Genomic DNA, 288,358 nt, shown 5'->3' with positions numbered 1-288,358 from the left:
ACACCTACACAGACACCGACATACACCTGGTGACCCCACCGCCAGACCTACACAGACACCGACATACACCTGGTGACCCCACCGCCACACGTACGCAGACACTGACATACACTTGGCGACCCCACCGCCACACGTACGCAGACACTGACATACACCTGGTGACCATACCACCACACCTACATAGACACCGACATGCACCTAGTGACCCCACAGCCACACCTATACAGACACAGCTGTATACCTGGAGTCCACACCGCCACAGTTACACCGACACCGACATACACCTGCTGACCCCAGCACCACTCCTATACAGTCACTGACATGCACCTGGTAACCCCACCACCACACCTACACAGACACCAACGTACACCTGGTGACCCCAGCGCCACACCTACACAGACACCGACATACACCTGGAGACCCCACAGCCACATCTATACAGACACGGCTATACACCTGGTGACCCCACAGACACAGTTACACAGACACCGACATACACCTGGTGACCCCACCGCCACAGTTACACAGACACCGACATACACCTGGTGACCCCACCGCCACACCTACACAGACACGGTCATACACCTGGTGACCCCAGCACCACACCTACACAGACACTGACATGCACATGGTGACCTCACCGTCACACCTACACAGACACTGACATACACCTGGTGACCTCACCGCCACACCTACACAGACATGGCCATACACCTGGTGGCACCACCGCCACACCTACACAGACACCGACATACACCTGGTGACCCCACCGCCACACCTACACAGACACTGACATACACTTGGCGATTCACCGCCACACCTACACAGACACTGACATACACCTGGTGATTCACCGCCACACCTACACAGACACTGACATAGACCTGCTGACCTCACCGCCACACCTACACAGACACCGACATGAAAAAGTTGACCTGACCGCAACATTTACAGAGACACCGACATACACCTGGTGACCCCATCGCCACAGCTAAACAGATACTGACATACACCTGGTGATTCACAGCCACACCTACACAGACACTGACATACAGCTGGTGACCCCACTGCCACACCTACACAGGCACTGACATACACCTGGTGACCCCACCGCCACACCTACACAGTCACCGACATACACCAGGTGACCCCAATGCCACACCTACACAGACACGGTCATACACCTGTTGACCTCACAGCCACACCTACACAGGCACTGACATACACCTGGTGACCCCACCGTCACAGCTACACAGACACCGACATACACCTGGTGACCCCAATGCCACACCTACACAGACACGGTCATACACCTGTTGACCTCACAGCCACACCTACACAGGCACTGACATACACCTGGTGACCCCACCACCACACCTACACAGACACCATCATCCACCTGGTGACCGCACCGTCACACCTACTCAGACACTGACATACACCTGGTGACCATACCAACACACCTACATAGACACCGACATGCACCTAGTGACCCCACTGCCACACCTATACAGACACGGCTATACACCTGGAGACCCCACCGTCACAGCTACACAGACACCGACATACACTTGGCGACCATACCACCACACCTACATAGACACCGACATTCACCTAGTGACCCCACAGCCACTCCTATACAGACACAGCTGTATACCTGGAGTCCCCACTGCCACAGTTACACCGACACCGACATACACCTGCTGACCCCAGCACCACTCCTATACAGTCACTGACATGCACCTGGTAACCCCACCACCACACCTACACAGACACCAACGTACACCTGGTGACCCCAGCGCCACACCTACACAGACACCGACATACACCTGGTGACCCCACCGCCACAGTTACACAGACACCGACATACACCTGCTGACCCCAGCACCACTCCTATACAGTCACTGACATGCACCTGGTGACCCCACCGTCACAGCTACACAGACACCGACATACACCTGGTGACCCCAATGCCACACCTACACAGACACGGGCATACACCTGTTGACCTCACAGCCACACCTACACAGGCACTGACAAACACCTGGTGACCCCAGCACCACAGTTACACAGACACCAACATACACCTGGTGACCCCACCGCCACACCTACACAGACACCGACATACACCTGGTGACCCCACCGCCAGACCTACACAGACACCGACATACACCTGGTGACCCCACCGCCACACGTACGCAGACACTGACATACACTTGGCGACCCCACCGCCACACGTACGCAGACACTGACATACACCTGGTGACCATACCACCACACCTACATAGACACCGACATGCACCTAGTGACCCCACAGCCACACCTATACAGACACAGCTGTATACCTGGAGTCCCCACCGCCACAGTTACACCGACACCGACATACACCTGCTGACCCCAGCACCACTCCTATACAGTCACTGACATGCACCTGGTAACCCCACCACCACACCTACACAGACACCAACGTACACCTGGTGACCCCAGCGCCACACCTACACAGACACCGACATACACCTGGTGACCCCACCGCCACAGTTACACAGACACCGACATACACCTGCTGACCCCAGCACCACTCCTATACAGTCACTGACATGCACCTGGTGACCCCAGCGCCACACCTACACAGACACCGACATACACCTGGAGACCCCACAGCCACATCTATACAGACACGGCTATACACCTGGTGACCCCACAGACACAGTTACACAGACACCGACATACACCTGGTGACCCCACCGCCACAGTTACACAGACACCGACATACACCTGGTGACCCCACCGCCACACCTACACAGACACGGTCATACACCTGGTGACCCCAGCACCACACCTACACAGACACTGACATGCACATGGTGACCTCACCGTCACACCTACACAGACACTGACATACACCTGGTGACCTCACCGCCACACCTACACAGACACTGACATGCACATGGTGACCTCACCGCCACACCTATACAGTCACTGACATGCACATGGTGACCTCACCGTCACACCTACACAGACACCGACATACACCTGGTGACCTCACCGCCACACCTACACAGACACCGACATACACCTGGTGACCCCAGTGCCACACCTACACAGACACCAACATACTCCTGTTGACCTCACCGCCACACCTACACAGACACGGTCATACACCTGGTGACCCCACCGCCACACCTACACAGACACCGACATACACCTGGTGACCTCACCGCCACACCTACAGAGACACCGACAGACACCTGGTGACCCCAGTGCCACACCTACACAGACACCAACATACTCCTGTTGACCTCACCGCCACACCTACACAGACACCAACATACAATTGGTGACCCCACTGTCAGACCTACCCAGACACCGACATACAATTGGTGACCCCACCGCCACACCTACACAGACACCGACATACACCTGGTGACCTCACTGCCACACCTACACAGACACCGACATACACCTGGTGACCACACCTCCACACCTACACAGATACCGACATACACCTGGTGACCTCACCGCCACACCTACACAGACACTGACATACACCTGGTGACCCCACTGTCACACCTACACAGACACGGTCATACACCTGGTGACCTCACCGCCACACCTACACAGGCACTCACATACACCTGGTGACCCCACCGCCAAACGTACACAGACATGGCCATACACCTGGTGACCTCACCGCCACACCTACACAGACACTGACATGAAAAAGTTGACCTGACCGCCACATTTACAGAGACACCGACATACACCTGGTGACCCCATCGCCACAGCTAAACAGATACTGACATACACCTGGTGATTCACAGCCACACCTACACAGACACTGACATACAGCTGGTGACCCCACCGCCACACCTACACAGGCACTGACATACACCTGGTGACCCCACCGCCACACCTACACAGACACCGACATACACCTGTTTACCCAACCACCACACCTACACAGACACTGACATACAGCTGGTGACCCCACTGCCACACCTACACAGGCACTGACATACACCTGGTGACCCCACCGCCACACCTACACAGTCACCGACATACACCTGGTGACCCCAATGCCACACCTACACAGACACGGTCATACACCTGTTGACCTCACAGCCACACCTACACAGGCACTGACATACACCTGGTGACCCCACCGTCACAGCTACACAGACACCGACATACACCTGCTGACCCCAGCACCACTCCTATACAGTCACTGACATGCACCTGGTGACCCCAGCGCCACACCTACACAGACACCGACATACACCTGGAGACCCCACAGCCACATCTATACAGACACGGCTATACACCTGGTGACCCCACAGACACAGTTACACAGACACCGACATACACCTGGTGACCCCACCGCCACAGTTACACAGACACCGACATACACCTGGTGACCCCACCGCCACACCTACACAGACACGGTCATACACCTGGTGACCCCAGCACCACACCTACACAGACACTGACATGCACATGGTGACCTCACCGTCACACCTACACAGACACTGACATACACCTGGTGACCTCACCGCCACACCTACACAGACACTGACATGCACATGGTGACCTCACCGCCACACCTATACAGTCACTGACATGCACATGGTGACCTCACCGTCACACCTACACAGACACCGACATACACCTGGTGACCTCACCGCCACACCTACACAGACACCGACATACACCTGGTGACCCCAGTGCCACACCTACACAGACACCAACATACTCCTGTTGACCTCACCGCCACACCTACACAGACACGGTCATACACCTGGTGACCCCACCGCCACACCTACACAGACACCGACATACACCTGGTGACCTCACCGCCACACCTACAGAGACACCGACAGACACCTGGTGACCCCAGTGCCACACCTACACAGACACCAACATACTCCTGTTGACCTCACCGCCACACCTACACAGACACCAACATACAATTGGTGACCCCACTGTCAGACCTACCCAGACACCGACATACAATTGGTGACCCCACCGCCACACCTACACAGACACCGACATACACCTGGTGACCTCACTGCCACACCTACACAGACACCGACATACACCTGGTGACCACACCTCCACACCTACACAGATACCGACATACACCTGGTGACCTCACCGCCACACCTACACAGACACTGACATACACCTGGTGACCCCACTGTCACACCTACACAGACACGGTCATACACCTGGTGACCTCACCGCCACACCTACACAGGCACTCACATACACCTGGTGACCCCACCGCCAAACGTACACAGACATGGCCATACACCTGGTGACCTCACCGCCACACCTACACAGACACTGACATGAAAAAGTTGACCTGACCGCCACATTTACAGAGACACCGACATACACCTGGTGACCCCATCGCCACAGCTAAACAGATACTGACATACACCTGGTGATTCACAGCCACACCTACACAGACACTGACATACAGCTGGTGACCCCACCGCCACACCTACACAGGCACTGACATACACCTGGTGACCCCACCGCCACACCTACACAGACACCGACATACACCTGTTTACCCCACCACCACACCTACACAGACACTGACATACAGCTGGTGACCCCACTGCCACACCTACACAGGCACTGACATACACCTGGTGACCCCACCGCCACACCTACACAGTCACCGACATACACCTGGTGACCCCAATGCCACACCTACACAGACACGGTCATACACCTGTTGACCTCACAGCCACACCTACACAGGCACTGACATACACCTGGTGACCCCACCGTCACAGCTACACAGACACCGACATACACCTGGTGACCCCAATGCCACACCTACACAGACACGGTCATACACCTGTTGACCTCACAGCCACACCTACACAGGCACTGACATACACCTGGTGACCCCACCACCACACCTACACAGACACCATCATCCACCTGGTGACCGCACCGTCACACCTACTCAGACACTGACATACACCTGGTGACCATACCAACACACCTACATAGACACCGACATGCACCTAGTGACCCCACTGCCACACCTATACAGACACAGCTGTATACCTGGAGTCCCCACCGCCACAGTTACACCGACACCGACATACACCTGCTGACCCCAGCACCACTCCTATACAGTCACTGACATGCACCTGGTAACCCCACCACCACACCTACACAGACACCAACGTACACCTGGTGACCCCAGCGCCACACCTACACAGACACCGACATACACCTGGTGACCCCACCGCCACAGTTACACAGACACCGACATACACCTGCTGACCCCAGCACCACTCCTATACAGTCACTGACATGCACCTGGTAACCCCACCACCACACCTACACAGACACCAACGTACACCTGGTGACCCCAGCGCCACACCTACACAGACACCGACATACACCTGGAGACCCCACCGTCACAGCTACACAGACACCGACATACACTTGGCGACCATACCACCACACCTACATAGACACCGACATTCACCTAGTGACCCCACAGCCACACCTATACAGACACAGCTGTATACCTGGAGTCCCCACCGCCACAGTTACACCGACACCGACATACACCTGCTGACCCCAGCACCACTCCTATACAGTCACTGACATGCACCTGGTAACCCCACCACCACACCTACACAGACACCAACGTACACCTGGTGACCCCAGCGCCACACCTACACAGACACCGACATACACCTGGTGACCCCACCGCCACAGTTACACAGACACCGACATACACCTGCTGACCCCAGCACCACTCCTATACAGTCACTGACATGCACCTGGTGACCCCACCGTCACAGCTACACAGACACCGACATACACCTGGTGACCCCAATGCCACACCTACACAGACACGGGCATACACCTGTTGACCTCACAGCCACACCTACACAGGCACTGACATACACCTGGTGACCCCACCGCCACACCTACACAGACACGGTCATACACCTGGTGACCCCAGCACCACTCCTATACAGACACCGACATACACCTGGTGACCTCAGTGCCACACCTACACAGACACTGACATGCACATGGTGACCTCACCGTCACACCTACACAGACACTGACATACACATGGTGACCTCACCGTCACACCTACACAGACACCGACATACACCTGGTGACCCCAGTGCCACACCTACACAGACACCAACATACTCCTGTTGACCTCACCGCCACACCTACACAGACATGGCCATACACCTGGTGACCCCACCGCCACACCTACACAGACACCGACATACACCTGGTGACCTCACCGCCACACCTACAGAGACACCGACAGACACCTGGTGACCCCAGTGCCACACCTACACAGACACCAACATACTCCTGTTGACCTCACCGCCACACCTACACAGACATGGCCATACACCTGGTGACCCCACCGCCACACCTACATAGACACCGACATACACCTGGTGACCCCACCGCCACACCTACATAGACACCGACATACACCTGGTGACCCCACCGCCACACCTACACAGACACCAACATACAATTGGTGACCCCACTGTCACACCTACCCAGACACCGACATACAATTGGTGACCCCACCGCCACACCTACACAGACACCAACATACAATTGGTGACCCCACTGTCACACCTACCCAGACACCGACATACAATTGGTGACCCCACCGCCACACCTACACAGACACCGACATACACCTGGTGACCTCACTGCCACACCTACACAGACACCGACATACACCTGGTGACCACACCTCCACACCTACACAGACACTGACATACACCTGGTGACCCCACTGTCACACCTACACAGACACGGTCATACACCTGGTGACCTCACCGCCACACCTACACAGGCACTCACATACACCTGGTGACCCCACCGCCAAACGTACACAGACATGGCCATACACCTGGTGACCTCACCGCCACACCTACACAGACACTGACATGAAAAAGTTGACCTGACCGCCACATTTACAGAGACACCGACATACACCTGGTGACCCCATTGCCACAGCTAAACAGATACTGACATACACCTGGTGATTCACAGCCACACCTACACAGACACTGACATACAGCTGGTGACCCCACCGCCACACCTACACAGGCACTGACATACACCTGGTGACCCCACCACCACACCTACACAGACACCGACATACACCTGGTGACCCCACCGTCACAGCTACACAGACACCGACATACACCTGGTGACCCCACTGCCAAACCTACACAGACACGGTCATACACCTGTTGACCTCACAGCCACACCTACACAGACACCGACATACACCTGGTGACCTCAGTGCCACACCTACACAGACACCGACATACACCTGGTGACCTCACTGCCACACCTACACAGACACCGACATACACCTGGTGACCTCAGTGCCACACCTACACAGACACTGACATGCACATGGTGACCTCACCGTCACACCTACACAGACACCGACATACTCCTGGTGACCTCACCGCCAAACGTACACAGGCATGGCCATACACCTGGTGACCCCACCGCCACACCTACATAGACACCGACATACACCTGGTGACCCCACCGCCACACCTACATAGACACCGACATACACCTGGTGACCCCACCGCCACACCTACACAGACACCAACATACAATTGGTGACCCCACTGTCACACCTACCCAGACACTGACATACAATTGGTGACCCCACCGCCACACCTACACAGACACCGACATACACCTGGTGACCTCACCGCCACACCTACACAGACACTGACATGAAAAAGTTGACCTGACCGCCACATTTACAGAGACACCGACATACACCTGGTGACCCCATCGCCACAGCTAAACAGATACTGACATACACCTGGTGATTCACAGCCACACCTACACAGACACTGACATACAGCTGGTGACCCCACCGCCACACCTACACAGGCACTGACATACACCTGGTGACCCCACCGCCACACCTACACAGACACCGACATACACCTGTTTACCCCACCACCACACCTACACAGACACTGACATACAGCTGGTGACCCCACTGCCACACCTACACAGGCACTGACATACACCTGGTGACCCCACCGCCACACCTACACAGTCACCGACATACACCTGGTGACCCCAATGCCACACCTACACAGACACGGTCATACACCTGTTGACCTCACAGCCACACCTACACAGGCACTGACATACACCTGGTGACCCCACCGTCACAGCTACACAGACACCGACATACACCTGGTGACCCCAATGCCACACCTACACAGACACGGTCATACACCTGTTGACCTCACAGCCACACCTACACAGGCACTGACATACACCTGGTGACCCCACCACCACACCTACACAGACACCATCATCCACCTGGTGACCGCACCGTCACACCTACTCAGACACTGACATACACCTGGTGACCATACCAACACACCTACATAGACACCGACATGCACCTAGTGACCCCACTGCCACACCTATACAGACACAGCTGTATACCTGGAGTCCCCACCGCCACAGTTACACCGACACCGACATACACCTGCTGACCCCAGCACCACTCCTATACAGTCACTGACATGCACCTGGTAACCCCACCACCACACCTACACAGACACCAACGTACACCTGGTGACCCCAGCGCCACACCTACACAGACACCGACATACACCTGGTGACCCCACCGCCACAGTTACACAGACACCGACATACACCTGCTGACCCCAGCACCACTCCTATACAGTCACTGACATGCACCTGGTAACCCCACCACCACACCTACACAGACACCAACGTACACCTGGTGACCCCAGCGCCACACCTACACAGACACCGACATACACCTGGAGACCCCACCGTCACAGCTACACAGACACCGACATACACTTGGCGACCATACCACCACACCTACATAGACACCGACATTCACCTAGTGACCCCACAGCCACACCTATACAGACACAGCTGTATACCTGGAGTCCCCACCGCCACAGTTACACCGACACCGACATACACCTGCTGACCCCAGCACCACTCCTATACAGTCACTGACATGCACCTGGTAACCCCACCACCACACCTACACAGACACCAACGTACACCTGGTGACCCCAGCGCCACACCTACACAGACACCGACATACACCTGGTGACCCCACCGCCACAGTTACACAGACACCGACATACACCTGCTGACCCCAGCACCACTCCTATACAGTCACTGACATGCACCTGGTGACCCCACCGTCACAGCTACACAGACACCGACATACACCTGGTGACCCCAATGCCACACCTACACAGACACGGGCATACACCTGTTGACCTCACAGCCACACCTACACAGGCACTGACATACACCTGGTGACCCCACCGCCACACCTACACAGACACGGTCATACACCTGGTGACCCCAGCACCACTCCTATACAGACACCGACATACACCTGGTGACCTCAGTGCCACACCTACACAGACACTGACATGCACATGGTGACCTCACCGTCACACCTACACAGACACTGACATACACATGGTGACCTCACCGTCACACCTACACAGACACCGACATACACCTGGTGACCCCAGTGCCACACCTACACAGACACCAACATACTCCTGTTGACCTCACCGCCACACCTACACAGACATGGCCATACACCTGGTGACCCCACCGCCACACCTACACAGACACCGACATACACCTGGTGACCTCACCGCCACACCTACAGAGACACCGACAGACACCTGGTGACCCCAGTGCCACACCTACACAGACACCAACATACTCCTGTTGACCTCACCGCCACACCTACACAGACATGGCCATACACCTGGTGACCCCACCGCCACACCTACATAGACACCGACATACACCTGGTGACCCCACCGCCACACCTACATAGACACCGACATACACCTGGTGACCCCACCGCCACACCTACACAGACACCAACATACAATTGGTGACCCCACTGTCACACCTACCCAGACACCGACATACAATTGGTGACCCCACCGCCACACCTACACAGACACCAACATACAATTGGTGACCCCACTGTCACACCTACCCAGACACCGACATACAATTGGTGACCCCACCGCCACACCTACACAGACACCGACATACACCTGGTGACCTCACTGCCACACCTACACAGACACCGACATACACCTGGTGACCACACCTCCACACCTACACAGACACTGACATACACCTGGTGACCCCACTGTCACACCTACACAGACACGGTCATACACCTGGTGACCTCACCGCCACACCTACACAGGCACTCACATACACCTGGTGACCCCACCGCCAAACGTACACAGACATGGCCATACACCTGGTGACCTCACCGCCACACCTACACAGACACTGACATGAAAAAGTTGACCTGACCGCCACATTTACAGAGACACCGACATACACCTGGTGACCCCATTGCCACAGCTAAACAGATACTGACATACACCTGGTGATTCACAGCCACACCTACACAGACACTGACATACAGCTGGTGACCCCACCGCCACACCTACACAGGCACTGACATACACCTGGTGACCCCACCACCACACCTACACAGACACCGACATACACCTGGTGACCCCACCGTCACAGCTACACAGACACCGACATACACCTGGTGACCCCACTGCCAAACCTACACAGACACGGTCATACACCTGTTGACCTCACAGCCACACCTACACAGACACCGACATACACCTGGTGACCTCAGTGCCACACCTACACAGACACCGACATACACCTGGTGACCTCACTGCCACACCTACACAGACACCGACATACACCTGGTGACCTCAGTGCCACACCTACACAGACACTGACATGCACATGGTGACCTCACCGTCACACCTACACAGACACCGACATACTCCTGGTGACCTCACCGCCAAACGTACACAGGCATGGCCATACACCTGGTGACCCCACCGCCACACCTACATAGACACCGACATACACCTGGTGACCCCACCGCCACACCTACATAGACACCGACATACACCTGGTGACCCCACCGCCACACCTACACAGACACCAACATACAATTGGTGACCCCACTGTCACACCTACCCAGACACTGACATACAATTGGTGACCCCACCGCCACACCTACACAGACACCGACATACACCTGGTGACCCCACCTCCACACCTACACAGATACCGACATACACCTGGTGACCTCACCGCCACACCTACACAGGCACTGACATACAATTGGTGACCCCACCGCCACACCTACACAGACACCGTCATACACCTGGTGACCCCACCGTCACACCTACACAGACACCGTCATACACCTGGTGACCTCACCGCCAAACCTACACAGACATGGCCATACACCTGGTGACCTCACCGCCACACCTACACAGGCACTGACATACAATTGGTGACCCCACCGACACACCTACACAGACACCGACAATCACCTGCTGACCCCACCGCCAATCCTACACAGACACTATCATACAGCTGGTAATTCACCGCCACACCTACACAGACTCTGACATTCAGCTGGTGACCCCACCGCCAGACCTACACAGACACCAACATACACCTGGTGTCCCCACCGCCACACCTACACAGACACCGACATACACCTGGTGATTCACCGCCAAACGTACACAGACATGGCCATACACCTGGTGGCACCACCGCCACACCTACACAGACAACGACATACTCCTGGTGACCTCACCGCCACACCTACACAGACACCGACATACACCTGGTGACCCCACCTCCACACTACACAGACACTGACATACACCTGGTGACCCCACTGTCACACCTACACAGACACGGTCATACACCTGGTGACCTCACCGCCACACCTACACAGGCACTGACATACAATTGGTGACCTCACCGCCACACCTACACAGGCACTCACATACACCTGGTGACCTCACCGCCACACTTACACAGGCACTGACATACAATTGGTGACCCCACCGCCACACCTACACAGACACCGACATACTCCTGGTGACCTCACCGCCACACGTACACAGACACCGACATACACCTGGTGACACCACCGCCACACCTACACAGACACCGACATACACCTGGTGACCCCACTGCCACACCTGCACAGACACAGTCATACAGCTGGTGACCCCACCGTCACACCTACACAGACACGGTCATACACCTGGTGACCTCACCGCCACACCTACACAGGCACTGACATACACCTGGTGACCCCACCGTCACACCTACACAGACACCGTCATACACCTGGTGACTCCTCCGCCACACCTACACATCCACCGTCATACACCTGGTGACCACACCGCCACACCTACACAGACACCGGCAGACACCTGCTCACCCCACTGCCACACCTACACAGACACCGACATACACCTGGTGACCTCACCGCCACACCTACACAGACATGGTCATACTCCTGTTGACCCCACAGCCACACCTACGCAGACACCAACATACACCTGGTGACCCCACTGCCAAACCTACACAGACACCGACATACACCTGTTTACCCCACCACCACAGCTACACAGACACTGACATACACCTGGTGACCCCAGTGCCACACCTACACAGACACCGACATACTCCTGGTGACCTCACCGCCAAACGTACACAGACATGGCCATACACCTGGTGACCCCACCGCCACACCTACACAGACACCGTCATACACCTGGTGACCCCACCGTCACACCTACACAGACACCGTCATACACCTGGTGACCCCACTGTCACACCTACACAGACACCGTCATACACCTGGTGACTTCACCGCCACACCTACACAGACACCGGCAGACACCTGCTCACCCCACTGCCACACCTACACAGACACCGACATACACCTGTTTACCCCACCACCACAGCTACACAGACACTGTCATCCACCTGGTGACCCCAGTGCCACACCTACACAGACACCAACATACTCCTGGTGACCTCACCGCCAAACGTACACAGACATGGCCATACACCTGGTGACCCCACCGCCACACCTACACAGACACCGTCATACACCTGGTGACCCCACCGTCACACCTACACAGACACCGTCATACACCTGGTGACCCCACCGTCACACCTACACAGACACCGTCATACACCTGGTGACCCCACCGCCACACCTATACAGACACCGACATACACCTGGTGACCCCACCGCCACACCTACACAGACACCGTCATACACCTGGTGACCCCACCGTCACACCTACACAGACACCGACATACACCTGGTGACCCCACCGCCACACCTACACAGACACCGTCATACACCTGGTGACCCCACCGTCACACCTACACAGACACCGACATACACCTGGTGACCCCACCGCCACACCTACGTAGACACTGTCATACACCTGGTGACCCCACCGCCACACCTACACTGACACCGACGTACACCTGGTTACCCCACCGCCACTCCTACACAGACACTGGTGACCCCAGCACCACTCCTATACAGCCACTGACATGCACCTAGTGACTCCACCGCCACACCTGCACTGTCACTGACATACACCTGTTGACTCCACAATCCTGCCTACACAGTCACGCATTGTCCTGGTGATGTTGCAACCATATCAGCACAGTCACAGACATAATCCTGGTGACCGTTCAATCACTTCTACACAGTTTCTTGCAGTTACCTGGTGATCCCACAATCACTTCTACAGAGGCACCTACATACACCTAATCACGGTCATACTCCTGGAGACCCTACAATCTGATCTACACAAGGAAGGACATATACAGAAACTACTAATCATGTACAGGCACAGAGATCATGCACAGTCACAGGGAGAGTCAAAAGCACATACAGATGTATACACCTGCACATTGTCTCTCTATCTTTCTTTGACATACACACAAATGCATACACAAGCATTCATAAACAGACACATACACAAGTAGACACACACCCAAGCATACACTTACACACATACTGTAGATACTCTCACAGATACATATATACATTCACACGCATACCAGAAACAAGCATAGGCACATAGATACACAGAATCAAACAGTCACACGCATTAACACACAGACACACACACATACACACACGCGCACACATTAAAGCACGATGACACATGGAAACACACATACAAACAATCAATCACAAACAATCACACGTGCAAATACAAGCACACAAATGTTCACATAAGCACTTGTGAGTGTGCATGCATACACACAACACACACACATACACATACACACACACACACATGCACGCGCACATACGCATGTACAAGCACAGGAGACAGGTGCACCAGCCCAGTTTCTCCACGCGCACACAGATGCGCTGACACACGTTACCCATGAATCTCTACTATTGGAGCTGGTGGAAGGAAAAAAAACACAAAAACACACAAAAAAAAACTCAAGGGTTGCCATCTGTGTGGAATTCATCCAGAAACTTCTAAAAAAAATCTGGAGCTGACTGCTGTAACAAGGCAGTCCCTGAAAGAACCTTTGGCAAATGTGAAGTAGTACATTATTGCGATTAAATTAGGCTCATTTATCACTTGCACAGCTGAGGCATTGTTCAGAACGTTCGGTGGCTGTTGCCTGATCGCACTCCCTCACCAGCAACCCCTTCCCCGTTGCAGAACAGAAACCACCCCCCCCCCCCCCCGCACACACACTCCCCTCACTCCATGTTAGTCGGCGCCCCTGATATAGATGCCAAACCCATAACTTTAACAAAGGGTGACAGGGTCACCTTCACAACAGATGTTCTGGCAGGGACAGATGGCACTGGCAAACTTGATTAGCTTCGGCAAACCAGCCTCCCTCCCACCTGCACCCACATCAGTTCAAATACATTAGTTACCCTACAGCATCTTCACAACCCCTGCCAGCCCGCTTGCTGAGACCTGTGTCTCAGAGAGGCAAACAACAACAGCAGAAAAAAAGTAAACAGGGACCTGAGCAGAGTGCCCCAGTCTGCAGACTCCTCAGTATGTCCCAGTCTGGAGATTTTTCAATGTGTCCTGTTGCCAGATAGGCAGGAGGTGTGGGTGGCTCTGCTCGAGTAACTGCAACCAAAAGCACCCTTTGTGATCTGTCATGGCTTTGGGTCAGCAGATGCTACTGGGCAGTGATTTCAGGGCTGAACCCCAGCCTGTGGGCTCTGCAATAAAGTCTGGCACCTTACTGTGTGTGCGCAAGCACTGGCATGTCCAGCCTAGTACACATGTGTGTGCGTGTGTGTAGATATTGGTGTGTCCAGACTGGCACATGGCTGTGTGTACTGTCACTGGCATTTCTAGGGATCTGAACCATCTATCCAAATAATATTTGAACAAAACCCAAGGCACTGTGTACAAACTCTGCCCCTCCCCCACCCAAAGAAAATGATCATTAGACTATAAACTATAGGAGTAGAATGGGGCCATTCAGCCCATCAAGCCTGGTTACAGATGGCATAGTAACGTAGTGTTAGCATAATTCTTTACAGAACTAGGAAACCAGGTTCAATTCCTACTTTAATTCCTGTGTGTAAAGAGTCTATACATTCTCATACAGACCCTGGGCACTCTGCTTTTCTCCCACATTTCATGCCTCTCAACTCCATTCCCCTGCCTCCTCTCCATAACTCTTGACACTCTTATTAATCAAGAACCTATCAAGCTCCACTTTAAATATACCCACTAACTCACTCTCCACAGTGGTCTGTGATTCCTTCTCATTCCTGCTCTACAGGAACATCCTTCTATTCTGAGGCATAATAAATCAACCATGATGAAATGGCAAAGCAGACTCGATGGGCCGAATGGCCTAATTCTGCTCCCATCTTATGGCCAAATGGCAATTTGGCCCCATGAGGCTGTTCCACCACAGAGCACTATCATAGTTGATCAGTACCATGTTATCATACCACAGTCCCATTCTCCTCCCATGTGCCTTGTTCCCCTTTGTATCTCGAAATTCATCTAACTCCTTGTTAGTATATTCAGCCTGGCCTTCATATCTTTGTAGTGTAGAATTCCACAAAATTACCAGCCTCTGGGGATAAATAACTCCCCACCTCAATCCTATTTCTCTTACCTCAAAGGGGTGGCCTTCCCTACACCTAACCTATCAAGATATTTATACATTTCAATCAGATTCACCCTGAATCTTCTAAACTCTGCTATATAGTGGCCTACTTGGTTCATGCAAGCATCTCACCATCCCAGGAATTAGTTTGGGGAAACCTTTGTTTGTTCCCTCTGTGGTCCTCTTGTCCTAATGAATGGTCTTAATCCAAAATATTGACTGCCCATTTCCCCCCTTTGATGTTTCCAACCTGCTTTGTTCCTCCAGTACTTTACATGCATTGCTCTATGGCAAGTATACCTTGTATCAGGTGAGGGAAGGAGAGAATTTTGGAAATAAGTGGCTAGTCAGAGGTTTTTTTTCCCAGGGCAGAAGTGGCTAATACCAGGGGACTTAATTTTAAGGTGATTAGAGGAAAGTATAGGGAGGGATGTCAAAGGTAGGTTTTTACACCCAGAGTGGAGGGTACCTGGAACACCCTGCCAAGGGTGGTAGCTGTGGTGAACTACATATACCTGTCTGGACACGCCCCCTGCTGACTGCTCCTGTGGCTCCTCCCACAGACCCCTGTATAAAGGCGATTGAGGCCTGAGCCCAGCTTCTCAGTCTCCAGGATGTAGTATGGTGGTCACTCACTGCTTGTTCCTTCTTCCAGTCAATAAAAGCCGATATCTCGCCTTTACATCTCAGAGTGAGTTATTGATGGTGCATCAGTAGCAAAGGCAGAGTCATTAGGGGACATTTAAGAAACTCTTATGGATGATAGGAACATGGAGGTCTATGTGGAAGGGTAGGGTTAAATTGAGCTTGGAGTAGTGTGAAAGGTTAGCTCAACATCATGGGCCAAAGGGCCTGTTCTGTGCTGTAATGTTCTATGTTCTATTGTTTGATATTCTATGAATATTCCTCCACCCTGTTTAGAAATATGGCCAGGAATTCCCCAGAGCCTGTGGTGAACCCAAGTAGGCTTTGAACACACCAGTGGATATTTTCTTCTGTCCACCTCATATTCTTTCACCTTGACAGAGTTGGAAATATGGTGGTTACCTGTTGTGAGACTCTGGTGTCAGACATGCAATCAATGTGGAACCGGCTACAACTAGTTTCTCAGTGCTGGAGATGTTTGTCTGGAGAGAATACTGAATTTGATTTGATTATTACACAGATAAGTATAGAGAAGGTTTAAAAATTATGAAAGGCATAGAATGAGTAGACAGCCGATATCGTTTTCCCAGAGTTGAAATGCCTAATACTAAAAGGCATGCATTGAAAATGAGAAAGGATAAGTCTCTCACTTAGTCTCTCACTGAAAGAAAAATGGAGAACTATGTAGAAGGGAAAGGCTAGATTGATCTTAGAGAAGATTAAAAGGTCGGCACAACACCATAGGCTGAAGGGTCTGTACTCTATGTTCAATGTTCTAATGTTCTAAATTGATAAGATTCTGAGGAAACAACACAGTGAAGATACTGGAAGGAAATTCCACATCATGGGGGCATCTAGAATTGGGGTTATAATTTCAGAATAAGGGATTGCCTGTGTAAGGCAGAATGAGGAGTTCTCATCTCTCAGGATTCTCTGTATCTGAGAGTTGTAGAGACATGGTAGGGGATTCTAGGACAAGAGGGCATGACTTCAGGATTGAAAGATGTCCTTTTAGAACTGAGATGCGGAGAAATTACTTTAGTCAAAAGGTGTTAAATCTGTGGAATTTGTTACCATGAGCGGCTGTGAAGGCTATTGGGTGTATTTAAGGCAGAGATAGATAGGTTCTTGATCAGCCAGGACATCAAAGGGTATGGGATGAAAGCAGAGGAGTAGAGATGACTGGAAGAATTCAATCAGCCCATGATTGAATGGTGGAGCAGACTCAATGGGCTGAATGGCCTACTTCTGCTCCTATATTTTATGGTCTTATGGACAGAGTAGTTGGAGATGACCACAGCTGAGAGGCAGGTTCTTGGTATAGAGGGGACTCCTGTGTATGGGGAACACATAGAAAAGTGGAGCTGAGACCAAGCTCAGATCATCCCAGATCATCCCAGATCTTATAAAAGAAAGGCACAGGTTCATGGGGCCAAATGGCCAGCTCAACTCCAGTTATTAATGTTCTTAAATGAGACTGTTTGCTCATTATTACATTATAATAGTTCATTGTCTCCTGTAGAGGAAGCCTGGTGTGTAGATGAGTTCAGAAGTCTGGGATGAGTTGAAGGATTTGTGGGGAGCATAAATTACAATGGAAGTCAGTGGGGAACATTGCTGTTCTGTGAACTGACTTTAACTTGTAGAGCTGACACACTTCCTTCCATGTGGTAGAATCTGTGCTACATGGAAAGGTACTACCAACAGTGTCTTCACAAAATCCCACAATGTCATGCTGAACTAAATAACCTATTTCTCTTCTGGCTGCATATGGTCCATATACCACTTATTCTCTGCATATTCATGTCCCTAAGGGCTCCTTAAGCACCTCTATCGTATCTGCATACACCACCACCCTTAACAGCACATTCTATGCACCCAAAACTCTTTCATGTTAAAAAAAAAACTTGCTCCACAATGGGGTCAATAGCAAAGATTGAAGCTCAAAGGTCGATAGGAAGTCCTGATGTCAAGGCCCGATGACCAAAACCTTGAGTCCACTGGGGAAGTCAAAGTCCAATATCTGTAAATCCACAAGGACACTGCAGGCTAGAGTCCAGAGATGGCCTGTCCTGGTGTTGGAGGACTGTGTATGTGCATGAGGGAGGAATGAAGCTTGTTTTGTTGCTTGCTGTTTTCTATTTTGCTGTGTTTTCTGTTGCTCTGCTGAACATTGTGGGCATGCTAGGTTGGCGGCAGAACGCATGGCGACACTTGCGGGCTGCCCCCAGCATATCCTTGAGCGTGGTGGTTGTTAATGCAAAAGGTACATTTCACTGTGTTTCCATGTACATCTGACAAATCAATCTGCATCTAAATCTGAATCACATCTCCTTTCAATTTAGCCCCTTGCATCTTAAATACATGTCATGTAGTATTAGGAACTTCAACCCTGGGAGAAAGATACCAGCTGCATACTCTTTCTGAGCCCCTCATAATCTTACAGACTTCTTCCATATCCACCTGTAGGATAATCAAATCAACTCCAGCATCCTCTGCAGATCAACATGTTCAGCACTGAGAACCTAGTCTCAGATGATTCCATAATGATTACATGTCTAAAACCAGAGTCCCAAAGCAGGCAGTCTATTTACTCCGGTCTCTGTTGAGGCGAAGGAATATGAGCTTTACAGAGGGAAATATTCATGGGTGTGTTCAAAGCCTACTTGGATGAAGAGTAACCTCATCACCAACTCTGTGGAGTTCCTGGGCATACCTGCTGAAAATGGTGAAGAAGCATTCACGGAACAGAGAACATGGAACAGTACAGCAGAGTACAGGGTCTTCGGCCTATGCTGTTCTGCCAATCTTTTAACCTACTCTAAGATCAATCTCACCCTTTCCTCCTACATACCTCTCCAGTTTTCTATCACCTACATGCCTGACTTTCTTAAATGCCACTAATATACCCCATTCTACCACTACCCCTGGCAGGGCGTTCCATGTACCCACCACTCTCTGTGTTAAAACCAACCTTTGATATCCCCCCTATAATCTCTTCCAATCACCTTAACATTATGCCCCCTAATATTAGCAAACTTTGACTGTTTATTCACACTGCCTGACCTGCTGAGGTCCTACAGCACTTTAAGCATGTTGCTCCAGATTTCCAGCATCTGCAGGATTCCTTGTGTTTGTGCCAGAACTATTGCTGTCTTCTTTTCCCTAAGTACACAAATGTCTTCACAGATTATATAGCACGGATTGCATTGTCCATGCAAACCAGGATGTCTGTCCCAGATCTTTTCCTTGTCTCTCTGAACTTTTTCTGTATGTGAGGATGTCCAGGTGTTTTTTTGCTTTCTAGAGGTCAATTTTTCTGTGAAATGCTGACAGATTCTGCCTTCACTATCACCATGTCTGTAAAAACTGTTTTCTCACATCAGCCTTGTGTTCTTTTCCCAACTATGTCACCTGTGCCTTGAATCAGCTGCTGATGGGAAGGACATCCCTTCAGAACAGAAATAAGGAGGAATTTATTTATCCAGAGAGGGGAGTGAGTCTGTGGAATTCATTGCCACAGATGGTTGTGGAAGGTATCAGGTGTATTTAAAGTATCAGTTGATAGGGCATCAAAGGTTACGGGGAAAAGGCAAAAAAAGGGGGTTGTGGAGGAAAATAAATCAGACATGTTTAATTGGTAGAGCAGGCATAATGAGTCGAATGGCCTAATTCTGCTCCTGTCTCTGATGGTCTTGGATCTTATGGAGGGTGGGTGGTTTTAGCCGAAAATCTACACAAAAGAGAAATTGTTGGCAATGAGAGAGGCACAGTACCTTTCCTGAGTGTTAGTGCCTGACTTCACTGGCTGGTATTGAAAGCTTTTATTCCCTCTCTCTTCTTCCTATTGGTAACAAGGATGACATCTGTTATGTGAAGTGGAGATTCAAGTACGCTTCATTTAATGACACTCAGCAGATAATGAGAAAGCACTTCATATTTTTCAAATGTTTTGTCCTGTGATGTTTACTGGTACCTCCTGTTATAAGCAAGTGCCAAAACGTGCAACTACATTCTTTTCAACACCCCCCCCCCACCTCCTCCTGCCCCAAATGCTGCTTAGATCGTGCTCCAGATGATTCAATAAATGAGTTCCCTTGGCATTCATGCCGTATCCTCCAAATGACAACATGCGCACTGCAATCTGTCTGTTATTTTTATAGGCAAATAGACAATTCTGTTGATGTGTTCAACATATTAAATTCTGGCCCAGCTAAATTGCTTTCAGCTCTACCCAACAGACCTCATTTTTTACAAATGGATCCACTGCATTGTCTTTAAGCTACCCTACATCCCTCTACTTCGCTGGCACTCTCCCTTAAATGGGCAAGAGCCAGGACACAGATGCTTTCCAAAGTGTAAAACAACAGCAAAAGAACTGCTGCTCTTGTCAGAGCAACAAGCTCCATCAATCTTGTCTTAAGGGATCAGACTGGTCCTTCTCTGCAGTAATGAGGGGAAATTCACAGAACCCACAGTAACAAGGGCAGTCCCTCTGACCCAGGGTAACTAGAGCAATCCCTTCCACCTAATAAAACAAGGGATGTCTCTCTGACCCAAAGTAAAGAGGGAAGTGCCTACAGCCCAGAGTAACAAGGAAGGTCCCTTGGACCTGAAGTAATGAGGGAAGTGCCTACAGCCCAGAGTAACAAGGAAGGTCCCTTGGACCTGAAGTAATGAGGGAAGTGCCTACAGCCCAGAGTAACAAGGAAGGTCCCTTGGACCTGAAGTAATGAGGGAAGTGCCTACAGCCCAGAGTAACAAGGAAGGTCCCTTGGACCTGAAGTAATGAGGGAGGTCCATCCAGCCCAGAGTAACAAGGAAGGTCTCTCTGACCCAGAGTAATGAGGGATGTACATCCGATACAGATTAACAAAAAGGTCCCTTTGATTCAGAGTCGTGAGGAAAGTCCCTCTAACCAGAGTAATGAGGAAGGTCCTTCTGACCCAGAGGAACAAGGGAGATCCCTCCAACCCTTAGTAACTGGGGAAACCCCTCTGAACCATAGTAATGGACATTCCTCTTGATCAGATGACAATCTAATTTACCTTGCCCAAGTCTCACAGATGACCCACCAGAATGGACCTCTAGGCAGCTGAGGTCTTCAGTATCCATGAAGATCATAACATGGACCACAGAATGGTGGTAGGTGAGCTGCTTTTACCCTCTGCTCAGGAGGTATGTACCAGATCAGATGGGAGGTGGTCGTCACTTAATGTTAAAACTTAAGAAATTCTGCAGATGCTGGAAATCCAGAGCAACAAACAAAATGCTGAAGAAACCCAGCAAGCTGGTCAACAGCTATGGAGAGGAATAAACAGTCAACATTTCAGGTGGAGACCTTTCATCAGGACTGAGAAGTAAGGGGGGAGGGCAGAAGCCAGAATAAGCAAGTGGGGGGAAGGGAAGAAGTACAAGTTGGCAGGTGATAGGTGAAGGTGGGTGGGATGGTGGGGGAGGGGTGAAGCTAGGAGGGATAGGTGAAAAACATAAAGGGCTGAAGAATAGGAGAAGATAATGGACTATAAGAGAAAGGGATGTTGCAGGCATCTGGCATTGGCTGTGTTCTTCTAAAGGAGGAGGGAAACCGTCAGCTACTTGTGCAGCTTAGGAAACACTGCATAAAAAAGGATGCACTTCTTATCTGACCCTTCATCCCTAAGCCAGTCACAACTAAGGCATGCACTGTAGTTCTATTCATTCCAAGCCTTCAAGCCTTCAAGCTCCCCTAAAAAAGTAAAGGTGAGATGTTTTTCCAACTTTATTTTAGATAGGAAATTCAAAGTTCAAAGTAATTTTATTATCCAGACACATACAGTATATGTCACCATATACTACTCTGAGATTCATTTTCTTGCATGTATTCACAATAAATATAAAGAAATGCTATAGCATCAATGAGAAGACTGCACAAAAGATGGATGAATAACCAATGTTCAAAAGACAGCAAAATGAGCAAAGACAAAAAGAAACAAAATAATAAGAAGAAATAAGTATCAAGAACATGAGATAAAGAGTCCTTGAAAGTGAGTCCATGGGGTTATGGGAACAGCTCAGTGTTGGGGTGAATGAAGATAAGTGACATCATTCCCTCTTGTTCAAGATTCAGGGGTAATACTGTTCCTGAACATGGTGGTGTGGGTCCTGAGGCTCTTGTACCTCTGTCCTGATGGCAGCAGTGAGAAGAGAGCATGGCCTGGATGGAGGGGGTCTTTGATAATTTACTCCTTATAGATAAAATGATTACTCCTTGGAGATGTGCTCAGTGCTGGGGAGGGCTTCACCTGTGATGGACTAAGTGGTATCCACTACTTTTTGTAGGATTTTCTTTCAAGGGTATTGGAGTCATATACTAGGCCATGATGCAAAGTATACTGACTGTTCACCATGCATCTTTAGAGGTATGTGAAATTTTTACATGACATGCCAAATCTTCACAAAGTTCTAAGAAATTAGAGGTGCTGCTATGTCTTCTTTGTAATGGCATTTACACAGGACATATCCTCTGAAATGATAGCATCGGGGAATTTAAAGTTGCTGACCCTGTCCACCTCTGAACTCCTGATGAGGACTGGCCAAGCAAGCATTGAGCAAATCTGGGAGTGAAACCTTTTTGCCATACAGTTAATGTTGCTTTGTAAGAGGGAAAAAGAATTCAAGCTCTGCCATAGCTGTCAAGCATCCTTCTGTGATTCCAGTTTGGTCCGGAATTACCATTTTGCATGTGAGATTGTTTTTTTTTTCCGGAGGTTGTACCTCTTCTATGTTATTTGATCGCCACTGATCTGGCCCTCAGCAGATTATCGATTTCTTGATTCATCCAGGACTTCTGGTTGGGGAAGACTCCAAATGATCTTGTGGGGACACACTCATCCATAACTGACTTTATAAAGTCCATAATATTCATAGCATATTCATTCAGTTCTTTTGATGAGTTCTTGAACATGGCCCAAGCTACTTGTGCAGGATTCTTTAAAGGTTAATTTTCACATTAAGTCTGTGGTGAGGAAAGCAAATACAATGTTAGCAGTCATTTCAAGAGGACTAGAATATAAAGGTAAAGATGCAATGTTGAGACTATTTAAAGCATTGCTGAGGCCTCATTTGGAGCATTGTAAGCAGTTTTGGTCCTCTTATCTCAGAAAGAATGTGCTGAAACTGGATTAGGGTTCAAAGGAAGCTCACAAAAATTATTCCAGGATTAAACGGCTCGTCATATGATGAGCGTTTGAAAGCTCTGAGCCTGTATTCACTAGAATCAGAAGAATGAGGGATGACCTCATTAAAATCTATTGAATGGTGAATGGCCTTGATAGAGTGGATGTGGCGAGGTTGTTTCCTTTGGTGGAAGTCTCTAAGACCAGAGGACACAGCCTCAGAATAGAGGGGCATCTGTTTAGAATGGAGTTAAGAAGGAATTTCTTAAGCCCAAGAGTGGAGTATCTGTGGAATTCATTGCCACAGGCAGCTATGGAGGCCAAGTCTTTCTGTATATTTAAGGCAGAGGTTGAAAGTTTCTTGACTGGTCAGGGCATGAAAGGATACAAGGGGAAGGCAGGAGATTGGGGCTGAGAGAAAAAATGGATCAGACATGATGAAATGGTGGAGCAGACACAATGGGCCAAATGGCCTAATTCTGCTCCTATTTGTTATGGTCTTAAGGTCTTACTGGCTCGAAGCAGTCTCGTAGCCACTCCTCTGCCTCCTGCAGCAACCTCTTCATTGTCCTTACTTCTGGAGCCTTGCTGTTTAGCCTTTGCCTGTATGCAGGCAGGAGATGGGCAGCCAGATAATCAGATTCCCCGAAATGCTGTCTAGGAATGGAACCATAGGCATTCCTCATAGTAATGGTTGAATTCATTAGGTGCCCTGGTGCTGCAGGTCATATGTTAATGATAATCAGGCAGATTGATTGAAGGAACCAGCAATTATCTGAAAGGTGTTGGCATAGGCTGTTTTTTGTTTGCTTGTGGCACTCTAAACATCCGGTGCTTGCTTAACGTTGGCCTTTGGCAGTATGTAAACTGTGGACAGGATCACGGAGGAGAACTCTCTCGGTAAGCAGAACCATTGTACTTAATCATTAGATGATCCAGGTCTGGAGAACGAGAGTGCTACATCCAAGTAATTTTTGAGATGATCTTATATTTATTCAAGGGATGCTGGCTTCACTGGCTGAGACAGTATTTAATGGCCCACCCTTACTTGCCATCACCTGTCCTTACTTGCCCTTGAGAAGGTGATAGCCAGTTACCTACCATACTGTTAGAGAGTTCCAGGGAAGGCTGTTATGAGCAGCATTCAGTGAGATTGGTAAACCACGAGACATAGAAGCAGAATTACACCATTCAGCCCAGTAAGTCTGCTCTGTCATTCCATCATTGCTGATTTTCTTTCTCAATCCCATTCTCCCCACTTCTTACTGTAATCCTTAATCCTGTTACCAATCAACCTGTCACTTTAGACCCAATGACTAGGCATCCACAGCTATCTGTAGCAATGATTAACCATCCTCAGTTAAAGAAATTCTTACTCATCTCTGTTCAAAAGGGATGTCACATTATTCTGAGGCAGTGCCCTCAGATTCTACTCTCTCCTACAAATGAAAACATCCAATCCACTCTATGCAGGCCTGTCAGTATCCGGCAGGTATAACAGAGATCTCCCCTCCATGACAGGTGATGCTACAATTGTTTTCAAGACCTTATGATCTAGCAGAGAAGGGCTGCCACTGCATCTAGTAGTTGGAGGGTGACTGAGCATTGGATAGTGGAAGGGTGGTGGTATCCCGGCAGCCCAATATGCAGTGAGTGGGTCCAGTACTTCTTTTCCTCAGTTCAATCTGCTTCCAATTCCTAGCTTCCATGTTAACAACTTACATCAAATAGGTCTTGGATGAGTGAACCAAAAATAAACAACAAAGCCAGAGAGAGGGGGAGAAAAATTGTTCTCCTTTTGTGAAGGGGTCGGTTCTGCTCCAGAGCAATCACTTAAGCAAGACTCATGCCGGTGTCTTGCAGCGTCAAGTCTATTTTTACAATGACCGAGATACATGTGGAAAATCACAGTGATTAGCACAGAGGGAGACCGGCAGAGTTCCTGACTATCTTCCATGACCTCCACACGCCCTTGTGACAGAGTAAAGGCTGGTAACCATGGCAATTGACCATCCCAACAAGATGAGTACTGAGGGATCTGTCAGCATCGCACTCCTATATAATTGTACTTCATTCACTTCCTTACGATGTAGGGTGAGGCCATTTGGACCATCAAGTCTCTGCTGGCTCTCCAGGCAAACTCTCCATCCCATGCTGTAACAACATTCTCTTATTTTTAAATTTGTTTTATAAATTATGATCAAGAAACATCATGTGGAAATGTTATGAAACAGATTGCTTCCGTTGGCCAAGTTGGACTGTGTTCCAGGTTACATAGGTCTGATGAGACCTCATCCCAGGAGCAGTAATCACATCATACTTAGTTGCCTCATCACAGAAACTCCTAGGTGATTGGCTCAAGTTCTGCATTGGAAATTTAAGACTAAAATCCAACCCTTGGTTATATTTAAGTTGCTCCGTACACCCCTACCTAACCTCAAAAATCAAACCTAAAAAACAAACAGGCCCAACAAACACAACATTTTTACATTGTTCCTAATCACAAGAAATGATTCTTGGTTGAAGTTCTGCTTCTATCTGCAGCCAAAACACAACAGCCAATCCAGGCACCGTAAGTCTCCAGGTAACCAATCAGATTACCCTGACTGTTTTTTGATGCCATTGATCAATTCAATAAACTGCAAAACATCAACAACCACTGAAGTTTAAACTTGTACTGCTATACCCTACAGCAAACACCGTGCCCAGTTCACAAGTAGGACGGTGATTTTGGTATAAATAGAGCTAAATCTTAAAAGTTCCTTAACTGTTGAAGCCACATTTACTGAATAAAGCCTACTGTATATCTCCTATTCCAATGACAGAACTGCCACAAGTGAAACCAACACCTGTGATCATGCAGTGCAATGTTGCATAGTGTTTTAAAGGTTTATTCCAGGATTAAGACTGGGGCTTGTGATCAACAGACCTGTTTAGTGGAAAGACTTCATGAAGTTCAAAGTTCGAAGCAAATTTATTATCAAAGTATGTGTCACCATTCATTTTGTTGCATAACAGGTCCAAGGAAACACAAAAGAATCAATGTGAAATACACGTAAAGAAGGGCAAACAACCAATGTACAAAAGATGACAAATTGTTCAAATACAAAAAGTAAAACAAAATAACAATGGTAAACAAATAAATTGATTAATAGTTAAATAAATAGATAGTTAGATAGACAGATAAATAGATACTATTGAGAACATAAATTGTAGAGTCCTTGAAAGTGAGTCCATAGGTTGTGGAATCAACTCAGTGTTGAGATGAGTGAGGTTATCTATTTCAATACCCATATAAGGTGACTTGAAACTGCACAGAAAAAAATTAATGGAAAGGGACAATATCGAAAAGGGGATGAATAAAGGACTGACGACATTATATTTGAATGCATGCAGTATATGGAATAAGCTAGATGAATTTGTCGCATGGTTACAGGTTGGCATGATCGAAGTTGTGGGCATCAGTGAAGCATGGCTAAATGACGATTATAGCTGGGAGATTAACACTCAAGGATACACATTGTATCGAAAAGACTAGCAGATAGGCAGAGAGGGGATAAGGGAGCTCTGCTGGTAAAAAAATGAAATCAAATCAGTAGAAACACATGACATAGCATCAGAAGGTACAGAGCCGTTGTAGGTAGAGGTAAGAACTGCAAGGGAAAAAAAGACTCTTATAGTAGTCATATACAGACATCTGAACAGTAGCAAAGATGTGGCCTTCAAATTACAATGAGAAAATGAATGTCAGAAGGGCAACGTTATGATAGTCATGGGGGACTTCAATATGAGGGTAGATTGGGAAAATCAAGTTGGTGTTAGATTCCAAGAAGGGGAATTTCTAGAATGCCTACAAGATGGCTTTTTAGAGCAGCACAAGGGTGAGCCCACTAGGGAATTGGCTATTTTAGATTGGGTGTTGTGCAATGAACCAGAATAGATTAGAGTGATTAAAGTAAAGGATCCCTTAGGGACCAGTGATTATAACATGATAGAATTTGCCCTGCAGTTTAAGAAGGAGAAGCTAAAGTCAGATGTATCAGTATTACGGTGGGGTAAGGGGAATTACAGAGACATGAATTAGGAGCTGGCCAGAATTGATTGGAAGGGAACACTACCAGGTATGATGGTAGAGCAGCAATGGCTGGAGTTTCTGGGAGCAACTCAATAGGCGCTATAGATACATCCCAAAGAAGAAGAAGTATTCTAAAGAGAGAATGACAGAACCGTAGCTGACAAGAGAAGTTAAAGCCAACATAAAGGCCAAAGAGAAGATATATAGGGAGCAAAAATAAGTGGGAATTTAGAGGATTAGGAAGCTTTTAAAAACCAATAGAAGTCAATTAAAAAAGTCATAAAGAAGAGAAGGAAAAGATGAAATACAAAGGTAAGCTAGCCAATAATATTAAAGAGGGTACCAAAAGTTTCTTCGGATATATAAAGTGTAAAAGAGAGATAAGAGTAGATATCTGATCTCTTGAAAATTATGCTGGAGAGATAGGAATGGGGGACAAGGAAACAGTGAATGAACTGATTTAAGTATTTTGCATCAGTCTTCACTGTGAAAGTGACTAGCAGTATGCCAGATGTTTGTGAGTGTCAGCGGGCAGAAGTGAGTGAAATTTCCATTACTAGGGAGAAGGTGCTAGGGAAATTGAAAGGTCTGAAGGTAGATAAGTCACCTAGCACAGATCATTACACCTTAGTGTTCTGAAAAAGGTAGTTGAAGAGAAAATGGAAGCATGTCATTTAAAGCAAAATTGGATAGGTATATGAACAGGAAAGGAATGGAGGGTTATGGGCTGAGTGTGGGTCAGTGGGATTAGGTGAGAGTAAACGTTCAGCACAGACTAGAAGGGCAGAGATGGCCTTTTTCCATGCTGTAATTATTATATGGTTATATTAGTGATGATCTTTCAAGAATCAATGAATTCTGATGTGGTTCCAGAGGAATGGAGATTTGGAAATGTCACTCTTCTCTTCATGGAGGAGAAAGGCAGCAAAGAAGAATCTATAGGCCAGTTAATCTGACCTCAGTGGTTGGGAAGATGTTGAAGTCAATTGTTAAGGATGTGGGTTTTGGGTACTTGGAGGCATAGGATAAAATAAGCCAAAGTCAACATGGTTTCCTTGAGGGAAAACCTTGCCTTTCAAATCTGTAGGAATTCTTTGTGGAAATAACAAGCAGATTAAACAAAGGAGAATTGGTGGATATTGTGCATTTGGATTTTCAGAAGGCTTTGACAAGTTGCCGCACAGCAGGCTGCTTAAGAAGTTAAGAGCCCTTGGGAAGATATTAGCATGGACAGAGCATTAGTTGATTGGCAGGAGACAAAGATTGGGAATAAAGGGAGGTTTTTCTGCAGTGACCAGTGATGTTCCACAGGGGTCTGTATTGAGGCCACTTCTTTTTATGTTATATATGAATAATTTGGGTAACAGATTTGATGGCTTCGTGGCCAGGTTTTCAGACAATATGAAGATAGACAGAGCATCAGGTAGCTTTGAGGAAACAGAGAGGCTACAGAAGGACTAAGACACATTAGCAGAAAAGGCAAAGAAGTGGCAGATGGAAGACAGTTTCGGGAAGTATAAAGTCATGCACTTTGGTAAAAGAAATAAAAGTCTAGACTATTTTCTAAATGGAGAGAAAATTCAAAAATCTAAGGTGCAAAGGGACTTGAGAGTCCTTGTGCAGGATTCCCTAAAGCTTACCCACAGGTTGAGTCAGTGGTGAAGAAGCCAAATGCAATGTTAGCATTCATTTCAAGAGGACTAGAATATAAAAGCAAGGATGTAATGTTGAGGCTTTATAAGGCACTGGTGAGGCCTCACTTGAAATATAGTGAACAGTTTGGGTCCCTTATCTAAGAAAGGATGTGCTGATATTGGAGAGGGCTCAAAGCAGATTTATGAAAATCATTCAGGGATTGAAAGGTTTATGATATGAAGAACGTTTGATGGTTCTAGGCCTGTATTCACTGGAATTCAGTAGAATGAGGGGGGATCGCATTGAAGCCTATCGAATGTTGAAAGGCCTTGAATGAGTGGATGTAGCAAGGATGTTTCGAATGGTGGGGGGGAGTCTAAGACCAAAGGACACAAACTCAGAATAGAGGGTTGTCCATTTAGAATGGAGATGGGGAGGAATATCTTTATTCAGAGAGTGGTGAATCTGTGGAATTCCTTGTCATAGGCAGCTGTGGAGGCCACAACATTCAGTATACTTAAGGCAGAGTTTAATAGATTCTTGATTGGTCAGGGCATGAAGGGATATGGGAAGAAGACAGGAGACCTGGGCTGAGAGGGAAATGTGATCCATGATAAAATGGTGGAGCAGACTCAGTAGCCAAATGGACTAATTCTGCTCCTATAACTTATGGTCTAAATTGCAGAAAATAGACTCACAAGTACATACACACTTACACACAGGACCCAGACACACAACCGAACAGATACATACACACACCCACACGTGCAAACACCCCTCCACACACACACTCACACATTCATGCACACAAAGAAATACCTGCACATAATCACACACACATATAAACACACAGACACTCCCCCCCCACACACACACACATTAATTCACACAAAGAAACACACACACATAATCACATATATAAACATACAGACACCCACACAGATATGCAAGTACACACAAACATATGCTGACACATATACACTCACCTACTGTTCCCTCTAAGCTGTGCAGGTACACAGACACACAGTAACTGAAATGCTCCCATGCAGATAAATTTTGTAGCCTTGCTGCTGGAATTTTCTTTTACATAATGTTAATATAATTTTGGAATTATGCTCATATAATTTTGAAATCTGTTAATATAATTGTTAAGTATCTTGCAATTGTATTAATGAATATAATCCATACATTTTCTAAATAATAAGCTTTTACTTTGAAACATTTTAGAGACTCAATGTATTTACATTGTCAGTATTTCGAGTTATAACTCTGCTATAAACTGTAACAGTAAACACAGAATGGTTGTTAATAAACCGATGGCCCACTGAATGCTGACACATCTGGATGCAAAATTAATCTGGACAGTGTTTACAAACAATGGATTTGAAATAAAGACAGAGGAGAAAATGTTTATGAATAGTGAAGATTTGTCTTTGTTGTACTGTATTTCATAATAGCTTTCAATTAATAAATAAAATCAAAAATCTGTGATTTTTCTATTTTCATTTTAAATATCCATAGAATGCACATTTAAAGAACCGTGCAGTTTTCAGTGTGTACTGGTATTTCCTACTCAGAGCAGTAATTGGTCCACACAGCTGTAAAACAAAATTAGAAGAAAGGTTGACTCACACACACACACACACACACACATACACTCTCTCTCTCTCTCTCTCTCTCTCTCTCACACACATACACACACACTCACAAATGTGCACATTCACACACACTCACAAATGCGCACATGCACTCATTCACTGACACACACACAAACATCCATACATTTTCTAAATAATAAGACTTTGCTTTGAAACATTTTAGAGATTCAATGTATTTACATTGTCAGCAGTTCAAGTTACAACTCAGCAATAAATTGCAACAGTAAACACAGAATGGTTGCTAATAAACTGCTGGCCCACTGAATGCCAGCACTCACACACCATTTACTCCTTGCTTTCTTTTCTTCTCTTCCCACCATCCAAGGACCACAAACAGACCTTCCAGCTGAAGTAACAATCCCCGTACATTTTTTCCAATCTATTCTACTGTATTCATTTCTCACAAAGGAGACTTACCTTGGTAAAACCAAGCACAAGCATGGATTGAGTGTACTTGAGGAAGAAGGCCCCGCTCCATTAGTAGATGAGATTCTTAGTAGTTGTGAATGAGGGAGAGTTTCTCCACCATATCAACCTCTAAACAGTAAGAAGGTTTCATCTATCCAAATGAACAGTAGTTCTGGATCTCTCCACACACTGTAGATATGCCATTAGCCCATTAAAGTACCACCCATGCTCCATTAAATTGAAGGCAGAACAATCCTTCCCATTATTGAAGGAGAACATGCTGATTATCCTGCCTGGTGATTCACAGCAGAGGGATGGGGTTTGTTGTGCTGTTGTTGCTTTGTTGCTTGGTATATTCTGTCTTGTCGTGTTCGATGCTATGGGCATGCTGTGCTGGGGACATAATATGTAATGACACTTGAGGTCTGCCCCCAGCACATCCTTGGAAGTGTTGGTTGTTAATGCAAATGACACATTTCACTGTATGTTTCCACATACATATAATAAATAAATCTAAATTTAAAACTGAAATCTGAACACGTTACAGACTAGTAACAGAGGGGTCATGATATAAATCAAAAGATCAATGCAGAACAATGAAAGTCAACTCTCCACAAGCAAAATGACTGGCCAACCATCCAATTACATTCCTAACATCCTTAAATGCTTCCTTTACAATAACTTAAAACAGCCTAAAAATTATCCTAATTTTATAGTCCTAGAGCACTATAGAACAGAAGCAGGTCCTTTGGCCCATCTAGTCCATGTCAAACTGTTACTCTGCCTATTTCTATCAATCTGCATCTACACTAGAGCTCCATCCCTGTGATCCATCTACATTCCTGTACTTATTCTGTATCTTGTACGAGGATCAACTATTAGAAATTTGCTGTGGTGTGTTAGCACAGCATCAACAATGCTTAACATTCAACAAATGTAAGAATAAAGAATTATATTTAAAAATTTAGAGATTAAAGACCATAAGACCATCAAACATAGAAGTAGAATTAGGCCAATCAGCCCATCAAGTCTGTTCCCCGTTCCATCATGGCTGATTTATTACCCCTGTCAACACCATCCTACTGCTTTCTCACCTTAACTTTCGATGCCCTGACTAATCAAGAAACTACCCTGTATCAACCTGCATTAAATCTACCCAATGTCTTGGCATAAATTCTTAGTCTCTCATTGGATGATGTCATGAGAGGTCTGATACCCGCTCCTTGAGAGGCATCCATGCTAAGCAAGTCCAATGCTCTTTCCTTCTTCCCTCTAGGGTTTGTGAGGGTTAGAACTGAGCTGAGATTCAGATTTATTTATCACATATAGATTGAATATGTAATTTGTATGAACAGCAAACGCAGCCTGAGGATGTGGTGGAGCAACCCCAAGTGTCACTACACATTCCGGCTCTAACATAGCATGACTATTATGTCCAGCACAACAATAGCACAACACCACCCAGAATAACGCAAGCATCAACGACAAGTGCAAAACAGGCCCCTTTCTCACCCACACAGACCTCCAACTCCAGGACAGGCTGCATCCCCAGACTCTCAAACTCACAGGCATTGGGCCTCCAACCTGGCCTGAACTCTCAGACTTGCAGACTTCAGACCTTCAACCTCCAATCTCTGGCCTGAACTATCAGGCTTGTAGACATTGAGCCTTCAACCTCCAGTCTTTGGCCGACTTCGATCTTCAACCTTACTACATCCATAAGTAGTAAGTAGGCTTACTACCCACCTAGCTCTGGACTTTGACCTTCAGCTTTGCTTTCAAGACTTTGCCAATCTTTAGTTATCAATCCCAGCACTCACCAACTACAGGTTCAACTTCCAGATCTCAACCCCAGGACTCATGGTTCGACCCTTGGGCATGACCCCAGGACATGACAACCACAAGTTTGACCTTTAGACCTCGACCAACACAACCTCCAGATTTGTTTGATTTTCAGCCATGGTGTAATTAATTTATAAAGCTCACTAATTTATGAATCCACTCTACATATTGAAATCACAGTGTTTGTCAACACCAAAACCACAAAGATCTGGGGTTCTCTCCCAGACCTCTCTCTCACCTCCCTCAGAATGCATCTCAAAATTTTCCCTTTGGCCAGTTGTACTAATGAGTGGCTGGTTTTCAGGGCCTCAATCTTCATCAGATGAGCAAATATTACTAATTACAATCCTGTGATGTTAAGGCACTATAAAATTTAATGTTCAATGGTTTCTATGAATGTAGCATATCATAATTGATATGAAACAGGTGGTCTCATTCTAAAGGAATCAATTCCGAATCTTTACAATACATGCTTCCTGATGGATTGTCATCTCCAGTTACTTAGCTGAGGCATTAGCAGATCAAACCAGACATGCACTCAGTCCACTCTTTACTGGGCATGGTCTTTACTGAGCGTGGCCTTTTCTGGGCATGGGCTTATGAGACCTTGTTCTGAATGAGGAACGTCAGGAAGACTAAGGAGACGGAGGTCCCACTAATACTGTCTCCTGTTGGCCATTGTTGATGAGTGGGCCAAATAGGATAACTCCAAAGTGTGCTTCCCCAACAACACCCCACTCCAACCTAGGGAAAATAAACTGTTTCTCAAAATTACTTATGGAACTTCTGTTCTCCCTAAATGTTCTCCACACTTGGAACTATCCCTGTTCATCCATGAACCTGCCTACTCTTAGATCCTGAACTGTCTACTGTTGTTCCCTGGAGCTGCCCCCATTACAAACTCGCCCCCACCAACAAGAGATAGAGAATGTGATTCGCCGAGTACAGAGCCTTCGACAACTGATCCGCTGTTCCCAGTGTTCTGTTCGCTCCTGCGACGCTTCAGTTGGCAGTACCAGTATAGAACCAGCCCATTCACAGACCACGAAGCCTTGGAAGCCTGCAGGCATGCTAGTCTTCTAGGCCGAGTCCTCGGGATTTCGAAAAGCAGCCCCCAAGAGCTGGTCCCACCATCGCAAAGATCCAAAGTCAGAATGTAACTCCAGGTCAGGGCCTCTGTCCACCCTAAAAAGGAAAAGAGAGACATCAAAGCTGGAAATTAAGCTGTTTTTGTAGATGAGCTCAAAGGAGCACCATCACAACTCCAAATCGTCTACGATGGGGAGCAGGCAGGAGAATGGGGAAGGAAGAAAAATAAATAAAACCATAAGGTCGTAAGGCAGAGGAGCAAAATTAGGCCATTTGGACCATCGAATCTGCTCCACCATTCCATCATGGCCGTCTTACTATCGCTCTCAAACCTATTCTCCTGCCAACTCCTCATAACCTTTGTCATCATTATGAATCCAAAACCTATCAAAATCCTCTTTAAGTATATCCAATAACTTGTCCTCCACAGCCATCTGTGGCAACGAATTCCACAGATTCACCACCCTCTGTCCTCCTTATCTCTGTTCTAAAGGGATGTATCTCTATTCTACAGCTGTGCCTTCTGGTCCTAGACCCCATCCCCACTATTGAAAACATCCTCTTCACATTAGTTCAATGTTTGAATGGTTTCTGGGATCCCCTCACAGAACTATCAAACACTCCTCATATGTTAACCCTTTCATTCCAAGGATTATTCTTGTGAACCTCCTCTGGGCCCTCTCCAATGCCAGCATATCCTTTCTTAGATTAGGAGTCCAAACTGCTCACAATACTCAAAGTGTGGTTTGACCAATGCCTTCAGAAACCTCAACCGTGATTTAATGGACCAAATGGCCTATTTCTGCTCCTGTAACTCATACTGTATATGTTAATCTATGTGTGTATTGGCCAATGTTTCACAGAGAGTCGCCCTGCAGCCTGGGGTAATGTGGGTGTGCACGCACAGCCACACTAGGGCCTGATGGGTGAGATTTTCACTATAGTACCCTTGATTCGCCATCTGCTCCATTGACTGGAAAAGCAGGATGGGAAGCAAAGACAGAGAATTTACAGGAAGACATCACATTTTCTCACCATTCTGAAAAGCAGGTAATTTCACTTTTAGGTTTGGTGTGTTAACAAAGCACAACAAAGATTGCTGGTTGGGAGGAATTAGTGAGCTAGACTTCTGAAACAATTTGTTAGTAATTATGGAAATGAATGTATCATGAACCCACTAATGAAAGAAAAAATTCAAAATTCTTGAGTCTTTAAATATTTTTAAGATGGCAGTAGATAGATTTTTTGTAAGTGAGGGGTGAAGAGTGAGGTAGGAATGCAGTCTTATCATCACACCATATTAACTGATGGAGCAGTTAGTAAGTGAGTAAGTTCTATTCCTGACTTGGTAAAATTCCATCTTTCCCAGAACATACTGGTTCAATTCTTCACTGCCATCATCGAAAGCCTCCTCATATCAGCCACTACTATTTCATTTGGCACAGCATCCTCTGTCAAGATACAAAAACTACAGTGAACTGTCTTGTCAGCAGAAAAGGTTATTGGCGGCAGTCTATCATCACTGCAGGACTTGTATGTGTCCAGGACAAAGAAGCAGGCAGGAAAAAATCATTGTGGACTACAGCCATCCTGAAAACTGCCTTTTCCTAAAGCTTTCTTCTGGAAAGCGCTATAGGACTACTTAAAAACTTCACGTCATCTTAAATGTTTTATCCTCCAGGCAGTTAATCTGAACAACCATTCTAGTTATATCCCCCAACCTCTCCATCTATTACCTCAGTCTGCCAAGCCTGCACAGGCAGACACCTCTCAGTTTACACACAGCTAAAAGGATTCATCCACCATTTGTTTCCAACTCATCACCTGCAGCCTATTTAAACCCAGCTCTCATCCACAACCCTTGTTCACCCATCAAACCAGCCAGCCTCATCCAGTTGGTCCCACCTTCAGTTACCTTGTCATGTTAAGTATCTGTTCTTGCTTGTTTCATGGCCCATCGTGGCTTGTTATTTTGTAGCTTGTTTTTAAAGTTGTCACTTAACACTAAATCACCTCTACTGCTCTGCATTGGGTCATGCCTCCACTGCATTTCCTGGTGGGATGGGTGGAACAGCAATTGACCTAGCAGAATTTGCTTGCCTAAGGGAAGTCTCTCATCAACATGACGCAGAGCAGCAGGAAAACATTAGCCATCTGCTCGCCTCTCTCAACCAACTCTCCGTCTTGATATAGCAGCCCTGTTCCCTCAAAGCCTGGGATTCCAGTGCTTGAACACTTCAACAGATCCCCAACCCGATGCTGTAACTTTCTGTTCCAGCATGTCTAACACAGAGTTCCAGCTGTCTCTGTATATTATAGATGGAGCCAAGATAACCTTTATTATTTCTCTCTCTACTGGGCAAGCTCTGACCTGAACCACACTAACTGCAATGATAAACCCACTATTTGCAGTAAATATGAGGAATCACCGCTGAGATGCACTGGTTTTTCAAGAACTAGAGGGAGGGCAGTGGATCAGATACGTCGCTTGCGTCAAGGCTCACACTTGGTGTTGGTCCGTTATCCTCAGAGCTTCTCAGAAAGCTTGACAGACAATCTGTCTATCTGAAACATGTCCACCAATCTCAAAGGCCTCATCACTCTGGCCCTCCAAATTGACAAGCATCTAATGGAATGACCCTCCAGATCTTCAGCCAGAACCCCTTTTCCATTCCCAGAACCATTTCAAGATGCCAGACCCTCATCATCAATGCCTCCAGAAACTATGCAGTTACGGAGAGTTCCTCAACTCCAAGAGCATGAGCATCAGCGGAGAAGCAACTTGTCCACTTATTGTGGAGGTGCAGATCACCCATGTATCAAATGCCCTCAGCATCCAAGAAATCGGGACCACCAGGTAGAGAAGATCTGCACCAGCAGATATGGTACCAGCACCATAGCAGAACTCACTCTCTCTGTCCTCCTCCACACCTCGATGGCTCTACACCACACAGGAGGTTCTGGTGGATTCTAGCACAGCAGGCGACTTTCTGGACTGAACTCTGTGTGGGCAGCTTGGCCTCCCTTCCAAGCCTACCTCTCATCCATTCTGCATCATGGCCATTGATGGACTTCCCTTGGGGTCTGGAATGGTCAGAACGTAAACACGACCTTTGCACGAAAACATGGGAGAGCACTGTGAGTCCATCCAATTTTTTTTTTAACTACTCACCAAACCCTCCTCACATTTTGGATTATCCCTGCCTCTCCATTCACGACCCTTGCTTCACCTGGTCATCCAGTTGACTGCTGAGTTGGGGACCATTTGCCTGAAAACTCAGCTGAAAACCCATAAATCCATGAAGACAGAAGAAAATCTTGACCTCTCCAATCTCCCACAAGAATACCACAACTTATCCATCACCTTCAATTAAAGGAAGCCAGCACCCCACCGCCTCACAGACCATACAACTGTGTGATCAACCGCCTCTTGAGCACCAACCCTCCCCAAAGTCATCTGTTCTCCCTCCCCCCTCCGCAGACCTAAGCCATGAATAACTACATTGTCAAAGTGCTACAGAACACCTTCATATGATGATTCCAGTCCCCACCTGGTGCAGGATTCTTCTTTGTCAAAAACAAGATGGGGTTTTTTGACTCTGCATTTTCAAATGTAGATTCAACAAAATTACCATTAACAACTGTTACCCTCTCCCATTAACAGATTTGAACATTTTTGGGTCAAGATCTTCATTAAATGGATCTACAGAGTGTGATCTGTGTCAGTGAATCAGTGGAAGACATTGTTCATAACATCCACTGGCCACTACAAATGCATGGTGATGCCTTTTGGACTTTCCAGCCAACCAGCTGTTTTGCAAGTTCTCATCAGTGATATCCTCTGAGACATGCTACACACTGTTTGTCTGGCTCGATGACATCCTCATTTTCCTCTCTCAACCCCAAAACCATGTCTATCGTGTCTGTTCAGTTCCTTAGCTTCTCCTTGAAAATCAGCTGTACTGCAAGTTAGAAAAATGCTAATTCCACACCCCAGTCACTTCCTTCCTGGATTATGTCCTTTCACCCCACAGCATAACCATGGGCTCAGATAAAATGTGTGCTGTCAATGAATGGCCCTGACCTCACTCCCTTAAACAGCTACAGCGCTTCTCGGGCTTCTCCAACTTCTCCTATTGTTTCATCAGGAACTACAATCAAATCACCACTCCCCTCACAGAGAAACATAGAAACATAAAAAATAAGTGCAGGAGTAGGCCATTCAGCCCTTCGAGCATGCACCGCCATTCAGTATGATCATGGCTGATCATCCAACTCAGAACCCTGTACCTGCTTTCCCTCCATACCCCCGATCCCTTTAGCCACAAGGGCCATATCTAACTTCCTCTTAAATATAGCCAAGGAACCGGCCTCAACTGTTTCCTGTGGCAGAGAATTCCACAGATTCACCACTCTCTGTGTGAAGAAGTTTTTCCTCATCTCGGTCCTAAAAGGCTTCCCCTTTATCCTTAAACTGTGACCTCTCGTTCTGGACTTCCCCAACATTGGAAACAATCTTCCTGCATCTAGCCTGTCCAATCCCCCTCAATCTTCTAAATTCCAGTAAGTATAAGCCTAGTTGATCCAGTCTTTCTTCATATGAATGTCCTGCCATCCCAGGAATCAATCTGGTGATCCTTCTCTGTACTCCCTCTATGGCAAGAATGTCTTTCCTCAGATTAGGGGACCAAAACTGCACACAATATTCTAGGCGTAGTCTCACCAAGGCCTTCAACAACTGCAGTAGAACCTCACTGCTCCTGTACTCAAATCCTTTTGCTATGAATGCCAACATGCAATTTGCCTTTTTCACCGCCTGCTGTACTTGCATGCCCACCTTCAATGACTGGTGTACAATGACACCCAGGTCTCGTTGCATCTCCCCTTTTCCTAATCGGCCACCATTCAGATAATAACCTGATTTCCTGTTCTTGCAACCAAAGTGGATAACCTCACATTTATCCACATTAAATTGCATCTGCCATGAATTTGCCCACTCACTCAACCTATCCAAGTCACTCTGCATCCTCTTAGCATCCTCCTCACAGATAACACCGCCGCCCAGCTTTGTGTCATCCACAAACTTGGAGATGCTGCATTTAATTCCCTTGTATAAATCATTAATATATATTGTAAACAACTGGGATCCCAGCACTGAGCCTTGCGTTACCCCACAATTCACTGCCTGCCATTCTGAAAAGGTCCCGTTTACTCCCACTCTTTGCTTCCTGTCTGCCAACCAATTCTCTATCCACATCAATACCATACCCCCAATACCGTGTGCTTTAAGTTTTCACACTAATCTCCTGTGTGGGACCTTGTCAAAAGCCTTTTGAAAATCTAAATATACCACATCCACTGGTTCTCTGCTATCCTCTCTACTAGTTACATCTTCAAAAAATTCTATAAGATTCATCAGACATGATTTTCCTTTCACAAATCCATGCTGACTTTGTCCGATGATTTCACATCTTTCCAAATGTGCTGTTATCACATCTTTGATAACCGACTCTAGCATTTTCCCCACCACCGATGTCAGACTAACCGGTCTATAATTCCCCGGTTTCTCTCTCCCTCCTTTTTTAAAAAGTGGGGTTACATTAGCCATCCTCCAATCCTCAGGAACTAATCCAGAATCTAAGGAGTTTTGAAAAATTATCACTAATGCATCCACTATTTCTTGGGCTACTTCCTTAAGCACTTTGGGATGCAGACCATCCGGCCCTGGGGATTTATCTGCCTTTAATCCCTTCAATTTATCCAACACCACTTCCCTACTAACATGTATTTCCCTCAGTTCCTCCATCTCACTAGACCCTCGGTCCCTTACTATTTCCAGAAGATTATTTATGTCTTCCTTAGTGAAGACAGAACCAAAGTAGTTATTCAATTGGTCTGCCATGTCTTTGTTCCCTATGATCAATTCACCTGTTTCTGACTGTAAGGGACCTACATTTGTCTTGACCAATCTTCCTCTTTTCACATATCTATAAAAGCTTTTACAGTCAGTTTTTATGTTCCCTGTCAGCTTTCTCTCATAATCTTTTTTCCCTTTCCTAACTAAGCCCTTTGTCCTCCTCTGCTGGTCTCTGAATTTCTCCCAGTCCTCAGGTGTGCTGCTTTTTTTTGCTAATTTATATGTTTCTTCTTTGGACTTGATACTATCCCTAATTTCCCTTGTCAGCCACGGGTGCACTACCTTCCCTGGTTTATTCTTTTGCCAAACTGGGATGAACAATTGTTGTAGTTCATCCATGCAATCTTCAAATGTTTGCCATTGCATATCCACCATCAACCCTTTAAGTATCATTTGCCAGTCTATCTTAGCTAATTCAAGTCTCATACCTTCAAAGTTACCCTTCTTTAAGTTCAGAACCTTTGTTTCTGAATTAACTATGTCACTCTCCATCTTAATGAAGAATTCCACCATATTATGGTCACTCTTACCCAAGGGGCCTCGCACGACAAGATTGCTAACTAACCCTTCCTCACTGCTCAATACCCAATCTAGAATGGCCTGCTCTCTAGTTGGTTCCTTGACATGTTGGTTCAGAAAACCATCCCGCATACATTCCAAGAAAGCCTCTTCCTCAGCACCCTTACCAATTTGGTTCACCCAATCTATATGTAGATTGAAGTCCCCCATTATAACTACTGTTCCTTTATTGCACGCATTTCTAATTACCTGTTTAATGCCATCCCAAACCTCACTACTACTATTAGGTGGCCTGTACACAACTCCCACCAGCGTTTTGTGCCCCTTAGTGTTCTGCAGCTCTACCCATATCGATTCCACATCCTCCAGGCTAATGTCCTATTGCGCTAATCTCCTCTGTAATCAGCAATGCTACCCCACCTCCTTTTCTTTCCTGTCTTTCCCTCCAGAATATTGAATATCCCTGAATATTGAGCTCCCATCCTTGGTCACCCTGGAGCCATGTCTCTGTGATCACAACTATATCATATTCATTAATAACTACCTGCACATTCAATTCATCCACCTTGTTACGTATGCTCCTTGCATTGACACACAAAGCCTTCAGGCTTGTTTTTACAACACTCTTAGCCCTTAGCCCTTATATAATTAGGTTGAAAAGTGGCTCTTTTTGCTTTTTGCCCTGGATTTGCCTGCCTGCCACTTTTACTTTTCACCTTACTACTTTTTGCGTCTACCCTCATTTTACACCCCTCTGTCCCTCTGCACTTGTTCCCATACCCCTGCCACATTAGTTTAAAGCCTCCTGAACAGCAGTAGCAAACACTCCCCCTAGGACATTGGTTCCAGTCTAGCCCAGGTGCAGACCGTCCTGTTTATCCCCGTCCCACCTCCCCCAGAACTGGTTCCAATGCCCCAGAAATTTGAATCCCTCCCCCTTGCAATATTTCAAGCCACGTATTCATCTGAAATATCCTCCTATTTCTACTCTGACTAGCACATGGCACTGGTAGTAATCCAGAGATTATTACCTTTGTGGTCCTACTTTTTAGTTTATCTCCTAACTCCCTAAATTCACCTTGTAGGACCTCATCCCGTTTTTTACCTGTATTGTTGGTACCTATGTGCACCACGACCTCTGGCTGTTCACCCTCCCGTTCCAGAATGTCCTGCAGCCGCTCAGAGACATCCTTGACCCTTGCACCAGGGAGGCAACATACCATCCTGGAGTCTCGTTTGCAGTCACAGAAACGCCTATCTATTCCCCTTACAATCGAATCCCCTGTCACTACAGCTCTCCCACTCCTTTTCCTTCCCTCCTGTGCTGCAGAGCCACCCATCATGCAATGAACTCGGCTGCTGCTGCCTTCCCCTGATGAGACATCTCCCCCAACAGTATCCAAAACAGTATATCTGTTTAGGAGGGAGATGACTTCAGGGGACTCCTGCACTATCTGCCTACTGCCAGGCTGTCTAGTGGCCACCCCTTCCCTTTCTGCCTGTGTAGCCTTTACCTGCGGTGTGGCCAACTCACTGAACGTGCTATTCACGACTTCCTCAGCATCGCGGATGCTCCAGTATGAATCCAATCGCAGCTCCAGACGCTCAATGCGGTCTGCCAGAAGCTGCAGTTGGACACACTTCCTGCACACATAGTCGTCAGGGACACTGGAAGTATACCTGATTTCCCACATGCTGCAGGATGAACAAACCACGGGGCCAATCTCAGCTGCTATGACCTACCCAATACTTGCCTCAACATTTCAAACTTTCTCCTTTGAAAGGAACTTATGCGGCCTTACCTCACTTGGAGTGAAGCTCATCCTCAGCCTCACAAATAACCTGATCTGCTGCCACAAACCATGCTTTTGAGGAACTCAAGAGATGCTTCACCACTGCTCCCAATCTCCACCAGCCAAACCTCTTCAGACCTTTTGTGGTAGAGGTGTACAGATCTGCTGTGGACAACTGGACCATCCCCTCCCAGCAAGGGCCAGATAGGAAGACACATATTTGTACCTTCTTCAAATTCAACTCCACATAACACCATTATGGAGTATGACACAGGGAGTTAGTTACTATTAAATGGGCCTTGGAGAAATAGAGACATTGGTTCATGGGAAGCACAGAGATTTTCCTGATCTGAACTGACCACGATACAACAGACCCAACAACTCAACCCACATCAGGCTCATTGAGCCCTCTTCTTTGAGCATTTCAACTTTAACATCTCATAACAACCAACTACAAGAACACCAAGTGGATGCCCTGTCAAGACAGTTCAACTCAGCTGAAGTTGTCGATTCTCAGCCCATCTTTCCATTCTCACAGATTCTTGTCCCAATCACCTGGAATCTTGAGATGTAGATCCACCAGGCTCTACAGCATGAACCTGCTCCGACACACTGACAACTGCATAAACATGCCAGCAGCATGCATTCTGAGGCACTCCAGTGGGCCCACTCCTCACCCTTCTCTGGCCATCTAGGCGCATGATGGACTCTGGATTTCCTTTGATGCCAATTCTAGTAGCACACCATGATTGCAGATATGCATCAGCTTGTTGCTTCCTACCCTCAATGTGCGCAGTCCAATTCCTCCAACCCGCAACCCTCTGGGCTACTGAGGCCATTACTGGTCTCCTGACCCCTGACCCCTGTGGTCTCCTGACCCCTGTGGTCCCACATCACCCTGGATTTCATTATTGGTTTGCCACTTTCTGATGGGGCCAAGGTGATCATGACAGTGCTGGACCAGTTCTCCAATGTGGCCCACTTCAGTTCCCTCCCCAAACTCCTATCAGCCACTGAGACGCAGACCTGGCTCTCCAACATGCAGTTCACCTCCACAGTTTCCCTCAGGACATTGTGTCAGTGCAGAACTCGTAAGTTGTTCCCACTTCTGGCAAACCCTCTGCTCCCTCTTCTGCACCTCAGATCAATGGTCAGTCAGAAAGCCAAATGGCAAGTGGAGAAGTTTCTGTGATGTTTTGCTGTCTCTAAACTGTCCACATAGAAGTATCTGATCTGGTCCAAACTGTCCTACAATTGTCCAACTGTCACATGCATATCACCATTTGAAGTGCTTCATGGCTACCAATCTCCATTGTTCCCCACAGAGAAGCCAATGATGTAAGTCCCATCTGCCAGGGCCCAGGTTTGTCAATGCTGAAATGCTTGGAAGAGGGCACGCAAGGCTCCCCTAACTGCCAACCACACCTACTACCACTGTCAGCACCCAGCCAGGCAACTCCAGCCTGGGGACCATGACTGGCTGTCCACAGAAGATCTGTCCCCGCGCATTGACTCCCACAGGGTCTCATCCCAGTTTCTTAGTCCCTTTAAAATTACCCATCATATCAACACAGTCACTTACCATCTCCAGCTTCCACCGTCCTTCAGAATCACACTTAACTTGCATGAGCCCTTCCTCAAGCCTGATTTCCATGGACCACTCAACTCAGCTGAGCCTAAACTTCTGGAACCTAGGATTGTGAAAGACTGTCTGGTATACATGGTTTTCCAGTTGATGGATTCATATCACCATGAATGGGTTGTGCAAAAGCTGGTTGACTGGGAAGGACAGTTTGGATGAGTCCAGTTTCATTTTGGATCCATCGCTCATCGAGGAATTCTACCAGATCCATCTGGATCATTCTGGGCCATCGGATAATGATCCTAGGAGAGGGGAGGGTTCTTTCAGGCCTGCACTGGTGCAGGCACCTCCCAGTCTCCACCTAGCTAACAGGAATCGCCTGCTACTTGTTCCCAACTCAACACCTGTAGCCTATTTAAAACCAGCTCTTGTCCATAGCCCGTGTTCACCCATCGAACCAGCCAGCTTCAACTAAATGGTTCTAGCCTTCAGTTACCTTGTTCCCCTGTCAGGTTAAGTATCTATTCTCTCTTGTTCTGTGCCCCCTTGTGGCTTGTTATTATGTAGTTGGTTATTAAAGTTATCACTCACTGCTAAATTACCTCTGCTGCTCTGTGTCAAGCATCCTCAACATTTCCTAAAACATTCATTGCACTGTAAACATTTTAAACCTGTTTATAATACTGTTTACATTGTAAATACATGCTGAAATTTATGCATATTTTATTTTATTTCCATACTTTAACCCTTTATAATTCTTTATTCTTTATAATTATTGAAAGTTGTTTTTTTGCTGTATGTCGCATTGTCACCAACACACCGCAGCAAATTCCTAACAGTACATAAACATGTGTATGGCAATTGAAGTTGGTCCTTGACCCTTGTATTTGTGCAAAGAGGAACAGGAGGAATCACTCAGAACTGAATCCTGGTGGGTAAGTACATAGATTGAGGAAGTGACTGTACAGGGCATCATAGTGAGGTTGGCACAGTGTTTCCGGTGGTAATGGACATTGAGATGGAAAAGAAGATTTAAACTGTTGTTAAATTTATTAGACAACGTACAAGTGAAGAGACAATTCAGGCAGTCGGTGCCCTGTGTTTATTACATAGCAATACTTTCTCGCTGCAAAGGTTTGCACAGATAAAATGAGGAACTCATAAATAAAACCAATGCAAAACAAAAAGTTTGTTCTGGTCCAAAAAGAAGACAAAGAGATTCTCAGCTTGATTTAGAGAATTGTCAGGCATGGCGTCTCCTATTGAGAGATTAGTCAGGCTCATCTCTGTGCAGGTCATTAATATGTGCCCGCAAGTCATAGATTTTCTGGGCAAGGTGCCCGCCATCTCACACACACACACACACACACACACACACACACACACACACACGCACACACACACACACACGCACACACACACACACACACACATATAAACATGCATGTATGCACATATCTTAGTGATCAACTATAACATAAATGCAACTAAGCCATTCCCTTGAACCACCTAGAAACAAATCACCCCCTGTCCAAAAAGAGACAGGCACAGACCTTGGACCACACAGTGCTCTCAACCCAGTTGTTATCCAGCATACTGGGGTAGTTCAGACTAAGTAGCTGTCTGTACTGGGGGAAACTAGAAATGTTTGTTCTTACTCCTGTTACCTCTCTAATGTGAACCAGCAACTCCAGTTTCAATCATTAAGTCGTAAACTAATCTATGCGTATATTAGCCAGTGTTTCAGAAAGTGACCCGAAGGCCTGTTGGATGGGATTCTCACTAATCTACTCATAATTCCCCATTTCCTTCATTCCCTGCAGTGTCAGGATGGGATGCAAAGTCAGAGAATGTTGCTGATGGAGAAAATTTACAAGGGAAATTTAAGGGAAGATTTCACAACCCTACCCTGTTTACTTGACCTCTCATCTGGTCTCAAGTATCACCTGGCAGTGTGTGAACATCCCCTCCCTCCACCTCTTTTTACTCTAGCTTCTGCCCCCTTCTTTCCCAATCCTGATGAAGGGTGTCATACAGTAACATTGACTCTATTTCTCCCATAGATGCTGGCAGATCTGCTGAGTTCCTGCTGTATTTTGTGTGTGTTACTTTGAAGTCTGATGTATTAACAAAGCATAACAGAGATTACTGGCTAGGAGCCATAGCAGTCTTGTGCCTCCCAATCAGTAATGGGACTGTTGAATTAGTAATTCTGGAAATCAGCACATTACGAAACCTGTCAAAGGCAGAATTCAATGTTCTCTACTAGAAGTCTGAGCATTTTAGGTAGCAACATGTGGTATAAGTTCATAACAACATCTAAAGGACATTGGGATGTGGGGGGGAGGGGGGTTACCTGGAAAGGAAAAGTGTCAAATACAGACAAATGAGACTGACTTAGCTGGGCATCTTAGTGGGCACAAACAAGTTGGGCAGAAAGGCCTGCCTGTGTACTGAATGAAGCTACGTAAGTGCTTTAATGTTCTCAGGCAGATGGCAACTCCACCTCCTCCAGGAAATTGGCCATCCTGATTTGGAAATATATCACCATTAATTCGCCCTCCCTGGGTCTCTCCAGTATAATAGCACTCCCTTTTTCACCATTCACGAAAGCAGGTCATTGCCTCCTTTTCAAGAACCACCAAGTACATCTGCAGTCTGTGGCCTGTGAGAGAATACAAAGCCCTGGCTGGAGTAGACCCTGCCACACCCCGTCAGAGCTCAAGCTGTGATCTCCACAGCTTTCTACAATACAACAATCCCTCTCCTTTCTCCACTGACGAGGCCTTTCTCTAAACTCTAACACTTGAGATGCTCTATTATTCAGGAGGCAGGAGACACAATTCTTCCCAAGGCTTGTACAGGTGAGATGAGATGCCAGGCTGGCAGAGAAACATTAGCAAGCAGGCCAATTGTCATCTCCACTGGGACGCCAATCTGCAAGCTCAGGATATATGTAGCAATGCCTGCTCTCAGCTTGCCTCCGAGATAAATCTTCATTCAGGGGAGCGTCTAAACGCTGCTGAAAGAGCTTAATCCACTCAGCATTGGATTGAAGTCAAAAACAACTTTCCCTCATTAAGTCCAACCTCGTCAGTGAAACAGTGGCTGAGTCACAAGGTGTGGATGTGGTATCAAGCTTAGATAAAGAGGACATGGAGAGGATGTTTCCTATAGTGGGAGAGTCTAAGACTAGAGGCTGTCTCTTTAGAACAGGGAAGAGAAGGAATTTCTCAAGCCAGGTCATGGTGAATCTGTGGAATACAGATGGTTGTGGAGGCCAAGTCAATAGGTATATTTAAAGCAGACCTTGATAGGTTCTCAATTAGTAAGGGCATTAAAGGTTACAAAGAAGAGGCAGGAGAATGAGGTTAAGAGGGATAACACATCAGTCAAGATCAAATAGCAGAGCAGACAATAGGCCAAATGACCTAATTCTTCTCATATGTTTTAGGGTTTTACTAAAGATACTCTCAGTGGGTGCTGAAGGAAAGCAGCTGGATAAGCACTAAAGAAACATAGCCTGTAAGGTCATAGGTCAACATGGATGAGGCGGGAGGGGGTGGGGATGTTCAACACAGCATGATCAAGATTGGCCAAAGAGTTTGGTTTTGCACTGTAAAGTTTTATTATTCAGAAGGAGAGACTGCAGTCTGATCTCAGCAGAGATGCTACGAGCAGACCAGCAGCAGAGGTGCAAGATCTCACATGTTGATGTAAGAGCAACTTATTAAAACTGACCCAGTGTCCACCAGTGTTTGGACACCTGTGGAGATACTGAAGTGGTCAAAGTCACTCTTACATCATCAGAGATTGAGCAAAAGGAGAAGCTTTTCTGCTGGGGGAGGGGCAATGCCCTGCAGTTTGCCTGTTTAACATCCCCCAGAGCCCAGGTCAGTGCATCAATACAGCAGGGCAGTAAAGAGATAATTGTCTAAATTTTGAGCTTAGAAGAAGGGGAAGTGCAAAATTCCTTTGGATTTAGACTGATTTTAGAGTAGATTAAAAGGTTGGCACAACATTGTGGGCCAAAGGGCCTGTACTGGGCTGTACTGTTCTATGCTCTATGCTTGCAATGTAGATGCAGGGATAGTATTTCCTGTTGTATCACTGACTCAAAACAAAGCACCCTACAATGAGACAAGAAGGAACCTCTGGTTAGGTTGGATGATACTAGGTCTAGCTACTAGAGCTAGAGGTCATGGGTTAAAGGTGAAAAGTGAAATATCTAAGGGGAACCTGAGGGAGGAGCTTCTCATTCAGAGGGAGCTACCAGTGGAAGTGGCTGATGTGGGTTCAATTGTAACATTTAAGGGAAGTTTGGATGGATACGTTGTTGAGAAGGGTACGGAGAGCTACAGGTAGGTGGGATTAGGCAAAGGACTTGTTGGCATGGAATAGATGGGCCAAAGGACCGATTTCCGTGATGTTGTGCTCTATAAACCTATCTGCACAGGGGCAGAATTCTCTGCCCAGGCTTGGTCACTGTGTATGCAGGACAGAAATGGATGGAATTTTAAACAGAAAGTGAGTCATGGGATGTGGATCCAGTAAAAGGAATATACACTGATGTAGAAAGCTCCTGCTCTTATTCCTTATGTGATTTTTGTTCTTGATGCCTCCCGAGGCAGGTCACTGCTCAGCAGAGAGAGGATGTGCTTACTAATTTGCCTCTAAGAAGGTACTATGATAGTGGGAAGATTAAAAAATATCAGAGTGACAGGTAGTCGTCAAAACTGTCGGAGAGAAGCAGGATATTCCAAATGGAGGTCAGCTTAAATCTGCCCTTCTAGAACATTTCCCCATTGAGTGGAGTCTGGGAAAACACACGCCTTATCGTTGCGCATTTTCACAAAGAGCTCAGCCCTCACAATCATGGCATCAGATTTCTGGTGACAGAGGGCCTTTAAAAGGGCAACTCATCCCTCCAGGATAAACCAAACTCTCCTCACAATCTGCTCGTTGGCTGGGTACCACACTTGCTTGCTAACAATAAATCCCCAGGCCGACAATAAAATGCCACAGACGTAATTAAAATTCTCCACTTCTCACAAAAATCAGAAAGCATATCTGGCTCTGTCATCTCCCTCCACCTCAGATGGGACAAGACCCGACTACTCCCTCAGATCATGGCTGTTCCCACTCTCCCCTCTCTGACAGACAGTTCTGTCACTTGCCTTCTTCCCTCTGAGTTAGAGTTGTAGGTTCAAATCCCATTCCAGAACTTGTGTCAAAGCCCAGTCTGACCAGTCCCTACTCCCACCCATCTTCCCACGCCCCCCCCCCCACACACACACCCACATGTGCGCGCACGCGTACACGGACAGACTCACAGGACGTAGAACGCAGAACACGATAGATACAAAGTTCTGCAGATTGCTGGTAATCCAAAGCAACACACACAAGATGCTGGAATAACTCAGTAGGTCAGGTAGCATCTATGGAGAGGAATAAAGATTATAGAGAATAAAGGTCCTGATGCAGGGTCTCAGCCTGAAACGTAACTCTTTGTTCCTCTCTACAGATGCTGCCTAATCTGTTGAGTTGCTCCAGCATTTTGAGTGTGTTACTCGAGAACAGCACAGCGCAGTACAGGCCCTTTGGTCCACAATGTTGCGTCAACCTCTTAACTTCCTATAAGATCCCTCCCACATAGCCCTCCATTTTTCTTTCATCCATGTGTCTATCTCTTAAATGTCCCTAATGTATTTGCCTCTGTCAACACGCCTGGCAGGGCATTCCACACACCCACCGCTCTCCCTGACATTCCCCCTACCCCACCATACTCTCCTCCAGTTGCCTTAAAATGTTGCCTCCACATGTTCTATTCATTGGCAGGATTGCAGAAACCGCCTTTAAGCTGAGACATTAGGTGAAGATCCTTTGCTCTCTCGAATTCCGTGTTAACAGGATAGTGTCCCCGATAACATGTTGCTCAAATAACATTAGTTAATAATAAATTAATTAAATCTATTATTAAAGATCATCTGCTCATTAACCCAGTCTTTGGGATCTCACTGTGTAGCTCTAAGTCCCATGTATTCTCCACCATATGGCTCGTATGAGGGGGTGACTGGAGGAAAGTATAGGGGGGATGTCAGGCTTTTATGCAGAGAGAGGCAAGTGTGGGGAATGCATTGCCAGGGGTGGTGGCAGAGGCATACATTAGGGACATTTAAAAGACTCTTAGACAGGAACACAGATGATAGAAAAATGGAGAGTTATGTAGGAGAAAAGGATTAAATTTATCTTAGGAGTATGTTAAAAGGTCAACACAACATCGTGGGCCAAAGAGCCCGGATTGTACTGTAGTGTTCTATGTTCTAAAGCTTCCAACATACATCACTGACTGTGAGTGTACTGAGACCAATGAAAAGCCTTTTTCTCTGTATTCCTCCTCAAGTCCCTCCTTGCTCTTATCATTCACAAAGCCCATCCTCCGGGATGTTTTACAGCTGAGTCTCGATTGCTCCCCCCGCCCCCAACTCCTCCAGGAAAAACCTTGGACCTCTCACTATTTTCGAAGGTCCTGGTGATGAGGCAGATGCTGTAACTACAGTGTCACATTGTCACAAAGCACTACCTGAACTCCCCTCCCAGAGTGGCCTTTACCCAGAGAGGAATGCAGAACACAGTACACTCCACTCCAGCCAGGGGTTATACTGTCGATGCATCTCTCTCCCAGTTACATCGAGGTTGGCCACTGAGGAGTTCATTCAATGCTGAACCTGAAACTGAATCTGGATCTTAATCTGAATCTGAATCCTTCACGAAGGCAGGGGTGGGTAGTGAATCCTGGAAGGTCGGTGACACAACCATCGATGGTGTGGTGAAAGAAGTGGATGGAAAAGGGAAAGGCCAGGTCTTGGGTGACTTTCAGTTCCTGTAGGAAAAAGGGAATTGGTAGAAGTTGTAGGAAGTGTCCAAACTTCATGAGGATACGTGGCTGATATGGAGGTGACTGATCTGTGGAGGAGGGTTAGTGATCCATTAGGTCTTTCTGAAGATCACACTGACATCCTTCCACCAGCACCACATCCTTGCTGACCGTCCGCCCACCCTCACATTCCAGCAGGACCACAGTCTTCCTTAGCTGGCTCGGAGAACAGTGAGAACAGGAGTGGTATAACCTCGACCCAGCCCCAGGGACGAAGAACGAGCGACACTGCCCAAAACATAGCTGGTTCTGCATGGTGAGGCTCTCACAGTCTGGGTGAGAAATCTTCTGCAGGGGCATAAAGAAAATGATTATCAGTATCGTAGTATAATGGTTGGCACATCACTTTACAGTCATAGCAACCGGGGTTCGATTCCCGCCATAGTCTGTAAAAAGTTTAGACCATGGGACCACATGGTTTTCTTCTGGGTGCTCCAGTTTCCTCCTACATTGCAAAGACATATGGGTTAGTAGGTTAATTGGTCACATGAGGGTTATTGGGCATTAAGTGCCTGTTACTAAGCTGTATCTCTAAATAGATAGAACTGGAGGTCTACTTACTTAGAGATACAGCTTGAACCAGCGACTTCAAATAAACTCCAAATCTACTGGTCAATGTTGGTGGGAGCTTGCTGGGCCAGATTGGCTGCAAAGTTCCCCTCCACTGAAATCACAATGTAGGGTTCCATCATGACTTTAGTTCCCTCCATTATGGAAACAGGGTGCACCATCTACAAATCCCCTCACAGTAACTTCTCCCAGGTTACCCCCACAAACCAAGAAGCACAAAGATAGCAAGTGCACAAGAACACCACCTCCTGCAGGCTCCCACACCATTCTGAATGGAAGTATTTCCACTGTCTCTGGGTCTAAGTATTAAAAAGGGAAGGAGGAGAGGCACCAGAGGGAGGTGTTAGGCAGGTAAGAAGGGAAGGGGTGAGGGTGACCAGAATGGATAATAAAAAACGGGAAGGAGGAAGGAGGAATTGAGGTTTCTGCCATCAGGGCAGAGGCAACACAGAATACAAGGTCTTTCTCCTCCAATCTGATAGTGGCAATAGAGGAGACAATGGACCTGACATGTTGGAATGGAAATGGGAAGTTAAATTAAAATGGGTGGCCATCTGGAAAACTCATCTTTTGTAGCATACAGACGATGTTCAGAATGTCTGAGGTCACAAAAGGCATGTAAGAGATACAATCCTTCAACAGTTCTACCATAGCAAACCATTTTTTATTAATTTATTCCTTTTTCAGGATATGAACTTCCCTGCAGTATTTATCATCTATCCCCCTTTCCCATGAACAAAATGACTGGCTCAGCCTTTTAAAAGTCTGGATCACATACGGGCCAACTAGACAAAGCAAAGGATGTCCAGTCTCTCCTGAAGGACATTAATGAACCAAATGGGCTCTGACTACCTTTGGGAGGAGGTTCAGGAGCCTGAACACCCACACTCAATGATCCAGAAAGAGCTTCTTTCCCTCTATCTTCAGATTTATAAATGTTCTATGAACCCCTGAACACCACCTCACTAACCTATTTAAAGATTAGCTTTATATGTTACATATACATCAAAACATTGAAACATACAATGAAATCTGTCATTTGCATCAAAATCAACACAGTCTGAAGATGTTGGCACCATGCTTCTGGTGCCCACAACTAACCCTACCCCATACATCTTTGGAACGTGGGCAGAAACCAGAGCACACAGAGGAAGCCCGAGCAGTCATGGGAGAACGTACCACCTCCTTACAGCCAGCTGTGTGAATTGAACCCATAACTGTCGAGTGCTATGCTAACCTCTACGCTGCTGTGACACCCCTGCATTATTTATTTTGTATCTTAGAGTGCATCTTTTACAGCTTTGCACTGTTAACTTTGCTGCAGTAAACAAATTTCATGTCACATGAGACAGTGAAAAAAACCTGATTATTCTGATTCATTGCTAAATTCCAAGCCATTAACCAGGTTGGAAGACCACTGTTGCCGAACAGGATCTAACCTGTCTCTCAAGATTCAGTACAGTATCCACATCTTGTGTTAAAGTCCAATAATTTTAATTTCTGTTTCACCAGCACCATCCTAGCATTGTAATCTGTCTTGCCCCCTCACCATAAGGGCAGAGATCTTTAGACGATGTTAGGGAGGGGAGAGGTTTCTTTTAACATCTTTATTGAAGTCATTACTAGCATTACTTGGGTAGTGGTTAACATCTCAGGGCCTGGTTCACAGGAGATAGCCACACCTCCATTGCACTGAATGGCATTATGCCATCCTCTGGATGATCACAGCCACCTCATGGAACTTGTGAGGAAGCACCATGTCCACATCGCCGTCTGCTTTCCCTATCAACCAACTCTTGGGATCAGCACCTTTACACTTTGCTTTCTCCTTATTAATTCCCTTCCCTACTTCTACATCAATATCCCTCTGCTTCCTCATTCCTTTCTCCAGTCCTCTTCTCCCCAGGCTCTCTCTCCCTTCTTTCATTCTCTATTCCTTCCTTCTGCCCCTTACCTTCACTAACTCAGTCATTCTTTCTTCCTCTTTCACGCGTCTTTCCTTCGCTCTTGTTCTCTTTTCCCTCTCTTCTCTTTTCCCTTTCTTCTCTCTTCCTTCCCCTTGCTCTCTCATTCTTTCTTCTTTCTGCTTCCTCTCATTCTTCCTTCTCTCTCTCTCATTCTTCTCTCATTCTTCCTTCTCTCTCTCTCATTCTTATCTTATTCTTCCTTCCTTCTCTTATATTCCCTCTTTACTCTCTCGTTCTCTCCTCCTGCTCTTCTGTTCTCCCTTCCCTCTCTCTCTTCCCTCCCCTTCCTCTCACTGCCCTTTCCATTTTATTTTTTGTCTTGTGCCTACCCTCTCGATCCTTCTCTGCATCCCCCCCATCCCCAGAAAATCCTGTTCCTTTCTTTCCTCATCTCTCTCTCTCTCTGTATCTCACTCTCTAGCCCCATCACTTCCCTCACTGTCTGTTCTCTCCAATTATGCCAAAATCCTGATCTCCTGCTCACTTCTCCTCAAGAGTTCCAGCCTCTTGTTCCTACAGGCATTCAGACCTCGGAGCAGAGTGCTCCCTGGTCGTTGCAGCTTGACTAGACCCATCTGCTCTGCAGCTTGTACAGGTTTGCACCTTTAGGCTTATTAATAGTTCTCGCATGCCAAAAGCTTTCTTATTGAGCATTCATTGGGATCAAATGCATCTGAACTATGGCCAGTTTGTGGCAACAACACAAACTGCTTCTCATTTGTAGATTGGGTTTCTGCGGGCTTTTAAGTGGTGTCAACAAGTGCAGCAGGGAATCGAGATCACACTTCCCCAAATCTTCCAGCAGCCATACGGATGGTCTGGGCTAGGCAGCTTCTGAAGGCAGCCAACAGGATGTAATCGCAGAGAGGTGAGGCAGCCAAAGTCTCACCCACTCACTCCCACCTCAGTGTTGGAGCACCAGTACCCCAGCAGCTCCCTCTGGAGGTCTGGCCAAGAGCTCACCGACAGTGGCAGCTGGGATCAAGCAAAGAGGCAGCCAGCAGACACAAGCCATAACCATATGGAGCAGACAGACAACTCGGCTCCTTTGTTGCCAGCCTTTCCCCTTCCTGCTGCTGTCCTACCAGCCCGTGCCCACACTAGCCTACCCCTAATTACCTACTCCATCTTGAGCTTCCCTCCACAGGCTGGTCCCACCAGCCTGCTCCTGGTTTCTCCTACTCAGCAATCTTAATCAGCCTACTTTAATTCCAGGTCCCGATAGTGTCTGCAGACCACAGCTGGCTGTGGAGAACGAAGGTTTCAAAAGTTTCTGGGATACAAAAAAATCACTGAGGTTTAGGATGCATTAATTCTTCTTCGTTCTTACTCACCTTTCTTTTCCTCCTTTTTCTTTATTTCCTTTCTCACTATCTTCCCCCTCTCTTTCTCTTCCTCTCCCTATTTTCATGTCTCTAATCATTCCTTTTCTCCCTCTGTTGTTTTTTCCTTCTTGATTTCTCTTTCTGTATACATCCCACACTCCCAGTTCTTCCTTCTCTCTCACAGTTCAAAGCAAATTTATTATCAACATACATATGTCACCATATTCAACACTGAGATTCATTTTTTGCAGGCATACTCAATAAATCCAATAATCACAATAAAATCAATGAAAGACCACACCAACTGGGCCGACACCTAGTGTGCAAAAGACAACCAACTGTAGAAATACAAAAAAAAGAAAAAAGAGAAATATAATAATAACAATAATAAAAAATAAACAAATAAGCAATAAATATAGAGAACATGAGATAAAGAGTCCTTGAAAGTAAGTCCATAGATCGTGTGAACAATTCAATGACAGGGCAAGTGAAGATGTGTGAAGTTAGCCTTTCTGGTTCAAGAGCCTGATGGTTGAGATGTAATAACCGTTCCCGAACTTAGTAGTGTGAGTCCTGAAGTTCCTATAACTTCTTCCTGATGGCAGCAGCAAGAAGAGAGCATGATCTGTGTGGTGGGGACGCCTGGTGATGACTGTCTCCTTCTCCCTCTCTCTTTCTGTTCAATTTCCCTCAACACATTCACATTCCCAATTAACTCAAGATTCATCACAAACAAATGGCATGTTAACCTAACAGTTACACAGGCAGAAAGGGAAGGGGTGGCCACTAGACAGCATAGCAGTAGGCAAGTAGTGCAGGAGTCCCCTGAGGTCATCTCCCTCCTAAACAGATATACTGTTTTGGATACTGTTGGGGGAGATGTCTCATCAGGGGAAGGCAGCAGCAGCCGAGTTCATTGCACCATGGGTAGCTCTGCGGCACAGGAGGGAAGGAAAAGGAGTGGGAGAGCTATAGTGATAGGGGATTCGATTGTAAAGGGAATAGATAGGCATTTCTGCAGCCGCAAACGAGACTCCAGGATGGTATGTTGCCTCCCTGGTGCAAGGGTCAAGGATGTCTCTGAGCGGCTGCAGGACATTCTGGAACGGGAGGGTGAACAGCCAGTGGTTGTGGTGCACATAGGTACCAACGATACAGGTAAAAAACGGGATGAGGTCCTACAAAGTGAATTTAGGGAGTTAGGAGATAAACTAAAAAGTAGGACCACAAAGGTAATAATCTCTGGATTACTACCAGTGCCATGTGCTAGTCAGAGTAGAAATAGGAGGATATTTCAGATGAATACGTGGCTTGAAAAATGGTGCAAGGGGGAGGGATTCAAATTTCTGGGGCATTGGAACCAGTTCTGGGGGAGGTGGGATGGGGATAAACAGGACGGTCTGCACCTGGGCTGGACTGGAACCAATGTCCTAGGGGGAGTGTTTGCTACTGCTGTTCAGGAGGCTTTAAACTAATGTGGCAGGGGGATGGGAGCAAGTGCAGAGAGACAGAGGGGTGTAAAATGAGGGTAGAAGCAAAAAGTAGTAAGGTGAAAAGTAAAAGTGGCAGGCAGGCAAATCCAGGGCAAAAAGCAAAAAGGGCCACTTTTCAGCATAATTGTATAAGGGCTAAGAGTGTTGTAAAAACAAGCCTGAAGGCTTTGTGTGTCAATGCGAGGACCATTCGTAACAAGGTGGATGAATTGAATGTGCAGATAGTTATTAATGAATATGATATAGTTGTGATCACAGAGACATGGCTCCAGGGTGACCAAGGATGGGAGCTCAATATTCAGGGATATTCAATATTCAGGAGGGATAGACAGGAAAGAAAAGGAGGTGGGGTAGAATTGCTGGTTACAGAGGAGATTAGCGCAATAGGACATTAGCCTGGAGGATGTGGAATCGATATGGGTAGAGCTGCAGAACACTAAGGGGCACAAAACGCTGGTGGGAGTTGTGTACAGGCCACCTAATAGTAGTAGTGAGGTTTGGGATGGCATTAAACAGGTAATTAGAAATGTGTGCAATAAAGGAACAGTAGTTATAATGGGGGACTTCAATCTACATATAGATTGGGTGAACCAAATTGGTAAGGGTGCTGAGGAAGAGGCTTTCTTGGAATGTATGCGGGATGGTTTTCTGAACCAACAGGTCGAGGAACCAACTCGAGAGCAGGCCATTCTAGATTGGGTATTGAGCAATGAGGAAGGGTTAGTTAGCAATCTTGTCGTGCGAGGCCCCTTGGGTAAGAGTGACCATAATATGGTGGAATTCTTCATTAAGATGGAGAGTGACATAGTTAATTCAGAAACAAAGGTTCTGAACTTAAAGAAGGGTAACTTTGAAGGTATGAGACTTGAATTAGCTAAGATAGACTGGCAAATGATACTTAAAGGGTTGACGGTGGATATGCAATGGCAAACATTTGAAGATTGCATGGATGAACTACAACAATTGTTCATCCCAGTTTGGCAAAAGAATAAACCAGGGAAGGTAGTGCACCCGTGGCTGACAAGGGAAATTAGGGATAGTATCAAGTCCAAAGAAGAAACATATAAATTAGCAAAAAAAAGCAGCACACCTGAGGACTGGGAGAAATTCAGAGACCAGCAGAGGAGGACAAAGGGCTTAATTAGGAAAAGGAAAAAAGATTATGAGAGAAAGCTGGCAGGGAACATAAAAACTGACTGTAAAAGCTTTTATAGATATGTGAAAAGAAGAAGATTGGTCGAGACAAATGTAGGTCCCTTACAGTCAGAAACAGGTGAATTGATCATAGGGAACAAAGACATGGCAGACCAGTTGAATAACTACTTTGGTTCTGTCTTCACTAAGGAAGACATAAATAATCTTCTGGAAATAGTAAGGGACCGAGGGTCTAGTGAGATGGAGGAACTGAGGGAAATACATGTTAGTAGGGAAGTGGTGTTAGGTAAATTGAAGGGATTAAAGGCAGATAAATCCCCAGGGCCGGATGGTCTGCATCCCAAAGTGCTTAAGGAAGTAGCCCAAGAAATAGTGGATGCATTAGTGATAATTTTTCAAAACTCCTTAGATTCTGGATTAGTTCCTGAGGATTGGAGGGTGGCTAATGTAACCCCACTTTTTAAAAAAGGAGGGAGAGAGAAACCGGGGAATTATAGACCGGTTAGTCTGACATCAGTGGTGGGGAAAATGCTAGAGTCGGTTATCAAAGATGTGATAACAGCACATTTGGAAAGATGTGAAATCATCGGACAAAGTCAGCATGGATTTGTGAAAGGAAAATCATGTCTGATGAATCTTATAGAATTTTTTTGAAGATGTATAGAGAATTGGTTGGCAGACAGGAAGCAATGAGAGGGAGTAAACGGGCCCTTTTCAGAATGGCTGGCAGTGAATTGTGGGGTACCGCAAGGCTCAGTGCTGGGATCCTAGTTGTTTACAATATATATTAATGATTTAGAGGAGGGAATTAAATGCAGCATCTCCAAGTTTGCAGATGACATGAAGCTGGGCGGCGGTGTTAGCTGTGAGGAGGATGCTGAGAGGATGCAGGGTGACTTGGATAGGTTAGGTGAGTGGGTAAATTCATGGCAGATGCAATTTAATGTGGATAAATGTGAGGTTATCCACTTTGGTTGCAAGAACAGGAAAACAGATTATTATCTGAACGGTGGCCGATTAGGAAAAGGGGAGATGCAACGAGACCTGGGTGTCATTGTACACCAGTCATTGAAGGTGGGCATGCAGGTACAGCAGGCGGTGAAAAAGGCAAATGGTATGTTGGCATTCATAGCAAAAGGATTTGAGTACAGGAGCAGGGAGGTTCTACTGCAGGGTTCTACTATAGTTTTACTACAAGGCCTTGGTGAGACCGCGCCTAGAATATTGCGTGCAGTTTTGGTCCCCTAATCTGAGGAAAGACATTCTTGCCATAGAGGGAGTACAGAGAAGGATCACCAGATTGATTCCTGGGATGGCAGGACATTCATATGAAGAAAGACTGGATCAACTAGGCTTATACTCACTGGAATTTAGAAGATTGAGGGGGATTGGACAGGCTAGATGCAGGAAGATTGTTTCCGATGTTGGGTAAGTCCAGAACAAGGGGTCACAGTTTAAGGATAAAGGGGAAGCCTTTTAAGACCGAGATGAGGAAAAACTTCTTCACACAGAGAGTGGTGAATCTGTGGAATTCTCTGCCACAGGAAACAGTTGAGGCCGGTTCCTTGGCTATATTTAAGAGGAAGTTAGATATGGCCCTTGTGGCTAAAGGGATCAGGGGGTATGGAGAGAAAGCAGGTACAGGGTTCTGAGTTGGATGATCAGCCATGATCATACTGAATGGCGGTGCAGGCTCGAAGGGCCAAATGGCCTACTCCTGCACCTATTTTCTATGTTTGCATGTTTCTATGTTAGAGTAACGCTATTACAATGCCAGCAACCCAGGTTCAATTCCCCCCACTCTCTGAAAGGAACTTGTACATTCTCCCCATGACCACATGGGTTTCCTCTGGATGCCCTAGTTTCCTCCCACATTCCAAAGCTATATGGTCAAAGTCAGTGAGTTGTGGGCATGCACGTCCTCAGCCAGTGTTGGCTGTTGATGTAATTGCGCAGTTCACTCTAAGTTTCAATGTACATGAGACAAATAAAGCTAACCTTTACCTTCAAATGGCGATATCAGCACTTATTAAAAGATTCATTGTCAGTGATGTTGCATTTCCCCTCACACTGGAGTAAAATCAGTGAGCAATCAGAGATGGTGGGTCAGGGGGCAGGGAGGGTAAGCCACTCGGCTGACACTGGAAGGATACGAATGAGTGTCTTCTGCACTCCTAACCAATTGTTGACAAACTTGGTTAAGGAATACAGATCTGACATCATGGAGAGCTGAGGATATTTATGTGCTTGATGTGCAAAGTAAATCAATCTTAGAACATAGTCTTGGGGAAAAAAACGCATTTGGGGTAAGGCAAAAGGAAGTAAGTTTAGAGAGCATCTGAGAAAGATCCTATCCACCCGAGGGCGTTTGGGATGTGGAACACAATGCCTGTGGTGATAGTGGACACAGAGACTCTCAGCACTGAACTACAAGGCAGAATAGACCACAGACCAAGTGGTGGCAAATGGGATCAGTATCAATGAGCACTCAATGGTCAGCATTAATGTGATGGGCCAAAGGGCCTGCTTCTGCACGGTGTAACAATATGCTCCAACATTCATTTTGAATAATTAGATCTTTGTGAAAAGAAATAAAATTTTCTGGCTATAACTCCCTCGCCTTCCAGCCCTGTGTCCTCCCCTGATCCCAGCATCCCTCCAGTTCTGGCCCTGATCTTTCCTGTCAACCGCCTCCTTCCACACTCCTCCTCATGAGCCAGAGCAGACGCCTAACGTGGCAGCGTAACGGTTAGTACGACACTATTGCAGACGAGCGTGTCGAAGTTCCGAGTTCAATCCTTTCGAAGGAGTTTCTATGTGAAAGGTGTAGGTTCCCTGTGGGTGCACTGGTTTCCACCACAGTACCGGGTAGAAGGTTAACTGGTCATTGTATATCTCCCATAATTAGCCTAGGGTTAAATGGGTGGGTTGCTGCTGCGTGGTTTAATTGGCCTGAAGGAGCTGTTCAAATAAGTCTCACAGCTTAATTTCATGCAACAATTTGGATTTTTCTCATCCAGTTCCTGGCCTGCACAGAATACAGAACAGTACAGCAAAGGGGCAGAGCTTCAGCCCATCATGTCAGTGCCGACCACGATACCCAATTAAACTAAACCATTTGCCTGCATGTGATCCATTCTCCTCCCTTTATTGAATGATCATGTGATTCCCTGCACAGTCACAGAGGAATTGCCCTACTTTCTTCAATCTTTCGTCAGGTCAGGCTTTAGACAGGGATTAAGACAAATGTTCTGATCCTGTGAATAAGCTCCCTGTAATTCTAAACAAAATTAAAAAGGAAGTGGAGCCTTCAATGGCAAAACCCACAGCCAGGTGAATCAAATCATAGGTTTTAGACTGTTCAGTCTTTGAGAAGCAGGGTGTAAACGTAAAACACTTTTACCTCCCAAGTGTTGCCCCTTTGGCCAGGTGTGGCTTTAACGCCAGGCAGTCACCCACCTGTACAAATGGCAGACTCCGGCAGCTGGACCTGGTGACTTCATATGCGGTCAGAGGGAGGACAATCTCCTCGGCAGCCTCCCTCCCTTTCTCAATCACTCTTCTCCAAGCATCCTCAGCCACCTTCCGCTTTGTGTCTGGATCATGTTTGGCCAGAGATGGCACTAGATTGATGTTTGACCTTGGTGCTTGGTCTTCGGTGGGACTCGCTCCTGAGGCCCAAGCTTGGCCATCAGAACCCCACTGGCCTGGGTCATCCACGGGCTGGCTGGATGCTTCCCACCTTCCTTGGGAAATCTTCTCTTCTGCTTCCTTTTTGGTCTGAGAATGTTCCTTTGCGGCAGAATTAAGTGACAGGTCCAGGAATCGTCCAAGACGGGTCCAGGCTATCGCCTTCCAAATCTGGACTCCATCTCGGCTCTCTCGATTCACCATCAGGCGTGAGGTTCCACTCTGAATCTGAACATCACCAAGGGTAGCCGTGGACTGGGGCAAGCTGCCAAAGCCACGGGCCCTCGAGGCAGAAGGTGCTCCCTCGGTCTGAGAAGCACGCATCCGCTGTAGATCCAGGAATCTGGACCACTGGTGGCTCACAGGCAACTGCCAGGGTGATGGGCGAGAGCTTGTTCCAGGCTGAAACCCTGCCCCTAAAGGCTTTGGTAGCAGCTTGGCCAGGTTGGGGGCACCTCCATGGTCCTGTTCATCGCCATCCAGGGGAAGATCAGCTGAAGAAACCATATCTTCATTGTCATCTAGGCCTTTCTCTGCCAGAGAAGGATCAAAGCTTGAAACAGTAAGAGACAGACTAAGTATCAGCCTGAAGTGAAAGGCTAACATCTTGCACACTTCTGTTTATCTCTGCCTGTTGCTATCTACGTTTCAGTTCAAGGCTTTAAGAACAGAACCTTGCAGTCGAGTTTCAATCAACTCGCATCCCCGCAGTCTTTATATTTCACTGGGTTCCCTCGTGAAGAGTTTACCACAGGAAGCTACCACCTCACACCCTCCATTACCTCCTCCATTTTATTGAATCCATCAATCACTGGATGGAAGGAGGGGGCAGATAAACTCTGTCCTTTTAGGAATTCGGTGCTAACACCTGCTGTTTGGAGTCAAAGTGCTTTTATTGCTGCAGTCATTTGCATCTATAACGGTCAACGTAAATAAATTTGTGTATTAGCAACCACAGGAACCAAAATCAGTTTGGCTACATAAAACTAAAAATCTAATTTTTGGTTCATGTTTCTGCATGGATTCCTGTTCAAGTGTCCAAAATGACAATATCTTCTTCTGCCATTAGATTTCTGAATGGTCTATGAAACCATGAACACTACATCACTAATTCTCTTTCTATTTATGTTTCTATTTATTTATCTATATCTACCTTTATCTACCTTTCTATATCTATCTGTTCAATTATTTGTTTGTTTGTTTATTTATAAATTTTTATGTCTTAAACTGTTGTAAAGAAAGAATTAAATTTGATTCCTCAGAACCTGCTAAACTACCCAATACAAATGGAAGTTTGTAAAACAAAATGGTGTTGGAATGTTTTGAGAAGGTACAAGGGAACCTAGTCCAGTACTTAGTGTTGAGTACTTAGTGTTAGTACCAGTCCAGTCTTGGATGTGAAAAACATGTTTTAAGATTCAAGATTGTTTACTGTCACTCTTCAGTACACAAATGTTGTGTAACAAAATAATTGTTACTCTGGATCCGATGCAACATAAAAAACACAGTAAGCATAAAGAACACAATTTTAAAAATCACAATAAATATAAATATGTAAGATTATGGTGCAGGGGTGGAGATACGTCTCTACCAAAGGAGCTGTAAGGCACCCCTTCCCTCCACCAGCCTGCAGATCACCCTTGGGCAAGGTGTAACATCTGCTTAGCACTCCTCAGCCCCGCCATTCCCCAATCAGGGTCACATGAAGCCATGGGAGCAGGTGGTGGATGGTCGTATGAACAGCTGGAGCATATCACAAGTACTGATCATGTGACCACAAATGCAAGGCAGACAATCTCAGAAGAGTATCGATAATGGTTGGGGGTCACCCATTTTGTAAAGACACTGCCCAGAAGAAGGTATTGACAAACCACTTCTGCAGAAAAATTTGCCAAGAACAATCATGGGCTTGGAAAGACCATGATCAGCTAAGTCATACAACACAGCACAAAGCAAATGAATGAACATGAGATTAGCTTATATACATAGATTGATTGCAAGTACAAAATTGACGCTAGGTGCTGAAGAATCTGTACATAAGGTGACTCTGATAGGAAGTGATTGGGGTAAGTAATTGTTTTTGGGTTAGGTGGTCCTGGCACGAATGCCTCATTGCCTCTTCCCTGATGGGAGTAGGGCAAACCATCTGAGTGCAAGGTGGGTGGAATCCTTCATGATGTTACTGGCCTTTTCCTGGCACCTTTCTGTATGTATGTCCTCAATGGTGAGAAGGTCAGTGCCGGTGATGCGTTGGGCAGCTTTAACCAGCTGTTTCGGAGCCTTCCAGTCCACTGCAGTGCAGTTTCCAAACCACACAGTAACAATCTCAACTGTGCATCTGTAAAAGGTCGTATCGATGTGCATAGCCCAACTCTCTCAGCCTTCTCGGAAAGCAGAGGTATTGGTGAGCTTTCTTTACAGTGTAGGATGTGTTCTGGGATGACGAGAGGTTGTAAGTGATGTGCACTCTCAGGGGTTTGAATCTGCTTGCAGTTTCCACTGCTGTGCTGCCGATGTACAGAGTGATGTCGGTTTTCCTGAATTTAAGAACCATTTCCTTTGTCTTGTTGACATATTTTCTTGCACCAGTCCTTGAGCTCTTTCACCTCCTCTCTGGAGGTGGTTTATCTGGAAAAGTATTAGAGCAAGGAGTCTTGAAGAGTATAAAATGGGACTTCCAGCATTTGCCCCATTCCTTTCCCATTCTAATGAAGGGCCTCAGCCCAAAGCATTGACTGTTTATCCCTCTCCATAGTTGTTGCATAACTTTCTGATTTCCTCCAGCATGTTGTGTGTGTTGTTATATAAAAAAAACAATTTCTTTGTGCAATTGGGGATTTTCTCTTGGGCAGCTCAGGCAGCTGTGGAGGCCAAGTCTTTATGTTTATTTAAGGCAGAGCTTGATAGAGTCTTGATTGGTCAGGGCATGAAGGGATACAGGGAGAAGGCAGGAGATTGGGGATGAGAGGAAAATTGGATCAGCCATGATGAAACTGCAGAGCAGACTCGATGGGCCGATTGACCTAATTCTGCTCCCATATTTCATGGTATAATGGAATTGAGTGACAAAGAGACTAGAAAAACTGTTGGACACTTGCAGTTCCCTCCATGGATATATTGTGTGGTGTGGCTGAGTAATTGGTTGATAAGTATTATTTAGCCTCTTTTACTACTTTATTAACCATTTTTCTTTATTTCTGTATTTTATTATTTATATAATTCTAATAAGGTAATATCTTTATTAGAATTACATAATATATCTATTCTGGCTGGCTGCCAGTTACCAGTGGAGTTCCACAGGGGTCGGTGTTGGGACCGCTGCTTTTTATGATACATATGTCAATGATTTGGACTGTGGGACTAATGGATTTGTGGCTAAATTTGCTGATGATACAAAGATAGGTGGAGGAGCAGCTAGTGTTGAGAAAAAAAGAGCCTGTAGAGAGGCTTAGATAGTTTAGGGGAATGGGCAAAGAAGTGGCAAATGAAATACAATGTTGGAAAGTGTACGGTCATGCACTTGGTGGAAGAAATAACCAGGCAAACTATTATTTAGATGGGGAGAGAATTCAAAAGGCAAAGAGGCAAAGGGACTTGGGAGCCCTTGTACAGGATACCTCAAAGGTTACCCTCCAAGTTGAGTCGGTGGTGAAGAAGGCAAATGCAATGTTCGCATACTTTTCTATAGAATATAAAAGCAGGGATGTGATGTTGAGGCTCTATAAGGCACTCGTGAGACCACATGGAGTATTGTGTACAGTTTTGGGCTCCTTATTTTAGAAAGTATATACTGACATTGGAGAGGGTTCAGAGAAGATGAACGTCTAGCTGTACTTGGGCTGTTTTCCCTGGGGTTCAGGAGAATGAGGGAGAATCTTAAAAGAAACATTCCGAATATTAAAAGGCCTGAACAGATTAGATATGGCAAAGTTTTTTTCCCATGGTAGGGGAGTCCAGAACGACTTCAGAATTGAAGGATGTCCATTTAGAACGGAGATGCGGAGAAATTACTTTAGTCAGAGGGTAGTAATTCTGTAGAATTTGTTGCCACAAGTGGCACTGGAGGCCAAGTCATTGGGTGCATTTAAGGCAGAGATAGATAGGTTATTGATTAGCTAGGGCATCAAAGGGCATGACAGAAGGCAGGGATGTGGGGATGACCGGAAGAATTGGATGAGCCCATGATTTATGGGCTACTTCTGTTCTATATCTTATGGTCTTATCCTATAAACTTTAACACATGCACATTGCCTCCTTTGTGAATACCTCTTGCTACAAAATCAGAATAGAACAAGGAACAAACTTTAAAACATTTTCATTACAACAGTACTGCTGCTACAAAACAACTAATCTCATGATATAAGTCATTGGTTAGAAACCCAATTCTGATTCAGATTCCTCTCAGTTGTGACTGTCATCATAAAGTTAAGATCTTCCATACCTTTACTTTCCCACGTCAGCCCACCCTGCCCAGCTCACCAGTCAACCCGCAGTCACTCTGTCCTGGCAAACTTCTCCCAGGTTTTAGATTCTAATGATTGCTTTTCATTCCTTCTGTGACTACGTCTTAACACATTGAGAAATTCAATCACAAAACATTTTTATGTCAAAATTACAAATTGAAAAGCAATGTTTTTATCTGCAGTGTAAAAACAATGGCCTGTTTCATGTCACAATGACCTGGACACCGGTGCACGCACACTGAAGGTGTACAATGGGTGGCTGTATCAGCTGTAGAACCGTTTGTACTCTCTCCCTCTATCCATTCATCCATCTCTTTATCTATCTCTTTATCCATCTCTCCAACTATTTATCTCTCTATCACTATCTATTTTTCCATATATTTATAGTTGTGATTTACAGTATTTTTGATATCTTGCACTGTACTGCTGTTACAAAACAACACATTTCATGTCAGTGCCACTAATGGGATGTGTACACAATGGGATGTGGACTCTGAATATTGTGGGATTGTTGCTGTTCACACTAGAGATCGTGAACTGAACCTGAGATGAGACTGTCAAAACTTGTGCACAAGAGAGACCATGGGTCTGTGCAGAAGTGGAGTCACACTATGAGACATAAGAGCAGAATTGGGCCATTCAGCCCATCAAATCTGCTCTACCATTCAATCATGCATCATTTATTTTCCCTTTCAACCCCATTCTCCTGCCTCTTCTCCATAACCTTCAAAGCCCTAAGAAAACACCTATCAAGCACCATTCTAAATATACCAAAAGACTTGGCCTCCACAGCCATCTGTGGCAATGAATTCCACAGATTCCACATCTTCCGCTCCAAAGAAATCCCTCCTCATCTCTGTTCTAAAGGGACAGTGAAAGCAACCCCTTTGAGAAACACACAAAATTCTGGAGTTACTCAACAGGTCAGGCAGCTTCTATGAAGGGGAATAAAGTGTTGATGTTTCAGGCTGACATCCTTCATCAGGACTAGAAAGGAAATGGGGAAGAAGCCAGATAAGAAGGCACGAGGAGGGAGGTGTACAAGCTGGCAGATGATGAGGGGGAGGTTGGGTGGGTTAGTAAGTTGTGGGCATGCTATGTTGGTGCTGGAAGAATAACAACACTTGTGGGCTGCCCCAACACATCCTCAGACTGTATGGTCGTTGGCCCAAATGACACATTTCACTCAGTGTTTCGATGTAGATATGACAAACAAAGCTAATCTTTATCCGATCTTTATCTAATCTTTTGGATACTTCACGTTGCATCACAGGTGGCATGGTAGTGTGAGGGTTAGCATAATGCTATTAAAGTGCCAGCGGTACGGGTTCATTACGGGTCTCACACTGATGCAGGATTACAGACACCGTCTGTACAGGTTCATTACGGGACTCACACTGATATGGGATTACAGACACCATCTGTACAGATTCGTTACGGGACTCACACTGATATGGGATTACAGACATCGTCTGTACAGATTCATTACGGGACTCACACTGATAGAGGATTACAGACACCATCTGTACAGGTTCATTACGGGTCTCACACTGATATGGGATTACAGACACCATCTGTACAGATTCATTACGGGACTCACACTGATAGAGGATTACAGACACCATCTGTACAGGTTCATTACTGGACTCACACTGATATGGGATTACAGACACCGTCTGTACAGGTTCATTACGGGACTCACACTGATAGAGGATTACAGACACCATCTGTACAGGTTCATTACGGGACTCACACTGATACGGGATTACAGACACCATCTGTACAGGTTCATTACGGGACTCACACTGATACGGGATTACAGACACCATCTGTACAGGTTCATTACGGGACTCACACTGATACGGGATTACAGACACCATCTGTACAGGTTCATTACGGGACTCACACTGATATGGGATTACAGACACCATCTGTACAGGTTCATTACGGGACTCACACTGATACGGGATTACAGACACCATCTGTACAGGTTCATTACGGGACTCACACTGATATGGGATTACAGACACCATCTGTACAGGTTCATTACGGGACTCACAATGATAGAGGATTACAGACACCGTCTGTACAGGTTCATTACGGGACTCACACTGATACGGGATTACAGACACCATCTGTACAGGTTCATTACGGGACTCACACTGATATGGGATTACAGACACCATCTGTACAGATTTATTACGGGACTCACACTGATATGGGATTACAGACACCGTCTGTACAGATTCATTACGGGACTCACACTGATATGGGATTACAGACACAATCTGTACAGATTCAATACGGGACTCACACTGATATGGGATTACAGACACCGTCTGTACAGGTTCATTACGGGACTCACACTGATACGGGATTACAGACACAATCTGTACAGATTCAATACGGGACTCACACTGATATGGGATTACAGACACCATCTGTACAGATTCATTACGGGACTCACACTGATACGGGATTACAGCTGCTGTCTGTAAGGATTTTGTACGTTCTACCTGTGATTGCGCGGTTTTCCTCCGGGTGCCCTGGTTTCTTTCTCCATTCCAAAGCTGTATAGTTTAGGGTTACTAATCTGTGGGCATGCAATGTTGGCACTAGAAGCGTGGCGATATTTACGGGCTACTTCGAGCACATCCTCAGAATGTGTTGGTTACTGACACAAATGATGCATTTCCCTGAATGTTTAATGTACATGAGTCAAATAAATTTAATCGTTTCTTTAAGGATTTGCTGAAAGCAGAGGCGGAGGTGCTATGGAGGAAGTTCTAGGGTCCAGGCACACGGCAGATAGACCACCCACAATGGTCCAATGGATAATCTGTAATTGTTATGACGCTGAATGAAGACAATAACATATCCCAAATATATCTCTGTATATTTTATGAATAAAGTCTAGTTTTAATGGGGGGAAGAGAGTATCACACAATGACTTATGACCAATTTCTGTTTCTATTCAAATATGAAATTGACCTCCAGCCAGTGCCAGCAAAGGCCAGTCCAATTCCCTACTAAGGTGGTCCCTCAGCAAGGCGTTGTGTTAATTTCAAACCACCTGTTACCCATCCACTGCTTTCTAATGTTAAATCTGAAAAGTTAAATAAAACCTCGAGCCTTGGTGTTAGCAAGGGGACTATTCACACTGAATGGATTTCTCACCAAGCGGAAAATAGGGTCATTGGGTCAATAATTCAACTCATTCAAAGTTACGCTTAAGAAAAGGTGAGGAGCTCTTGTAATGAGTTCACCAAAAAATGTTATTTCTTTTTGAGTTCAGAATCTAACCCATGAAACAGATGTCTTGCCAGTGGTTAAAAAACAATTTTATGACAAAGCTTCCTGTATTCTCTTTAAAAAAAACTTCAGGCTGAAAGCAAGAATGTTCTGCATATCAATGACCTTTCAAATCTGCATTTTAAAGATATCTGTGCTGGTGGGAACACCGCTATCTCTCAGCACAGTGACTGTAAGATCAGGTCAAGCGCTACATTTCGGCTCACACTGAGAGATGGTATCAGTTGATGCACACCATTTGCTTTCTCAGGTGGGTGGAAAAGATCCAGTGAGTCCCAATGAAGGGTTCAAGCTGAAATGTCAGCAGTTCCACCCCCCACCACGCAGCTGAGTTCCTCGGCAGATTCAACACACGCAAATTGCCGGAGGAACTCAGTAAGTTACGTAGCATTTACGGAGGCAAATAAACGCTGCCGGCCTGCTGAAGAGTCTCAGCCTTCAGCATCGACTGTTTGTTCTTCTCCATTGATGCTGCTTGACCAGAATTTGGTGTTACTCAAGACTTCCAGCACCTGCAGAACCTCTTGTGTTTACGTCCTCCATTAGACTGCTCGTTGCTCCTGGTTCCAGCATGCGCAGTCTCTGGTGTATTTGACCTTTCTTGCTCCAGTTTGTGTTCTCTCTTGTATAGTTTGCTTGTCTTGTGTTATGTTGTGTATCCGATGTTCTGTGTCTATGGTAATGCCGTGGGCTTCTCACTGCACCTGTGCAGTTAGTTGTGCAGGTGCAATAATCCTAACTCTCTAATACAATGGGCTTGTCACTTCTAACAGAACCAGATAATTCTCCCCACAAACCCCTAATCAATATTTATGCCAAAACATCACACATTCAGATCTAGATGTAATCATTAAAACAACTTATTTTAATAATGCCAGTTTGAGTTCTATCTAGTGGAGGTGATAAAGGGTCTGGACCCGAATTGTCGACTCTCCGTTTACCTCGACGGATGCTGCTTGATCTGTGGTGTTTCGCCAACATTCTTTTGTGTGTTTCTCAAGATTTCCAGCAATGGCAGAATCTCTAGTGGCAAACACTTCAACGCACAGAAACTTTCCTACATTAATGACTACACTTTTGTAAATCTTCTAGCTCATTATTGTCATGGACATTAACGCCCACGGTATAAAATGCCAGCAACAGCACAGTACATGGCAAACGTCTTTACCATACACCAAAATTAACATTAACCTCGAAAATATGAGTTGAATAGAGGTCCTGGAGTGTGCGGAATAAAGTCAAATCTTCATAATTTGGGAGTTTATCTGTTCCCTTAACTTCATTTTCAGAAGTTTGTAAAAGTTTTATCACTACGCCAGGCATATGTTAGTCACCCGCCCCGCCAGGACCCCATTCCAAAATGGCGGCGCCCTTAGGGTGGAAGTTGTGCGGCCTAATCAGCCGGTGGAGCTTGGGTGTCTCGTCAAGATCGCGGCTGTTTCCCCCTGCCCTCGGCATGGCGGTCGCCGCTGCTTCCTACCACGCCAGGCCGCTGGGTTTGGACCTCAGCGGCCACTATGTGCCCGGGCCCGAGGCTCCGGAGTGGCAGCGCGGCCCCAGGGCGCAGCGCCGAAGGTTCGCGGCTGTCGGCGCCGCCTCCGGCATCCCCGCCGCTTCCCTGTGGCCCCAGGCCGCCGAGCTGAGCCTCCTCCGAGAGCAAGAGCGCGCCGAGCCCACCCTACAGCAGATGTGGAGCAACATCCGCGACCGGGAGGCCGAACGGCGGCAGAGAGAGCGCAGCAGGTGTGGGGATGGAGCGGGTAGCGGGAGGGAGCTACATCTGGGAGGGGAGAGGGAAGGGAATGGAGGGGGGTGAAGGGAGTCGAGGGAGAGTTACAGGTGGGAGGGGAGAGGGACGGGGTGGAGGGGGAACTGTAGGTGGAAGGAACGGGACAGGGTAGAAGGTGGGGGTCAGGAAGATATGAGAATTGTAAAGGGTGTGGGTATAGATAGGGTCAATAGTGAGTCTCTTTCCCAGGGTAGAAATGTCAAGTACTAGAGGAAATGGGTTTAAGGTGAGAGAGTAAAAGTTTAAGGGAGATCTGCAGAAAACGTTTTTTTTTACAGAGGGATGGGTATCTGAAATGTTTTGTGAGGAATCGTTTTGAAGGAGAGACATAGTAATGCCATTTAATGTAAAATCAAGAGATTTTGCAAATGCTGGAAATCCACAGCAGCACACAAAATGCCGGAGGACCTCGGGTCAGGCAGCCTTTGTGGATGGGAACGAACAGTCGGTATTTTGGCTGAGACCCTTCACTGTTTACTCCCCTCCATAGATGCTGAGCTCCTCCAGCATTTTGTTTCTTGTTATGGGGGTGGGGGGGGGAATTGATAACATAGAAAACCAACAGCACAATACAGGCCCTTCAGCCCACAAAGTTGTGCCGAACATGTCCCTACTTTAGAAATTACTAATCTTACCCATAGCCCTCTATTTTCCTAACATAGAACGGTACAGCACAGTACTGTTTGGCCCACAATGTTGTGCCGACCCTTAAACTCTGCCTCCCATATAATCCCCCCCCCCCACCTTAAATTCCTCCATATACCTGTCCAGTAGTCTCTTAAATTTCACTAGTGTATCTGCCTCCACCACTGACTCAGGCAGTGCATTCCACGCACCAACCACTCTCTGGAGTAAAAAACCTTCCTCTAATATCCCCCTTGAACTTTCCTCCCCTTACCTTAAAGCCATGTCCTCTTGTATTGAGCAGTGGTGCCCTGGGGAAGAGGCGCTGGCTGTCCACTCTATATATTCCTCTTAATATCTTGTATACCTCTATCATGTCTCCTCTCATCCTCCTCCTCTCTAGAGAGTAAAGCCCTATTTCCCGTAATCCCAGCCCTAGTTCGCTAAGCTCCTTGCACCTATCCAGAAGTCTCTTAAAAGACCCTATCGTATCTGCCTCCACCACCATTGCCAGCAGCCCATTCCACGCACTCATCACTCTCTGAGTAAAAAACTTACCCTGACATCTCCTCTGTACCTACTCCCCAGCACCTTAAACCTTTGCCCTCTTGTGCGAGCCATTTCAGCCCTGGGAAAAAGCCTCTGACCATCCTCATGATGGTCATCATCTTATCAGGTCACCTCTTATCCTCCGTCACTCCAAGGAGAAAAGGCCGCGTTCACTCAACCTATTCTCATAAGGCATGCTCCCCAATCCAGGCAACATCTTTGTAAATCTCCTCTGCACCCTTTCTATGGTTTCCACATCCATGGATTGTGGATTGTCCTATCTGTGATAATAAATTGGTCACAGTTTGATTTGTAGGACTCTTACTCTAAATGTGGAGCAGACTTGTATTTATGGAATGGTATGGTGTCTTGTATCAATTTGTATATATAAAGCAAGATTTTTATAAACCACGAGTCTCAAGGTCAGCTATAATTCTGCATTGACAAGAACACTAAATGATCACCTCATTATTGGCTCAATGATGGTGAGGTAATGAGACAGGTAATTGAACAGATTACATGGATCTGTGTCATCAGGTGTGCTCCTTACACACTCCTTGATTGAACTGTATCATTTTGATTCTTTCCCATCTTGTTCATCATCTCAGTTACTTTGAGATTGCAAGTTTCATGTATCGTGGTCTCAGTGTTAAAGATCTTTCTTCAGTGTATACCCTCACACCATGCTGTTCTGAATTGGTGTTAATCAGTTAGCACAGCTCCACTGACCTCAATTCAATCCCAGTGCACAACCACTTGAATGAGCTGATGCAGGCCTCTTCAGCAGGGGTGGTATGCAGATAATCAGCTGTTAATGAAATCAAAGGCAAGGAAGTCTGTGTGGTTTATGGGCCAGTGATCTGTGTCTCTACATTGACCCTGAAGGACAATTGTTTACCTGCTGTAGACTGTGTTTGCTGTCTAATCTCTGCACATCCCCTTTATCCTTACCCCATCCCCACCATATTTCCCTGTGCCATCCCTGCCAGTTCTCCCTGTGACCACACATTTCCCTCAAGCATTCCAAACTCATGTAGGTTAGGATCAGTAAGTTGTGATCGTGTTATGTTTGCGCAGGAAGCGCTACAACACTTGCAAGCTGCCCCCAGCACATTCCTTAGACAGTGTTGGTTGTTGATGCAAGTAATGCATTTCACTGTATGTTCTGATGTTTCATAAAGCTAATCTTATCTCAGTAGATTTCTTCAAGTGTTGTGATTAACATCTCTCCTTCCCTGGTAGGCAAAAACTGATTGCAGCCAACATGGCCAAGATGCCCAAGATGGTTGAGGAATGGAGGAGGGGGAAACAGGAGGCAAAAGTGAAGCAGAGGGAAGAGAAGGCCAAGAGAGAACGGCTGCTGGCTGAAGCCAGAGTGCGATTTGGTTACAGCATTGACCCCCGCAACTCCAAGTTTCAGGAAATGGTGAAGGAACTGGAGAAAGAGGAGAAGAAGCAGAAGAAACTGATGAAGAGACGACAAAAAGCAGAGACTGACGGGAGTGAGGCATCAGCTGCAATTGCCACAACATCTTAAAACCACGTGCAAGTCCTGCCAGAGTCTGGACAAGCCTCAAACGATTTCCAATAATTTGCATGAACCAACTGCAGTAAATCTGAGGACTCAAAGTATCTGAGATGTTCCATTCTTGGTGACTCCAAGCATGTGTAATTTATTTGTCCTTAGGATTACAGGATCACATTTATTAGCAGTTAACCTGTTTGTGATTCTGGGATCTGTCCCAGCTGGTGCAAGAGTAATAGTATCAGAACTTGCTTAATGAATCGAAGAGCTATTACTGGTATGGGGATGTCAGATTGGTTTCTCATTTGGGGAAAACCATGTAATTTTTTTCAGTCAGTACTGTTCCAGGTCATTGATAAGCTGGCTTGAGAAACAATGTCAAGATTCACTCACAGATTTTAATTCTGCAGCTCATGTAATCAATCTTTGGACTTTGTATATAAATGCTGCAGAGACGGAAAAATCTGTACCAAACTTCCACTGTATTGAGTTAATTTGACATAAATTAAAATGATTAAGTAATTTAAATCAATTCTGTTTGTCTTGCTGTACTTGAGTAAATCACGTGTACATGCAAACCATTACACCTCATCACACAAGATTAAGTGATGCATTTTAAGTCATTTGTGGACGCAGAGGCAGAACATCCCTACTTTATCCAACATGCCAGATAATAACCTCAGCATATTATTATCACTGATATTAATGTCATTAACTCCACTGTAATGAATTTCAGAATACAACTTTCTAATAACACCATAAAATACACTCAGTGGCCACTTTGAGGTACACTTGCTCATAAATGCAAATATCTAATCAGCCAATTATGTGACAGGATCATAATACCTACATAAAAGCATGCAGACATGGTCAAGATGGTCAGACCAAACATCAGAATAGGGGAAAAATGTGATTTTGACTTGGGAGTGATTGTTGTTGTCTGACAGGGTGGTTGGAGTAGCTCAGAAACAGCTGGACTTCAAGGATTCGAGGTGGGAAGAGGAAGAACTTGCTAGGTGAAAGGTGAAGCCAGGTGGCTGGAGAAGGAGGAATGTGATAGTACGAGAGGAGAGTGGACTATGGGAGAAAGGGAAGGAGGAAGAAAGGCACCGGGGGAGGTGATAGTAAGGTCTAAAGAGTTAAGTGGCCAGAGTGGAGGAGGAGGAAAAAAAAATTACCAGGAGAATCTGTTTGGGTCTATTGTATGCTTAGCTTCTGATGAGGCCTCTTCAGAAATTGGGGAAATTGGGGGACCCCTTTGTAGAGCATTACAACCACCAAAAGCAGTATTTCTCAGTGGTCAACCATCTTAATTCCTACCCCTCTTTTCATTTCAGCATGTCGGTCCATGGCCTCCTCTTTGTTCACAATGAGGCTGCACTCAGAGTGAAGGAGCAACATCTCATATTCTATCTAGGTAGTGTCCAACGTGATGGCATATGCATTAATTTCTCCTTCCAGTAATTTTTTTTCCTCTCTTTCTATTCCCCACTCTGGCCTCTTCTCACCTGCCTATCACTCCCTGGTTCCCCTTTTACTCCACAATCAATTCTCCTCTCCTATCCAATTCCTTCTCCAGCTCTTTACCTTTCCCACCCACCTAGCTTCACCCATCACCTGCTAGCTTGTCCTTCCCCTCCCCACACCTGTTTATTCCATCTTCCCCCTTCCTTTCTAGTACTGATGAAGGGTCTCAGCCTGAAATGGTGAATGTTAATTAGATGCTGTCTGATCTGAGTTCCTCCAGCATTTTCTGTGTGTTGCTCTAACTTCCTAGCATCTGCAGACTCCCTTGTGTTATTAATAAGGGAGGTCAGAGGAGAATAGCCAGACTGGTTCAAACTGACAGGAAGGTGACAGTAACTCAAGTAAGTGTGCAATAGAGCACCTCTGAACACACAACACGTTGAACCTCAAGGTGGGTAGGCTACAGCAGCAGAAGATCACTGCGGGTTGTACCTAATTAAGTTGACAATGTATGTTGAGTATTGCTTACAGAGCAAGAGTAACCCGTAATCACCCTATGCATGGGCAGGGTGGTGAGTTAAGAACAGATCACTGAGGTTCAGCCTTAACCCATTCCAGCTTGCTGCTTTTTTTAAAAAAAGAAACTTTACTTGAAAGACAAATGTTTCCCCCTTCAAAATGATAGTCTGTCATGTATCTATTTTTGAAACACTCAAAAGGATTAAAAAAGAATGATACTGTGTGAAACTGCTGATCTACACATGGATGAAAGAAAAATGGAGGGGTATGTGGGAGGGAAACATTGGACTGATCTTAAAGTAGGTTAAAAGGTCAGCTCAACACTGTGGGCTGAAGGCTGTTATATGTTCTAACACCCCAAAACTCTCACCTTTAGGGTAATTGTCCTTAATTACAAGATTCCCAGGACAACAAGCATTGCCCCAGACTGGTTGGGTTGAATCAGTCTAACAGTTGGCTGTATTAAAGGCACACAACTCTGCGCAATTAGGTTGGTTGTTGCTGGGAAATTCCACATCCCTGTCTGCAGGATGCCCCATCAGCCAGGAAACTTCCATTAAACGAGGGCTGCACACTGGGGAAGGTTCAATATCTGCTCTATTTGAAATAAAATGAAGTGGAAATCTGCAGTAAAAAAAAACTGCTTAAGGAACTCGGGCAACATCTGTGGAAGGAAATGGGCAGTCGACATTTCAGGTCAAGACCCTAAACCTCAGCAGGAGCTGGAAGAGTTTGGGTTACACTGCATAAGAGACTCTTCAGAAGTGGAGAGTCAAGTATTGAGACTAAATGCTGTAATAAATGTGTTAAATATTGACTGCATCATTTTAGGTCACCAAAATCTGTCTGTTCTGGTCCAAGAAAAAAAGATTATGGAGCGGGATTCCAAGGTGTCAAATGGAGGTGGCTGGGATATGAATGGTGTCACGGCAAAATCAGAAGGGAAGGGGCGATTAAAAATACAGATAGTTTTGTGATGAGGGGCTGGTCAGATTTAATTACAACTACAACCCTTTGACTCCACACTCACTTGTACTGGACTCAACTACTCTCAAATTCCCTCATACAGCCCACTGAGTCTGTGTCAATCATCAAAGACCAATCCCATTTTGATGAAGTCTTAGCCTGAAGCATCAGCTGTTAATTCTCCATAGATGCCACTTGACCTATTGAGATCCCCCAGCATTTTGTGTTGTTATATTCCTTTTTTCAACAATTACCTTAAGCACCTAAATTAAATATCATTCTTCTGTATTCAGCATAAATATGCAGTATGCTGTCTAGCTTCATAACATAAACCTATTAACGCTTGCATCATTTTGCACAGCCTCCCACTCAGAAACCAGAGTGTCCTTGCTGGAGTGTGATGATGTGACTGAACAGAATTCAGGGGGTTCAACCAGACTTATTTACAACTTTGGTTAGAACAGAGGTAACGAACCATTGACATGATACTTGGGCAAGATGAGACATTCATGGATAGACACCATAGGTGACCACATATTTGTCCATCCTAGGAATTCAGATTGTTATAGCACAACTTAAAAAGTTCTCATAAATGGACAGAGGTAGATCTCTAGAGTTTGACCTTATGATCCCTGGTTCAATTGTTGCCTAGTCAAAGTCTCAGTATGAGTTCAAAGGAAGGCTTTAACGAACGAGTGGGGGTGGGTAGGGTCCTGCACTGATTCTGTGCTGACTGAATGAGTTGTAGGACCAGGACAGGCTTGGTTGTTGTCCTTACTTAATCTAGGGTAAGAGAGGGGAGAAGAATGTGCTGGGGAGGGTGAGGGAGATGCAGGACCATCACTGAGGTGATAGCAGCAAGCATTCCCAATATTGCTGGTGCACACACTAGAATCAGACAGGGGAAGCTTAGGCTGCAGAGTGTGAAAACTTTTGTTCCCCATCGAAATCTGCCTACAAAATATCTGAGAGTCATGGCCAGGGTCTGGAGATTGGAGGCCATTGGCTGCAAGTCTGATAGTCTTTGGGGCACAAAACTGGAGGTCTGTACATCTGTGTGAGTGAGTGGGAAAAGGAACTCATGTTGCTGCTGTTGTTGCTACTGCTTGTGTTGTTCTGGTGAACACCATGGACAAGCTATGTTAGTGCCGAAATACTGTATGTAGCAACACTTGCTGGCTCCCCCCCCCCCCCCCCCCCAAGCATATCAAAAGTGTGTGGGTTATTAACACAAATGACATATTTCACTGTATGCTTTGTTGTACACATGATTAATAAATCTGAATCTATTTACATTTCCTGAAGTACAAAATATCAAAGCCCCAACCCAGTGGATCTGGTGTACCTGGCTTCAATTGAACACTGAATATTGAAAAATTCCACTGTTTTCCAGGGTTGGACAGCAATTAAATTATTAACTGACCATGCCCAACTGACACTGCACCTACTTAAATAAACACAACAGTGATGAAACATAATACCCTATTTGAATGAGAATATAAAATCTCCACGTGTTAGATATAAAATAATTTGAGTGCAAATAGCCATCAAAGTCTCCTGATAATTTCAGTCTACCTACAGAATCTAATTTAGAAACATTATAATAATTCATTTGTACTAACACCTTCTAACCCTTGCAGCTCACACTGAGAGGCCTCCAAAATTAGCAGGGAAGGCACAATTACCTGGTATTACCAGGAAAGTGAACATTTACAAAGCTGATTTGTACCACGTTTCTTGGGCGATTCCACCACTCCCACCCCCTTTGATTAGACCACCCAACTCCTCCCAGTATTCTGCCCCATCTGTAGGGATGACTCATTCCCTACAGGCCAAGTAGAAGACAAAATGGCAACCAATTAGTGTCCATGGCAATGCCTCCCATATCCTTTCCTCAATTCCAAAATGGCACAGGACAAGGTTTTCAAGTCAGAGATTCGTTAAGGGCAGACAGGCTCCCCAAACATTCACTTCTCAGCAGAAGGAGTTTCAACCTCAGGTGTTATTGGAAGTGAACATCCTCGTTTAATTTTACAATCCAGCCCCTCCCAATTGCTAGACCATCCCTTTTAACACCGAGGCCTCCGCAAGGTTCATGTCTAGAGGGTAGTTCCCTCCAGCCCATTCTCATCCTTCTCCGCCTTCAGTTTAGAAAGAGCAGCGTGTATCCGGAAAAGTGTCCTGGATTCCATAGAATAGTCCTTGTAGTTTTGTCTAGGAGAGAACAAATTATTAGAATCACTGAATGGCAGTGTTTTTGCCAGCTTATAGAAACATAAAACATTCAACAGGAACAGGCCCTTGTGCTGAACTAATTAAACCAATGATTCCTAATTAATCTAATCCCTCTTCTCCACACATTGAACATGCACATGAAGCCATTACAGCTCAGGGTGGAGGAGTTCAGAGTTCCATTCCAATGCTGTCTGTAAGGACTTTGTACATTCTCCCTGTGCCCACTTGGGTTTCCTTTAGGTACTCCAGTTTCCTCTCACAGTCCAAAGATTGGTTCATAGGTTAATTGGTCACTGTGGATCATCCTGTGATTAAGCTAGAGTTAAGTAGGTGGGTTGCTGGGCAGTACAGCTCATTGAACCAGAAAGGCCTGTTTTGTGCTGTATCCCTCCCTTCTCTGCATATTCATGTTCCTATCTTAAGAGTTCATCAAATGCTACAACTTGCTCTACCACCACCATCAGAAGCATCCACTTTTCTCTGTGTAAAAAACCTGTTCTTGCTCATCTCCCTCCCTCTGACCTCTAGTAGCAGACATTTCAGTTCTGTAAGAAAGATCTCAGCTGTGTACTCTATCAAAGCCTCACATAATTCTACTGACTACTATCTCAGCCCTTGCCACTCTATAGAAAGCAACCCAACCTCCTCATAGCACATGCCCTCCAAACCAGGGAGCAACACCCTCCCCTCTCCAAAACCTCAACAATGAGGAGACAGAACTGAACACAATGGATCTTCTTTCTGTGATTTGGTGCCCTGGTCTCCGTTTCTCTCCTGCCAATCTTGTTTAAACCCCTCTGGGTTCGAACAATCAGGTAAAGTCTCCTTCCCCTGTTCTTCTCCTAGGACTCGCACAACTTTCCCCCGTCCAATTCCCTCGGGAAAGCCTGTTGCAGTAAAACAGTTACAAACTACATTTCTACTGCCAAATCTCCTACAACCCTTGGAAGTACTTGCATTCCCCTTGTCTACAAACATAGAACAGTACAGCCCAGGCCCATCTCACCAGGTTGTGCTGATCTTTCAAACTACTCGAAGATCAATCCCTCACACATGGCCATCATGGACCCATTTTAGTTTCTTAAACATCCCTACTGTAACTGCCTTTACCTCCACCCAGCAGCACATACCCCACACTCACCACCCTGAATAAAAACAAACTTCCCTCTGACATCTCATTTAAAAGGTACTGTACAAATTCAAGTTACGCCTGTATCAGAGTATAAATTTTACACTAGTGTACGTTAACTGTACACAGCAGCTGCACAGTACACTACAAGATGTGAACTAACACAATTTAACACGGAACACAAGTTAAACAGAATTGACATGACAAAATAAATGAAACGACATGAGAGCAAGTTGTCAGAGAAAAAGGAAATACATTCAGAGGTGTATTCTGGTTGATGGATCTACAGTCTCGCTTTCAAGGAATCATGTCCTCAGTATTATTTATTAGTTTTTTTTGTGTATTTGCAGTTTATTTTCTTTTACACGTTAGTACACCTTTTATGTGTGTACAGTAGCTTTTCTTTGACTTAATTGTATTTCCTTCTACTGCTAGAGAATGAATCTCAGGGCAGTATATGGCGACAGGAAATGATCTGTATGACAGCATGCAACACAAAGTTCTTCCTGACTCTTCATGTATGACACGATAAGAAATCAATTTACACATTATATTTATCAGAATGACAAAGATGTCACCAGGACAGGAAAATTGGAGCTTTCAGGAAATCTTGGGTAGAAAAACTGAGCCGTTTTCTTTTGAAGTCAGCTGGATATAAAATTGTTAGGGACTTGTGGCACTCTACAAGAAGAAACTAAGCGGGCTTAGATTTTCTTTAACCGGGGTCAACAAAATACTTGGAGGCGTTGACAGGGGAGATCCTGACAGGACACTTCCTGTGGCCAAGTCTGAATTATTCAAGACAGATAATAGTATGACTACATATTATAGGAAGCAAAGGATGATGTAGGTATCTCCATATACAGTACATTTACGTGTATTAGGTGATTTGCTGTGGTGTAATGGTCAGGACACCACAAGCAACGAAAAAACATCATTCAACAAATATAAAGAATAAATTACTTAAAAAGTAGAGGTTTAAGGATGGATATGGAATAAAATGTACATAAATACAAACATGTATTTACAACGGAAACAGCATTATAAAAAGTGGTTTGAAGTGTTTGACAGGGACAATAGTTAGAGTGGGGGGGAAGATAGCTAGAATGGTTGATCAGATTTAACTACCTGGGGGAGAAACTTTCAAGATGGCATGAAATGAATTGAATTGACTTTATTTCATACATCCCTCACATACATGAGGAGTAAAAATCTTTACGTTACATCTCTAAGTGTGCAATGTGCAATCATAGTAATTTATAATAAATAGAACAGTCAATGCAATATAGAAATACACAAGTTAATCAGTCCGATGGCCTGGTGGAAGAAGCTGTCCCAGAGACCTATTGGTCCTGGCTCTTATGCCGTGTTACCATTTCCTGGATGGTAGCAGCTGGAATGTATTTGGGGTCCCCAATGCCCTTTAAGGCCTTTTTTTTATATAAACACACGCCTGTCTTTGTAAATATCCTGAATTATGGGAAGTTCACAACTACAGATGCACCGGGCTTGTCAGCACCACACTCTGCAGAGTCCTGCGTTTAAGGGAGGTACAGCTCCCATACCAGGCAGTGATGCAGCCAGTCAGGATGCTCTCAATTGTGGCCCTGTAGGAAATTCTTAGGATTTGGAGGCCCACACCAAACTTCAACTGTCTGAGGTAAAAGAGGCACTGTTGTGCCTTTTTCATCACACAGCTGGTGTGTACAGGCCACATGAGGTCCTCGGTGATGTGGATGCTGAGGAACTTGAAGCTGTTTACCTTCTTAACCCCAGATCCATTGATGTCAATAGGGGCTAGCCTGTCTCCATTCCTCCAGGAATCCACAACCAGATCCTTTGCTTTTACGACATTGAGGGAGAAGTCGTTTTCTTGACACCATTGTGTCAGAGAGGTGACTTCTTCTCTGTAGGCCACCTCGTTATTGTTTGAGATAAGGCCAATCAATGTAGCATCATCGGCAAAATTAATTAGCAAATTAGAGCTGTGGGTGGCGACACAGTCATGGGTATACAGGGAGTAAAGTAGGGGACTTAATACACAGCCCTGAGGGGCTCCTGTGTTGAGAGTCAGAGGGGTGGAGGTGAGGGAGCCCACTCTTACCACCTGCCGGGCGATCTGACAGTAAGTCCAGGATCTAGCTGCACAAGGCAGGGTCAAGACCGAGGTCTCTGAGCTTCTTATTGAGCCTGGATGGAATTATGGTGTTGAATGCTGAACTGCAGTTCAAGGATAGCATTCTCACATCAGCATCCTTCTTCTTCAGATGTGTAAGGACAGCGTATAGAGCTGTGGCTATTGCATCATCTGTCGATCGGTTGTGTCAGTAGGTGGATTGTAGGGGTCCAGTTTGGGTGGTAGCAAACTGCAGATGTAATCCTTGACCAGCCTCTCAAAGCATTTGCTTACTATTGAGGTGAGTGTGACAGGACGTCAGTCATTCAGGCACATTACCTTGGTCTTTTTTGGTACAGGGACAATGGTGGATAATTTGAAGCAGGAGGGCACTCTACACTGGGAGAGGGAGAGATTAAAGATGTCAGTAAACGCACTCGCCCTAGGATGCCATTGGTCCCACAGTCTTGCGACTGTCCACCCGTTGGAAACATCTGCGTATCTCAGCCTCAGAAATGACCAGGTTGCAGGCTGTAGCGAATTTATAGGCATCACTGACGAAGGGTCTCGGCCCGAAACATCGACAGCGCTTCTCCCTATAGATGCTGCCTAGCCTGCTGTGTTCCACCAGCATTTTGTGTGTGTTGTTGCAGGTTGTAGCGGTGGCTTTCCTCGGAGGCTCAGAGTTAGCGACGTCGAATTGAGCATAAAAGCGATTGAGCTCATCTGGAGGAACGCCACAATGTTAGCGGCACCACAACATTTGGCTTTGAAGTCTGCGATGGTGTACAACCCTCACCACAAGTCACGTGTGCTATTCGTTATGAATCTGGACTCAATCTTGTCCCTCTAATGTTGTTTCGCAGCCTTGACAGCTTTGTGCAGATCGCAGCTGCTTTTCATGATCTCCTACTGATTGTCAGCCATGTAAGCTCTATGTCATGCGGTAAGCGCTGCTCGCACAGAAATATTGATCCAGGGTTTCTGGCTCGGGAAGACCTTGACTAACTTCGGAGGGACAACATCTTTGATGCACGTCTGGATGAAGCATGTAACTCCATCCATGAACTCAGAGACATCCTCATCATGGAAGTTTATGTTTTAACAGCCCTACAGCTCTTTCCAGAAGGGAACTTTTGGAAAAGGGAGTTTGTTGGGCGAATAGTGTCTGCAATGACTTTTCCTGCCTGTTTCTTTGTCCAGGAAAGAAGGTAGACTACAGCCAATGACCTTTTCTGCTGATCTGACAGTTCCTATGGTTTTCATATACTGTGAGAGGAAACTGCACCAAACCAGACAGTAATGGCTGATGTGAGGATGCACATGGTGTTTGAGCTTAAAACAGCACTGGTCTTGCTGATTAGTGCAGAAGGCTCAAGGCTTAATGACTTCTGGCTTCTTATGTTCTTACAAGTTCTTGGCATAGCAATCAGTCACCTCAACTGCCCTGACACACTGTCATCGGCCAAATCAAAGGCAGCAAATCAGCATATAGGGGCAAGATTAAGAATCTGGCTGAGCAGTACCACAGCAACAACCAGTCATTCAATGTTGGTAAGTCCAAAGAGATGATTATTCACTTCAAGAGCAGGACACTGGAGGTTCAATCGCCAGCCCTCATCAGGAGATCAGAGCTGGAGTGAGTCAGCAACTTTAAATGCCCTGGTGTTATTATTTCAGAGGACTTGTCCTGGGTCCAGCACTCAAGTGACATTATGAAGAAAGCACTTTCTAAGAAGCTTACACAATTTTGGCATGTCTTTGAAAACTTCGACAGACTTCTATAGATGTGTGATGGGGAGCCTATTGACTGGTTGCATCATGGTCTGGTATGGAAACACCAGTGCCCTTGAATGGAAAATCCTACAAAAAGCATATATGGCCCAGTTTATCATGGGCAAAGCCCTCCCACCATAGAGCACATCTACACAGAGTACTGTTGCAGGAAAGCAGCACCCATCATCAAGGACCCCCACCATACTCTCTTCTTGTTACTGCAATAAGATAGGAGGTACAGCAGCCTCAGCACCCACACCATCTGTTTCAGGAACAGTTATTACCCCTCAACCATGAGGTGTTTGAACCAGAGGGAATAATTATTCTCATCTACTGGTACGGTCCCACAACCAATGATCTCACATCTAGGACTCTTCATCTTATTATTTCATGCTTTTCTTATTTATTTATATTTGCATTTCAAGTTTGTGGTCTTCTATCCTCTTGCTCTTTCTTTGATCCAGTTTACAGTTACTATATAGATTTGCCCGCAGGGAAAAAGAATCTCAAGCTTGTATGGCATGACATGTATGTACTCTGATAATAAATTTAATTTTATATTTTTTATTTTAATTTAATTTAATTAACTTAATAATACATCACTGCTCTGTTCCCATAGCCTATGGGCTCACTTTCAAGCACTCTTCATCTCATGTTCTCAATATTTATTACTTATTTATTTTATTATTTCTCTTTTCCCCTTCCTTTCTGCATTTGCATAGTTTGTTTTTTTGGCGCATTGGGCATTTGTACGTCCTTCTGGGTGTGGTCTTGCGTTGATTAGACGTGTTTCTTGTATTTACAATGAAAGCCCGCAGGAAAACGAATCTCAGCGTTGTATATGGTGACACAAATGTACTTTAATAATAAATTTACTTTGAAATTTGAACTGAAATGCAGCGACAGGACCGGGCATGCAAGAGTTACAACAGCACAGGGTTCTGAAACATGAGTAAACAGCGCCACCTTGTGCACTACTCACTATTGTCCCAACTTCAGGGCTTCAGTAACCAAACCTCTTTCCAGCTTAATGGCATCTTCCCTGCAGCAAGGTTTCCTAAACTGTGCTCAATATTCCAGTGCAGCCTCACCAGTGTTTTGTATGACTGAGATATAACATCCCTGCTTCTACTGTTGAAGGCCAGCATGCCTTCAGCATCTCCTTCACTATTTGAATACTTTTGCTTTGAATATTTAGGTTTTGAATACAGTTAACCTCCTTATCCACAAGGACCCCTCTGGAACCTCTCGCGAATGCTCAAGTCCATTACTCAACCTGTCTTAATGCAGTGATCCTTAGGACCTAGCGGAACCCGAGACCTTATTTAACATGCGTCAGTGCCGTGGACATTAGGACCCAGCACCAGAGCTCTGAATCCACAGTGTTTCTGTTCAAGAAAATAATCACGATCACGATTGAAAATAAAGTGGAAATAATAAAGCAATCAGAAAGAGGTGAAACACCATCGGTCATTGGAAAAGCATTAGGCTACGTTGGTCAACTATCCGAACAATTTTAAAGGATAAAGTGAGAAAGGCTCTGCCCCAGTGAAAGCTACAATTATTACTAAGCAACACAGTGGTTTAATTATTGGGTTTTGGGTTTTTGATCCTCCACATCAACCCGGCACGGTGGAGAGCGCACTCGGGAGCGGTCTGTCACTGACTCAAACTGCGGCGCTGAAATATACGTTAAGTGTTTTATATTCATAGAAAGGTAAAATATATACTATATACTAAGACAAACGTTTGACTAACTGACACTAAATAATACCGGATGTACCTGTTCCGACTTACTTAGTATGAGAACTTTCAATTTTTTTCGATCCTGATCCACGATAACCCACGCACATCCTCCCGTATACTTTAAATCATCTCTAGATTACTTATAATACCTAATACAATGTAAATGCTATGTAAAATAGCTGTTATACTGTATTGTTTATGGAATAATGACAAGAAAAAATGTCTGTACATGCTCGAACAATGAGTGCTGGAACAGCACTTCTGGGTTTTCGTGATTCGTGGTTGTTTGAATTCGTGTATGTGGATCTCACGGATAAGGAGGGCTGACTGTACTATTTTTTCAAAGACGTAGAGATCCTGGATAAGTAAGGGGTGGGAGATGTGAGAGGTTAGATGAGAATATGAAGTTGGAGCCATAATCAGATCACCATGACCTTACTAAATGACTAAGCAACTCAAGAGTCTCATTACTACCATCAGAGAGCAGGTACACAGTTAACTGAAGACACACACTCAACACTTCAGGAACAGTTTCTTCCCCTCCAATATCAGATTTCTGAACGAACCATGAACACTACCTCACTATTCCTCTTTCACAATATTCATTTATTTTATTGCAATTTATAGTAATTATATGCCTTGCACTGCACTGCTGCCACAAAACAACAAATTTCACAACATATGTCAGTGATAATAAACCTGATACTGGTTCTCATTCTGACCCAGTCCTGCCCCAAACCCTTCTCGGTCTTCCCCTTTTCAACTTGCACCACAGAGTCACGTCCATCGTGCAGTTCAGTCTGTGAATTAGAAGCCACACTAGGCACGTGGTTGGTACAGTGGCAGAGCGATGGACTACCCACACTTTACTCCAAAGGCCAGGTTCTTAGGTTTAGTATTACTGTCATATGTCATGAAATTTGTGGCAGCAGTACAAAAAAAAACCTATATTACAACAAGAAATATACATATAATTTATATATACTTTATAAAATTAATTAGTGTAAAGAGAGAGCAGAAATAATGAGGTAATGTTCATAGTATAATTGTTCAAAAATCTGCTGGCAAAACAGAAGAAGCTAAAGCATAGAGTGTGTATACTCAGGTTCCTGTACGTCCTCCCTGATGGTAGCAATGAGAAGAGGGCATGTCCTAGGTGATGGGAGTCCTTAAAGATGGATGCCACCTTTTTGAGGCGTCACCTTTGGAAGATGTCCCCAATGCTGGGGTGGGTTGTGCACATGATGGAGCTGGCAGAGTTTGCAACTTTCTACAGTTTTTTCCTATACTGTGCAGTGTCCCTCCATGCCAAACAGTGATGAAACCTGTTAGAATGCTCTCCATGGTACATTTGTAGGAATTTGCTAGTCTTTTGTGACATATCAAATCTCCTCAAACTCCTAACAAAAGGCTGCTGTCATGCCTTCTTTGTAATTGCATCAATATGCTGAGGGCAGGATGGATCCTCATTGATGTTGGCATCCAGGAACTTGAAACTGCTCACCATTTCTACTGCTGATCCCTTAATGAGAACTGGTGTACATCTCTTTATATAGATCTTTGGATGACAAGAAAAGGGTTTATTGAACAGGCAGAGAGCTGCGGTTGTGACCAAATCAATGCTGCTACAATCCTATTGATCATAGAGTAGATCTGGAGGAGATGGAAATCCCTCCTAACCTTTTTGTTGTTCCAGAGGAACTTAAAAGTCTACAATGTAGCATCAGCAATTGTCACTGTGAAACTAACTGGATGGCTACTGAGACCATCTGATTCACAGATACCCTACACTGGAGGAAGTCTGCCCTGTACCTCCTGACCAACCAGTACGGTCAACCTTCAGGTGCCCAGCAATGCTGGCCATTGTTCTAGGTTAGATCACACTTGGAATATTGTGTTCAGTCTGGTCATCTCATTACAGGAAGGACGTGGAAGCTTTAGAGGGGTGCAGAGGAGATTGACCAGGATGCTACCTGGATTAGAGAGCATGTCTCATGAGGATAGGTTGAGCAAGCTAGGGCTTTTCTCTTTGGAGCAAAGAAGAATAAGAAGACTTGATAGATGATAAGAGGCACAGACTGAGTGAACAACCAGTGCAAAAATGGTGAATACAAGAGGCATAACTTTAAGGTGGTCAGAAAAAAGTGTTGAGGAGATATCAGACAAAATGCTGGAGGAACTCAGCAGGCCAGGCAGCATCTATAGCCAAAAGTACAGTTGACATTTCAGGCCGAGACCCTTCTGTCCTGCCAAAAGGTTTTAGCCCAAAACGTCGAATGTAGTTTTTTCATAGATGCTGCCTGGCCTGCTGAGTTCCTCCAGCATTTTGTGTGTGTTGCTTGGATTTCCAGCATCTGCAGATTTTCTCTTGTTTGAGAGGGGATGTCAGAGGTGGGTTTCTGGTTTTTGTTTTTTTTTTTACGCAGAGAATGGTCGGTGACTGGACTGGTGGAGGTAGAGGCAGATATGTTAGGAGCATTTAAGAGGCTCTTAGATAGGCACATGGATGAAAGAAGAACAGAAGGCTGTGTCAGAGGAAAGAATTGGGTTGATCATGGAGTAGGTTAAAAGGTCAGCAGAATATTATTGGCCGACTGGCCTGTACTGTTCTGTTTCAGTTGATCTGCCAAAGAAAGTGAAGTACTCACTTTGCACGTCTCAACCATTTGATGGCTTCGTCTTTTCGATCCTGTTGAATGAAAAGCAGACTCAGCTCCAGCAGGGCGTTTGGACTCAAGTAGTGATCATATTTAATCTTCTTCGCACTGTGTACAGAGAGTGGGAGATGAGTTACACACTGACCGCTGCCTCCCTCCCTCCCTCACCACACCCACTCATACTTACTGTTCATAAATATAGACAAAGCATTGCTCCGCCTCCAGGGTCCTGCCCAGGTGCCTCAAGCACAACCCTTTCAGCAGCTTCACCACACACTTGTCATCAGCCAGGTACTCATTAGCTGGGAAGAGGAAGGAGAGTGTCCATTAAAATAAAATTTTAATTAATTTTAATTTTAGAGGGAACTTCTTCACTCAGAGGGTGGTGAGAGTGTGGAATGAGCAGCCCAGTGGAATTGGTAGATGCCGGTTTGATTTAAATATTTAAGAGAAATTTGGATAAGTACATGGATGGGAGGGGTATGGAGGGTTAAGGTTAGGATGAAGGTCGATGGGACTCGTTCAGCATGGACTCGGTGCCCTATGACCACCGGGGGGTCCCAACCTGGGGTCCGTGGACACGTTGCTTAATGATATTGGTCCACGGCATGAGGTTGGGAACCCCCGTGCCTAGACTAATAAAGCATTGATGCTGGAAATATACAGTGAAATCATTTTGAAATGAAAGTGCTGGAAACACTCAGGAAGTCAGGCTGCATCTGCGGGAAGGAAAACGGATGAAGACAGGGAATGCCTGTTTAAGCGTCAGAGCAAATGGGACACAACTCCAAAACAATTGGATGCCTTCAATTGTTGTTCTGTACCAGCCCAGGGGAAGGGTGACACTCTCTCTGGGGCCCCCTGACCACACAGAGGGCTGGGGTACCAGGTTATTGTCACTAGAGTACAGATAGTAATCTCAGCCTTGGATCCACTGGAGAGAGCACAGCTTACCTGCTATACTATAATTACTACAAAAAATACCAAATTACATGTATATAGACGATTGCATATACATTATAAGCAAGCATGGGAAAGTTAAGGTACAAGAAAGAAAAGAACAATTTTATACTCTAATCAAACAAGAGGAGTGGTTGGTTACGGAAGGGCAGACCAGGGGCTGCAAAGGAAACAATCCCTTCAGAATGACGAAAGGAAAGGGGGAGAGAGGGTGCATTGTAAAGGATTCATCCTTGTGCTTGTCGAATGTCTTCACCATTGTATGCCTTTGACATATATGAACTGGCAGAAGGAGCTTTGATTAGGGCCATGGGGTGCAAGGCAGTGATGACAATGCAAGACTATGGGAATACAACTGCGGGAGCATGTAAGTTAGGTGTACTCAGGGGTGGGGCACGTGAAAAGTACAGACAAATAACGAATGGTTCTGGTTGGGTGTTTGGAGCAGGTGCTACTGTTTTGGTCCAATTACTGCAGCATTTCATATTAGTGGAAAAGGTCACAGTAGAGCAGTCATTGGGTCACAGTCATAGAGAGATACAGAACAGATACAGGCCTTTTGGGCCACTTAGTTCATACTAACCCCATTTAAACTGCCTACTCCCATCAACCTGCACTGGGACCATAGCTCTCCATATCCCTAGCATCCATGTACCTATCCAAACTTCTGTTAAATGTTGAAATCGAGCTCACAGCCACCACGTGCCGGCAGTTCATTCCACACTCTCATGACCCTCTGAATGAAAAAGTTTCCCCTCATGTTCCCCATAAAGTTCTCACCTTTCACCCTTAAGCCATGACCTCTGGTTGTAGTTCCACCCAACCCCAGTGGAAAAAGGCTGCTTGCATTTACCCATCTATACCCCTCATAATTTTGTATACCTCTATCAAATCTCCTCTCAGTCTTCTACGTTCTAAAGAATACACTCCTAACCTATTCAATCTTTCTTTACAACACAGGTCCTCCAGACCCAGCAACATCCTTGCAAATATTCTCTATTCTCCTTCAACCTTGCTTTACATCTTTTCTGTAGGTAGGTGACCAAAACTGCACACAATATCCAAATTAGGCCTCACCAATGTCTTGTGCAACTTCAGCATAACATCCCATCTCCTATACTCACTACATTGATTTATGAAGGCCAATGTGCCAAAAGCTTTCTTTACAACCCTATTACCTGTGATGCCACTTTCAATGAATTATGGTCCTGAATTCCACACTCCTCAGGGCTCTACCGTTCATTGTGAAAGACCTACCCTGGTTGGTCCAACCAAAGTGCAAAACTCCACACTCATCTGCATTAAATTCCATCTGCCATTTGTCAGCCTATTTCTCCAACTGATGTGGATCCCTCTGCAAGCCATGATAGCCTTCCTTACTGTCCACTACACCCCCAATCTTGGTGTCATCCACAAATTGGCTAACCCAGTTAACCAAATTATCATCCAGATTATTAATACAGATGACAAACAAAGGACACAGCACCGATACCTGCAGCACTCCACTAGTCACAGGCCTCCAGTCAGAGAGACAATCCTCTACTACCACAAAGCCAATGTCTAATCCAATTTATTACCTCATCATGAATGTGGAGTGACTGAACCTTCTTGATCAGCCTCCCATGCGGGACCTTGTCAAAAGCCTTGCTAAAGTCCATGCAGACACATCCACTGCCTTGCCTTCATCCACTTTCCTGGTAACTTCCTCACAAAACTCTATACGATTGGTCAGACATGACCTACCATACACAAAGCCATGCTGACTGTCCTTAATTAGTCCATGTCCATCCAAATACTTATATATCCAATCACTTAGAATACCTTCCAATAACTTTCCCACAACTGATGTCAGACTGATTATCTACTTAGAACTGCAAAACTTTGTTTATTAGGACAGAACAAAGTAGATAATCAGTCTGTGTCTTTCAGCCGATCTGGGCTGATTCCGAGAACTTTTTTGTGTAAGAGAACAGAGGTGGAGGAGACAAATGAAACACGATTAAAGTTTCTGCCAACCACAGAGGATGTTCCTCGTACCCTTCTCCATCCCTCTGCATAACCTGTTTTCTCACTTTTCCAATTCTGGTAGAAGGACTTCAACCTGAAACACTGACAAGAGATTCTGCAGATGCTGGAAATCCAGAGCAACACACTCAAAATGCTGGAGGAACTTAAGAAGTCAGGCAGCATCAATGGAGGGGAATAAACAGTCAATGTTTCAGGCCGAGACCCTTCATCAGGACTCTGTTCAGCCTTCCAGCTGCTTGACCTCCCGAGTATTTGTTAGTGTAGCTCCATGCTCCAGTCTGCCTCGAACTGCGACTCTCAGATGAAAGATCAAAAGACCACAGCAGCGCCTCATAAACACAGAATTCTGCTGGCATTGAGCCCACATCCCCACCCCTCACACCAGCACCACTATCTAAACAGGCTTGTTGTTACTGATGGACGTGGTTGAGGGCAATGTTGTCCATTGAATGTCAACTGTGTGTGACGTTCCCAAAGCATGGAGGACTGCAAAATTAAGAGAGTTTGGAATCCAGTCCATACGTACATGCTGCCTGTTCCAGCCCTGCCTCTGCTTCACAGATCGTCTCCAACATTTCCTCTGTCAGCTTCCACTGTTTGCCGATCACCGTAAAACCATTCCACATGTACATCATCTCCTGAATTAGGGATGAGGAGGTGGAAAGGGGGAGGATGAGGGTAGGGAATAAGGTGGAAATGGAAAGAGAGGGAAGAGATCCAAGGGATTCAATGAGTCCATTTATCTGAGGACTATTGTCCACTTTCAGCTAGACAAGGAATTAATACTTAGATGCAGTCATTAATTCAATGGCATGGAAGGAGTTAATTGTGTCAAACATATGCATCGGATAAACAGAAAACACTCAGCAGGTCAAGCAGCATCTATGGAGAGAAAAGTAAAACCATCATTTTGACTATATGGATGTGGCCAGCAAGTGAAAATGTAAGTGGGTTCCATCTGCTAAATAAATACTTCATAGAATCTGCCAAGGGAACAAAATTAGCTTTATAAAGATCCTTTGTATTTCTTAGTGATTATAACGCCTAGATATCTAAAGGAATCCATAACTTTGAAAGGAGTGTTATCATATATAGAAACAGATCTATTTAAAAGAAACCGTTCACTTCTATTAAAATTAATTTTATATCCTGAAAAATCTCCAAATTCATTGAATAATTTTAGCAAGGCAGGAATAGATTCCTCAGGATTAGATATGTAAACCAATAAATTGTCAGCATAAAGAGAAATCTTATGAATAGTATCATTCACAAGAATCCCATGAATATCTTTAGCTTCACGAAGGGCAATAGCAAGGGGTTCTAATACTAAATTAAATAGCAAAGGACTTAATGGACAACCCTGTCTAAGAAAAGTATATTTTACATTTCACCTCTAAAACTTTGCATCTTCAATACAGAGCAGAGTCAATGGCAGAAACCTTAGCAGCGTGGAGGATATTGAGTCCATAGGTCACTCAAAATTGAGCACGCTGGTTATGAATGCATTTGGTGTGCTGCCCTTCATTAGGGGATTGAGCTTAAGAGCCGTGAGGTAACGTTGCAGCTCTATAAAACTCCACACTTGTAAAACTGTGTTCAATTCTGGTCACCTCATTATAGGAAGGAAGTGGAGGCTTTAGAGAGAGTGCTGAGGAGATTTTGCCTGACAGAGAGCATGTTGAGGATAGAAAGCATTGATAGGTTGTGTGGGCTAGGGTTCTTCTCTACGGAGGGAAGGAGAATGAGAGGTGACTGGACAGAGATGTACGATATGATAAACATAAATCAAGTGGATAGCCAAAGACTTTTTCCCGCAGGGCAGCAGAAGCTTATATAAAGGGATAAAAGGGAGATTGGAGGAAACGATGAGGGATACATCAGAGCCAGGTTTTTTTTTTAAAACGCAGAGAGTGGTGGGTGCTCTAAGCAGCCTCCTCCCCCCACCTGTGGGTGAGTGGTAGAAACAGGGGCTGAATTAATGGGAACATGGGGACAAGTGGAATTAGTGTAAATGAGTAGTTGATGGTCAGCATGGATTTAGTGGGCCGAAGGATCTGGCCTATATATCCCACCCCTCTCCCTCTCTATGTCTCCTGGACCAGCTCACCAACTGCTAAACTCCTCCATTTTTCTGCTCTTACAATCTACACACCCTACTGCCACCCGGCACAGAAAGCCCTGCCTGATGCCCTGTGCCCACCCCACCCGACTCCCACTGCCCAACTCACACACAGACACTTATTCTGCACTGGTTACCTGTCGGTTTTTTTATTGTTGCTGTTTCACATAATTATATTTGTGTTATTATAACAGTGCCAATAACATTATATTATCTTACATAAACATGCACTTTATTTCAACTTGTTAATCATCAGGCCATGCTACTCAGGGACTTGTGCTAATATTGTTTTGTGACTGTTTGTGTTGGGTCATAATCATACAGAATGTGCTGTGTGACTACTTGCACGGTGTTTTATACCCTGGCTCCAGAGAAACAGTGTTTCATTTAGCTGTACACATGTGTATGGTTGAATAACAATAAACTTAAACCTTCCCCATTCTGTTCTTTCCTGGTGGAATACTGCACTCCTGGTCAGGACACGTCACCACGGGGAGGGTGACCCGACATGCACACAGACCTACTCATTGTACTGCGAAGCCTTTGGGATCTCATGTTGAACTCACCAGAGCTGGTACCGGCAACCTCACAGGATGGTTAGACTTGTATCTCCGAGCCTTCCTTATCGCAAACTTCTCGGTAGGGGGGGACTTCCCAGCGATCTTCTGCTTCAGAAGGGGAACCTGCCTGTGATTGGGGGCGGAAAGAGGAGCAGGTTGTTGGGTTTCCAAGCAACACGAACTGTTAACTGAGACCCAATTAATAACCAGTTCTGTGAACACAAAGCCCTCAACTGGGAAGTCCATCAACTATGTGAGGTTTGGGAGGACCAACAGGGTAGGTCTAGTATGATAAGTCTTGCAGCATAGGGCATTGAGGAGTGCACCAGAACAGAAGGATTTGGGAATACAAGATCCATAATTCCTCAAAAGTGATGTCACAGGAATCAAAAGATCTTTTGGCACATTAGCCTTCATAAATCAGAGTACTGAGTACAGGAGTTGGTATCTTCATTGAAGTTGTATCAGATGTTTGTTAGGCCTGTTGGCCAGAAAGAATGACAGTCTACAAATCAGTGAATTCAAATGAATCAAGGACAGTGGAAGCAGACAAACTAATTGTCTTTGTTCATGCCGCATGCTTGGGGATGGAGGCTGCCATTTTGTGAAGACTCTCTATTCTCCATTTTGAGAGCTTGACATGCTGGGCTTAGTCAATATTTTAAAGAAGAGACAATGATACTTCAGGTAATCTGCTGGACTGGAGATTATTTCCAAATAAGAAGATATTTGTGAGATGTTCTTTGGTTGGCTATAACATGCAGATTTGTAAATGCTGGGGTTGGTGCCTGCCTGGAGAGATTTTGAGCTTGTTGCTGATTGAGAACAAAAAGCCATAAATTAGCAACTGTCACTTGATGGGAAGAGGGTAACAAATGGATTCTGGCTTGGAGCAGAGCCAAATAACAAGATGTTAAAGGACAGACACAAGAGCTGTGACGAATGACACTGGAATGCTATATTTGAAATGATAAGGAATAGATATGAGTGGATGCTTCATTTGTGCTGACAGCAGTAACTTTGAAGAATAACCATCACAGATACAAGCGTGAACAACCCTGTGTGAAACACGTGGTAAGTGAATCAGGATTACGAGGAATACCTGATCAGTGCAGATTCCTTTGCCCGGGTAATACCTTTGCTACTCTTTGAATATTCAGGAGAGTCAAGGATACTTCATGGGTGTGCAGACAAGGTATTTAGTATACAAATTCACATACTTGTTAGTTTAAACAATGAAGGTACTTGTCGGTAAATACAGATCCCTCTGTGCCTCACTAATCATTGTTATAAAAGGTAATTCTTACAACAGGCCTAATTTGAAGTTTCTGTGAAGTTCCAATCACCTACCTACAGGAAATTTTCAAAAAGATTGAGAGTACAGAGAAAATTTACAAGGATGTTGCCTAGGACTTGAGGATATAGGGAAAGGTTGGCTAGGTTTGGACTTTATTTCCTGGAGTGTAGGAGAAATAGGGGAGATTTGACAGAGGTATACAAAATTATGAGAAGTATGGACAGAGTAGACGCAAGCAGACATTTTTTTACTGAGATTGGGTGAGACTAGAGCTAGGGATCATAGGTTACAGGTGAAGTGTGAAATGTTGAAGGGGAACTGGAGGAGGAACTTCTTCACTCAGAGGGTGGTGCAAGTGTGGAATGGGCTGCCAGTGGAAGTGGTGGATATGGGTTTGATTGTAACATATAAAGAGAAGTACTTGAATGGTAGGGATATGGAGGATTATGGTCAATCAGGGGACAGTCCAGATGGGCTTCAGGGCAGGTTTCTGTGTGTTGTAGTGCTCTCTGACTCTAAACTGCCTTTCTTAGGGTTCCATTACCTTCTGGTGGCCGCTTGTTACAACACAGAGCTGCAGGCTCTCCCCTCAGCACGAGTCGGGGAGTGGGGGGGGTGGGGAGAGGGATGCAAAGCTGACCATGAACCCTGCCCGTCATTCCCACAGCCAGTCTTCGGCCTGGAGTTCAACTGGTGGAACCTCTGCCTCACAGTACCAGTTACCTGGGCTTAATCCATCGCTGACTGCATGGAGTCCCTGGATGCTCTGGCCTCATCCCACATCCCAAATACGTACAGGCCAATAGGTTAATTTCCTGCCGTGAACTGCCCCTGGTGCACAGGTGAGGGGTAGAATCTAGGGGGGAATTGATGTGAATGAGATACAGCAGATAACTAGGCCCTTTGGCCCACCAAGTCCATGTGGACCATCAACCATCCATTTGCACAAATCCCTTCTCCCCTTTTATCCCCCACACATTCTCCCCTGCCATACACCAGAGGAAGCTTACACAGCTGCCAATGCATTGGAGAAAACAAGAGGAGTCCCTACAGTGTAAGTGGATGGTTAATGGTTAGCACAGACTCAATGGGCTGAAGGGCCTGAGAACTCTGACTCATTTCACCCGTGTTTCACTCCGACATTGACTCAGTGCATGACTACACTCAACAGGCTGGCCTCCGGGCACAACAAACAAAGCCTAAGGATTATCCTTTGAAGGAAATTACATTACTTTGTACACTTAAACTTTTGAACAGGAGAGGCCACGAGCTCAAATGAATTTCATACAAACAGGAACCAAATGTCAATGATTTAGACAATGGAACTGATGGCTTTGTGGCTTAGTTTGTGGATGATACAAAGATAGGCGGTGGGCCAGCTGGACATCGAGGATGCAGGGAGTCTGTAGAAGGACTTACACAGATTAGAATGGGCAAAGAAGTGGCAGATAGAGTACAGTGAAGAGAAATGTACGGTCAAGCACTTTGGTAGAAGGAATAAAGGCATAGACTATTTTCTAAATGAAGAGAAAATTCAGAAATTAGCAGTGTAAAGGGACTTGGGAATCCTCGTACTGGTTCAATCACTGACAAGGAAGGTAAATGGAATGTTAGCATTCATTTCAAGAGGATCAGAATATTAAAGCAAGGATGTAACGTTAAGGCTAAATAAGGCATTGGTCAGACCAGGGGTTGAGATGGACAAAAATATCAACCATGATGGAATGACAATAGGCTGAATGGCTTCTGATCTTATAGACTTTTAGTCTAAATCCTGTCGATTTTAGCATCAGAACCCATTGCAATGAAGAATAACTTCATTTTACAGCAACGTTCAAAACTTAAAGTTCTTTCAGTGAGCTGCCATAGATATACAGTGTGCATAGTTTTTCATAAATTCTACTGTATTTCTTTATTTTCCTGCAAATGCCTACAAGGAAATGAAGCTCAATATGATATTGAGAATAAATTTTACTTTGACTTTGGAAGGATGGGTACTGAAGGAAAGGACAAGGGGTCGGTGCACACTGTGCATGTGTCAGGAGGAAGTGTTCTGATAAAGAGAGCAACTTACCTGAACAGCTCTACTTCATCGTCTCCAAAGGGTTTTGCCTCATGCTCAGGTAACATACTCAGATATGCAGCTTTCATGTAGACGTACATTGCCTGGAAGATAATAGGCCAAACCAGCTTAACAGGTTGACTGCCAACTAAAGTAAATGTTAAACACAAGAGATTCTGCACATGCTGGAAATCTTGATCAACACACACAGACACACAAACACTGGCGATGCTCAGCAGGTCAGACAGCATCAATGGAGGGAAATAAGCAGTCAATGTCTTGGGCTGAGACCCTTCAACAGGACATGTTCTGACCACATGGGTTTCCTCCCACATTCCAAAGGTGTACAGGTCCGTAGCTTAATTGGTCACGTGGATGTAATTGGGCAGCACAGGCGCGATGGACTGGAAGTGCCTATTACCATGCTGTATCTCTCATTCAATAAAAATAAAATTCTGAAGAATCACTTGTGTTTATGACCTGTTCAACATGTGTTCATTTCTTCCTGTAATCGCGTGGCCATTATATATATCACTCAGCCCTACCTGGCCCCTGAGCTGGGTCAGTTAGAAGTCAGGTTTGCTAAGGAAGGACGCAGAATCCCTGGCAGATAAGAAAAAAGCAAATGCTAAAAGATTCAATGAGTATGTAAGAGAAGGGTAGGCATGAGTGACCGGTCCCTGTGTGGAACTATAGGATGCAGCCATCTTAAATGAATCCATGTCTATATTGACCATGAGCTGATGAGATCAGGGGAGGGAACATGATATCATCAGGGACAGTTCTGTCATGGGCATGAGCCTCACCAACATCGAGGATATATTCAAAATACAATGTCTCAAGCAGTTGGAGGACATGCCCTCTTCTCATTACTACCATCAGGGAGCCTGAAGACCAGCACTCAATGTTTTCCGAACAGCTTCTACCTCTCCACCATCAGACAATGAACACTTTCTCACTATTTTTGCTCTCTTTTTGCATTACCCATTTCATTTAATCAACATTTGCCAGTGATTTTAAACCTGATTTTGATTCTTCACAGCCGGTCTAGGTGTATGTTCGGGCAGTGGTCCCCAACCACCGGTCAGTGGTTGGGGACCACTGTGTCAGGGGAACAAACAGAAGTTTGCTGGAGATCCTATATCTTCCTTAGCCAGAGACAAGGTGCACGAAACCGATAGGATGGCTGATTCTGTGCCTTTATTTATGAAGGGCTGGAAGGACCAATGAACAACTAAACGGTGAAACTAACATCAGTGTTGGGAAAGTTCTTGGACAAGATTCTAAAGCAAAGGAATTATTTGTATTTGAAAAGGCGAGGGCCAGCAGGGGCGACGCGGTAGCACAATTGCTTTACAGCGCCAGCAATCACCAATCGCCAACAAGAGGAAATCTGCAGACACTGGAAATCCAGCAACACACACAAAGTGCCGGAGGAACTCAGGAGGCCAGGCAGCATCTATGGAAAAGAGTACAGTTGACGTTTCAGGTCGGAACCCTTCGGCAGGACTGGAGAAAAAAAGCTGAGGAGTAGAGGTAAAAGGTGGAGGGAGGGGAGAGAGAACCACCGAGTGATGGGTCAGTAAGGAATTTGTACGCTCACCCCATGACTGCATGGGCTGCCTCCAGGTGTTCCTGTTTCCTAAAATGTGCAGATTAAGGTTGTTAAATTGTGTGCTGTGCTGAAGCCAGTGGGCTGCCCACAGCATAATCTTCATTGATTTGATCTGACCCAAACAATGCATTTCACTGTATAAAACTGATCTTTAATCCTTAAGGGATAGTCAACATGACTTTCTGTGTTGGAGAACATGTTTCACAAATCTGAGATTTGTTTCAAAGTGTTCCCAGGAGGATTGATGTGGAGAGGGTGGTAGATGTTGACCTGTTGGATATTAGTGAGACCTTTGATAAGGTCAAGAAAGTTAGACTAGTCCAAAAGATTAGAAGGCACATGATCCAAAGGGACCCAATGAAATTCACCTGTGGATGGACACAGAGAGTACAGCAGAGGTTTGTTTTTCAAATTGGAGCACTGTCACCAGGGATTGATGCTGGGTCCCATATCTGCTTATCCCTATTCATTCCCCTCGTTCTGGACTTCCCCAACATCGGGAACAATCTTCTTGCATCTAGCCTGTCCAATCCCTTTAGAATTTTATACATTTCAATAAGATCCCCCCCTTAGTCTTCTAAATTCCACCGAGTATAAGCCTAGTCGATCTAGTCTTTCTTCATATGAAAGTCCTGCCATCCCAGGAATCAATCTGGTGAAACTTCTTTGTACTCCCTCTATGGCAAGAATGTCTTTCCTCAGATTAGGGGACCAAAACTGCACACAATACTCCAGGTGTGGTCTCACCAAGGCCTTGTACAACTGCAGTAGAACTTCCCTGCTCCTGTACTCAAATCCTTTTGCTATGAATGCCAACATACCATTTGCCTTTTTCACCACCTGCTGTACCTGCATGCCCACCTTCAATGACTGGTGTACAATGACACCCAGGTCTCGCTGCATCTCCCCTTTTCCTAATCGGCCACCATTCAGATAATAATGTTTTCTTGTTCTTGCCACCAAAGTGGATAATCTCACATTTATCCACATTAAATTGCATCTGCCATGAATTTGCCCACTCACCTAACCTATCCAAGTCACCCCGTATCCTCTTTGCATCCTCCTCACAGCTAACACCACCGCCCAGCTTCGTGTCATCTGCAAACCTGGAGATGCTACATTTAATTCCCTCCTCTAAATCATTAATATATATTGTAAACAACTGGGGTCCCAGCACTGAGCCTTGCAGTACCCCACTAGTCACTGCCTGCCATTCTGAAAAGATCTCGTTTATTCCCACACTTAGCTTCCTGTCTGCCAACCAATTCTCTATCCACATCAATACCATACCCCCAATACCATGTGCTTTAAGTTTGCACACTAATCTCCTGTGTGGGACCTTGTCAAATGCCTTTTGAAAATCTAAATATACCACATCCACTGGCTCTCCCCTATCCACTCTACTAGTTACATCCTCAAAATATTCTGTAAGATTCATCAGACATGATTTTCCTTTCACAAATCCATGCTGACTTTGTCCGATGATTTCACCTCTTTCCAAATGTGCTGTTATCACATCTTTGATAACCGACTCTAGCATTTTCCCCACCACCGATATCGACTAACCGTCTATAATTCCCCAGTTTCTCTCTCCCTCCTTTTTTAAAAAGTGGGGTTACATTAGCCACCCTCCAATCCTCAGGAACTAATCCAGAATCTAAGGAGTTTTGAAAAATTATCACTAATGCATCCACTATTTCTTGGGCTACTTCCTTAAGCACTATGGGATGCAGACCATCTGGCCCTGGGGATTTTTCTACCTTTAATCCCTTCAATTTACCTAACACCACTTCCCTACTAACATGTATTTCCCTCAGTTCTTCCATCTCACTAGACCCTCGGTCCCCTACTATTTCTGAAAGATTATTTATGTCCTCCATAGTGAAGACAGAACCAAAGTAGTTATTCAATTGGTCTGCCATATCCTTGTTCCCCATGATCAATTCACCTGTTTCTGACTGTAAGGGACCTACATTTGTCTTGACCAATCTTTTTCTTTTCACATATCATCCTTCTATAGACAAGGATTTATTTAAGACTGCCCCTTATCCTGTTGTCCCACATCACCACAAGGAAATCTACTGTACCTTTTTCCTCAATATACTTATTGAATCTGCTTGCTGTCTCTCTTAATAGTTTAAATGAGAATGCAGGTGGCATGATAATCACACATGACACCAGATTCAGTAGTATAGTAGTGGATCATGATGAAAGATGCCTAAAGTTACAACAGGATATTGATCTCCTGGGAAAGTGGGCAAATTAATGGCAGATAGAGTTTAACTCAGACAAGTAATGCATTCATACATGGTCAGACTACATTCAGAGTATTGTGAGCCGTTTTGGCCCCATATTCAAGAAAGGATGAGCTGGCATTAGAGAGCGTCTAGACAAGGTTCATGAGAATGATCCCTGGAATGAAAGGCTGAGGAGCACCAAATCACTCTGGGCTGTACTTGCTGGAGTTCAGGATCTCATCGAAAACAATCAAATTTTGAAAGGCCTCGATAGTATGGACATGGAGAGGTTGTTTCCAATCGAGGGAGAGTCTGGGACCAGAGAGCACAGTTTCAGAGTACAAGGACGTCCCTCTAGATCAGAGATGAGGAGGAATTTCATTAGCCAGAGGGTGATGCATCAATGGAATTCATTGCCACAGACGGCTGTGGAGGCCAAGTCGTTGGGTATATTTAAAGCAGAGATTGATAGGTTCTTGATCAGTAAGGGTGTCAAAGGTTACAGGAAGAAGGCAGGATAGAATGACACAGTAGACTTGCTGGGCCAAATGCTGCTCCTATGTCTTATGGTCTTGTTCTGGGGAATGAAACAAAGACAGGACTTAAGACATTGAATGGGAGGGAGCTAGGAATTGTTGTTGAGCAGAGAGAATTGGGTGTACACACTCATGGTCACCTGAAAATGGGAATACAAGTAAATAGGGTGGAGGAGGAAGTGTTTGGCACTGCATTGTACAACCTTGAAGTTGTACAAAATGTTGATTAGGTCACACTTGGAATATTGTGTACAGTTCTGATTGCCACGTGACAGGAAGGAAGTAATTAAACTAGAGATGTGGAGAAAAGATTCACAAAGATGATGCTTAGATTGAGAGGCTTGAATTATGAGGAGAGATCGGATAGGTTGGGTCAGTTTTCCCTCAAGTACTGGAGGGTGAGAGGTGACATTGCAGTGGTACATAAAACAGGCATAAATACTGGAGAAGGTCAGAATCTTTCTCCCACATTAAGGGTGCGGAAAACCTGACAGCGTAGGTTTAAGGTGAAAGGAAATCAGGGGGTTACCTTAGTGTAGCAGCTAGCCAAATTGTATTACAGTGCCAGCAATCACTGTTGGGGTTCAATTCTCAGTGCATCCATGTGGGTTTCCTCCCACATTCCAAACATATACAGGTTGGTTAGAAGTTGTTGGCATGCTACTGAAAGCAAGGTAACATTTTCAGGCAGTCCCTAGAACAATCCTTGATGCAAATGATGCATTTCACTGTGTGTTTTGATGTTTCAAGGCATATGAGAAAAATAAAGCTAATCTAATGTTTCACACAAAGAGTCGTTGATATCTGGAATGAGCTGCCAAGGGAGTTGGTGGAAGAAATTGGTGTAACAACATAAAAGAGGCACCAGGATAGGTACCTGAATGAACAGGGCATAGAGTGATGAGGAATTAAAGCAGGCAAGTGGGTTTAATGTAGATAGACATGATGGTCAGCACAAATGATGGGCAGAAGGGTCTGTTTCTATGTCATGTGATTCTATACCTAGAAAATAGTTACTGTGGGCTGGAGTTGTTTTGGTGAGACAGAGGCTGAGGAGAGAATTAATGAGGAACATAAATCAATAAGCAGACCAGACAGAGAGAGCAGGAAGGATATAAATTCCTTGGCAAAGAGAACACAGAATGGCATGGTAGTGTAATGGTTAGTGCAATCACTTTACAGCGCCAGCTATCACCAATGGAGGGTTCAATTGCCACTGCTGTCTGTAAGGAGCTTGTACATCTCCCCATGATCGCGTGGGTTTCCTCCCACATTCCAAAGACAGACGAGTGACGGTTCGTAAGTTGTCAACATGTTACTTGGCGACACTTGTGGGCAGCCTCCAGCACAATCTTTGCTGATATGATTTGCCACAAGCAGCACTTTTCACTACAAAATAAACAAAAGAGATTGCGCCAATGCTGGAAATCCAGAGTAAAATGCACAAAATGCTGGAAGTCAGGAGGTCAGGCAGCACCTATGAAGAGAAATAAACAGTCGACATTTCAGGCCAAGTTCTGATGAAGAGACTCAGCTCAAAGTGTCAACTGTTTAATCTTTTCCACATATTTCACTATATATTTCATTAGATTTAAAGAATGAGGACAAGGATTAGAGGGAAGGTGAGAAGATGGAAGAGGCAGAAATCATCTCCACGCTTAACGTGGCTGGATGAGCACTCTGACCACTGACCGCCAGCCTGAGCTGTCAGCCAAGATTACACTTCACCTCTTTATCGATCAGCACAGATGCAGGCTCAATGGCTTCCTCCATAAGGCAAGTGCTGAGGACAGCCCTTTGCCACACCCAAAGTCCCTCACCTTAGACCAGCGGCTCTCTTTGCTGAGGAGGTCTGCGTAGAAGTAAGCCATCTTCCACAGCCGCTTGTAAGTGAAGCACCACATCAGCTCCCAGTAACACATGTGGTGGAACTGCTTCCACACCTGCTGCGCAGCACATCCCTCCTCGAATCTCTGGATTGCCTGTGTGGAACACCACAAAACTCACCTTACCACAGAGCTCCCTCCAACAGAACAAAACCACAGGTCCAACTGCACTTGTGGTACCCTGTACAATTGGACAGCATGCTAGCACAATGCTATTACAGCACCTGCTACCCAGGTTCAATTTCCACCACTGACTGTAAGGAGTCTGCACGCTCTCCCAGTGGATTTCCTCTGGTTGCTCCAGAATTCTTCCACAATCCAAAGATGTATGGGTTAGTAGGTTCATTGGTCACTTGGATGTGATTGGGCAGCATGGGTTCGTTGGGTCAGAGGGTCTGTTACCGTGCACTAAATAAAACAAATAAATAAATTCTGGTTTTCCCAATATTGGAAGGTGGAGGCTTTGGAGGGGATGCAGAGGAGGTTCACCAGGATGCTGCCTGGATTGGAGAGTATGACCTACAAGGAAAGTTTGGACAGACTTTGGGTGTTCTCCCTAGAGAACTGGAGGCTCAGGGGAAACCTGATCAAACTATCTGAAATTACAAAAGGCATAGATAGACTAGTCAGGCAGAATCTTTTCCAAGCGTTGAGAATCAAATACTACACGACAGGCATTTAACATGAAAGGGGGTAGGGTTAAAGAAGATCTGTGGGGCAAGTTACTTGCAGAGAGTGGCGGGTGCTGGAATGTGCTGCCAAGGCTGGTGACAGAGGTGTTTGAGGGTCTTAAACAGATACATAAATGAGCAGGGAATGGAGGAATAGGATTCATCTGCAGGCAGAAGAGAAGACATAGATAGGGGAAGTCTCCCGTGATCCCTGAACTCTTCCAATCCAGGCCTATCCTTGCTCTCCATGCCTTTAGATGTCAAAGACATAACTTTTGTTTTTATAATCCTTCCCTGAAGCATCTTCTCCACAGAAAAGGCATTACATAAATCCATGTTGGTACTAACTGATCTGCAGAAACCATTCTGCCACTATTGAGAGAAGTCAACAAGATAATTGGGGCTGTTAATGCACAACATACACCCTTCCCCTACTGTTGAAACTATCCACTGGGGGTCCAGTAGTTCTCGCTGGAATTTTGAAGAATGAGAGGGGATCTCAATTAAACCTATCGAATATTGAAAGGTCTGGAAAGATTGGATGTGGTGAGGTTGTTTGCAATAGTGAGCAAGTCTAGGGCCAGAAGGCACAACCTCAGAATACAAGGACACCTCTTTAGAAGAGAGACGAGGAGAAATTTCTTTCGCCAGAGGATGGTGAAACTGTGGAATTCATTGCTACAGATGGCTGTGGAGGCCAAGACATCGAGTATATTTAAAACAAAGATTGATAGTCTCCTGCTTAATAAGGGTGTCAAAGGTTACAAAGAGAAGGTCATGATGATGGGATTAAGAGGGATAACAAATCATCCATGGTGGACCATGATGGAGCAGACTCAATGGACCAAATAGCCTAATTCTGCTCCTATGTCTTATAATGTTAGAGAACGATCCCACAACCAATGACTGGATAACTATACCAGATTGCTCCCAATCAACACAACACAAACACACAGTAAAGGTTCTGACCTTATCGAGATTTCCCTGGATTTCTTCTATTCTTCCCGAAAAGAACAGGAATATTGCACTCTGCAGGAGAGAAAAATAGCACAACATGATCTCATTGTATCTGAGCGTGGTGAGGTGGTGAGGTAGATCAGCTGGGAAAGGGGAAAATGGGAAACAAGAGGAAGCAGGAAAAGGGGAACTGGGGTTCAAGCATCCAGACTTTGATTGATGGTTATCTGTGAAAAGTTTGTACATTCTCCCTGCCACTTCATGGTCCAGTATCCTCCCACGTCTAAAAGACCCTTTTTGTTCAGGCTTTCATTTTGAAATATAGCCTTGCCAACTTTAATTATGAAATTCAGTTGGATCACGTCAGGGGGGCAGCCAATTAGTTTTTCCTCTCAGACTAAACTACAAATACATAATCCTGTGTTGTCCTTGTTTCATTTTTGCTACTAAAATAATCATCTTTTTACTTACTCAATTGTATGTGTGATTGCTGCCTAAATGAAGAAGCCAGGATACAGCTTGGATGCTATATCCTGACTCACGTGTTTAGTCAAGCGGAGTCTGGTGTACTGCTGAATTGCATACTTTCTACTTCACTCTCAAGGGGCGTAGTAGACCCTTAATGCTCAAAGTTCAAAGCAAATTTATTATCGATGTATGCAAACCTTATACAATGTTAAGATTAATTTGGAAGATGAAATGGCCACTGAGAATACCCTGAGTGTATATGATGGTCAAAGAAGCGGGGGAATTGATGAGAGAGACTAGGTTAGAGAGAAATAAATGAGGGTGGTCCCATGAGCTGTCTTAGACTAAAAGGGCTGAAAGGCCTCTTTCTAGCTCTGAAACAATGGCAATCAACTTAAAACTGGCTCTGCAGCTCACCAGCACAGTTTCTCCCCATTTTCACTCATTTGCTAGTCACATGACACTGAAATCACAGTCCTTTGTCGACAAACTGAGTGTGGACAAAATGCATCAGTGATTCCACAAACAGTTAACAAAGGATCTCGTCATTTGCATCTTGGAGGTGGAAGGGAGTTTGTGTATTACACACAGATCTGTGATCCTGCGATTTACTGGTGGTTATGATGGAAAATGGGTGTTACTACATTAGTCAGACTGCCCCTCAGCAGATCACCAGAGGGAATATGGTTCATTCAACTCACAGAAGGTGAGAGATGCAAACATCCCAAACTCATCTAAACAAAACTGAAAATGCTGTAAACACTTAGTAGGTCAGGCAGTGTCTATGGAGAAACAGAGTTAACATTTCTGTTTGAAATCCCTGTGTTGGGATCATTAGATTCTTCATTCTGGCAAAAGTTGAGAGTTGAAACATCGACCATTTCTCTCTCCACAGACACTTGCTAAGTGTTTCCACCATTGTTGGCTTTAGATTTCAAACACCTGTAGTTTTGGTGATTTTGATTCCCAAATTTATTTGTAGTGTCCATTGTGGAGGCTTTGGAGGATGCAGAGGTTTACCAGGGCATTAGCCTCCCCACCATCAAGGACATCTTCAAAAAGTGATGCCTCAGGAAGTGGCATCTATCATGAAGGACCCTCACTATCCAGAACATGCCCTTTTCTCAATACTACCATCAGGGAGAAGGTACAGGAGCCTGAAGATGTACACTCAATATTTTAGGAACAGCTTCTTACCCTCTGCTATCAGATTTCTAAACAGTCCATGAACTCATCAACACTAACTCACTGTTTTGTCCTCATCAGGGGATCAGAGGTGGAGAGGGTTAGCAACTTTAAATTCCTCGGTGTTAACATTTACGGGGATATGTCCATGGTCCAGCATGTAACTGCCGTCATGAAGAAAGCATGGCAGTGCCTCTACTTCTTTAGAAGCTTACAAATGTCATCTAAAACTTAGCATGTCATCTAAAACTTCGACTAACTCCTATAGATGTGTCATGGAGAGTAGCCTGCATCATAACCTGCTATGGAAACACTGATGCCCTTGAACGGGAAAACTATAAAAAGTAGCAGATACAGCCCAGTCCATCACGGGCAAAGCTCTCCCCACCAATGAGCACATCTGCATTAAGTACTACCACAAGAAAGCAATATCCATCAGCAAAGACCCCCACCATCCAGGCCATGCTTCCTTCTCACTACTGCCAGTACAGTAGGTACAGTAGCCTCAGGAGCCACACCACCATGTTCAGGAACAGTTATTACTCTTCAGCCATCAGGGGATAACTACACTCAATTTCACTCATCCCATCACTGAACTATGGACTCACTTTCAAGGACTTCCATCTCTTGTTCTCAATATTTATTGATTATTTACTCTTTTTTTTTCTTTCTTTTTGTATTTGCTGTTTTTTGTCTTTTACAGACTAGTTGTCTGTCCATACTGCTCAGTACGGTCTTTCATCAATTCTAGCGTTTTCCTCTTATCTACTATGAATGCCCGCAAGAAAATGTATCTCAGGATTGTATATGGTGACATACATAGACTTTGATAATAGATTTACTTTGAACTTTTTTTGCACTATATATTTATATATTACTATTGTAATTTATAGTAATGTTTATTTACTGCATTGTGTAGCTGCTACAAAACAAATTTTGTGACATATGTTAGTGATAATGAACCTGACTCTGATGCTGTCTGGATTAAAGACATGAGCTATCAGTTGAGGTTTGACAAACTTGGGATATTTTCTCTCAAAAATACACTCAAAAACTTCTATAGATGTATCATGGAGAGCATTCTGACGGGCTGCATCACAGGCTGGTATGGAGGGGCTACCGCACAGGACCGAAAGAAGCTGCAGAAGGTTGTAAATCCAGTCAGCTCTATCTTGGGCACTAGCCTACAAAGTACCCAGGACATCTTTAGGGAATGGTGTCTCAGAAAGGCAGCGTCCATTATTAAGGACCTCCAGCACCCAGGGCGTGCTCTTTTCTCACTGTTGCCATCAGGTAGGAGATACAGAAGCCTGAAGGCAAACACTCAGCGATTCAGGAACAGCTTCTTCCCCTCTGCCATCCGATTCCTGAATGGACTTTGAGGCTTTGGACACTACCTCAATTTTTAAAATGCAGTATTTCTGTTTTTGCACATTTTTAATCATCTATTCAATATGTGTAATTTACTTATTTATTATGTTTTATTTTATTTATTATTACTATTTTTCTTTGTCTCTGCTAGATTATATATTGTATTGAACTGCTGCTGCTAAGTTACCAAATTTCACGTCACATGCCGGTGATAGTAAACCTGATTCTGATTCTGCAGTAGCCGAGGCTGAGGGGAGATCTGACAGAGGTTTGTAAGATTATGAAACTCACAGATTAGACAGCCTGCATCTTTTCCCCCAAGGATCAAAATGTCTAAAACCTGACGGAACGCATTTAAGATGAGTGGGAAAATTCAATGGCGATGTTTGAGCTAAGTTTTTTTACAAAATGGTGGGTGCCTGGAGTGTGCCTCGAGGAGTGGTAGTAGAGGCAAATAAGGCAGAGGTGTTCAAAAGGCTCTTATGTAGATAGGGTGTGCAGAGAATGAAGGAATACGGGTTTTGCATAGGAAAAGTTGATTAATTTACTTGGGCATTCCTGGTGCCAGGGTCCAGAATGTTTCTGATCACGTCCAAGATATCCTGAAGTGGGAGGGTGAGGAGTCAGAGGTCGTGGTACATATAGGTACCAATGACATAGGTAGGAAAAGGTAAGAGGTCCTGAAAGGAGAATATAGGGAGTTAAGAAGGCAATTGAGAAGAAGGACTGCAAAGGTGGAATGAGGTGGAGGATAAATGCATGGCTGAGGGATTGGAGCAGGGGGAGGGATTCAAGTTTCTGGATCATTGGGACCTCTTTTGGGGCAGGTGTGACCTGTACAAAAAGGACAGGTTGCACTTGAATCCGAGGGGGACCAATATCCTGGTGGGGAGATTTGCTAAGGCTACTGGGGAGAGTTTAAACTAGAATGGTTCAGGGGTGGGAATCAAATTGAAGAGACTAGGAGAGAGGAGGTTAGTTCACAAATAGAGAAAGCTAGTAGGCAGTGTGAGAGGGAGGATAGGCAGGCAATAGAGAAGGAGAGCGCTCAGACTGAAGATGTAAGGGAGTAGGAAGAAAAAGAAGATAGTAAAGTTGTTTGCACCATTAGGGATAAACAGAGAGTAAGAGGTGGAGAATTTCTTAAATGCATCTATTTTAATGCTAGGAGCATTGTAAGAAAGGTGGATGAGCTTAGAGCATGGATTGATACCTGGAAATATGATGTTGTAGCTATTAGTGAAACATGGTTGCAGGAAGGGTGTGATTGGCAACTAAATATTCCTGGATTTAGTTGCTTCAGGTGTGATAGAGTAGGAGGGGCCAGAGGAGGAGGTGTTGCATTGCTTGCCCGAGAAAATCTTATGGCGGTGCTTTGGAAGGATAGATTAGAGAGCTCCTCTAGGGAGACTATTTGGGTGGAATTGAGGAATGGGAAAGGTGTAGTAACACTGATAGGAGTGTATTATAGGCCACCTAATGGGGAGCGTGAGTTGGAAGAGCAAATGTGTAAGGAGATAGCAGATATTTGTAGTATATTGTAGATATTTGTAGATATTGTGATTGTGTGGGAGATTTTAATTTTCTACACGTAGACTGGGAAGCTCATTCTGTAAAAGGGCTGGATGGTTTAGAGTTTGTGAAATGTGTGCAGGATAGTTTTTTGCAACAATACATAGAAGTACCGACTAGAGATGGGGCAGTGTTGGATCTCCTGTTAGGGAGTGAGATAGGTCAGGTGACAGAGGTATGTGTTGGGGAGCATTTCTGGTCCAGTGATCACAATGCCATTAGTTTCAATATAATTATGGAGAAGGACAGGACTGGACCCAGGGTTGAGATTTTTGATTGCAGAAAGGCTAACTTTGAGGAGATGCGAAAGGATTTAGAAGGAATGGATTGGGACAATTTGTTTTATGGGAAGGATGTAATAGAGAAATGGAGGTCATTTAAAGGTGAAATTTTGAGGGTATAGAATCTTTAAGTTTCAGTTAGGTCGAAAGGAAAGGTTAAAAGTTTAAGAGAGCCATGGTTTTCAAGGGATATTGGAAACTTGGTTCAGAAAAAGAGAGGTCTACGATAAATATAGGCAGCATGGAGTAAATGAGGAGCTCAAGGAATATAAAGAATGTAAAAAGAATCTTAAGAAAGAAATTAGAAAACCTTGTTTTGGCAAGTAAGGTGAAAATAAATCCAAAGGGTTTCTACAGTTATATTAATAGCAGAAGTATAGTGAGAGATAAAATTGGTCCCTTACAGAATCAGAGTGGACAGTTATGTGAACAATTTCTTTTCTTCGGTATTCACTAAGGAGAAGGATATTGAATTGTGTAAGGTAAGGGAAACAAGTAGGGTAGTTATGGAAACTCTGATGATTAAGGAAGAGGAAGTACTTGTGCTTTTAAAGAATATAAAAGTGGATAAGTCTCCGGACCCTGACAGGATGTTCCCTAGGACCTTGAGGGAAGTTAGTGCAGAAATAGCAGGGGCTCTAACAGAAATATTTCAAACGTCATTAGAAATGGGGATGGTGCCGGAGGATTGGCATATTGCTCATGTGGTTCCACTGTTTAAAAAGTATTCTAAGAGTAAACCTAGCAATTATCAGCCTGTAAGTTTGACGTCAGTGGTGGGTAAATTAATGGAAAGTATTCTTAGAGATGGTATATATAATTATCTGGATAGACAGGATTAGGAACAGTTAATGTGGATTTGTGCGTGGAAAGTCATGTTTTACAAATCTTATTGAATTTTTTGAAGAGGTTACTAGGAAAGTTGACGAGGGTAAAGCAGTGAATGTTGTCTATATGGACTTCAGTAAGGCCTTTGACAAAGTTCCACACAGAAGATTAGTTAGGAAGGTTCAATCGTTAGGAACTAATATGGATTCAACAGTGGCTGGATGGAAGATGCCAGAGAGTAGTGGTGGATAACTGTTTGTCAGGTTGGGGGCCGGTGACTAGTGGTGTGCCTCAGGGATCTGTACTGGGTCCAATGTTGTTTGTCATATACTTTAATGATCTGGATGATGGGGTGGTAAATTGGATTGGTAAGTATGCAGATGATACTAAGATAGGTGGCGTTGTGGATAATGAAGTAGGTTTTCAAAGCTTGCAGAGCAATTTAGGCCAATTAGAAGAGTGGGCTGAAAGATGGCAGATGGAGTTTAATGCTGATAAGTGTGAGGTGCTACATTTTGGTAGGAATAATCCAAATAGGACATACATGGTAAATGGTAGGGCATTGAGGAATGCAGTAGAACATTTTGATCTAGGAATAACGGTGCATAGTTCCCTGAAGATGGAATCTCATGTGGATAGGGTGGTGAAGAAAGCTTTTGGTATGCTGGCCTTTATAAATCAGGGCATTAAGTATAGGAGTTGGGATGTAATGTTAAAATTGTGCAAGGCATTGGTGAGGCCAAATTTGGAGTATTGTGTACAGTTCGGGTCACAGAATTATAGGAAAGATGTCAACAAAATAGAGAGAGTACAGAGGAGATTTACTAGAATGTTGCCTGGGTTTCAGCACCTAAATTACAGAGGAAGGTTGAACAAGTTAGGTCTTTATTCTTTGGAGCGTAGATGGTTGAGGGGGGACTTGATAGAGATATTTAAAATTATGAGGGGGATAGATAGAGTTGACGTGGCTAGGCTTTTTCCATTGAGAGTAGCGGAGATTCAAACAAGAGGACGAGTTGAGAGTTAGGGGGCAAAAGTTTAGGGGTAACACAAGGGAGAACTTCTTTACTCAGAGAGTGGTAGCTGTGTGGAACGAGCTTCCAGTAGAAGTGGTAGAGGCAGGTTTGATATTGTCATTTAAAGTAAAATTGGATTGGTATATGGACAGGAAAGGAATGGAGGGTTATGGGCTGAGTGCAGGTCAGTGGGACTAGGTGAGAGTAAGCATTTGGCACGGTCTACAAGGGCCGAGATAGCCTGTTTTTGTGCTGTAATTGTTATATGGTTATATCTGATTACTGATTGAATTAGTTCAACATAACATTGTGGGCTGAAAAATCCGTCCCTGTACTATACATTTCTCTTGTCTCTGGAGAAGAAAAGCTGATCCCACACCACCAGTTATTACCCTATAACCACCAGTGTGGATAATTTCACTCACCTCAACTCTGAACAGACTATGCAATCTATAGACCCACTTTCAAGTACTCTACAACTGATGTTCTCAGTATTATTTATTCATTTTATTTGCCTAATTTGTCTTTTTTTTACATTGGTGGTTTATCAGTCTTTGTTTATGCAGAGATTTTTTCCCCATAAATTCTATTTCTTTATTTCCTAATAGATACCTGCAAGAAAATGAATTCACTGTAGTATACAGTAACATATACGTACTTTGATAATAAATTTACTTTGACTTTGGATAGTCCCTGTGAATGATTAAAAAGCACAAGGTGAGGCTCCCACCTTAGGGTATCGTGTGAGATAAGGTTGAAGTAGAACCACTGCATCTGTGACATCGTCCTCACCCGTTCCTGTACCAAGATAAAACAAAACGAGTTGGCACAGGATTTCAGACCCTGGCAGCTCGGTGGATCTGCTGATCCAGGAGAAAAGCACTCGAGTGCACCCTCCTACTTCCAGGGAAGTTCCACAGGGAAAGTGCAGCCATGGAGAGACGGAACAAACAGGCCCTTCAGCCCACTGAGTCCATGCCTCCCATCAACCATTTTTTTTGACATTCTCATCAATTCCCTCTAAATCCTCCCACTGATGCTTACATGTGAAGTATATTTACATGTAGATTGCTTTCCATGTAAATGCAGTCATATTTACATAAACAGTACATCGCTACTTTGCTCTATTTATGCACTATTTTATATATCTATCATAACTTAGCAGTACAACAAAACTACAAATTTGTTAGTGATAATAAACCTGGGTCTGATTTTGAATTTGTGGCAGCCAGTTACCTTACCAACCCACACAGCTCTGGGATGTGGGATGAAACTGCAGCCCTCAAGGGAAACCCATTGGGTAACTGGGAGATTGTGTAGACTTCATACAGACAGCACCCAAAGTCAGGGTCAAACCCAGGTCTTTACTGGGTTTGTGTGATTGTGGCTTTACTGGCCTTGCCTCTGTGTTGCGCAGCATCAGCCACTGAGCGGCTAAGGAAATTCCTCCTCATCTCTGTTCTGGAAGGACATCCTTCTTTTCAGAGACGGTGCCCTCTGGTCCCAGACTCTCCCACTACAGGAAACATCCTCACCATGTCCACTCTTTCTAGGTCTTTCAATATTTGATAGGTTTCAATGAGATTCTCCCTCATTCTTCTAAACTCCAGCAAGTAAAACCCAGGGCCATCGAACGCTCCTCATATACTAACCCTTTTATTCCCAGGATCATTTTCATAAAACTTCTCTGGACCCTCCCCAATGCCAGCAGATCCTTTCTTGGATATGGTGCCTAAATCTGCTCACAATACTTCAAATGAGGAATGCCTTATAAAAGCTCATCACTATATCCTTTTGTTTATATTCTAGTCCTCTCAAAATGAATATTAACATTTCATTTGCCATCCTCGCTACCATCTCAACCTGCAACCTCTTGCAGAAACCTGGCTTCAGGAGAACATCCACCTACAGGCCATGACACTCTGGGACATGGGCTGTTTTTTTAAATTTCTTTTGAAACTGTAATTTTTACTGCTATCATAATTATACGTATGTGCTACATGTGCTGTGTATGGCTGTTGTTTCCACGTTTTGTACCTTGGACCCAGAGGAACAGTTTTGCTTGGATGTATTCATGTGTACAATTAAACTTGAACTTACCCTTAGAGAATCCTGCATGAGGCCTCCCAAGTCCCTTTGCACCTCTGATTTCTGAATTTGCTCCCTGTTTAGAAAATAGTCTATACCTTTATTCCTTCTACTAAAGTGCATGACTATATATTTCCCCATGCTGTATTCCATCTGCCATTTTTTGTTGCCCAATCTCCTCATCTAAGTCCTTCTGCAGACTCCGTTTCCTCAAAACATCTGCCCCTCCACCTATTCTTGTATCATTCACATCACTGGCAATGGAATCTTACTGTGCACTAACCACCAACTACCTGCCCAATATAACTACACTGACCAGATTGGAACCGGACATGCCCTCTTCTCACTACTACCATCAGGAAGGAGGTTCAGGAGCCTGAAGGCACACTCAACATTTTAGAAACAACTGCATCCCATCCGCCATCAGATTTCTGAATGGTCCACAAATCCATCAACATAACTTCACTACTTTGCTCTATTTTCCATTACCAATCTATATGTATCTTATAATTTAGAGTATATATTATGTATCATTTTATGTACTGCTGCCAAAAAAAACAAATTTCAAATGTCAGTGATAATAAACCTGATTCTGCAGTATTTGTATGTGCACAAGAGTTAGTTCCTTATAGCCTACACGGACACAATTTTGATGACACAAGTGTTTCCCTTTACGCTTACCAAGTATGAATGTCAGGAAGGTGTGATAACACAGCAGCAGCATAACGCATAAAATGGCTCGGATATTGGGAACCATCACTCCATCGTGTAACTGCGACAGACCATACTCCTGTGGGAAAACTAATCATTATCAGTGAAAATTAATCATGCTCAAGCCATCAGCTTAACCTCTCACTTCAGCAGTCTGAGGTGCCCACCTGCTTCACAACAGGCTTCATTATACCGGTGCCCAAGAAGAATGTGGTAACCTGCCTCAGTGATGATCATCCAGTAGCACAAAGAGCCACTGTGGTGAAGTGCTTTAAGAGGTTGGTGATGTAACATATCAAGTCCTGCCTAAGGAGTGGCTTGGATCCATTCCAATTAGCCTACCATCACAATAGGTCAACAGCAGATGCCATTTCATTGGCCCTTCACTCAGGATTGAAACATCTGGACAGTGAAGATACATGCATCAGGACGCTCTTCAATGACTACAGCTCAGCATTCAATACTATCTCCTCCTCAAAACTAATCACCAAGGTCCAAAACCAAGCCCTTGATATCTTCTTGTGCAACTGGCTCCTCGATTTCCTCTTTGCAGACCCCAATCAGTTTGGATTGGCAACAGCTTTTCCACATTCACCACCAGTACAGGTGCAACCCAAGGCTGTGTGCTTAGCCCCCTGCTCTTCTCTCTTTATACCTATGACTATGAGGCTAAGTGCAGCTTCAATGCCATATTCAAGTTCAATGGATGTATGCTGAATCAGCATATAGAAGGGAAAATGAAAACCTGGTTGAATGGTGCCACAACAGCAAAACCAAAGAGCTGATTATTGACCACAGGAGGAAGAAGCTGGAGGTGAATGAGCCAGTCCTCATTAGGGGTCTGGAGGTGGAAAGGGTCAGTAACTTTAAATTCCTTGCCATTATCATATCCGAGGATCAGGCACAGACCTCCCCACTACTGAGAACTGCAGTGATGCCACAGGAAAAGAGCATGCAGCATCAAGGACCCCCACCATTCAGGCTACGCTCTCTTCTTGCTACTGCCTTCAAGAAAGAGATGCAGGAGCCCTAGGTTCCACACCACCCAGTTCAGGAACAACTATTACTTTTCAATCATCAGGCTCCTGAACCAGTGTGGATAACTTCCCTCACCTCAGCTGTGATTCCACAAACTATGGACTCACTTGCAAGGCCTCTACAAATCATGTTCTCAGTATTATTTTGTTTATTTGTACGTTATGTCTTCTTTTGCACATTGGTTGTTTGTCTGGACTTACCCTCATAGTTCAGAGTAAAGCAAACCCCTGGTCCCAGTGGGAGGCTCAGGAATAGGATGCTGGCCGAGTCCCATTAGGTCTCCACCTCTAATTCCTTCCATTCTAACAACTTCTACATTCAATCCAATATATACCTGGTGATTTCCCTTTCAATCTTGTACTGAAGATGTACGTGGTCTTTGAGTGAAAGCCACCAGAAGCGTTCTTGTCCATTTTCAAGGGTGGAGGGTATGATCAGGTGTAAAATAGAAACCCAACCCAAGGCCATAACATTTTCTTCACACAACTCAATCAGCCACATAAACACAACACCCTCCCACACGCTGTGACCTATTTGAAAATATCACACCTAATGTCAACCACGAACCAGAGAACACAGAAGCAGTCAACTGTCCTGAACCAGGTAAAGTATTGAGAGGTGGGTCAAACTGAATCTGATACCGACATTCAGTGGCCACTTTATTATGTGCAGGAGGTACCGAATAAAGTGGTCTCTGAGTGTATGTCTGTGGCTTTATGTTGCTGTAGCCCATCCTTTTCAAGGCTTAACATCTTGTGCATTCAGAGATGCCCTTCTGCACACTGCTGTTGTAACACATGATTATTTGAGTTACTGTCACCTTCTTGTCAGCTTAAACCAGCGTGGTCTTTCTCTTCCCACCTCTTTCATTTACAAGGCATTTTCACCCACACTCAGCTCATTGGATTTTTCTTTTGTGCCATCTCTGTAAACTCTACAGACTGTTGCGTGTGACAATCCCAGGAGATCAGCAGTTTCTGAGGTACTCAAACCACCCTGTCTGGCACCAACAATCACTCCATGGTCACTTCAATCATGTTTGGTCTGAACCACAACTGAACCTCTTGACCATGCCTGCATGCTTTTACCTATGCACTGAGTTATTGCCATATAATCGGCTGATTAGGTATTTTCATTACTGATCAGTTGTACTGGTGCACCTAATAAAGTTGCCACTGAGTGTAAAGCTCAGTGTTGGTCATCCTTGAACCCTTAACAATGCCCCTCAACTGTGGGTCCAAATACACATTGGAACCTCAACACTCCTCTATCCTCACCCCAACTAAAAGCTTTCTCTAATAATTTTTAATCCACTTTAAACTTGAGAGAGGTGTATAAGATGAAAAGAGGCATGGATTGAGTGGACAAACAGAGATAATCCCCCCACCCCCGGGTGGAAATGGATAATGCAAGACAGCATCATTTTAAGGTAATTGGAGGAAAGTATAGGCAGATGCTAGGGGTCTTTTGTTTTTAAAAACACAGAGTATGGTGGGTGCATTGAAAACAATGGGGGCTGGCGGTAGAGGCAAAAACATTAGGGGCACTTATTAAACTTAGCTAGGCACATGGATAATAGAAAAATGGAGGGTTATGTAGGAGGGAATGGTTAGTTAAAAGGTCGGCACAATATCAGAGCTTGTCGTGTTCTATTTTCTATGTTCTTAATTTCCGCCAATAAACAATTCACCTTTCAATTAGTACAGTATCTGTCCTTAAAACTTTTTAAACCTAAAATGATTCATCAAAGCCACTTATGGCTTTGGTAAACATCCCAAGTTTCTGGCCAGCCTTCATTGTCACCAATTTACTGGACAAAGAATATTATCCTTTACTAATTAACCTCTCAAACCTTTTCATAATAGATCAAAGCACACATCAAGTACTCATTTTATACAGAAAAGATGTGCTCAAGAGTGCCAGATGCATTTATCTTTGAATTATTTATTATACATTAATTAGGCAGGGAAATAATGATTCCGGCTAATTGACAGAGAAGGTGACATGACCAGTTTCACACTAGTAATTTGTCTAATTAAATCCAGACAGAGTACAGACCCATCGTAGCCTCAACTCACAGAATGATACAAATCAAATAGCAGCCAAGTGACACATTGTGTTTCTTCTGTTCTGTCTAAGTATCACCTCATTAATCCTTCGCAGAACTTTTTCACAGTAGCCTGACAAATCCTTCCTTTCCAACAGTTTAGCCTTTACCGAAGTCACCCGCTGAATCCGCTTCCACCACCTGGGCATTCCAAATCTAACACTCTGTACAAACTCACTTCTCACCTTCTGGTCCTCCTGTTAGTGAAATTAAGAGAAATCCGTTCCTGCCAACATGTCCTCTCACAGCCTACGCATTGGTCGGTGGGACAAGTGGCACAGTTTTGGAGGGGGGCAGGGGGGAAGTTGAAGGGTTTGCAGACAGAATAGATTATAGGGGAATGAAACAGACTAGGTTGCTCGAGAGCTAGCACAGGCTCAATGGGCTGAGTAGCCTCCCTCTGCGTTGTGCAAAAATGTAAGAAGGAAGCCATTTCATATCGAGTCCATGAAACTTCTGAGGGTTACCCACTGTCACAAACACATCCCAATAACCAATACTCTCCGTTCTTCCATCAACTCCCCAAAGTGGGTGGCACAGTATCCAGTTAGCACAACTCTTTACAGCACCTGCTGTAAGATAGGAGTTCAATTCTCACTGCTGTCTATAAGGAGTTTGTATGTTCTCCCCATGACTGTGTGCGTTCCCTCCAGATGCTCGAGTTTCCTCCCACATTTCAAAGACATACAGGCTAGGGTTACTGAGCTCTGGGCATGCTATATTGGCACTGGAAGCGTAGTGACACTTGTAGGCTGTGAGCACAATCCTCATTGATTAGATTTGACGTAAACACATATCACTCTATGTTTTCCTGTTTAAGATGGGGTTACTGAAGGTGAGCGACAGCTTACTGATAGTTTGAAAGGCAAGAAATTCTACTGAAAACATTATAACAACATCTTTTCTGAAGTATATTGTGGTAAACTATCACCACAATGAAGAGGCGAGCGAAGGTGAAGTGAATTCGAGGGATGAGCGGAGCTGGTGTGTTGTATAATCGATGTAGATGAAGTTGGAGTGAGCAACTCGGAGAGGAAGAGTCAAGGGCAAAGAGCGCCAATGCCCATCCAATTAAATCCCAGTGTGAGGCTGCATCACTCCAAGTGCTGAGGTCAAGAATGGCTTTGGGCTGGACGACGAGGTCTAGGCCCAGAGTGAATCATTGGGCAGCGTGGTCTAGGCCCAAAGCCTTTCACTGCAGTGGGGCCCGGGTCCTAACACGAGTCACGATCCACTGTTTGGCCAATTTAAATGCCGGCCCAGATAGACTGGAAAAACAAGGAGTTGGAACCAGAGGAGAAAGTCAGGCCAATTTTGATCACTCCCCTCAACATTCACTTCTCTCTCCACAACGCTAGGCTGAGAGACTGCCCTGGCTGCTGTGCTTCGTGTCTGTGAGCTTCGCAGTGATACACCCTGCTAATATGACAAACTAAGACGGAGGTTTTCGGCCTACTCCAGGTCACTCCGGGGATTCGGATCTAAGGACTCAATTTGATTCAGAATGCTGTGCTCACTTCTATTGTTGGCATTATTTGCGTTTTTTTCTCTTTCTCTGTGCATTGCGTTTTTTAAATGGGTTCTTTCAGGTTTCTTGTTTTGTGGCTGCCTGTAAAGAAGACATAAACTCAAGTTTGCATAATTTATGCATTCTTCAATAATAAATGTACTTTAATCTTGATCTTTGGTGTTTTGATATATATGTGACAAATAAAGCTAATCTTTTTAATCTCAGATTCGACCACTCACTTATATTATAGGGGCAACTTACAGCAACCATGTTAACCTATACATCCACCTGCCTTTAGGATGCAGGAGAAAACGGGAGCAAACTGAGGGAAATACGCACAGTCACAAGGAGAATGTGCAAGTTCCACAAAGGCAGCCCCCAAAGCCAGGGCCATTGGAGGTTAAAGGCAGCAGTTCTATTGTCAGCACAAGAGGTTGTGCAGATGTTGGAAAGCTTGAGCCACACACAAAAAATGCTGAAGGAACTCAGCACATCAGGCAGCTTCTATGGAGGAAGTTAAACAGCCAATGTTTTAGGACACGTCCTAATTAAGGGTCTCAATTGCTTATTCCCCTCCATAGATGCTGCCTGACTTGCCGGATTCCTCCAGCATTTTGTGCATATCACTCTATCATTTGCACCACAGAGCCATCCTCAGAAATAATAATTGCCTGATCTTGACATTAGTTGTAAATAGAGTCCTTTCCTTCCATGGCAAAAGCAGACGATCTCATCCCCACCTTGTCCCCAGAGAAGCCAGCGAACTCCAACAGTTTCAGGATCCGTGTTGGAAACATTGACAAAGCCTACGGATCAAACAAAGGACAAGTCAAACAAGCTGCAAAGCCCAATAAATTCCCAAACCCCAACAGAGAACACCGCATGGTATTCCAGACTTTGGGAACGGCTATCTCAAAAACAGATTGTTAAGTAGCTTTGTTCCATCTGCCACAAGAGGTGGGCTTTGGTCTTCTCTTGCTGTTAGTTCCTTTTCAGATCAGTGACTACCGCATTCCCCACACCCACCAGTGAAACAGATGGAGCCACTTCCCAACAAGACAGCATCTTGGAGGAAGCACCAGATATTCAGTACCTCACTGCATCTGCTCACATTCCACAGCATTGCTTCCAGCATCAGCCTCGAACCCTCAGACTTCCGGCCAAGAGCAAGAACTCTCCAATCCTCTGTTTCATCCCATCTAAGTCTGTGAACCTCAGAGTCCGCTGGGCAAGTCGAAGCCCTATGTTTGAGATTCCGAGTCCTCCAGAGGCTGGAGGTTGAAGACGTCCTGTCCTGGAGTTGGAGAATTGTGACGTGGTGGGTGGGAGAGCGGGAGGAACTGTCCTTGTCTTGTCGATTGTTTTCTATTTTGTTGTGTTCAGTGTTCTGCTGAGCATTGTGGGCATGCTATGTTGGCGCTGGAACGTGTGGCGACAGTTGCAGGATGCCCCCAGTGATACATTTCACTATTCATTTCAGTGTGCGTGTAATAAATAAATTTGAATCTTGAATCTCTGCGAAGGTTTTATGCTTACCAAGTTAAATGCCCCAATTCCCAAGGAAACACCTCCTTCCAGGTGGGAGTGATTGGGTCCTTTGCTGCATAGGTTTGACTGCAGGAAGTTATGGAGATCTCTGTCAAGAACAAAGGAAAAACCGATATTGTTAGACAAAGGACACCAAGGAGGAATAGAATCTCAAACCACCAAAACCAAAGGCTATGTAGTTGTGGAAAGCAGTCGGGCTTCCGTGGAGAATAAGCCTAGTCAGGCAATGTCTGGGAATGAGATGTGGGGTTAGGGTAGACAGAGTTAATGCTATGACACCGTATTCTTTCATCTTGCTGAACAGGCCAATACTTATCACCTACAGTAACTGCCCTTGATTATGAGAACTGCTGAGAGAATCATCGTGGTCTCTCTCCCTCGCTACCCCCATCCAAGACATACACTGCGATTGCAGCACCTCCACATTGCCAGCCTGAACATCCTGCTATCACTCAGTTCACATTATTTGAGAGAGGAGCTGACCAAAGTTGATTGAAAGAGGATACTAGCAGGAATGACAGCAGAAGGGCAATGGCTGGAGGTTCCAGGGGCAATTGGGAAAGTGCAGGATAAATGCATCCCAAAGATGAAGAAGCATTCTAAAGGCAGAATGAAGCAACTGTGTCTGACAAGGAAAACCAAAGACAACATAAAAGGGAAACAGAGGCCAGATAACATACACAAATTAGTGGGAAGCTAGTGGATTGGAAAGCTTTTATAAACCAACAGAAGGCAACTAAAAAAAGCCATAAGGAGAGCAAAGATTAAATATGAAGGTAGGCTAGCCAATATTATAAAAAGGGATACCAAATTTTTTCTCTGATATAAAAAGGGTGAAAGAGAAGCAAGAGTAGATATGGACCACTGGAAAATGACACAAGAGAGTAATGGAGTACAAAGAAATAGTGGAGGAACTTAATAAGTTTTTTGTGTCAATCTTCACTGTAGAAGATACTAGCAGTATGCCAGAATTTTGAGTGTGTTGGGGGGGGGGGGGGGGGGAGGAGGGAGGAGAATTGAGTGTGGTTGCTATTATTCAGGAGAAGGTGCTTGGAAAGGTGAAAGGTCTAAAGGTAAATAAGTCACCTGGGCCAGGTGGACCAGAGGACTGTAAGAAGTAGCTGAAGAAATTGTGGAGGCATTAGTAATAATCATTCAAGAATCACTAGATTCTGGACTGGTTACAGAGGATTGGAAAACTGCAAACGCAATTCCACTCTTTAAGAAGGGAGGGAGGTAGAAGAAAGGAAATTATAGGCCAGTTAGCCTGATTTCAGTGGTTGGGAAGCTGTTGAAGTCCATTAGTAAGGATAAGGTTACAAGCTTCTTGGAGACGCATGATAAAATTGGACAAAGTCAGCATGGTTTCCTTAAAGGGAAATCTTACCTGACAAATCTGTTGAAAATAACAGGCAGAATAGACAAATGAAAGTCAGTATATGTTGTTTACTTGGATTATCAGAAGGCCTTTGACAAGGTGCTACACATGAGGCTGCTTAACAAGATAAGAGTCCATGGTATTCAAGTTCAAGTTTAATTAGCACTCAACCAAACTTGATTATAGCCAAACAAAACAGCGTTCCTCTGGAGCCAAGGTGCAATACACAGCACAAGAACACACAGCAAATTCAAGATAGCAAGCAAACACATAGTCACACAAAAGAAATACATAGGTAGCCCAAGTCTCTGAGTTACACGCCTCACAAAATGATAGTGCATTTCCCCTCAGTCCGCATGCGAATGCACATACGCACACAATCCAGCTTGTCTTTCTACCAATTGAACACTGGAGGGTAGCACCAATGGGAGGCCAGCCCACAACTGAGCATGGGTACCACGCTACACTGCACCCGGCGTCTCCTCTCCTGGAACAGAGCAATATGCAAGCCCACGGCTTGTGGCCTATTCCTCACTGTAACTGAGACCACGCAACTCTCCTGCCATCAGTCACACCAACAGACAAGGAAACAGGCCTGCAGCATCTTACCTTATCAATGTGCCAACAGAGAAACATCCAAGACAATCACCTGCATTACAGGAAAGATACTAGCATGGATAGAAAATTGGCTGATTTGCAGGAGGCAAACAGTGGTAATAAAGAGGGTCTCTTCTGGTTGGCTGCAGGTGACAAGTGGTATAGTGCTAGGGATCAGTATTGGGACTGGCTCTTTTCACGTTATATGTAAAGGATTTTGATGATGTAATGATGGCTTTGTGGCCAAGTTTACAAACAATACATAGATAGGAAGAGAGGCAAGTAGTGTTGAGGAAACGGAGTCTTCAGAAGGACTCAGATTGGGAGAATGGGCAAAGAAATGGCAGATGGAATATAATGTAGGGAAATGTATGGTTAAGCATTTTGGTAGAAGGAATAAAGGCATAGACTATTTTCTAAACAAGGAAAAAATTCAAAAAAATCAGAGGTGCAAATGGAGTTGTGTAGGATTCCCAGAAGGTGAACTTGTAGGTTGAGTTGGTGGCAAGAAAAGCATGCATTTTGAAAGGACTAAAATACAAGGGCAAAGATGTAATGCTGAAGCTTTATAAAGCATCGGTCAAACCGCAGAGTATTGTGAGTAATTTTAGGCCCCTTATCTAAGAACAGATGTGCTGGCATTGGAGAAGGTCCAAAGGAGGTTCTTGATAATTACTCCAAAAATGAAAATTTTAACTTATGTGGAGTGTTTGATGGCTCTGGGCCTGTACCGCTGAGGTGGGATCTCATTTTAACTTATTGAATATTGAAAATCCGAGTTAGAGTGACGATGGAGAGGATGTTTCCTACAGTGGGTGAGTCCAGGACCAGAGGGCGCAGCCTCAGGATAGAGGAATGTCCACTTAGAACGGAGATGAGGAGGAATTTCTTCAGCCAGAGGGTGGTGAACCTGTGGGATTCATCGCCTCAGTTAATGAGAGGAATGGAGTCAAGACCTTTAGGAATGGGAAAAGCAGAGAGAATATTATGTAAAAAAATAATGAAGATCTTAACTCACTTGTAAATGATGAAGCTGTTCCTGACTTTAATCCCACCCTTGATAAAACTGACCATGTTCTCATCCTGAAAACAGAAAGAACACGTCAGACAAGTTGATATTTTATCTATATAATTTTGTTTTATTTTCAGGCATCCCCTGTTGAGTTAAGCATTTAAAGATAAAAGGTTATAAATATAAAGATAAGATTCACACGTACACCAAAACAGAGTGAAATGTGGGGCTTATCAGTGAGGGTTGTGCTGGGCAGCTCACAAGTGGTCATGCTTCCAGTGCCAACATAGCATGCCCACAACTCACTAATCCTCACCCACACATCTTTGCAATGTGGGAGGAAACTTGAGCCCCAGTTCAATTGCCCAATGAGAAATGGTGACAAGTCAGCACCATGAGCTGCCAACATCCATGTGTTCCCACAGAGGTGGTGTTCCCTTTCTCCAGCTCCCCATGTCCTTTAGCTTTGGGAGCTGATGCAGTGCACATTTAAAAAGAACATTGTGGGAATATTTCAATAATGGAGCACGTGAAGTTAACTGAAATTATCCCGTTTGTTTCAAGAACCTGATGGTTGAGAGGTAGTAACTGTTCCTGAACCTGATGTGGTGAGTCCTGAGGCTCCTTTATAGTACTTTCATCCTGATGACAGCTGTGAGAAGACAGCAAGTCCTAGGTGGTGGGGATCCTTGATAATGGATGCTGCTTTCCTGTGACAGAATTTTATTTAGATATACTCAGTGGTGGGCAGGGCTTTACCCATGATGGACTGGGCTGTATCAACTACTTTTTCTAGATATTTCCATTCAAGGGCATTGGTATTTCCATGTGTGTTTCCTCCAGATGCTCTGAATTTTAAGTTGTTGACCTTCTCTACCTCTGATCCTCTGATGAGGACTGGCTCATGGGCCTCTGGTTTCCTTCTTGTGAAGTCTATAATCTGCACCTTGGTCTTACTAACACTAAGTAAAGGGTTGATGTTATGGCACCACTCAGCTAGATTTTTAATCTCCCTCCTATTTGCTAATTCATCACCATCTTTGATTCAGTCTACAACAGTGGTGTCATCAGGAAACTTAATTATGGCATTGGAGTTGTGCTTGGCCACACAGTCGTAAGTGTATACAGTCATAAGCTTGGACCAGGGATCAGGGTTTAATTCCCACCACTGCTGGTAAGGAGCTTCTACGCTGACCTGTGACCACATGAGTTTCCTCTGGGTGTTCCAGTTTCCTCCCACATTCCAAAGATGCATGGTTTAGTAAGTTAGTTGGTTATATGGGTGTAATTGGGAAGGCTACTGTGCGGTATTGACAAATAACTATTAAAATGAATACATAAATCTCCAGCACTATCCAAGACAGGAGCATTCAAGTTCCCAGCACAGCGAGTGGTCATACTGAAAACGTAGCTAAGTAATACCACATATTCACTTGCGACAACAGTACAATCACCAAATATAGTGCAAAACAAAACACTCTCATCAACAAATGTATTCACAAATTGTTTCTGGTTGAATCTTAGACTCCTGGTAACAAGGGCAATATGCCATCAGAGGTACATGTAAGCCACGTGAATGACTACAGCCACAGCTTTTAAACCACAGCTATGCATGGTCATTCAGTGAGACCTGCCACAGGGTTTCAGTGCAGCGCAGTGCTTCAAACTCTTCCTTCTTGTCAAAAGCACCCAGCTCTGAGCGAGTAGTGATAATCCTGTATTTACAAATCTGCATTTTTAAAACCTCTCTCACAATTTCAGCACATCCAAAGTCAACAAAGTTAAATACTCATGCTCATCGTTAAACTGTCTAAGTCAGAATCAGGTTTATTATCCCTGACATACTATAGGTTGTGAAATGTCATTTTTTTGGCAGCAGTATGGTACAAGATAGTAAGCAATTACTAAGTTACAATAATTACTAATAACTACTAAATAATTAAGTTACAATAAAAAATAAATATTGGCCCAAAAAAAGTGCTCATGAGTTCATGACGTGTTGAGAACACGGATGATGGAGGGGAAGAAGCTGTTCATAAAACATTGAGTGTGTGTCTTCAGGCTCCTGTACCTTTCCTCTGATGGCAATAATGAGAAGTGGACATGTCCCAGCTGTTGAGAGTCCTTAATGATGGATGATAATTTGTGTTCAACGAGGTGGATATGTTGCATGGGAAGACTTCATGAGTGCTACGTGAAAACAACCTGAATCTGCGTTTCTCTTGCATGGCACGGTTGGGGGCAATATTGATTTGCCCTCATTTCCCACATACAGTGCTGAGGTACGTTTTATGTCAAGCAGGAGGGCAGATAGTGCTGTTGTGGGTAAGTAGATGAGAGTTCAGTGCACAGACCACGCTACTGATTTGGTAATGACTGCCCACACCTACCTGCAAGAAAGTTAAGGCAGCCCTCTGTAGGAGACACTCAGCGTAACAGACCTCTGCATGGACCTCCTCTGCAAAAAACAAATCAGAACATCCAACCAAAAACTGACATCCACATTTATGTGGTAAATACATTATCTGTTTATTCAGTAAACGTCTTGTATCTATGTACCATTACTCAGGATGCTCCCAAGTACATCTCAATCAATAAAGTGTTCCCAAACCGTTGAAAAGGTGAGGAAAAGTACACGAGGATGCAAATATCCACAAAGACAGCTCTCACAAGACACAGAATAATAATGTTTCTGCAATGCTAAGTGTGGGATAAATATGGGCTAGAAAACCAAGGATATAGCCATAGAGTCTTATAGATTGTTCAACTCATCCTTGCCAACTTTGTTACTCAGAGAGCTAGCCCCATGTGCCTGCATAGCCCTCTAAACCTCTCCTATCTACATATCTAAATGGCTTTTAAATGTCACTGATGTGTCCACCTCATCCACCATTTCTGGCAGCTCACTCCAAGCATGCACCTCCCTTTACATGTAGAAGCTGACCCTGATGTGCCCTTTAATCTCTCATCTCTGATCTTTAGCCCATAGCTTCTTGTTTATAGCACAGTCATACGTGGGAAAAAGACCGTTTTCACTCTACATACTACATATCTCATTATTGTCTATACCTCTAGATGATCACCAATCAATCTCCTACACTGGGGGGGGGGGGGGGGGGGTGAGGGAGATAAAGTCCTAATCTATGCAACATCTTCTTGTAGCTTAGGATATAGGCCTACTTGAAGAAAAGATAGTACAATCTGAGGAAACAGACAAAGCCTCGTTTAAACCCCTCTGATACTTTCCGAGCCCTGTACACATGTCAGCTTGGCTCGGTTCTTCTTGAAGTGGGACCCAAACCCGTTTTGCAACACAGGGGACTGTGTTAACTTGTTAACTACATCAACACAACAAGAAATACAGGAGTTCCAAACTAATGGCAATTTCGGAGCTGTTAAGCCCTGACCTAACACTTCAACAACAAAAAGCAAATCAAGCGTAACTCAAAATGCTGGAGAAGCTCAGCAAGTCAGGCAGCATCTATGGAGAGGAATAAAGAGTTGATATTTCAAAGCAAGAACCTAAATCAGGACAAGCTTTGGTTAAAACATTAAAATATCACAGAAATTTGTTTCCAAGAGGAGGTAGGGTGTCACCATTCGGTCCATGCTGATTTTAATGAAGGAACTGCGACTAACTTTAACACACCTCAGCTGGCGTATTTGCTTGAGTATAAGTTGCCTGCAAGAGGATGTGTAAGCATTTATGGATACACAACTGATTTTAAACTGCAACTCAGAAAGGAGAAGGCATCACAGAATAATCAACTCCATTTTAGGTTTGAAAGAAGTTAAACAAGGAGAAGAGGTTCTGAGAACAAGGCTCATATTCCACTGGATACAGATGCTTAAGGAATCCTCTAGTCAGACAATTAAATAAATGAGTTTGGGTGAGGAGAAACTCTCCTAAGGAAATCAGACACACTGGGAAGCACCTTCACAAAGCCAAAGCAGATTTGGTACTGCCCCCAATAGTTGTTCTGTCTGGAGCAAAGAGCGGGTTTACATGGTGGGGGAAAGGAGGCAATTGAAAACATCTAATCTAATAATTCCTGTTAAAATTTTCACTACATACAAACTGGAGATTTTACTCAAATCCTAAACTCAAGAGATCCAGAGCAGCAGGGCACAAGATGCCAGAGGAACCCAGCAGGTTAAGACAGCATCTATAGAGAGGAACAAAAAGTTGATGTTTTGGGCTGAGACCCTTCATCAGGACTGGAAGGAAGAAAAAGCCAGAATAAGAACTTGGGGAGGAGGGGAAGGAGTACAAGTTGACAGGTGATAGTTGAGGGGAAGACAGATGAGTGTGGGAAGGAGGATGGAAGGGGTTAGGTGAAAGAGGCAAGGATCTATCTCAACCTCTGTCATCTCCCAAGTCCTTTCTCCCTCAGTTTCTTCTACATGTAGCTGAGCTTTCAGAGGGGTGCAGTAAACCCCCCAACTTGTTTTTGTTATAATCTTCTCCCTGTATTTTTGGTTTCACTGGTCCAAAACACATTTATCAAATGGAAAAAATGCAGCAGGCATGAATTGGGGAGGATGAGTAAAGATAACTCCTGCATATCTACCCGATCTCAGTTGGCCAGTCAAAGATAGATCGCCAACGGATCTATAACCAAGAAGGAAGTTCCCGAGAGTACGAGGTGATGGACTATTTGGGTGAAGGTGTCACTGTACAGACGAGGATCAAGTTCAGCCATAATGTTTCTCACAGCTTGGTGGAGTTGACTGTAGCAACACAAGAGACTACAGATGCTGGAATCTGCAACAACGAACAATCTGCTGGAGAAATTCAGCAGATCAAGCAGCATCTGTTGGAGGGGGGTAGTTGTTGATGTCTTGAATCAAAACCTTGCATCAAGACCCCACAGACATGGCTTACTACCCATTGCAACTAGTTAATAACAGGAAAGAACAAACGTTTCAAAACCTAATCTTGGCCATATGAAGATAAAGAAAAGAAAAGCCAAAAGCTCAAAGGAGAGGGGTGCAATTTGCTCAGGAAGTAGCACCGAGAAATACTTAGTGATTACAGAAGACCTGCCAGATAGGCAACAGACATCCTTCTATGCTCCACCACTTCTGTCCCACACTATCTGGCAGCCTTGACCTCCATTACCCAAGACCCAGGCTCTAAACTTACTTCAACTGAACCCCTTCCCTCCTTCCAGACCTGACTTAATGTCAACTTCTTAGACCAAGGTTTTGTTCACTGGGTGAATGTCACCTTTGGTGATGTGGATGTAAGACTTTGCTCAACACTGTCCAGTGAAGGTGTTAGGTTGCTTCACTACACTGAAGGTACTAAATTCATCCAAATTGTTGCAAACTTCTATAAATGGCAGAATCATTAATCCACTGAAATTACACCTACATACACCCTGTGGCCACTTTATCAGGTGCAGACTGGAACCTGGTGTGTTCTTCTGCTGTTGTAGCCCATCCATTTCAAGGTTCAACATGTGTGTTCAGAGATTCTCTTCTACATACCACTGTTGTAATGCATGGTTATTTGAGTTACCGTTGCATTCCTGTTAGATTGAACCAGTCTAGCCATTCTCCTCTGACCTATCTCATTAATTAGGCACTTTTACCCTCAAAATTGCTCTATCTGGATTTTTTTTTTTTGGTTTTGCACCATTCTCTGTAAACTCTAGAGACTGTTGTTGGTTAAAATCCCAGGAGTAGCTTCTGAGATGCTCAAACCACCCCATCTGGCACCAACAATCATTTCACAATCAGAATCATTTATAGTACTGTACAAAAGTCTTAGACATGTATATATAGTTAAGGTGCCCAAGACTTCAGTGCAGTACTGTGGATCACTCTTCTTCCCCAATCTGATGTTTGGTCTGAACAACAAATGGACCTCTTGACCACGTCTGCATGATTTTATGCATCGAGTTGCTGCAACATGATTGGCTAATTAGATATTTGTATAATGAGCAGGTGTACCAAATAAAGTGGCCACAGTGTATTCTTCGCAAATCGCGCCAACACAAACCTTCAGTGAAGTGGTCACCAGATGATTTGTTCACAAGACTCGACAGGGAGCCAACAACAGTGGACTTCTTTCGAAACCTAGTGGAAACAAATGGTCCATTAGGGAGAGTGCAACTTGGGCGACTTTGGCCAGGAAGTGTTCCCACTGCAGGCACAAAACTGGGAGCCTCTGGGTGGGGAAACTGACATTAGTGGGGCTGAAGACTAAAGCGGATGACAAGCAGACTGGCTGAAGATCTTCAGGTGAAGAAAAGAAAGAAGATTTGATGGAAGGTGTTCAAGGTCACATGGGATCCAGGCAGAGAGGATAAGGAGAAATTGTTCTCCGTGGCAAGAAACCAAGGGATGGGATTTAAGGTGATCAGCAGAAGAACTAGAGAATTGAGGAGGAATGATGTCTCTCTTAGCAAGCACTGCCTGTACAGCTGGTGGAAGGAGATTCAAAAACATGGATGAATGCTTAAAAGTTCAGCAAATTGTTGGGCTATAAGGTAAGAGTCCTTGAATGGAGCTAACCGGATTGTTCCCAGAGTTCAGTGAGCTAAATCCCCTCTTCTTATGCCATAACAATCCAAGGGTTCCATGGACTTTTTCCAAAGCAATGACACTCCCAACAGGGCTGAATGATCTCTCTTGTGCTACAAGGTACATTCTCACCAACAAGGCAACTTAAATTCAGGGAATTAGATAAGGAACATAAAAGATCAGTAATGGTAACTGTGAAACTACTAGACTAAAGTAAACTGTTCAAGACATTGGTAGAGCTACATTTAGAGTACTGTGTGCAGTTCATGTCACCCTGCTGCAGAAAGCATTTCATTAAACTGAAGAGTACAAAAAAAAGATAGGCTAAGGATAATAACATTACTGGAGAGCCTGAATTACAAGGAGAGGTTGCACAGGCTGTGAATTTTTTTTTACCCCTGGAGCACAGGAGGCTGAGGGGTAACTTTATAAAGGTTTATAAAATCATGAGAAAAATAGATGAGGTGATGAGCAACAAGTTTTTCCCCAGGGTAGAAGAGCCCACAAGTGGAGGGGACAGATTAAAGTGAGAGAGGAAAGTTTTATAGAGGGCCTGAGGGGCAACCTTTCCCACACAGAGGATAGTGGGTACATGGAATAAGCTGTCAAATAAATGGTAAAGGTGAGAACAATTACAACATTTAAAAACGTTTCGATAGGAAGGGTTTGGAGATGCGAGTTAAATGAAAGCAAATGTGTCTAGTTCAATTTGGCAACTTATTCAGCATGGACAAGTTTTATGTGCTGTATACTCTATAACAGTGGAGTTCCTGTCCTGGTCCAACACACATCGATGCTACAGCCAAGAAAGCTCACCAACAACTCTAATCCCGCTGTGCTCAGGAACATTTCCTTAGGCAATATGTAAAGGTCACAACCAGAGTGAGTGCAATACTGGATCTCCTCTTAGGGAGCGAGACAGAGCAAGTGACAGAAGTGTGTGTAGAGGAATAGTTAGGATCTGGTTATATAGATCTAGTGATCCTAAGTTGGGATATGATGTTGCAGTTATACAAGTTCCCTGAAGGTGGAATCTCATGTGGATAGGGTGGTGAAGAAAGCTTTTGGTATGCTGGCCTTTATAAATCAGAACATTGAGTATATGAGTTGGGATGTAATGTTAAAGTTGTACAAGGCATTGGTAAGGCCAAATTTGGAGTATTGTGTACAGTTCTGGTCACTGAATTATAGGAAAGATGTCAACAAAATAGAGAGAGTACAGAGGAGATTTACTAGAATGTTATCTGGGTTTCAGCAGCTAAGTTACAGAGAAAAGTTGAACAAGTTAGGTCTTTATTCTTTGGAGCGTAGAAGGTTGAGGTGGGACTTGATAGAGGTATTTAAAATTATGAGGGGGATAGATAGAGTTGACATGGCTAGGCTTTTTCCATTGAGAGTAGGGGAGATTCAAACAAGAGGAGATGAGTTCAGAGTTAGGGGGCAAAAGTTTAGGGGTAACATGAGGGAGAATTTCTTTACTCAGAGTGGTAGCTGTGTGGAAGGAGCTTCCAGTAGAAGTGGTAGAGGCAGGTTTGATATTGTCATTTAAAGTAAAATTGGATAGGTATATGGACAGGAAAGGAATGGAGGGTTATAGGCTGAGTGCAGGACAGTGGGACTAGGTGAGAGTAAGCACTCGGCACGGACTAGAAGGGCCAAGATGGCCTGTTTCTGTGCTATAATTGTTATATGGTTATAAGATGTTAGGGAGACCAAATTTGAAGTATCGCATGCAGTTCCGGTCACCTACTATAGGAATGATATCAATAAGCTTGAAAAAGAGCAGAGGAAATTTATAAGGATATTACTAGGACTCAAGGAGCTGAGATATAGGGAAAGATTAAATAGGCTAGCACTTTATTCCCTAAAACATAGGAAAACTAGGGGAGATTTGATAAGAGGCATACAAAACTATTAAGATATAAAATAGCATTAATACATGCAGGTTTTTCCCTCAGTTGGGGTAAGTTAGAAGTAGAGGTAAGACTGGTGAGAGTGTGGAACAAGCCACAAGGGAAGTGTGTTCAGCTGTAACATCTCACAGGTTTGGTTAGGTACCTGGATGGAGAGGTTATGGAGGGCTATGGAAGTGAGTGTGTATGTTCTCCCTATGAACCACGTGGGTGCCCCACTTTCCTCCCAGTCCAAACAGGTTATGGTTAGTTGGTTAACTGGTCATTGTAAACTGTCCTGAGATTAGGCTGGAGTTAAAGAGTTTGTTTGCTTGGTAGTGAGATTCATTAGGCCAGAAAGGCCTGCTGTTTCTCTAAAATAAATTTTAAAATAAAAAAACAGCTGCTATTACTAAGGAAAGGTAGTAAGGTAGAAAGGTAGCCTGGGAAGTTTAAAGATCTGAAGGTCAATAAGTTACCCGGACCAGATGGATTACACCCCAGGGATCTGAAAGAGAGAGCTGAAGATATTGTGGAGGCATTGTGCATGATCTTTCAAGAATTACTGGATTCTGGAATGGCACTGAAGTACTGGAGATTTTCAAATGTCACTCCACTCTTTAAGAAGGGAGGGAGACAGAAGACAGGAAGTTTAAGAAAGGAAAGGGAGAGAGGGAGTCAGCCAGTTAGCCTAACCAGTGGTTGTGAAGATGGTGAAGTACATTGTTAAGGTTTCCAGATACTTGGAGGCATATGATAAAATAGGCCAAAGTCATCATGGTTTCTTTAAGAGAAAATCTTGCCTGACAAATTTCTTTTTTTCAGAAGGCTTTTGACAAGGCGCTGCACATGAGACTGCTAAACAAGAGCCCCTTGTATTACAGGAAAGATACTAGCACAGAGAGAAGGTTGGCCAAGGCAAAGTGTAGGAATAAAGGGGCTCTTTTCTGGTTGGCTGCCGTTGATTTGAGCTGTTCTGCAGTGGTTGGTGTTGACACCACTTCTGTTCATGTTAAATGTCAATAATTTGGATGACAGAATCGATGGCTTTGTGGTGACGTTTGCAGATGATACAAAGATAGGTGGAGGGGCAGGTAGTGTTGAGGAAGTAGGGAGTCTGCATAAGGTCTTAGACAGATTAGGAGAATGGGCAAAGAAGTGGCAGATGGAATATAGTGTAGGGAAGTGTATTGTCATGCACTTTGGTAGAAGGAATAAAGATGCAGACTATATCTTTATTTGGGGAGAAAAAAATCAAAAATCAGAGGTGCAAAGGGACCTGGGAGTCCTTGTGCAGGGTTCCCTAAAGGTTAACTTGCAGGTTAAGTCAGTGATAAAGAAGGCAAATGCAATGTTAGCATTCATTTCAAGAGGACTCGAATATAAAAGCAAGGATGTAATGAGGCATTATCAGGCATGGATAGACAGCACTTGGGAGTATTATAAGCAGTTTTGAGCCCATTACCGAAGAAAATGTGCTGACATTGGAGAAGATCCAGAGGAGGTTCACAAAAACTGATCCCAGGAATGAAAGAGCCAACATGAGATGAGTTTGATGGCTCTAAGGCTGTACTTGCTGGAGTTTAATAGAACAAAGGGGAATCTCATTGAAACCTATCAAGTGGATTTGGAGAGGATGTAGGGGAGTCTAAGACCAGAGGGTACAGCCTCATAACAAAATGACATCCATTTAGAACAGAGATGAGGATGAATTTCTTTAGCCAGAGTGTGCTGAATCTGTGAAATTCATTGCCACATTTGACTGTGGAGGCCAAGTGGAAGTGGATAGATTCTTGACTAGTCAAGGTGTCACAAGCTACGAGGAGAAGGGAGAAAAAGGGGTTGAGAAGAATTTTTTAAAAATCAGCCATAATGGAATGGAAGGGCAGATTCCATGGCACAAATGGCCTAATTCTGCTCCTGTGTCTTATGGTCTAACAGTATGCAAGGCAAGCTTTTCAAAACATCTTGGTACATGACAATAAAAAAACATTTCTAATTCCTTGACCCTGGTTCAGTCTGAGGGAGAGACCTATCCAGTGTAACCTACATACTGTATGGCTTCAAACCAGTTGATGTTTGACTCTTAATTATCTTCTGGAATTGTAAGAGCAATTTGAGATGGAGAACAGGCACCAGCCTCACCATCGTCCCACAATCCAAATGGACCAGGGACTTTCAACCCTCCACATCTCACCTCGACTGGTCACAAGTTATGCACAGAGAAATTGAAAAGGTACCGGGAACACAGAACTATACATCAGTAAAACCAGATTCCCACTTCAGAACATTGACCAGTACACCTTCGGCCGATGATGTTGTGCTGAAATAATTAAATTAGTAATCAAATGCACAACTATAGTATTCCTTTCTTCCTACACAATTGTTCATATTGTCCAATACTCAGCACATTCAGAGGCCTAACTAAGAGCCTCTTGAATGCCTCTATCTTATTTACCACCACCCATGGGTCTGTGTGTAAATAAACTTGCCCTGCACATCTCCTTTGAACTTACTCCCTCTCACCTTAAATGCATGCACTCTGGTATTAGATACTTCCACCCTGGGAAAAAGATACCAGCTATCTATGCCTCTCATAAACCTCTATCAGGTCTCCTCTCAGCTTCCAATGCTCCAGAGAAAACAACCCGAGTTCATTCAATCTCTCTCTATCACATGTCCTCTAATCCAGGCAGCATCTTAGTGAACCTCATCTGCACTTTTTCCGGAGCCTCCACATCCTTCCTGTAATTGGGTGACCAAAATTGAATGCAATATTTTCCCAGAGTTCCAAACATACCTGCATCATTCTAGAGGGGCTAAAGTCACAATTGGGTCACTGTGCGACAGGAGCTGTACCCGCTGGGCCAGTGAAGGAGAACAAACAAGAATTCCTATGGAGTCAGCAGAATTGTGCACTCTCTGTGAAACTGACTCACAATGTGCATAGTTTCTGCAACAATTCCCAAGGTTGGGATTGAATCTGGCTCCCTGGTACTGGGATCTATCACTGTGATACGATGACATTAGCACAGAACCATTCCTACACTGTGCAGTTCAAGAGAGGTACAGTTTGCACATTTATCCAATCCAATCAAAACCAAAATTACCCAACAGTTACATCAGATTTAAGGTTAAGATTAGCTTTATTTGTCACATGTACATCAAAGCATACATGAAATATGTTGTCTGCATCAACATAGCATGTGTGCGCCAAAATAGCATGTCCACAACTTAATAACTAACCCTAACCCATACATTAGGAGTTTGAAGAGATTTGGCATGTCAACAAATACACTCAGAAGCTTCTATAGATGTACCGTGGAGAGCATTCTGACAGGCTGCATCAATGTCTGGTATGGAAGGGCTACTGCATAGGACTTAAAGAAGCTGCAAAAGGTTGTAAATTTAGGCAAATCCATCATGGGTACCAGCCTACAAAGTACCCAGGACATTTTCAAGGAGCAGTGTCTCAGAAAGGCAGTATCCATTATTAAGGACCTCCAGCACCCAGAGCATGTCCTTTCATCACTGTTATCATCAGGTAGGAGGTACAGAAGCCTGAAGACACACACTCAGTGATTCAGGAACAGCTTCTTCCCCTCGGCCATCCGATTCCTAAATGGACATTGAACCCTTGGACACTACCTCACTTTTTAAATATATATTATTTCTGTTGTTTGCACGATTTTTAATCTATTCAATATACATATACTGTAGTTTATTTACTTTTTTTATTATTATTTTTTTCTCTCTGCTAGATTATGTATTGCATTGAACTGCTGCTGCTAAGTTAACAAATTTCACGTCACATGCCGGTGATAATATACCTGACTCTGATTCCTTGCAATGTGAGAGGAAAGCGGAACTTCCAGAGGAAACCCACACAGTCACAGGGAGAACATACAAACTCCTTACAGACAGTGGTAGGAATTGAACCCCGATCACTGATATTATAAACCATTGTGCTAACCACCATGCCAACCTCAGAGTTCACAGAGACCATTCTGCACATTACTTCTGTCAGTTCTCTGCCATAGAGACAGACCAGTCTCACCCATGGCAACTCCATGAAGGCTCCACTGACATTTGCTCTTATCCTGTCTCTGAGCAGTGTTATCCTAACTCCAGCCACACAATATCAATCACCTGTATTTCTCTCCCTCTAATTTTCACCTGTGTCCTTCAGTTTTCAATCCCCCTACCACTGGGAAAAATACTTCCAATTGCAGCCCAATTAGGAGTTAGTGTACGTCCATCAAATCACCTTCAGGCTTCAAACAGTGCTTCTCTCTCCAATCTGTCCTAATATCAGTAGCCCTCATCCCAGGAAGCGCGCCGCCTCTTCCCCCTGCCACCCAACTTCTAAATGAAGATTTAACTCATGAACACTACCTCACTACTTTTTCTAAAATTTGTTATTTTGCTCTACTTATTTTAACTTAACTAATATATATATTATATATAAAATTCGCACACACTTATTGTAACTCAGTTGTTTTTCACTTATATTTATTTATCATGTACTGCTACCTTAAAGTTAATAATTATCACAATATATGCCGATGATATTAAATCTGATTCTGATATTTTCTGGCTCGCTCTAATAGAGTGCAGGCCAGGGTTGAATGAGCAGAAGGTTTCAGACTCTGATGTTAAAAGATCAGTGATGCATTTCCAACATAGGGTGATGTGCCAGTGAGCAGAGAGCCTACATATGATGCTGGTTTGCCTTACCCAGGGCAGTAAGTTACAAGCTGGTGTCAGGAAAGCCTTGGCAAGTTGTTGCATTGCAAAGCATAAATGGTTAAAGAACAATGCAGTTGAGGCTCAGAGGTGGAAAATATTTATAAAATCCTTCTTAGAACATACATGGAGTATTATGTTCTGTTTTGGTTGCCTCATTATAGGAAGAATGTGGAAGCTTTGGAGAGGGTGCTGAGCAGTTTGACCAGGATACTGCCTGGATTAGAGAGTATGTCTTTTGAGGACAGATTCAGTGAGCTAGGGCTTTTCTCTTTGGAACAAAGAAGCATGACAGGAGATGATAGAGGTGTACAGAATGACAAGAGACATTGATCAAGTGGACAGCAAGCACCTTTCTCCCAGGTCAAAAATGGCTAATGCAAGGGAGCATAACTTTAGGAGGAAGGTATAGTGGGGATGTCAGAGTTAGTTTTTTTTTTAAACAGAGTGGTGGGTATATGGAATGCGCTGCCAGGGTGGTGGTAGAGGCAGATACATTGGGGCATTTAAGAGGTGCTTAGAAAGGCATATAGATAGAAGAAAAATGAAGGGCAATTTGGGAGGGAAGGGTTAGATTGATCTTGGAGTAAAAGGTCTGCACAACATTGTGGGCTGAAGGGCTATACTGTGCAGTACTGTTCACGTGAATGAATGCTCGAGATGTTTGTTGGGTTGCCAAAGAAACAGGCTGCTTCTGGCCAAGGTGATGTCAAAAGTTGGAGCTACACTGACTCGGGCAAACTCTACAGATGCTGGATGCGTTTCATGGTTTTGAGGTCTGTCCGTGACTGGGCATCTGAGCATGTAGTGTTGTCTGTCTGACAGTTTCTGTGTCTGTGTGAACTTACAGTCCAACTAAATCCTGTGCAAGGACCATGTGGTGTCCGCAACAGAAGAGCTGTTGGTGATTGACAGCAATTCAAAGAAGTTCTAAGTAAATTTATTATCTGTCACCATATACTACCCTGAGATTCAATTTACAGGAAAATAAAGAAATGCAATAGAATTTATGAAAATCTATACATACACAAATACTGACAAACATCCAATGTGCAAAGGATGACAAATAGTGCAAATAAGAAAAATAATAATGAGAACATGAATCGTAAAGAGTTCTTGAAAGTAGGTCTGCAGGTTGTGAATTCAGTTCAGGGTTGAGGCAAGTCATTCACACTGGCTCAGGAGTCAGGTACTAACTGTTACTGAACCTGGTGGAGTTGGACCTAAGGCTTCCATAACTCCTACCTAATGGTTATAGGGAGGAGAGAAGATGGCCTGGACAGTGACAGTCCTTGATGATGGATGCTGCTTTCTTGTCACAGCACTCAATGTAAATGTGTTCAATAGTGGGGAGGGATTTTCCTGTGATGTACTGGGCTGTGCCCACCACTTTCTGCAAATTTTTCTATTCCTGGCCATTGTTATTTCTTGCACAAGTGTGACCTGATGCAGCAATAATACCACACTTGCTGGTGTTCACAATTAAACACTGAAATAGACAGCTCCTACCAAGTACTTACAAGAACGCAAGACAGAAACTGCTATCAATTACCCAATGTGTCTTTGCCAGCTACACTATTTATAGCCTTCTTCACTGCAAACCAGCTGAAATTCTACAAGCTGACGTGGATTTGGACTTTTTAAAACAAACACTATAATATCCTGGGAATTTTACACTTGGTCGCAAGGTCCAAGTAATTTTTGTTTTAATAAGGTTCACAGAACTGCAATTACTGGTAGCGAACTAAATCTAATCTATGGGTGTGGACATTTCCTTATCAAGGGCATTTCACAATACAAAAGAGTTGCTAAGAAAAAGCTCCTGGATTAGTTTTGTGCATCTCCATTCACCACACCTATACAGTTAATGTTTAAAAACATTTAATCATTCCCCACTACACTCCATGCCAGCCAATATTCCCCACCCACCTGCGTCTGACTTGTTTCTCTCTAATCTCGCTACTACCGTTGAGCAGGAGGTACAGGAGTCTCAGGTCGCACACCACCAGGTTCAGGAACATTTACTGGCCGACAGACATCTGGCTCCTGAATGGTGTGCATGGTTTCATTTGCCTCAGCCTGTCAACTCACTTTTAGACACTGCAGCTCATGTTCTCAATAATATATATTGCTTTTTTATATTATTTGCAAGATTTGTCTTCTGCATATTAAATGGTCATTGGTCTGTGTTTTTCATGGATTGTATTGGAGTTCTATATTTTCCTGTGTCTTCAAGAAAATAAATCTCAAGGTTGTATGTGGTTGCATACTTTGAACTTTGAAAAATGATCAATACCTGTAAACGCTTCTGGTTTTCTATCCAATGTGACTGGCTGTTCAGCAATCTAATGATATCAGAGCCACTGAACACCATAGAGACCCCCTTGAATGACACATGACAGCAGCCAGTCTCACGAGAGAAGCTACATGGTGCATATGGGGTTCTTCGCTCCCCTGGAAGTAGCTTTGACACTGACCTCAAATTCTATTTTTGGTGCAGTTTTGTGGGATAGAGATAGCTTGCAGTATCATTTCAGAGGGCTGTTTAAGACCCACTCACATTGCTGTCCAACACCACATTTATGCCGAACACCCAAGAGCAGATCTCCTTCACCAAAGGGGTCATGAGTGAACCAAAATGAGACCTTATCAACACTCCAGTAATTGAGTTTTCATTTGGGATTTACTTCAGAGAGTCAGAGTCATACTTCACAGGAAATGGCCCTTCTGCCCATCGAGTCAATACAAACCATCAGGCATACCCCCTAAAATTATCTACAGGATTAGGATGCACAGGACAGTGGTGATGGGCTTTAGAGTAGAGTACATACACCAAGTGACCCCTCAAGATATCTGTTGCTGTCAAGTGTCATTCAAAGGGGTCTCTGGTATCCAGTGGCTCTGATGTCATCAGACTGCTGAACATCCAATCACATTTAACAGAAAACCAAAGCAAGTACTGATCATTTTTCCTCGAAATTCACAGTACAGCGTTCAAATTAAACACAGTGATTATATACAGGACCATCAGCCAGAGCTGTGAACCACTGATAAAGATATGTGAATCCAAAACCCACTGTGGCAGCAGCAGAATTTAACTTTGTTGAATTAATAGAACTTGAAAATATTATTGGAATACAGACACAAACTACTGAAGGAACTTTGTAGGTCAGGCAGCATCCATGGTCGGAGGTTTGCAGAAGGGGGCAGAAGCCAGAACAAGAATGTGTGGGGGAGAGGGGAAGGAATACAAGCTGGCATGGGATAGGTGAGACCAGGTGAGGGAGGTGTTGGTTGGGTGTGAAGGGGGAGAGAGGAGGGAATGGATGATGTGTGAAACTGTGAGGTGATGGGTAGAAGAGATAAAGAGCTGAAGAATTAACCTGATAGGAGAGGACAGTGGACCATGGAAGAAGGGGAAGGAGGAGGAAATCAGAGGCAGATGATGGGTAGGTGATGAGGGCAGTGGAGGGAAGAAGAATGGTGAGAGGGCCACCAGAATGAGAGAAAACAAAGCAGGTGGAGGTAAATAAGGAGGACGGCTACCAGAAGTAAGAGAAATCGATGTTCATGCCATCAGTTTGGAGTCAACTCAGGTGGGCTATGAGATGTAGCTCCTCTGACCTGTATTTGGCCTCATCATGGTCATGGAAAGGCATGTCAGAATGGGGATGGGAAGTCAAATTGAATTGGGTGGCCACTGAGAGATTCTGCCTTCTGCGGCGGGCAAAGCAACGGAGCTCGAGAAAGTAGTTCCCATTCCATTTCACGTCGCACCGATGTAGAGGAGGACAACCAGGAGCTCCGGATACAGTAGATGACCTTGACAGACTCACAGGTGAAGTGTCACCTCCCTGGAAGGAGTTTGTGGCCCTGAATGGTGGTTAGGGAGGGGCCAAAGAGGCTGGTGGCACACTTGTCCTGCATGCAGGGATAAGTGCCTGGAGGGAGATCAGTGGGGAGTAGACAAGGCAGAAAGCAGGGTTGGGGGGGCGGGGGGGGTAGAGAGAGAAATGTGCCAAGTAGTAGAATCCCATAACGGAAGCTACGGAGAATGACGTAGTGGATTGAGTAGTAGGGCATGACAAGGGAAACGCTATCCCTGTTTGGTGGCGGGAGGATGAGGTGAGGTCAGACGTGGGAAATTAAGGAGATCTGGGTAAGGTGGAAGACAACCCCCATTTTCCAAAAAAAGGACATCTTGGATGTTCTGGGATGGGAAGTGTCATCCTGAGAACAGCTGCAGAAGAGGTGAAGGAACTGAGAGAAGGGAAGAGGACTATGAAAAGGGTCAGACCCAAAATGTCAACTTTCATTTCCCTCCACAGATGTCAGCTGACCTGCTGATTTACCCCAGCACTTTGTGTGTTGCTCCAGATTCCAGCATCTCCAGTCCCTTAGGTTTTCAGACATGTGATTTTCTTTATTTAGAGGGAGAGTACAGAACAGTCCCTTCCGACCCAACAAGTTACATCGCCCATCAACCCTACTTAAAACCATCCCTAACTCTACTTAAACCCAGCCTAATCACAGGACAATTTACCATGACCAACTAACCAACACGTCTTTGGACTGTGAAAGGAAACTGGAGCACCCAAAGGAAACCAACACGCACAGGGCAGAACATACAAACTTTCTTAAAGATGACGCCAGAAACAAACTCCGAACTGCAACATCCTGAGGTGGAATACTGTGGTGGCAATTGCTACACTCCCATGGTTCTGGAGTCACCTGTACAGGTGAGGGAATCAACCATCTTTACCATGTTTGCCCTGTGAATGACTCCAGGGTCACCAATGTGTTTGGAGTCTGAACTGTCTTCTCATACAACACCAAATAGAGATGGGCTACAAGTGGTGACATTGTCCGTAATATCGATGGCCCATGTTTGAATGAATGGGTCAGTGGAGTGTTACACACCTGTTTGGTGTGAGGCACACAGCAGCTCGACATGTCCTGGGTGGGGGAGGGGGGCAGGTTCTTGAACTCATCCTCATCCAAACCCATCTGAAACCACCCAACAGGTTCAGCCCACACTCCAAGTCCCCACTTATTCTCTTTGATGGTGTCCCCTTCCCCCATGATCATGTGTTTCCCCACTCCACCATCCCCCCCTGCAGTTCACAGTGATCATTGCACCACTAGCTATGGGAGTCTAGTAATGAAGGGGTGACAGAGAGGTGAGTACAAACCTAGAAAGCAGCTTTCATCTCAGAGACGTTAACCAGAACATGGAACTGTATAGCACTGGACTGCCATGTTGTGCCAACCTTTTCACTACTCCAAGATCAATCTAATCTTTCCATCTTATGTCACCCTCCATTTTTCTTTCAAAACCAAGAGAGCACATCCTTCCCCTTCACCTTCACTCCTCACCTCTGACAGATCTCCTGCGCCTCCTTCATTGTGTGACCAGCACTGATGATGTCATCATGTTCAAAGGTCATCATGGCTTGCATTTCCAAAATGGTGGCATACACCAAAGCATGATACATGCTCTCCTTCATCCTGTAAAAAGAACGAGAGACAAGTTACTGAACCCTGATCATCCTGAGCACCTCAACCACAGAGTTAGCACATTGCCAGGGGGCAGTGGGGGGAATGGTTGCTCTCTTCCAGAGATGGCTGCCTGCTCGCACCTCATATAGTCAACATCCTCAAATATTTCTTCATTAGTTCTAGACATGACTGTTCAAATGCCCCTTGACAGCCACCACCCTTGCAAAATAAGCTCATCTTAAAGCTCTGTTCCGTATTCTGACTCACTCCATGTCCTGCTCAGCTTTCACCCCCTCATTTGTTGATCCAAATTGAATCTTGGTTCATTATGACTTGTTTAATTATTATTGTTAGTTTTATTTTTGTATTTGCACAGCTGGTCGGCTTTTGCACACCGTTTTTTCTCTGTGCAGTTTTCATTCATATTATCATGCTTCTTAGTTTTTACTGTGAATGCCTGCAAGAAAATGAATCTCATGGTAGTATATAGCGGCATATTCTATACGTACAGTGCTGTCCAAGCCTTTGACAGCCTAGAATTTTTATATAAATTTTGTTTTAGATGTTTACTTTTTGTCTTCCATATTAGTCTGTCAATGGAAAACAGCAAATTTTAGATTTCCAAACATTCATTTTCCAAAAAATTGAATGTTACAGAGAAATGTTTGTATTTCATTAAAGAGAGTAACATATTAAGTAACAGACCACTTTTCAAATAAAAACAATTACTTTGCAGGTACATAGCCCAGTGCATGATTAAACAAAGATAACAAACAGGATGCTAACGATCAATGACATCCAAGGGGTGATTGATAAGTTCGTGGCCTAGGGTAGAGGAGTCAATTTTAGAAAACCTAGCACATTTATTTTTCAACATAGTCCCCTCCTACACTTACACACTTAGTCCAGCAGTTGTGGAGCATACAGATCTTGGACCTCCAGAAAGTGTCCACATCATGGGTGATAAGTTCGTCACCTAAGGTAGAAGGAGATGAGCTACACAGCTCATTACATGCACGTGCAGTTCAACTTTTGCGTGATTATACAGAAAGTTTGAAGTTAATAACTCATCTCCTTCCACCATAGGCCACAAACTTATCAATCACCCCAATGAGTGGACACTTTCTGGAGGTCCAAGATCCATATGCTCCATGACCGCTGGACTAAGTGTGTAAATGTAGGAGGGGACTATGTTGAAAAATAAATGTGCTAGGTTTTCTAAAATTGACTCCTTCTACTTTAGGCCACGAACTTATCAATCACCCCTCGTAACAAGTTGAATGAACTAAACTGAATACAGTCGGCCCTCCTTATCCGCAAATTCCGCACGTGCAAATTCAACCAACTGCGAATCGCGAAAACCCGGAAGTGCTCTTCCAGCACTTGTTGTTTGAGCATGTACAGATTTTTTTTTTTCTTGTCATTATTCCCTAAACAATGTAGTATAACAGCTATTTTACTTAGCATTTACATTTATTAGGTAGTATAAATAGTCTAGAGATGATTTAAAGTATACAGGAGGATGCGCGTGGGTTATCGTGGATTGGGATCGGAAAAAAATCGGAAGTTCTCATACTAAGTAAGTCAGAACAGGTACATCCGGTATTATTTAGCGTCAGTTAGTCAAACGCTTGTCTTAGTATATAGTACATATTTTACCTTTCTATGCATATAAAACACTTAAGAGTGTATGTTTCAGCGTCGGACTCGGGAACAGAAGTTCCCGCATTCGATCCAGTGACAGACCACTCTCCACCTTGCTGGGTTGATATGGAGGATCAAAAACCCAATAATTAAACAATAATTAAATTATTGCTTAGTAATAATTGTAGCTTTCATCAGGGCAGCAGCTTTCTCACTTTATCCTTTAAAATTGTTCCGATCGTTGACCAATGTAGTCTAATGCTTTTCCAATGACCGATGGTGTTTCACCTCTTTCCGATCGCTTTATTATTTCCTCTTTATTTTCAATCATAATCGTGATTATTTTTGTAAACAGAAACACTGCGGATTTACAGCTCTACGGCCGGGTCCTAATGTCCACCGCATTGATATGGACTAAATAAGGTCTGGGGTTTCTCTGGGTCCTAAGGTCCACTGCATTGAGTCAGGTTGAATAAGGGACTTGAGCATCCACGAATTTTGGCATCTGCGAGGGGTCTCGGAACCAATCTCTCGTGGATAAGGAGGGCCGACTGTAATGAAACAGAAACAGGTGTAGAAGGAATCAAGCTGAGTGAAGGACAACCAAACTAAAAGATGAGAGTGTGGCAGATGTGACAGTTTAACCTTCGAATCATCAATTCTTACACCATGGTAAGAGTGAGCATAGCAACACGACAACAAGGTAATCAGCTTACATCAGCAAGATCTCTCCCAGGCAGAAACTTTGCAGCATACAGAAGGTTTCAAGATGTGCTGTTCAAGCTCTTCTGAAGAAGCACAAAGAAACAGGCAAGGTTGAGGATCAGACACAGAGCTGTCAGCCATGGAAACTGATTTCAGCAGAAGAGAGATATATCCAACCGATGTCCCTTCTAAACCGGAAGAAATCCAGCACTGCTACCAGCTCTGAACTCACAGAAACCACCGGAACCCAAGTATACCTCTCTACATTTCAGAGAAGTTTTGCAGAAGTGGTCTTCATGGAAAAGTTGCTGACAAAAAGCCATTCCTCCAAAGTGGAAACAAAGCCTAGAGACCCACCTACACACAAAAACACAAGGACTGGGATGCTGAACAATGACAGCAAGGGCTCTGGACTGACAAGTTAAAATTTGAAAATTGTGGTTCAAACAGGAGTCAGCTTGTCCATAGGACAGCTGAAGAGCGCTACCTGGATGAGTTTCTGCAACCAACAGTGAAGCACGGCAGAGGTTCCCTATGGGTTTGGGGCTACATTTCTGCAAATGGAATTGGTAATCTGGTCAGAATTAATGGAATCCTCAATGCTGAGAAGTACAAGCAGATTTTCATCTATCACTCAGTACCAAGAGGGAGATGACTGATTGGTCCCAAATTCATTCTGCAGGAGGCCAATTGCCCTAAATATATGGCCATGGTCATAAAGAACTATCTTCAGCAAAAAGGAAGAGTTTGGCAACAGATGGTGTGGCCTCCATACCCTGATCTCAACATCATCGAGGTGGTCTGGATTTCCTGGAGAGACAGAAGCAAGTGAGACAGCTAAAGTCTGCAGATGAACTGTGGCAAATTCACCAAGGTGGTTAGAAACTACCATGACAGAGAATGAATGGAGTTTTAAAGGCAAAGGGTAGTCACACTAAATATTGATTTGATATAGTTTATTTACTGTTTACTATATAATAATTTATATATTTAGAAATATTTCATTTCATCATTTTTGAAAGCATCTTTGCTTTACAGAATATTTACTTATGCCTAAAACTTGGACACAGTAGGGTACTTTGATAATAAATTTAGTTTGAACTGTGAATCAGAATCAGGTTTATTTTCACTGACATATGTTGTAAAATTTGTTGTTTTGTGGCAGTATAGTTCAATATATGAAATATACTGTAAATTACAGCAAGTAATACAAATTTGTGGAATCAGTAGAATGTAAAAACCAGGCTCCATTGGCTTAGGAAGCACGAACATCCCAGTCATACAATAGTGAAGTGCACAGGGTCCAGTAACAAAATTACCCAAGGCAAACTAATGTCTCCATAAAAACAAAGACCTCACTTAGTGCCTGGAAGGAATACTCACTCTGAGCCCCAAAGGGACAAGAAAGATATTAAAGACATTTCTTACTGCAGTTGTGGTGAGATTTATGTATATATGATCCCACCAGTCTATAGTATTTTATCTTTTTTTCAGCTTTGGAGTATCTTATTTGCAGTGTACAGTTACTCAGGGTAGAGTGGTTTCAGTAACTACAAGAAGGGGTTTACCACAATCCATCTCTCTCCAAATGACCCAATCTAAAGCTAATGTTTGAAAGTACATCCCTGGAGATCAAATCTGTGTGGCTCTGAACTATTGCAGCAACATGGACTGATGGAGCCAGATTAAAAGTAACACACAAGAAACTAGAGGAGCTCAATGGATCAGACACCATCCATGGAGGGAAAGGACAGATGGCATTTCAGATTGAGACTACTCAAGGTATTTGGTAGAAGCAATAGAGGATCACCAGCAAGCACATTTACAATGCAGTGTAACTATGGGAGGAAGGTGAAAGTTAGTATTAAAGGTTACTGGAGGGTACCTGACATCCTGTTAATCTGTGGTCCAAGAACATACAACACAGAACAGTACAGCACAGCAAAGGCCCTTTGGCCCATGATGTTGTGCTGACCAGATAGTGGATTAAGTTTGATGGATCCTTGTCAGATGTCCTGTGTAAATTACCTACTCTGTGCCTACCTTTCTAGGAACATCACGATTATTTATCTTTATCTCAGCATCAGTTTGGATACTGAGAATCACCAACCAACAGGAAGGTATCAAATGGTTGGGGGCACACTTCCACCTTTCAGCAGATCAGTTTAAAGTCAGCTTCGCTGAGGAATGTGTCTTTAAGTGGAGTGAATTTGATGGCTAATTCTGTTCCTAAGTCTTATATTCTTATCAGCTTCCAACAAATCACGCAGTTTCCTATTTCAGAATAGGAATTGGTTTATTATTGTCACACGTACCAAGATACAATGAAAAGGTTGTCTTGCATACTGTTCATACAGATCAAATCATTACAGAGCGCATGGATATAAAGAAAGATAATAACCATATAACCATATAACAATCACAGCACGGAAACAGGCCATCTCGGCCCTCTTAGTCCGTGCCGAACTCTTAATCTCACCTAGTCCCACCTACCCGCACTCAGCCCATAACCCTCCACTCCTTTCCTGTCCATATACCTATCCAATTTTACCTTAAATGACACAACTGAACTGGCCTCTACTACTTCTACAGGAAGCTCATTCCACACAGCTATCACTCTCTGAGTAAAGAAATACCCCCTCATGTTTCCCTTAAACTTCTGCCCCCTAACTCTCAAATCATGTCCTCGCGTTTGAATCTCCCCTACTCTCAATGGAAACAGCCTGTTCACGTCAACTCTATCTATCCCTCTCAAAATTTTAAATACCTCGATCAAATCCCCCCTCAACCTTCTACGCTCCAATGAATAGAGACCTAATTTGTTCAACCTTTCTCTGTAACTTAAGTGCTGAAACCCAGGTAACATCCTAGTAAATCGTCTCTGCACTCTCTCTAATTTATTGATACCTTTCCTATAATTCGGTGACCAGAACTGTACACAATATTCCAAATTTGGCCTTACCAATGCCTTGTACAATTTTAACATTACATCCCAACTTCTGTACTCAGTGCTTTGATTTATAAAGGCCAGCGTTCCAAAAGCCTTCTTCACCACCCTATCTACATGAGACTCCACCTTCAGGGAACTATGCACTGTTATTCCAAGATCTCTCTGTTCCTCTGCATTCCTCAATGCCCTACCATTTACCCTGTATGTTCTATTTGGATTATTCCTGCCAAAATGTAGAACCTCACACTTCTCAGCATTAAACTCCATCTGCCAACGTTCAGCCCATTCTTCTAACCGGCATAAATCTCCCTGCAAGCTTTGAAAACCCACCCACCTCATTATCCACAACACCTCCTACATTTAGTATCATCAGCATACTTACTAATCCAATTTACCACCCCATCATCCAGATCATTTATGTATATTACAAACAACATTGGGCCCAAAACAGATCCCTGAGGCACCCTGCTAGTCACCGGCCTCCATCCCGATAAACAATAATCCACCACTACTCTCTGGCATCTCCCATCTAGCCACTATTGAATCCATTTTATTACTCCAGCATTAATACCTAACGACTGAACCTTCTTAACTAACCTTCCATGTGGAACTTTGTCAAAGGCTTTGCTGAAGTCCATATAGACTACATCCACTGCCTTACCCTCGTCAACATTCCTCGTAACTTCTTCAAAAAATTCAATGAGGTTTGTCAAACATGACCTTCCATGCACAAATCCATGAGGGCTACTCCTAATCAGATCCTGTCTATCCAGATAATTATTAATACTATCTCTAAGATTACTTTCCATTAATTTACCCACCACTGATGTCAAGCTGACAGGTCTATAATTGCTAGGCTTACTTCTAGAACCCTTTTTAAACAATGGAACCACATGAGCAATACGCCAGTCCTCCTGCACAATCCCCATTTCTAATGACATCTTAAAGATCTCCGTCAGAGCTCCTGCTATTTCTACACAAACTTCCCTCAAGGTCCTGGGGCATATCCTGTCAGGATCCGGAGATTTATCCACTTTCAAATTTCTTAAAAGCGCCAGTACTTCCACCTTTTTAATTGTCATAGGTTCCATAACTTCCTTACTTGTTTCCCACACCTTACACAATTTAATGATTAGCTTTATCGCATGTACATCAAAACATACAGTGAAATGCATCATTTGCATCAAATCAAATCAGCAAGAATTGTGTTGGGCAGCCTACAAGTGTCACCACGCTTTTGGCATCACTAACCCTAACCTGTATGCTTTTGGAATGTGGGAGGAAATGGGAACACCCAGAGGAAACCCACACGGCCATGGGTAGAAAGTAGAAACTCCTTTGGATTTGAACTCAGCAGAAATTGAACTTGGGTCACTGACACTGTAATAACATTGTGCTAGCCACTACTGTACCACCACTAGAAGGTAGAACGTAACAGAATACAAATTAACTTGTAACAGCTACATTGTAGGTAGACAATAGGTGCAAGATCAGGAGTAACCAATCAATTTGTCCTGGCTACAAGCTTTTTTTTTTACAGTGTCAGAGTCATGTACAAATATCATTGCAGCACCAACCTTCACCTTTTCTTCTGTCCCACCAGCAAATCTGCTTTCAGTGATCAACCATGTCAGATTAATGGGTTCAAAATCCATCCCTACCCATGCCTCCCTACCATCATTCATTCCTACAGGAAGGCAACATTCATCATCAAAGATAACACCATCTCGGCCATGTCATTTTTTCACTATTACCATCGTGTAAGGAGATACAAAAAGCCTGAAGGCCCACATCACCAAGTTTAAGGACAGCTACTTCGGATTCTTTTTTTTTAAATTTAACACATGCATATTGAAACATACTATGAAATATGCAATTTGTGTTAACAACCAACATAACTCTCCATTATTAGATCTCCGAACACTCCATGAACTCTACCTTATTATCTGCCCTTCGTACTGTTTATTTCTGGTAACAATTCTTGTATTCAGTGCTCTGACTAATATGCTTGTGGTATCTGAGCCTGGCAGCCAGGGTACTGAAGAAAGAAGACAACCTTGCCAAACTCACTGATCAGAATATTGAGTACAACAGTTACTACCATCACTGGAGGGCTTGAGTACTAAAGACTGGATAAGTTGGAGCTTTATGTTTCCCCTGGAGTGTAGGAATCTGAAAGATGATCTTTTAGGGGTGGTTACAGCCCAGTCCATCACAGGAAAAGCCCTTCCCACACTGATCACACCTACAAGGAGCACAATCACAATCAAGCAGCACGCCATCATCAAGGACCCACATCATCCAGGCCATGCTCTCTTCTTGCTGCTACCATCAGTTAGGAGGTACTGGACCCTTAGGTCCTACACCACCAGGTTCAGGAACACTTATTACCCTTCAAAGATCAGGCTTCTGACCCTTTACTCACCTCAACACTGAAATAATGCCACAAACTATGGACTCACTTTCAAGGACTCTACAACTCATGCTCTCAGTATTATGTATTTATTTTTATCTGCACAGATTTTCTTATTTTGCACTTTGTCTTTGCAATGATTCTATTGTACTTCTTTGCTCTACTGTGAATGCTTGCAAGAAAATTAATCTCAGGGTGGCATGTGGTGACAGATATGAACTTTGATAATAACTTACTTTATTTTATTTAGAGATACAGTGCAGAACAGGCCCTTGTGACCCAGCAACCCACCACTTAAACACTACTTTGAACTTAAATCAGTACAGTCTTTTTCCCAGGGTAAGGAAGTCTAAAACTGAAGGGCATAAGTTTAAGATGAGAGGGGAAGAGTTGAAGAGGACCTGAAGGGAACCCTGTTCACAAAAGCAGCAGTAGGTCATGGATCAAACTGTCATCAGAATGGAAGAGGTGGGTACAACTGCATTTAAAAGACATTTGGACAAATCAGAACAAGAAGCAAGTGCAACATCACTGACAAATCCTTAGAAATACAGGTGGCCCCCGCTTTTCAAACATTCGATTTACAACAAATCGCTGTTATGAAAGACCTACATTAGTACCTGTTTTCGTTAACCAAAGAGAATTTTCACTTTTACTAAAAAAAAGACCCCCACTTTATATGTGTGTTTACTTCGAGAAAGACTACGATGACCATGGAGCCTTGTGCGGGCAGTTGTTTGCGCATGCGTGTACGTGCAGATTTTATTTCTCCAAATCGATTTTGGTTCGCTGCCTTCCCGAGTTGATAAGTGAAACTACACTGTACCTACAATATTTCTACTTTATATAGGGTGTAAATTTATTGTATCATTCCTGCTTTTACTATATGTTAGTATTATTTTAGGTTTTACGTGTTATTTGCTTTGATTTGGTAGGTTATTTTTTGGGTCTGGGAATGCTCAGAAGATTTTCCCATATATATTAATGGTAATTGCTTCTTCGCTTTACAACATTTCTGATTACAAACAGTTTCATAGGAACGCTCTACCTTCGGATTGGGGGGGGGGGGGGGGGGGGACCTGTAGGTGACATAGAATTAAAAGACGTAGAATCCTTGTTGGTAGAGTTAAGAAATTTCAAGCATAGAAAGACCCTGATGGGAGTTGTATCCAGGCCTCTGGAAATAACCTGGAAAATATGTAGTTCGGGTGGTTGACAGTTGGTTTGTGTTCTTCTTCAATCTTGGCAATCCATTTGTAAACGTTTCAACACCATATGCAGAGACATCATCAATGCACTGCTCATTTGTGGTGTGTCCTCCAAATACTTGTCCTTTATCTACCTATCAATCCATTGATCATCATTATGGAAGCTCAGTTGTGACAAAGGAAGGGGTAGGTAGCGTTGAGGTAGCCGGGGTCTGCAGAAGGACTTAGACAGATTAGGAGAATGGACAAAGCAATGGCAGATGGAATATAGTGTCAGGAAGTCTACGGTCGTGCAATGTAGTGGAAGGAACAGAAGTGTAGACTATTTTCTAAACGAGCAGGTAATTCAAAAATCAGAGGCGCAAAGGGACTTGGGAGTCTTTGTGCTGGATTCCCTAAAAATTAACTTGCAGGGTGAGTTGTTGGCTTTATTAGACACTGATTAGGTCTCGCTCTGGAGAAGTGTGAGCAATTTTGGTCCCTTTATCCAATAAAGGGTGTGCTGACAATAGTAGAAGGTTCACAAGAATGATTCTGGGAATGAAAGGGTTATACGCGTTTGCTTGCTCTGGGCCTTCACTCACTGGAATTTAGAAGGACATGGGGAAATCTTATTGAAATCTGTCAAATGTTGAAAGGCCTAGATAGAGTGGATGCGGAGATGGTTCCTATAGTGGGGGAGTCTAGGACCAGATGGCACAGCCTCAGAAACAGTGGAGAGAACAGAGATGAGAAGGAATTTCTTTAGCCAGACTGGTGAATGTGCAGAATTCATTGTCACATGCAAATGTGGAGGCCAGGTTATTGGGGGGAAGTTGATAAGTTCTTGATTAGTCAGGAATTGAAAGGTTACTGGGAGAAGGCAAGAGATGGGATTGAGAAGGAAAATAGATCAGCCATGATGAAATTTCAGAGCTGAATGGCTTAATTCTGTTCCTATGCCTTTTTTAGAACATGGGCTGTGAAATTCATTGTTTTTCAGTAGTAGTACAGTGATTAAATGAACAATAAGAAATATACATTAAAAATTAAATTAAGTAAGCAGTGTAAAAAGAAACCAAAAATAGTGAGGTAGCGTTCATGGGTTGGTTCACGAAAGTTACTGCAGGAAACTTTCACCCTGTCTGGGAGCAACAGTGAATATCTTTGATTAAAATAACAAGTAAAATGTGATAAAGCTGCCAGGCCAAACAGGGAGACTGCAGATGGATATGATAACCCTGCCAACCCCACCACAATACAAACAGCCCCTTGTCTTTGGTCTCAGGGATGATCTCCACAGTGTCTTGCCCAATACTAAACTATAAGACCATAAGATATTGGAGCAAAGTTAGGACCATCGTCCAATAGAGTCTACTCCACAAATCCATCAAGACTTATTATCTCCCTCAACCCCATCCTCCTGCCTTCTCTCCATACATAACCTTTGACACCCTTACTAATCAAAAACCTATCAACCTCCACCTAATGACCTGGCCTCCACAGCTATCCGTGGCAATGAGTTACACCGATTCATTGAAGAAATTGCTCCTGACCTCTGTTCTAAAGGGATGTCTTTGTATTCTGAGAATGCGCCCTCTGGTCCTAGAAAATATCCTCTCTATATTCCCTATGGTTTTCCAATATTAGATAGATTTCAATGAGAACCCACCACCACCCCCCACCCCATTCTTCCAAACTCCAGTGAATATAGGCCCAGAACCATCAAACACTTCTCATACATTAACCCTTGGATTTATTCTCGTAATCTCTTCTGGACCCCACTATCAACCACCCCAAATCCAATGTTCCCATCATCACTCTGGAAGGCTGCTGTGAAAGACTGGCAGTTTTTACAAAAGCAACCACTTCGCTGATTGCAAAGCAATTTGGGACACCTGATGGGGATGGGGGCTACAATGGGGGGTGGGGGAGATTGAAAATATTTTAGTTCTGAAAAGAGTTTGAACTCTTTAGGACTGCCCCTGTTTTCCCACCCTCTCCCACCGGAAGGAGGGATTTTCTTTTTATTACCATTAAATCAGTTTCACACTCTACACCGTCTTATTGCTGAAGATTTGACAACAACTTGGCCTTAGTGTTTAACTCCCAGAGCCACATCATAAACTGCTGGTTTCTGATTCTGTTAATTTCTAACTCCAGCGGTATTGTATTAGAGAGGCAGAGATAAGATTCAAATCCATGCGGCAAGGATAATACACAGCCACTGTTCATATGCAAGGCATTAGTCAGCTAGGGCTCGTTTGCTGAAGGCAGTGAAACCAGCTTCTGAGCAAACACAAGAACACGTCAGCAGATTGTGACCCATCAGCCATGGCAGCTGCTGAGGACACCTGCAACTTTCTAGACGTTGGTGGGGAGGAATGGATGCCACCATTTCCACCTCATACCCCCACCCTCTCCACAGTTCTTTCCAGCAGTAAGACTACCTACTGAAACTGTCCATCACAGAAACAACTGGGTCCTTGTATAAACATCACGCCATAAATCAACACCAACAGGTTGGGGAACCAACCCTCAGGCTCCTGATGAAGGGTCTCAGCCTCAAACGTCAACTATTTATTCCCCTCCGTAGGTGCTGCCCAACCTGCTGAGTTCCTCCAGCATTTTGTACATGAGGCTCCTGAACCATCATGGATACCTTCACTCACCTCAACACTGAACACAACCTGTGGACTCACTGTCAAGCACTCTACAACTCATGTCCTCAGTCTTATTTATTTACTTATTTATTATTATTATTTGTAAATGAGCAGTTTGTCTTTTGCACGTTGATTGTTAGTCCAACAAAGTTGAGAAAATCTGTCAATGCTTGTGTGGAGCTTCTCATTGATTCTATTGTATTTCTTTGTTCTACTGTGAATGTCTGCAAGAAAATTAATCTCATGACATATACGTACCTTGATCATAAATTTATTTTGAGCTTTGAAGGACCAGGGTTGCCTCATAGCCAGTGGCTAAGTTTGGCCAGCTCACTCTGTGGGGTGGGGAAGGCAAGGATAACTCCTGATAAATTCAACATTCCTAATCGACCCCAAAGGGAGTGACCTTTGCTTGTCTATTTCAATAGCCAGTTAGGTGTTGCCAAATCGGCAATTCTGGAGTCACATGTAGTAGAGCATGACTGAAACAAATGGTTTTAACAAAATCACAGTTGTCAAGGTTACCATTGATAGAATCAGCCTTCTTCACTTCACAATTACTTACTCATTTCGCAGTCGCTGGATCAATAGTCCAGCATGAAATCCTATAGCCCATCCATCTCACTACCTAACCCAGTCTGGATAAGGAGGAAACCAATACTAAAAGAATGGGGGAGGGGAATCTCATTGAAACCTACTGAATATTCAAAAGGCTTGATAGAGTGGATGTGGAGAGGATGTTCCCAACAGTGGGAGAATACAGGACCAGAATGCACGGCCTTAGAATACAAGGACTTCCCTTCAGAATAGAGATGAGAAGGAATTTCTTTAGCCAGAGGGTGGTGAATATGTGTAATTCATTGCCACAGACTTGTGGAAGCCAAGTCATTGAGTGTACTTAGAGTGGAGGTTGATAGGTTCTTGGTTAGAAAGGGTATCAAAGGTCTCAGGGAAAAGGCAGGAGAATGAGGTTGAAAGGGATAATACATCAGCCACAATGGAATAGCAAACAGACTCAAGGAGCTGATTGGTCTAACACAGCTCCTATGTCTTATGGTCTTCTGCATAAATTCAATCTCATTTCAGTATCAGTTGGTGTCTTATGCAGATCTGTTCTGGACCAACACGCAAGTGCCATCACAAAAAAAGGCTCAAGAGCACCTCTACTTTCTTAGAAATTTGCACAGATTCATCACTTTGACAAATGTAGAGATCAACAATGGAGAGTATGCTAACTGGCCGGCCCTGAGAGAGAAAAGCCAGTCCGTCACAGGCAAGGCCCTCCCCACCACAGAGTACATTAAAAACCAAAACACCGAGCGATGTGCCGTATCAAGCACCAAGTATAACCACAATATTCCAGCACCAACACAGCAAACCCACAATGGGTGAACAACATAGAAAACAAAAAAACAGAAGACAAAAAGCGACAAAACAACAAATGCAAAACAAACTCCGTTCCTACCCTCCAACCCATCCATTAGGACAACCCTCCAACTCCAGGAGAGATCTCCAGGTTTCAGCCATAGGGCTTCAACTTCTGGACTTCTGATTGACCTACAGGCTTCAACTGTCAGTATCTACCCCTGGATAGCAGATCCTCAAACTCTGGGCATGTGAACTTAAGATTATACGTTACACTCACCTGCCCTTCATTCCACGTGCTATTTGGAACTAGGTGGATGAGGGAGATTAAAACCTGTCTTCTGATGATTAGATCAGACCTCCTGATCTTTAGTCCAGCAGACCAACCACAAGATCACCATTAAAGAAAATCAAGGATTCCCAATACCATCTGAACATCCAAAACCCAGAACCCCTAACCATCAACCTCTGCTGCATTTTATTAAGTTACTGGCTTGGGAGTAAAGATCACACCATCGGTTACAACTCTGGAAATTCCTACCTTGGTTTCAGACTCTCCAAGCTCTCATTGAACTGGTTGTTGAGGAACATGTCCATAGCAGACATGCATTCATCCAGGCAGGTCTTCAAGTCTACACCTGGGGAACTAAAGGAAAAACATTTTACTTATCATTTTTTTTTTAAATTTAGAGATGCAGCACAGTTCTGGCCGAACAAGCCCAAGGCAATCAATTATACCCATGTGACACCCTGCATAACAGCACAGACACATGAACTCAACAACCTCCAAAATAGATTTTACTCTACATTAGCATGTGGCAAGAGAAAATCAACACCAGTTATGGAGGCATGGCTTCCCTAACATTCATTGCTGCAATGAAAGTCCTTCAAAACTACAGGCCCACAGACTTTGACAATATAGAGTGTGGAGGGAGTGGGGGAAAAGTCCATAACCAGAAGGCAGAGCCTCAGAATACAAGGATGTCTCTCACTCAGCAAGACAAGGAGATGATTATCGACTTCAGGAGGAGAAATCCACCATGAACCAGTATTCATCCGGAGATCAGAAGTGCACAGGGTCACAATCTTTAAATTCATTAGTATTATTTCAGACGATCGGTCCTGGGTAAATGCCATTATGAAAAAAACATGGCAGCACCTCTCAAACAAGAGAAAATCGCTCCCTGCACAACTCCCTCATCCACTCGTCCCTCCCCACTGATCGCTCTCCTGGTATTTATCCTTGCAAGCGGAACAAGTGCCACACCTGCCCCTACACCTCCTCCCTCATTACCATTTAGGGCCCTAAACAGTCCACCAGAACAAACAGGATCTCCCAGTGGCCACCCATTTTAATTCCACTTCCCATTCCAAGATATTCATCCATGGCTTCCTCCATAGTCCTGATTAGGCCACACTTAGGTTGGAAGAACAACACATTATATAGTTTGGATAGCCTCCAACCTGATGGCATGAACATTGATTTCTCAAACTTCCAGTAATGCCCCCCTACCCCTCCTTCATCATTTTCCATCCACTTATCCCTCTCTCACTTTGTCTTCTTGCCCACCCATTGCCTCCCTTGGGTGCTTCACCTACCTTTTCTTTCTTCTATAGCTTCTGTCTCTTTCACCAATCAACTCCCCAGCTCTTTACTTCATCCCTCCCCTCCAAGTTTCACCTGTCACCTGCTGGTTCTCTCTTCCATCCCCGCACCTTTTAAATCCACTCCTCAGTTTTTTTCCCTCCAGTCCTGCCAAACTGTTTCAGCCCAAAACATCGTCTGTACTCTTTTCCATAGAAGCTACCAGCCTGCTGAGTTCCTCCATCATTTTGTGTGTATAGCAACGGCTCTACTTTCGTAGGCAGTTGCAAAGATTCAGCATGTCATCTAAAACTTTGACAAATTTCTATAAGTGTATAGGTGTCCCCCGCTTTTCGAACGTTCACTTTACGTCAACTCGCTGTTACTAAAGACCAACATTCGTTACCTGCTTTCGCTAACAGAAGGTGTTTTCACTGTTATGAAAAAAGGCAGCACGCACCCCAAGCAGCCAGGCTCCTCCCCCAGTACTGCATTCTAGCCGGCATTGCTTAAACATGTACCCGTGAGTATCTGTGCTTTATGTCGATTTATTTTGTGCATCCGTTAGCAAAATGAGTTCTAAGGTACTGGAAAAGCCAAAAAGAGCGCACAAGGGTGTTACACTTAGCGTAAAACTAGACATAATTAAGTGTTTCGATCGTGGTGAACGAAATAAGGACGTAGTGAGTTTGGCTAAGGAGGCTGGGTTTGTGGAAGTTGACGAAGATAATGTTGAAGAGGTTTTGGCATCCCATGACCAAGAACTGAGAGATGAAGAGCTGATGAAGAGGTAGGATAACAATTGAAACCAAACACAGTAGCGAACAGCCCGAAAGTGAAGACATCCAAGAACTGAACAGGAAGCAATTGCGTGAGATTTTTGTTGCGATTGACAACGCTGCAATGATTGCAGAGAAGTATGACTTTAATTGGGTACGTAGGTTTAGGGCAGGTTTGCAGGATGGTTTGAGTGCTTACAAAGAATTGTATGATAGAAAAATGCGCGAGGCTAAACAGTCAAGCATACTGTCGTTTTTCAAGCCTTCCACATCAGCCATAGCAGACGACGAAACTCAACCTTCGACATTGAAGCAGGCAGACACAGAAGGTGGTGACCTGCCTGCCCTGATGGAAACAGACGATGATGAGGTGACACCCCAGTCTCCTCTCCCTCCCACCACCCCAACCTCTGCCGACTCAGTCTAACACACCATCATCAGTGTCCTCACCGTCTTCCCGATTCCGGTAAGTGAAACTACGCTGGGAGTTCGTTATTTCTACTTTTTACAAGCTGTGCATTTTTATATGTTATTCGGTAGCTTCATAGCTTAAAGGTTACTGGAAAGAATGCTTCTGCCGGGAGCGCTGCCGAGAGCACTTGTGTGAGATTTTCACTGCTGTGGACAGTGCTGCAATAATTGTAGGAAAGTATTCCTACATTATGTAGGCTGTGTATTTATCAGATCATTCCTGCTTTTACTATATGTTACTGTTATTTTAGGTTTTATGTGTTATTTGGCATGATTTGGTAGGTTATTTTTTGGGTCTGCGAACACTCACAAATTTTTCCCGTATAAATAAATGGTAATTGCTTCTTCACTTTACGACACCATTTCATAGGAACGCTCTACCTTCGAATAGCGGTGGAACCCTGTATATTGACTGCATGCATCACGGTCTGGTATGGAAACAGTAATGCCTCAGCAGAAAAGCAAACAAGAAGTAGTGGATACGGTCCATTCCGTCACAGGTAAAGTCCTCCCCATCACTGAGCACAGCAACATGGAATGCTGTCCAGAAAAAAACACACATTATCCAGGCCATGCTCTCTTCTTCCTGCTGCCATTTGGATGATATAGGAGCCTCAGGACCCACACCAGGTTCAGAAACAGTTATTGTCCCTCATCCAGCAGGAGCTTGAAACAGTGGGGATAACTTAAGTTGCCCCATCACTGAAATACTTCACCAACCTATGGACTCACCTTCAAGGACTCTTCATCTCATGTTCTCGATATTTATTGGGTTTTTTTTGTTTTATTTCTTCTTTCCTTTCTTTTTGTATTTGCAGTTAGTTGGGTTTTTTTGTGGTTGATTCTACAGTGTTTCTTGTATTTACTGTACTGTGATTGCCTGCAAGAAACTGAATCTCACAGTTGTAGGTGTGTGGTGATAGGCATGGACTTACATAGTATATTTTCTTTGAACTTTAGAACAGAGATGAGGAGGAATTTCTTTAGCCAGAGTGCGATGAATCTGTGGAATTCATTGCTATAGACGGCTGTGGAACTCAAGTCATTGGGTATATTTAAAGCAGAGAATGTTAGGTTCTTGATTAGTCAGGGCATGAGAGGCTTACAGGGTGAAGGCAGGAGAACAGGGTTCAGAAGGAAAATAATCACCCATGATGGAATGGCAGAGCATGCTTTATGGGCCAAAAGGTCTAATTTGCCCCAATGTCTTATGGAAGCCAGTTTATAGATTTGCTTTTATTTATTTTTATTTAGAGATGCAGCCTGGTAAAAGTCCCTTCCAGCCAGCACTGCCTTATTACACCTGGGTGGCCAATTAACTTACTAGCCTGTATGACTTTGGGATGTGGAGCAGACTCAATGGCCCAAATTGCTTGGTTCTCCTCTTATTTCTTATAGTCTTATAAATCTTGGGATTGCATTATCTCAGATCTGGAAAAAATAATACAGACAGTCCTTGGTTTACAGAGTGTTCTGTTCCTGAGAACTGTCCAAAAACTGATTTTTTCTGCAAGAAACGCCCATAGCTTACCCATACTGTATCACTCTCCAGATACCCAATTTTTTTTCCAATTCATTGAACAATCAGAATCAGGTTTAATATCACTAATGTACATCATGAAATGCAGTACAGTGAATGACATAAAAACTACTGTAAATTACAATAGGAAATACATATTTTAAAAAATGAATAGGGTCTAAATGCACTTTCCATTGGATTTATGTCATCCATGGGATCTTTTCCATGAGCTTACCCTCATAACTGGACAGTTTGATCTCATAAGTGAATCCTCAATCTGCAAGACCACGGTCATCTGCTAACCCTCGTCTCTCCCAATCTTCTCACACCTGGAGCAAAATGAGCATTCTACCACTCCTAGAAGATCTTCCCAAATTATCTCCTCTTCCTACAAACTCATCCATCCAAAGTCAGCAGGGAGATAAGATGGTTAAGGCAGCAAGGGGATATTTCACTGGTTGAGGCATAAACTACAGAAGCAAGGTGGTCTTAGACAATAAATAACTCACTCAGAAGAAACACCTGCACTCTGCAACCTCCCAGTAAAGAACAGTCATCCCTTATTGGTTCTCTCTTTTCAAACTGTTGCAAGGTGATCCACCATCACTTTAACATGGGTTAGCAGATGATTGTGGACTTGAAAATTGAAGGATTTAGTCATCTGGGATCATGGGGCTGTCCAGCCTGGTTGTGACAGGAGGCAGAGGATAAACTCAAGTAAAGGATCCTGTAGACAACACAACTCCAAAGGGAAATGCCAAAGACCTGCCACCATGAGTTGGTGAACCATGGAGAATGAAGCACACATCAGGCAGATACTAAACATGGTAGCAGTCAGTAGCGACACACAACACCAAACCCAGATCAGACAACTTTACAAAGTTCAATGTAAATTTATCGAATTGCAAATATGCTATTATATCTACTTTGAGATTCAACTTCTTGTAGGCATTTAGAAGGGAAAATCCAATAGAATTTTACTAAACAACTAAACAAAAGCAGACAATAGAATTTACAAAAAGACTATACATAAACAAAGACTGATAATCAACCAATGTTCAAAAGAAAACAAACTGTAGAAATAAAAACAATACTGAGAATGAATTGTAAAGAGTCTTTTAAAATGAGCTGTAGGTTGTAGAATCAGTTCAGAGTAATGACCAGTGAAGATACTAACACCAGTTCAGGAGCCGGATAGTTATAGGATAACTGGTCCTGAACTTGGTGATGTGGAACTCAAAGCATCTTACCTCATGCCTAATGCCTGCCGTCCTTTGGAGAGCATGGCCTGGATGGCGGTTAGTTCCCATTTAGAGTATTGTTTGCAGTTGTAGCAGAAGGTTCTGATTGTGCTGGAGACCATGCAGAGGACATTCACTAGGATTTTGCCTGGATTAAAGGACATTCATTAAGGAGGGAGATTTTATATACAGTGCTTGTTTTCCCTGGAATGAAGGAGATTGACATAATCTGTATAATACTGAGGGGCATTAGTAAAGGTAGGTAGAATCTTTTCTCAATGCAGAGGTTCCACCAACAAGAGGGCATGGGTTTAATGTGAGAGAAAGTGTTTTAAAAGGGCACCTTTTCCACCATCTGTTATTGACATCTGGAGGAGCTGGAATCAAATATAATGACTTAGTTTCAAGGACATTGAGTGACATTAAATAGAAAAGGCATAAATGAATGTGGATCTAATGCAAGAAATGGTATTACTGTAGATTGGCAAAAAGGCCAGCATGAACATTTAGGCCGAATGGCCTGTATCTATGCTCTACAACACTGAGGTGAGGCCAGATGTCCACCGAGCCACACATCTGGAAGATTCTGTGTTCAAAGTAACATTGTGTATTTGTCTCCTGCCATTAAATGTACCCTGAAAAGCTAATTGAATATTGGAGGGGAAATCTTTTTAATGAATTTAGTGTGTGAACTCCTCCATTGTTACATTGGTGTTGTCGAACTGGCTGAATGGAATTTCCCTGTCTGAGAGTTGGTTAAAAGAAAAAGACCTGCCAATGTCTTCATGTTCACTTGCTTTGTGAAGCTTTAACTAGGGAAGGACACTCTAACACCCACAGCTGTGATGAGTCAGTTGATCGTTCACAGGGCCATCAGTTTTGTCCAGTTGTTGCTTTTCAAGAGATTGAAAACAGAAGGTCACTCTGCCCTCTGATCCACTCCAGCATAATGCGCCACTCAGTAAGATCACAGGCAATATTTTATCAAGTGTAGTGGTAGATAATAAGTTATTCCTATGCCACTCAGTTAGCCACACCCACCAGAGGAGTTCACATGCAGTATAAGCAGAGTTATCAATAAAGTTGAGTTGAATATCCTGGAGTGGTCTGCATTGTCAAACACAACATGGTGTCAGATGTGATTGACCTTCAACAAAATGCTGCTACAAACCAAATGAGATCCTCAGCAAGAAGGAATTTGCAATAAGACTGTTCTTGTTCACACATATCTATGAAAAACATCCAGAAACTTATCAATCTAAACTGTCTCTAATAGTTTGCTAATTGTATCACCATGTGACATGAGCTGAGAACTGGCCAGGCCTCTTCCTTTAGCCTCAGGGCAGTGTTTATGCAAAACAGCAGTGGTGTATGGAAACCAGTGACATATGCAGCAGGAGCACTGACACCCATTGAACAGCGTTACACCCAAATCGAAAAGGAGATGCCGGCTCTTTTATAGGCTTGTGAACACTTCACTGCTACTTGACTGGCAATAAATTCCTACTCGAAACAAACCACAAGCCATCAGCTCAAAACACTTAGATAACTTACCTCCTCAGCTGCATAGATTCAGAATTAGACTTGTGCAAAACTGTTATAATATTGAACATGTCCCCGGCAAATCTTTCACAACATCAAGGACACTCCATCAAGGACGCCACACAGAAGTGAGTGGATGAACACTGACTCCATCCTCATGGAAGATACCATAAAACCACAAGACCAGAAAACATAGGAGCAAAATTAGGCCATTTGGCCTATCGAGTCCGCTCCACTATTTTATTATGGCTGATCCAATTTTTCTCTCAGCTACAATCTCCTGCCTTCTCCCCATATACCCTCATGCCCTGACCAATCAAGAATCTATCAACCTCTGCCTTAAATATACATAAAGACTTGGCCTCCACAGCTGCCTATGGCAAAGAATTCCATAGATTCACCACTCTGGCTAAAGAAATTCCTCCTCATCACTATTCTAAAAGGACACCCCTCTATTCTGAGGCCGAGTCCTCTGGCCTTAGACACTCCCACCATAGGAAGCATCCTCTATCAAGGCCTTTCACCATTCAATGGATTTCAATTAGGTCACCTCTCATTCTTCTGAATTCTAGTGAACGCAAGCCCAGAGCCATCAAACATTCTTCATATGACAAGCTATTCACCCTGAAGTCATACCAACATCGATTTAGCTCAGGTATGTGAAAGCTTTCCTGCATCAGAGTAAACCAGAAGAAATTTGCAATGAGTTGTAAAAGGACCAAATCTGCAGGAACATAATGCAATACTGTGAGCATGGATGGCCAGCAGTTCCAAAAGGAGCTCACAAACTCAGATCTATTGGCTTGCAAGAAACACACTCACTATTCTTGATGGTTTTCTGCTAAAGGGCTTCAGACTCATCATTCCTGCTTCCATGCATGCCAAAATCATCAGAAACTCATCTGATGAAATTCACAAAGGACATCAAAGCATTGAAAAATGTCGTCTATGAGCAGACAATCCGTGTGGTGTCCTGGTCTGAGCACACAGCTGGGAGATTGTGTAAAGCAATGTGTAGCATGCGGAAAACTGCACAAAAAGACCTGATAAACTTCTCTGTCGCAGAGTTACAAAGGCAAATTTCAGGCTCAGACAACTTTGAGTTGAAAACAGACAATTATCTTCTCACTGTGGATTACTAATGATGGTATGCTGAGGTGTCCAAGCTGTCCTCTACATTATCAGCAGCAGTTATATTGCACCTGAAAGCTGTATTCACCTGCCATGGAATACCAGAAACACTTGTGTCAGGCAATGCTCCACAATTCAGCTGCTTGTAATACAAAGCCTTTGCAAGGGACTTGGAGTTCAAATACTAGACAAGCAGCCCGCCCACAGGCAAATACTCGTTCAGTCACCTAGTTGAGTCCAACTCTTCGTGAGTTCATGGACCATAGGGTTCAGTTTTCATGGCAAGACATGGAAGTAGATTGCCAGGCCTTTCTTCCGCGCAGATACTGCTGCTGCCCAGGTTGGGACCCAGCTGGGTTTGAACTCTGGACCACCTGCCTTGAAGTCCAGTTCTGATGCCACTACACCACCAGCCAGCCCTCATAGGCAAATTGAGAACCAGAAAAAGCAGTGCAAACTCCTACTCCAGAGTCTCCTACTGGAGGGAAAAGACCACTACAAAGCACTGCTAGCTTACGCTCCATGCCTATTGCGAATGGCTACAGTCCATCAGAGCTGCCAATGGGCCAGAGATTGAGAACAAGCCTGCCCATTCTTCCTTTCTTTCTCCAACCTAGCTTACCAGACTTAGACAAAGTGAGTAACTTTCAGACAACACAGCGCGAGAAAATGAAGCGTGTATGTGATCTCAGACACATTGTTCAGGAATGGTGAAGCTGTCTGGGTTTCAGACCAATTCGCCAAAGGAACAATAGTCTGGTAGCATGCACCACAATTGAAACATCACAAGGTGAAATCCAGTGAAGCAGGTGTGCGTTTGTGTGCCTTCAAAGTCCATGAAAGCAAGAGAAAGAAATATAATGGCCTGATCCTTATGAAGAGGATCACTTACCTGAGATGGACAGACCTGTTCGTGAATCTCAATACGTTCCAACACTTCCAGGAACCTATACCAGATCAGGTTGCTTATCTGTCCCACCACAAGGCTATACTCCATAGTCTAACATCTTGGAGCAAGTGACTGAAGTGGTAGAATAATCCTCTCACTTTGCCAGAGTGTTCAGGTCATCTATCCTAACCTCCAACAGATTTAGAATTCTAATGTTAAAAACACTTCATAAAATGAGACTTATTAAAAAAAGGAATTGGTGAAATAAAGGAGAAAACAAAGTCCATTAAAAACAAAGACAGCTGTAATGTTCACAATTCTTTTTTATATTTATGGAGGAGCACAAGTTACGTGCTATGGGTAAAGTGAACTGAATCGCTCTTTTTCAGTGACTATAATATCTATGGACAAGAAGTACATACAGTACCTAGTTGCTCATTGTTTCCCCAAGAAGGGGAGATGGAGTTTGCCCTGCTAAAGGGTTTCAGCCCAAAACGTCAACCGTGCTTTTTTCCATTGATGCTGTCAGGCCTGCTAAGTTCCTCCAGCATTTAATCAGCCAATCATGTGAAGTAACTCAATGCATAAAAGCATGCAGGCATGGTCAAGAGGTTCAATTGTTGTTCAGACCAAACATCTCAACAGGGAAGAAATGTAATCCAAAGGACTTTAACCACTGAATAACTGTTTGTACCAGTTGGGGTGGCTTGAGTATCTCAGAAATGGGACTCCTGTAATTTCCATGCAGTTTCTAGAGTTTACAGAGAATGGTGCAAAAAAAACATCAAGTGAGCAGCAGTTCTGTGGGCCAAAATACCTTGATAATGAGCGAGGTCAGTGGATAGACTACCGCAACAGAAGATCACAGGGTTCTTACTCTGCTACCTAATAACATGGCCACTGAGTGCATATGAAAATGGTCCATATTTAAGGTAGTTTTGACAAGGTTGTACTTCTGACGCTCAGCTACTGTCTACCATGTTGCTGCCTTATTTTGATCATCTTTGTTGTGTTGTAATAAAAAGTACTTGGATGCACGTTGTCCAAGCAACATGAATTGGAAAAAAAAAGTGAAAACTAGTTGAGCCCTGTGGAGAATGCAGATCTGAAATTTGGAAATTCAAATTCTGGAGAAGTTCAATGGGTCAGGCAGCATCTGTGGAGAAACACATAAGCGTTGACCTAATGGAGTATTGGCCTGCAATGTTAACATTGCTTCTGTCTCCACAGATGCTTCTTGACCCACTGAGCATTCTCAGCATTTCCCACTTATGTGAATATAGCTAAAATGCTGCAAATGTAATGATGTGTAAGAAAGTTTTAGTTAGGCACATGAATGATTGAGAAATGGAGGACTACTTAGAAGGAAGGGTTATATTGATCTTAGGGTAAATTCTGGGCCAAAGGGCCTGTACTGTGCTTGGATGCTGCTTCTATGGCCTGGATGGTGGGTTGGATGCTCTTGTGGCAGTACTGCATGGTCAGCATGGACTAGTTGGGCTGACACTATATACATTTTTATAAGAAAGGATTACTGCAAGGACATGAGCCAAGAAACAAAGATTAAAAAGTATTAATTCCTACATAAAAAGCACCAAGATAAACAGAGGCCAAACGTAACAGACAAGTGACTGAAGATGCGCACAGCAAGATCCCAAAGTGGAAACTCAATATTATTCACTTTGCAATCTACTTGGGAAATAAAAGAACAAGTTACTCAATGCCAGCAATAACTCTGTTTTAAAGATTTATTCTCAGATAATTCAAATAACAAGCAATTAACATCACGTGATGGGGACAGCATGTACTAACAGGACAGCAACACAATTTCCGGGCGGTTATAACAGCACTCACAAGGCCCTAATCTAATCATTCTGCTGGAAATTAGCAGGTTTCAGAATATATATTGCAGTCTGCCCTACTTTAGGAGTTTGTGAAGATTTGGGATGTAAGGCTCTAGCAAATCTTTTACAGATGAACTGTGCTGAGCATTCTAACTGGTTGCATCAACATCTGGTATCGAGGTATCTAAAGCACAGGATTGGAAAAAGGTATAAAGGATTGTAAACTTGGGTAGTTCCACCATAGGCGTTAGCCGCCCCACCACTGAGGGCATCTTCAAAAGGCGAAGCCTCAGAAAGGTAGCATTCATCATTAAAATCTCTCATGCTCTCTGAACATTGCTCCAATCAGGAAGAAGCCTGAAGATACACACTCAATGCTTTAAGAACAGGTGCTTTCCCTCTGCCAGCAGATTTCTGAATTGTCCATGAACAATACCTCATTTCTTATTTATTTAAATTTCTTATTGTGATTTATAGTATATGTATTGAACTCTACTGCAGCCACAAAACAACAAATTTCTCAGCATACGTAAGTGATAATAAATCAGAATCAATTCCCTGCAAAACCTACTGAGGTGCAACATACACAAAGGGACCCATAAGGAAACACCTTCTCCCAAACCACCCCACACCACAACTTTTATTTTTTGTTTGCAACATGTTATTTCAGAAAATTAAATTGAACTGCTTACAAGTCTTTAAAGTATTGATTGTAACTATGTTCTCCGAAATTTTGCTTTTTGACAAATTCAAACATATAAATATGAAATAAAGCATTTTATTTTGTACAATTTATCTCCATGGTAACAGACAGAGAGACTGCAAGAAAGACAGCCCTGTTTCAATTTCAGTTCTCGTGCATTCAGGAATGGCTCAATGAATTGTAGTGAATGAACTGTGGTTATTTGTTGTTATGGCAACACTGTATGAAGATGCCACACAGGGAAAACAAGGAGTGAGGACAACCTAACCTTTTATGAAACGTGGGCAAAGATTCCATTGTGTATAGAGTCCTTTGGTTTAACATCTCACTACAGTGTGGTCAACAATCTACCAACAATTTTCCTGCAAGTGGGGGCAAGGCACAAAACAATCTGAGTCATAGAGTGCCGTAGCACTGGAAACAGACCCTTCTACCCATCTAGTACATACCAAACTGATATTCTTCCTAGTCCCATCAGCCCACACCTGGAACATAGACCTTCATACCTCTCCTATCCACGTACTTAAGCAAACTCTCGTAAATGTTGCAATCAAACCCACATCCCCCATTTCCAAAGGCAGTTCTGTTTTTTTGTCCAAGCTCAGTGGAAAATCGCTGCTTGCAATTACCCATTCTACACTCAGTGGACACCTTAATGGCCAGCTCAAAAAATCAAATATCTAATCAGTCAATCATGTGGTAGCAACTCAATGTATAAAAGCATGCAGGCATGGTCAAAAGGTTCAGTTGTTTAGACCAAACATCAGAAGGGTAGAAGAAATATGATCCAAATTACTTTGACCGTGGAATGATTGCTGGTTACAGATGTATCCAATATCTTAGAAACTAATCTCCTGGGATTTTCACAGACAACAGTCTCCTGAGCAGGAGTTCCCAACTTGGGGTCCGCGGTCCATGAACCCCTCGGCTCGTGACATAAAATATGTTGGGAACCTCTGCTCTAGAGTTTGCAGAGAATGGTGCAAAATACAAAAAAAAATCCAATGAGCAGCAGTTCTGTGGACAAAAAATGACTTGTTAATGAGAAAGGTAAGGAGAATGGACAGACTGGTGGAAGTCACACAAAGGTAATAGTAACTGATATAACCACACTTTACAACACTGGTGTGCAGAAGAGCATCTCTAACCACTCAACATGTCAAACCTTGAAGTGGATGGGCTAAACTGAGCACGAATCAGACCATGAACATACACTCGGTGGCCACTTTATTAGGTACAGGAGGTACCTCACAGTGGCCACTGTGTATATACCCCTACCTCATAGCCCTCACTCCTGTCACAATTCAGAATGTCCCATCAAATCAGTCCTTAAGGAGTTTCCAACTGTTCCTTCTGTATTTGTTGACTGTGTTTCAAAGTTTGCAGGAGGGGACCTCTGAACTGCAATGTACCATGCGGATACATTCAGCATCGTACCAGTCCTTGGTGTAGAGTCATATTGGTTACTACATAATTGCAGAATGCCATTTGGTCCATTAAGTTTATTATGGTACTTAATTAGGCTCTTAAATAATCAGCCTCATTCTCCACGGGTCTTTGTCTACTCTTCTCACTGCCTCAATGAAGCAGCCACCATCAATGACCCCACACAACCCAAACATTTTCTCTTCTCCCCTTTCCCATCAGGCAGAAGATAGAAAATCCTGAAAACACATACCACCAGGCTCAAGGACCGCTGTTATAAGACTATTAAATACTATGTTTCCCTGGTGCAATAAGTTTGACTCGACCTCATAATCTACTTCATTATGATATTATTGTTTACCTGCACCATCGCACTTTCTGTGCAACTGTTACAATTTATTCCGCATTCTGTTATTGTTTTACCTTGTTCCAGCTCAATGCACTGTGTAATGATTTGATCTGTATAAACAGCATACAAGCCAAACTTTTGACTGTATCTCGGTACATGTGACAACTATCTCCTCCCTCACCTCCATTCAGGGCCCCAAACAGTCCTTCCAGGTAAGGCAACACTTTACCTGGCAATCTGTGGAGGGTCATCTATTGCATCCGGTGCTTCCAATGTGGCCTCCTCTGCATTGGTGAGGCCAGATGTAAACTGTGGGACCGCTTTGTTGAGCACCTCCACTCCATTGGCTAAAAGAGCAACTTCCTGGTGGCTAACCATTTTAACTCTTACCCTCTTCACCCATGATGAGATCACTCTCAGTGTGGAGGAACAACACCTCATATTCCATCTAGGTAGCCTCCAACCTGACGACATGAACATCAATTTCTTCTTCTGGTAATTTTGTTTTCATTTTCACCTCCCACTTCCTCCTCCTCCTATTCACCACTCTCACCTCTGACCCCTTCTCCTCACCTGCCTATCAGATTCCTCCTTCTCCAGCCCTTTATCTTTCCCACTAACTTGGCTTCACCAATATAACTTGTCCTCCTCTTCCCCCACCTCTTTATTCTGGCATCTTACCCCTTCCTTTCCAGTCTTGATGAAGGGTCTCGGCCCAAAATATTAACTGTTTATTCATATTCATAGATTTGCTGAGTTCTTCCAGCATTGTATATGTTGCTCCGCATTTCCGACTTCTGCAGAATTTCTTGTGTTTACGACAATAATAAGAACAATTCCAATCTGAGCTGCCTCCACACTTCCCTCCCAAGGGTAGATTCTGCAGCCAGCTCCAGATCAGTTATTCTCCCAGCGAAGAGGTATTCTGTGGTGTAAACGTACCCATCATAAATGCTGGAATTACAACTGGCTCCAGTTGCCTGGTGCACATTCTATGCCACTCTTAGTGTGGAGAAGTGGGAGTTCCAAGTGACAAACCCAAGAGACAGGGTCACATTCAAATTCATTTATTGCACATACATCAATACCTCCAGTGAAATCCGCATTCTGTGTTAACAACCAACACAACCTAAGGATGTGCTGCGAGCAGTCCGTAGGTGTCACCACACATTCTGATGCCAACATAACGTGCCTACAGTATCCAGCAGAACAACACAACAACAACATCAACAAACCAAACCAAAAGCAGCAAAAAGTGTCCCTTCCCACCCACAACACAGACAGGTCTCCAACCACAAAGCAGGCCATCTCTGGGCCTTAAAACTCCAGTCTATGGCCCAGACTCAGACATCCAGACATGCCAACCCAGAGGCTTTTGACCACTGGGCCTCGACTTCCAGATTCGCCAACTTTGGTCCTTGGCCTTCAGGCTTTGACTTTCAGTATTGACTTCAGAACACACATCAACTGCTTCTCTTTTGTCGAGCCTGCTTGTTATTTCTTCAAAGTATTCTAACAGATTTGTCAGGCAAGCCTTTCCCTTGAGGAAACCATGCTGACTACAGCCTATTTAACCATGTTGCCTCCAAGTACCCCAAGACTTCATCCTTAATAAACAACTCCAACATCTTCCCAAATACTGAGGAAAGACTAACTGGCCTATAGTTCCCTTTCTTCTGCCTCTCTCCCTTCTTGAAGAGTGGAGTAACATTTGCAATTTTACAGTCTTTTGGAACCATTCTAAAGCCTAGTGATTCTTTAAAAGGTCATTACTAATGCCTCCATAATCTTTTCAGCCACCTCTTTCAAAACCCTGGGATGTACACCATCTGGTCCAGGTGACTTATCTACCTTCAGGCCTTTCAGGTTCCCAAGAATCTTCTCTCTAGCAATGGTAACTTCACACACTTCATACCTCCTGACACCTGGAACTTCCACCATACTACTAGTGTAGCATGGTGCTACATTTTGGTAGGAATAATCAAAATAGGACATACATGGTAAATGGTGGGGCATTGAGGAATACAGTAGAACAGCGTGATCTAGGAGTAATGGTGCATAGTTCCCTGAAGGTGGAATCTCATGTGGATAGGGTGGTGAAGAAAGCTTTGGTATGCTGGCCTTTATAAATCAGAGCATTAAGTACAGGAGCTGGGATGTAATGTTAAAATTGTACAAGGCATTGGTAAGACCGAATTTGGAGTATTGTGTACAGTTCTGGTCACCAAATTATAGGAAAGATGTCAACAAAAGAGAGAGGGAGTACAGAGGAGATTTACTAGGGTCTCAGCACCTAAGTTACAGAGAAAGGTTGAACAAGTTAGGTCTTTATTCTTTGGAGCATAGAAGGTTGAGGGGGGACTTGATAGAGGTATTTAAAATTATGAGGGGGATAGATAAGTTGACGTGAATAAGCATTTTTCCATTGAGAGTAGGGGAGATTCAAACAAGAGGGCATGAGTTAAGAGTTAGGGGGCAAAAGTTTAGGGGTAACACAAGGGGGAACTTCTTTACTCAGAGAGTGGAATGAGCTTCCAGTACAAGTGGTAGAGACAGGTTTGATATTGTTATTTAAAGTAAAATTGGATTGGTATATGGACAGGAAAGGAATGGAGGGTTATGGGCTGAGTGCAGGTCGGTGAGACTAGGTGAGAGCAAGCATTCGGCACGGACTAGAAGGGCCGAGATGGCCTGTTTCCATGCTGTAATTGTTATATGGTTACATATGTATATAGTGTCTTCCACAGTGAAGACAAGTACTATAATAAATTTACTTGAACTTTGAGAGATTTCCTCTGCTTTAAAGAGGATGAGTATCCCGCTTTTAGCTTGCCAGAAAAGGAGGCTGCCAACGCTGTTGAGTCTAAACACTAGCCATTGCCTCCTCCTCACCTGGTGGCAGAAAACTCACAAAAAAATCCATAAAATGCAGATTAATTCATTCACAATCATTGGGGGAGATCACTGAAGTCATACTACTGACATTTCTCCAATAAGTAGATTCAGATTTAGTTATCGCATGCACATCAAAAGATCCAGTGAAAGGCATCATTTACGGTAACTACTACATGCTTGGTTGGGGGGGCGCTGATGCATTTTCACTGGTGGGGGGGGTCATTGCCTTACTGCTGCTTGTGCATGGGCAGGGGGAGCTGGGAGGGTGCTTTGGTGTTCTAACATTTAACTGTCATTCATTCTTTGGGGCACTCCTGTTTTCCTGGATGTCTGCGAAGAGGAATTTCAAGATGTATACTGTATACATTTCTGACATTAAATGTAATTGTGTTTTCTAAATGAAGAGAAAATTCAAAAATCTAAGGTACAAAAGGACTTGGGAGTCCTTGTGCAATATTCCCTAAAGATTAATTTGCAGGCTGAGTCTGTGGTGAGGAAGGCAAATGCAACGTGAGCATTTTATTTCAAGAAGACGAGAATATAAAAACAAGGATGCAATGTTGAAACTTTATGAAGCACTGGTGATGACTCACTTGTAGTATTGTGCTGGGAGCAACCTGAAAGTATCACCACACATTCCACAGCATTTCCACAATACTTGACAGAACAACACAGAACACAACAAGCAATGAAACAGCAACAGCAAAACAAGCCCCTATCCTCTTTCAACCCCTTCCACCCACACACGTACAGGCAGTCCTCCAGTCTTCAGACTTTGGTCATCGAGCTTTGTCTTCTGATCAACCTCTGGCACACCGACTACTTGGCTCTTGTGCCTCCTCATGCCTTCTGCTTGCACGGACCCACCCAAACCTGCAACAACCCGACATCCACAATATCACACAACCAATCGCTAGCCTTCAGGCATGGCGCACAGGCGTAAACTCCAGAGGTCCTTCACCTCTGAACCTAAAACACTGACACACTTGCCAGACAGCTCAGGAATCACTGCGTGAACCTGAAGGTTGAGGGTTCAAACCTTGCTTCAGAGGGTTGGGCTCATGACTCAGCCTGACTACCAGAGAAAGCGCATTGCCAGACGTGCTACCATTTAGGCACAACTACTCTCAAGTATTCAATCACCTCATATGGATGATGGGTTGTCCATCATATCTGACAATGACAAAGAAACCTGCGCGGGATAGTTTCCAAAGCAGAAAAGCTGTTGCACTGGAGCAGTTTCACTCTCTACCCATGGAAGCCCAGGTCTAGCTGTATGAGTAGTCATCAGAAACTGGGCCAGGAAGTGCATGACCATGACTTCTTCTGTGCCTTGTCATGCCCTTCACTCTCCATGAAGCATTAGAGAGCCACCTTCCTGGCCCTTGAAAGTCACTGTTGATCTCAACTGCCAGAGCTAACTTTGCATGCTACAATAAGTATGTCCCTATCTCACCAAGGGTAGGAAGCCCACCAGCTACCCTCTCCTGGTTTAGCCTGCCTGTATTGGGGTGTAGCTGCTATCACACGTGAACAGCTACTTGGAGCCACGCAGGTGAGAGCTGAGTGTCTGGTGGAACCAGTTACCCTAGATTAGACCAGACAAGCCCCTTCAACAGGGGCACTGCCCCTCCCTGGACACTCCGCGCACTTCACCGCACATGGACCAAAAGAAGGAAATTGAAGCTGGTGTTGAGATTCTCTGAACCCATACAGAAACAAAATTCATCTGCTTGATTACTTCACGCTTTGGAAGCTTGCCTTCTTTAGAACTAGTTCATTTATTCTTTTAGAACAGCATATGGACAAAATTTTCTACATTTGAAAAGGTACTACACAAATGCACAGGAGCAAAGCCTCAAATACATATGGCTTTGTAACAGGCGAGTTAACAGTCACACTAGGTCCCTTTGTAATTCTGTAGAACTGGTCACAGTTTCAGCCAGGTAGTGCTTGAGCAGTTACAGCACTGAACAGGATGCACCTGGGCAAAGTCCCACAATGCCAGGCAGATGCCAATGGGCAGAGCAAACACAATCTGGCTAGTCTTTGCCCAATCAGCCAGGGGAGACGTGGCAGTGCTAGGATGTCAACAAGCACACTTACTCAGCAATGGAGACAACTAGGTCAGACTATTGTTTTATTGACTACAGCTCCAGCTTCAATATGCTGTAATTCTAAGCAAGCTCATCACCAAGCTCCAAAGCCTGGCTGACAATACCTCCCACTACAACTGGATCCTCAGCTTCTTGACCAACAGCCTGCAATGAGTAATGAGAGGCAGCAAGACCTCTGTCACCTCTCCCCAGCGGCCACCCCTCATCTCCCCGAGCTTGTTCCACAGTTTTCTTCTTCGGGTCCCTACTCTACTCCCTGTGCACTCATGACGGCATGGCCAGATTGTGCTCTAACTCCATCTACAAGTTTGCAGATAATGCCACTGTGGTGAGCCTCAAATAATGATGAGCCAGAGTACAGGAAGGATATAGAGAGCTTCCTGCTCCAACATATTTATACACTCAGCACTGATCTCCTGGTCCTCCATATCCTTTCCTTTGGTAAATACGGAAACAAAGTACTCACTAAGTATCTCACTCACATTCTCTGCATCCAAGCAAATGTTTCCCTCCTTTATCCTTGAGTGGTCCCACCCTCTCCCTAATTATCCTCTTGCTCTTGATGTATGTATCGAATGCCCTGGGATTCACTTTAATCCTATTACCAAGGACATTTCATGGCCCCTCCTGGCTTTCCCAATTCCCTTCTTTAGTTCCTTTGACTTCTTTATACTCATGTGCTTCATTTGTTCCTAACTTCTGAAGCTCTTCATAGTTTTCCCTTTTCTTCTTGACTACATTCATCACCTCTCCAGACATCCAAGATTCTGAACTTTCCATCTCCACCCTTCCATATAACAGGAACATGCTTTTCCTGCCCTTTCAATTCATCCATGTGCTTATCTAAGAGTCTCTTAAATGTCCCTAATGTAACTGCCTCTACCACCACCCCTGGCAGCACACTCTACAGTAGGCATGTGTGACATGCTGTTGGGGTGAGCAAAGGAATGGGCACCAAATACTGGCCCTCCAAGGGATCTGCAGACTCCTCTAACTGTAATGGATATTCACCGTCCAGGGATGGGGGGTGGTGGTGCTTTTTGTGTCAGGATCAACTCTCTTACACAGCTGCTGACACTTCTGGAAATCAAAGAGTTGTGTTCTTGAGCAAGTTGAAATTCTAACCAATATTCTTTGTTCAGCTTCTTGTCATAAATGAGAGCTAGACTTAGGTCCTTAATATAAATTGCAAGCAATAATCAGCTTGAAGTTAAAAGGACAGCTTTGCAAACAAACAGCACTGTTTATACACTGCTGGCCCACAGCACAGGGCTGACTGCTCAAAAGATGCAGTGGAAAACAATAAGGTTCTGTTAATTGGGCCTGCATCAAACCAGACAACACTGGTTGTTATTTAGTTCAAGGAACCTTGCAGACCACACTGATACCATCATTTAACACATCAAATAACTGATCTATCAATTGTTGGAAGATCTGTGTACTCAGAGTCAACATTCACAGCATTAATCCTGACTGTTTGAGATCTCTGTCACCAGAAGCCATTGGACCACCACATGAAAAGGTATCTGAAAAAATATCACGTGCATGGAAGTCACCAAGTAGCAAAAAAACAGTATAAAATGTAAGAGAGCAGTCAGACTTGTTAGGAGTGGTCAATGGACAGCAAGAATGATAGAAAGATGGAAGAACGAGAGTCCTTTCCTCTGATTTCTGCAACAGACAACTTGTTCATCAGCAATTCATTGATATGTCTTTCTTGCTTACAGGAATTGTACCTGACTTTTGGCTATCCTTTGAGTTTTAGAAATAGTTTGCAATTTGGAAATCCTTTTTAAAAATAGAAAACCTCAAAGGTTCATTCATTATCAAAGTACATCACTCTGAAATTCTTCAATTCTCCGGGTAGCCATGAGACCATCAACCCCCAAATCCCACCTCCCCACACAAAAAAAAACAGAAACAGAACAAGCACATCAACCCCCAAATCCCCCCACCCCCTACACAAAAACCAAGTAAAATGGATCAGTAATTTTTAAGAATTTTATCTAAATTTAAACATGCATTTCTAAAGCTAAATGAACTTTGTTTAAACTATATGGAATTATCTCCTCCTTGGTAGGGACAGGAGCTACCAATGGTAGGATAATATCCATTCAAATAATGGGTATTGGTAGCGAAGCTCACTGTAGACGAAAAATCAGAGAAGTGATCTAGCCTTTGAAGTGTAGGTAGTTACTGTATAACCTCCCTTTGGTGAGGGTACCTACAGCTATCTATATCAGAAAGGGTTTAAGATCTTTGTACGAGTTCATAACATCACAAACAGCAAACCTAAAACTATCACACAACAGGGAAGTCAGGTTTAAACATATGTTAAAAAAATTTCAAAGCAAATCATTGTCATAAATGAATGCCTAGTAACAAATTTGCCTACAATAAATAGTGTAAACAGTATAACCTGGGTGTTGGCAACGTAATTGTACTGACCATGTCAAACTCAGGCACTCATTATATACGGAGACTTGTTAAAGGAGTAACAGCTGTTTTTCACGTACAGTGTAGACACCATCTCATCCACCCTCCTGAACACAAAACATCCATGTTCCCCTAACTGCAATAACCCAGAGCACATCATCAAATATACTCCCAATGGATTAGCAGGTGATCAGACTGAGTTCTGGGACACTACATCCAAAAATGGTCAGAGACTTTAAATGTCAGTGACATTCACAAAATGTCAGTACATTCCAAAAGTATCATAATTTTGGTCTTAGAATTGTAATTACTCATCATTAAATATTTAAAGCACTAGAAGTTAAAGAAAATTTATCAAAGTACATATATGCTACCATACACTACCTTTAGAATCATTTTCTTGCAGGCATTTCAAAGAAAATAAAGAAATAAAACAAAATTTATGAAAAACAGTCTATAAACAAAGACTGACAAACAACCAAAAGATGATCAAGTGTGCAAATTTTAAAAATACTGAGAACATGATTTGTAGAGCCTTTGAAAACGAGTCTATGTTCAGAGTTGAGGTGAGTGGAGTTATCTACACTGGTTCAGGAGCCTGATGTTTGTAAGGTAATAACTATTCCTGATCCTACTAGCACCTAAAGCTCTTAACCTCTTGCCTGATGATACTAGCAAGACGATGGCATGGCCTGGATGGTGGAGGTCCTAGATATATTTTATGCACTTAATGCATTCTTTAAAAAATTAGGTGCATAACAATCAGGAGGAATTAAAGGAAGTCAGCATCAATCAAAACAGTGCCAATGAGTTGTTGAACAAATCCTTCAGCCCAACTCATCCATGCTGACTGAAATAGTTACTTATACTAACACCATTTGCCTGCATTAAGCCCACAACCCTCATTTTCTGTGCTTTCGTTGGGGAAATACCACACAACCCTGCAGTCATTCCTCTTCATTACACTGAACAAACTCTAACATGGCACAGTTTGAGCACATTCTGACATCCTCGGAAGCTGCAGGGAGCTGGTGCCCAGACCTCATGAGGAAACCTACCTGGAACAAAGTTGAAATGACAATGACAAGGAAGTTTGGGTTTCCAAGGCCACTTGTGTATACACACAAATGATTTAAGTGCAGATGAACTCTTGATCTCCCAGTCTCTCTTGTCACAGCCCCTCACACGCTGTTTGTCTATCAGCAATGCACAATCTGTAGTTGCATTTGGGGGTTTATTTGCACTACCTCAGTATGATTATGCATTAAATGATCTATCCAGATGGCAGGCAAACAAATGTTTTTCAATGTATCTTGCATGTAACAATAAGAAACCAATTACCAAGTTGGAAATCTCTCCTCCACCCCCCCCCCCCCCCACCAACTTCACTTCATCTGAAAGTCACCAACTCCAGGTCATAAGAGCATTCAGTCCATCAAGCCTGCTCTGCCATTCCATCATGGCTGATTTATTATCCCTCTCAACCCCATTCTCCTGCCTTCTCCCCATAACCATTGATATCCTCGCTAATCACGAACCTATCAGCCTCTGCTTTAAATATACCCAATGACTAGGCTGCCAATCTTGACCACCCACTGACTAAATAAATTCCTCATCTCTGTTCTAAAAGGACTTTGTCAATTCTAAGGCTGTACCCTCTGACCCGAGACTCTCCCACAATTGGGAACATCCTCTCCACATCCACTCTATCTAGGTCTTTCAATATTTGTTAGGTTTCAATTAACTTCCCCCACCCCCCAAATCCCCAAATCTTCTAAACTCCAGTGAATACAGGTCCAGAGCAATCAAATGTTCCTGATAAATTAACCATTTCATTCCCAGGATCATCCTCACAATCCTCTTCTGGCCCCTCTCCAATACCAGCACATCCCCATAAGGGCCCTAAAACTGTTTTCAGCACCCCAACTGCGGTCTGACCAAAGCCTTATAAAGCCACAGATTTGTATTACTAATCCCGTCCCCATAAGCAGAGAATTTTCTGCCCTGAGCACACTGCCTCCAATACACGGGCAGGGACTGCAGGACCAATGTACCATCTCTCTGACCTGCAGCAATCAGTTTTCCCATCTGCAACCAAACTTCAATATCAAAGCAGATCCACGTCATAAATAAATATGAGAATCACATATTTAACTCTGTGGTGCCAAACACTAGGAAACCTTCGGTGCCCGTGAGCAAAAAATCTCAGGGACGCACGTGTAACAGAGACAAACATTCCCACCCCCTTTAAAGACCATCAGGAAGTGCAGTTGGGGGAACAGCCCCACAACATCCAACAACCCATCACCAACATTCACATCTCCAGCCGCTGACACTAACCTACAAAGATCTTGCCGTGATCCTTTGACTTTCTTTTATATATGAAAAGTTACAGTAAAAACAAACAAAAATAAAGAGCGCAGACATGGTTGGGCGAAGGGCCTGGTCTCGGGCCCGCGCTGTACCGCTCTACGCTCTATCGCTGCTGTGTGGTGGTGGCACCCACCGCCAGCGACTCCCTCGGAACTTTTGAGTGCGCCAGGCTGCGGGGTTTCGGGGAGACCAGCCCGAAGAACCACAGTTCAGACACCTCCCACCGTTAACTGAAGTGTTCAAGCGTCTAACTATGCGCTCAAGGGCCTGAGATGGAATGATTGGGGATGATGCGACTCGATAAAAGGTTCATTCAAGAGACAACTTTGCAGCCAGAGAACAACCCCCTCCACATCTATCAAACCTCCATTGTTTTCCAGATCCTAGCCCTTACATAAACACCACACACACTACACTACCCCTCACCAAGCACATTACAGAAAAAACGTGCCTCTGATAGCAATACTACTTGCTCTCCCACTCCACTTATACAGGTGATTCTGTTACTGAATAAAGTACATTTAGGAATAAAAGACACGTCTCTGCTATGTTTCCCCGCCTAAGGTGAGGGTCCCGTGTCTCCCGCGATTTCCCCCTGGGCCAGATCCCATAGATGTGCCGTTTCCAACGCCTCCAACTCCATTACATGGCCGGGGCAAGAATTCACTTCTGGAGGCGTTGCCTCACCTTCCGAAAGGTGGCACCGTGTTAGCCCCCCACCCAACCACACACACCGCCTCCCCAGCACGCTGAGGGAGCACCCGCCGGCCTGGTTACCCACCGTACCTCCCGAGGTCTCTAGGTGTCCTGGCGGTTCCCCGTCCCCCCCCCCCCCATCCCGAAACAGTTCCGAGTGAAAGAAAGTATCTGCGAACACTCCGAGCCGCGACAGTGTAACCGGGCGCCGGCCAGCGAGCGAGCCCGCCCGCCCGCACTCACCTGCCGGCCGGTCCGTCCGCACTCTCTGCCATCTCCAGCCGTGGGGATGGGGGTGGATGGGAATTAATGTGGGACCAACACCCCAGGCGGGGTGGGGAGAGTTCTGTCCGGCCGAGCACTACCGCTTCACGCCCGTCCGGTGGCACCGGCTCTCACCGCCCCAACTAACGCAGCGCACCAGAGCCGAGGCGAGCCAGCCGAGAGGTGGGGGGGTTCCAGAGCGCCGATCGTCGCTGCGCCTCCCTCCCTTCCCCCTCTGTACCTGGCAACGTCTCACCTCCACGTGTATCGCCGCAGCTTCTTGAGTGACAAACAATCCTGCAAAATACTGAGATCCTACACATTTTACGATAGATGTTTTGCGCTTTCCAGATATGGTGTTGTATTTAAGTTCCGGTCGCTAAATGGCACATGGCAAGACGCATCCCTTCCCGGGAGGAGGTATTTGAGTGTCTCATCCCTGGCTGTGTCTGCTTTAAGTATTTTGCTCTTTTTTTAACCTTTCTGATTTTGCAAAGCCTGACCTGTTTGCAATACCCCACACTAATGCAGGTGTATGTAACAATTAACACTGTCTTCTGAGCACTGCAGCGTTGGTCTCAAAGTTCAAAGTAAATTTATTATCAAAGTACGTATATGTCAGGATTTATTTTCTTACTGGCATTCACAGTAGAACAAAGAAATATGATAGAATCAAAGAAAAACTATACACAAAGACTGACAAACAACCAATCTGTAAAAGAAGACAGAGTGCAAATATAAAAAAGCAAAATATAAATAAAAAGTAAACAAATAAGAACTTGAGTTGTAGATTCTTTGAAAGTGTGTCAATAGGTTGCATTCAGTGATCAGTGTAGGACATGGGTGAAGTTATCCATGCTGGTCAGGAGCCTGATGGTTGACTGTTCTAGTAACTGTTCCTAATGCTGGTGGTGTGGGACCTAAGGCTCCTGTACCTCCTTCCCAATGGCAGCAGTAAAAGGAAAGCAGGGCCTGAAGTGAACAATCAAGGACTAGTCTTGGATTCTATCTGGATGCATAACGGTTTGGTTCGGGAACTACTCCGCATGTGACCATAAGAAATTGTAAAGAGTTGTGGGCACAGCTGAGCACATCACAACAAAACAGCCTCATCTCCATGGACTCTGTCTACACTTCTCACTACCTCAGAAAGGTAGCCAGCAAAATCAAAGATTCCATCCACTCAGGAGGCAGGAGTAGTTGGTGTTATTCCTATAGCACTCAGCCACTCCCATGTGGGAGGAGTCCACATGCTGGCATCCTGGTGTGCTCTGCACTGACAATAATGTGCTTGATCTTAAATGAATTGGTGCTACAGAACAAGTGAAAAGAATTTACAGTAAGACTATTCATGTTTGAAAAATATCAGCCTAAACTGCCTATACTAGCTTGCTAATGTATGCACCATGAGGCATGAGCTGTGAAAGGGACAGGGTTGCTAGGCAACATCTTCAAGTTACACCCAAAAACTGAGACATTGAAATGTGTGGGCCACTAGCCTGAGGAAGTGCACAGAGACACAAACACAGCAGAGAAGACAGTCAGACTCTCAGGGAGAGAAAAGAAGTAGATCAAATAGATAAAATAATAAATAAATAAACAAACAAACAGGAAAATGTAACAAATACCTGCATCTACTTACCTAAGAAAGCCCCCTCCCCCCAAAGACATCTGATTTCTCTGAATCAGGGGACTTTAAGAGATGGCTCAGATGCTTTGAAAGATTTAAGGTTGCAAGCCATCTTACTCGGGCTTCAGAAGAGCATCAAGTAGGCATGCTGATATACTGCATGGTGACAAAGAAGATGACATCATGGGTGAATTATGACAAAAAAAAGTACAAAACAGTGCAAGTCAAATTCAAGGAGTATTTCATAGGAATGCGAAATGTGAAATATGAGAGAGCAAAGTTCAACTCCAGAAAACAGGAGCCAGATGAAAAGGTAAATGACTTCATCACCGTCAAACAACTGTGTGTATGGAAATCTGATAGATAAACTCATTAAAGACAGGATTATTGTCAGCTACTGTACTCCAACTTGTCAGAGAGACTTCAAATGCAGGCAAATCTCACATGAGAGAAAGCTGGTACTACAGTCAGGCAGAGTGAGAATGTTCACCAGAAATCAGGCACAAAAACAATGCTGAAGTAAAGCTGGAAGCTATACAGAAAGAAGGGTACAAACAAGGTGCAGTTAAAAAAAATTACAGAAAGAGATGAGAGTAGAGCTCACACTCAAAACAGACAAGCAAAACAAAGAGCAGGTAAAATGTTCAACTGCAGGAGATGCAACAAGTCTCCATGCTACATCAAAGAGTTCTGTCTAGCAAAGGAAGTGAAATTCCACCAGTGCAATAGAGTTGGCCACAATAAAAGCCTGTGTTACTCAGAAACAGTTCTTCAGGAGGTCAAAGAAAACCATGACTCAGACAAAGAGCAAGTTTTCAATTCAAATAGATAAGATTGGTGTACTATGGTTCAGTTACAAAATGAGGTAGTGACATTCCAAATGGACACTGGGGCAGATGTCACAGCCATCCCTGAATGTCTGTTCATAAAACTGGCAAAGAAAACAGACATTACGCTAAACCAAACAAAGAAAGTGCTCATGGGGCCAGGGAAACTTTATCAATCTTTTTATTGATTTAAATAGAGTATATATACAAGCAAGAGGAGAATTATCTCAAATATATATATCAATAACAATACATACAGAAGGTGAAATAAACATTATCAAAATCATGCATAATATTAATCTGATATAGAATGTATAATGAAAAAGGTAATTAATTCTCTTATCAATTAATAAAAAGAAAAAAAGACTTTGAAATTTTTATATGAAAAAACCCACTATTCTCTACAAACAAAAACAAAAAAGGGAAAAAAGGACCGGGCAATCTATCCTGAGAGTAACACCAAGAAAAGAAAGACTTTCTGATCAAATCCAAAACTTTGAAAAAATAACTGGAAGAGAGTACAAGTATCAATAAATCAAATCATATGAAAATATTGAATAAAAGGTCACCAGATTTCTTCAAATTTAAAGAATGTATCAAACGTGCAACTTCTTATTTTCTCTAAACTTAAACAGGACATGATGGAGGAAAGCCAATAAAAAAACAGTAGGTGGATAAGGATCCTTCCATTTAAGTAAAATGGCTCTCCGAGCCAATAAAGTTGAAAAGACCTTCATCTGCTGAGTGGAAACAGGAATATATCCTACTTCTGATGGAATAATCCCAAAAATTGCTGTAAGTAAATTTGGTTGTAAGTCCAGATCCAAAACTTTTAATAAAGTTTTAAAGACATCTTTCCAAAAATTGTCCACCTTTATGCAAGATCAAAACATGTGAGTTAAAGTGGCCACCTCAATATTACATCTATCGCAAATAGGATTGATACTGGGAAAAATACGGGCTAATTTATCCTTTGACATATGTGCCCGATGTACTACCTTGAACTGTATCAAGGGATGATGGGCACAAATAGATGAAGTATTTACCAAATGAAAAATTTTACACCATTGTTTATCTAAAAGTGACTCTCGAAATTCCAATTCCCAAGTGCCTTTAATTTTATCATTAGATATCATTCGTAACTTCAATCACCATTTATAAATTGTAGTAATCAGTCGTTTTTGAAGCAGGAAAACTTAAGTTCAGTGTGAAAGGAATGTTTACTAATTCCATCCATAAAAATGAGAGATAATGTCAATGTGGTTCCGAGTCACTTCTCACCACTGCTGGATCAACATATTCTCAAGAAGCTGAAACTGATTGCAAGGTTGGATTCGCTAAACAATGTTCACGGGCTCCAGGTTGTCATTCCTGCTTCTACGCATGCCAAAATCATCAGTTAAATCCACCAAGGACACCAAGGCACTGAAGAACGTTCCCTAAAAGTAAGGCAGTCTGTGTCGTGGCCTGATCCAGGCTTGCGGCTGGGAGATCATATAAAGCAATGTGAAGCATGTAAAAGACTGCACAAAACTCATGTTGAACCTCTCTGTTCCACAGAATTCCCAGACTTCCCATGGCAAATTTCACACAGACATTTTTGAGCTGTAAATAGACAAATACCTTCTGACTATGGATTACTGCTCCTGGAATGTTGAGGTGTTCAAGCTGTCCTCTACATCCTCAGCAGCAGTTATACAGCCCCTGCAAACTGTATCCGCTCTCCATGGAATACCAGAGACACTTGTGTCAGACAACGGTCCACAATTCAGTTGTTTAGAATGTTTACAATTATTTACAATCCCCTGCAAGGGACTATAAGTTCAAACACCAGACAGGCAGTCCATAGAACCCACAGACAAATGGAGAAGCAGAAAGTGAAGTGCAAACTGTTAAGAGGCTCCTACTAAAGGGAAAAGACACCTACAGTGCACTGCTAGCTTATCACTCCACACCTTTTGCGAATGGCTACTCATTATTGCACACCTCTTGTTGCCACTCAGGAGTGGTGAAGCTGTTTGGGTTTCAGACCAATCCACCAAAGAAACAATAGTCCTGCAGAATGCACCACAATCACAGGCCTATAGTTTCCTGGCTTATTCTTAGAGCCTTTCTTAAACAAATGGAGCATTAGTTATCCTCCAAACTTCTGGCACCTCACCCATGGCTAAGGATGTTTTAAGTATCTTGCAAAGGTCCCGCAAGGGAGGTTGGTCAGGAAGGTTCAGTTGCTTGCCATTCGAGATGAGGTACTAAATTGGATTAGACACTGGCTTTACGGAAGAGTGGGGAGTAGTAATAAATGGTTACCTCTTTTACTGGAGGCCTGTGACTAGTGGAGTACAGGGATCGGTGTTGGGTCTGTTGTTGTCTGCCATCTATATCAATGATCTGGATGATAATGTAGTTCACTGGGTCAGCAGCTTTGCAGATGACATCAAGATTGAGGGTGTAGTGGACATCGAGGAAGACTATAAGAGCTTGCAGCTTGATCTGCACCAGCTGGTGAAAAGGGCTGAAAGCTGGCAGAAGGAATTTAATGCACACAAGTGTGAGCTGTGGAACTTTGGGAGGAACAACCAGGGTTGGTCTTACATGGCGAGCAGTAGGGCAGTGAGGAGAGCAGTAGAACAAAGAGATCTGGGAATACAAGTCCATAATTCCTTGAAAATGGTGTCACAGGAAGATAGGGTTTTAAAGAAAGCTTTTGGCACATCAGCTTTCATAGATCAATGTATTGAGTACAGGAGTTGGGATGGTATATTGAAGTTGTTTAAGACATTGGTGAGACCTAATTTGAAGTATTGTGTGCAGTTTTGGTCACCAGCCTACAGGAAAGATGTAAATAAGATGAAAGGATAGGGAGAAAATTTACAAGCTTGTTGCCAGGATTGGAGGACCTGAGTTAGAATGAAAGATTGAATAGGCTAGGACCTTATTCCCTAGAATTTAGAAGATTGAGGGGAGAATTGATAGGGGTGCAGTATATAAAATTATGAGGGGTTTAGATAGGGTAAATGCAACCAGGTTTGTTTCCACTGAGGTAGGGTGAGACTAGAACTAGAGGTCATGGGTTAAGGGTGAAAGATGAGAAGTTTATTGGGAATGTGAGAGGGAACCTCTTCACTCAGAAGGTGATGAGAGTGAAACAAGCTGCCACAGCAAGTGATGGATGTGATTTCAATTTCAACATTAGAGAAATATGGATAAGTACATGGATGGGAAGGGTACTTAGAGCCATGGTCTGGGTGCAGGTCGATGGGTTAAGGCAGATTAATGATTCAGTACAGACTAGGTGGGCTGAAAGGCTTGTTTCAATTCTCTAGTGTTCCATGATTCTATGGCCCTGTGGTAAACGTGTTTGTCATTTTCACATGTACTCAGGTACAGTGAGAAGCTTGTCTTGCATACCATTTATTCAGATTGATATATTACAACAATGCATTGAGGTATAAAACAACATAAAGCAATACCAAAATGCAGAATCAAGTGTTACAGTTAGAGTGTAGTGCAGGGTTCATTAATAAGATAGGTTAAAAGGTCGGCACACGTTGTGGGCCAAAGACCCTGTGCTGTGCTCTAGTGTTCTAAGTTGTAAAGTAGATTGTGAGCTCAAGGGTCCATATTATTTCAGTGGGAGCTGATCAATACTCTGATAACAGGGGCAAAGAAGCTGTCCTTGAGTTTAGTGGTATGTTCTTTCAGGCTTTTGCATCTTCTGCCTGCCCATTGGGAGGGGAGAGAAGAAAGAATGTCTGGGATAGGTGGGGTCTGATTATGCTGGCTGCTTTACCAAGGAAGTGAGAAACATAGACCGTGAATATCAGGCTGTATCTATAAAACCCAACCCTACCTCCAGGGGCAGAATGACATATTTTGGCAATGCCCTTCACAGCTCAGGAGGCTCCAAGATACAAGATTGCTTATTGTCCTTCTGCATAAAGGAGAACAAAATGATTGTTACTCCAGATCCAATGCTGTATAAATAAACACTGGAGGCATAAAGAATACAATAAATACAGAAAATTAGCTTAGATACATGGACTGATTACATGTACATAAAGTGACAGACACTAGGTACAGGAGTATCTTGAACACGAGGCGACTCTGACAGGAAATGATAAACTATGGTGGTGGGAGTGTCGTGAGTTAATGGGTGGAAGTGTCAATCAACCTGACACCTTGGGGGAAGCAACTAATTTTGAGTCTGGCATTCCTGGCATGGATGCTATGTATCCTCTTTACTGATGGGAGTGGGTCAAACAGTCCATGAGCAAGGTGGGAGGTAGCTTTATTAATATTGCTGGCCTTTTTCACCTTTTTGTGTATATGTCCTTGATGGCAGGCAGGTAGGTTGGTGCCGCTGATGAGTTGGGCAGTTTTAACTGCCTGTTGTAATCACTCTGAAGTACAGTACTTTCTGTTTAGTCCTCAGTGGAGAGGGTCACGGTCAGTCTGTGCATGGCTGTGATCAGTACCGGGTACCCTGTTCTCATGTCTTTGAATGAGGACCAAATAGAGGGCCAGACATTGGTTACAGGTTGTAAATTCACAGCTCCCTGGAAGACACAACGTGTGGGCAAGGTGGTAGAGAAGGCATATGGCGTGCTTGCTTTCATCTGTGGTGAGTTGGAGTACTAAAGTCAGGAAGTCACGATGCCACTGTATAAAGCTTTCGTTTAGCTGCACTTGGAGTACTGTGTGCAGCTCTGGTCACCCTTTTACAAGACAGAGGCTGAGGGCAGATCTGATAGAGGTTTATAAAATTATGACAGGCATAGATAGAGTAGACAGTCAGGGTATTTTTCCCAGCATAGAAATGTCAAACCAAAATCAAAATTCAAAATAAATTTATTAACAAAGTACATCTTTTTCACCACATACTACCAAGAGGTTCAATTTCTTGAGGGTATTTACAGGAAAATAAGGAAATACAGGAATAAGGAAGTTACGAAAAGCTACACAAATATGCAAAGAAGACAAATTGTGCGATATATATTGAGACATAAAAATATACTAAAATACTGACACCATGAGTTGTAGCCTTGAAAGTGAGTCTGTAGGTTGTGGAACCAGTTCATTGTTGAAGTGAATGAAGTTATCCACGCCAGTTCAGGAGCCTGAAAGTTGTAGGTTATGCTAGAAACTTCTCATTTTTGAAGGTGATACTGTCAACTTTTATGGAGGCCTGGATAAATGATTGGTGGGGCAGTGGCTGATACAGAACCTGTGTCAAGACCCAGGGCTCTTTTTGCCTTGGCAAAGGCATTCAGGATACATTGGAGATCTTCTTCAGAATAAGCTGCAGTGGCACTTTCATCTGCATACTGAAGCTCCATGTTCGTAATGGGGCTGACCTTATTCTTGGACTTGAACCAGTGAAAGCTGAAAAGCCTGTTGTCCACTCTATACATGATTGGGATTCAACGTCACAGTTGCTGAGGTCTGTGGTTGACATTCGATCATCCAATAGCCTCAGCATTCATGAGTAGTTGTCAGGTCAGCCACATTTAAGTTAGTATATGCCAAAGAACTTGGTGGTCTACTGTATCAAATGTCTGTGTCAAACCTATGAAAGTCAAGTACAAGGGTTGCCTTTGTTCATGGTATTTTTCCTGTAACTGGAATGCTGTGAAGATCATATCTGAAGTACCTCTAGATGGGCAGAGACCACACTGTGATTCACAGAGCACTTCAAATAGATGAAGGATGAAGGATGTGTGTAAGTACTTTGTTTATTGACAGGAGAGAGATACCTCTAAATTGCCACAATCTGCCTTGACTTTTTTCTTGAATGTGGTGACAACTGGAGTATCCCTGAGTTCTGACGGCAGTTGTTCCTTTTCCCAGACCTTCAGGAACAAGGCATGTGTGTGGTGCAGAAGTACTTAAGAATCTGTGCTGAGATCCTGTAAGGGCCAGTGGCTTTGTTGCTTTTCTGGCTCCTGATAGTATCATGGGCTTCTTTCACACTTGGAGGTCCTCCCATATCTTCTTTTACAGATCTCTGGAGGATTTGCTTAGTATCCTCTGGCTCAGCAGCGCTGTTATTCTTAGAAGTTCTCCATCCATCAATGATATGAGCATCTACGTTCCGTCCACCGGAACAAACAGGACCTCCCAGTGGCCACCCATTTTAATTCCACTTACCATTCTCATTCTGGTACCTCCACTGTCTTGATAAGGGTGATGAGGAACTTATATTCAGTTTGGGTAGCCTCCAACCTAATGGCATGAACATCAATTTCTCATGCTTCCTGTAATGACTCCTGCTCCCCCTTCACCATTTTCCATCCCCTTTTCCCTCTCTCACCTCAACTCACCAATCAACTTTGAAGGTCTTTACTTCATTCCTCCCCCTTGAGGTTTCACCTGTCACCTGGTGGTTCTCTCTCCCCTCCCCCACCTCTTAAATCTACTCCTCAGCTTTTTTGTTCTCCTGTACTGCCAAAGGGTTTCGGCTCAAAACATCAACAGTACTCTTTTCCATCGATGCTGCCTGGCTTGCCGAGTTCCTCCAGCATTTTGTGTGTGTTACATTGATATCGTTCCAATTCCTTCCTGTCCTTTGAGTGCAAGAGGTTTAATTCAATGCCAGTTGGACCATGGACTGCTTTGGTGGCACTGAAGAAGCGTCTTGTGTCACCAGGTATCACCCTTAAAAATGTAGAACACTTTCAGTACCTTAGCAGCATTATCTCTACCAAAGCAGATCTCAGAGATCAACCACTGCCTGAGTCACGTTAGTGGAACCTATGCAAGATTAAGGAAAAGAGTCTTTGAAGACTGAGACTAGCGGTCCAACAAAACTTTTGGTCTATAGAGCAGTCATCCTTTCTACATTACCACATGGAGCTGAATTAATGACCACCTAGATTAGACACCTGAAAACCACCATACAAAAGATTTTGAGGATCTGCTGGAAGGACAGATGCACTAACACCAGCATACTGGAGGAGGTCAACATGAACAGCATCTCCACCATGATAGAGCAACACCAACTTCAATGGACAGGTCTACAGCATTCAGATGTCTAATGCACGTATCCCAAACAGTTCCTTTATTTCTAGTTGAAGTAAGGCTAGCAAGCCCCTGGTGGGCAATGGAAATGTCTCAAAATCAACCTGAAGAAATTCAACGTTACATCTAAAAACTGAGAAGACATTGCACTCAATAGAAAACCTGTTTGAGAGGGAGCTCTGCTACATGAGAACAGCCTCCACTGTGCTACAGAGAACAAGCAGCAGCTGTGGAAAGAGAAACCGAACAACCAGAAGACCTAACCACTAACCACAACTACCACTTACTCCTGCCCACACTGCACCAGAATATGTGGATCCCAGATCAGCCTCTACAACCACCTGAAGACCCACTTGTAGTCAACCTCTTACTTAACTCAAGTGATCACTAAATACTAGAGAACATGCATTTAAAGTGAGAGGAGAAAAGCTATTTACAACAAAGAGCGCTGGGTCCCTGGAATGGGCTGCTGGGAGAGGTGGTGGAAGCAGATGCAATGATGATGTTTAGAGAGGCACATGAACAGACAGTGTGGACCATGTGCAGGTATGTAGGATTAGACTAGATTAGCCTTACAGATATTGTGGACAGAAGGGTGTATTTCCATGATTGTAAGATTAAAACTAGATGACAGTTTTGCCTCTCTCCCCCCATTTACGGACAAGAGGAATAGTTGAGGCTCTCCATTGTGGAAATAGCAAGTGGGGGCACTGCAGAAGTTTGCATTGATAACACTGATGGACAGCTTGGTAATCGGAGAAAAGACTATTGGCCTCACATAACCCTGAACATAATGCAGAGATGGTGCTTTTTTTTAATTTTCAAAAAAGGACTTGATTCATGATAAAAATGTTATACCACAAATGAAACTGTGAAAAGCAAGACATTTACATTTATGGTCAGTACATTCAGTAAATTTCAAAGTTTATCTGGGGCAGTGCAGTGCTGTGCAGTGCACTGCCTAGCATAATGCTTTACAGCACTAGCGATAGGGGCTCAATTCCTGTTGCAGTCTGTTTGGAGTTTGTACATTCTCCTCATGACCACAGAGTTCAAATCGAGTATGATGTTCTCCTAAGGGGTTATCTTTTAATGGAGAATGCCTGTGTGTGAATTTGTTTAACGTGGGGAGGCTGATGCAGGGGCAGCTGTCACATGGTCCTGGACAGATCAGGTTCAGGGTCCAGTGGCAAGACGACTGGGGACCCTTCACTGCTGCAGCCTTCCTCCACCTTCACTGCTGTTGTGTCATCATCTTCGGCCAGCTCCACCGTTGAGGTCTCAGTTGGATCAATCTTTGCATGGAACCTCCCCTTCAATCTTACCACCATGGGCGACCCTACCAGGAGCTGATCACCAGGCAGCATGGCTCTCAGGATCACAGGAACTCACAAGCCTCTCCACCACAAAGAGATGACAATTCTCAGAGAAGTTCCTGCACCTGTCTGATGTCATTCAACAATTATAAATAATAAAGAATTGTATCAAATAAATTTCGAAGGTAAAGTACAGATATTGAACAAAATATGCAAAAATACATACACTCAGATGGGAGATGGTTTGAGTATTTCAGAGCTGATCTCCTGGGATTTCCCAGTCTCTAGAGTTTACAGAGAATGGCGTGTGAAACAAAAAGATACCCAGTGAGCAGCAATTCTGTGGATGAAAACGCCTTGTTAATGAGAGAGGCCAAAGGAGAATGGCAGGCTGGTTCAAACTGACAGGAATGCGACTGTAACTCAAATAACCACGTTACAACAGCGGTGTGCTGAAGGGCATCTCTGAACATGCACATCAAACCTTGCCATGGATGGGCTACAGAAAAAGAAGACCTTGAACATGGACTCAGTGGCCACTTTATTAGGTACAGCAGGTGCCTAATAAAGTGTCCATTCAGTGCATTGACATGTAGTAGGAATTTGCTGTGGTGTGTTGGTCAGGGTGCAACATGCAACAAAAAACAACATTCAATAATAATAAAGAATAAAGAAGTACAGTATAAAAATAAAGTTAGTATGGATATAGAATAAAGTGTACATAAATACACAAATACCAGCATGCACTTACAATGTTTACAGTGCAGTGCAGAGACAGGGTAATAGATAGAGGGGGTGGGGATGAAGAGGGGCTAACTAGAATGGTTGATCAGATTAACTGCCTGGGAGAAGAAACGTTTAAGATGACGTGAAGTTTAAGTTGTTTCAGTTCACTTACAACCGTATGGATAGTTTGCCCAAGTACACTAACCTAACTGCAAAGGCTCCCTTCTAGAAAGTACTATTGGGCCATTAAAACTTTTTAATAGCCCTACAGCACTGTCCAGAAGGGGGCTTTCAGAAAATGCATTTTGCAGGCTGGCTAGTGTCCACGATGACTTTTCCTGCCCAGTTCTTTGTCCTGGACACATACAAGTTCTGCATGATGGTAAACTAGCCAATTACTTTTTTAACTGATCTGACCATTCGCTGTAGTTTTCATATATTGTGAAAGGGGACTGCACCAAACCAAGCGGCAAAGGCTAATGTGAAGATGCTCTCTATGATGGCAGTGTAAAATTGCAGCAGTATCTTCTGAGGAAGTGAGGCTATCAGTTCCCTCTGGAAGGAGTGGCAGGGGAGGGAGGGGGGATGAAGTTAGGGAGCAGGTAGATAGGATCTAGTGGGAAAATGACCTTGGACCAATCACATCTGCAGGAATCCAATCGACTGCAAAAGCAAATTGAGAGAGAAACCAGTCCAACAACTTCTATAGGACAAGGTCACACTCTGCATGCACAATCAGCAGGGTTGCTTTCAATAGCTGCCACATTCCAGCCAAACAAACAATGGATTTACTTGTGGTGGAGCATGTATGGTGTAGACTGAATTCTGAGATGTCGGGGTCGTTCTGTACCAAGCGACTGAAGCGGAGTTTGTCCGAACTCCCTGGAGTTTGGGAGGTGGGATTCTGGGAGGGATTGTCAGGCTGACTTTCTTCTGGCCACTGACCAGAATGAGGAGTTCAGTGCTCAGGGTGGGGAAGGGTGTAATATTTCTCTAGAACAGAGGCACTAAATCTTTGGAGCTGTCTGGCTTGAGGGCTGTAGGTCATCAGATGCAGAGCATGGTTGGTGCTAAGGGCAGGGGTTATTTCACACTGAAAGACTGGGAACAGGGGCAGGTTGTGGGTGAGATTGAGATGGGGGTCAGCCAAGAGCTTCAAAGGACATGAGACATAGAAGCAGAGAAGGCCATTTGGGTCATCACAACCTTCCCACCATTCAATAATTCCAAGGCTGAAGGAGGATTGGGGAGGTCTTCCTGTAACCCGAGGTCACTGTTCATCCATGCCTTCAACAGCTCTTGCCTCTGGTGTGGTTCAGGGTGCTCTGGAATGGCAAGGGGTCCACATCAGCACCAAAGACAGTGCTAAAGATTTCACCTTCACCAGAACCACGCGAACTGAGAGCTACCTCTCACCACCCATCCCTCAGCTATCAAACCTTTGGCTAAAACTAAGGAAAGTATCGGAGGATGTCAGAGGTACTCAAAGTAGTGGTGTGTGGAACAGCCTGCCGGGGTGGTGATAGAGGCAGACACTCTTAGGTAGGCACGTAGATGATAGAAAAATGGAGGTTATGTAGGAGGGAAGGATTAGATTGATTTTAGAGTGGGTTAAAAGATCGGCACTACATTGTGAACCTAAGGGCTCATACTGGGCTGTAGTGTTCCATGTTTTCTGACTCTTTTGAATATTCGCAGATGCTTACACATTGGAAATTAAAGTGTGCTGTAAGAATCTGCGGTGTAGAGCAATTCCAATACAAGTCACACCTTGGTGGTGGTCACGTTAACTGTCACATCTTACTCTACAGTCAGATTATAATTATCAGTGGGCAATCATGAAAGTTTATCTTCCAAATTTAGTTTTGCTTTTATATTCAGCAAAAATTTTACCCATAGATTTTTTTTTGGATGTTACATTTGTTACTGGTTTGGCCCTTAAATGTTTACGGTAACGTTAACTTTGCCATCAATGAGAAGTTAAGAAATGGAATATGAATGTATTTATTATACATCTAGTAAGTAAAGTTTCTAATTATATTTAGAAATTTTATGGGAATTCGCCTCTCAATAGTTAATTGATGACTATCACTGAGGAGTTTGCAATGACCCAACCTGTTACTTGCTGACAACTTCAGGGCAGCGTAATCCTTAGATACAGTGATAGTATCCTGTGTTCACCATCCAAGGCACTTGAAGCGAGATGTGAGCTTGATGCTACTTTGGTATTTAACGTGATGACCCTGTTATAACAAGCTGTTTAACTGAGAAGCAGTAAGCAGGCAGCTTTACATTTCCACCTGCATCATTGCAAGTTTGGTGACGTTTCTCTGGAAATCTTCCAGAAGTCACTTTGGTGTCTATTTCACTTCTTCCACACTGTACAATGTTGAACTTACAGAGGAATCTTCCATTCTTAGGGTAATTTTCATTAATAATGCATTGGTTTTCAGGCAATAAATCTGCCCAATGAGTATTTCTACAGATTCCACACCCTTTGCCCCTGCCTGCCTAGTTCTACAACACAGAAACAGGCCTCTCGGCCAACAAATTCTTGCAAAACTATTATGCTGCCTAGTCCCTTTGACCTGGACCATAGCCCGCCATCTCTCCCCATCCATGTAATTAACTAAATTAATCTCCAATGTTTAAATCAAATCCACATCCACCTCCTCCTCTAGTCCCACTTGCCCACATCCCTCTAATCAAGGGGTTCCCTACTTTTTTATGCTACAGAGCCCTACCATTGCCTATGGAGTCCATGGACCTCAGGTTGGGGACCCCTGCTGTAAACCTCTCCCATCCATGTACCTGTCCAAGTACCCTTTAAATGTTGTTAATATACCTGCTTCAGCCACTTCATCTGACAGCTCATCGCACGTGACCAACCTCTGGGTGAAAACATCGTCCTTCAGGCTCCTAATCATCTCTTTCCTCTCACCTTAACCCTCTGCCTCAAGTTCTTGATTCCCCAACCCTATGAAAAAGACTGTGCATTCACCCTATCTATGTCCTCATGATTCTATACACCTCTATAACATCACCTCTCAGTCTGCTATGCTCCAATGAAAAAGGTCCCAACCTACTCCGCCTCTCTCTAACTCAGTCCCTCAAGTTCCTGCAAGAGCCTTGTAAATCTCTGCACCCTTTCCAACTTACTGGCATCTTTCCTGGGCATTTTGGTTAGCATGGGTCTTTTGGGCCAAAAGGACTATTTCTTTGTTGCATTACTCCGTAACTATAACAAAACTGAGAACATTACTAATGTTCTCAGTAATCGTAGTGTTCCAGTGCTTTTGCAACAGGCATTCAGGAAAGGTCAGCTTTTCTGAAAAAAAAAGTATACTTGTTACACAGTGCAGAAATAACTAATGAAATCACAAATATAGGGTGGCACTGCAGCTACACGGTAATGTGATGCTTTACAGTACCAGTGATCAGGTTCCATTCCCATCACTGACAGCAAGGAATTTGTATGTTCTCCCTGTGACCATATGGGTTTCCTCTGGGTGCATTGGTTTCCTCCCAACTTCCAAAACATACAGGTTACCTTGTGGGATGCAATGTTGAAACAAAGCAATACTTGCAAGTTGCCCCCAGCACAGTCTCTGACTGTGTTTGCCATTAATTCAAATGACACATTTCACTGTATGTATGAATGTATGAGAAATAAAGCTAATCTTATATTGGCCCATTTTAATTAAACCTTAATTAAAATGGCTCCTCTTGCCTTGTAAAATATTCTTTTGGTCAAAACAGAATCAAAACTTCAGTGGGTAACATTCCCGATAATTTAACCATTTAACTTAATCAGTGATAACTTGTGTCTTCCACACAGTAAAATGTTCTGTGAGAATTCACAGCAAAGCTGTTAGACAGAAATTGCCACAGCTACAGGGTGAGAGAATCAGGCAGGTCAGGTAAGTTTTAAAGAATCTAAAGGGGAGACCAAAGGAGAATTCCAGAAATTTTCAACATCTTTTTGTTTTCCTGGGATTAAGCCATTGGCAGCAGGTGGAGCCAATCCTAACAGGCACAGCTGTTAAATTTGGGGAAGGCCATTCGGGTGAAGCAGAGATCCCATTGGGAGATGGGACTGGGACTAGTGACAGAACTAGGAAGCATGTGTAATCTTTAATTAGACATGAGAATTGTAAGCATTGCAGGTATGGGTGTGGCATGGGTGGTGAGAGTAACCAACAGAAAAATCTCACTAATGAACAAATGGAATGACTCGAGTCTCATAGGAGCAATGTTTGTCTTTCAATGACTGTACCTCCAGAATGAGGTTACTGAAGTTCAACTGAAACCTGTTTGGCCAATGCAGCTGCAGTTACTATTAGAAACACAAGATGCTGGATATCCAAGGTAAAGCACAAAAAGTGCAGTAGGAACTCAGGCAACATATTTGGAAGGGAATAAACAGTCAATGTTTCGGACCAAGAACCTTCATCAGCATTGGAAAGGAAGGGAGCAGAAGACAGATTAAGAAGGTGGGGGAGAAATAATTATTCATTATTACTTTTCTTTCTTTCAGTTTTTCTCATGATCTTATATAAGATCACCCTTCATTTTCCTGCACTATGAATAAAGTTATAACTTGGCCTACATCCTCTATAACTCAGTCCCACAAATCCTGGCAACATCCTCAAAAATCTCCTTTACAACTTAAGGACATTTTTTCCCATAGCTGAACACAGTATTCCAAATGCAACTTCACCAACATCCTTTAGATTTGCAATGTAGCATCCCAACTCCTGTACTCTTTGCATTGACTGAAGAAGGGCAGCATGGCAAACATCTTCTTCACCACCCTGTCTCCCTGTGACACCACTTTCAGGGAATGGTGTATTTATACTCCTAGATCCCTCTGTCCTACAACATTCCCCAGGGCCCCACCATTCACTGTGAAAGTTCTACCCTTCATTAGTCAGGGATTGAGTTGGGACGTTATGTCAAAGACTCTACCCACACCAGACATTCATTTTTCTCCACTCTTCCCATTGGGAAGAAGATACATATCTTGAGAACTTGCACCACCAGACTCAAAGACAGATTCTATACAACTATTGAATAGATTTTCTATATGATAAAGGAGAAGTTTTCTGCACTTGCATTCTCTGTAACTGTACCACTCTATTTTGTACTGTTTTCTCTCTAAGTGTACTCACCCATGTCAAGATAGTATGCAAAGCAAAAGCTAGTCTCTGTATCTCAGTACCTATGACTATAATTTAAAAATTCCCAATAAACCCCACCAAAACAATTGTGGACAACAGTACCACCTGATGTTCTGCTGCAATAACAGGTGTGTGAAGCTGTAGCTGGTGGGGGGTGGGGAAGTAATGGGTGCAAAGAAAATAACATGGATATATTTGTTGAGAGAAGGTAAAGAAATGAATGGTTGTTTGAAATTTGAAGGACTGTTTCTGTCCCTGGATGGTGGGAGGGGAAGATGAGGAAAGATGTGTTGTATCTCCTTAAGAGGAGATGCAGAAAGGTCTGTTAGTGAGCCTGTTATTGAGGTAAATGACCAGCAGGTGGGGCAGTTGTCCACAAGGGCCACCTGTTCAATCCACCGGAGGAACTTCGGGTAGCGTTTGACAAGAGGAACCCAACAGCCTCCGCATCCAGCACATAATTCTCCTAAACTTCCATCACTTCTAATGGGATCCCACCACCAAGCACATCTTTACCTCCTCCCCCCCCCCCCCACCCCAACAGGCTTTCCACAGGAATCGCTCCCTAAGGGACTCCCTTGTCCATTTGTCCCTCCCCACTGATCTCCTTCCTGGCACTTATCCTTACAAGCGGACCAAGTGCTACATCTCCTTGCTCACTGAAACAGTCCTTCTAGGTGAGTCTGTTGGGGTTATATATTGTGTTCGGTGCTCCCAATGTGGCTTTCTATATATCAGTGAGACCTGATGTAGATTGAGAAACTACTTCACCAAGCACCCACGCTCTGTCCTCCAGAACAAGCGGAATCTCCAGGTGGCCACCCATTTTAATTCCACTTCCCATTCCCATTCCGATATGTCCATCCATGGTCTCCTCCACTGTCGTGATGAGGCCACACTTAGGCTGGAGGAACAACACTTTTTATTCTGTTTGGGTAGCCTCCAATCAATCTCTCTCTCTCTCTCTCTCTCTCTCTCTCTCTCTCTCTCTCTCTCTCTCTCTCTCTCTCTCTCCCCCTCTCTCTCTCCCCCTCTCTCTCTCTCTCCCCATCTCTCTCTCTCCCTCTCTCTCTCTCTCTCCCCCTCTCTCTCTCTCCCCCCCCTCTCTCTCTCTCTCCCCCTCTCTCTCTCTCTCTCTCTCCCCCCCTCTCTCTCTCTCTCTCTCTCCCCCTCTCTCTCTCTCTCTCTCCCTCTCTCCCTCTCTCTCTCCCTCTCTCCCTCTCCCCCCCCTTTCCCCCCTTTCCTAAAGGGGTCACCTGTGGCTAACCTTGGATCTAGGACCAGCAAGGTTAATGATGGCTTCCTATCATACACCACCCACCCTAGGTCCAAATCTATTTTAACTATTGTAATCTATTGTAACTATTTTAATAGACAATTTCTTCAGCATTTTCCTCCCTACATAGTTTACAAAATGAAAAGTAACCATTTCACTGAGCAGAATATGTGCACATTGTGTGTGTGCGTGTGTGTGTCCATATGCATTTTCACTGACTATGCATCTATCCAAAGTTTTTCCTCCATCTTCTCAGCCTGTTGGTTTCACCAGGTTTGCCTGTTGAGAAGAAGAAACACAAGCAAGTCCAGGCATAGACGGTGTCAGTCCTTCCAACATGCACAATCATGCTGACTTTATACAAGTTCTCCATATTGCTTGTTTGTTCTCCTTCACTGGGACCCTGGACTCAGCAGGTCCAGCTTGTCTCACAGTGACCTAGCTATGACTTAAACCTCAATCACTGTGTGGCATTTTCACATTCTCCCTGTGGTCACATCAGTTTCACTGAGCAATATATGCAAGCTCTAGTTTCCTCCCACATCCCAAAAGATGTGCCAGTTGGTGGCTTAATTGGCCACTGTGAATCACTCCTGGTGTGTGGGTGAATTTGAGGGGGTTTGAAGGGAATACGTGGAGAGCAAAATGCGACTTGAATAAATGGGTGAGTTGATAGTCAACATGAACCTGACGGACTGATAGTTCTGTTTCTGTACTGTGTTTATCCAAAGGAAGTCTTCAGCTATTCAAATATCCGTTGATCTAATTCTCCCCTCAGCACCCAACATTCCAGAGCAAATAATCCAAGTTTGTCTAACATCTCCAATCCAGCTACCATCCTGATGTACATGTGTATTGATTTGTTATTTATTTCTGGAGATACAGCACGGAACTGAGTCTCCCAGCCTTTTGATCTACGCCGCCCAGCAACCCCCCCCCCCCTCCAATATTAATCCTAGCCTAATCACAGGACAATTTACAATGACCAATTAACCTATCAACTGATACGTCTTAGGACTGCTGGAGGAAACCGGAGCACCTGGAGGAAACCCACACGGTCATGCAGAGAACACACAAACTCCTTTTAGGCAGCAGCAGGAACTGAACCCAGGTCACCTGTACTGTAAAGCTTTTTGTTAACCACTACACTACAGTGTTGCCTAATTGATTCATGGAGTAAATGCAATAGATCTGTGATAAAATATTAAGTCACTAAGTGGCCAAAATGTTTAATAAAAAATTAATACAAAATATGCTTTATTACTGTAGGTCCACATAACATGTGATAACCTTAACTCTTTACATTCAGTTCTGAACGTGGACTTCAGTTGATAAGACCATCATTGCACTTGAGAAAGTAATATCGAGCTCCTGCGTTGAAAGAGGCAGTCCTGCTGAAGGTGAGGAGTTTCCAGGCTTTAGGACCATTGAAAGAAAAATGGCTACGTAGGAGGAAAGGGGTAAACTGATCTTAGAGTGGGTTAAATGAAACAATCTAATGTGCACAAGTTGGAGCTCACAGTTTCCCCTTCGCTGATCCTCCTTCAGCCTCCCTGGGCTTCATCAAACCTGGCCCCACTCCACGTCGACTCCTCCGACCTCTTCTCTCCAGTATCTTTTCTCTTCTCCTCTCTCAAAAAACCCAAGCCCAAACTTAGTGTCCTTCACCAGAGAAACCTCCCTTGAATCTATCCATCCTGACTGGATGTCTCACATTTCTCCTATCTCTTATCTTCAACAGTAACCCAAACAAGCAGCTTACACAGAGAACCAAAAAGCAAAAGAGAGAAAAAATATGAACCATTTGAACCAGGGCATTACAAGTATAAACACCGTGGCTACCAGAGCAGGTCAAAGGCGAGGACTCTTCAGCATCTCCTGATTCCTCAAAGCCTGTCGACCATCTACAAGGCTCAGGTCAGGAGTACAATGGAATACTCGACACTCTCCCGGATGAGTGCAGCTCCATCAATACTCAAAGCTTGACATCAACCAGTACAACACAGTCCACTTAAATGGTACCCCTTACAACCCCTCCACCATCAATGAACAATTACAGCTGTGTCTACTATCTGCAAGATGCACTGCAACAACATACTAAAGTTCTCAAGGCATCACCTTTCAGAGCCACAACCACTACCATCTAGAAGGACAAGAACAGCAGATACCTGGGAACACCACCACTTGGAAATCCCTCTCCAAGTCATTCACCATCCTGACTTGAAAACATATCACCATTCCTTCATTGTCACTGGATCAAAATCATGGAATTTCCTCCCTAACAGCAGTATACCTACACCTCAGGGACTGCAGCGGTTCAAGAAGGCAGCTCATCACCACCTTCTCAAGGGCAATTAGGGATGGCTTAGCTGGCAGCACCCACATCCTGTAAATGAATTTTAGGACAGAGAAAAAGAGCTATAATTGTGTGAAAGCTGGCCACATAGCATCTAAGTGCTTTGCTCCGAAGAAGGAGACAGGAAAAGGAAAGACAGCAACTCCGACAGGTTGCATTGAGCTGGTCAACAGACCGATGAGGAAGGCAAGGCTAGATAGAGCCCAAGAGGGGCGTGAGAGGTTTATTTCAGAAGGGATGGTATCTGTGAAGGAGGGAGAAACCCCAGTTCCAGTGCGGATCTGGAGAGACACTGAGGCTGGTCAGTCGTTGATTCTAAGGAAGGTGATAGACTTCGGTGCTGAGACCGAGACTGGGGAGGTAAATGTATTAAAAGGTATTGGAAAAGGGACTGAGGCCGTACCTTTGCACAAGATCTTTCTGAAATGTGACCTGGTATCTGGATCAGTCGAAATAGGAGTGCGATCGGAACTACCGATGGATGGTGCGGACGTCCTACTCGATAATGATCTTGCAGGTGGAGATGTGTATTCAGCAGCAAAGCTGACGAGCAAGCCTGTAAGTGCTGAGGACCCGCCCATAGATTCCAAGATTTATCCCACCTGCGCAATAACTCGCAGCATGTCAAGAAAGGCGGCTGAGACAGGAACCAGTTTAAATAAGTCCGGTGTTGATTAGCAGAGATGTTTTTACCGACCTTGTATCAAAAGGGGTTACCAGATGAGGAGAAAAAGGATAGTGGGGTTAAGGAGAGGAGGTGGATTTACCATTAGGAAGGAGGGAATTTATAAAGGGAACAGTTGACAAAACTAATTAACCGCATGCAGATTTATGCCCAGATGTTCCAAGGAGGTGCAAAGAAACTGGGCATGATGTTATTGTTACCTCAGCCCAGCCTATTAAGCAACCCCCTTATCGGATGAATTTAGAAAAGAGCAAGCTAGTAGAAAAAGAAATTGAGCATCTGCTAGCTGCTGGTATTATCTGAGAATCTTCCTCAGCATGGGCATCTCCATGCGTGGTTGTACCGAAGCTTGATGGTAGTATAAGATTCTGTACAGCTTACAGAAAGGTGAATGCCATCACACAAACAGATGCTTACCCTATCCCCAAAGTGGATGATTGTATTGATAAAATGGGTAAGGCTAGGTACATCACTAAGATTGACTTGCTAAAGGGATACTGATGTGTTCCTTTGACTGACAGGGCTCGAGAAATTTCAGCATTTGTCACACCATCAGGGCTCTATGAATACAATGTTTTGCCTTTTGGAATGAAAAACGCTCCAGGGACATATCAGAGAATGGTTGACTCAGTGATTAAAGGGTTAACGAACGCAAAGGCTTACATTGACGATGTAGTGGTTTGGAGTGATATGTGGGATGAGCACATTGCGGCTGTGAAAGAACTGTTTAAACGAATGTCTGCGGCCAATCTCACAGCGAACCTCGCAAAGAGTGAGTTCGGCCATGCCACAATCATGTACCTGGGGTATGTGGCAGGACAGGGGCAGCTGGCTCCTGTGCAGGCCAAAGTACAGACTATTTCCGAGGTTCCTGTCCCAACAAATAAGAGAGCACTGAGAAGGTTTTTGGGAATGGTGGGGTAATATCGGAAGTTTTGTAAGAACTTTGCAGATACTGCCCTCTCGCTTACAAAGCTCTTGCAGCAGGATGAAAAGTTTGTGTGGAGCAATCCTCGCCAGGAAGCCTTTGAAAAGTTGAAAACCATACTGTGTTACCACCCTGTGTTAAAAACACCCGACTTTTCAAAACCCTTCTCCCTGGCAACCGACGCAAGTGACAAGGCTGCAGGGGCAGTCCTACTGCAGAAAGCTGGGGATGAAATTGAACACCCAGTGGCATATTTTTCTAGGAAGTTCAATGTGCACCAGAAAAATTACTCCACTGTAGAAAAAGAATTACTGGCGCTTATCCTGGCATTACAGCATTTTGAGTTCTACATTTGTTCAGCACAGAGACCCTTGATAGTTTACACTGATCATGATCCCTTGGTATTTTTGGCTAGCATGAAGAATAAAAATAGGCGGTTATTGAGTTGGAGTCTGTTGTTGCAAGAATTCGATATTAAAATACAACATGTAAAGGGGACTGACAATGTAATTGCCGATTGTTTATCCAGATGTTAATTTGAAAGTATGTCTGTGTTACTCTTATAGTTAATAACCACTTCTGTATTATGTTAGACTCTGTAATGTGCTTTACTAGTTAATTTTCACCCAGTGAAAATTCCTGGAAGGATGGGGGTGTTATGAGTGCTGAACAGACCTGATGGAAAATGGGGTCCAGAGTTAACCCCCCGGGAACTATGCTGCTAATGAGAGAGAGAGATGAAGAACAGAGGTAGAGACATCTGCTACAGATAAGTGAGAGAGAGACAGCTGATTTATGTCCTTTGGCTCTTCACTGATTATTTACCTTTCGCTGCAAGGACGTTTCTTTGCTCATTAACATTCCTGAGAAGACAGCAGGAGTGGCCTAGTTTGATGGACATAGACATGTTGAGTTGATGGATAGCTGATACCCTGTCCATGGGGATAAAAGACAGGTCTGGGGAGACACCCCTCAGACACACCAGCGGACACTGAAAGAGTGTTGTGCATCCACAGGAAGGTGGGGGCTTCGAGGACCGAATCAGGAGATCGGTCATAAAGCTCACAGTGTGCTTGTCTGTGTGTCCACTCATGCCAGAGTGACGAGTCCACCATGGAAGAACCGTCTAGCTGAGAACGGGTCATAACCGAATGACCACCACAGTACCACAGAATAAGAAGACAACGTAAGGTTTGCCTGCTGAAGCTGTTACATCTCGCTCACTCTCTCTCTCTCTCCAACATTGCAACACAACAACCAACTACCTCAGCCCGAACTGAACTGAACTTTATATTCTGCTATGACAATTCGTTTACCCCTAGACATTGATAGAGCTTGTTTATTACTGTTGATTATTATTCCTACACTTCTGTCTTCATTATTGCTAACCTGTTTTATATGTGTATTTGCATTTTTGATATTGTATTGTTTAGTTTACTAATAAACACCTTTAGTTACCATACCACCAGACTCCAACGTATCCTTCCATTTCTGCTGGTCTGTTAACCCAGTTATGGGGTATGTAACAAAGGAAATAAAATGGCTTAAAGTAACTTACTTTTAAGCTGCTGGAAAGTGAACACAAACCTTCCTGATCTTGCAGGGGTTATCTCAGATGTAGGTCACTATCCCTGAACAAAGATTCAATAAGGTTGATCCTTCATAAAACCGCCAAACGACACCAACTTTACTCAATCCTTTGGGTTCCCGTACTTCGGTAAAGTCTTCATTCTCCAACTCGACTGTAAAGATAAATCAAAGCTGCAACAAACCAGAACCGGCAGCGATTGGAGAAACTGCCGGCACAATGATTGTTTCCCTTACAATAGAAAATAAAAACTCTACTTTAAAAATGAAACTGCATCATGAGACGAATACACAGCAAAATGAACTACTCCCAAACAAACTGCATCACAGCAGGGGTTCCCCTTATATACGTGCTGAAACATTACATCATGTGACCATCCACTGGTGGGAAAATTACATCACCCCACCATCATAAGACAATTACATTCATGCTCACAAGATACTCAGTTACATCATGTTCATAAGACAGTCACAAGATACCCATGGGGTATGTAATAATTTCTTGATCCACAGATGCTGTCTGATCTACTGACCATTTATTACATAACTTATCTGACTGATGATCTGTCTTTCTCAATCAGATTATAGATCAGTGCTCATAATAATGCATTTGGGTTTCAAGATCGCACAAGGTTGTTCAGACTTCCGTCCTTCTGAAGTGGATCCAATGAAAGACCTGGATCTTTATGGTGCTACTCATGAAAAACATCTAAAAGCCAATGAGTATTTTCAATCTGTAGATGCCACTGTAATTTGGAAAACTATTGTTTATGGGATCTTGTGTACAAACTAGCTCCTATGTTTGATATGCTTAATTCAGTGAAGGATAAACATTGGTCACAACACCAGAGTTATAATTACCTATGAAGAGAGGTATGGATATTTTGGAATTGGAGAGAGTCCAGAGGAGATTCACAAAAATGATCCGAAAATGAAGAAGAGCAGCATGTGATGGCTCTGGGCCTGTGCTCACTAGAGTTTAGAAAAATGAGGGAGGGATCTCATTTAAAGCAATCGAAAATACTGGACACTTTTGCATCCTGAATACTTTTGGATGTTTCTTATGGAGTTTGGGTTGTTGTTTATGAAAATCACCATGAAATTTCCCTATCAGCCACCATTTTGTGGGAATCACCTATTTCATTACAGTATTTCAATTCATAATTCAAGTCAATTAAAATGTTGTCCATAATGTAAGCTGAAAAGTTTACTATCTTGTCTAGGCAAGCCTGGACATGCTTGCGTTGCCAGTATGTGCCACAACAATAGCGTCATTTTATTGATTCTTCAGTGTTAAGCCTAAAAGCCGTGCTGCTACACAACAGCAATGCCCACCTTTCAATACCAATTGGCTATGCAGTACACATAAGAACATAAGAAATAGGAGCATGAGTAGGCCATCTGGTCCGTCCAGCCTGCTCTGCCATTCAACAAGATTATGGGTGATATGGTGGACTCGTCTCTGCCTACCTGCCTTTTCCCCATAACCCTTAATTCCCCTACTATGCAAGAATCTACCCAACCTTGTCTTAAATATATTTACTGAAGTAGCCTCCACTGCTTCATTGGGCAGAGAATTCCATAGATTCACCACCCTCTGGGAAAAGCAGTTCATCATCTCCATCTTAACTCTACTTCCCCAAATCTTGAGGCTATGTCCCCTAGTTCTAGTCTCACCTATCAACTTCCCTGCCTCTATCTTATCAACCCCTTTCATAATTTTATATGTTTCTAAAAGATCTCCTCTCATTTTTCTGAATTCCGGTGAGTACAGTCCCAGGCGATTCAATCTCTCCTCATATCTGGAATCAATCTGGTGAACCTCTTGTACATCACCTCCAAAGCCAATATATCCTTCCTCATGTAAGGAGACCAGAATTGCACACAGTACTCCAGGAGTGGCCTCATCAGTACCCCGTACAGTGGCAGCATAACCTCCCCGGTCTTAAAATCAATCCCTCTAGCAATGAAGGCCAATATCCCATTTACTATCCTGATAGCCTGCTGCACCTGCAAACCAACCTTTTGTGACTCATGCACAAGCACTCCCGTCCCTCTGCAGAGCAGCATGCTGCAATTTTTTACCATTTAAATAATAATCTGCTCTTCCATTTTTCCTTCCAAAGTGGATGACTTCACATCTACAAACATTATATTCCATCCGCCAGACCCTTGCCCACTCATTTAACCTACTTATATTTTGCTTGCTTCAAAAAGGTAACAATTATACCAGTGCCTAAGAAGAATAAGTGAGCTGCCTTAATGACTATCACCCGGTAGCACTCACATCTACAGTGATGAAATGCTTTGAGATGTTGGTCATGACTAGATTGAACTCCTGCCTCAGTAAGGACCTGGACCCATGGAATTTAACTAACGCCACAATAAGTCAACGGCAGATGCAATCTCAATGGCTCTTCACATCGTTTTAGACCACATGGACAACACAAACACCTATATCAGGATGCTGTTCATCATCTGTAGCTCAGCATTTAATACCATCATTCCCACAATCCTGATTGAGAACTTACAGAACTTGGGCCTCTGTACCTCCCTCTGCAACTGGATCCTCAGCTTCCTAACCAGAAGACCACAATCTGTGCGGATTGGTGATAATTCTCGCTAACAATCAACACTGGTACACCTCAAGGGTGTGTGCTTAGCCCACTGCTCTACTCTCTCTATACCCATGACTGTGTGGCTAGGCATAGCTCAAATACCATCTATAAATTTGCTGATGATAGAATCTCAGATGGTGATGAGAGGGCGTACAGGAGCGAGATATGCCAACAAGTGGAGTGGTGTTGCAGCAACAACCTGGCATTCAACATCAGTAAGATGAAAGAGATGACTGTGGACTTCAGGAAGGGTAAGACCAAGAAACTCATACCAATCCTCATAGAGGGATCAGAAGTGGAGAGAGTGAGCAGTTTCAAGTTCCTGGGTGTCAAGATCAGTGAGGGCCTAACCAGGTCCCAATATCGATGCAGTTATAAAGAAGGCAAGTCAGTGACTATACTTCATTAGCAGTATGAAGTGATTTGGTATGTCAACAAATACAGTCAAAAACCTCTATAGATGTACCGTGGAGAGGATTCTGACAGGCTTCATCACTCCCTGGTACGGGAGTTGGAGGTGCCCTACTGCACAGGACCAGTAGAAGCTGCAGAGGGTTGGAAATCTAGTCAACTCCATCTTGGGAAATAGCCTGCAAATTAGCCAGGACATCTTCAAGGAGCGGTGTCTAAGAACAGCGTCCATTATTAAGGACCTCCAGCACCCAGGGCATGCTCTTATCTCACTGTTACCGTCAGCTAGGAGGTACAGAAGCCTGAAGGCACATACCATGCGATTTAGGAATAGCTTCTTCCCCTCTGCCATCCAATTCCTAAATGGACATTGAACTACTGAACACTACTTCACTTTTTTAATACATATTATTTGTTTGAACATGATTTTAATCTATTCAATATATGTATACTGTAATTGATTTACTTTATTCATTTTTTCTTCTTCTTCTTCTTCTGTATTATGTATTGCATTGAATTGCTGCTGCTAAGTTAACAAATTTCACGACACATGCCAGTGATAAAAAAAACTGATTCTGATATCTCTCTGCAGATTCTCTGTATCTTCTGCACAATTTGCTTTTCCACTCAACTTAGTGTCATCAGCAAACTTAGATACACTATACTCAGTTCCCTTTTCCAGATCGTTATTGTATATCCTGAACAGTCGCAGGCCCAGCACTGACCCTTACAGCACACGGCTCAGCACTGATTGCCACTGAGTAACACCCATGTCTTCCAACTCTCTGTTTTCTAATTGTTAACCAATCCTTTATCTATGTTAATTCATCACCCCCAACTCTATGTTTCCTTATCTTATGGATGTCTTTTGTGCAGCACCTTAAATGTCTTCTGGAAATCAAAGTAAATAACATCCATCTGTTTCCTCTATCCACTGCGCTTGTTATATCCTCAAAGAACTCCAGTAAGTTTGTCAAACAGAACCTGCCTTTGCTGAATCCATGCTCCATCTGCCTGATGGATTCATTTCTTTCCAGACACCTTGCCATTTCTTCTTAAATGATAGCCTCAAACTACAGATGATAAACTAACTGGCCTATAGGTACCTGCCTTTTGCCTACATCCTTTTCTCAACAGTGGCATGATATTCACTGTCTTCCAATCTGCCAAGATCTGCCAGAGTCCAGAAAATTTTGGCAAATTATCACCAAAGCCTCTACTTTAACTTCTGCCAATTCCTACACTACCCTGGGATGTATTCCATCACGACCAGGGGACTTATCTATCTTGAGGCCCACAAGTTTGCTCAGCACTACCTCTTTAGTGATAACTAATGTATCAAGGCCCTCACCTCCCACTGCATCCATAATATCTCTCTTTGGCATTTTAAACATGTCCTCCACCATGAACACCAACACAAAATAGTCATTCAAAGCCTCTGGCATTTCCTCATTATCTGATATCAATTCCATCTTCTTGTTCTCCAAGAGACTTACATTCACTTTCGCCACCCTTTTCCACTTTATATAATTTTGTTTTTGTTTTTATATGTTTTTATATTTTCTGCTAGTTTACTTTCATAATCTATCACCCTTTTCTTTATTGCTCACTTTGTGGTTCTTTGTTGCTTTTTAAAGTCTTCCTAATCCTTCCAGTTTCCCACTACTCTTGGCGACTTTTAGTTTAATGCCTTCTTTTATTTCCTTAGTTATCCAAGGCTGGCTCACCTCACCCTTACTGTCCTTGCTTTTAACTGGAATATACTTTTTGTTTAACACTGTGAAAAGTCTCTTTGAAAGCTTTCCACTGTTCCTCAACCATCCCACCACATAGCCAAATCCTCCCTCAACCCATTGTAGTCTCCATTGTTTAGGCATAATGCACTGGTTTTCAATCCAACTATTGCACTCTCCATTTGTATGAGAAACTCAATCATATTTGTGATCACTTTTTCCAAGAGATTCCCTATCTACACGATTACTAATTTTACCTGTCTCATTGCACAAGACCAGATCTAAGATAGCATACTCCCTTGTAGGTTTAGTAACATGCTGTTCAAGAAAGCCATCACGGATGCATTCTATGAAGTCCTCAAGACTGCCTCAGCCAACTTGATTCACCCAATCTATGTGCAAGTTAAAGTCCCTCACGATAACTGCTGTTCCATTCTTACAAGCCTCAGATATTTCTCTGCTTATTGCCTGTGCCACTGTAATGTTATTATTCAGTGGCCATGAGACAATTCCCACCAGTGACTTTTTGCCTTTGCTATTCCTTAACTCTACCCAGATGGATTCAACATTCTGCTCCTTAGATCTTATATCATCTCTCACTACCGCCCTGATCTCATCCTTAATTAAGAGTGCTACCCCACCTCCCTTGCCTATCCTTCTGTATTACCTGATACCCGTGGATACTTCATTCCCAATCCTCTCCACCCTGAAATCACATTTCTGTAATGGCCACTAAATCATACCCCTTTGTACTGATTTGTGTCACAAGTTCACTGATCTTATTTTGAATATGAAGGCCATTCAAATAAAGTGCTCTTACACTCATTGTGCTTTTAAAATCTTGTAATCTTTTTCTCTTTTGCAGTTGACTTTTCTCCACTCTTACTTTTATCTTTTTTATCTTTTGCTTTTGCTTTTTCTTTATCCACACTTTTCTCTTTTACGTTATCCATACTTCTCCAGTCTGTTGAATCCACCCCCTACTGTTTAGTTTAAAGCCCTCGGCACAGCTAGTTATGCGATTCACTAGGATCCAGGTCCCATTGCGATTCATGTGGAGGCCATCCCATTGGTACAGCTCCCTCCTTCCCCAATACTGGCGCCAATTTCCCAGGAATTCAAACGCATTTCTCCAACACCAATCATTGAGCCACACATTTAACTCTCTAATCTTCTTGACCCTATGCAAATTTGCATGTGGATCAGATAGTAATCCAGAGATTCCCACCTTTTTGGTTCTGCTTTTTAATTTAGTCCCTAGCTGCTCAAGTTCCCTCAGCAGAACTTCTTTCCTCATTCTACCTCTGTAGTTGGTATCCACAACTGTATCTTTCCCCTCCCACTCCAAATCCTCTGCAGGTCAGATAAAATGTCCCAAACCTAGGCACCAGGCAGGCAACACAGCCTCTGGGATGTTCAATCCTTACAACAGAGAACTCTTATTCTTATGCCCGGACTATATTTACCCCAATTACCACCTCCTGAATGTAACAGTTGGGTTGCTCATCCTTTCTACAGCCCCCACTCTCATCCACACAGGGAGCAAGAATCTCAGACCTGTTGGACAAGCTGAAGGACTGAGGCTCTTCCAGTACTATTTCTTGAATTCCACTACTCACCTCACTCACAGTCACACCCCCTTGTCCCTGATCGCAGGTCAAATTTGAGGCAACTAATCTAATGGGTGTGTCTATCTCCTGAAACAGAGAATCAAGGCAACTCTGCCCCTCCCCGATGTGCCACAGTATTTAAAGCTCAGATTCCAGGTCATCAACTTTGAGTCTGAGTTTCTCAAGCAGCCAGCACTTGCTGCAGATGTGGTCACCAGGAACCATAATGTACTCCACCAGCTCCCATATCAAGCAGCTACAGCACATCACCTGATCCTGAATCATTCCTACTTCATTTAATTAGCTGTAATTTAGTGACTTTTTATTCAACCACTACAAAAGCCTTACCTGTGCCTCCCTGCCAAAGCCTCTTGAGCCAAAGCCTCAAGTTCCCACTCCTACACTGGTTCACTCACACAATGGCCACTGCACTTTGACCCTGATTTGCTCCTGCTACTTAATTGCAAATTAATTGGTCCACCGTTAATGCGCCAAGCCCACAAAACACTCCTGCTTTTAAACTCTTCACCCTGATCTCTGTGAAGCTCTCTCTCTGCAAGTCGACTGGTCTGCCACCAATGGGCCATGCCCCATGAAACATGAAAGAAAACTACCAAAATTTATATGTCATGTTGAAATGCATACAGTGCAGCAACTAAAACTGGAACATCAGTGGTGATCTGAAAGTAGCAGCGCTGTTACGAGGAATCCAGCTCGGATACATCAAATAATGATGCTTACACAAAGTACACTGCAGATGCTGTGGTCAAATCAACACGTACAAACAATCTGGATGAACTCAGCAGGTCGGGCAGCATCCGTTGAAATGAGCAGTCAACGTTTTGGGCCGAGACTTTGACTGCTCATTTCAATGGATGCTGCCCGACCTGCTGAGTTCATCCAGCTTGTTTGTACGTGTTGAAATACTGATGCTCCATTTGCAAATGGGACAACTGTGCTAATGAATCTCATTACATTATAAAGGATAGTCCCAGAGCAGAAAATTGTGACACATTAGCCATTTGTAGACCATAAGACACAGGAGCAGAGTTAGGCCATTCAGCCCATCGAGTCTGCTCCTCCATTCCATCATGGCTGACCCTGGATCCCACTCAACCCCATACACCAACCTTCTTGCCATATCCCTTGATGCCTTGACCAATCAGGAAACAGTCATCCTCAGCCTTAAGTATACCTACCGACTCTGGTTCCACCAGGCTGTGGCAGAGCATTCCACAGATTCACTGTTCTCTGGCTAAAAATATTCCTCCTTACCTCTGTTCTAAAAGGTCACCTCTCAATTTTGAGGCTATGCCCTCAAGTTCTGGATATGCCACCATAGGAAACATCTTCTCACATCCACCCTATCTAGTCCTTTTAACATTCAGTGGGTTTCAATGAGATTCCCACGCACTCTTCTAAATTCCAGTGAGTACAGGCCCAAAGCTGCCAAACGCTCCTCGTATGTTAATCATTTCATTCCTGGAATCATCCTCGTAAATCTCCTCTGGACTCTCTCCAATGATATGCATCCTTTCTGAGATAAGGGGCCCTAAACTGTTGATAATACTCCAAGTGAGGCCTGACTAGTGTCTTATAAAGCCTCAGGATTACCTTCTTGCTTTAGTATTCTATTCCCCTTGAAATAAATGCCAACATTACATTTCCTTCTTTACCACACACTCAACCTGTAAATTAACCTTCTGGGAGTCCCAAGTCCCTTCTGCACCTCTGATGTATCTAAAGCATTAATAAACAATGTGAAAAGTTGTGGTCCCAATACTGACCCCTACAAAACACCATTGTTCACTGGCAATCAACCAGAAAAGGCCCCCTTCATTCCCATTCGCTGCCTCCTGCCACTCAGCCATTCCTCTATCCATGCCAGTACCTTTCCTGTAACACCATAGGCTTTTATCTTGTTAACCTTCTGGGAGACTTACACGAGGACTCTTAAGTCCCTCTGCACCTCTGGTGTATGAGTTTTCTCCCCATTTAGAAAATAGTCTGCATCATTGTTCCAAGATGCATTATCATACATTTCCCAACTCTGTATTCCAACTACCACATTTTTGCGCATTCTTCCAATTTGTCCAAGTCTGCTGCAATTGTATTGCTTCCTCAACACTATCCTCCACCTATCTTTGTATCATTCCCAAATTTTGCCACAAAGCCATCAATTTCATTATCCAAATCACTGACAAACAATGTGAAAAGTAGTACTCCTAGTAGTGACCCCTGAGAAAAACCACTCGTCACTGGCAGCCAACAAGAAAAGGCCCCTTTTATCCTGCCTGTCAGCCATTCTTCAATCCATGCCAGCATCTTTCCTGTAACATCATAGGATTTTATCTTGTTAAGCAGCCCCATATGTGGCACTTTATCAAATGCCTTCTGTAAATCCAAGTAAATGACATCCACTGCCTCTCCTTTGTCTACCCTGCATGTTACTTCCTCAAAGAACTCAAACAGATTTGTCAGGCAAGATTTCCCTTAACAGAAATAATGCTGACTTTGGCCTATTTTGTCATTTGTCTCCAAGTACTCCAAAACCTTATCCTTAATAATAGACCAACACTTTTCCAAACCACTGAGGTTGGGCTAATTGGACTATAACTTCCATTCTTTTGCCTTCCTCCCTTCTTAAAGAGTGGAGTGACATTTGCAATCTTCCAGTCCTCTGGGACTATGCCAGAATCAAGTGATCCTTGAAAGAACATGACCAATACATCCATTATCTCTTCAGCAAGCTCTCTCGGGACTCTGGGATGCAGTCCATCTGTCCCAGATGACTTATCCACCTTAAGACCTTTGAGTTTGCCTAGCACTTCTTCCTTTAGAATAGCAATGGCACTCACATCCTTCTAAAGATTGATTCCATCTCTTACCAACAGAGCCACACCACAGCCTATGCCTTCCTACCTGTCCTTTCAATACAAAGTATACCTTTTGATGCTAAGCTCTCTCCCAACTATGGCCTTCCTTCAGCCATAGTGGTGAAGCCATAGCAGCCATTGTGGTGCTCACAATGTCATACCAACCAATCTTTAGACGCACTACAAGTTCATCCACCTTATTCCGAATGCTACGTACATTAAAATACAGCATTTTTCATCCTTCTGAATTTTGCCTCTGTGGTAGAATTTAACTCTTTGCTCTGTCTGCATTTGTACTCAATCATTGGCTTGTCCTTCCTTACATTCATGTTACATCCATCATCTACTTGTAAACCTGCTGGCTCATCCTCAGTTCTATCATACTGGTTCCCATTCCCCTGCCGTATTAGTTTAAACCAGTAGACACAATAAAGATATTTTTGCCTATTCTTCATATAAAACTGGGACTTGTGAAACATTTTATGAAAGCAATGAACAAAGAATGTGAAAAGCAAACATGAAGAAATCTGCAGATGCTGGAAATTCAAGCAACGCACACAAAATGCTGGTGGAACGCAGCAGGCCAGGCAGCATCTATAGGAAGAAGCACTGTCAACATTTCGGGCTAAGACCCTTCGTCAGGACTAACTGAAAGGAAAGATAGTAAAAGATTTGAAAGTAGGAGGGGGAGGGGTAAATGCAAAATGATAGGAGAAGACCAGAGGGGTGGGGTGAAGCTGGGAGCTGGAAAGGTGATTGGCAAAAGGGATACAGAGCTGGAGAAGGGAGAGGATCAAGGGACAGGAGGCCTAGGGAGAAAGGAAGGGGAGGGGAGCACCAGAGGGAGATGGAGAACAGGCAGAGTGATGGGCAGAGAGAGAAAAAAAAGGAAAAAAAAAAGAGGAGGAGGAAAAGAACTAAATATATCAGGGATGGGGTAAGAAAGGGAGCAGGGGCATTAACGGAAGTTAGAGAAATCAATGTTCATGCCATCAGGTTGGCGGCTACCCAGACAGAATATAAGATGTTGTTCCTCCAATCTGAGTGTGGCTTCATCTTGACAGTAGAGGAGGCCATGGATAGACATATCAGAATGGGAATGGGATGTGGAATTAAAATGTATGGCCACTGGGAGATCATGCTTTCTCTGGCAGACAGAGCATAGGTGTTCAATTGTATAATTTTCCGTAACTTCCACCACCTAAAACGGGATCCCACTACCAAGCATCTTTCCCTAACCCCCCTTCTGCTTTCCACAGGGATCGCTCCCTAAGCGACTCCCTTATCCATTCGATCCCCCCCCCCCCATCCCTTCCCACCGATCTCCCTCCTGGCACTTATCCTTGTAAGTGGAACAGGTGCTACACCTACCCTTACACTTCCTCCCTCACCACCACTCAGGGCCCCAGACAGTCCTTCCAGGTGAGTCAGCTGTGAGTCACCTGTGAGTCAGCTGGTGTGGTATACTGTGTCCGGTGCTCCCGGTGTGGTCTTTTATATATTGGTGAGACCCGACGCAGACCGGGAGACCGTTTCGCTGAACACCTATGTTCTGTCCGGCAGAGAAAGCAGGATCTCCCAGTGGCCACACATTTTAATTCCACGTCCCATTCCCATTCTGATATGTCTATCCATGGCCTCCTCTACTGTCAAGATGAAGCCACATTCAGGCTGGAGGAACAACACTGGGTCGCCTCCAACCTGATGGCATGAACATTAACTTCTCTAACTTCTGTTAATGCGCCTCCTCCCTTTCTTACCCCATCCCTGATATATTTAGTTTATTTTCCCCCTTCCTCTTTTTTTTCTCTCTCTGCCCATCACTCTGCCTGTTCTCCATCTCCCTCTGGTGCTCCCCTCCCCCTTTCTTTCCCCCTGGGCCTCCCGTCCCATGACCCTTTCCCTTCTCCAGCTCTGTATCCCTTTTGCCAATCACCTTTCCAGCTCTCAGCTTCACCCACCCCCTCTGGTCTTCTCCTATCATTTTGCATTCCCCCTTCCCCTCCTACTTTCAAATCTCTTACTATCTTTCCTTTCAGTTAGTCCTAACGAAGGGTCTCGGCCCAAAACGTCTACAGTGCTTCTCCTTATAGATGCTGCCTGACCTGCTGCGTTCCACTAGCATTTTGTGTGTGTAACAAGGAATGTGAAGGATTTTCAAACAACAACACACACAAAGTGCTGGTAGAACACAGCAGGCTAGGCAGCATCTATAGGGAGAAGCGCTGTCGACGTTTCGGGCCCAAACCCTCCATCAGGACTAGAAGGATTTTGATATTTGAGACAGATGTTTCCCAGAATAACTGATGCCAAAATTAAGGAAGGCAATGATAGAATGGTGAAACAGACTCGTTGGCCCAAATGGCCTAATTCTGCTGCTATGTCTTATGGTACTATGGACTTTGTTTAACATCTTGTTTGAAAGACAGCACCATTCACACAAGTAAAAAAAACTCATATCAATACTTACATTAATTAAAATAACCTTTTTAATTACACAGAAACAATTGTTGATAATTGGATGCCTTCTAAATTAGAAAGCAATATGATGCAGTGAAGAAAGCAAAGTCTTATCCCATCAGTCTGAATCCACTTTCATGAGATAATACAAAAATAATCCCCACAGGCTAGTTGACCACAGCCACTGTGTAAGAATAAACCAGTTATGATTTCTTTGTTACGTGCAGATGACACAGAAGCCAGATGTCTTATTAAACACACATATATAAAACCAAACATGGCCATTATTGAGAGCAATACAAATTAAAAATAAGTTCCAGTTTGCCCTGGGCTCCTGCATCTCATCGAATGTGTGACTACTGTTTTGAAAATCATAAACATGGAGACACTCTTCAGGAAGTCAGTACAGTTTCCCCAGTCACATTTTTAATCAAATCACATTAAAACAAAAGGATCTTTAAACTGAGTGAACAAATTGTATTTACACTTTTCTTTATGCTAATATTGAAGGAAACCCCTGCCCACTTGCTCCAATTTGCAGCATGTTAAAATTAGTTCTGTTTTTAGCTGCCACATAAATTGTCATATATAATCTCTACTGTGATTTATACCACATTATTCACCAAATAGAACTGAACAAAGCTTTCATTTGTTAAAGCTGGTTTACAAAGCTGGGAGGGTAGATTACCACCTGCCTAAGGTAATCTTTCCAGTTCATTATTCATCATCGAAGTTCTGCTGCAGCAAGAAGTTTGCAGCTAGGTTTTCATTCTTCTCACAGGCAAAATAAGCCTGGATGACCAGTCCTTCAGGAAACCCCAGGGCTTTCAACTGGAAAAGAGAAACAGTAATATAACCAACCGCTACACCAAACAATAAGTATTTAAATAACATCTGGAATCCTATAAAATATCCCAGGTGCTTCATCAGAGGCCATCGAGCTTAAATGTGGCCTGACTAAAGAAAAAACCAAGACAATTGCTTAATAACATTTAAGAGGTGACCTAAAGGAGGGTGACATTTAGGGTTAAACATCAAACATAAAACTGTACAAGACTGGCCTTTCAACCCATAATGTCTGTGCTGATGACGCTAGTTTCTACCCTTCAATCTCCTATCTTTTCATTTCTCTTAACCACCACCATCACATCTGCTTCCATTATCTCCCCGGACAGCACATTCCAGGCACCAAGTACTCTCCAATAACAAGAAACTTCCATGTCCATCTTTAAATTTTCTATCTCTCACCATAAAGCTACATTACCATTCTGCGAACAATACTCTTATCTCCCCATATATGCCTTCCATGTTTCTATACAGTGTGCTAGAAAGAGTGTGTTCCCTGTACAATTTTCTCTATTTCTGCATAAATATGACCTAAAATGTGATCAGATCTTCAAACAAGTCCTAAAACTAAATAAGGAGAACCAAATTAAATAAATAACACAAAAATCATTATACTTCTTCATTTCTTTCTTGAGAAAAATGATCCAATATTACATGGCATTTGTTGGAAATGACCCTTTGTTGGAAATGCATGTGACCCTTTGCTTTCAATAACTAGTGCAACACCCTCGTATGGCAATAACTTCAACCAAACATTTCTGGTAACTGTTGATCAGTCCTGCATATCAGCTTGGAGAAATGTTAGGCCATTCCTCCTTACAAAACTGCTTCAACTCTGGGATGTTGGTGGGCTTCCTTGCATGAACTGCTTGCTTCAGATCCTTCCACAACATTTCTATAGGATTAAGGTCAGTAATTTGACTCACCATTCCAAAACACAAACTTTCTTCTTTTTAAACCATTCTGTTGTTGATATACTCATCTTTCAGATCATTGTCTTGTTGCATTATCCAACTTCTAACAAGCTTCAGATGATAGACTGCTACCCTGACACTCTCCTATAAAATGTCTTGATACAACTTTGAATTGTTCCCTCAACCATTGCAAGCTGTCCAGATCCTGAGGCTGCAAAGTAGCCCATGACCATGATCAAACATGAGGAAATCTGCAGATTCTGGAAATTCAAACAACACACACAAAATGCTGGTGGAACACAGCAGGCCAGGCAGCATCCTGACAAAGGGTCCTGGCCCGAAACGTCGACAGTGCTTCTCCTTATAGATGCTGCCTGGCCTGCTGTGTTCCACCAGCATTTTGTGTTTGCCATAACCATGATGCTCCTTCTACCATGCTTCACAATTGGGATGAGGTTTTGGTGTTGGTGTGCATTTTCTTCCAAATATAGCAATGTGCATTTCTGCCAAAAAGTTCAACTTTTCTCTCATCTGTCCACAGAATGTTGTCCCATTGTGTTGTAGAACATCCAGGTGGTCTTTTGCAAATTTGAGACTTACAGCAATGTTTTTGTTTGGAGAGCGGTGGTTTCCTCCGTGATTTCCTTTCATTCTTGTTCAGTGGTTTTCTAATAAAGGACACATTAACAGAGACTTTATCAAGTTCTAGAGATTTATTCAAGTCTTTTGCTGTCACCCTTGGGTTCTTTTTCACCTCCTTCAATGTTGCACACTGTGCTCTTGGTGTGATCTATAAAGGGTGCCCACTCCTAGGAAGAGTAGCAACAGTACTGAGTTTCCTCCATTTGTAGACAATTTCTCATACCGTGGACTGATGAACACTCGGGTCTTTAGACAAGCTTTTGTAGCCTTTCCATCTTCTTACATCTCTACAGCTCTTCTAAGGTCTTTGGAAAGTTGTTTTGATCGAGGCATGGTGCATATAGATCTTTCTTGCGAAGAGCAGGCTCTGTCAGTAACCTGACTTTGTGTATCTTTTTTATAGGGCAGGACACCTCTACAACCCACATCTCCAATCTCATCTCATTGATTGCAACACCTGACTCTAAATAGCTTTTGAAGAAGGCATTACCCCATTAGTTCACATACATTTTTCCATGTAATATCCGATTGCTTTTCTTAATAAATAAATGAACAAGTATAATGTTTTTGTGTTATTTGTTTAATTGGGTTCTCTTTATCTAGTTTTAGGACTTAAGTGAAGATCTGATTATGTTAAATCATATTTAAGCAGAAATATGAGGAAATTCTACAGGGTTCACAAACTTTCTAGCACCATTGTACTTCCATCAGCCTGCAACATCTCAAAGGAAATAATCTAAGTTTTTCCCATGTTTCCTTATAGCTAACTCTCTCTAATCCAGTCAACATCTCGGTGAACCTCTTCTGCTCCTTTTACAAAGCTTCCATATCTTTCCTGTAATGGGGTAACCAGAACTGCATACACTACACCAAGTGTGGCCTGACTAAAATTTTACACAGCCATAGTATGACTTACAAGGACATTTCAATGACCACTTAAGCCTTCCAGATTCACTGGTTAAGTTCTCTGCTACTTCCTTTATTCCTTGAAGATTGCTGTCCAAGCTCACCTTCCTGAACCTTACACTTCTTTATGACCAAATCTGAAACATCACCCGTCATTAAGCTTCCCAAAGATCCTTGTGTAAAATTAATAAAACTATCACATTTTAAACAGGTTTTAAACTCTTTCTCCTTCTACCAAGACAAAATATAATGTGTTGATTTAAATGAAGAATTATAATGTTCTACTGAATATAACTGATTCTCAAAGCCAATGATTGAACGGAAAAACTAAAAACGTTCAACTGCTGGTTTGTAGTGACTCAGCTGTTTGGTGGAAGAGGTAATGCACAATTCTTGTTCTTGACAGCAACCTATTGATTAGGGGCAGGTCTAACATTGGTAAGGGCTATTAAGCAGTCTGCCTGAACAAGATAATTAAGCAAGAGCCTATAGATCTAATGATGCCCGACAAGCCAGTTTCTCTGGAACAATAGGACAGAAAAAGAAATATTGTCAGATTTTCAGGATCTGCATTCTCTCTTGTGTCTTGTCAGTAACAATTCATTAGTTATATATTTATTGGTCAGCCAGCCTGGAGTGTGCAAGTGGTGCAGAATTCTATGTGCCATAGTTCCCGAGGAGATGTTGGATTGTGCAGCAGGACAGAGTTTTCAAAAGAAGTGTGTGAGGTCAGTCAGGACATTCTGTGTGTCAGTTCTCGAGGTGGCATTGGATTCTGCGTAATTAGGCACTTGGCAAGGTCCAATAAAAAGAAGTTAGGTTTAAGAGGAGCAGCCATTGTGTGAGTGGGCTAGTATTAGAATGGCTCATAATAACTTTGGCTCATAGAGGCTTTGGTGAGGAAAGACAGAGACTTCAAGTAGAGCTTTTTGGTTTAACTTTTATTTCTTTCTTTTTTATTGCACAGTTGGGATGCCAGGCAGGGTAGTGGAATGCTCCTCTTGCAGGGAGTGAGAAGGAAGGGAGACCTCCAATGTCCTAACTACTACACCTGCAAGAAGTGTTTCCTTCAGTCCATTTTAAGGGATTGGAGCTGGAGCTAGATGAACTCCGGATCATTCCAGATGCTGAGGGATTGCTCAACATGACATACAGGGAAGCAGTTACACCCAAGATGCAGGACACTGGTAACTGGGTGACCTTCAGGAGGGGAAAGGGGATAGGCACCCAGTGTAGAGCACTTCTATGGACATTCCCCTCAACAACAGTTATACCACTTTGGGTACTGTTGAGGGGAATGACCTAGCAGAAGAAAGCCACAGTGGTCTGGCACTGAGTCTGGAGAAGATGCAAGCAGTATTGATAAGGGATTCATTGGTTAGTAGAACAGAGAGGAGGTTCTGTGGACAAGACTGAGATTCCCGGATGGTATATTGCCTTCTAGGTGCCAGAATCAGGGACATCTTGGATCAAGTCCACAGCATTCTTAAGTGGGAGAGTGAACAGCCAGAGGTCAAGGTCCACTTCGGTACCAATTACATGGGTAGAAAAGGTGATGAGGTTCTGTAAAGCGAGTTCAGGAAGTTAACTGCTATTAAAGGACAGGACCTCAAGGGTTGTGATCTCGGGATTGCTACCAATGCCACATGCTAGTGAGGCTAGAAATTGGATGATCCTACAGTTTAACACGTGGCTAAGAGATCAGAATCAGAATCAGACTTTAATCGCCAAGTACCTGTACACATACAAGGAATTTACTTCCGGCAGATGTTGTCTCTCTGCTCATAACAGATGATAAATATAAATGAAAATATAGATTATACATACAAGCCACACACAATAGAGGGCAGGGAGGCTCCAATGATGCACTCGGCAGTCCTCACTGTGCACTGTAGTCTGGTTCTATCCTGCTTGGTGGCAGCTCCAAACCACACAGTGATGAAGGTGCACAGGACAGACTCAATGACTGCAGTATAGAACTGCAGCAGCAATTCCTGAGGCAGACCATATTTCCTCAAGAGCCGCAGGAAGTACGTCCGCTGCTGGGCCTTCTTCAGGATGGAGCTGATGTTCTGCTCCCACTTCAGATCCTGAGAGATGGTGGTTCCCAGGAACCTGAAGTTCTCCACGGTGGACACAGGGCTGCCGAGGACTGTGAGGGGGGACATAACGGGGGGATGTCTCCTGAAATCCACTATCATCTCCTTTGTCTTGAGTGTGTTCAGCTCCAGATTGTTCCGACTGCACCAGAGCACCAGTTGGTCCACCTGCTGTCGATATGCAGACTCATCACTGTTCTGGATAAGTCTGACGACGGTGCTGTCATCTGCAAACTTCAAAAGCTTCACATAGGGATGGTGCAGGATGGAGGCTTCAGATTTTTCAATCATTTGGCTGAAAATGACTGCACAGGCAGAACAATTTGCACCTGAACTGCAGGAGGACTAATGTCCTTGCAAAAGGTTAGTTGCACGGCGGGGCGGGGGGTTCACCTGGAGTTGCAGGGGGATGGAAATCAGAGTTTCAGAGCAGATAGAGGAATGATTGTGGCTAAAAACTTACATACATACAAAGTTCCTACATACAAAGTTAGGAATCGAAAGTCTAAGCATGGTGGGGCAAATGTTCTGAGTAGTGTATATTTCAATCAAGTAGTATTGTAGGAGAGGTGGATATTGTAGCCATTAGTATGATTTAGTTGCAGGAAGGACTGGACTGGCAGCTCAATGTTTCGTGGTACTGTTGTTTCAGATGTGATAGAGCAGGAGGGATTAAAGGAGGAGTGGCATTACCAGTCATGGAAAATGTTATGGGAGTACATAGACAGGACAAACAGGAGAGCTCATTTACTGAGGCTATATGGGTGGAACAGAGGAATAAGAAAGGGATAACCACATTGATAGGATTATATTATATTAAAGACCCAACACCCAACAGTCCATGCGATTTAGAAGAGCACATTTGTAGAGAGATTGAATACTGTTGTAAGAAACATAAGGTTGTCTTAGTGGGTGTCCTTAACTTTCCACATATTGACTGAGACATCCCTACTTTAAAAAAAACTGGATGAATAGATTGTCAAATATGTTCAGGAGAATTTCCTTAATCAGTACATAGAGGTCCCAAATAGAAAGAATCAGAATCAGTTTTATTATCACTGGCATGAGATTTGTTAACTTAGCAGCAGCAGTTAAATGCAATACATAATACTGTACAGAAGATGGAGAAGTAAATAAATAAATAAAGTTCAGTACACATATATTGAGTAGATTAAAAATCATGCAAAAAACAGAAATAGTATATATTAAAAAGTTACCTAAGCACCTAAGTTACAGAAGGTTGAATAAGTTAGGTCTTTATTCTTTGGAACATAGAAGATTGAGGGTGGACTTGATAGAGGTATTTAAAATTATGAGGGGAATAGATAGACTTGACGTGGATAGGTTTTTTCCATTGAGAGTAGGGAGATTCAAAGAAGAGGACATGAGTTGAGAATTAAGGGGCAAATGTTTAGGGGTAACACGAGGGAGAACTTCTTTACTCAGAGAGTGGTAGTTGTGTGGAACGAGCTTCCAGTAGAAGTGGTAGAGGCAGGTTCGATATTGTCATTTAAAGTAAAATTGGATAGGTATATGGACAGGAAAGGAATGGAGGGTTATGGGCTGAGTGCAGGTTGGTGGGGACTAGGTGAGAGTAAGCGTTCAGCATGGACTAGAAGGGCCGAGATGGCCTGTTTCCGTGCTGTAACTGTTATATGGTTATATGGTTAAAAAGGTGAAATAGTGTCCAAGGGTTCAATGTTCATTTAGGAATCAGATGGCAGAGGGGAAGAAACTGTTTCTGAATTGCTGAGTGTGTGCCTTCAGGTTTCTGTCCCTCCCACCTGATGGCAACAGTGAAAAAAGGGCATACCCTGGATACTGGAGGCCCTTAATAAAGGATGCTGCTATTCTGAGACACCACTCCTTGAGGATGTCCTGGATACTTTGTAGGCTGGTACCCAAGGTGGAGCCGACTAAATTTACAACCCTCTGCAACTTCTTTCGGTCCTGTGCAGTAACCCCCTCATATCAGACAGTGATGCAGCCTGTAAGATAAGGTAAGATAAATGCCTTTGATAAGGTTCCACATGGGAGGATGGTCAAGAAGGTTCAGTCATTTTGTATTCATGATGAAATAGTAAATTGGATTAGATATTGGCTTTGCAGAACAGCCAAAATGTAGTAGTAAATGGTTGCCTCTCTGACTGGAGGCTAGTGACTATTGGTATGTGCACAGATCAGTGCTAGGTTTATTATTATTTGTCATCTGTATCAACAATCTGGATGATAATGTGGTAAACTAGATCAGCAAATTCACAAATGACATCAAAATTAGGGGTGTAGTGGACAGTGAGGAAGATCACCAAAGCTTGCAGCACGATCTGCACTAGCTGGAAAAATGTGTTGAAAAAATGGCAGATGGAATTTAAAACAGAAGTAAAATCTGCAGATGCTGAAAATCCATGCAACGAACACAAAACGCTGGAGAACTCAGCAAGCCAAACAGCATCTATAATGCAATCAATGTGAGATATTTGGGAAGACAAGCCAGGGTAGGACTTTCAATAAGAGCAGTAGGGCACTGAGAAGTGCGGTAGGATCTGGGAATATAAATCCATAATTTCTTGAAAGTGCCATTACAGGTAGATAGGGTCGTAAAGAAAGCTTTTGGCACATTGGCCTTTAAAATCAAAGCACTGAGTAGAGCAGTCAGAATGTTATGTTGAAGTTAGATACTGTGATACATTAGTGAGGCCTGGTTTGGATTACTGGGTGCAGATTTGGTCACCTGCTTACAGGAAAGATGTCAATAAAATTGAAATAGTGCACAGAAAATTTTCAAGGATTTTGTCAGAGGACCTGAGTCATGGAGAAAGGGTGAATAAGTTATGACTTTATCCCCTAGAGCATAGAAGAATGAGGGGAGATCTGATAGCATTATACAAAATTATGAGGGGTATAGATAGGGTAAATGCAAGCAGGCCATTTCAACTGAGGTTGGGTGAGGCTAGAACTGAAAGGTGAAACGTTCAAGGGAGAACATAAAGGGTTATTTCCTCATTCAGTGAATGGTGAGAGCATGGAACAAGGTGCTGGCAAAAGTGGTGGATGCGGTTTCAATTTCAACCTTTAAGAGAAATTTGAATACTGACATGGGTGGGGGAACATGGAGGGCTATGGTCCAGGTGCAAATCGATGGGATTAGACAGATTAATAGTTTGGCACAGAATAGATAGGTTGAAGGGCCTGTTTCTGTGCTGCAGTGATGTACGACTTAATGACTAATTCTTCTGGTTTCATCTACAAATTCACTTCTAACTATCATTTCCGTTATGACCACCCTTGCCACCATTAACGATATTGTAGTCACAGAGCACAGTTCAGAAACGTTAATCTACAATGCCCATCTACAATGCAGCGCAAAATTCTTAGGCACATATTTACAGTTAGGTGCAAAAGACATTTGCACAGTACTATAGTAATTTTATGTATTGCTCTATACTGCTGCCACACAAAAAAACAAATTTCATGACATAGTGAGTCTTGATAAACATGATTCAGGTATGGGTCTCTATTGTTGACTGAGCACAGGAAGGGGGCAGGATGAGGAATCATGGTGGGAAAAGGGGAATGGGGAGGGGAGGAAGAAGAAAGTATCAGAGACATTCTGTAATAACCAGTAAATCAATTGTTAGGAATCAAATGACCCTGCCTGGTGTCTCAGGGTTTGGTGTGTCTGCACCCGCACCATACCCCACCCCTGGCTCTCCTTCACTGTCACCTGTCCCACAACCTTGCTGTGGCGCTCCATCCTCGCCATTCCCAATATCTTTTGCTCCCATCAGATTTACAAACTCACTCTCCACTTCATGTTGACAAATACAGTATTGTGCAAATGCTTAGGTACCCTAGCTATATATAGTCAGACAGACAGACATAGTTTATTGATTCTGAGGGAAATTGGGTTTCGTTACAGCTGCACAAACCAAGAATAGTGAAGAAATATAGCAATATAAAACCATAAATAATTAAATAATAATAAGTTAATCATGTCAAGTGGAAATAAGTCCAGGACCAGCCTATTGGCTCAGGGTGTCTGATATATTTGCACAGTACCATATACTTTCCCATTTGCCCATATTAGGTCCATATCCCCCTATGCCTTGCACTATGTTCAACATAATGGTTGTATCTGGCAGTGAGGTACAGTTATCAATCCCTCTCTGTGTAAAACACCTTTTCCTCAGATTATTAACAGAAGAGATTCTACAGATGTTGGAAATCCAGAGAAACACACACAAATGCCAGAGGAACTCAGTAGGTCAGGCAACATCTACAGAGGGGAATAAATAGTCAATGTTTTAAACAATCATGTCAATTTCTCTCCATTGATGCTGTCTGAGCTGCTGAGTTCCTCTAACATTTTGTACATTCCCCTCATATTACCTTTCTCTTAGCTTAAACCTCTTGTCCTTGATACTCCTACCATGGGCATAAAGAAATATTCTATCTACCCTATCCACGATCCACATAATTTTATTTATCTTGGTTGAGTCACCCCTCAGCTTTCTTCACTCCAGTGACAACAATCAGAGATCAGGAGTGACAGGAGTGACTCACTCAGTTTGGCATCACCATCTTGTTCTTGACATGTTTTCTAGAAAAGTGGTTTGCCATTGATTTCTTCTGGGTGGTGTCTTTACAAGATGAGTGACTCTAGTCATTATTAATTATCAGGTCAGCAGGTGTGCATTATAAAGCAGTGCTTCATGGGAATTTAAGTGTTTGATAACCAGCCATTCAGAGATTGGAACTCATTAGTACATGCAAATTAAAATATGGCAGAGACAAGAGGAGAGGAACAAGAGAAAATCTACAGATGCTAGAAATCCCTTTGGGTCCTGCTGAAGGGTCTCGGCCCAAAATGTCAACTGTATTCCTTTTCATAGATGCTGCTTGGCCTGCTGAGTTCCTCCAGGATTTTGTGTGTTTCATTGGAGTGGATAGTGTTAGAGTGGTGATTTTAAGGATTTAGCTCTTTGAGTGTTCAGGCGAGTGAGAGAAGGTAAAAGGCTGTAGGTAGATCTTTTCAGCTTATTTATTGTTTCCTTCTTTATAATTGCACAACTAGAGCAGCAGGGATGCCAGGCAGGATAATGGAATGTTCCTCTTGCGGGATATGGAAAGGCAAGAACAACTACACCTGCTGGATGCAAGAAGTACATCCAGCTGCAGCTTCTGATGAAGGGTCTCGCCACAAAATGTCGACTGTTTACTCTTTACCATAGATGCTGCCTGGCCTGCAGAGTTCCTCCAGCATTCTGTGTGTGTTGTTAAGGAGTTGGAGCTGGAACTGGATGAACTCCAGATCATTCAGAAAGCTGAGGGGTGATAGACCGGTCATATAGAGAGGTAGTAACACCTGAAGTACAGGGCACAGGAGACTAGGTGGCAGGAGGGTGAAAGGGGTTAACAGCCAGTGCAGAGTATGCCTGTGGCCATCTCCCTCAACAACAGTTATACCACTTTGAATACTATTGGAGGGATGAGGTGGACCTAGCACACCAAAGTCACAGTGGTCAGGTCTCTGACACTGAGTCTAGTTCTTGGCTCAGAAGGGAGAGGGAGTGAAGAGGCAAGCTGTGGTGATAGGGGTTTCGTTAGTTAGGGGAACAGAAAGGAGATTCTGTGGACGAGAATGAGATTCCTGGATGGTATGTTGCCTCCTGGGTGTTAGGGTCGAGATTCTGTAAAATGAGTTCAGGCTGTTAGGTGCTAAGTTAAAGGACAGGACTTCAAGGGTTGTGTTCTCAGGATTGCTACCCGTACCACATAGTAGTGAGCCAGAAATAAAAAAATGATACAATATAACACATGGCTAAGGAGGGCTTTAGATATTGTTATTGTATAAGAGGGAGGGCTTTAGATTTTTGGGTCATTGCGCTCTCTTCCAGGGAAGGAGGGAGCTGTACAGATGAGATGGTTTGCACCTAAACTGGATGGGGACTAATATCCTTGCAGGAAATTTTGCCAGTACTGCATGGGGGATGGGTTGGTGTTAAACTAGAGTTGCATGGAGATGGGAACCAGAGTGCCAGAACAGATACGATAGATAGTAGAGAGGTTGTGGAGACAGATGTTGTTAAGACTTCAAAGTCAGGGAGCAAAAGGTTGAGCATGGTGGGACTAATGTTCTGAGGTGCATATATTTCAATGCAAGAAATATTGCAGGAAAGCAAATTATGATATTGTAGCCATTAGTGAGATTTGGTTGCAGAAGAGGCAGGAATAACAGCTCAATATTCTGGGTTTCCGTTGCTTCAGATGTGATAGAGGGGGAGGGGGAGTGACATTACTAGTCAGGGCATTACTAGCAGGCTGAGGGTAGCAGATACCATCAGAATCAACAAACTCATTCGTAAGGCCAGTGATGTTGTGGGGGTGGAACTGGACTCTCTGACAGTGGTGTCTGAAAAGAGGATGCTGTCCAAGTTGCAAGCCATCTTGGACAATGACTCCCATCCACTCCATAATGTACTAGTTAGGCACAGGAGTACATTCAGCCAGAGACTCATTCCACCGAGATGTAACACTGAGTGTCATAGGAAGTCATTCCTACCTGTGGCCACCAAACTTTACAACTCCTTCCTCAGAGTGTCAGACACCCTGAGCCAACATGCTGGTCCTGGACTTATTTCCACTTGGCAGGATTAACTTATTATTATTTAATTATTTATGATTTTATATTGCGGTATTTCTTCACTGTTTTTGGTTGGTGCGGCTGTAACAAAACCCAATTTCCCTCAGGATCATTAATTTGTTTTTCTCCTAATATAAATCAGGACAGAGCATAAATTGCCCTGTTACGCAAATGACATTTTGTTCTATCTAGGGCAACCAACATACTCTTCACCTAAATTGATACAATCCTTTCAACAATATGGTCATTTATCAGGATACAAGATCAACATAGATAAAACCCAATTACTTTTATATAACTATAGCCCACCAAGAGAAACTGAAAGTAGATACCCCAGGGCATAGCAAACAGAGTCTTTCAAACATTCGGGCATCTTTATGACAAAAGATTTGGCAAAATTATCAGAATGCAATTAACAGCCTATATATAAAAAATTTAAAGAAAATATAACAAGGTGGACCCAATTCCTTTTTTTTAGTTTCAGTTCAAGGATTGAATCTATTGAAATGAATATACTGCCCAGACTATTATATCTCTTTCAGACCCTACCAAGAGAGATTAATCAAAATCAATTCAATGAATGGAACAAAATGTTATCAAGGTATATTTGACAAGGTAAAAGGCCTAGAGTTTGTCTCAAAACTTTGCAATTAGACAAGGAAAAGGGGGGATGGGGCCTATCTTCTCTTAGAGATTATAAGAGTTGAGAGCTGAGAGCTGTGATATGTTGGTGCAACCCATCATATGACGCTCAATGGAAAAACATTGAGGAGCGGGTACTTCCCATCCCCACACAGGCAATTTTGGCTGATAACAACCTAAAAAGGCACATAAATACTATTGATAACCATTGGGTGAAATGGACTCTTAAAATATGGAAAACTATTATAAAAGAATATAAACTAGAGGGAGATATTGCAGTTCTTAAATGGTGTGCGTGACTCAGATTTCACACCGAATAAACTGGATGCTAGATTTAAGGTCTGGATAGCTAAAGGAATAACAGTTCTTTGCAATATAATGAAAGAATGAACACTGTTCAGTTTTGAAAGGCTTAAAGAAAAACGCTTATTAGAACAACAAGACTTTTATCGGTATTTACAGATGCGACAATATGTTAATAGGACGGTTAAAAATGAAACCAAGGCAAGTATAAGGGTTTGTCAAATCTTAAAACACATTCGACTTCGTACATTAAAACAAAATGGGAGAAGAAAGGAGGGATAATTATATCTGAGGAAGAATGGACAATAATATGGAGTATGGCACGTTGATCAGAGATAGTACCACGGCTGCAGACAAGGTGGACGCCATGGAGGGATTGTCCACGGAGTTTCTGTGGGTGGAGGTTAGGACCAGGAAGGGGTCAATAACTTTAATGGGTGTTTTTTTTAGGCCACCCAATAGTAACAGGGATATCGATGACTAGATAGGGAAACAGATCCTGGAAAGGCGTAATAATAATAGAGTTGTTGTGATGGGAGATTTTAATGTTCCAAATATCCATTGGCATCTCCCTAGAGCAAGGGGCTTAGATGGGGTGCAGTTTGTTAGGTGTGTTCAGGAAGGTTTCTTGACATAGTATGTAGATAAGCCTACAAGAGGAGAGGCCGTACTTGATTTGGTATTGGGAAATGAACCTGGTCAGGTGTCAGATCTCTCAGTGGGAGAGCATTTTGGAGAGAGTGATCATAATCCTATCTCCTTTACAATAGCATTGGAGAGAGATAGGAGCAGACAAGTTAGAAAAGCGTTTAATTGGAGTAAGGAGAATTATGAGGCTATCAGGCAGGAAATTGAAGGCTTAAATTGGAAACAAATGTTCTCAGGGAAAAGTACAGAAGAAATGTGGCAAATATTCAGGGGATATTTGTGTAGAGTTCTGTATAGATATGTTCCAATGAGACAGGGAACTTATGATAGGGTACAGGAACCGTGGTATACAAAAGCTGTAATAAATCTAGTCAAGAAGAAAAGCTTACATAGGTTCAGAGAGCTAGGTAATGTTAGAGATCTAGAAGATTATAAGGCTACTAGGAAGGAGCTTAAGCAGGAAATTAGGAGAGCCAGAAGGAGCCATGGGAAGGCCTTGGTGGGCAGAATTAAGGAAAACCCCAAGGCATTCTACAAGTATGTGAAGAGAAAGAGGATAAGACGAGAAAGAATAGGACCTATCAAGTGTGACAGTGGGAAAATATGTATGGAACCGGAGGAAATAGCAGAGGTACTTAATCAATACTTTACTTCAGTATTCACTATGGAAAAGGATCTTAGTGATTGTTGTGATGACTTGCAGCAGACAGAAAAGCTTGGGTATATAGATATTAAGAAAAAGGATGTGCTGGAGCTTTTGGAAAGCATCAAGTTGGATAAGTCACCGGGACCGGACAAAATGTTAACCAGGCTACTATGGGAGGCGAGGGAGGAGATTGCTGAGTCTCTGGAGATGATCTTTGCATCATCAATGGGGATGGGAGAGGTTTCAGAGTATTGGAGGGTTGCGGATGTTGTTTCTTTATTTTAGAATGTGAGTAGAGGTAGCTCAGGAAATTATAGATCAGTGAGTCTTACCTCAGTGGTCAGTAAATTGATGGTGAAGATCCTGAGAGGCAGGATTTATGAACATTTGGAGAGGTATAATATGATTAGGAGTAGTCAGCATGGCTTTGTCAAGGGCAGGTCGTGCCTTATGAGCCTGATTGAATTTTTTGAGGATGTGATGAAACACATTGATGAAGGAAGAGCAGTAGATGTAGTGTATATGGATTTCAACAAGGGATTTGATAAGGTACCCCATGCAAGGCTTATTGAGAAAGTACGGAGGCATGGGATCCAAGGAGACGTTGCTTTGTGGATACAGAACTGGCCTGCCCACAGAAGGCAAAGAGTGGTGGTAAAGGGGTCATATTCTGCATGGAGGTCGGTCACCAGCGGAGTGCCTCAGGGATCTGTTCTGGGACCCTTACTCTTCACCATTTCTATAAATGACCTGGATGAGGAAGTGGAGGGATGGGTTAGTAAGTTTGCTGATATGGAATAAAATTCTTAAACGGGTTAATAAATCATCTTTCTGTGCTCGTCATTCTCTTCTACAATTTAAAGTGGTTCATACAGCTTACATTTCTAAACAGAAGCTCTCCAGTTTTTACCCGAATGTTTCTCCACTTTGTAATAAATGCAACTCTGCAGATGCCTCTTTAATTCATATGTTTTGGTTTTGCCCCACAATTGAAAAGTTTTGGCGGGAAGTATTTCATACCTTCTCTCAACTTAGGGTCCAATTTGACCCAAATCCCCTTACTACCTTGTCTGGTATTATTGCAAATGAAGATATAACTTTAAATACTCCTAACCTACAGGTTTTAGTTTTTACCTCTCTTTTAGCAAGAAGAGCAATCTTGCTTAAATGGAAGGAGTCTACTCCTACACATCTTCAATGGCTATGTGATATTATGTCGTATTTAAATTTAGAAAAGATCTGCTGCTCAGTCTTAAATTTGAAACAATCTTTTTATGATATTTGGGGACCTTTCCTAAATTACTTTTTCAATTTATAAAGTTTAACAGTGCACAGACTTTTATGTATATTTTTATCTTCTATTTTTATGTGAATATGGGTTTTTTGATAAAACCAATTAGCAATCCAATGATTATTATCTTTGCTCTTTCTTTTGAATGTTGTTTTTGACTCCTTGAAATCTGTCTACCAAGTCACATCCTTCTGCCGATGCCTTAACAACACAGACCTCTTCAAGATGTTCTATATTTCAGTGACCCTAGAACCGTGGAGACAACATACCATCCAGAAATACCATTCACTATTGTAGAACTGCCTGTCTGTCCCCTAAATATCAAAGTTAAGTAGCAGTGACAGAGAATCTATATAATACTAAAACCCTCATGCTGGCTGTCTGTTTGTGACTTCCAGTTAGTGCAAACGGTGCATTACAGCGGCACTATTTTTGGCTAATTCCTTTAAATGCGCTAACTTACAGAATGCAGGCAAAATTCAGGATTATATATTTGTATAAAGTTGTTCATTTGCCAAAATCAACTGCCCAGGGCATGACCCAAGAGCCGATCTATCATCATAAACACAAAGTACACCTCAGATGCTGTGGTCAAATCAAGACGTACAAAAAAGCTGGATGAACTCAGCAGGTCGGGCAGCATCCATTGAAAGAAGCAGTCAACGGATGCTGCCCGATCCGCCATCCGATTCTACCTTTGAGTGATCGGGCAATTGTTGCAGTGAATAGAGAAGACAAAATCACACAGTATTTGACAGGCAGATATATCGAGCCCTCTAAAGCTGTCGGATCGATACTTGGATTTCCAATTCATGAGAGGGAACCAGCCGTTGTTCACCTTCAAGTGCACCTTCCCCAACAGCATCAAGTATTCTTTCGAGATAATGCTGCTGTGCAACTGAATAATGATATGGCAAGAACCACTTTAACAGAATTCATGGATCTTTGCACTTGCGATCCATTTGCGAGAATCCTGTACTATGCTGATATTGCCAGATTCTACATTTGGACTAATAAGAGTTGGGAAAGAAGGAGAATGGGGAAGTGAGTGGAGTACTCCGGGATTTTTGAAGCAAATGTTCTGGGTCGAGTGTATACCGTTTCTCCACAGAGTGGTGACCTCTATTATTTGAGACTTCTTCTTCATCACATAAAGGGACCAATATCTTTCGAATCATTGAAAACACATGATGAAGATATCCTTCCACCATTCAAAGACATCTGCAGAGAGGATTGTTGCAAGCTGACAATCATTGGCAGCAAACTATGGAAGAAGCAGAGAGAACAAGAATGCCCAGAGCAATGAGACATTTGTTTGTTGTCTTGCTAACAAATACTGAAATCAACAATTCATAGCAATTGTGGAACCAGTTCAAGAATACAATGTCTGAAGATTTCTTACAAATGGAGAGGAGAACTATCAATGATCCTAATATCATGATTGATGAGAGGCATCATGGATAAGCTCTTCTGTATTTCCAAGAGAAACTTGAGAACTTGAGCAAAACACTTGAAGAATATAACTGCCAACACCAAAAAAGGGTACAATTACTCAAAATGCTGGCAATCTGGAATTATTGCGTGAACTGCAATACAACAGAGATAAACAGCAGGAATTTTTTTCTCAGAAGGAGCCCCTATTGAATTATGAGCAAAGAGAAGTATATGAATATGTGTGCGACTGCTTAGAAAGGAATCTCTCTTCAATGATTTAAATTGATGCACCAAGAGGAACAGGCAAGACATTTATCATCAACTTGATCCTCGCTAAAGTTAGGGGAGATGGAGGTGTTGCTATTGCTGTAGCATCATCAGGTATTGCAGTAACATTGATGCCTAGTGGTAGGACAATGCATTCAAGATTCAAAATAACCCTCAAAGTCAATGAAGATGCCCTTTGTAACACAGATAAAAACACCAATACTGCAAATTTACTCCAAAATGCAAGACTTATTGTCTGGGATGAGTGCCCCATGATTAGGAGGGAGAGCTTCGAAGCCGTGGACCGGACTCTTCGTGATGTATGTGGCAAGAATGAGGCCTTCGAGGGTATTTTAACCATTTTCTGTGGCAATTTCCGTCAGCTTCTACCAGTTGTGAAACGTGGAAATGATGCTGATGTGGAGAATTCATGCATAAAAAAATCCTTCTTATGGAGAAGCTTCAATTGAAGGGAAACATGCGATTGAGTAAGGGAGAAGGACGATATTTTGAGTTCTTATTGGATGTTGGAGAAGACAAGATTCAGAAAAATGAAAATGATGAAATCGAATTACCTGAAGATATGATTCTGCCAGCAAAAACTATGGAAGAATGGATTGATTTCATCTACCCGACATTCGACAATCCTGCAGAACTGTTCTCGAGGAATTCTATCTTGGTTCCTCTCAAGGAAATTATGCGAAAAATAAACTTCACATGCATTAGATGCTTCCCTGGAATCATGAAAGAATACTGTTCCTTCAATGCCGTAAGTGAAGGAGCTAACGCCACTCATTTTCCAACTTATTTCGAATTCCTTGATTCGGTCAAACTTTCTGGATTGCCGCCACATAAACGGGAATTGAAGAGGGGATCTCCCATCATTTCAGTGAGGAACTTGGATCCACCAAGGCATTGCAATGGAATGCAAATGATGGTGGAAGAACTACATGACAATCTCATCGTAGCAAAGATAAACATTGGTGCGTTCAATAATGACATTGTCATGTTCCCAAGAATTACTCTCAATTTATCAGAAGGGGAAGATGTCCCTCTTCAGCGGAGCCAGTTCCCGATACAGTCAAGCTTTGCTATGACTATACATAAGGTGCAAGGCTAAACCATGGAGAATGTGTTGATTTATCTGGAGAAACCGGTATTCCAGCATGGTCAGCTGTAAGTGGTTTTAAGCCGGGTAAAAAGAAATGAAAATGTTTAGAGTATTCTTGAAGGGTGGCAGATCAACCAGAAATGTTGTCATCAAAAGTGTCCTTTGTTAAATGAGGAGAAGCTACATTTGTCTTGCTACGCATCTTTATTCTTTAATAAACTGACTTTTTCTTCTTTAATTTCCAAAGCACATCACATCAGACTGCACTACCTTTCTCTCAAAGGGTTCTCCAAAAGGTCACCCAGCTGTCTAGTACTACTATAGAAAGTGTAGTACTTTTGATTTCTTGAAGAGATCTGTAAAGCTGAGACAAGTGTTGGAAGGACCATACGATGTAGGAGCAGAATTAGGCCATTCAGCCCATCAAATCTGCTCCACCATTTTATCATGGTTGATTTATTTTCCCTCTCAACACAATTGTCCTTTCTCCTCATAATTCTTATTCTTTATAATTGTTGAATGTTGTTTTTTTTTGTTGCATGTCACACCAACACAACCACAGCAAATTCCTAATACATGTAAATGTATATGGCGAACAAAGTTAATCCTTGATTACCTTTGATACCCTTACTAATCAATAACCTATCAACCTTGCTTTAAATATAAGAAGAAAGTTGATGGTCTTTGTTTTATACTATTAGAAATGTCATGGATATGGAAAAGCCAAAGCACCCTTGAAAAAAGGAGTTTGTGTTTACATTCCAACTTCAAATCTTTCTTCTGGTTTGACGATATTTCTGTTGTGAATTGTACTGACCCGCTCTATAGCTTCCTTTTCTTGGGGTGTCACCTGTACGTAGTCAGTTTGCGATGTATCCTCCCCAACTGCGCCCACCTCCTCTTCAATCTCACCAGCCTCCTCCATGGGTTCATTTAACATCTGGATGAACTGTTCCTGGTGTTCGCTGATTTGCTGCAGGTAAATGTTACACCTTATATTCATATTCATAGAGCAAACAGTTACATCAACACAGCTTCATGTATTTCATAAACCACGCAACATGTAGGTAATCTGTGCTATCATATAATAAGGCATAACCATGGCTTTGAAAGGTTTCTGATACTAAAAATTTAATGCTTTTATTATTCCCTACAAATAAATATTCGCAAGTCTCCAATCTTTAATCCATTCTCGGTAAGTATTAAATTCAGCCAGCTTTATTATGGCCAGTAGACTTCCTATCAGAATCAGGTTGTTATCACTGATATATGTTGTGAAATTTGCTGTTTTGTGCCAGCAATACATAAAAATTACTATAAATTACAATAAGAAATTTTTTTAAATAAATAAGTAGTGCAAAAAGAGAACAAAACCATGAGATAGTGTTCATGGGTTCATGGTCTGTTCAGAAATTAAATGGAGGCGGGAAAGAAGCTTGAGAACATTTTGAAAAGGTGACATTCATTAGTAAGGACGCTCACCATCCAGACATGCCTTCTTCTCTTTGCTGCCATCAGGAAGGAGATACAGGAGGCTGAAGATGCACACTCAATGTTTTAGTAACAATTTCTTCCATCCTGCCATCAGATTTCTGAATGGTCTTTGAACTCATGAACACTACCTCACCATTTATTTCTCTTTTTGCACTTTTTTTTAATTTTTTATTGTAATTTATAGTAATATTCATGTGTTACACTTACTGCTACTGCAAAACAACAAATTTAACAACATACATCAGTGATGATAAAGCTGATTTTGATTCTGATACTTGAATGTGACTGGCAGCTCTGTTGGATGGTGTCAGTTGCTGGACAACAATGTCAGGGTCCAGTCCGGTCCAGAATCCGCGTTCCGGGTCTCGATCTGGTCTGAGTGCTCCAGACTCCAGGTCCTGCAGTTGTCCCTCCCATCACCCGTGAACTAGTTAGGACCCTCCTGGCTCAAGGAGGTACACCTGTGACTCATTGAGCTGCAGGTGTTAATAAGGGGCCTTGGGACTGGGACCAGGTGGGTGGTTGTTTTGTTCTGTATCCTGCTCTGCCCTAGTTGCTGGACTGTTCTGTATATGCTGTATCTGGTTGGTCTTGTTCCCCTGCTTCTCTCCTGTACACTGGTCTAGCTGTTCCGCCTTATTCTCCTTGCTTGCGTTGCCATGCTGTCAGTTGCCTTTCCCAATTTACCAATGTACCCGGTGGATCACTGTAGTGTTTGTTTACCCTGGACCCAGCTTCCTACCCTTTGCCTCCATCAGGCGGATCCGGCCGAACTGCCGCTGCCCAGCAGGGGTTCTGCCCCTTCCACCTATTGCTCCCTATGGGTTGTGCCCCGCACCTGCCCAGGTGTCCGCGTCTGTCCCAAGCCTCTGTGTGTTCTGCCCAGGATCCATGCAGCCCGCCCTAGGGACTCCTACCCTTGCCTGCCCTGAACTGTGGGATCTGCCTGCCTGCCCCAAACTGTGGGATCTGCCTGCCTGCCCCAACTCTGGGAGCCCGCTCCGCTCTGCCTCCCTGACACTCTATCTACCTGAACCCCAGCTCTACCCTTAAATGCCATGGCAGCCCCATCCTGTCCTCCCCCTAGTACTTCAGTGTCTGCGTCCTGCGTTTGGGTCCATCCAGCCCCCGTTCCTGACAAAAAAGGATCCTGCTTTGAACAGATGCCTGACAACAATCTCGTCACAGAATCGCTGGGTCTTTGTGAACAGCTTTTATTGAGACCAGTGGAGAGTATTTCAACACTGATCAAAACCTCATGTTCATTATACTGATAGAGGCAAATAACCACTGTCCCAAGGTATAACATCCTCTACTTTAGTCGAACCAGATTAAAAACCTTATTCTTTCTATATTCTGGTCACAGCATGCAAGTGCTTATTAAATTATCTTAAGTTTGATTCCATCATTAACGGTATTCAAATTGATTACTACGTGAAGAAAGTTCTTACTTTGGTCCCTTCACTGATCACATTTAGAAGATCAGGAAGTTTTACCAGGAACAGGTCATTCAGCCCAACAAAGCTTGCCAAATTCCTATTCACACTGTCTGTTGAAATAACTATTGAGTTTAGATTTGAAAGTCTCTAAGCTACTATTCTCAACAACACAACCAGGTAGTTTGTTCCATGTGTTCACAACTCACTGAGTGAAGAAATGTTTCCTGATGTTAGTCCAAAATCTCCCTTTAACCAGTCTCCACCAATGGTCCCATGTCCTTGATGATGGATTAATTTTCAAGTAGTAGCTGGCATTCACCCTTGATGATAGGTTCTTGATTAGCCAGGCATCAAAGGGTATGGGGAAAAGGCAGGGGAGTTGGGATGACTGGAAGAATTGGATCAGCCATGATTGAATGGCAGAGCAGACTTGATGGACTGAATGGTGTACTTCTGCTCCTATATCTTATGGTCTTATTTTGAATATTTCTATTATGTCTCCTCTCATTCTACATCTACTTAAACTAAAACGATTTAATTCTTTCTATCTTTCTTCATAGCTCATACCCTGAAGACCTGACATTAGTCTGGTTGCCCTTCTCTGAACTCTTTCCAGTGCCTTCACATCCCTCACACAACATGGAGACCAAAATCATACATATTATTCAAGATGTGGCCTCACAAGCTTAAGGAGAACGTCTCTAGACTTGAACTCCATGGAGCCCAACATTCTATTAACCTTCCTAATTGCTTCAGTGCATTGTCTATATGTTGATAGTGATGAGTCTATCAGGATGCCCCAGCATTACCTCCTTGTTTTTATATTCTATTCCCCTTGAAATGAATTCCAACGTTGCAGTTGCCTTCTTTACCACAGACTCAACCTGTAAATTAACCTTCTGGGAGTCTTGTAACACCATAGGATTTATCACGTTAATGCTCCTAAGCTCCTTAGTCCCTCTGCACCTCTGATGTTTGAATTTTCTCCCCATTTAGATAGTAGTCTATACTATTGTTCCCTTTACCAAAATGCATTTCCCAACACTGTATTCCATCTGACACTTTCTTGCCCACTCTTCCAATTTCTCTAAGTCCTTCTGAAATCGAATTGCATCCTCAGCACTACTTAACCCTCCACTATCTTCGTATCATCTGCAAACTTTACCACAAAGCCATCAATTCCATTATCTAGAACACTGACAAACAAAGTGAAAAGTTGGTATCTTTCCTGTAACACCATAGGATTTTATCTTGTTAAGCAACCTCAGGTGTGGCACCTTATCAAATGCCTTCTGAAAATGACATCCACTGCCCCTCTTTGGTCCACCCTGCTTGTTACTTTCCTCAAAGAACTCTAACAGATTTGTCAGGCAAGATTTCCCCGTACAGAAACCATGCTGACTTTGACTTATTTTATCATTAGTCTCCAAGTACTCCAAAACCTCATCCTTAATAACGGACTCCCAACCACTCAACCACTGAGGTTAGGCTAACTGGCCTATAATTTCCTTTTGTTTGCCTTCCTCCCTCCTTAGAAGTGGAGTGACACTTGTCCTAATATGTTATTCTCCACTGTGGTGTTTAAACAGTCGATCCCGGCCTGTTCTGAGTTCCATAGTTTAAAACAGTCGTTAACTAACTGAAGCATACACCAGTCAGTACATTAATGTCTCTCCAGTTCAAATGCAATCCATCCGGATGGTACAGGTTCCATCTGCCCCAAAAGACAACCCAATGTCCCATAAACCTATGCCCTAACCTACACAATGATTTGAGCCACGCATTGAATCTTCTAACCTCATCCATCTTACCTGGTCTGGCACAGGCAGAACTTCCGAGAAGACCACCTTGTCAGTTCTGTCCCCAAGCTTTCCACCTAACTCTTTAAATTTGTCTTGCAGAACTGACAACCTGTCCTTTCCTATGTCATTTGTTCCGTTATGGACAATGACTACTGGATCCACCCTATTTATGTCCAGGAGCTTAACTACTCGTCTAGGGAGATCTCCGACTTGTGCTCCTGGTAGGTAATACACCGTACGAGACTCCTTGTCAGTACAAACCTGATTCTCAACATCCCCCCCCCCCCACCAACCAGATAATTGAGTTCCCTGCCTTCACTACTTCCTTTTTACAGGGTTTAAATTTAGGTTTATATCTGTCACAGTTTAACTGAAATTGATATATTTGTTTTATTAACCACCTCTTTTCTGGGAAATGGCTTGTTCATTAAGTTCCACCATACATTTACTTACCAAACAGTTCCACATGGGAATAATTGGGTTTAGCTTGGATTAAATGTAGGCAGCACGATGCAACACATTTTAAACTGAAATGGCATCATACTCTTGTAACTAGGATAAGAGAGATAACAGAATGATCCCAACAGGCATCTTTCTCACTGTATTCTGTTCCTGAGGTTAGTCTGTTGGAAGTAAACCTAACAGAGTTCATGCTGGGTTTCCCTAATACCTGCAGAAGCTGTGGATTTTCTCTGCCCACTTGCTGAAGCAGGGCTGGTAACATGGATGGATTCTGCTGAAGAACCTGCCTCATGTTCTGAAACTGAGGTAGATCACGAAGGAATTCCAGGGGGCTCTCATCTGTCAGGAGAGAAGAAAGGAAATACAAACATGGTCAGGTAACCAAACTAAAATAGATAACAGGAGAAGCATCTTACCGTGTGTACAGTGGTGAATGTACAGAGATTAACAGATTAACCCTGTACCTCTGTGGACCTACCAAGCACTGGAGGGAAGAGAGCTGTTAGGCTCCACCTGCTGGCTGGATTTAGTGCACTTTTGGAGAGGTTTGTAATCTGAAAGTGCACAATCTGAGAGGTGATTCACCATTTATATTTGTTTCTGTTTTCTATCTGTTAAGAAATCCTCTATCCCAGCTAATGAATCAACTTCATTAGATATTCACTGTCCAGGGCCAAAACCCCCATTGCTAACCTGCAGCAAGAAGAAACTGTCCAAGGTCCAAAATGCTGATTGCTACAGTCAATGCTTTCATGCACATCAGAAAAGCTGTTTAAACTTTGGATCCGTGGCCTTTTCCATTAATATCATGTAGAAAATCAATAATATCCATGCTGACCTGATAAAGGTCTAACAGTACCACAAAAACAGAGTCGTGGTTGCAAAACTTCACATACAGAAGATGTTATAAGGTGATTTATAAAGAGAAATATAGAATAAGTACAAAATAGAGAAGACTGTGGGAGCTGGTAGAAGGTCCAGTGAAGATGATACTGAATTTACATTTTAGCCTGAGTTCAGGAAGAATCTCTTCTCAGAGCCTTCTTTCTCCTATGGACAGCTTGTTTTTCTGCAAACTCTTGGCATTTTACTATATTTTTATTTAGAACACAGTGACAGGCCCTTCCAGCCCAACAAGCCCACACCTCTCAAATACACCCATTTGACTGATTAATCTACTAACTATAAGTCTTTGGAATGTGGGAGGACACTGGAGCAAACTGAGGAAACCCAAAGGGTCACTGAGAGATCGAATAAACTCCTTACAGAATATGGCACGAAATGAACCCACTTGCTGGTGTTGTAATAGCACTATGCTAATTGCTACACTATCATGCCACCCTGTATGTTTTATATACAGTATATTGGTATTCTCTTAGTATTTTTGAACCCTTTATAAAATTATAATATCTTTTAGAATTTATTTCTCAAACCACAATGTGTTCCACTAAAAATAAAATAACTGTAGTTAAGTTACTTCATTAACAGAAAGCATTGCATCCTTGTGTGAGAGGGGAATATATCTTACAAAATAGTAACCATTAATATCTAGACTCTCTTTTGGAAATAAGATTCAGTTTGTTAAGCAAATTATCCTTGAAATATAGGTTAATACAGTATAACCTCCCTAAAGTGAGGTTACTGTAGACACCTGTAAAGGATAAAACTTATGGCTGTGACATAAATTGAGGACACTGGAATTAATATATTGAACTTCATCTTTATCTTATCCAGTGACATTTTATACAATAAGATTTTGAATGTTTTTTTGCAACCTAAATACTTTATTACATTCTCAAAAGAACTCACAATAAATTTGGTAAGATTATTTTCCTTTTATAAAACCCCATCGTTTCTTTCTACACATTATTCAAAGTTTTTTGTTATCATTTCCGTAACAATTGTTCCAGAATGTTCCTGATGACTGACATTAGGCCGAATAGTTCCATGTTTTTTTTTATCCTTGTTTTTCATTCCACTGAACCCATAACAAAATACATGGGAATTTTGGAAAAGCATAATCCATGCATCCACTATCATTGCAGTCACCTCTTTTACCATTGTACAATAGAGGTCAATAAGATACAGAATATCTTTAACTTCCAGTAAAATGGTGACGCGCTCAAGCGCGGTGGCCTCTCAGAGGCCAATCTAAGGTGTTTTTGTCTTTTTTACAACTGCAAGACAATGCTAGACTTTAAGAACTTTGGATACTTAAGATCTACCTCATCAGCGAGCTGCTCATTGGCAGAGGAGCTGAACTTGGTGCAGACCATCTTGCCGCCTGCTATAGGAAGGCATTGAAGGCACCAGAGATAGTGCACAAAGGCAGCTTGCAGTGAAACAGTGGATGATTGTTTCGGACTTTAATCTTGCAATCGCAAGATCCAGTTGGACGTGATCATTTACGATACCACAGGCTCACTTCCCTTGTTTGTTGATGCAACAGGCTGTGAGAGAGCGGCAAAACCTCTCTTGAACTTGAACAAAAAGCAGTCAGGTGCAGGGGATTCCATAAGTTTACCTCAAATGTTCTTCCTTCAGATGCTACATGACCTACTTAGTAACCCCAACATTTTCTGTTTCTATTTCTAATGTTCAGATATATGTCTAACTGGATAGCATTTTTCTCAAATATTATTGCTGGAGCCTTTTACGAATCAGAAAAGGATAAATGAATTAGTTGATAAAGAAGACAACAGAATATGAAAGCAAAGTAGTTGGAAATTTTAAAAATGAAACAAAGAGTAAGCCAGGTTTGATTCTGAATTTCAGTGTTGCTTGTGTGGAGTTTGCAAGCTCTCCCTGTGACCATGTGGGTTTCTCCTGGGTGCTCCAGTGATCTTCCCGCATCCCAAAGATGTGCTGGTAGCATAATTGGTTAAATTTCCCTCCCTTAGTAAGTGGGAGGTAGGAGAATCAAGGAATAGTAAATAGGAATGTGAAAGACAACAGGATACAGGAAGAAGACTAATAAGCGTATGCGATGTAATGTACAGAATGGCTTCCCCATGTCATTAGATCCCTCAAAGTTCCTGTGCAAGCTGGTAAAGTTGTTAAGAAGGTGTATGGTGTGTGGCCTTCATTAGTTAGGAGATTGAGCACAAAAGCTGCAAGGTAAAGTTGTAGCTCTATAAACACTGGTTATGCCACATTTGGAATATTATATTCAGTTGCAGCCTTCTTTTAAAGGATGAAAAAGCTTTAGAGAGGGTATGGAGTGATTTACCAAGCTGTTGTCTGAATTAGAGAGCCTATTTTATAAGGGTAAAGTGAGTGAGGTAGGGCGGTCCAGCCAATGGTATAGCTGTTTGCACATAACCATTTTTTTACGATCAAAAGACACTGCTGGATATTAAGAACATCAAATACTACAGGTTTATCCCACTAACGAGTTGCTGAATAGCGATAGAGCTGGACTTGCTGCAAACCTTGTTGTCACCTGCTACAACTACCCAGGGAAGAAGGCATCAGAGGCAGTCAGCAGAGGTGGTGCACGGTCCAATAGGTGGTGTAAATGATTGTCTTTTACAATTTTCTCAAGATCGCAAGACCCTGTCAGACATTGGTAATGTAGAATACTAAATATCCAGTTCACTGATTTATTGGAAAGACCAACAGTGGGGAAGCTGTGTGGCCTTGATTGTTGCCCAGACCAAGCTCTCATGCCACGACATCGCCTGTTGCAGCCACCCAAGAGAGAAGGTTCTGGAGATGGTGTGGAAGAGAGCAGAGGCATGGCAGACACACTGGAGTCCATGCTAGGTTGAGGGCTGGCACCCCATCGGTGTTACCCACCACTGTTCCACAATGGAAGACAAGCTGGACTGTCTGTGGCAGAAATGAAGAACTACTGCATGCTTGTTCTCGCAGAAACACAATTCCAGATCAACTTGCAGGCCATGCCACTCAAGGGCTTTGGCTGTTATTTTTTTGTGACTATATGTTTTTCTACTATTGTAACTATGTGTTTTATGTGGTATGTGCTGTGTGCTATGTGTGATTGTCAGTAGTGTGTTTTGCACTTTGGCCCTGGAGGAATACTGTTTCGTTTAGCTATGTTCATGTGTATGGTTGGATGACAATTAAACTTGAACTACTATTTTCCCTCTAGAGCAAAGGACGGTGAGAGATTACTTGACAAATGTATTCAAGATGATAAGAGGCACAGTGCATAGTAAGAGAGTTTTTCCAAGGTTGGAATGCACTGCAAGGGGTAACAGTAGAACCAGATACATTAAAAGCATTTAAGAAACTCTTAGAATGGTACATGGATGAAAGAAAAATGGAGGGCTATGTGGGAGGAAAGTTAAATTCATCTTAATAGTGGTTTGAAAGGTCAGCAAACATCATGAGTCAAAGGGCTTGTACTGAGCTATAATATTCTATTTTCTATGAAAATGAGGTTCAGCTATTAGTCTTGATCTCATGTAGCAACAACTGTAACCAGTTCAAATGATGACCACACAAGATGATCCATGACATTCTACTGTACACCAATGAGACAGGGCACCATTTTCTGTATATGTAATCAAGGTAAACAAGAAGAGTTTTGTCAAATTATTTACAAAAAGTGGTACTCCTTGCCTAGTATTTCTGGGTTAGATTCCTGAACAGATTCAAGACAACGTTGAGGTGCTGTACTCTCCTCCACTGGACTCATTAGACTATCAGGCACGTCCTGTGAATAAGAAAAGAGATTCAATATGTCTCTGCTGAAAAGATAAAAAAAAAACTAATTCTACAGCACTGAGACTTGGCATTTTGTATAACTACTGCATTTTCCATACTTACTCTCTTTCCTCAGTAACTTACTTGGTGTCTGAATCACACCATCATGATAAAAGCATTAACGCATAAGCAGAGTCATACAGCACAGAAACTGGCCTCTCTGCTCACTGAGTCACACCAATCCTCAATACTCATTTTTACTGCCCCTACACTCATCTTATTTTATTTTCCATCCACTTCCATCAATTCCATCCAGATTCAACCATTCATCTCAAACAAAGAGAAATTCTGCAGATGCTGGACTTCTAAGCAACACACACAAAATGCTGGAGCAACTCAGCAGACCCAACAGCATCTAGGAAAACAGTACCAACGACATTTCAGACCGAAACCCTTTGGCAGGACTGAAGAAAAGGCTGAGGAGTAGACTTAAAAGGTGGGGGGAGGGGAGAGAGAAACACAAGGTGATAGGTGAAAGCTAGAGAGGGAAGAATGAAGTAAAGATCTGGGAAGTTGATTGATGAAAGAGATAGAAGTCCAAGGAAGAAAGAAAAGCGGGAGGAGCACCAGGGGAGGCGATGAGCGAGTCAGGAGATAAGGTGAGAGAGGGAACTGGTGAAGAGAGGGAAGTGAGAGAGAAATGGTGAAGTGGGAGGGATGGAGTGCATTATCAGATGTTTGAGAAATCTATGATCATGTTGGAGGCTACCAAAATGAAATATAAGGTGTTGTTCCTTCGGCCTAAGTGTGGCCTCATCATGACAGCTGGGGAGGCCATGGTTGGACATATCAGAATGGGAATGGAAAGCGGATTTAAAGCGGATAGCAACTGGGAGATCCCACTTTTTCTGATGGATAGAGTGTAAATGCTCGATGAAGCAGTCTCCATCAGGTCTCACCGATATACAGAAGGCCACTCTGGGAGCACCAAACACAGTATATGACCTCACTTGAGAGGACTGTTTAGGGCCCTGAATGGTGATGAGGGAGGAGGTGTAGAGGCAGTTGTAGTACTTGTTCTGCTTGCAAGGATAAGTGCCAAGAGGGAGATCAGAGGGATGGATGGACAAGGGAGTCATGTAGGAAGCAATCTCTGTGGAAAGTAAAAAGTGGGGGGAAGGGAATGATGTGTTTGGTGGTGGAATACCATGGGAGGTGGCAGAAGTTTCAGAGAATTATGTGCTATATGTGGAGGCTGATGGGGTGGAAGATGAGGACAAGAGGAACCCTATCCCTGGGAGGATAGGGTAAGAGCAGACATGCATGAAATGGAAAAGATGTGGTTGAGGACAACATTGATAGTGGAGGAAGGGAAGCCCCTTTCTTTGAAAAAAGGAGGACATCTCCTTCTTCTAGAATGAAAAGCCTCATCCTGACAGCAGATATGGTGGAGACGGAGGAATTGAGAGAAGGGGATGGCGTTTTTACAAGTAACACGTGGGACAAGGTATAGTCCAGTTAGCTGTCTGTGGGTTTATAATAGACATCAGTGGATAAGATATCTCCAGAGATAGAGACAGTGAGATTGAGAAAGGGGAGGGAGGTGTCTGAAATGGGCCAAGTAAATTTGAGGGCAGGGTGGAAGTTGGAGGCAAAGTGGATGAAGTCAACAGCTTCAGCATGGGTACAGGATGTAGTGTAGGAAAAGTGCGGGATGGTCACTGGTGTAGGCTTGAAACATAGACTGTTCCACATAGCTAACAAAGAGGCAGACATAGCTAGAATCCATGTGAGTGCCCATGGCTCCCCCTTTGTTTGAAGGAAGTGGGAGGAGCCAAAGGAGAAATTATTCAGAGTGAGGACAAGTTCTGCTAGGCAGAGGAGAGTGGTGCTAGAGGGGAATTGATTAGGTCTGGTGTCCAGAGAAAAACAGAGAGATTTGAGTCCTTCCTGGTGGGGGATGGAGGTGTACAGCATCTGGGCCTGTATAGTAAAACTAAAACGATGGGGGCCAGGGAATCTGAAATCTTTGAAAAGATCCAAAGCGTGTGAAGTGTCACAGATGTAGGTAGAAAGAGTATGAACTCGGAAGGGGGAGGAATAAAACAGAGTCAAGGTATGCCAATAGGAGTTCAGTCGGGTAGGAACAAGTTGAAATAATGGGTCTACCTGGACAAGCAGATTTGTGGATCTTGGGTAGGAGGTAGAAACAGGAGGTGCAGGGTGCAGGAACTATGAGGTTTGTGGTGGTGTATGGGTTCCCCAGAGTCAATAAGGTTAGTGATGGTGTGGACGACAATGGCCTGGTGCTCCTTAGTGGGGTCCTGTTCAAGGGGTAAGTAAGAGGAGGAGTCTGAAAGTTGGTATTGGGCCTCAGCAAGGTAGAGGTCAGTACGCCGGACTACTACAGCACCTCCCTTATCTGCAGGTTTGATAGTGAAGTTAGGATTGCAGAGGGAGTGAAGAGCCAAGTGGTCAGAAGGAGTGAGTTTGGATCAGAGAGAGTATTAAAGTCTAGATGGCTAATGTTCCAACAGCAGTTGGCAATGAAAAGGTCCAGAGCAGGCAGAAGACCAGAGCAGTCTGTCCAGGAAGAGGAGGAGGGTTGGAGATGGGAGAAGAGGTCATCAGTGCAGGGCAGAGAGTCCATGCCAAAGAAATAGGCTCAGAGACAGAGGCAGAGGAAGAAGGCCCAGAACTCGCTGAAATGTGAGAGCAGGGGGACAAAGGTGAGGCCCTTACTGAGGACGGAACGGATAGGGGAAGGTCAGAGAGGGATGGTCAAACTTACGGTAATGCCCCCCACCCCCTTCCCCTTCACCATTTCCCATCCACTTTTCCCTCTCTCACCTTATCTCCTGTATCTTACAGCCAGTACCTGTTTCCCAGGGCACAAATAGCAAACACCAGAGGGCATATGTACAAAGTTAAGGGAGGGAAGTTTAGGGGAGACATCAGGAGTAAGTTTTTTACACAGAGGGTTGTGAGTACCTGGAATGACTTGCCAAGGATGGTGGTGGAGGCTAAAACATTAGGGGTATTTAAGAGCCTCTTGGACAGGCACATGGATGAAAGAAAAATAGAGGATTACAGGGTCGTGTGGGTTCGGTACTTCTTTTTTAAGGAATATATGGGTCAGCACAACATCGAGGGCCAAAGGGCCTGTACTGTGCTGTAGTATTCGTGTCTAGTGTCTCCTCGCCAGCCCATTGCCTCGCTCTGGTGCTCCTCCCCCATTTTCTTTCTTCTATGGCCTTCTGTCTCTTTCACCAAACAACTTCACTGCTTTTTACTTCATTCTCCCCCCTTTGGGTTTCACCTATTACCTTGTGTTTCTCTCTCCCCTCCCCCCTCCTTTTAATTCTACTCCTCAGCTTTTCTCTCCAGTCCTGTCGAAGCATTTTAGCCTGAAATGTCAACTGTACTCTTTTCCTAGGTGCTGCCTGGTCTGCCGAGTTCCTCCAGCATTTTGTGTGTGTTGCTCAACCACTCATCTGTACACTTGGGGCAATTGACAATGGGTCAATTAACCTCCAAACCCATAAGTCTGGGATGTGGGATGAAACCAGCATACACGGAAGAAATCTTCATGGTCACAGGGAGAAGATCAGAAGCAGGTTTATTATCACTGGCATGTGACGTGAAATTTGTTAACTTAGTAGCAGTTCAATGCAATACCTAAAATAGAAGAAAAAAAACAAACTAAAATAATAACAATAATAAATAAATATGTAAATCAATTACAGTATACGTATATTGAATAGATTAAAAATCGTACAAAAAACAGAAATACTATATATTAAAAAGTGTGGTAGTGTCCATTTGGGAATCGGATGACAGAGGGGAAGAGGCTATTCCTGAATCGCTGATGGTAACAGTGAGGAAAAGGCAAATCCCACATAGAAGCACCATGGATCAGGATCTCTGGAGCTGTGGGGCAGCAGCTCTGCAGTATAACTCCTTGGTCATACAGACTAATCTGTACCACCTACAAAATGGATTACAATTATTCGCTTCGGGTTTTCAGGTACAAGACGTGTCTTGATGACTTGTCCATGTGTGTACCTCATAAACCCATGATTTCTATCACAAAGGAGAACAGAGAAACAAGCACAGCTACATTGGAGACCCTTCCAGAGGTTGCATGCTATCCTAACTTAGAAATATATCACCATTGCATTTTCATTAGTTCCAAATCCCAGCATTCCCCACTTAACATTGCCATGGAGATACCTTCACATAGAACACATGACATAGAACATTACAGCACAGTAGATACCCTTCAACCCACTGTGTTATGCTGTTCTTTTAACCTACTCTAAGCTCAATCTAACCACTCCCTTTCACATAGCCCTCCAATTTTCTATAATCTACATGCCTCTCTGAGTTTCTTAAATGTCCCTAATGTATCCGCCACCCCGGCACTGCATTCTATGCATCCAAACTCTCTGAGTTAAACACTACCTCTGAATCTCCTTTATACTTTCCTTGAGTCAGCTTAAAATTATGCCGTTTTGAATTAGCCATTTTACCCTCGGAAAAAGGCCATGGCTGACCACTCTGTCTATGCGTTATCATCTTTTACAGCTCTATAAAGTCACCTCTCATCTTTCTTCACTCAAAGAAGAGCCCTACCTTACCCTTATAAAACAGATTCTCTTTAATCCAGGCAGCACCCTGGTAAATCTCCTCTACACCATCACTTAACACCACCATGGAAGTACCTTCACATTAAGATTTCCAGCTCACTACCACTTCTCAAGCACAATTAGTGATGGACAAGAAATGTTAGCTTTGTCAACAATGTCCAGATCCTGAAAAAAAATACTTTTAAAACATTGTAACATCCAGAAAATGGTAGTTTGACTGACATCTTTCAGTTTAAAAAGTCTTCCAATATAGAAAATACAGCAGACAATTTGCTCCAGGCAATGTGGCAATGATTAGGTCATATGATTTTGGTGTTGGTTGAGGAACATGTATTAATCAAGACACTAAATCTTTAATTTTGCAACACTGGAACAGAACAGGCAAGGCCTTAATTTAACATTACATCTAAAATACCGTTACCACATTCAACAATGAGATACTATTCAGCCAGGTTTCTGACACAAGTGAAGATGCTCCTTTCTGAGCTACACGTGACATGCATTGTTTTACCTGGAACAATCAGATAAAGCTGCATTGATTAAGGTTAAGCAACATCCAGCACATGCACACACACAGTCAGACACTCAAACACACCCACAGTCCTTACCGTCAGCAGGTATTCCACCGCCCTGTGTGGATTATTGAAGCTTGCCCTTAATGCTGCCACCACCTCTTCACGATCATAACCCATTGACATAATTTCAGACACCATTGTCTCATAAGCTGCATTCCTCTCTGTGAAGAGGAAAGAATAAGACACTTAAGAATATAAATAGTTTTCTGGGGTGTACTGCCGATCACCGCCAAAATTACACCTTCCCGTATAAATACTGACATCAACAATTACTAAAGGAAACACATTGTTCAAAATATACTATAAGATTACATATTTAAGAATTGCACCCACAACATCACACAGGTAGTACTGATTTAATAATGTTACCAAAGTATAAAAGTACCAAAGCTATTGTAAGTAGATGAGAAACAGTCCCTACACAGGACCTTATTTGAGAAAATGCAGTATTAATTCTCTGCCACTAATAATACTGAAAAAAATCAGTGAATCACTCCTACAAACATTCCTTGTGTCATTACCCTACCACTCTTTTACAGCCTTGTCCATTTGGCCCTCCCCATTGATCTCCCTCCTAACATTTCACTTACAGGGGTGTCAAACTCATTTTAGGTCACTGGCCGGATTGGGCAAAATGCAGCTTCATGCAGGCCAGATCAGTTGGGCGCGTGCGAACGCAGCTTTCATTGCCTCCGTTTTTTCAGCCTGTTCTCATGTGTCTCAGTCCCTGCTATAACTACAAAGTGTTTCACTTCACAAATTCCGTTTCTTATGAAGAAGACTGCTGAGCAAGCATTATTTTTATGATTGGTATTAACTTACAATCATAGGCTTCATATCGCCGGGCCATTAATAATTAAAATAATAGCTCTACCTAAAATGATCGCGCGGGCCGGATATGGCCCGTGGGCCTTGAGTTTGACATCACTGGTCTAACACCTCTCTAAGATGCCCCTCTTCCTTCCCTTTCTCTCATGATTAACTCTCCTTTGCTATCAAGATTCCTTCTTCTACAATCTTTACCTTTTGAATCTATCACCTCTCCCCCAGCTTCCCACTTCATTCCCCCCTCCACTAGTCTCATCTATCACCTTCTAACATACTCCTCCCCCTCCCCCACATTCTTATTCTGGCTTCTGCTCCTTCTTTTCAAATCCTGCTGAATAGTCTTGACCCAAAACATCAACTGTTTATTCCTCTCCATAGATGCTGCCTGACCGAGTTCCTCCAGAACTGGTGGGTGAGGTTCTTTTACAACTATTACAAATGACTTTGCATGGCACAGCAAATCATAAATTAATAGTAGAGTAATCTTTACTAAGATATTTGCATATCAGTTTCTTAATCCATTCCCACACCCCTCTCCATGTTTATGAAATACTATCTATGAGTTTACAGACCTGATGGCATAATATCATTGTCATGGGGCAGATCCTCAAAAACGTCACTCTGAGAAGTAGGTTCTGAGAGTAAATCAATCATTGATGCTTGTGCTGGGAGTAGATCACTGACTGATGGGGCAGAGAACATGTCACTGCCAGAAGGCTGCATTGAACTGTGAATACAAATTTAATTGTATTTTAAACCAGTATTTTTAAATACAGTACAGTCGGCCCTCCTTAACCGCGGATTCCACATGCGCAGATTCAACCAACTGCGGATCAGGAAAACCCGGAAGTTCTCTCTCCAGCACTCGTAATTTGAGCGTGTACAAACTATTTTTTCTTGTCATTATTCCCTAAACAATACAGTATAACAACTATTTATATAGCATTTATGTTGTATTTGGTATTATAAATAACCTAGAAATGGCTTTAAAGTACATGCAGTCCCCGGGTTACGAATGAGTTCCACTCCTGAGTCCGTCTTTTAGTTGGATTTGAAGTCGGAACAGGTACATCCAGTATTATTTAGCGTCAGTTAGTCAAATGTTTTTCTTAGTATATAGTATATATTTTACCTTTCAATGCATATAAAACACTTAAGAAACATACGTATTTCAATAATTAAACCACTGCGTTGCTTAGTAATAATTGTAGTTTTCATCAGAGCAGGGCCATTCACATGCTCCATTAAAATTGTTCCCATCGTTGACCAACTGTAGCCTAACGCTTTTCCAATGACCGATGGCATTTCACCTCTTTCCGATCGCTTTATTACTTCCACCTTACTTTCAATCGTAATCGTGATTATTTTCGTGAACAGAAACACTGTGGATTCAGAACTGCACGGCCAGGTCCTAATGTCCACTGCACTGAGCATGTTAAATAAAGTCCGGGGTTCCGCTGGGTCCTAACGACCACCGCACTGAGCCAAGTTAAATGGGGGACTTGAGCATCCGCGATTTTTGGGTATCCGCGGGGGGGGTCTCGGAACCAACCCCCCAGCAGATAAGGAGGGCCGACTGTATAGTCAAACGTCCTAAAAGTTAAGTGATATTTTTTCATGTTTGGTTCAGACTCCTGCACATCAATGTACATTAGTTGATTCTGTGCTCTGTCAGAACAATATCTGCTCTTGTCAACCTGATGATATACTTTGTCCATCTAAAATTTTAGAACACTACAGGCCCTTCGGCCCACAATGTTGTGCCAACCTTTTTAACCTACTCTAAGATAATCTAAGCCTTCCCTCCTACATAGTCCATTTTTCTATCATCCATGTGCCCAATTAAGAGTTTCTTATACGTCCCTAATGTATCTGCTTCTATCACCACCCCAATCAGGGTGTTCTATGCACCCACCACTCTCTGTGTAAAGAACTTACCTCTGACATTCCCCTTCACATATACTTTCCTCCAATCACCTTAAAATTATGCCCTCTCAAATTAGCCATTTCCACCATGGGAACATTTTGTTACTGCAATCACAGAGCCAGAATTTGGAGTGGAACTGCAGAGAGTTGATTTGCATACACCTGTACCCAGAATTGGAACTTCCTTTTATAAAAATGAATTTACTAGAGGCAAGCAAAACTGGCATTCACTGCAAAGATCAATTTTTCTCAAAAGGTGGGCTATCTGAGATAACTCAGAAATGACCCAGATAAGCTAACGCAGAAACAGCTGAGAGTAAAATATATCAGAGAGGTACTAAAGTCATGTATAGTCAAGGTAAGCAGATTGTCTTCTCTGCAAATTTTAAGAAATTCCAACAGCTTTATATCTGCAACACACACAAAATGCTGGTGGAACGCCGCAGGCCAGGCAGCATCTACAGGAAGAAGCACAGTCGACGAAGGGTCTCGGCCCGAAACATCGACTATGCTTCTTCCTATAGATGCTGCCTGGCCTGCTGCGTTCCACCAGCATTTTGTGTGTGTTGCTTGAATTTCCAGCATCTGCAGATTTCCTCATGTTTATATCTGTTTTCTTTTTACTGATACAAACCTAAATTCCTGGTTTTATTTTAAACAGAATCCAAATTTAACAAATCTGACATGCTCTAAGGACAATTAATGCCGGAACCTGATTTCAGTCACACTGTTGGGAACTGTGAAATTGTGATCAATAACTGGAAGCTCACTGAGGCAAACAGAATAGCAGTTAGTGTAGTACTTTACAGTGCCAGCAATTGAGTTTAATTCCACCCCACCCCCCAATGTCTGTAAGGAGTTTGTACATTCTCCCTGTTACTGCTATGTTTCTTCTGGGTTCTCCAAATTCCTCCCACATTCCAAAGATGTACAGGTTGAAGTTAGTGAGTTGTGGGCTTGCTACATTAGTGCCAGAAGCATGGTGACGCTTGCCCCCAAGCACATCTATGGTGTGTAATTGACACAAACGATGCATTTCACTCTGTGTCTCAATGTTTCTACATACATATGACAACTAAAGCTAACCTTTATCTTCATCTGCTCCCCATTCTCACAGGCTAGAGTACTGTATCATCTATACGATTCCACAAATGCCAGTCTAAGACTAGGAATGACGTGATTGTGCTTTAACCAAGGAACCAATGGACATTGCAGTGTAGCAAGGAATACATTTCGCCTCCAATCATAAAATGAATGATTCATAAGAGATGATTAAAGGTAAGCTTAGAGGGACCCGCATAATACAACAAGCAAAGGATATTGTCTACCACTTAATATAAAGGACAAAGTTCGGTACTTCTCTTAGTTCCTCAAAGAAGCCAAGAGATATTGGTTTGATTTTTTAAATCTCTTGTACCTGGATATTGACGCCGAGCTGGTAATAGTTTGGGCTTGGCTTCCTTCAGCTGTATTCTGCTTGTCTCCCTCTGACTGGGACGGAGTGGATGACGGCCCAACAGATCGCACTTCTGTGGAGGCAGTTTTAGGCTACAGATTTTGGAAAATAGAATGTGTCTTCTAATTAACCACTGAATTATAAACCATTACACATTGTGATATATGAGAATCAATTATTTTAGCATAATGTGATTGTGAAAATAAAAGGAAACACAAATTTTGATTAGTTCCCAATCACAAACTCCACCTCCACAAATACAAAAAAGAAACACATTAAAGATTTCAAAGCAGTAAATAAACATGGATATATGGACTAGGACTTCAAATTTCAAATTTTACAGCAATGTTTCAATCACTTTACTAATTAACCTTATCTGAACAATAAATTCCCCAGATTGGAATACCGGTACAAACACCTTAGAGAGCTGTGTTGTCAGAATGGAAACAATTGGTCTTCCTCCTTGTAAGTGTTCTGAGGACACAGAATTCAGGGATTTTTGGAGGTGCTGATCAAGACTGTAGCATAACTGTTCCATCACATGAATGGTATTGCTCAGATGATATGGTCCCGCAGGTCTCCCATATTGGATTTGAATTTAAATTTGAAAAACAGATTGCTCTATTCATGCAGCAAATCAGTGAACTGGAAGACTCCCAGGAGATGTTACTCCCAACAAAGCTTAAAATAGAAAAGGGAACCACTGTATTACCAAAAATATTACACACCTTTGTTACCATAACAACAATGAAGTTCTTCTCATCAATCTTGTACTCCTTGAGTTGGTCATCATTACTTAAAATCTTTCCAGCATATATCAGCTTTTGACAAGCAGCAGGGAAGCTGGTGCCCTTCTCTGCTTCAATATATTCTTTCAGTACTTGCACCTATCAAATAACATTCAGCAGATTAAAAGACAAATAAATACATAATTGAGAATAATTAGAACAATGAGCCCAACTGCGAGCAGTGAACATAAAATTTAACATCTTATATATTGTATAGCATTTCTTGAATATTTTTAGCTTGACAGCTTTAATTTAAAGTAAAAATAAAAATATGAGTATGATGAACTTAGGTCATGAAACTATGATGTTGTGGCTATTACAGAGATTTGGTTAAGAGAGGAACAGAAATGTGTTTTTAATATCCCAGGGTCTCGATGTTTTAGGAAAGATAGAGAGGGAGGTAAAAGAGGTGGGGGAGTTACACTACTAATGAAGGACAATATTACAACTGCACTCAGAGGGGATATAATAAAAGGCTCATCCATTGAATCTATATGGGGAGAATTCAAAAATAGGAAGTGTGCATTCACTCTGATGGACTGTACTACAGACCCCCCCCCCCCCCACAGTGCCACTGGGGCATTGAGGATAGAGTTGCTGGTAGGTTAAGTAAAAGTGTAAGAACAATAGGGCTGTCATCATGGGAGACTTCAAATTCCCTAATATAAACTGGGCCTTTCTTCGTGCACATGGTTTAGATGGGGCAGAATTTGTTAGGTGCATCTAGGACGCTTTCTTCAATCAATATATAGATAATCCAACAAGAGTAGGGACTGTACTGGTCCTGGTGTTGACCGTAACTCTTTAAGTTTTAAGATAGCTATAGAAAAGGATAAGTACGGACTTTGCAGGAGTGTATTAAATGACAGCAGGGCAAATTACGAGGGCATTAGTCAGGAAGAGAGATGTCATTGGGAACAATGGTTTTTGGGTAAGACCACATCTGGCTTATGAAGAGTGCAGGCCAGGCAGCACCTATGAAACAGACTAAACAGTCGATATTTCGGGCCAAGACCTTTCATCAGGACTGGAAAAAAAGATGAGAAGTTAGGTTAAGAAGGTTGGGGGAGGGGAGGAAGAAATACAAGGTGATAGGTGATAGGTGAAATTGGGAGAGGGAAAGGGTGAAGTTAAGAGCTTGGAAGCTGATAGGAAAGGGTAGAAGTCTATGAAAGAAAGGGAAGGGGTAGGAACACTGGGGGGGGTTGATGGACATGTAAGGAGATAAGGTGAGAGAGGGGAACTGAAATGGGAATGGTGATGGGGGGGTAATTACTGTAAGTTTATGTTCATGCCATCAGATTTGAGGCTAACTAGACAAAATATAAGGTGTTGCTCCTCCAACCTGAGTGTGGACTCACTGTGACAGTGAAGGACACCATGGACTTACATATCTGACATGCTATCCAGTTGGAGGCTACCCAGATGAATATAAGGTGGTGTTCTCCAACCTGAGTGTGACACATCAGTCCATGGCCTCTTCTACTACCACAATGACTGCACTCCAGTTGGAGGAGCTTTCTATCTCAGCTTGCTCCTGCCCCACCGAACTCATTTCTGCATACCTTGACACTATCTTATCCCCCTCCTTGTTCAACCTCTTCCCACCTATGTTCGTGACTCTTCTCATGCTTTGAATTTTTTCAAAGATTTTAAGTTTTAAGTTTCCTGGCCCCCACAGCCTTATTTTCACCATGGATGTCCAGTCCCTATATACCTCCATCCCCCACCAGGACGGTCTCGAAGCTCTTCGCTTCTTTTTGGATTCCAGACCTAATCAATTCCCCTCTACCACCACTTTCCTCCATCTAGCGAAATTAGTTCTTACTCTCAATAATTTCTCCTTTGGCTCCTCCCACTTCCTCCAAACCAAGGGTGTAGCCATGGACACCCGCATGTGTCCCAGTTATGCCTGCTGTTTTGTTGGCTTTTTGGAACAGTCCATGTTCCAAGTCTATACAGGTATCCATCCCACTCTTTTCCTTTGCTACATTGACGACTGCATTGGCGCTGCCTCCTGCACGCATGCTGAGCTCGTTGATTTCATTAACTTTGCCTCCAACTTTCAGCCTGCCCTCAAATTTACCTGGTCCATTTCCGACACCTCCCTCCCCTTTCTTGATCTTTCTGTCTCCATCTCTGGAGACGGCTTATCTACTGATAACCTACTATAAGCCTACGGACTCTCACAGCTACCTGGACTATTCCTCTTCCCGCCCTGATTCTTGCAAAAATGCTGTCCCCTTCTCACAATTCCTCCGTCTCCGCCGCATCTGCTCTCAGGATGAGTTTTTTCATTCCAGGATAAAGGAGATGTCTTCCTTTTTTAAACAAAGGGGCTTTCCTTCTTCCACCATCAACTCTGCTCTCAAACGCATCTCTCCCATTTCTCGCACATCTGCCTCACCCCATCCGCCCACCCCTTGTCCTCACCTACCACCCCACCAGCCTCCAGGTCCAACGTATAATTCTCCGTAACTTCCGCCATCTCCAGCGGGATCCTACTACCAAGCACATCTTTCCCTCCCCCCCATTCTGCTTTCCGCAGAGATGGCTCCCTACGTGACTCCCTTGTCCACTCGTCCCCCCCATCCCTTCCCACCAATCTCCCTCCTGGCACTTATCCTTGTAAGCGGAACAAGTGCTACACCTGCCCTTACACTTCCTCCCTCACCACCATTTGGGGCCCCAGACAGTCCTTCCAGGTGAGGCGACACTTCACCTGTGAGTCGGCTGGTGTGGTATACTGTGTCCAGTGCTACCGGTGTGGCCTTTTATATATTGGTGAGACCTGATGCAGACTGGGAGACCGTTTCACTGAACAGGCTCGGTCCACCAGAGAAAGCAGGATCTCCCAGTGGCCACACATTTTAATTCCACATCCCATTCCCATTCTGATATGTCTATCCATGGCCTCCTCTACTGTCAAAATGAATCTAAACTCAGGTTGGAGGAACAACACCTTATATACCGGCTGCGTAGCCTCCTACCTGATGGCATGAACATTGACTTCTCTAACTTCTGTTAATGCCCCTCATCCTCTTCTTACCCCATCCCTGACATATTTAGTTGTCTGCCTGTTCTCCATCTCCTTCTGGTGCTTCCCCCCCCCCCCCACTTCTTTCTCCCGAGGTCTCCCGTCCCATGATCCTCTCTCTTCTCCAGCTCTGCCAATCACCTTTCCAGCTCTTAGCTTCATCCCACCCCCTCCGGTCTTCTCCTATCATTCTGCATTTCCCCCTCCCCCCATTACTTTCAAATCTCTTACTATCTTTCCTTTCAGTTAGTCCTGACGAAGGGTCTCAGCCCAAAACGTCGACAGTGCTTCTCCTTATAGATGCTGCCTGGTCTGCTGTGTTCCACCAGCATTTTGTGTGTGTTGTTTGAATTTCCAGCATCTGCAGATTTCCTCGTGTTTGAGCTTCCTATCTCTTTACTTCACCCTCTCCCCTCTCCCGGTTTCACCTATCACCAACCACCTTGTACTTTTTCCTACCCTTCCCCCACATAACTTCTCATCCTATTTTTCCAGTCCTGATGAAGGGTCACAGCAAGAAATGTCGACTGTTTACTCTTTTCCATTGATGCTGTCTAGCCTGCTGAGTTCTTCCAGCATTTTATGTATGATCCTTGGATTTCCAGCATCTGCAGATTTTCTTGTCTTTGCAGAGTACAGGATAGGTGCATATGTTCCATTCAGAAGGATGGCAAGCTAAAAGAATCTTGGATGTTGAGGGAGGTGATGAGGAACTGCAGGGAACGTGAGTGTTGGTAACAGAGCCATACGGGAATCGGGAGAAGAGTATAAAAGGAGCAGATTCAGGTAAAGCTGGTATTTTTCGGTTGTGCAGGTGTGGTAAATATCAGTGTCAGAGGCCAAATCTCAGCTGAAAATAAAAGGAAGGCGGGCTCAAGCACAGCAGTCGCTGTTGATGCAGCCACTATTTGAGTGTGCGAGTGATAGAGTGGGAAGGCTTTGCATGAACAGGCAACAGATAAGAAAAGGTAAACCCTTTTTTTTGTACATAGTAGTCAGGATGGAATGCTCCTCTTGAGAGATGTGGGAATTCAGGATACCTGACAGTTTCCCTAATGACTATATTTGTGGGAAGTGCACCCAACTTCAGCATCTGACTGACCAGGTGAAAGAGTTCAAGCTGGAGTTGGACGTACTCAGGATCATTCAGGAGCTGTAAATATAAGTGAAACTTTTGAAGAGGTGGTCACACCCAGAGCACAGGCTTCCGACAATCAATGGGTAACCACCAGGAGACATAAGGGAATTAAGAAATCAGTGCAGGGTTCCCCTCTAGCCATTCCCCTCAGCAAAAAGTATACTGCTTTAGAAACGCCATCCCCTTCTCTCAATTCCTCCATCTTCAACAGATCTGCTCTCAGGGTTTTTTTCTCTCTCTTTTTTTCTCTCTCTGTCCCTTTCATGATCACTCCTTGCCTGCTCTCCATCTTCCTCTGGTGCTCCCCTCCCCCTTTCTTTCTCCCTAGGCCTCCCATCCCATGATCCTCTCCCTTCTCCAGCTCTGTATCCTTTTTGCCAATCAACTGTCCAGCTCTTAGCTTCACCCCTCCAGTCTTCTCCTATAATTTACGATCTCCCCCCCTCCACTTTCAAATCTCTTACTATCAGTTAGTCCTGATGAAGGATCTCAGCCCGAAACATCAACTGTTCTTCTTCCCATAAATGCTGCCTGCCCTGCTGTGTTCCACCAGCATTTTGTGTGTGTTGCTTCAATTTCCAGCATGTGCAGATTTCCTCATGTTTGCTGCTCTCAGGATGAGGCTTTTCATTCCAGAAAAGAGATATCCTACTGTTTCAAAGAAAAGGGCATCCCTTCCACCACCATCAACATTGCCCTCAACTACATCTCTTCCACTTCACACACATCTGCTCTTACCCCATGTTCCCGCCACACTACCAGGGTTAGGGGTCCTCTTACCACACCTACCAACCCGCCAACACATAATTCCCTGGAACATCTGCCATCTCCAATGGGATCCCGCCACAAAGCACACCTTTCCCTCTCCCCTGCTTTCTGCTTTCCGCAAGGATTGCTCCCTAGTGACTTCCTTGTCATTCATCCCTCCCCACTGATCTCCCTCCAGGCACTGATACTTGCAAGCAGAACAAGTGCTATACCTGCCCCTACACTTCCTCCCTCACTACCACTCAGGGCCCCAAACAGTCCTCCCAGGTCAGGTGACACTTCACCTATGAACCTGTTTGGGTCATATACTGTGCCTGGTGTGTGGTAAACTATTTATACCTGTCTGGACACACCCCTCTGCTGACTGCTCCTGTGGCTCCTCCCACAGACCCCTGTATAAAGGCGATTGGAGGCACTGCTCCCCCGCTCAGTCTCCAAGATGCCGTGCTCCATTTTGCTGCTAATAAAAGCCTATCGTTCATCTCCCGTCTCTGAGTTATTGATGGTGCATCCTGGTGCTCCCAGTGTGGCCTCCTGTATATCGGTGAGACCTAACATAGATTGGGAGACCACCACCAAGCACCTATGCTCCATAGAACATAGTGTGTTTTTTGTGCCGACCTTCAAACCCTGCCTCCCATATAACCCCCCACCTTAAATTCCTCCATATACCTGTCTAGTAGTCTCTTAAACTTCACTAGTGTATCTGCCTCCACCACTGACTCAGGCAGTGCATTCCACGCACCAACCACTCTCTGAGTGAAAAACTTTCCTCTAATATCCCCCTTGAACTTTCCTCCCCTTACCTTAAAGCCATGTCCTCTTGTACTGAGCAGTGGTGCCCTGGGGAAGAGGTGCTGGCTGTCCACTCTGTCTATTCCTCTTAATATCTTGTACACCTCTATCATGTCTCCTCTCATCCTCCTTCTCTCCGAAGAGTAAAGCCCTAGCTCCATCCGCCAGAAAAAGCCAGATCTCCCAGTGGCCACCCATATTAATTCCACTTCCCATTGCAAAATGTTAATCCATGGCCTCCTCTACTGTCACAATGAGGCTACACTCAGGTTGGAGAAACAACACCTTATATTCTGTCTGGGTAGCCACCAACCTGATGGCATGAACATCAATTTCTCAAACTTCTGGTAATGACTCCCCCCTTCACTATTCCCCATCCCCTTTTCCCTCTCTCACCTTATCTGCTTGCCTGCCTATCACCTCCCTCTGGTGCTTCTCCCACCTTTTCTTTCTTCCATGGTCTTCTGTCCTCTTTATCAGATTCCCTCTTCTCTAGTCCTGTATCTTTTTCACCAACCAACTTCCCAGCTCTTTACTTCATCCCTCCACCTCCTGGTTTCACCTTGAGTTTCTCTCTCATTCCCCCCACCTTTTAAATCTACTCCTTATCTTCTTTTCTCCAGTCCTGCCAAAGGGTCTCAGCCTGAAATGTCAACTGTACTTTTTTTCCAGATCTGTTGCCTGGCCTGCTGAGTTCTTCCAGCACTTTGAGTGTGTTGTTTGGATTTCCAGATTTTCTCTTGTTTGTGACCAAGATGGTGTGTTGCCACCCAGGTGCTAAGGTCCAGGATGTATTGGAGCAGTTGCAGGATACTCTCAAGGGGAGGGTGTACAGCCAAAGGTCATAGTGCATATCGGCACCAATGACTTCAGCAGAAAAGGGGAAGAGAACCTACATGATGAGTATACAAAGTTAGGAAAGCGGCTGAAGAGAAGGGCCTCAAAGGTAGTAATCTCCAGATTACACCTGGTGCCATGGGCTAGTGCAGGTGGAAATCAAGTGATCACATGAATGAATAACTAGTACAGGAGATGATGGAAGGGACAGGATTGCAAGTTCTTGGATCATTGGAATATTTTCTAGGGAAGGAAGGGCTGACCTATGCAAGAAGGACAGGTTGCACCTGAACTGAAGGGCAACTGATATCCTGGCTGGGAGGTTTGCTAACGCTGCTCAGGAGAGTTTTGCAGGAGTTTGGGAACTGGAGTACCAAGTCAGTAAGTAAAGGATCAGACCAGAAGGTAGATGTTAGGAAAAGTAGTGAAAGATAAAATCAAAATAACAGGAATAATGGGTTGGATAGTTTTAAGTGTGTATATTTTAATTCTAGGAGTATATGGGTAAGGGTAATGAACTTAGAGCATGGATCAGTATGTGGAACTACGACGTTGTGCAAATTACTGAAACTTGGTTGAGAGACAGGAAGAGGTGATTAATGTACCAGGTTTTCAAAGTTTTAGAAGATAGAGGAGGAGGGGGAGTTGCACTACTAATCAAGGACAACATCACAGCAGCACTTAGGGAGACATAGCAGAGGGGTCAGACACTTGGGTAGAACTCAGGAATAGGAAGGGCACAATCACACTGATGGTATTGTACTATAGACCCCCCCCCCCTACAGCCACCGGGACATTGGGGAACAGATTTGTAACCAGATTAAGGAAATATGTAAAAATAATAGGGTTGTGGTCATGGGGGATTTCAGCTTCTCTAATATAACCTTCTTAGTCCAAGGGATTTAGACAGAGCAGGATTTGTTAAGCGTATCCAGAAAGGTTTCTTAAATCAATATATGAATGGTCCAATGAGAGGAGGGTCCATACTAGACCTGGTGTTGGGTAATGAGCCTGGTCAGGTGACTGACCTCTCAGTGGGTGAGCAGTTAGGAAACACTGATCACAACTCCTTAACTTTCAGGTAAGAATAAGATCCTTGCAGGAGAGTTTTAAAATGGAATAGGGTAAATTAAGAGGGCATTAGGCAGTAACCAAGAAGAGTTCATTGGGAACACTTTTTCTCTGCCAAGTCCATATCAGACATGTGGAGGGTGTTTAAAGATCAGTTGCACAGAGTACAGGAAAGGTATGTTCCTGTTACAAACCCCATTTCCAGAAAAGTTGGGATATTTTCCAAAATGCAATAAAAACAAAAATCTGTGATATGTTAATTCACGTGAACCCTTATTTAACTGACAAGAGTACAAAGAAAAGATTTTCAATAGTTTTACTGACCAACTTAATTGTATTTTGTAAATATATGCACAAATTTAGAATTTGATGGCTGCAACACACTCAACAAAAGTTGGGACAGAGTTAAAATAAGATTGAAAAGTGCACAGAATATTCAAGTAACACCGGTTTGGACGACTCCACATTAAGCAGGCTAATTGGTAGCAGGTGAAGTATCATGACTGGGTATAAAAGTAGCGTCCATCAAAGGCTCAGTCTTTGCAAGCAAGGATGGGTCATGGCTCACCCCTTTGTGCCAAAATTCATGAGAGAATTGTTAGTCAGTTCAAAAGGAACATTTCCCAACACAAGATTGCAGAGAATTTAAGTCTTTCAACATCTACAGTACATAATATTGTGAAAAGATTCAGAGAATTCAGAGACATCTCAGTGCGTAAAGGGCAAGGTCGGAAACCACTGTTGAATGCGCACGATCTTCGAGCCCTCAGGCGGCACTGCCCAAGAAACCGTCATGCTACTGTGACAATTATAGCCACCTGGACTCGGGAGTACTTCAGAAAACCATTGTCACTTAACACAGTCCGCCGCTGCATCCAGAAATGCAACTTGAAACTGTATTACGCAAGGAGGAAGCCATACATCAACTTTATGCAGAAACGCCGGCGAGTTCTCTGGGCCCTAGCTCATCACAGATGGACCAAAAGACTGCGGAACCGTGTGCTGTGGTCAGATGAGTCCACATTTCAGCTAGTTTTCAGAAAAAACAGGCGTCGAGTTCTCCGTGCCAAAGATGAAAACGACCATCCTGATTGTTATCAGCGAAAGGTGCAAAAACCAGCATCTGTGATGGTATGGGGGTGCATCAGTGCCCATAGCATGGGTGAGTTGCATGTACGTGAAGGTACCATTGACTCTGAGGCATATATTAGGATTTTAGAGAGACATATGTTGCCATGAAGGCGACGTCTCTTCCCGGGACGTCCATGCTTATTTCAGCAGGACAATGCCAGACCACATTCTGCACAGGCTACAACAGCGTGGCTTTGTAGGCACAGAGTGCGTGTGCTTGACTGGCCTGCTGCCAGTCCAGCTCTATCTCCTATTGAAAATGTATGGCGCATCATGAAGAGAAGAATCAGACAACGGAGACCACGGACTGTTGAGCAGCTGAAGTCTTCAAGCAAGAATGGACAAAATTTCCAATTGCAAATCTACTATTGTTACGAAGGATGAACAACTCTGATGGGCAGAAGAGTACAGAGTTGCCCATGTCCTCCTTCCCTGGGAGAATTACAAGCCATTACTGTTGCCAGGCTGCTAATGAGAGAGAGACACAGATAAGAGGAAAACAAGTTGGAACATCTGCTGCTGATAAGAGAGAGGAGGGGAGCCATTGATTTACTGTTATGTCTTTTGGAGAGGGCTGTTTACTTGGTACTATTCTGTTCATTAAAATGCCTCAGTAGACACCCGGAGTGGGCTGATTTGATGGTCTAAGCCATTCAAAACTGATTGACACCTGAGACCCCGTATGGATAAAAGTGAGGTCTGGGGAGACACCACTGAGATGCACCAAGAGACACACTAGTGAGCACTGTTTCAGTGTTGGAACCCATGAGAAAAGTGTGGGGCATCGGAGACCAAACGAAGGATCAGTCAATTTTAACTCACAATGTTTATAGCGAGGATAGTGGGGGCTTGGTTGTGTGTCCACCCTTGCCTGGGTGACAAGTCCACCATAGAAGAACGGTCTAGCTAAAGGACAGAGGGGTCATACCTGAATGGCCACAACAACATATCGACGGATCAAGAAAATAAAGGAAGGTTTGAATGACTGTAGCTGTCATTGTTTGCTTCTCTCTCTCTCTCTCTCTCTCTCTCTCTCTCTCTCTCTCTCTCTCCCCCCCCCCCAACGGTCACAACAAAAGAACCAACAACTACCTCAGCCTACATGAACTAAACTGAACTTTATACTTCCCCAGGATAATTCCTTATCCCCTAGACAACGATAGAGCTTGTTTATTATTGATTATTATTATACCCACACTTTTAGGTTTAGTATTGCTAACGTGTATTATCTGTATATTTGCATTGTTGATATTGATTTGCATATTTTACTAATAAACACTGTTTTGAAAATAGTACCAGACTCCAATGGATACTTCTGTCTTTGCTGGTAAGACACCCAGTTACGGGGTACATAACACTACAATTAGTATCCTCAGTTCCAAAGCGATTAAAAAGTGTTATTAAAAGGAAAGGTGATGTAACACAATGGTAAACATGCCTCTGTCCCAACTTTTGCAGCCATCAAATTCTAAATTTGTGTATATTTACAAAATACAATTAAGTTGGTCAGTAAAACTATTGAAAATCTTTTCTTTGTACTTTTGTCAGTTAAATAAAGGTTCACGTGAATTAACATATCACAGATTTTTGTTTTTATTGCATTTTGGAAAATATCCCAACTTTTCTGGAAATGGGCTTTGTAGAAGGAAGAATGGGGAGGGAAAGATATGACAATCTTGAATGTCCAGAGAGGTGATGAATTTAGTTAAGAAGGAAAAGGAAAAGTATGCAAAGCTTCGGAAGTCAGGATCAAACAATGCACAAGAGTAGTAAAAAACGCCAGAAAAGTACTGAAGAAGGGAATTAGGAAAGCCAGGAGGAACCCTGAAAAGTCCTTGGCAAATGGGATTAAAGTGAATTCCGAACATTCTATACATACATCGTGCACAACAGGATAACTAGGGAGAAGGTGGGGCCATTAAGGAATAAAGGGGTAACATTTGCTTGGATGCGGAGATTATGAATGAGGTACTTAATGAGTACTTTGCTTCAGTACTAACCAAAGAAAAGGATATGGAGGACCATGAGGTCTGTGCTGATTGTATAAATATATAGGAGGAGGAAGTGTTAGACCTCCTAATGAGTATTAAGGTGGATAAGTCAACAGGACCTGATGGGATTTACCCCAGGTTATTGAAAGAGGCAAGGGACAAGATCACTATCTTCATGTCCTCTCTAGCCACAGGTAAGGTTCCAGTGGACTGGCAAGTGGCTAATGTTGTATCTCTATTTAAGAAGGGAACAAGGAAAAGTCCTGGGAACTATAGACCAGTGAGTCTTGCATCAATTGTAAGGAAATTGCAGGAGAAAATTCTTAGGGATAGGATGCATATGTAAGCATTTGGAAAACCATCACCTAATTAGGGAGAGTCAGCATGGCTTTGCGTGGAGCAATATAATTAAGTTTTTTGATAAGGTGCGAGGGTAATTGTCGAAGACAGAGCCATGGATGTTGTCAACTGGTGTTGACTAACTGGTGTTAGTCTAACTGTCTAAGGTGTTTGACAAGGTCCCTCATGAGACTCTCATTTCACACTCTCATGACCCTCTGGGTAAAGTAATGTTTCCCTTAACCTTTTCAGTTTCACTCTTAATCCTTGACCTCTAGTTGTAGTCCCACCCAATCTCAGTGGTAAAAGCTTGCTTGCATTTACCCTATCTATACCCCTCATAATTTTGTAAACCTCTATCAAATCTCCCCTCGAGTTTCTACATTCCAAAGAATAAAGTCCTAATCTATTCAATCTTTCCTTTAACTCAGGACCTCCAGTCCCAGCAACATCTTTGTAAATTTTCTCTGTACTCTTTTCTGTAAGTAGGTGATTAAAACTGCACACAGCCTCACTCATTAGGCCTTACTCATGTCTTATACAAATTCAACAGAACACCCCATTTCCTATACTCAATACTTTTGTAACCCTCTTACCGTAGGCTTGTAATGAGTTACCTATTACTGTAAATTCAATCTAACAGCAATATATCTCTACAATGCATGGGAATAACAATCAGAAGGCCATTTCCATTAAATAAACAAGTCTAGGGGAAATATGATTTGGTTAAACACAAAAGTATAAAAGTTTGAATGTTCCTTTAAGGAAAAGTATGACTGTTACTTGTATGAATACCCATGCAAATTTACTGTTCATCAGGAAGCAATAATTTAGCTCACACCAATATAAACTTAGATCAAAATTGTATTTCAAAATATAACAAACAAAATAAAGAAAAGAGCTCATCATATATATTTTTTTCTTTATTTTGTTTGTTATAGTTTAATAGATATTGTGCACATAACCTTTGGAGTTTGTTGTTGCATAATCAATCTAGTTTGCTTCACTTTGTTTACTCATGGTACCAAAATGGTTCTGCACTGAAGAATCAGTCCATGCAAAATAAATCCATGCAATAACCAGGTATAATGAGTCCAATTTTCTCCAAGGTCAAGTGGTAACTAACTAAAAATTATCTGCATATTCTATGTGAGACTGAAGTCTGAAAGAGGATTTTCTGACATCAGGATCTATCCTTCATTTCCGCCATACTTGTTGTCTATTTCCATTTTCCTTCTTTCTCCTCCTTCGATCCCATGTTCTCTGCAGAAAAAAAAATTGCTCCCCATTCTTTTTCCTGCATTCTCTCAAAAATAAAGACAAATCCTATTGGTTAATTCAACAAGTTTGAACTAGCTAAATCATCTGATCTTTTATTTTAAACAGCAAAAATAAAATACTCAATTGTATATGTAATTTTAAAAAACCCTCAAAATTTCACTTTGAAAGACCCCCACTTACCAAGTACACTTTTACCAGAAAACAGCCCATCCCAATTCACATTCCCACACCCTTTCTGATACCATCAAAATCGGCCTTTCTCCAATTTAGAATCTTAACCTGCAGACCAGACCTATCTTTTCTCATATTTACTTTGAAATCAATGACATCATGATACTAGATACAAAGAGGTCCCCTGTTATCTGCCTCATCTCATTCCCTAATAGTAAACCAAGCATCACATGGTCTCTCATTGGGAATGCAATAAACTGATTAGGGAAACATTCCTACTCCTCCTACTGGCATTGCATGGAGTAGACGTGTTTTTCGAACAGCTCCGTTCTTTTTAAATTACTGTATCCAATCTGCTTTGAAAACTTACTTTTGGAGTATTATGATGTCTCATGTTAAAACTTCTAAAAAAGAAGAGGATCCTTCTGTAACTATGGAAGCTATTGCGAAGCTAATTCGGAAAACTCCGAGAGAAACATCTGAACAACTTTCGGATGTGTGTTTAAGTTACCAGAGAGCTTAAACAAATGCAGATACTGCTGCAGACTACTCAAAATACTTTACAGGAACATACTACTCAGATTCAAGAACATGGAAGATGCTTTAACGAGACTCAATACCAAGGCAATGAGTTGAAAAAGTTCGGAGATAAACAATTGAAACTCATTAAATCTTTAAGACAAAAGATTGTCGCCTTGGAGAATAGATCAAGAAGGAACAATATACGAATTTTGGGTCTTCCTGAGTTGGTCGAAGGCAATCGACCTTCAGAATTTTTTGCAAAGCTGTTGGCTCGTTTGTTTTCTGATGTTTTGGATACTCCATATAGGCACACCTAGGCACACTGAGCCCCAGTGTTTAAGTCCTCTTCTCAACGAAAACCTCAACCTGTGATAATTGCTTTTCATGTCTTCCAACCAAAGGTTACTATAATTCGCCAATCTCATCAGTTAGGTATGATTAACTTTGAAGATTATAAGATAAGGCTGATTGAAGATTATTCGCCTGAGGTATTAAATGAACGTTTTAAGTATAAAAAAGTCATGGCTGAGTTATATAACAAAAGCTATAAACCTTCACTAAATTACCCCACTCGCCTCAGGAATATTTTGAAAAATGGATCTAAGTGGTTTCTTTCAATTGAGGAAGTGCACTACTTTCTTCAGGCCGAATCAAGTCCAAAAGATTAATTGTTTAATACTGTATCATATAAACTACGCTTCCTTAGCTTGACCGATTCTTTGTTGCTGGAAGTTTGCAGTCTAATGGTTTAGTACTTCTTTCTTTTGAACAATTCTCTCTTCTATTCTTGTATACTCTTATAGTTTCAGTTCTTATTAACATGATGTTTTGAATTCTGCTTTAGCTCTTTTGATTAATATTCAGTCTATCAACTCCAGAAGTTTAACTGTTTATTTCTGCTTCATATAACCTTGTTCCCTCAGTCTGACTGATCAATTCATTGCCATTTTGTAGTTTATTTGTTTATTGCTTTCTTTGAACAATTCTTTTTTCCATATATTTTCATAAATATTCCTTCTTTTTCTTCTTTTTAGTTCTTCTGTTTAGAAAATTAATAGACTTAACTTCAGTAAGTTTTCCTTGTAATTATTTTTTGCTATGTTTTGATTTTTTTTAGTTCTTTTGAAGGTTACTTAGTCTAGGTTGGAATTCATTTTGTACTAATCTCTTCTTCTCTTGGAGCTCTGCCAGTGGGATGTTAGAGGTGGGATTTATCAGTAGATTAGCTTTTGCCCTCTCTTGGGTGATTTTTTTCTTTGGGAGGGGGTGGGCGGGAGTGAGCTGTTTTCTTTCTTTTTCCTTTTTATCAGCTGTTTGGTTATCCCCACCTCATCTATTGCTTGGTTAAGTATTTTGAATTTTAAGGTTTGGATTTTTGGTATATTCCAGTGGTTTATATGTTTAACCTCTGCTTTAAACATATTTAAATGGTACACAATATTAATTTTCTTAGTTTAAATGTGAAAGGTTTAAATCACCCTGTGAAATGCAATAAGATTTTTACCTATATTAAGAAATTGAATGCCTCAATTATTTTTTTACAAGAAACACACGTTTGCAGATCTGTGGACGTTTGTACAAACGTTGGGATGGTCTAGCTTTTCATTCTTCCTTTCAAGCCAAGGCCAAAGGTACTTTGATTTTGATTGACAATTCAGTTGCCTTTCATCAACATGATGTAATGGCTGACCCCAATGGACAGTTTGTAATAGTCTCAGGGAAATTAGATAACAAACTGATGGTTTTTGCTAATCTCTATGCTCTGAATGTAGATGATCCAGGCTTTTTTGAACATTTTTTTTCTACCATTCTTAAATTTGTACTCTTTAATCTTGGGAGGTGATTTAATTGCTATCTTGACCCTGTTTTAGACCATTCATCTTTGAAACGATTGAATATTAGCAGATCTGCCTCCTATATCCAATCTTTTCTAATGAAATGTTACATTATTGATGTTTGGTGTTTTTTATACCCAACAAGTAGAGAATATTCTTTTTTTTCTCATGTTCATCATACCTATTCCAGGACTGATTATTTTTTTTGTTGATAGTCATTTGATACCCTCTGTTCAATCCTGTGAATATAAAGACATTGCTGTTTTAGATCATGCTCCCATCTTTTTATCTTTAAATCTTCCGGGTGTTTCTCAAACAGATTTTGGTGTTTTAATTCAATTTTACTATCGGATAAGGTTTTTTTAAAATATTTAGAGAGTCAAATTACTTTTTTCTTTGAAGAGAATATGCTAGATGGCACTACAAGCCTTATTATTTGGGATGCTTTCAAGGCTTGTATTAGAAGTCAAATTATTTCCTATATAGCAAGTATTAAGAAAAAAGCTAATAAGGAGAGAACTGATTTAGCCAATCAGCTGAAACATTTAGATCAAAAATATACTTCTGATCTGGATCCCATCTTATATAAAATATGTGTTGAAGTTAAAACTAAATTATGATCTGTTCTTAACTTACCCTGTTGAAACTCAACTTTTAAAAGATAAAAGTCAATTTTGTGTTCATGGTGATAAAGCTGGTAAACTTTTGGCTAATCAACTTAAAACTTTAATGGTTAAATGTCAAATTATGGAAATCTCCAAAGCGAATGGTGATATAACTTCTGATCAATTAGAAATAAATAATACTTTTATTTTACTTAATACTTAATATTTAATACTTAATATATTTACTAAATACTTAATATTTTACTCTAAACTGTATAGCTCCGATTCTCCTAAAGCCATTTTTGCTCTGAATAATTTTCTAGATCATTTAAATATTCCCTCACTTTCTGAGGTTAATCAAAAATGGTTAGATCAAACTTTTTCTTTTGAGGAAATTACCCAGGTTGTCCATTCTTTGAGTTCAGGGAAGGCTCCTGGTCTGATGGATTTTCTGGAGTGTTCTATAAGGGTTTTGCCCCTTTGCTTATTCCTCACTTACTTTCTGTCCTTTCTGACTCTTTTAAATTAGGCAGGTTGCCACAATCTTTTTATGACACCCCTATTTCACTTATTCTCAAAAAGAATAAAGATCCAACTGATTGCTCCTCTTACAGACCTATTTCTTTACTTAATGTTGACACTAAAACTTTATCTAAACTTTTGGCTCATAGGATGGAAAACATTCTGACTTCTATTATCTCTAATGACCAGACCGGATTTATTAAAAATCGTTATTCTCATTTTAACTTTCGTTGTTTACTGAATGTTATTTATTCTCTCTCTAAAGAAACTTCGGAATGTGTGATTTCTTTAAATGCCGAGAAAGCCTTTGATCAGGTTGAATGGAATTATTTATTTAAAATATTAGAAAAATTTAACTTTGGGTCCAATTTTATTCAATGGATTAAATTATTTTATTTATCTCCCACTGCACAGGTTCTTACTAACTGTCAGAGTTCTAAACCATTTAATCTCCAATGTGGTACCAGACAAGGATGTCCTTTGAGTCCTTTGCTTTTTGATTTGGCTTTAGAGCCTTTAGCCATCACGTTTTGTGAATCCGTTGACATCTCAGGTATTTTAAGGAGAGGTATCACTCATAAGTTGTCGCTTTATGCTGTTGACCTTTTGCTCTATATCTCTAATGTGGAGTCCTCTCTACCTCAGCACTTTCTTCACTTCCTGAATTTAGTCAGTTCTGAGGATATAAACTTAATCTTCATAAGACTGAACTTTTTCCTTTGAATAATTTGGTATCAGTCAACTCTGACCTTCCTTTTAAAATTGTAAGAAATCAATTTACTTATTTGGGTTTAACAATTACTAGGAAATATAAATTTCTTTTTAAAGAAAACTTTATCACTCTTTTGGAATATGTTAAGAAGGTACTGTCAAACTGGTCTCCCTTTCTTTATTGCTGATAGGATGCATCAATTCTACTAAAATGAATATTTTGCCTAACTCTTTATATTTATTTCAAGCCCTACCTGTTTTTATTCCTAAATCCTTTTTGACTCTTTAGACTCGATTATATCTTCTTACTTATGGAAGAATAAAACCCCCCCCCCGATTAAACAAAGTTCATCTTCAGAAAACTAAAAAAAATGGGGGATTAGCCCTACCCAATTTTAGGTTTTACTACTGGGCAGTCAACATATGCTACCTTACGTTTTGATTATATTATATTAATCATGATGACTGCCTGGTTTGGGTTTCTTCGGAAGTTAATTCTGTTAATAAATTTTCTATTATCTCTCTTCTTGGTTCTTCAATTCCTCTATCCTTAAGTAACTTAACTGATAATTATGCAGTTAAACATTCTTTGAGGATTTGGTTAGAATTTAGAAAATTCTTTGGGATATTTCGTCTTTCACTCTCTAGTCCTATTTTTTCTCACTTTTTTAAACCTTCTTTGACTGATGTAGTTTTTTAAAGTGTGGAATAGATTAGGTATTAAATATTTTCAGGATCTGCTTGTTGGAGATAGTCTTTCCTCATTTGATCAACTATCTATTAAATATAATCTTTGTAAAGCTCACTTTTTTAGATATTTACAAATTAGAGACTTCTTGCATTCTCAACTTCATACATTTCCTAAATGTCCAGTTAAGAATTTAATTGATACAATTTTTACTCTGAAACCTTTTCATAATGGATCTATTTCTAATACCTATAGTATGTTGTTGGCAATGAGAAACATTCTGTTAGACAAAATTAGAAATCTCTGGGAACAAGACCTACAGATTTCAATTGATGAGGATACTTGGAATGAAATTTTTAAACTTGTTCACACCTCTTCGTTATGTGTGCGTCACGCTCTTTTATAATTTAAAGTGGTTCATAGAGCCTATATGAGTAAAGATAAGCGCTCTCGTTTTTACTCAGATTTTTCTCCATACTGTAATAGGTGTAATGTCGAAGAGGTCTCTCCAATTCATATGTTTTGGTCTTGTCCTCAGCTTGATAAATTTTGGAAAGAAGTATTTCAAACTTTCTCAGAGCTTTTTAAAGTAAACTTTAAACCCAATCCTCTGACTGCCTTGTTTGGCATTGTTGTAGGAAATGACTTTACATATGATTTGCATATTTTAGCTTTTACTTCTATTTTAGCCGGAAAAGTTTTGTTGCTTAAATGGAAAGATGCCGCTCCACCTGCTCATGGCCAGTGGTTTGATTGATGTTATGTCATGTTTAATTCTAGAGAAAATTAGGTTTTCTAATTTCTTTAGAAATTAAATTTCTATACCTAGACAAGATTTTTTCACATTGTGGGGACCTTTTTGGAACTACTTTCACAATCTTTGACTTGTTCAGCAATGATGATGACTACTATATGTTTGAATTTACAACTATATGTCCAAATTTTTTTTCTTTTCTTTTAACCAAGCAGCTTTTTTTTTCTCTTTTTCTTTTTTTTTGTTATAGGGTTTTGATTTTGCTTTCGATTAGAATAAAATATACCTTTTCAATATTATGGTTAACTTACTATACATAGATATGAGGCATTTCAACCTTGTTTCTGTTTCCATAATATCATAATGTATTTTGTATTCGTCTATACAAGTAATTAATAAAAATACTGAAAAAGAAGAGGAAACTTTCCTGAACACATTTGACAAACTCTATCCTATCTAACCCTTTTACAGTATGGGACTAACAATCAATATGTACGAAGCCCCCTTTTACCAGGCATCTCTAAAAACATGACTGGTTAGCCCCTCACTAACAAGCCAATGGATTCAGCGGTGAGAAAACCACATACACCACATACAACTATAAAGAAAGTGTATTTACAAATTTCAGCTTTATCGAACAGTAAGTAGGAAAAAAGAAAATAAAAAAATAAAAAGAACCCATTACAGTTAACCCAGTCCAAATGTGCACACAAGTTGGAGTTCATCTTGAAGTTGTCTTTAACTCACGCGCTGGACCCACGGTCTGTGTGAAAGCACACACCACCTTCTGAATGTTGCTCAAGTTCCATATCAAACAAATGGGAGTAATGGTCCTTCCTCCTTGAAGCCTTTCATCTGCACAAAGCACCTTCTGCAACAGGGATGGCATTCTCAGCCATCTTCCTCCTGCCTTCTCCGAGTTCACGCCAAAAAGACATCACACTGCACCAGTGTCTGTCACCAAAAACCTCTCCACCCAGAATTCTCTGACACAACATTCCTAAGATGGACAAAAGTGCTCCTTATCTTTAGCTCAAACCCAAACTTGCTAAAAACAGAACAGACTGCTCTCACTGAACTGCTAAAATGAAATACCTACAGCATAACAGTAAAAATATTAATGAGGGCATTGCATGTACAAAATTAAATCCCATACTATGTTTCTGCAACAGTCTGTGATCTCTCTACAAATTTGTTCCTCTATATCCTGCGGACTGTGGGTGGTTGGTAATATAGCCCCATTAACATGGTCATACCATTCTTATTCCTCAGTTCCGCTCAAAGTCTCACTAGTGGAGTTCTCCAGTCATTCCTGAAGAGTAACACCATCTCGTTAAACCCTCCCTCTCTGTTGCACCTAAAAGAATGTAACCCTACAATAATGAGCTGCGAGTCCTGCCCCTCCTGCAATCAAATCTCACTAATGGCAACCATATCATAATTCCATGTGTTGATTCATGCCCAGTGCTCATGCGCTTTTCCTACAATACTTCTTGCATTAAAATACATACAACGCAGAATATTAGTCTCACCATACTCAACCTTATAATTCCTGACTTTGTCTCCACAACCTATTCACTATCTGTTTCTGGCATTCTGATTCCCATCCCCCTGCAATCTTAGTTTAAACCCTGCCACACAGGACCAGCAAACCTTCCCACTAGGATATTAGTCCACCTCCAGTTCAAGTGAAAACTGTCTCTTCTGTATAGGTCCCACCTTCACTGATCCAAAAATCTGACGATGTCCCTTCTACACCAACTCCTTAGCCACATGTTAAACTGTATGATCTTCCTACTTCTGGCCTCATTAGCACCTCACCGGGTAGCAACCCTGAGATCACAACTATTGATGAAGCACCTAATTCCCTGAACTCATTTTGCAGAACCTCATCACTCTTCCTACCTATGCCATTGGTACCTATATAAGACCATAACACCATAAGAGATAGGAGCAGAATTAGGCCATCTGGCTCATCAAGTTTGCTCTGCCATTCAATCATGGCTGATCCCGTTTTTTCAAATCTCCTCCTCAACCCCAGTTCCTGGTCTTCTCCCCATAACCTTTGAAGCCATGTCCAATCAAGAACTTGTCAATCTCTGCCTTAAATACACCCAACAACCTGGCCTCCACAGCTGAATGTGGCAACAAATTCCATGAATTCACCACCGTTTGGCTAAAGAAATTTCTCCACAACTCCGTTTTGAAAATGTGGCCCTCTATCCTCATGCTGAGCCCTCTTGTCCTAGACTCCCCCATCAATGGAAACATCCTTTCCACATCTACTCTGTCTAGGCCTTTCAACATTCGAAAGGTTTTAATGAGATCACCCCCCCCCCCCCCCATCCTTTCGAATTCCAGTGAGTACAAACCCAGAGCCATCAAACATTCCTCATATGATAACCCTTTCATTCCTGGAATCATCCTTGTGAAACTCTTCTGGACCCTCTCCAATGCCAGCACATCTTTTCCAAAATGAGGGGCCCAAAACTATTCACAATACACAAGGTGAGGCCTCACCAGTGCCTTATAAAGCCTCAGTATCACATCCTTCCACTTGCATTCTAGACCCCTTGAAATGAATGCTAACATGGCATTTGCCTTCCTAATCGCAGACTCAACCTGCAAGTTAACCTTCAGGGTGCTCTGCACAAGAATACCCAAGTCCCTCTGCATCTCAGATTCTTGGATTTTCTCCCCGTTTAGAAAAAAGTCCGCACATTTATTTCCACTACCAAAGTGTATGACCATGCATTTTCCAACACTGTGTTTCATTTGCCACTATCTTGCCTATTCCCCTAATCTAAGTCCTTCTGCATCCTACCTGTTTCCTCAACACTACCTGTCCCTCCACCAATCTTTGTATCATCTGCAACTTGCCATTTATTCCATCATCTAAATCATTTATATACAGCATGATAAGAAGTGGTCCCAACATAAACCCCTGCAGAACACCAATAGTCACCGGCAGCCAAGCAGAAAAGGATCCTTTTATTCCCACTGTGGAAGACACCTCTTACCAATCAGCCAATGCACTAACCTTGTTAGTAACTTTCTGTAATACCATGGGCACTTAACTGGTAAGCAGCCTCATGTGTTGCACCTTTTCAAAGGCCTTCTGAAAGTCCAAATATACAATATCCACTACATCCCCTTTATCTATCCTACTTGTAATCTCCTCAAAGAATTCCAACTTGTTCGTCAGGCCAGATTTTCCCTGAAGAAAACCATGATGACTTTGTAATATCTTGTCCTGTGTCACCAAGTACTCCATCATCTCATCCTTAACAACTGACTCCACAACATCTTCCCAACCACTGAGGTCCCCCTAACTGGTCTATAATTTCCTTTCTGCTGCCTTCCTCCTTTCTTAAAGAATGGAGCGACATTTTTTGAAATTTTCTGTCCTCTGGCACCATGCCAGAGTCCAATGATTTTAGAAAGATCATTTCTAATGCCATCACAATCTCTAACACTATCTGTTTCAGAACCCTAGGATGCAGTTCTTCTGGTCCGGGTGACTTATGTACCTTTAGGTCTTTCAGCTTTTTGAGCACCTTCTCACTTGTAACAGTAACTAAGTTCTATTCCTTCACACACAACATCAGGCATACTGTTGGTGTCTTCCACAGTGCAGAGTGACAAAAAGTACTCATTTAGTTCATCAGCCATCTCCTTGTCCCCGTTATTATTTCTCCTGCCTCATTTTCTAGTGGTCCTACATTCACTCTCATTTCTCTTATATTTTTAACATACTTGAAAAAACTTTTAGTATCCACTTGGATATTATTTGCCAGATTGCTTTCATGTTTCATCTTTTCCCTTCTAAAAATTTTTTATTTGCTCTCTGTAGGTTTTTAAAACCTTCCCAATCCTCTATCTTCCCACTAATTTTTGATTTGTTGTAAGCCCTTTCTTTTGCTTTTACAATAGCTTTGACTTCCCTTGTCAGCCACGGTTGTACTATTTTACCATTTGAGTATTTCTTCATTTTTGGAATACACATGTCCTTCACCTTCCTTATTTTCCCCAGAAACGCACGCCACTACTGCTCTGCTGACAGCCCTGCCAGGAGCTCCTTCCAATTTACTTTGGCCAACTCCTCTCTCATACCACTGTAATCTTCCTTACTCCACTGAAATACTGCTACATCAGACTTTACTTTCTCCCTATCAAATTTCAAGTTTAACACAATCATATTGTGATCACTGGTTCCTCAGGGTTCGTTTACCTTAAGCTCCATAATCGCCTCCAGTTCATTACATAACACCCAATCCAGTATAGCTGATACCCCGGTAGGCTCAATGACAAACTGCTCTAAAAAGCTATCTCTCTGGCATTCAACAAACTCACTCTCTTAAGATCTATTACCAACCTGATTTCCCCAACCTACCTGCATGTTAAAATCTCACATGACTATCATAAGATTGCCCTTTCGACTCACCTTTTCTATTTCCTGATGTAATCTGTGGTCCACCTCACTGTTGAAAGGCCTGTATATAAATGCTATTAATGTCCTTTTACCCTTGCAACTTCTTAACTCAACCCACAAGGATTCAACATCTTCCAATCCTGTCACATCTTTCTACTGATTTGATGCCATTTGTTACTAGTGGAGCCACACTACCCCCTCTGCCTACCTTCCTATCCGTTCAATATAATGTGCAACCTTGTACATTCATCTCCCAACCACAACTATCCTTCAGCCACTATTCAGTGATGGCCACAACATCATACCCGACAATCTGTAATGTTGCAACAAGATCATCCACCACCTTACCTCTTAAATTACGCGCACTTAGATACAACACCTCGAGTACCATATTTGCTGTCCTTTCTGATTCTACATCCCTAATGATTTGATACTCAGCCTGTTGGCTGCAACTAAGTCCCATCATCTGCCTGCCCTTCCTGACAATCTGACTGACCGCTATCTTTACTTTTTTACCATCTATCCTATCCTGAATATCTTCACTCTGGTTCCCACCCCCCTGCCAAGTTAATTTAAACCCTCCCCAACAGCTCTAACAAACCTGCCCGTGAGAATATTGGTGCCCCTCGGGTTCAGGTGCAACCCATCACTTTTGAAATCATACATCTCCCAGAAGAAACCCAATTATCCAAGAACCTGAAGCCCTGCCCCCTGCACCAGCTTCTCAACCACGCATTTATCTGCCAAATCATCCTGTTTCTACCTCACTGGCACATGGCACAGGCAGCAATCCAGAAATTACTGCCCGGGAAGCCCTGCTTCTCAGCTATTCTCTAAATTCTCTTTTCAGGACCTCATTGCTTCTCCTTCCTATGTCTTTCATACCCATAAGACATCTGGCTGCTCCCCCCTCCCTCTCCAAAATGCTGTGGATGCAATCTGAGACATTCCTGACCCTGGCACCTGAGAAGCACTTTCCATCCAGGTGTCCCGTTCACGTCCACAGATTCTCCTGTCTGTTACCTTCACTACATGGCCCATGCCCTCTGGTTGCTCACCCTCCCACTTAAAAATGCTGAGGACTCAATCCAAGATGTTCCAGATCCTGGCACCTGGTAGGCAACTTCCCATTCCCATTCAGAAATCTCATTCTCATCCACTGAAGCTCCTTTCTGTTCCCCTAACTAACAAATCCCCCATCACCACAGCTCACGTCTTCTTCCCCCCACCCTTCTCTTCTGAGTCACAGAGCCAAACTCAGTGCCAGAGACCTGACTGCTGTGACATTCCTCTGCTAGGTCATTCTCCCACACTGATAGTATCCAACCTGTTGTTTAGGGGGATGGCTACAGGGATACTCTGCACTGGCTGTTTAACCCCTTCCCTTTCCTGACTGTCACCCAGTCTCCTGTGTCCTGCACAAAGTGTAACTACCTCTCTATACATCCTATCACCACCCCCCTCAGCCTCCCAAATGATCCAGAGTTCATCCAGTTCCAGTTCCAACTCAATGCAGATTGTTAGAAGCTGCAGCTAGATGCACTTCTCACAGTTGTAGTCATCAGGGACACTAGAGGATGCCCTGCCTTCCCACATAAGAACCTAAGAAACAGGAGCAGGAGTAGGCCATCTGGCCCATCAAGCCTGCTCTGCCATTCAATAAGATCATGGCTGATCTGGCCATGGATTCATCTCCACCTACCTGCCTTTTCCCCATAACCCTTAATTCCCCTACTATGCAAGAACCTTTCCAAGCTTGTCTTAAATATATTTACTGAGGTAGCCTCCTATGTTTCATTGGGCAGAGAATTTCACAAATTCACCACTCTCTGGGAAAAGCAGTTCCTCCTCATCTCTGTCCAAAATCTACTTCCCCAAATCTTGAGGCTATGTCCCCTAGTTCTAGTCTCACCTATCAGTGGAAACAACTTCCCTGCCTCTACCTTATCGATCCCTTTCATAATTTTATATGTTTCTATAAGATCTCCCAAAAGAGACACGTGTATTCACGATCCTGTCTGACATTGTTACTGTTATAACTGTGCAAATATAAAGAAGGAAAACAATAAATAAAATGAGGAAAAATCTACCTGCATCTTTTTCAGCTTCTCTCATCCAAGCCTCGAAGAGCTAAAGCCTTAAAATCCCCTCTCTAACACATTCCACTCTAACAAAGGCCGCTCTGATCTTGCTAATCAATCCCAATTGTTGATTGGGTGCTGCTCAAAACATCAAACTACTACGATTCAATGACTTACGTATTCAGTTGGCAAACTTGACTCAGCTACACCTTGTCACACATCAGATCACCGTCTGGCCACTGCTCAAAACCTTGCTAATTAATTGCTACCCCTACAATATTAATATTCCCTGAGCTTAGCAAGTTAAGCACAGTTGTTTCTGTGCTGTATGATTCAGTTCCCTGTCTACAGGGTACCTCCGGGTGGTGGAAGAAATAAGTCTTTCACTGCTGCAAAGACAAAACTTCCAAAGAAGTGAACACGAGGAAATCTGCAGATGCTGGAAATTCGAACAACAACACACACACAAAATGCTGGTGGAACACAGCAGGCCAGGCAGCATCTATAGGGAGAAGCGCTGTCGACGTTTCGGGCCGAGACCCTTCGTCATGACTGACCGAAAGGAAAGATAGTAAGAGATTTGAAAGTAGTGGGGGGAAGTGACTGCCTCTTTGCTTGGCAGGTCACGGCCACACCCACCTTGCTAGCTCCACCCCCTGCTGTAAGCCACGCCCATCACTCCAACGCTCCATCCGCCAGCACGGAACCGACATCTTGCCGCGGCCACGCGCCTCTGTCGCTCCTCGCAGTCCCCGAAGCCCCGCCCCTCCCCGCCCCTCCCGTCCCGCTGCCTCACCGTTTGCTCGGGGTCGATCTCGATTTTGAACGTTTGCTGCTGTAGCGTTTTCACGGTAATCAGCATGATGGCGATGCCCGCGGCCGGCTGTGCCCCTTCCTCCCCCCACCCCACTCCACGTCCCCCGGCGGGGAACGCGCTCGCGATCACGCTTCTCTGGAACTTGATGGAAATTTCCACTAGGCTGACAGATGTCAAATTCTCAGACAGCCGCCATTTTGACGTGGGAACGCGTCAGCGTGTCACGTAATCGTCAGGGAGACCGACCGCGTTGCGACGCCACTGAGTGACCGAGCGCCTGTGATATGGCGGTCGTCCATCTAGATTGTATTTATTACTGTACTGATGTCAAGACCTTACTCCTCTATAATAACTCATTGTTTCTGTGTGCTGCTAGAATGCAAAGTGAAGCAGGAAATTGAGGGTCATGATTCCGCCTCATTTTACTATCTCACCACCAGTTTACACATCAACAGAATTCGAGGTGTAACATACAAACTGCTGGAAGAACTCAGCTGCCGGGTAGCATTGTGGTTCAAAGTGGACAGTCGAATTTTGCGTCGAGTTCTTTCATTAGGACGTCAGTTTCCCTCCACAGATACTGCCTGTCCTGCTGAGTTCCTCCAGAACCTCGTGTTTGCTCCTGTATTTCAGTTTCTACAGTCTTGTGTTTCAGCCTCTCCACAGATCCCCCAAACACAGCCAGATCAGGAGTGGCCTGCAACTCACCTCCAGTTTCTATTATATTTGTTTACCAAAATTTATGACAGCTAAAATTAACCCAGCATTATAAAAGTCAAACACGAGGAAATCTGCAGATGCTGGGAGTTCAAGCAACACACACAAAATGCTAGTGGAACGCAGCAGGCCAGGCAGCATCTATAGAGAGAAGTGCTGTTGACGTTTTGGGCCGAGACCCTTCATCAGGACTAACTGAAAGATAGTAAGAGATTTGAAAGCGGGGGGAGGGGAAAATGCGAAATGATAGAAGACCGGAGGGGGTGGGGTGATGCTAAGAGCCAGACAGGTGATTGGCAAAAGGGATACAGAGCTAAAGAAGGGAAAGGATCATGGCACAGGAGGCCTACAGAGAAAGAAAGAGGGAGGAGAGCACCAGAGGGAGATGGAGAACGGGCAGAGAGAGAAAAAAAAACTAAATATTATCAGGGATGGGGTAAAAAGGGGAGGGGTATTAACAGAAGTTAGAGGTCAATGTTCATGCCATCAGGTTGGAGGCTACCCAGCCAACATATAAGGTGTTGTTCCTCCAACCTGAGTGTGGCTTCATCTTGACAGCGGAGGAGGCCATGTGTAGACACATCAGAATGGGAATGGGATGTGGAATTAAAATGTGTGGCCACTGGGAGATCCTGCTTTCTCTGGTGGACCGAGCGCAGGTGTTCAGTGAAACAGTCTCCCAGTCTGCATCAGGTCTCACCAATATATAAAAGGCCACACCAGGAGCACCGGATGCAGTATACCACACCAGCGGACTCACAGGTGAAGTGTCACCTCACCTGGAAGGACTGTCTGGGGCCCTGAATGGTGGTGTGGGAGGAAGTGTAAGGGCAGGTGTAGCACTTGTTTAGTGCCAGGAAGGAGATCGGTGGGAAGGGATGGGGATGAATGGACAAGGGAGTCGCGTAGGGAGCGATCCCTACCAAGCACATCTTTCCCTCCCCCGGTCTTTCTGCTTTCCGCAGGGAGAAAGTAAAGTCTGATGTAGCAGTATTTCAGTGGAATAAGGGAAATAATATTGGTATGAGAGGGAAGTTGGCCAAACAAAATTGGAAGGAGCTGCTGGCAGAGATGACAGCAGAGCATCAATGGCTTGAGTTTCTGGGAAAAATGAGGAAGATGATGGACATGTGTATTCCAAAAATGAAGAAATACTCAAATGGTAAAATAGTACAACCATGGCTGACAAGAGAAGTCAAAGCTATTGTAATACCAAAACAAAGGGCATACAACAAAGCAAAAACTCATGAGAGGATAGAGGATTGGGAAGTTTTTAAAAACCTACAGAATCAGATTCTGAATCAGCTTTATTATCACCGGCATGTCACATGAAATTTGTTAACTTATCAGCAGCAGTTCAATGCCATACATAATCTAGCAGAGAGAGAACAATAATAATGATAAATAAAATAAAACATAATAATAAATAAACACATATATTGAATAGATAATTTTAAAATGTGCAAAAACAGAAATGCTGTATATTTAAAAAATGAGGTAGTGTCCAAAGCTTTAAAGGCCATTTAGGAATCGGATGGCAGAAGGGAAGAAGCTGTTCCTGAACCGTTGAGTGTGTGCCTTCAGACTTCTGGATCTCCAACCTGATGGTAACAATGAGAAAAACTAAAAAATTCATTAGAAGGGAAAAGATGAACTATGAAAGCAAGCTAGCAAATAATATCAAAGTGGATAGTAAAAGTTTTTTCAAGAATGTTAAAAATAAAAGAGAGTGGATGTAGGACCGCTTGAAAATGAGGCAAGAGAAATAATAACGGGGGTCAAGGAGATGGCTGATGAACTAAATGAGTATTTTGCATCAGTCTTCATTTTGGAAGACACTAACAGTATACCTGATTTTGTAGTGTGTGAAGGAAGAGAAGTGGATGCAGTTACTGTTACAAGTGAGAAGGTGCTCAAAAAGCTGAAAGACCTAAAGGTACATAAGTCACCTGGACCAGAAGAACTGCATCCTAGGGTTCTGAAAGAGATTCTGGTGGCATTAGAAATGATCTTTCAAAAATCATTGGACTCTGGCATGGTGCTAAAGGACTGGAAAATTGCAAAAGATGTCACTCCACTCTTTAAGAAAGGAGGAAGGCAACAGAAAGGAAATTATAGGCCAGTTAGGCTGACCTCAGTGGTTGGGAAGATGTTCAAGTCAATTGTTAAGGATGAGGTGATGGAGTCCTTGGTGTCACAGGGCAAGATAGTACAAAGTCAGCATAGTTTCCTTCAGGGAAAGTCCTGCCTGACGAACCTGTTGGAATTCTTTAAGGAGAATACAAGTAGGATAGATAAAGGGGATGTAGTGGATGTTGTATATTTGGACTTTCAGAAGGCCTTTGACAAGGTGCCACACATGAGGCTGCTTACCAAGTTAAGAGCCTATAGTATTAGAGGAAAGTTACTAACAAGGTTAGGGCATTGGCTGATTGGTAGGAAACAGCGAGTGAGAATAAAAGGATAAAAACACAAAATGCTGGCAGAACTCAGCAGGCCAGACAGCATCTATGGGAGGAGGTAGTGACGACGTTTCGGGTCGAAACCCTTCATCAGGAGAATAAAAGGATCCTTGTCTGGTTGGCTGCTAGTGACTAGTGATGTGTTGGGACTACTTCTTTTTATGCTGTATATAAATGACTTAGATAATGGAATAGATGGCTTTGTTGCCGTGTTTGCAGATGATACGAAGATTGAGGAAACAGCTAGGATGCAGAAGGATTTCGACAGGTTAGGAATATGGGCAAGAAAGTAGTAAATGAAATACAATGTTGGAAAATGCATGGTCATCCACTTTGGTAGTAGAAACAAATGTACGGACTAGTTTCTAAGTGGGGAGATAATCCAGGAATCTGAGATGCAGAGGGACTTGGGAGCCCTTGTGCAAAACACCGTGAAGATAAACTTGCAGGTTGAGTCGGTGGTGAGGAAGGCAAATGCCATGTTAGCATTAATTTCAAGAAGTCTAGAATTCAAGAGGAAGGATGTGATGCTGACGCTTTATAAGGCACTGGTGAGGCCTCACTTTGAGTATTGTGAACAGCTTTGGGCCCCACATCTTAGAAAAGATATGCCAGCATTGGAGAGGGTCGAGAGGAGGTTTACAAGGATGATTCCAGGAATGAAAGGGTTATTATATGAGGAATATTTGATAGCTCTGAGTCTGTACTCACTGGAATTCAGAAGGATGAGGGGGAATCTCATTGAAACCTTTCAAACGTTGAAAGACCTAGACAGAGTAGATGTGGAAAGAATGTTTCTCATGGTGGGAGAATCTAGGACAAGAGGGCACAGCATCAGGATAGGGGGGCACCCTTTCAAAACAGATGCGGAGAAGTTTCTTTAGCCAAAGCGTAGTGAATTTGTGGAATTTGTTGCCACGTGCAGCTGTGGAGATTATATCATTGGATGTATTTAAGGCAGAGATTGATAGGTTCTTGATTGGACATGGCATCAAAGGTTATGGGGAGAAGGCCAGGAACTGGGGTTAAGAAGGAGTAAAAAAAGAATCAGCCATGATTGAATGAAGGACCAGACTCGATGGGCCAGATGGCCTAATTCTGCTCCTATGTCTTATGATCTTATAAGTACCAGGAGGGAGATCAATGGGGAGGGACTAATGGACCAGGGAGTCACATAGGGAGCTAATCATGCAGAAAGCAGAAATTGTGCTTAGTGGTGGGATCCTGTTGGAGATGACAGAATTTATAGAGAATTATGTGCTGTACACAAGGTTAGGTGGCTGGTGGGTGAGGACAAAAGGAACCCTATCATGGGGGGGGGGGGGAAGAGATGCAGTTGAGGTCACTGTTGATGGTGGAGGAAGGGAAGCCCATTTCTTTGAAGAAGGAGGATATCTCCTTAGTTCTGGAATGAAAAGCCTCATCCTGAGAGCAGATGTGGTGGAGACAGAGGAATTGAGAAAAAGGGATGGAATTTTTTTTACAAGTAACAGAGTAGGAAGAGGTTTAGTCCAGGTAGTTGTGAGATCAGTGGGTCTATAACAAACATCCGTAGATAAGCTGTCTCCAGAGATAGAGACAGAGAGATTGAGAAAGAGGAGGGAGGTATCTAAAAATGGACCACGTAAATTTGAGGCAGGGTGGAAGTTGGAGGCAAAGTTGATGAAGTCAACAAGCTCGGCATGGGTGCAGGAAGTAGCACCAATGCTGTCATTGATGTAGTGTAGGAAATGTTGGGGAGTGACACCACAGACTGTTCCAATATAGACTTCCAGTGGCCACTTCCCGTACTGACATGTGTAAATAGCCTTCTCCTCTTCACAATTCAGATTAGAGGAACAACATCTCCTATACTGCCTCTTTACTCTCCAATCTGACAACATGAACACTGAATTCTCTAATATCCAGTAACCACTCCGCTCTCTCCATTCCCCATTTTCCCCTGATCCCACTGGTATCCATCAACTTCTTTCTTCTCCCCACCCTGTCCCTTATCCATCACCATACTCTTACTTGATTTCCTCCCCAACTTTCCTTCTGAATCTGCCGTTTCAAGTGGTCTTTACCACATTTCTCTAGCCTACTGCCCAACCAAGATATTACTGCCCCATTTCTTCCATCTTCAAGCACAGCATCAGGTTTTGCATGAGCGATTATAATGTCATAACTTTCTCCTTTATTGATTGCAGCACTTGAGGTGTGATGTAAACAAAAGGTGATTGTCCATGGTAGAAGCAGACCAAACAAGAAACAAATGTAGATAGTAAAGTGTGCAGTATCTGAAACGTGGACTTAAACCAGCACCAAGAAACTATCGGTAGGCGATGTGACCGATGTGTGCAAAAGTTTTTAATTTCAAATGAGGCAATGAAACCACCTTGGCTCCTTGAGCATTAGAAGAATATGCTTTGATGAGACAAACAAGAACTTGGCTTATTTTCAGTCATTTCTTGAAGACTTTCAGAAATGGAATCGGGTCACAGCAGCATAATAGAGCATTGACCAGCAACCAATCCAGATATTGGAAATTGAGAAGAGAGGATTTCGATCAGGTCCACTGTCCCAGTAAAAAGAGGCAGCAGCAAGCAGGTCATGTCAGTGTCATAGACCATTGACCAGTGATCAAACCGGATTGAAAGAAAGGGATTTCACTCAGGTCCACTCCCTGAGTAGAAAAAGTCAGCAGTAAGTGGGTTGCTGCATCATAATAGAGCTTTAACCAGCGACCTATCTGTATTTGTGATTGATTAACAAGAGCAAATTAGAGGAAGGCAGGGACAATTGCAGGGGCCATCTTCGCAGTGTCCATCATCTGAATGGACAGAGTCGGAACAGTGATCTTGAGGCTTTAACTCTTTGAGGCTATCAGTGGCGTCAGTCAGAGAAAGCAAAAGAAGAAAAGCACTAGGTTAAGTTATTTTACCTTCCCTTCCAGTTCTGCTCAGTTCAGACAGTAGAGATGCCAGGCAGGGTAGTGGAATGCTTCTCTTGCAGGATGTAGGAAGGCAGGGAGACCTCCAGTGTCCCTGATGACTACAGCTATGAGAAGTGCTTCAAGCTGCAGCTTCTAACAATCTGCATTAAGGAGTTGGAGCTGGAACTGGATGAGCTCCAGATTATTCGGACAGCTGAAGTGGTGATAGATAGTACATGTAGAGAGATAGTTACACCCAAGGTGCAGCACACAAAAAAGTAGGTGACAGTTAGGAAGGGAAAGGGGATTAAGGAGCCAATGCAGAGTACCCCTGTGGCCATCCCCCTCAAAAGCAGGTTTATCACTTTGGATACTGTTGGGGGAGTTGACTAGCAGGAAAGTCACAATGATCGGGTCTCTGGCACAGAGTCCGGCTGTGACTCTGAAGGGAAGGGGGGGAAGGAAAGGCACATTACACTAATACATGATTCATTAGTTAGAGGAACAAATAGGAGGTTCTGTGGACAAGAGCGAGATTATTGGGTGGAATTTTGCCTCCAGGCCAGTGCCCAGGGCATCTCAGTTCTTGCCATTTTTAAGAGGGAGGGTGAACAGCCAGAGGTTATGGTCTATGTAGGTAACAATGACATTGGTAGGATGAGTGTCAAGGTTCTGCAAAGGGAGTTCAGGGAATTAGGTGTTAAGTTAAAAGCCACATGCTGGTGTGGAGAGAACTAGGAAGATTATACAATTTAATACATGGCTCAGGAGTTGGTTTAGGAGAGAGGGCATAAGTCTTTGAATCATGGGAATCACAGAAGAGATAGTTTGCAGTTGAAATGGAACAGGACTAATATCCTAGCAGAAAGGTTTGTTAAAGCTGCACGGTGGGGTTTAAACTGGAGTTGCAGGGGAATGGGAACCAGAATGCCAGGATGGTTAGGGAAGAGGTTGTGGAGTCAGATGTTAGTAAGAGTTCAGACAAAGTTAGGAATCAAAAGGTTGAGCATGGTGCAACTGGTATCCTGAACTGCATGTATTTCAATGTAAGAAGTATTATAGGAAAGGTGGTTGATAGTGCTGAAGGCAAGATAGCGGGTTTACAAACAGAGGCAGCATGTAGTGAGAAGACACTTTTGATAGGGCAAAATTGCAGTCAATAGGATGTTTTGCAATGTCAAAGGCAGAGAAAATCAAAAAGGGTGAACACAGCACTAAAGGTGTTATATTTGATGTGCACAGTATACAGAATAAAGCAGATGAAATTGTAGCACAGTTACAGATTTGTATGTATGATGTAGGCATCACTGAATAATGGCTGAAAGACATAGCTGGGAGCTTAATGTCCAAGGATACACATTGTATCTAAAGGACAAGCAGGAAGGCTCTGTTGGTAAAAAAATGAAATCAAATCTTTAGAAAGAGGTGACATAGAGTCAGAAGGACAATGCTACATAGTCACAGAGGATTTCAATATGCAAGTAAATTGGGAAAATCAGGTTGGTGCTGAATTCCAAGGGTGGGGGGGGGGGGAGTTTCTAGAATGCCTACGAAATGACTTTATAGTTCAGCTCGTGGTTGACTCCACTAGGGGATTAAGCTATTCTGGATTGGGTGTTGAGCAATGAAAAATATTAGAGAGCTTAAGGTAAAAGAACCCTTAGGGGAAAGTGGTCATAATGTGATCAAATTCACCATGAAATTTGAGATGGAGAAGCTGAAGTCAGTATTACAGTGGAGTAAAGAGAATTAAAGGGGCATGAGAGAGGAGTTGGCCAGAATTGATTGGAAAAGAACACTGGCAGGGATTAGGGCAGAACTGCAACGCCTTGAATTTCTGGAAGCAATTCAGAAGGCACAGGATATATACATCCCAAAGAGGAAGAATTATTCTAAAGGCAAGCTGACACAACTGTGGCTAACAAGAGAAGTCAAAGCAAATATAAAAGCAAAAGAGAGAGCATACAATAGAGCAAAAATTAGTGGGAAGCTCAAATTTGGGAAGCTTTTAAAATCCAACAGAAGGCAACTGAAAAAGTCATTAATAATGTTAAGATTGAATAAGAGAGTAAGCTAGCCATTTATATTAA

General features: G+C 43.4%; 3 protein-coding genes across 4 annotated transcripts; 1 reads left to right on the top strand and 2 right to left on the bottom strand.

Annotated features, from left to right (window-relative positions):
• Positions 1 to 71,675: 71,675 nt before the first annotated feature.
• gadd45gip1 (growth arrest and DNA-damage-inducible, gamma interacting protein 1) lies at positions 71,676 to 75,353 on the top strand. Its single transcript, XM_059991871.1, has 2 exons — positions 71,676 to 72,081; positions 74,543 to 75,353. Exons 1-2 carry the CDS (start codon positions 71,699 to 71,701, stop codon positions 74,835 to 74,837), a joined length of 678 nt encoding a protein of 225 aa, XP_059847854.1. The 5' UTR covers positions 71,676 to 71,698; the 3' UTR covers positions 74,838 to 75,353.
• LOC132406338 (tetratricopeptide repeat protein 39A-like) lies at positions 75,288 to 181,105 on the bottom strand. 2 transcript variants are annotated; one of them, XM_059991868.1, is made up of 18 exons: positions 180,908 to 181,105; positions 157,211 to 157,315; positions 143,620 to 143,751; positions 131,082 to 131,158; positions 127,465 to 127,532; positions 125,081 to 125,145; positions 122,076 to 122,175; positions 121,280 to 121,345; positions 115,855 to 115,963; positions 113,816 to 113,883; positions 106,377 to 106,436; positions 104,671 to 104,832; positions 98,475 to 98,566; positions 95,110 to 95,230; positions 92,951 to 93,062; positions 89,624 to 89,738; positions 89,428 to 89,544; positions 75,288 to 79,991 (listed from the first exon to the last, which is right to left on the bottom strand). In XM_059991868.1, the coding sequence occupies exons 1-18, from the start codon at positions 180,937 to 180,939 to the stop codon at positions 79,877 to 79,879; spliced, it is 1,716 nt and encodes a 571-aa protein (XP_059847851.1). In that variant the 5' UTR covers positions 180,940 to 181,105; the 3' UTR covers positions 75,288 to 79,876. The 2 variants fall into 2 exon arrangements, with proteins under 2 accessions (XP_059847851.1, XP_059847853.1); XM_059991870.1 differs by lacking the exon at positions 157,211 to 157,315.
• Positions 181,106 to 216,178: 35,073 nt separating this feature from the next.
• LOC132406337 (UV excision repair protein RAD23 homolog A-like) lies at positions 216,179 to 280,386 on the bottom strand. Its single transcript, XM_059991867.1, has 9 exons — positions 280,155 to 280,386; positions 254,590 to 254,748; positions 253,823 to 253,953; positions 251,052 to 251,206; positions 249,685 to 249,812; positions 244,344 to 244,437; positions 239,965 to 240,095; positions 235,377 to 235,532; positions 216,179 to 216,998 (listed from the first exon to the last, which is right to left on the bottom strand). Exons 1-9 carry the CDS (start codon positions 280,218 to 280,220, stop codon positions 216,885 to 216,887), a joined length of 1,134 nt encoding a protein of 377 aa, XP_059847850.1. The 5' UTR covers positions 280,221 to 280,386; the 3' UTR covers positions 216,179 to 216,884.
• Between the last annotated feature and the right edge of the window lie 7,972 nt (positions 280,387 to 288,358).

This window comes from Hypanus sabinus, chromosome 16 (assembly GCF_030144855.1).
Source record: "Hypanus sabinus isolate sHypSab1 chromosome 16, sHypSab1.hap1, whole genome shotgun sequence".
Classification (NCBI taxonomy): domain Eukaryota; kingdom Metazoa; phylum Chordata; class Chondrichthyes; order Myliobatiformes; family Dasyatidae; genus Hypanus; species Hypanus sabinus.
This window is presented reverse-complemented; position numbering and strand designations above follow the sequence as displayed.

Excerpts from the sequence above, each read along its gene's own strand:
- gadd45gip1 (XM_059991871.1), top strand. The coding sequence starts at position 71,699 with ATGGCGGCGCCCTTAGGGTGGAAGTTGTGCGGCCTAATCAGCCGGTGG. Across the intron at positions 72,082-74,542 it reads CGGCAGAGAGAGCGCAGCAG|GCAAAAACTGATTGCAGCCA; the intron begins GTGTGGGGATGG and ends CTTCCCTGGTAG.
- LOC132406338 (XM_059991868.1), bottom strand. The coding sequence starts at position 180,939 with ATGGCAGAGAGTGCGGACGGACCGGCCGGCAG. Across the intron at positions 98,567-104,670 it reads AAGAGAGCCGCTGGTCTAAG|GCAATGTACGTCTACATGAA; the intron begins GTGAGGGACTTT and ends ATTATCTTCCAG. Across the intron at positions 89,545-89,623 it reads TTTGTCTATATTTATGAACA|TGCGAAGAAGATTAAATATG; the intron begins GTAAGTATGAGT and ends CTCTGTACACAG.
- LOC132406337 (XM_059991867.1), bottom strand. The coding sequence starts at position 280,220 with ATGCTGATTACCGTGAAAACGCTACAGCAGCAAACGTTCAAAATCGAG. Across the intron at positions 253,954-254,589 it reads TTGTTGTTATGGTAACAAAG|CCTAAAACTGCCTCCACAGA; the intron begins GTGTGTAATATT and ends CAAAATCTGTAG. Across the intron at positions 251,207-253,822 it reads AGCTCGGCGTCAATATCCAG|TTCAATGCAGCCTTCTGGCA; the intron begins GTACAAGAGATT and ends TTGTATTCACAG.